The following is a 288,358-nucleotide window of genomic DNA, read 5'->3' on the forward strand; positions in this document are numbered from 1 at the left end:
AAGTAATGCTGTAATAGCTACAGATCATACAAATAAAGGTGTTTGATCTAAAGTTATACTTTCTGATCGTATATTAATTGCTGTTGTAATGAAATTCACTGCACCAAGAATAGATGATACACCTGCTAAGTGCAGTGAAAAAATAGCTAGATCTACAGATGCACCCCCGTGTGCAATAGCTCCTGCTAGAGGAGGGTAAACTGTTCATCCTGTACCAGCACCATTATCTACTATAGAAGATGTAAGAAGAAGGGTTAGTGAAGGTGGTAGTAATCAAAAACTTATATTATTTATTCGTGGAAATGCTATATCTGGTGCACCAATTATTAGTGGAACAAGTCAATTACCAAATCCACCAATTATAATAGGTATTACTATAAAGAAAATTATTACGAATGCGTGAGCTGTAATAATAACATTATAAATCTGGTCATCCCCAATTAGAGATCCGGGTTGGCCAAGTTCAGCACGAATAAGTATTCTTATTGATGTTCCTACTATTCCTGCTCATGCTCCAAATATGAAGTATAAGGTACCAATGTCCTTATGGTTTGTTGAGAATAATCATTTTTGCAGTAAGATGGCTGAATATTAGGTGGTAGACTGTAAATCTACTTATGAGATGTTTTCTCTCTTATCATATTTAGGTCTTATATTCAATTATGATTCTAGACTGCAATTGTAGAGGTGGAAAATTTTACTAAGGCCTAAAAGATTATTCTTTTTATTATAACTTTGACGGATATTAGTTTGATTAACTTAAGTCCTTAGTATAATGAAATTAAGGTTGATGTTGAAATCAATCCTATTGTTGAAATTATTACTGTTATAGGAAGAATGATTCTTGATTTTTGGGACTTTATCTTTATAGATCACGAATTTTCTGTGTATGATATAATTAGAGCTGAGAATCTAATATGTATATAGTAGTAGAGTGTAATTGTAGTTAATACAACTATAATAGTTATAATAGTTGTTATATTGTTTTCTATTAATGATTGTATTACAATTCATTTTGGTAAGAATCCAAGGAATGGTGGTAGTCCACCTAAAGATAATAAAGATAAGAATATTATGAATTTATTTTCGGTTTTTATATTTCTGGCTGAATAAATTTGATTTATGAAAAATAAATTTATTTGCTTAAATAATAAAACTATAATTAATCTTAATAGTGAGTAAATAATGAAGTATAGTTCTCAGATGTTTTCTCTGACTGTTAATGATCTAATTATTCAACCTAGATGTCTGATTGATGAATATGCTAAAAGTTGTCGTAAGGATGTTTGATTTAAACCTCCTATTGCCCCAATAATAATTCTTAAGATAATAATTGTTCAAATAAAAGTTCTTAATTGAATACAATAAGATAAGACCATTATTGGGGCGATTTTTTGTCATGTTATTAATGTTAAACAATTATTTCATCTTGATGCTCCTATAACTTCTGGAAATCAGAAATGGAAAGGTGCAGCTCCAATCTTTAATAATAGTCTAGATCTAATTATTATTGATGGGATAAATTCTGTTTCCCATCCCATGGGATATTTTATTTGAATCAGCAAAATTGAAAATAATAATATTGTCGATGCTATTGCTTGGACAATAAAATATTTAATTGATGATTCATTTATTATTATATTTTTATTTCTTGTTAGGAGCGGAATAAATGAAAGTAAGTTGATCTCAAGTCCTATTCAAACCCCAAATCAGGAATTTGATGAAATGGACAGGATCGTTCCTATCATTAATGTTGATAGGAAGAGAAGTTTTGTAGAGTTGTTGGTCATTAAAAAGGAGAGGATTGATACCTCTATATATGGGGTATGAACCCATTAGCTTGTTTAGCTTACCTTTTTACATTAAGGTGTATGATGCACGTTAGTTTTTGATACTAAAGGAGGTAGTTTAATTCTATCTTATGTAATTTTAATGAAGGTAATTTTATTTACTTTATTTACCCTATCAAGGTAACCCTTTAATCAGGCACTTCATTTATTTAATATATAAATAGAAAGTTTTTTTTGAAATTCTTTTATGTATTATTTTGTTTAATTAGGATTAATTTATCCTGCTCATATTTTTATATATATATATATAATAAATAATTTATATTAATATATTACATTTAATTGAAATTAAAGTATTATAAGTTCATCTTACCATTATCAATTGATTATTTTAATGCAATTATTTACCTAGGATTATAGCTACTTATGTTTTTAGCTTAAAATAGGTTATTATAATATAATATATATAATAATATGTAATTTAATATTTAATATTATTATAATTGGATATAATAAATAAAATTATTAATTTAAATATAAAATATTATAATTAATATAAATAATTATATTAATTATAATAATATAATTATGTAAATTATCTATAATTAGATTATTTAACTAATATATATGAAAGTTAACTTAATATAAAAAAAAGAATTCATATTAATAACATATTATATTAAATTACATTATTGTATAAAATATATTTATTATATTATTTAATCTTTCTTTATTTATTAGTGAAAAGAAAGATTAAATAAGAAAGAATATAATACAATTATTGCTATACATGTTCCATATTAATCTTTAATTATATATAATAGAGAAGTTGTTGTGGTCATACATAGGGGCGTTTCTTTTTTTTTTTAATGTTTGTGGTTTTTTTCTTTTTTTTCTTTAAATATTTGAATCTTTTATTTTTTCCTGAATTAATAGATTTAAAATTTTCTTATTTTTTATTTTTAAAAGTTTTATTCTTGCTTGTTTATTCACTTTTTCTTTGTATTATATGTAAGTTTTGTTAGACTAAATGTTCTTTTTGCAGTAATTTGATTTAATAATCAAGTGATTTTGGATTTAGCAATTGATTTAGTATCGGCATAATTCGTGCCAGCAGCTGCGGTTATACGATTGATACAAGTGAATATTATTGGTTAAAACAGTTATTTATATTATTAGGGTTGAAATATAAATTTGTAAGGTGAAATGTTAAAATTTATTTGTGGCCCTTTTTATGAATCTGTGAAATTTAAATAATAAACTAGGATTAGATACCCTATTATTTTAAATGTTAATTATATTTACCAGGGTACTATTAGTTAAGGTCTTTAAACCCAAAGAATTTGGCGGTATCTCATTCCATTCAGAGGAACCTACCCCATGATTGATAATACACGATTTACTCTACTTAATTTATTTGTTTGTATATCTCCGTTATCAGAGAATCTTTTTAGAGTTATAATTCTCAAGATTTATAATTATAAAATATTTCAGGTCAAGGTGCAGCTTATAGTTAAGAGGAGGTGGGTTACAATAGATTTTTGTTTATAACGGATTTGATAGTGAAATACTGTTAATGAAGGTGGATTTGATAGTAATTTAATTTATTTAATTTAACTGATATTGGCTCTGAGATGTGTACACATCGCCCGTCGCTCTCATTATTGATTATTCTATTTTATTTTAAAGTAGCTTCAATTTAGATGAGATAAGTCGTAACATAGTAGATGTACTGGAAAGTGTATCTAGGAAGAGTTTCAAGATATAACTTATTAGTAAAGTGTTTCATTTACACTGAAAATTTTTCTCTGCAAATCAGGATATCTTGATTATTTATTTTATTATATTTATTTTTTGTTTATTTAATTATTTAATATAAATAATTTTATTGTATTTTTGTCTTAGTATATTTTATAGAATTGATTTTTTAAATTATAGTTTATTGGTAATGTAAGTGTTTTATGAAATATTATTTTAAATTTTTTTAAGTAGATTTTATTTATTGTACCTTTTGTATCAGGGTTTATCAAAATTTTAGTATTTATTTTACTTGTCTCGATTTGGGTTGATTTATAAATAATTTATAGTTAATGTATCAAAATTATTATTAAAATATTTATAGAAATGAGATGTTTATCGTTTCCCAATATATCTATTTTCTTAACAAAAAATTTAATTTTTTAAAGTTATTTGTTTTTATTTAATTTTTTAAGTAAAAATATTAACTTATTTATTCTTTAAGGGATAAGCTTTGAAGTTAATAACCTATAATTTATTTTATAGAAATATAATAGTAAGCTTTAAACCAGCTATCTTTAAGATTACGTTTTAGTTCATTATTTTTTATTTTGATTTTATAAATATTTTAGGTTTTTTATTAAGATTATTAATTTAATTTTAAAATTTTTGTAATAATGATAGAATTAGTATATTTATTTGTATGAAATTTTTACCTTGTGAACTTATTATAAGGAACTAGGCAAAATTGATTTCCGCCTGTTTATCAAAAACATGTCCTCTTGTTTATATTTTGAGGTCTGGCCTGCTAACTGAGCGTATTTTTAAAGAGCCGCGGTATTTTGACCGTGCAAAGGTAGCATAATCATTAGTCTCTTAATTAGTGGCTGGAATGAATGGCTTGATGAGAAATCAACTGTCTCTTAATAAATTTTTGAATTTAACTTTTGAGTCAAAAGGCTTAAATTCTTCTTTAGGACGAGAAGACCCTATAGAGCTTGACATTTTACTTTTATATAGTTTTTTGTTTGTCTTTCTATATTTAATGATGATGTTTTGTTGGGGTGACATGAAGAATACATAAACTCTTCATTATTATATCATTTATTTATGTTTGTTATTTTGATCCATAATTTATGATCATAAGATTAAGTTACCTTAGGGATAACAGCGTAATTGTTTTTGAGAGCTCATATCGACAAAGCAGATTGCGACCTCGATGTTGGATTAAGAAAAATTTTGGGTGCAGGAGCCCAATGATTAGGTCTGTTCGACCTTTAAATTCTTACATGATCTGAGTTCAGACCGGCGTGAGCCAGGTCGGTTTCTATCCTAAGATTGTTAATCCATATTAGTACGAAAGGACCATATGGTTAAAATATTTTTTGTTATATTGATTAATATTAATTTATTTACTATTTTGACAGATTAATGTGTTGAATTTAGAATTCATTTATGTAGATTTTTTCTACAAATAGTATTGATACTTTATGATTTATTTATATTTATTTTGAATTTTCTTTTATTGGTTATTTGTGTTTTAATTAGTGTTGCCTTTTTAACTTTATTAGAGCGTAAGGTTTTAGGTTATATTCAGATTCGAAAGGGTCCAAATAAGGTAGGTTTTGTTGGAATTCCTCAGCCATTTAGAGATGCTATTAAGTTAATTTGTAAGGAGCAGCCAATTCCTATTATATCTAATTACCTACTTTATTATTTTTCCCCTGTTTTTAATTTAATGATTTCTTTAGCCGTTTGAGTAATTTTTCCTTATTTAACTTATATGTGTTCTTTTTCTTATGGATTTTTATTTTTTTTATGTTGTACTAGATTAGGTGTTTATACTGTTATAATTGCTGGTTGATCTTCTAATTCAAATTATTCATTATTAGGTTCTCTTCGTTCTGTTGCTCAAACAATTTCTTATGAAGTTAGTTTAGCTTTAATTTTATTGTCTTTAATTATTTTAATTGGTAGTTTTAATATGTTTGATTTTATAAACTATCAGCTTTATTGTTGATTTATTATTATTTCTTTTCCTTTAGCTTTAGCTTGTTTTGCTTCTTGCTTAGCTGAAACTAATTGTACTCCTTTTGATTTTGCTGAAGGGGAATCTGATTTAGTTTCAGGATTTAATATTGAGTATGGTGCGGGTGGTTTTACTTTAATTTTTTTAGCTGAAAATACTAGAATTGTCTTCATAAGAATGTTATTGGCTTTAATTTTTTTGGGCGGTGATTTTTATTCTTTTATATTTTTTATTAAGCTTGCTATTATATCTTTTGGTTTTATTTGGGTTCGTGGAACATTACCACGGTTCCGTTATGATAAATTAATGTACTTAGCTTGAAAAAGTTTTTTACCTTTATCTTTGAATTTTTTTATTTTCTTTGTTGGTTTAAAAATTTTATTTATCTCATTTGTTTAGTGAAATTTTTTGAGAAAAGTTAATAGAAGAGTTAAACTTCTAATTTTATGTTTTCAAAACATATGCTTTTCCTAAGCTAATTAACTTTATTCCTTAATTAATTTATCTCATGCGTTTGCGACATGGACATTAATTAAGAAATATGTGAAGTAAATAATTGTTAAGATTTGACCTGTTACAATATAAGGTTCTTCAACAGGTCGTTTACCAATTCACGTTAGTAAGCATACAACACTTACTATAATTCAGAATAAAATTTGATTAATAGGGTAAAATTGAATGCCTCGGAATGGTGTTTTATTATAAAATGGTAAAATTATTAAGATTCTAATTGATAAAAATAATGCAATAACACCTCCTAACTTATTAGGGATAGATCGTAGAATTGCATATGCAAATAGGAAATATCATTCTGCTTGAATGTGAATTGGTGTTACTAATGGGTTGGCAGGTACAAAGTTATCTGGATCTCCTAATAGGTAAGGATTAATTAAACATAGTATAATTAATAATGATGTTATTATTACAAATGTAATAGAATCCTTAAAGGTAAAGTATGGATGGAATGGAATTTTTTCAATATCTCCATTTAGTCCAAGAGGATTATTAGATCCTGTTTGGTGAAGAAAAAATAAATGAATTGCTGCTATAGCAGCAATAATAAATGGTAATACAAAATGGAATGTGAAGAATCGATTTAATGTTGCATTATCAACAGCGAATCCTCCTCATACTCATTGGACTAAATCTGTTCCTAAGTATGGGATTGCTGATAATAAATTAGTAATTACTGTTGCACCTCAAAAAGATATTTGGCCTCAGGGTAAGACATATCCTATAAATGCAGTTGCTATAACTAAAAATAAAATCACTGTACCAATTATTCAGGTATGTATATATATATAAGATCCATAGTAAATTCCCCGTCCTACATGTAAGTAAATACAAATAAAAAATATAGATGCTCCATTTGCGTGTAAGGTTCGGATAATTCAACCATTATTTACGTCTCGGCAGATGTGTACTACACTATTGAATGCTATTTCAATATTTGATGTATAATGTATAGCTAAAAATAGTCCAGTTACGATTTGAATTACCAAACATAACCCTAATAGGGATCCAAAATTTCATCAAAATGAAATATTTGTGGGGGCAGGTAAGTCAATTAAAGAGTTATTAATAATTTTAATTAAAGGATGTCTTAATCGTAAGGGTTTATTCATTAGTAATTATCTTATTTTACGAATAGGTCCCTGATTAATATTGGTGATTTTAACAACTGCTAGTAGTGCTAAAAATAAATAAATTATTATTATTATTGTAATAATGAATGTTGGTCTATTATATAATTTTTCTAAAGATATTGTTATTTCTTGATAATTGATTGAATTATCAATATTTATAGTTTCGGTGTTTTTGAAAAAGTCTATAAATATAGATATATCTAGAATAATTAATATTAATATGATAAATACTCACATTATTAATGTAATAATTATAGTGATTGATTTAGGCTGAAATATTTCGTTTGATGCAATTCTTGTAATGTTAATAAATAATACTAGAAAAAAATGTTAAAAATAAAATATATGATAATCAATATCTTTCTATTATTGTTCCTGTTATTAATCCAACTAGGAAGGTTTGAAGGATAATAAAAAGCATTATTGATATTGGGTGTCTTAATTTAATAAAATTAATATTTATTACATTTGATAATGATATAATTATTATTTTGATCATTTCAGGGGCTAGTTTATTTAAAATACCGGTTTTGGGGACCGATGGTGGAAGCTTTTCCACCTCTGAAGTTTTAAAAGTGGGGGCTGGACTTATTTCCGGTTTACAAGACCGGCGTTTTTTTTAAACTATTAAAACTAATGTTTATATTCTCTATTTTTACTTCTTTATTGATTTATTTTGCTGGTGTTTATGTTTTTTCTTCTAAACGTAAACATTTATTAATGGTTCTTTTGAGATTAGAATATATTGTTCTTTCTTTATTTCTGTTAGTTATTGTTTTTCTTATTGAGTTTGATTATGATTATTTTTTTCCTGTTATTTTTTTAGTTTTTTCTGTTTGTGAGGGTGCTTTAGGTCTTTCTATTTAGTTTCAATAATTCGTTCTCATGGTAATGATTTTTTTAATTCTTTTGGTTTATCTTTATGTTAAAGTATTTATTTATAACTATTTTTTGATCCCTCTTTGTTTATTAAATAATTGTTGATGGTTGGTTCATTCTTTAATGTTTCTGTCGGGTTTTGTTTTTATAATTTGTGTTTATTCATATGCTGATTTGAATATAATTAGATATTATTTTGGTATTGATTATTTTTCTTTTAGTTTAATTTTACTTAGTTTTTGGATTTGTTCTTTAATAATCACTGCTAGAGGTTCAGTTTATTTAAGTTCATATCATTCTAATTTTTTGTTTTTATGGTTTTGATTTTAATAATTACGCTTTATTGTTCATTTGCTAGATTAAGTCTTCTTTCTTTTTATATTTTTTTTGAGGCTAGATTAGTTCCTACTTTACTTTTAATTTTGGGTTGGGGTTATCAACCTGAGCGTTTGCAGGCTGGTGTTTATTTAATTTTTTATACTTTGGTTGCTAGATTACCTTTATTATTAGTTTTATTTAAGGTTTATGATTTTTCTAATACTTTATATTTTCCTTTATTGGTTGATTTTGGTTCTTATTATTTTATGTTTTATGTATTTATAATTTTGGCTTTTTTAGTTAAGATACCTATGTTTTTGGTTCATTTATGACTTCCTAAGGCTCATGTAGAGGCCCCTATTTCAGGTAGAATAATTCTTGCTGGTGTTTTATTAAAGTTAGGTGGTTATGGTATTTTTCGTGTTATAAAGGTTATTTCTTATTTGGGTTTAAAGTTTAATTATTTTTGATTGTCTTTAGGTTTATCTGGGGGTGTTATTGTAAAATTTATTTGTTTTCGTCAGGTTGATTTAAAGTCTTTAATTGCATATTCTTCTGTTGCTCATATAAGAATGGTTATTGGTGGATTGATGACTATGAATTGATGAGGTTGTGTAGGTTCTCTTTCTCTAATGGTTGGTCATGGTTTATGTTCTTCTGGTTTATTTTGTTTATCTAATATTATTTATGAACGTCTAGGTAGACGAAGATTATTAATTAACAAGGGTATAATTAATTTGATGCCAAGAATGGCTTTATGATGATTTCTTTTAAGATCATCAAATATGGCTGCTCCTCCTTCTTTAAATTTGGTAGGTGAAATTAGATTATTAAATAGAATTATATCTTGATCTTCTTTTAGATTCTTTACTTTGATTTTTTTATCTTTTTTTAGAGCTGTTTATACTTTGTATATATATTCTTATTCTCAGCATGGGAATTATTATTCTGGTGTTTATACTTGTTCTCTTGGTTATTTTCGTGAATATCATCTTTTACTTTTACATTGATTGCCTTTAAATATTCTCTGTTTAAAGGATGAATATTTCTTTGTTTAGTTTGCTTAAGTATTTTAATTAAAAATAATGTTTTGTGGAATCAATGATATGTAGTTTTTCATCTTAGGCCGTGAATTTATTTTCTATTTGTTCTTTGAGTTTTTTTTCTTTGTTTATTTCGAGAACTATAATTTTTATTTTAGGCATTTATTATTTAATAATTGATTATAGAGTTTTTGTTGAGTGAGAGCTTTTCAATTTAAATGGTTCTATAGTTGTTATAACTTTAATTTTGGATTGAATATCTCTTATTTTTATATCTTTTGTTATATATATTTCTTCTTTGGTTATTTATTATAGAGAGGATTATATATCTGGTGAAAAGAATATAAATCGTTTTATTATTATTGTTTTAATATTTATTCTTTCTATAGGTTTTTTAATTATTAGTCCTAACTTAATTAGAATTTTATTAAGTTGAGATGGTTTAGGTTTAGTTTCGTATTGTTTAGTTATTTATTATCAAAATGTAAAATCTTATAGTGCTGGTATATTAACTGCACTTTCTAATCGTATTGGTGATGTTGCTATTTTAATTTCTATTGCATGAATGTTAAATTTTGGTGGTTGAAATTATATTTATTATTATGATTTTATTTCTAATTCTTTTGAAATAAAGCTCATTACTATATTAATTGTTTTAGCAGCTATAACTAAGAGAGCTCAGATTCCTTTCTCTTCATGACTTCCTGCTGCTATAGCAGCTCCTACTCCTGTTTCTGCTTTAGTTCATTCTTCTACTCTTGTTACTGCTGGTGTTTATTTATTAATTCGTTTTAGACCAATATTGGATACTTATAATTGTGGTTGATTTTTACTTTTAATTGGTTGTATAACTATATTTATGGCTGGATTGGGCGCTAATTTTGAGTTTGATTTAAAGAAGATTATTGCTCTTTCTACTTTAAGACAACTTGGTTTAATAATAAGAATTTTGGCTATAGGTTATCCAAAGCTTGCATTTTTTCATTTATTGGCTCATGCTTTATTTAAGGCATTATTATGTATATGTGCAGGTTCAATAATTCATAATTTGAAGGATTCTCAGGATATTCGTTTTATAGGATCAATTGTTAATTTCATACCTTTAACTTCAGTTTGTTTTAATGTTTCTAGTTTATCTTTGTGTGGAATACCTTTTTTAGCGGGATTTTATTCAAAGGATTTAATTCTTGAGATGGTTTGTTTAAGATGAATTAATTGTTTAATTTTTTTTCTTTATTTTTTTTCTACTGGTTTAACTGCTTCTTATTCTTTTCGTTTGTTTTATTATTCAATATCTGGTGATAATAATTTTTATTCTAGATTTTCTTTTGATGATAAGGGTTATTATATTTCATTTGGAATAATTGGTCTATTGTTTGTTGCTGTTTTTGGTGGTAGTCTTTTATCTTGATTAATTTTACCTATTCCTCATGTGATTGCTTTACCTTATTATTTAAAGTTTTTAACTATTACAGTTGTTATTTTAGGTGCTTATTTAGGTTATCTTATTTCTAATTTTGATTTTTCTCATAATTTATTTTCTTTAAGTATACTTTCTTTTGTTAGATTTGCTGGTTCTATATGATTTATACCTTTTCTTTCAACTAAGTTTATTAGATATATTCCTTTAAAAATAGGTTATTATTCATCTAAGTCATTTGATTATGGTTGAGGTGAATTACTTGGTGGTCAAAGTTTATATAGATTATTTATTTATTTAATTGGTTATATTCAAGGTTGATATGATTCTAATTTCCAGATTTATCTTTTAACTTTTATTTTTTGAATATTTATTTTGGTAATATTGTTTTTCGTTTACTTAAATAGCTTATAATTAGAGCGTGACACGGAAGATGTTAAGGAAGTATTTTTACTTTTAAGTATTTATAAATATAGATATATTATTTTTACAGTGAAAATGTAATGTTTTATTTAAACTATATAAATTTTAGAAATGTTAACGGAGTTTAACCGCTAATATAAAAAGTTAGCAGCTTTCATATTGGCTTTACATTTCCTTAATTGGAACTATAATAGTTCAATTATATTATTAACAGTAATACGCCTCTTTTTGGCTTCAATTAACAAGAATAAGGGTAGTACATACCAATCTTCCAGGTCGAAACTGACTGCAATATTTCGCTTCTTATTCTATTTAAGGTTGATTGATAATATCAATACTTTTTGAATGCAACCCAAATGTTATATTTAACTACAACCCTTTATTGTGCTCATTGTAATGCTCCTTGGTTTCATTCATGGTATAGTCCTCCTAATAGAACTAGAATAAAAAATATTGTTGATACTGTTCAGATTATAATGTCTGAAGTTTTAAAAATAATTACAATTGGTAGAATTAGTGCCATTTTTCTACATCAAAAATTAAAAAGATTACTGCGATTAGGAAGAATCGTATTGAGAATGGTATTCGTGCTGATCTTTTTGGATCAAACCCACATTCAAATGGTGATCTTTTTTCTCGATCATTAATTAATTTTTTTGATAGTGTTGTTGCCAGGATTATAACAATTATTGGAATAATAAATCTAATGAAAACTCTTGTTGATAGAATTAGAATTGTTTTTCTTGATTTATATCAAGCTTTCTGAATGGAAGTCAAATGTACTATTTATACTAGAAAAACAATTATCTACCTCATCAATAAATAGAGATATATAAGAATAATCATACTACGTCTACGAAGTGTCAGTATCATGCTGCTGCTTCAAATCCAAAGTGATGTCTTGGTGAAAATTGATTTATTGAGTGTCGAAGTAGACATGTTGATAAAAAGATTGTTCCAATAATTACGTGTAAACCATGGAATCCTGTTGCAACAAAGAATGTTGATCCATAAACTGCATCTGCAATGGTAAAAGGTGCTTCTCAATATTCATATGCTTGAAGTATTGTAAAGTATAGTCCTAATAACACTGTGAAGAATAATCCTTGTAGTGCTTGAGTATGATTAGATTCCATTAAACTATGATGTGCTCATGTTACTGTTACTCCTGATGCTAAAAGAATAGCTGTATTAAGTAATGGAATTTGTATAGGGTTAAAGGGTTGAATTCCTATTGGAGGTCATAGTATTCCTAGTTCAATTGTTGGTGCTAATCTTCTTCTAAAGAATGCTCAAAAAAAAGAAACGAAAAATAATACCTCTGATGCCATAAATAAAATTATTCCTCATCGTAATCCAATTGATACAAATCCTGTATGTAATCCTTGATATGTTCCTTCTCGTACTACATCTCGTCATCATTGAATTATAGTTAGTAGGGTAATTCCAAATCCAATTATGAATAAGTTAATATTAAATAGGTGGAATCATTTTGCTAGTCCTGATACTAGGACTATTGCTCCAATTGCTCCTGTTAATGGTCAAGGTCTATAGTCTACTAAGTGGAATGGGTGGTTTGAGTGAGTTGTTAACATAGGTTTAATATACTTCTCTAGAATATAGAGTTCTTAGAATTGAGAAAACATAGGCTTGAATTATTGCTACTGCTGATTCTAGAATTAATAGAAGTATTTGTCCAATAATTAGTAATGAGATTAAGTTTATTGCTATAGATGGTCCTGTGTTTCCTAATAAGGTTAATAATAAGTGTCCTGCAATTATATTTGCTGCCAACCGTACTGCTAATGTACCTGGTCGAATAACATTACTAACTGTTTCAATTAGTACTATAAATGATATTAATGCAGGCGGTGTACCTTGTGGTACAAGGTGTGTAAATATATGATTAGTATGGTTAATTCATCCAAATAATATAAATCTTAGCCATATAGGTAGGGCAATTGCAAATGTTAATGCTAAATGTCTTGTTCTAGTAAAAATATAAGGGAATAATCCTATGAAATTGTTAAATAATATTATAATAAAAATTGAGATGAAAATGAATGTTGTTCCATTAAATGATTTTGGTCCAAGAAGTGTTTTAAATTCATTATGTAAGGTTAAATTTAGTTTATTTCAGATAATGTTAATTCGTGATGGTGTAAGTCAAAATAGTGATGGGATTAATAATAGTCCTAGAAATGTTCTAGTTCAATTTAATGATAAATTAAAGATGTTAGTTGGTGGGTCAAATGTTGAGAATAGATTTGTTATCATTTTCAATTTAAGTTTTTTATTTCAATTGTTCCTTTTTCTGCTCTTTTAATAAGGTTAGGTTTAAATGAGAAGAAGTTTATTTGATTAAACAAGATTAATGTAGCTGAAAATATAATGAATAGTGAGAATCATATAATAGGGGATATTTGAGGGATTTGGATATAATTTCCCCATCAGAAGTAGTCGTTAATTTACTATTATTTGGTTTAAGAGACCATTACTTACTTTCAGTCATCTGATGAATTTCAAGGTGTACTAATTTTTTTTTAGTTACTTTAGATTGACACTCTAATGTTATTTATTTAAACTAACTCCTTAAATTATCTTAGATAATCACTTAATAAATAAATTTACTGAAGTTCTTTCAATTACAATTGGTATAAATCCGTGGCTTGCTCCACAGATTTCTGAGCATTGTCCAAAGAATAATCCAGGTCGATTTATTGTGAATGTTCCTTGATTTAACCGACCTGGCGTTGCATCAATTTTAACCCCTAATGCAGGAACTGCTCATGAGTGTAGAACATCTGATGCTCTTGTTAATACTCGTACTTCTGTATTTATTGGTAGGATTGTTCGGTTATCTACATCTAGTAGTCGGAATCCATCATTTTCTAGGTCTTGTTCTGGTGTTATATAAGTGTCAAATTCTACGTCTATGAAGTCTGAATATTCATATCTTCAATATCATTGTCGTCCAATGGTTTTAATTGTAATTATTGCATCTACTGAATCATCAAGTAAATATAATAGTCGTAATGATGGAAGGGCAATAAAAATTAATGTAATTGCTGGTAAAGCTGTTCAGATTGTTTCAATTAAATGTCCATGAAGTATATTACGGTTAGTATAGGCAATAAATAATATATAACTTAGGGCATAACCTACAATTACTGTAATTAATAATAATATGACCATAGTATGATCATGAAAGAATGATAATTGCTCCATTAATGGTGAAGCTCCATCTTGAAGAGATAAATTTGATCATGTTGCCATTAATAAATATATTCTAATAGAAGGTCAAACCTTTATTTGTAGAGCTTAAATCTACTGCACTAATCTGCCATATTAGAATCTAGAGATTAATGGTAATTCTGAGTAACTATGTTCTGCAGGAGGGTTATTTTGTAGTCATTCTGTTGATCTTCTTATGTTAGCTCTAAATATAATTGCTCGGTTTGTAATCATTCTTTCTCATATAATTACAATGAATATAATGATTCCTACAATAGAAATTGTAGACCCAATTCTTGATACTACGTTTCATGATGTATATGCGTCTGGGTAGTCAGAGTATCGTCGAGGTATTCCTGCTAATCCTAGGAAGTGTTGAGGAAAGAATGTTAAATTTACTCCAATGAATATAATTGTAAATTGGATTTTTAATCATGTATTATTTATAGTTAATCCTGTAAATAGTGGATATCATTGAATGACACCTCCTATAATTGCAAATACTGCTCCTATAGATAATACATAATGAAAGTGGGCTACTACATAATATGTATCATGTAATACAATATCAAGTTATGAATTTGCTAATACTAATCCTGTTAATCCACCAATTGTAAATAGGAAAATAAGTCCTAGAGCTCATAATAATGGTGGATTGAACTTGAATTTAGTTCCATATAATGTAGCTAATCATCTAAATACCTTAATTCCTGTAGGTACAGCAATAATTATTGTTGCTGATGTAAAATATGCTCGTGTGTCAACATCCATTCCTACTGTAAATATATGATGTGCTCATACAATAAATCCTATTAGTCCAATTGATAGTATAGCATAAATTATACCTAATGTTCCAAATGATTCAATTTTTCCTCTTTCTTGACATACAATATGTGAAATAATTCCGAACCCCGGTAGAATTAAAATATAAACTTCTGGGTGTCCAAAGAATCAAAATAGATGTTGATATAGAATTGGGTCACCCCCTCCTGCAGGGTCAAAGAATGATGTATTTAAATTTCGATCTGTTAATAATATAGTAATAGCTCCTGCTAAAACTGGAAGTGAAAGAAGGAGAAGTAATGCTGTAATAGCTACAGATCATACAAATAAAGGTGTTTAATCTAAAGTTATACTTTCTGATCGTATATTAATTGCTGTTGTAATGAAATTCACTGCACCAAGAATAGATGATACACCTGCTAAGTGCAGTGAAAAAATAGCTAGATCTACAGATGAACCCCCGTGTGCAATAGCTCCTGCTAGAGGAGGGTAAACTGTTCATCCTGTACCAGCACCATTATCTACTATAGAAGATGTAAGAAGAAGGGTTAGTGAAGGTGGTAGTAATCAAAAACTTATATTATTTATTCGTGGAAATGCTATATCTGGTGCACCAATTATTAGTGGAACAAATCAATTACCAAATCCACCAATTATAATAGGTATTACTATAAAGAAAATTATTACGAATGCATGAGCTGTAATAATAACATTATAAATCTGGTCATCCCCAATTAGAGATCCGGGTTGGCCAAGTTCAGCACGAATAAGTATTCTTATTGATGTTCCTACTATTCCTGCTCATGCTCCAAATATGAAGTATAAAGTACCAATGTCCTTATGGTTTGTTGAGAATAATCATTTTTGCGGTAAGATGGCTGAATTTTAGGTGGTAGACTGTAAATCTACTTATGAGATGTTTTCTCTCTTATCATATTTAGGTCTTATATTCAATTATGATTCTAGACTGCAATTCTAGAGGTGTAAAATTTTACTAAGGCCTAAAAGATTATTCTTTTAATTATAACTTTGAAGGTTATTAGTTTGATTAACTTAAGTCCTTAGTATAATGAAATTAAGGTTGATGTTGAAATCAATCCTATTGTTGAAATTATTACTGTTATAGGAAGAATGATTCTTGATTTTTGGGACTTTATCTTTATAGATCACGAATTTTCTGTGTATGATATAATTAGAGCTGAGAATCTAATACGTATATAGTAGTAGAGTGTAATTGTAGTTAATACAACTATAATAGTTATAATAGTTGTTATATTGTTTTCTATTAATGATTGTATTACAATTCATTTATTGGGGCGATTTTTTGTCATGTTATTAATGTTAAACAATTGTTTCATCTTGATGCTCCTATAACTTCTGGAAATCAGAAATGGAAAGGTGCAGCTCCAATCTTTAATAATAGTCTAGATCTAATTATTATTGATGGGATAAATTCTGTTTCCCATCCCATGGGATATTTTATTTGAATCAGCAAAATTGAAAATAATAATATTGTCGATGCTATTGTTTGGACAATAAAATATTTAATTGATGATTCATTTATTATTATATTTTTATTTCTTGTTAGGAGCGGAATAAATGAAAGTAAGTTGATCTCAAGTCCTATTCAAACCCCAAATCAGGAATTTGATGAAATGGACAGGATCGTTCCTATCATTAATGTTGATAGGAAGAGAAGTTTTGTAGAGTTGTTGGTCATTAAAAAGGAGAGGATTGATACCTCTATAAATGGGGTATGAACCCATTAGCTTGTTTAGCTTACCTTTTTACATTAAGGTGTATGATGCACGTTAGTTTTTGATACTAAAGGAGGTAGTTTAATTCTATCTTATGTAATTTTAATGAAGGTAATTTTATTTACTTTATTTACCCTATCAAGGTAACCCTTTAATCAGGCACTTCATTTATTTAATATATAAAACGAAAGTTTTTTTTTGAAATTCTTTTATGTATTATTTTGTTTAATTAGGATTAATTTATCCTGCTCATTTTTTTATATATATATAATAAATAATTTATATTAATATATTAGATTCAATTGAAATTAAAGTATTATAAGTTCATCTTACCATTATCAATTGATTATTTTAATGCAATTATTTACCTAGGATTATAGCTACTTATGTTTTTAGCTTAAAATAGGTTATTATAATATAATATATATAATAATATGTAATTTAATATTTGCTATACATGTTCCATATTAATCTTTAATTATATATAATAGAGATGTTGTTGTGGTCATACATAGGGGCGTTTCTTTTTTTTTGTTAATGTTTGTGGATTTTTCTTTTTTTTTCTTTAAATATTTGAATCTTTTATTTTTTCCTGAATTAATAGATTTAAAATTTTCTTATTTTTTATTTTTAAAAGTTTTATTCTTGCTTGTTTATTCACTTTTTCTTTGTATTATATGTAAGTTTTGTTAGACTAAATGTTCTTTTTGCAGTAATTTGATTTAATTATCAAGTGATTTTGGATTTAGCAATTGATTTAGTATCGACATAATTCGTGCCAGCAGCCGCGGTTATACGATTGATACAAGTGAATATTATTGGTTAAAACAGTTGTTTATATTATTAGGGTTGAAATATAAATTTGTAAGGTGAAATGTTAAAATTTATTTGTGGCCCTTTTTATGAATCTGTGAAATTTAAATAATAAACTAGGATTAGATACCCTATTATTTTAAATGTTAATTATATTTACCAGGGTACTATTAGTTACGGTCTTTAAACCCAAAGAATTTGGCGGTATCTCATTCCATTCAGAGGAACCTACCCCATGATTGATAATACACGATTTACTCTACTTAATTTATTTGTTTGTATATCTCCGTTATCAGAGAATCTTTTTAGAGTTATAATTCTCAAGATTTATAATTATAAAATATTGCAGGTCAAGGTGCAGCTTATAGTTAAGAGGAGGTGGGTTACAATAGATTTTTGTTTATAACGGATTTGATAGTGAAATACTGTTAATGAAGGTGGATTTGATAGTAATTTAATTTATTTAATTTAACTGATATTGGCTCTGAGATGTGTACACATCGCCCGTCGCTCTCATTATTGATTATTCTATTTTATTTTAAAGTAGCTTCAATTTAGATGAGATAAGTCGTAACATAGTAGATGTACTGGAAAGTGTATCTAGGAAGAGTTTCAAGATATAACTTATTAGTAAAGTGTTTCATTTACACTGAAAATTTTTCTGTGCAAATCAGGATATCTTGATTATTTATTTTATTATATTTATTTTTTGTTTATTTAATTATTTAATATAAATAATTTTATTGTATTTTTGTCTTAGTATATTTTATAGAAATGATTTTTTAAATTATAGTTTATTGGTAATGTAAGTGTTTTATGAAATATTATTTTAAATTTTTTTAAGTAGATTTTATTTATTGTACCTTTTGTATCAGGGTTTATCAAAATTTTAGTATTTATTTTACTTGTCTCGATTTGGGTTGATTTATAAATAATTTATAGTTAATGTATCATAATTATTATTAAATTATTTATAGAAATGAGATGTTAATCGTTTCCCAAGATATCTAGTTTCTTAAGAAAAAATTTAATTTTTTAAAGTTATTTGTTTTTATTTAATTTTTTAAGTAAAAATATTAACTTATTTATTCTTTAAGGGATAAGCTTTGAAGTTAATAACCTATAACTTATTTTATAGAAATATAATAGTAAGCTTTAAACCAGCTATCTTTAAGATTACGTTTTAGTTCATTATTTTTTATTTTGATTTTATAAATATTTTAGGTTTTTTATTAAGATTATTAATTTAATTTTAAAATTTTTGTAATAATGATAGAATTAGTATATTTATTTGTATGAAATTTTTACCTTGTGAACTTATTATAAGGAACTAGGCAAAATTGATTTCCGCCTGTTTATCAAAAACATGTCCTCTTGTTTATATTTTGAGGTCTGGCCTGCTCACTGAGCGTATTTTTAAAGAGCCGCGGTATTTTGACCGTGCAAAGGTAGCATAATCATTAGTCTCTTAATTAGTGGCTGGAATGAATGGCTTGACGAGAAATCAACTGTCTCTTAATAAATTTTTGAATTTAACTTTTGAGTCAAAAGGCTTAAATTCTTCTTTAGGACGAGAAGACCCTATAGAGCTTGACATTTTACTTTTATATAGTTTTTTGTTTGTCTTTCTATATTTAATGATGATGTTTTGTTGGGGTGACATGAAGAATAGATAAACTCTTCATTATTATATCATTTATTTATGTTTGTTGTTTTGATCCATAATTTATGATCATAAGATTAAGTTACCTTAGGGATAACAGCGTAATTGTTTTTGAGAGCTCATATCGACAAAGCAGATTGCGACCTCGATGTTGGATTAAGAAAAATTTTGGGTGCAGGAGCCCAATGATTAGGTCTGTTCGACCTTTAAATTCTTACATGATCTGAGTTCAGACCGGCGTGAGCCAGGTCGGTTTCTATCCTAAGATTGTTAATCCATATTAGTACGAAAGGACCATATGGTTAAAATATTTTTTGTTATATTGATTAATATTAATTTATTTACTATTTTGACAGATTAATGGGTTGAATTTAGAATTCATTTATGTAGATTTTTTCTACAAATAGTATTGATACTTTATGATTTATTTATATTTATTTTGAATTTTCTTTTATTGGTTATTTGTGTTTTAATTAGTGTTGCCTTTTTAACTTTATTAGAGCGTAAGGTTTTAGGTTATATTCAGATTCGAAAGGGTCCAAATAAGGTAGTTTTTGTTGGAATTCCTCAGCCATTTAGAGATGCTATTAAGTTAATTTGTAAGGAGCAGCCAATTCCTATTATATCTAATTACCTACTTTATTATTTTTCCCCTGTTTTTAATTTAATGATTTCTTTAGCCGTTTGAGTAATTTTTCCTTATTTAACTTATATGTGTTCTTTTTCTTATGGATTTTTATTTTTTTTATGTTGTACTAGATTAGGTGTTTATACTGTTATAATTGCTGGTTGATCTTCTAATTCAAATTATTCATTATTAGGTTCTCTTCGTTCTGTTGCTCAAACAATTTCTTATGAAGTTAGTTTAGCTTTAATTTTATTGTCTTTAATTATTTTAATTGGTAGTTTTAATATGTTTGATTTTATAAACTATCAGCTTTATTGTTGATTTATTATTATTTCTTTTCCTTTAGCTTTAGCTTGTTTTGCTTCTTGCTTAGCCGAAACTAATCGTACTCCTTTTGATTTTGCTGAAGGGGAATCCGAGTTAGTTTCAGGATTTAATATTGAGTATGGTGCGGGTGGTTTTACTTTAATTTTTTTAGCTGAATATACTAGAATTGTATTCATAAGAATGTTATTGGCTTTAATTTTTTTGGGCATGGTTTTTATTCTTTTATATTTTTTATTAAGCTTGCTATTATATCTTTTGGTTTTATTTGGGTTCGTGGAACATTACCATGGTTCCGTTATGATAAATTAATGTACTTAGCTTGAAAAAGTTTTTTACCTTTATCTTTGAATTTTTTTATTTTCTTTGTTGGTTTAAAGATTTTATTTATCTCATTTGTTTAGTGAAATTTTTTGAGAAAAGTTAATAGAAGAGTTAAACTTCTAATTTTATGTTTTCAAAACATATGCTTTTCCTAAGCTAATTAACTTTATTCCTTAATTAATTTATCTCATGCGTTTGTGACATGGACATTAATTAAGAAATATGTGAAGTAAATAATTGTTAAGATTTGACCTGTTATAATATAAGGTTCTTCAACAGGTCGTTTACCAATTCACGTTAGTAAGCATACAACAACTACTATAATTCAGAATTAAATTTGATTAATAGGGTAAAATTGAATGCCTCGGAATGGTGTTTTATTATAAAATGGTAAAATTATTAAGAGACTAATTGATAAAAATAATGCAATAACACCTCCTAACTTATTAGGGATAGATCGTAGAATTGCATATGCAAATAGGAAATATCATTCTGGTTGAATGTGAACTGGTGTTACTAATGGGTTGGCAGGTACAAAGTTATCTGGATCTCCTAATAGGTAAGGATTAATTAAACATAGTATAATTAATAATGATGTTATTATTACAAATGTAATAGAATCCTTAAAGGTAAAGTATGGATGGAATGGAATTTTTTCAATATCTCCATTTAGTCCAAGAGGATTATTAGATCCTGTTTGGTGAAGAAAAAATAAATGAATTGCTGCTATAGCAGCAATAATAAATGGTAATACAAAATGGAATGTGAAGAATCGATTTAATGTTGCATTATCAACAGCGAATCCTCCTCATACTCATTGGACTAAATCTGTTCCTAAGTATGGGATTGCTGATAATAAATTAGTAATTACTGTTGTACCTCAAAAAGATATTTGGCCTCAGGGTAAGACATATCCTATAAATGCAGTTGCTATAACTAAAAATAAAATCACTGTACCAATTATTCAGGTATGTATATATATATAAGATCCATAGTAAATTCCCCGTCCTTCATGTAAGTAAATACAAATAAAAAATATAGATGCTCCATTTGCGTGTAAGGTTCGGATAATTCAACCATTATTTACGTCTCGGCAGATGTGTACTACACTACTGAATGCTATTTCAATATTTGATGTATAATGTATAGCTAAAAATAGTCCAGTTACGATTTGAATTACCAAACATAACCCTAATAGGGATCCAAAATTTCATGAAAATGAAATATTTGTTGGGGCAGGTAAGTCAATTAAAGAGTTATTAATAATTTTAATTAAAGGATGTCTTAATCGTAAGGGTTTATTCATTAGTAATTATCTTATTTTACGAATAGGTCCCTGATTAATATTGGTGATTTTAACAACTGCTAGTAGTGCTAAAATTAAATAAATTATTATTATTATTGTAATAATGAATGTTGGTCTATTATATAATTTTTCTAAAGATATTGTTATTTCTTGATAATTGATTGAAGTATCAATATTTATAGTTTCGGTGTTTTTGAAAAAGTCTATAAATATAGATATATCTAGAATAATTAATATTAATATGATAAATACTCACATTATTAATGTAATAATTATAGTGATTGATTTAGGCTGAAATATTTCGTTTGATGCAATTCTTGTAATGTTAATAAATAATACTAGAAAAAAATGTTAAAAATAAAATATATGATAATCAATATCTTTCTATTATTGTTCCTGTTATTAATCCAACTAGGAAGGTTTGAAGGATAATAAAAAGCATTATTGATATTGGGTGTCTTAATTTAATAAAATTAATATTTATTACATTTGATAATGATATAATAATTATTTTGATCATTTCAGGGGTTAGTTTATTTAAAATACCGGTTTTGGGGACCGATGATGGAAGCTTTTCCACCTCTGAAGTTTTAAAAGTGGGGGCTGGACTTATTTCCGGTTTACAAGACCGGCGTTTTTTTTAAACTATTAAAACTAATGTTTATATTCTCTATTTTTACTTCTTTATTGATTTATTTTGCTGGTGTTTATGTTTTTTCTTCTAAACGTAAACATTTATTAATGGTTCTTCTGAGATTAGAATATATTGTTCTTTCTTTATTTATGTTATTTATTGTTTTTCTTATTGAGTTTGATTATGATTATTTTTTTCCTGTTATTTTTTTAGTTTTTTCTGTTTGTGAGGGTGCTTTAGGTCTTTCTATTTAGTTTCAATAATTCGTTCTCATGGTAATGATTTTTTTAATTCTTTTGGTTTATCTTTATGTTAAAGTATTTATTTATAACTATTTTTTTGATCCCTCTTTGTTTATTAAATAATTGTTGATGGTTGGTTCATTCTTTAATGTTTCTGTCGGGTTTTGTTTTTATAATTTGTGTTTATTCATATGCTGATTTGAATATAATTAGATATTATTTTGGTATTGAATATTTTTCTTTTAGTTTAATTTTACTTAGTTTTTGGATTTGTTCTTTAATAATCACTGCTAGAGGTTCAGTTTATTTAAGTTCATATCATTCTAATTTTTTTGTTTTTATGGTTTTGATTTTAATAATTATGCTTTATTGTTCATTTGCTAGATTAAGTCTTCTTTCTTTTTATATTTTTTTTGAGGCTAGATTAGTTCCTACTTTACTTTTAATTTTGGGTTGGGGTTATCAACCTGAGCGTTTGCAGGCTGGTGTTTATTTAATTTTTTATACTTTGGTTGCTAGATTACCTTTATTATTAGTTTTATTTAAGGTTTATGATTTTTCTAATACTTTATATTTTCCTTTATTGGTTGATTTTGGTTCTTATTATTTTATGTTTTATGTATTTATAATTTTGGCTTTTTTAGTTAAGATACCTATGTTTTTGGTTCATTTATGACTTCCTAAGGCTCATGTAGAGGCCCCTATTTCAGGTAGAATAATTCTTGCTGGTGTTTTATTAAAGTTAGGTGGTTATGGTATTTTTCGTGTTATAAAGGTTATTTCTTATTTGGGTTTAAAGTTTAATTATTTTTGATTGTCTTTAGGTTTATCTGGGGGTGTTATTGTAAGATTTATTTGTTTTCGTCAGGTTGATTAAAGTCTTTAATTGCATATTCTTCTGTTGCTCATATAAGAATGGTTATTGGTGGATTGATGACTATGAATTGATGAGGTTGTGTAGGTTCTCTTTCTCTAATGGTTGGTCATGGTTTATGTTCTTCTGGTTTATTTTGTTTATCTAATATTATGTATTATCTATAGGAGCCGTATTTGCAATTATAGGAGGTGTCATTCAATGATATCCACTATTTACAGGATTAACTATAAATAATACATGATTAAAAATCCAATTTACAATTATATTCATTGGAGTAAATTTAACATTCTTTCCTCAACACTTCCTAGGATTAGCAGGAATACCTCGACGATACTCTGACTACCCAGACGCATATACATCATGAAACGTAGTATCAAGAATTGGGTCTACAATTTCTATTGTAGGAATCATTATATTCATTGTAATTATATGAGAAAGAATGATTACAAACCGAGCAATTATATTTAGAGCTAACGTAAGAAGATCAACAGAATGACTACAAAATAACCCTCCTGCAGAACATAGTTACTCAGAATTACCATTAATCTCTAGATTCTAATATGGCAGATTAGTGCAGTAGATTTAAGCTCTACAAATAAAGGTTTGACCTTTTATTAGAAAATATTTATTAATGGCAACATGATCAAATTTATCTCTTCAAGATGGAGCTTCACCATTAATGGAGCAATTATCATTCTTTCATGATCATACTATGGTCGTATTATTATTAATTACAGTAATTGTAGGTTATGCCCTAAGTTATATATTATTTATTGCCTATACTAACCGTAATATACTTCATGGACATTTAATTGAAACAATCTGAACAGCTTTACCAGCAATTACATTAATTTTTATTGCCCTTCCATCATTACGACTATTATATTTACTTGATGATTCAGTAGAAGCAATAATTACAATTAAAACCATTGGACGACAATGATATTGAAGATATGAATATTCAGACTTCATAGACGTAGAATTTGACACTTATATAACACCAGAACAAGACCTAGAAAATGATGGATTCCGACTACTAGATGTAGATAACCGAACAATCCTACCAATAAATACAGAAGTACGAGTATTAACAAGAGCATCAGATGTTCTACACTCATGAGCAGTTCCTGCATTAGGGGTTAAAATTGATGCAACGCCAGGTCGGTTAAATCAAGGAACATTCACAATAAATCGACCTGGATTATTCTTTGGACAATGCTCAGAAATCTGTGGAGCAAACCACAGATTTATACCAATTGTAATTGAAAGAACTTCAGTAAATTTATTTATTAAGTGATTATCTAAGATAATTTAAGGAGTTAGTTAAAATAAATAACATTAGAGTGTCAATCTAAAGTAACTAAAAAAAATTAGTACACCTTGAAATTCATCAGATGACTGAAAGTAAGTAATGGTCTCTTAAACCAAATAATAGTAAATTAACGACTACTTCTGATGGGGAAATTATATCCAAATCCCTCAAATATCCCCTCTTATATGATTCTCACTATTCATTATATTTTCAGCTACATTAATCTTGTTTAATCAAATAAACTTCTTCTCATTTAAACCTAACCTTATTAAAAGAGCAGAAAAAGGAACAATTGAAATAAAAAACTTAAATTGAAAATGATAACAAATCTATTCTCAACATTTGACCCATCAACTAACATCTTTAATTTATCATTAAATTGAACTAGAACATTTCTAGGACTATTATTAATCCCATCACTATTTTGACTTACACCATCACGAATTAACATTCTCTGAAATAAACTAAATTTAACCTTACATAATGAATTTAAAACACTTCTTGGACCAAAATCATTTAATGGAACAACTTTCATTTTCATCTCAATTTTTATTATAATATTATTTAACAATTTCATAGGATTATTCCCTTATATTTTTACTAGAACAAGACATTTAGCATTAACATTTGCAATTGCCCTACCTATATGGCTAAGATTTATATTATTTGGATGAATTAACCATACTAATCATATATTTACACACCTTGTACCACAAGGTACACCGCCTGCATTAATATCATATATAGTACTAATTGAAACAATTAGTAATGTTATTCGACCAGGTACATTAGCAGTACGGTTGGCAGCAAATATAATTGCAGGACACTTATTATTAACCTTATTAGGAAACACAGGACCATCTATAGCAATAAACTTAATCTCATTACTAATTATTGGACAAATACTTGTATTAATTCTAGAATCAGCAGTAGCAATAATTCAAGCCTATGTTTTCTCAATTCTAAGAACTCTATATTCTAGAGAAGTATATTAAACCTATGTTAACAACTCACTCAAACCACCCATTCCACTTAGTAGACTATAGACCTTGACCATTAACAGGAGCAATTGGAGCAATAGTCCTAGTATCAGGACTAGCAAAATGATTCCACCTATTTAATATTAACTTATTCATAATTGGATTTGGAATTACCCTACTAACTATAATTCAATGATGACGAGATGTAGTATGAGAAGGAACATATCAAGGATTACATACAGGATTTGTATCAATTGGATTACGATGAGGAATAATTTTATTTATTGCATCAGAGGTATTATTTTTCGTTTCTTTTTTTTGAGCATTCTTTAGAAGAAGATTAGCACCAACAATTGAACTAGGAATACTATGACCTCCAATAGGAATTCAACCCTTTAACCCTATACAAATTCCATTACTTAATACAGCTATTCTTTTAGCATCAGGAGTAACAGTAACATGAGCACATCATAGTTTAATGGAATCTAATCATACTCAAGCACTACAAGGATTATTCTTCACAGTGTTATTAGGACTATACTTTACAATACTTCAAGCATATGAATATTGAGAAGCACCTTTTACCATTGCAGATGCAGTTTATGGATCAACATTCTTTGTTGCAACAGGATTCCATGGTTTACACGTAATTATTGGAACAATCTTTTTATCAACATGTCTACTTCGACACTCAATAAATCAATTTTCACCAAGACATCACTTTGGATTTGAAGCAGCAGCATGATACTGACACTTCGTAGACGTAGTATGATTATTCTTATATATCTCTATTTATTGATGAGGTTTTTTCTAGTATAAATAGTACATTTGACTTCCAATCAGAAAGCTTGATATAAATCAAGAAAAACAATTCTAATTCTATCAACAAGAGTTTTCATTAGATTTATTATTCCAATAATTGTTATAATCCTGGCAACAACACTATCAAAAAAATTAATTAATGATCGAGAAAAAAGATCACCATTTGAATGTGGGTTTGATCCAAAAAGATCAGCACGAATACCATTCTCAATACGATTCTTCCTAATCGCAGTAATATTTTTAATTTTTGATGTAGAAATTGCACTAATTCTACCAATTGTAATTATTTTTAAAACTTCAGACATTATAATCTGAACAGTATCAACAATATTTTTTATTCTAGTTCTATTAGGAGGACTATACCATTTCTAAAATTTATATAGTTTAAATAAAACATTACATTTTCACTGTAAAAATAATATATCTATATTTATAAATACTTAAAAGTAAAAATACTTCCTTAACATCTTCAGTGTCACGCTCTAATTATAAGCTATTTAAGTAAACGAAAAACAATATTACCAAAATAAATATTCAAAAAATAAAAGTTAAAAGATAAATCTTGAAATTAGAATCATACCAACCTTGAATATAACCAATTAAATAAATAAATAATCTATATAAACCTTGACCACCAAGTAATTCACCTCAACCATAATCAAATGACTTAGATGAATAATAACCTATTTTTAAAGGAATATATCTAATAAACTTAGTTGAAAGAAAAGGTATAAATCATATAGAACCAGCAAATCTAACAAAAGAAAGTATACTTAAAGAAAATAAATTATGAGAAAAATCAAAATTAGAAATAAGATAACCTAAATAAGCACCTAAAATAACAACTGTAATAGTTAAAAACTTTAAATAATAAGGTAAAGCAATCACATGAGGAATAGGAAAAATTAATCAAGATAAAAGACTACCACCAAAAACAGCAACAAACAATAGACCAATTATTCCAAATGAAATATAATAACCCTTATCATCAAAAGAAAATCTAGAATAAAAATTATTATCACCAGATATTGAATAATAAAACAAACGAAAAGAATAAGAAGCAGTTAAACCAGTAGAAAAAAAATAAAGAAAAAAAATTAAACAATTAATTCATCTTAAACAAACCATCTCAAGAATTAAATCCTTTGAATAAAATCCCGCTAAGAAAGGTATTCCACACAAAGATAAACTAGAAACATTAAAACAAACTGAAGTTAAAGGTATGAAATTAACAATTGATCCTATAAAACGAACATCCTGAGAATCCTTCAAATTATGAATTATTGAACCTGCACATATAAATAATAATGCCTTAAATAAAGCATGAGCCAATAAATGAAAAAATGCAAGCTTTGGATAACCTATAGCCAAAATTCTTATTATTAAACCAAGTTGTCTTAAAGTAGAAAGAGCCTTATATTATAACAGGTCAAATCTTAACAATTATTTACTTCACATATTTCTTAATTAATGTCCATGTCGCAAACGCATGAGATAAATTAATTAAGGAATAAAGTTAATTAGCTTAGGAAAAGCATATGTTTTGAAAACATAAAATTAGAAGTTTAACTCTTCTATTAACTTTTCTCAAAAAATTTCACTAAACAAATGAGATAAATAAAATCTTTAAACCAACAAAGAAAATGAAAAAATTCAAAGATAAAGGTAAAAAACTTTTTCAAGCTAAGTACATTAATTTATCATAACGGAACCGTGGTAATGTTCCACGAACCCAAATAAAACCAAAAGATATAAAAGCAAGCTTAATAAAAAATATAAAAGAATAAAAATCACCGCCCAAAAAAATTAAAGCCAGTAACATTCTTATGAAGACAATTCTAGTATATTCAGCTAAAAAATTAAAGTAAAACCACCCGCACCATACTCAATATTAAATTCTGAAACTAACTCAGATTCCCCTTCAGCAAAATCAAAAGGAGTACGATTGGTTTCAGCTAAGCAAGAAGCAAAACAAGCTAAAGCTAAAGGAAAAGAAATAATAATAAATCAACAATAAAGCTGATAGTTTATAAAATCAAACATATTAAAACTACCAATTAAAATAATTAAAGACAATAAAATTAAAGCTAAACTAACTTCATAAGAAATTGTTTGAGCAACAGAACGAAGAGAACCTAATAATGAATAATTTGAATTAGAAGATCAACCAGCAATTATAACAGTATAAACACCTAATCTAGTACAACATAAAAAAATAAAAATCCATAAGAAAAAGAACACATATAAGTTAAATAAGGAAAAATTACTCAAACGGCTAAAGAAATCATTAAATTAAAAACAGGGGAAAAATAATAAAGTAGGTAATTAGATATAATAGAAATTGGCTGCTCCTTACAAATTAACTTAATAGCATCTCTAAATGGCTGAGGAATTCCAACAAAACCTACCTTATTTGGACCCTTTCGAATCTGAATATAACCTAAAACCTTACGCTCTAATAAAGTTAAAAAGGCAACACTAATTAAAACACAAATAACCAATAAAAGAAAATTCAAAATAAATATAAATAAATCATAAAGTATCAATACTATTTATAGAAAAAATCTACATAAATGAATTCTAAATTCAACACATTAATCTGTCAAAATAGTAAATAAATTAATATTAATCAATATAACAAAAAATATTTTAACCATATGGTCCTTTCGTACTAATATGGATTAACAATCTTAGGATAGAAACCGACCTGGCTCACGCTGGTCTGAACTCAGATCATGTAAGAATTTAAAGGTCGAACAGACCTAATCATTGGGCTCCTGCACCCAAAATTTTTCTTAATCCAACATCGAGGTCGCAATCTGCTTTGTCGATATGAGCTCTCAAAAACAATTACGCTGTTATCCCTAAGGTAACTTAATCTTATGATCATAAATTATGGATCAAAATAACAAACATAAATAAATGATATAATAATGAAGAGTTTATCTATTCTTCATGTCACCCCAACAAAACATCATCATTAAATATAGAAAGACAAACAAAAAACTATATAAAAGTAAAATGTCAAGCTCTATAGGGTCTTCTCGTCCTAAAGAAGAATTTAAGCCTTTTGACTCAAAAGTTAAATTCAAAAATTTATTAAGAGACAGTTGATTTCTCGTCAAGCCATTCATTCCAGCCACTAATTAAGAGACTAATGATTATGCTACCTTTGCACGGTCAAATTACCGCGGCTCTTTAAAAATACGCTCAGTGAGCAGGCCAGACCTCAAAATATAAACAAGAGGACATGTTTTTGATAAACAGGCGGAAATCAATTTTGCCTAGTTCCTTATAATAAGTTCACAAGGTAAAAATTTCATACAAATAAATATACTAATTCTATCATTATTACAAAAATTTTAAAATTAAATTAATAATCTTCATAAAAAACCTAAAATATTTATAAAATCAAAATAAAAAATAATGAACTAAAACGTAATCTTAAAGATAGCTGGTTTAAAGCTTACTATTATATTTCTATAAAATAAGTTATAGGTTATTAACTTCAAAGCTTATCCCTTAAAGAATAAATAAGTTAATATTTTTACTTAAAAAATTAAATAAAAACAAATAACTTTAAAAAATTAAATTTTTTCTTAAGAAACTAGATATCTTGGGAAACGATTAACATCTCATTTCTATAAATAATTTAATAATAATTATGATACATTAACTATAAATTATTTATAAATCAACCCAAATCGAGACAAGTAAAATAAATACTAAAATTTTGATAAACCCTGATACAAAAGGTACAATAAATAAAATCTACTTAAAAAAATTTAAAATAATATTTCATAAAACACTTACATTACCAATAAACTATAATTTAAAAAATTAATTCTATAAAATATACTAAGACAAAAATACAATAAAATTATTTATATTAAATAATTAAATATACAAAAAATAAATATAATAAAATAAATAATCAAGACATCCTGATTTGCACAGAAAAATTTTCAGTGTAAATGAAACACTTTACTAATAAGTTATATCTTGAAACTCTTCCTAGATACACTTTCCAGTACATCTACTATGTTACGACTTATCTCATCTAAATTGAAGCTACTTTAAAATAAAATAGAATAATCAATAATGAGAGCGACGGGCGATGTGTACACATCTCAGAGCCAATATCAGTTAAATTAAATAAATTAAATTACTATCAAATCCACCTTCATTAACAGTATTTCACTATCAAATCCGTTATAAACAAAAATCTATTGTAACCCACCTCCTCTTAACTATAAGCTGCACCTTGACCTGAAATATTTTATAATTATAAATCTTGAGAATTATAACTCTAAAAAGATTCTCTGATAATGGAGATATACAAACAAATAAATTAAGTAGAGTAAATCGTGTATTATCAATCATGGGGTAGGTTCCTCTGAATGGAATGAGATACCGCCAAATTCTTTGGGTTTAAAGACCTTAACTAATAGTACCCTGGTAAATATAATTAACATTTAAAATAATAGGGTATCTAATCCTAGTTTATTATTTAAATTTCACAGATTCATAAAAAGGGCCACAAATAAATTTTAACATTTCACCTTACAAATTTATATTTCAACCCTAATAATATAAACAACTGTTTTAACCAATAATATTCACTTGTATCAATCGTATAACCGCGGCTGCTGGCACGAATTATGCCGATACTAAATCAATTGCTAAATCCAAAATCACTTGATAATTAAATCAAATTACTGCAAAAAGAACATTTAGTCTAACAAAACTTACATATAATACAAAGAAAAAGTGAATAAACAAGCAAGAATAAAACTTTTAAAAATAAAAAATAAGAAAATTTTAAATCTATTAATTCAGGAAAAAATAAAAGATTCAAATATTTAAAGAAAAAAAAAGAAAAAAACCACAAACATTAACAAAAAAAAGAAACTCCCCTATGTATGACCACAACAACTTCTCTATTATATATAATTAAAGATTAATATGGAACATGTATAGCAATAAATGTATTATATTCTTTCTTATTTAATCTTTCTTTTCACTAATAAATAAAGAAAGATTAAATAATATAATAAATATATTTTATACAATTATGTAATTTAATATAATATGTTATTAATATGAATTCTTTTTTTTATATTAAGTTAACTTCATATATATTAGTTAAATAATCTAATTATAGATAATTTACATAATTATATTATTATAATTAATATAATTATTTATATTAATTATAATATTTTATATTTAAATTAATAATTTTATTTATTATATCCAATTATAATAATATTAAATATTAAATTACATATTATTATATATATTATATTATAATAACCTATTTTAAGCTAAAAACATAAGTAGCTATAATCCTAGGTAAATAATTGCATTAAAATAATCAATTGAAAATGGTAAGATGAACTTATAATACTTTAATTTCAATTAAATGTAATATATTAATATAAATTATTTATTATATATATATATATATAAAAAATAAAATGAGCAGGATAAATTAATCCTAATTAAACAAAATAATACATAAAAGAATTTCAAAAAAAAACTTTCGATTTATATATTAAATAAATGAAGTGCCTGATTAAAGGGTTACCTTGATAGGGTAAATAAAGTAAATAAAATTACCTTCATTAAAATTACATAAGATAGAATTAAACTACCTCCTTTAGTATCAAAAACTAACGTGCATCATACACCTTAATGTAAAAAGGTAAGCTAAACAAGCTAATGGGTTCATACCCCATTTATAGAGGTATCAATCCTCTCCTTTTTAATGACCAACAACTCTACAAAACTTCTCTTCCTATCAACATAATGATAGGAATGATCCTGTCCATTTCATCAAATTCCTGATTTGGGGTTTGAATAGGACTTGAGATCAACTTACTTTCATTTATTCCGCTCCTAACAAGAAATAAAAATATAATAATAAATGAATCATCAATTAAATATTTTATTGTCCAAGCAATAGCATCGACAATATTAATATTTTCAATTTTGCTGATTCAAATAAAATATCCCATGGGATGGGAAACAGAATTTATCCCATCAATAATAATTAGATCTAGACTATTATTAAAGATTGGAGCTGCACCTTTCCATTTCTGATTTCCAGAAGTTATAGGAGCATCAAGATGAAATAATTGTTTAACATTAATAACATGACAAAAAATCGCCCCAATAATGGTCTTATCTTATTGTATTCAATTAAGAACTTTTATTTGAACAATTATTATCTTAAGAATTATTATTGGGGCAATAGGAGGTTTAAATCAAACATCCTTACGACAACTTTTAGCATATTCATCAATCAGACATCTAGGTTGAATAATTAGATCATTAACAGTCAGAGAAAACATCTGAGAACTATACTTCATTATTTACTCACTATTAAGATTAATTATAGTTTTATTATTTAAGCAAATAAATTTATTTTTCATAAATCAAATTTATTCAGCCAGAAATATAAAAACCGAAATTAAATTCATAATATTCTTATCTTTATTATCTTTAGGTGGACTACCACCATTCCTTGGATTCTTACCAAAATGAATTGTAATACAATCATTAATAGAAAACAATATAACAACTATTATAACTATTATAGTTGTATTAACTACAATTACACTCTACTACTATATACGTATTAGATTCTCAGCTTTAATTATATCATACACAGAAAATTCGTGATCTATAAAGATAAAGTCCCAAAAATCAAGAATCATTCTTCCTATAACAGTAATAATTTCAACAATAGGATTGATTTCAACATCAACCTTAATTTCATTATACTAAGGACTTAAGTTAATCAAACTAATAACCTTCAAAGTTATAATTAAAAGAATAATCTTTTAGGCCTTAGTAAAATTTTACACCTCTAGAATTGCAGTCTAGAATCATAATTGAATATAAGACCTAAATATGATAAGAGAGAAAACATCTCATAAGTAGATTTACAGTGTACCACCTAAAATTCAGCCATCTTACCGCAAAAATGATTATTCTCAACAAACCATAAGGACATTGGTACTTTATACTTCATATTTGGAGCATGAGCAGGAATAGTAGGAACATCAATAAGAATACTTATTCGTGCTGAACTTGGCCAACCCGGATCTCTAATTGGGGATGACCAGATTTATAATGTTATTATTACAGCTCACGCATTCGTAATAATTTTCTTTATAGTAATACCTATTATAATTGGTGGATTTGGTAATTGACTTGTTCCACTAATAATTGGTGCACCAGATATAGCATTTCCACGAATAAATAATATAAGTTTTTGATTACTACCACCTTCACTAACCCTTCTTCTTACATCTTCTATAGTAGATAATGGTGCTGGTACAGGATGAACAGTTTACCCTCCTCTAGCAGGAGCTATTGCACACGGGGGTGCATCTGTAGATCTAGCTATTTTTTCACTGCACTTAGCAGGTGTATCATCTATTCTTGGTGCAGTGAATTTCATTACAACAGCAATTAATATACGATCAGAAAGTATAACTTTAGATCAAACACCTTTATTTGTATGATCTGTAGCTATTACAGCATTACTTCTCCTTCTTTCACTTCCAGTTTTAGCAGGAGCTATTACTATATTATTAACAGATCGAAATTTAAATACATCATTCTTTGACCCTGCAGGAGGGGGTGACCCAATTCTATATCAACATCTATTTTGATTCTTTGGACACCCAGAAGTTTATATTTTAATTCTACCGGGGTTCGGAATTATTTCACATATTGTATGTCAAGAAAGAGGAAAAATTGAATCATTTGGAACATTAGGTATAATTTATGCTATACTATCAATTGGACTAATAGGATTTATTGTATGAGCACATCATATATTTACAGTAGGAATGGATGTTGACACACGAGCGTATTTTACATCAGCAACAATAATTATTGCTGTACCTACAGTAATTAAGGTATTTAGATGATTAGCTACATTATATGGAACTAAATTCAAGTTCAATCCACCATTATTATGAGCTCTAGGATTTATTTTCCTATTTACAATTGGTGGATTAACAGGATTAGTATTAGCAAATTCATCACTTGTTATTGTATTACATGATACATATTATGTAGTAGCCCACTTTCATTATGTATTATCTATAGGAGCAGTATTTGCAATTATAGGAGGTGTCATTCAATGATATCCACTATTTACAGGATTAACTATAAATAATACATGATTAAAAATCCAATTTACAATTATATTCATTGGAGTAAATTTAACATTCTTTCCTCAACACTTCCTAGGATTAGCAGGAATACCTCGACGATACTCTGACTACCCAGACGCATATACATCATGAAACGTAGTATCAAGAATTGGGTCTACAATTTCTATTGTAGGAATCATTATATTCATTGTAATTATATGAGAAAGAATGATTACAAACCGAGCAATTATATTTAGAGCTAACATAAGAAGATCAACAGAATGACTACAAAATAACCCTCCTGCAGAACATAGTTACTCAGAATTACCATTAATCTCTAGATTCTAATATGGCAGATTAGTGCAGTAGATTTAAGCTCTACAATCAAAGGTTTGACCTTTTATTAGAAAATATTTATTAATGGCAACATGATCAAATTTATCTCTTCAAGATGGAGCTTCACCATTAATGGAGCAATTATCATTCTTTCATGATCATACTATGGTCATATTATTATTAATTACAGTAATTGTAGGTTATGCCCTAAGTTATATATTATTTATTGCCTATACTAACCGTAATATACTTCATGGACATTTAATTGAAACAATCTGAACAGCTTTACCAGCAATTACATTAATTTTTATTGCCCTTCTATCATTACGACTATTATATTTACTTGATGATTCAGTAGATGCAATAATTACAATTAAAACCATTGGACGACAATGATATTGAAGATATGAATATTCAGACTTCATAGACGTAGAATTTGACACTTATATAACACCAGAACAAGACCTAGAAAATGATGGATTCCGACTACTAGATGTAGATAACCGAACAATCCTACCAATAAATACAGAAGTACGAGTATTAACAAGAGCATCAGATGTTCTACACTCATGAGCAGTTCCTGCATTAGGGGTTAAAATTGATGCAACGCCAGGTCGGTGAAATCAAGGAACATTCACAATAAATCGACCTGGATTATTCTTTGGACAATGCTCAGAAATCTGTGGAGCAAACCACAGATTTATACCAATTGTAATTGAAAGAACTTCAGTAAATTTATTTATTAAGTGATTATCTAACATAATTTAAGGTGTTAGTTAAAATAAATAACATTAGAGTGTCAATCTAAAGTAACTAAAAAAAATTAGTACACCTTGAAATTCATCAGATGACTGAAAGTAAGTAATGGTCTCTTAAACCAAATAATAGTAAATTAACGACTACTTCTGATGGGGAAATTATATCCAAATCCCTCAAATATCCCCTCTTATATGATTCTCACTATTCATTATATTTTCAGCTACATTAATCTTGTTTAATCAAATAAACTTCTTCTCATTTAAACCTAACCTTATTAAAAGAGCAGAAAAAGGAACAATTGAAATAAAAAACTTAAATTGAAAATGATAACAAATCTATTCTCAACATTTGACCCATCAACTAACATCTTTAATTTATCATTAAATTGAACTAGAACATTTCTAGGATTATTATTAATCCCATCACTATTTTGACTTACACCATCACGAATTAACATTATCTGAAATAAACTAAATTTAACCTTACATAATGAATTTAAAACACTTCTTGGACCAAAATCATTTAATGGAACAACATTCATTTTCATCTCAATTTTTATTATAATATTATTTAACAATTTCATAGGATTATTCCCTTATATTTTTACTAGAACAAGACATTTAGCATTAACATTTGCAATTGCCCTACCTATATGGCTAAGATTTATATTATTTGGATGAATTAACCATACTAATCATATATTTACACACCTTGTACCACAAGGTACACCGCCTGCATTAATATCATTTATAGTACTAATTGAAACAATTAGTAATGTTATTCGACCAGGTACATTAGCAGTACGGTTGGCAGCAAATATAATTGCAGGACACTTATTATTAACCTTATTAGGAAACACAGGACCATCTATAGCAATAAACTTAATCTCATTACTAATTATTGGACAAATACTTCTATTAATTATAGAATCAGCAGTAGCAATAATTCAAGCCTATGTTTTCTCAATTCTAAGAACTCTATATTCTAGAGAAGTATATTAAACCTATGTTAACAACTCACTCAAACCACCCATTCCACTTAGTAGACTATAGACCTTGACCATTAACAGGAGCAATTGGAGCAATAGTCCTAGTATCAGGACTAGCAAAATGATTCCACCTATTTAATATTAACTTATTCATAATTGGATTTGGAATTACCCTACTAACTATAATTCAATGATGACGAGATGTAGTACGAGAAGGAACATATCAAGGATTACATACAGGATTTGTATCAATTGGATTACGATGAGGAATAATTTTATTTATTGCATCAGAGGTATTATTTTTCGTTTCTTTTTTTTGAGCATTCTTTAGAAGAAGATTAGCACCAACAATTGAACTAGGAATACTATGACCTCCAATAGGAATTCAACCCTTTAACCCTATACAAATTCCATTACTTAATACAGCTATTCTTTTAGCATCAGGAGTAACAGTAACATGAGCACATCATAGTTTAATGGAATCTAATCATACTCAAGCACTACAAGGATTATTCTTCACAGTGTTATTAGGACTATACTTTACAATACTTCAAGCATATGAATATTGAGAAGCACCTTTTACCATTGCAGATGCAGTTTATGGATCAACATTCTTTGTTGCAACAGGATTCCATGGTTTACACGTAATTATTGGAACAATCTTTTTATCAACTTGTCTACTTCGACACTCAATAAATCAATTTTCACCAAGACATCACTTTGGATTTGAAGCAGCAGCATGATACTGACACTTCGTAGATGTAGTATGATTATTCTTATATATCTCTATTTATTGATGAGGTAGATAATTGTTTTTCTATTATAAATAGTGCATTTGACTTCCAATCAGAAAGCTTGATATAAATCAAGAAAAACAATTCTAATTCTATCAACAAGAGTTTTCATTAGATTTATTATTCCAATAATTGTTATAATCCTGGCAACAACACTATCAAAAAAATTAATTAATGATCGAGAAAAAAGATCACCATTTGAATGTGGGTTTGATCCAAAAAGATCAGCACGAATACCATTCTCAATACGATTCTTCCTAATCGCAGTAATCTTTTTAATTTTTGATGTAGAAATTGCACTAATTCTACCAATTGTAATTATTTTTAAAACTTCAGACATTATAATCTGAACGGTATCAACAATATTTTTTATTCTAGTTCTATTAGGAGGACTATACCATGAATGAAACCAAGGAGCATTACAATGAGCAGAATAAAGGGTTGTAGTTAAATATAACATTTGGGTTGCATTCAAAAAGTATTGATATTATCAATCAACCTTAAATAGAATAAGAAGCGAAATATTGCAGTCAGTTTCGACCTGGAAGATTGGTATGTACTACCCTTATTCTTATTAATTGAAGCCAAAAAGAGGCGTATTACTGTTAATAATATAATTGAACTATAATAGTTCCAATTAAGGAAATGTAAAGCCAATATGAAAGCTGCTAACTTTTTATATTAGCGGTTAAACTCCGTTAACATTTCTAAAATTTATATAGTTTAAATAAAACATTACATTTTCACTGTAAAAATAATAGATCTATATTTATAAATACTTAAAAGTAAAAATACTTCCTTAACATCTTCAGTGTCACGCTCTAATTATAAGCTATTTAAGTAAACGAAAAACAATATTACCAAAATAAATATTCAAAAAATAAAAGTTAAAAGATAAATCTTGAAATTAGAATCATATCAACCTTGAATATAACCAATTAAATAAATAAATAATCTATATAAACCTTGACCACCAAGTAATTCACCTCAACCATAATCAAATGACTTAGATGAATAATAACCTATTTTTAAAGGAATATATCTAATAAACTTAGTTGAAAGAAAAGGTATAAATCATATAGAACCAGCAAATCTAACAAAAGAAAGTATACTTAAAGAAAATAAATTATGAGAAAAATCAAAATTAGAAATAAGATAACCTAAATAAGCACCTAAAATAACAACTGTAATAGTTAAAAACTTTAAATAATAAGGTAAAGCAATCACATGAGGAATAGGAAAAATTAATCAAGATAAAAGACTACCACCAAAAACAGCAACAAACAATAGACCAATTATTCCAAATGAAATATAATAACCCTTATCATCAAAAGAAAATCTAGAATAAAAATTATTATCACCAGATATTGAATAATAAAACAAACGAAAAGAATAAGAAGCAGTTAAACCAGTAGAAAAAAATAAAGAAAAAAATTAAACAATTAATTCATCTTTAACAAACCATCTCAAGAATTAAATCCTTTGAATAAAATCCTGCTAAAAAAGGTATTCCACACAAAGATAAACTAGAAACATTAAAACAAACTGAAGTTAAAGGTATGAAATTAACAATTGATCCTATAAAACGAATATCCTGAGAATCCTTCAAATTATGAATTATTGAACCTGCACATATAAATAATAATGCCTTAAATAAAGCATGAGCCAATAAATGAAAAAATGCAAGCTTTGGATAACCTATAGCCAAAATTCTTATTATTAAACCAAGTTGTCTTAAAGTAGAAAGAGCAATAATCTTCTTTAAATCAAACTCAAAATTAGCGCCCAATCCAGCCATAAATATAGTTATACAACCAATTAAAAGTAAAAATCAACCACAATTATAAGTATCCAATATTGGTCTAAAACGAATTAATAAATAAACACCAGCAGTAACAAGAGTAGAAGAATGAACTAAAGCAGAAACAGGAGTAGGAGCTGCTATAGCAGCAGGAATTCATGAAGAGAAAGGAATCTGAGCTCTCTTAGTTATAGCTGCTAAAACAATTAATATAGTAATGAGCTTTATTTCAAAAGAATTAGAAATAAAATCATAATAATAAATATAATTTCAACCACCAAAATTTAACATTCATGCAATAGAAATTAAAATAGCAACATCACCAATACGATTAGAAAGTGCAGTTAATATACCAGCACTATAAGATTTTACATTTTGATAATAAATAACTAAACAATAAGAAACTAAACCTAAACCATCTCAACCTAATAAAATTCTAATTAAATTAGGACTAATAATTAAAAAACCTATAGAAAAAATAAATATTAAAACAATAATAATAAAACGATTTATATTCTTTTCACCAGATATATAATCCTCTCTATAATAAATAACCAAAGAAGAAATATATATAACAAAAGATATAAAAATAAGAGATATTCAATCCAAAATTAAAGTTATAACAACTATAGAACCATTTAAATTGAAAAGCTCTCACTCAACAAAAACTCTATAATCAATTATTAAATAATAAATACCTAAAATAAAAATTATAGTTCTCGAAATAAACAAAGAAAAAAAACTCAAAGAACAAATAGAAAATAAATTCACGGCCTAAGATGAAAAACTTCATATCATTGATTCCACAAAACAATATTTTTAATTAAAATACTTAAGCAAACTAAACAAAGAAATATTCACCCTTTAAACAGAGAATATTTAAAGGCAATCAATGTAAAAGTAAAAGATGATATTCACGAAAATAACCAAGAGAACAAGTATAAACACCAGAATAATAATTCCCATGCTGAGAATAAGAATATATATACAAAGTATAAACAGCTCTAAAAAAAGATAAAAAAATCAAAGCAAAGAATCTAAAAGAAGATCAAGATATAATTCTATTTAATAATCTAATTTCACCTACCAAATTTAAAGAAGGAGGAGCAGCCATATTTGATGATCTTAAAAGAAATCATCATAAAGCCATTCTTGGCATCAAATTAATTATACCCTTGTTAATTAATAATCTTCGTCTACCTAAACGTTCATAAATAATATTAGATAAACAAAATAAACCAGAAGAACATAAACCATGACCAACCATTAGAGAAAGAGAACCTACACAACCTCATCAATTCATAGTCATCAATCCACCAATAACCATTCTTATATGAGCAACAGAAGAATATGCAATTAAAGACTTTAAATCAACCTGACGAAAACAAATAAATCTTACAATAACACCCCCAGATAAACCTAAAGACAATCAAAAATAATTAAACTTTAAACCCAAATAAGAAATAACCTTTATAACACGAAAAATACCATAACCACCTAACTTTAATAAAACACCAGCAAGAATTATTCTACCTGAAATAGGGGCCTCTACATGAGCCTTAGGAAGTCATAAATGAACCAAAAACATAGGTATCTTAACTAAAAAAGCCAAAATTATAAATACATAAAACATAAAATAATAAGAACCAAAATCAACCAGTAAAGGAAAATATAAAGTATTAGAAAAATCATAAACCTTAAATAAAACTAATAATAAAGGTAATCTAGCAACCAAAGTATAAAAAATTAAATAAACACCAGCCTGCAAACGCTCAGGTTGATAACCCCAACCCAAAATTAAAAGTAAAGTAGGAACTAATCTAGCCTCAAAAAAAATATAAAAAGAAAGAAGACTTAATCTAGCAAATGAACAATAAAGCATAATTATTAAAATCAAAACCATAAAAACAAAAAAATTAGAATGATATGAACTTAAATAAACTGAACCTCTAGCAGTGATTATTAAAGAACAAATCCAAAAACTAAGTAAAATTAAACTAAAAGAAAAATAATCAATACCAAAATAATATCTAATTATATTCAAATCAGCATATGAATAAACACAAATTATAAAAACAAAACCCGACAGAAACATTAAAGAATGAACCAACCATCAACAATTATTTAATAAACAAAGAGGGATCAAAAAAATAGTTATAAATAAATACTTTAACATAAAGATAAACCAAAAGAATTAAAAAAATCATTACCATGAGAACGAATTATTGAAACTAAAATAGAAAGACCTAAAGCACCCTCACAAACAGAAAAAACTAAAAAAATAACAGGAAAAAAATAATCATAATCAAACTCAATAAGAAAAACAATAACTAACATAAATAAAGAAAGAACAATATATTCTAATCTCAAAAGAACCATTAATAAATGTTTACGTTTAGAAGAAAAAACATAAACACCAGCAAAATAAATCAATAAAGAAGTAAAAATAGAGAATATAAACATTAGTTTTAATAGTTTAAAAAAAAAACGCCGGTCTTGTAAACCGGAAATAAGTCCAGCCCCCACTTTTAAAACTTCAGAGGTGGAAAAGCTTCCATCATCGGTCCCCAAAACCGGTATTTTAAATAAACTAACCCCTGAAATGATCAAAATAATAATTATATCATTATCAAATGTAATAAATATTAATTTTATTAAATTAAGACACCCAATATCAATAATGCTTTTTATTATCCTTCAAATAACAGGAACAATAATAGAAAGATATTGATTATCATATATTTTATTTTTAACATTTCTTGGTGGTATACTAGTATTATTTATTTACATTACAAGAATTGCATCAAACGAAATATTTCAGCCTAAATCAATCACTATAATTATTACATTAATAATGTGAGTATTTATCATATTAATATTAACTATTCTAGATATATCTATATTTATAGACTTTTTCAAAAACACCGAAACTATAAATATTGATAATTCAATCAATTATCAAGAAATAACAATATCTTTAGAAAAATTATATAATAGAACAACATTCATTATTACAATAATAATAATAATTTATTTATTTTTAGCACTACTAGCAGTTGTTAAAATCACCAATATTAATCAGGGACCTATTCGTAAAATAAGATAATTACTAATGAATAAACCCTTAGGATTAAGACATCCTTTAATTAAAATTATTAATAACTCTTTAATTGACTTACCTGCCCCAACAAATATTTCATTTTGATGAAATTTTGGATCCCTATTAGGGTTATGTTTGGTAATTCAAATCGTAACTGGACTATTTTTAGCTATACATTATACATCAAATATTGAAATAGCATTCAGTAGTGTAGTACACATCTGCCGAGACGTAAATAATGGTTGAATTATCCGAACCTTACACGCAAATGGAGCATCTATATTTTTTATTTGTATTTACTTACATGTAGGACGGGGAATTTACTATGGATCTTATATATATATACATACCTGAATAATTGGTACAGTGATTTTATTTTTAGTTATAGCAACTGCATTTATAGGATATGTCTTACCCTGAGGCCAAATATCTTTTTGAGGTACAACAGTAATTACTAATTTATTATCAGCAATCCCATACTTAGGAACAGATTTAGTCCAATGAGTATGAGGAGGATTCGCTGTTGATAATGCAACATTAAATCGATTCTTCACATTCCATTTTGTATTACCATTTATTATTGCTGCTATAGCAGCAATTCATTTATTTTTTCTTCACCAAACAGGATCTAATAATCCTCTTGGACTAAATGGAGATATTGAAAAAATTCCATTCCATCCATACTTTACCTTTAAGGATTCTATTACATTTGTAATAATAACATCATTATTAATTATACTATGTTTAATTAATCCTTACCTATTAGGAGATCCAGATAACTTTGTACCTGCCAACCCATTAGTAACACCAGTTCACATTCAACCAGAATGATATTTCCTATTTGCATATGCAATTCTACGATCTATCCCTAATAAGTTAGGAGGTGTTATTGCATTATTTTTATCAATTAGAATCTTAATAATTTTACCATTTTATAATAAAACACCATTCCGAGGCATTCAATTTTACCCTATTAATCAAATTTTATTCTGAATTATAGTAGTTGTTGTATGCTTACTAACGTGAATTGGTAAACGACCTGTTGAAGAACCTTATATTATAACAGGTCAAATCTTAACAATTATTTACTTCACATATTTCTTAATTAATGTCCATGTCGCAAACGCATGAGATAAATTAATTAAGGAATAAAGTTAATTAGCTTAGGAAAAGCATATGTTTTGAAAACATAAAATTAGAAGTTTAACTCTTCTATTAACTTTTCTCAAAAAATTTCACTAAACAAATGAGATAAATAAAATCTTTAAACCAACAAAGAAAATAAAAAAATTCAAAGATAAAGGTAAAAAACTTTTTCAAGCTAAGTACATTAATTTATCATAACGGAACCGTGGTAATGTTCCACGAACCCAAATAAAACCAAAAGATATAATAGCAAGCTTAATAAAAAATATAAAAGAATAAAAATCACCGCCCAAAAAAATTAAAGCCAATAACATTCTTATGAAGACAATTCTAGTATATTCAGCTAAAAAAATTAAAGTAAAACCACCCGCACCATACTCAATATTAAGTCCTGAAACTAACTCAGATTCCCCTTCAGCAAAATCAAAAGGAGTACGATTAGTTTCAGCTAAGCAAGAAGCAAAAGAAAGCTAAAGCTAAGGGAAAAGAAATAATAATAAATCAACAATAAAGCTGATAGTTTATAAAATCAAACATATTAAAAATACCAATTAAAATAATTAAAGACAATAAAATTAAAGCTAAACTAACTTCATAAGAAATTGTTTGAGCAACAGAACGAAGAGAACCTAATAATGAATAATTTGAATTAGAAGATCAACCAGCAATTATAACAGTATAAACACCTAATCTAGTACAACATAAAAAAAATAAAAATCCATAAGAAAAAGAACACATATAAGTTAAATAAGGAAAAATTACTCAAACGGCTAAAGAAATCATTAAATTAAAAACAGGGGAAAAATAATAAAGTAGGTAATTAGATATAATAGGAATTGGCTGCTCCTTACAAATTAACTTAATAGCATCTCTAAATGGCTGAGGAATTCCAACAAAACCTACCTTATTTGGACCCTTTCGAATCTGAATATAACCTAAAACCTTACGCTCTAATAAAGTTAAAAAGGCAACACTAATTAAAACACAAATAACCAATAAAAGAAAATTCAAAATAAATATAAATAAATCATAAAGTATCAATACTATTTGTAGAAAAAATCTACATAAATGAATTCTAAATTCAACACATTAATCTGTCAAAATAGTAAATAAATTAATATTAATCAATATAACAAAAAATATTTTAACCATATGGTCCTTTCGTACTAATATGGATTAACAATCTTAGGATAGAAACCGACCTGGCTCACGCCGGTCTGAACTCAGATCATGTAAGAATTTAAAGGTCGAACAGACCTAATCATTGGGCTCCTGCACCCAAAATTTTTCTTAATCCAACATCGAGGTCGCAATCTGCTTTGTCGATATGAGCTCTCAAAAACAATTACGCTGTTATCCCTAAGGTAACTTAATCTTATGATCATAAATTATGGATCAAAATAACAAACATAAATAAATGATATAATAATGAAGAGTTTATCTATTCTTCATGTCACCCCAACAAAACATCATCATTAAATATAGAAAGACAAACAAAAAACTATATAAAAGTAAAATGTCAAGCTCTATAGGGTCTTCTCGTCCTAAAGAAGAATTTAAGCCTTTTGACTCAAAAGTTAAATTCAAAAATTTATTAAGAGACAGTTGATTTCTTGTCAAGCCATTCATTCCAGCCACTAATTAAGAGACTAATGATTATGCTACCTTTGCACGGTCAAAATACCGCGGCTCTTTAAAAATACGCTCAGTGAGCAGGCCAGACCTCAAAATATAAACAAGAGGACATGTTTTTGATAAACAGGCGGAAATCAATTTTGCCTAGTTCCTTATAATAAGTTCACAAGGTAAAAATTTCATACAAATAAATATACTAATTCTATCATTATTACAAAAATTTTAAAATTAAATTAATAATCTTAATAAAAAACCTAAAATATTTATAAAATCAAAATAAAAAATAATGAACTAAAACGTAATCTTAAAGATAGCTGGTTTAAAGCTTACTATTATATTTCTATAAAATAAATTATAGGTTATTAACTTCAAAGCTTATCCCTTAAAGAATAAATAAGTTAATATTTTTACTTAAAAAATTAAATAAAAACAAATAACTTTAAAAAATTAAATTTTTTCTTAAGAAACTAGATATCTTGGGAAACGATTAACATCTCATTTCTATAAATAATTTAATAATAATTATGATACATTAACTATAAATTATTTATAAATCACCCCAAATCGAGACAAGTAAAATAAATACTAAAATTTTGATAAACCCTGATACAAAAGGTACAATAAATAAAATCTACTTAAAAAAATTTAAAATAATATTTCATAAAACACTTACATTACCAATAAACTATAATTTAAAAAATCAATTCTATAAAATATACTGAGACAAAAATACAATAAAATTATTTATATTAAATAATTAAATAAACAAAAAAAAATATAATAAAATAAATAATCAAGATATCCTGATTTGCACAGAAAAATTTTCAGTGTAAATGAAACACTTTACTAATAAGTTATATCTTGAAACTCTTCCTAGATACACTTTCCAGTACATCTACTATGTTACGACTTATCTCATCTAAATTGAAGCTACTTTAAAATAAAATAGAATAATCAATAATGAGAGCGACGGGCGATGTGTACACATCTCAGAGCCAATATCAGTTAAATTAAATAATTTAAATTACTATCAAATCCACCTTCATTAACAGTATTTCACTATCAAATCCGTTATAAACAAAAATCTATTGTAACCCACCTCCTCTTAACTATAAGCTGCACCTTGACCTGAAATATTTTATAATTATAAATCTTGAGAATTATAACTCTAAAAAGATTCTCTGATAACGGAGATATACAAACAAATAAATTAAGTAGAGTAAATCGTGTATTATCAATCATGGGGTAGGTTCCTCTGAATGGAATGAGATACCGCCAAATTCTTTGGGTTTAAAGACCTTAACTAATAGTACCCTGGTAAATATAATTAACATTTAAAATAATAGGGTATCTAATCCTAGTTTATTATTTAAATTTCACAGATTCATAAAAAGGGCCACAAATAAATTTTAACATTTCACCTTACAAATTTATATTTCAACCCTAATAATATAAACAACTGTTTTAACCAATAATATTCACTTGTATCAATCGTATAACCGCGGCTGCTGGCACGAATTATGCCGATACTAAATCAATTGCTAAATCCAAAATCACTTGATAATTAAATCAAATTACTGCAAAAAGAACATTTAGTCTAACAAAACTTACATATAATACAAAGAAAAAGTGAATAAACAAGCAAGAATAAAACTTTTAAAAATAAAAAATAAGAAAATTTTAAATCTATTAATTCAGGAAAAAATAAAAGATTGAAATATTTAAAGAAAAAAAAAGAAAAAAACCACAAACATTAACAAAAAAAAAAGAAACGCCCCTATGTATGACCACAACAACTTCTCTATTATATATAAATAAAGATTAATATGGAACATGTATAGCAATAAATATATTATATTCTTTCTTATTTAATCTTTCTTTTCACTAATAAATAAAGAAAGATTAAATAATATAATAAATATATTTTATACAATTATGTAATTTAATATAATATGTTATTAATATGAATTCTTTTTTTATATTATGTTAACTTTCATATATATTAGTTAAATAAACTAATTATAGATAATTTACTTAATTATATTATTATAATTAATATAATTATTTATATTAATTAAAATATTTTATATTTAAATTAATAATTTTATTTATTATATCCAATTATAATAATATTAAATATTAAATTACATATTATTATATATATTATATTATAATAACCTATTTTAAGCTAAAAACATAAGTAGCTATAATCCTAGGTAAATAATTGCATTAAAATAATCAATTGATAATGGTAAGATGAACTTATAATACTTTAATTTCAATTAAATGTAATATATTAATATAAATTATTTATTATATATATATATATATATATAAATAAAATGAGCAGGATAAATTAATCCTAATTAAACAAAATAATACATAAAAGAATTTCAAAAAAAAACTTTCTATTTTTATATTAAATAAATGAAGTGCCTGATTAAAGGGTTACCTTGATAGGGTAAATAAAGTAAATAAAATTACCTTCATTAAAATTACATAAGATAGAATTAAACTACCTCCTTTAGTATCAAAAACTAACGTGCATCATACACCTTAATGTAAAAAGGTAAGCTAAACAAGCTAATGGGTTCATACCCCATTTATAGAGGTATCAATCCTCTCCTTTTTAATGACCAACAACTCTACAAAACTTCTCTTCCTATCAACATTAATGATAGGAACGATCCTGTCCATTTCATCAAATTCCTGATTTGGGGTTTGAATAGGACTTGAGATCAACTTACTTTCATTTATTCCGCTCGTAACAAGAAATAAAAATATAATAATAAATGAATCATCAATTAAATATTTTATTGTCCAAGCAATAGCATCGACAATATTATTATTTTCAATTTTGCTGATTCAAATAAAATATCCCATGGGATGGGAAACAGAATTTATCCCATCAATAATAATTAGATCTAGACTATTATTAAAGATTGGAGGTGCACCTTTCCATTTCTGATTTCCAGAAGTTATAGGAGCATCAAGAAGAAATAATTGTTTAACATTAATAACATGACAAAAAATCGCCCCAATAATGGTCTTATCTTATTGTATTCAATTAAGAACTTTTATTTGAACAATTATTATCTTAAGAATTATTATTGGGGCAATAGGAGGTTTAAATCAAACATCCTTACGACAACTTTTAGCATATTCATCAATCAGACATCTAGGTTGAATAATTAGATCATTAACAGTCAGAGAAAACATCTGAGAACTATACTTCATTATTTACTCACTATTAAGATTAATTATAGTTTTATTATTTAAGCAAATAAATTTATTTTTCATAAATCAAATTTATTCAGCCAGAAATATAAAAACCGAAATTAAATTCATAATATTCTTATCTTTATTATCTTTAGGTGGACTACCACCATTCCTTGGATTCTTACCAAAATGAATTGTAATACAATCATTAATAGAAAACAATATAACAACTATTATAACTATTATAGTTGTATTTACTACAATTACACTCTACTACTATATACGTATTAGATTCTCAGCTCTAATTATATCATACACAGAAAATTCGTGATCTATAAAGATAAAGTCCCAAAAATCAAGAATCATTCTTCCTATAACAGTAATAATTTCAACAATAGGATTGATTTCAACATCAACCTTAATTTCATTATACTAAGGACTTAAGTTAATCAAACTAATAACCTTCAAAGTTATAATTAAAAGAATAATCTTTTAGGCCTTAGTAAAATTTTACACCTCTAGAATTGCAGTCTAGAATCATAATTGAATATAAGACCTAAATATGATAAGAGAGAAAACATCTCATAAGTAGATTTACAGTGTACCACCTAAAATTCAGCCATCTTACCGCAAAAATGATTATTCTCAACAAACCATAAGGACATTGGTACTTTATACTTCATATTTGGAGCATGAGCAGGAATAGTAGGAACATCAATAAGAATACTTATTCGTGCTGAACTTGGCCAACCCGGATCTCTAATTGGGGATGACCAGATTTATAATGTTATTATTACAGCTCACGCATTTGTATTAATTTTCTTTATAGTAATACCTATTATAATTGGTGGATTTGGTAATTGACTTGTTCCACTAATAATTGGTGCACCAGATATAGCATTTCCACGAATAAATAATATAAGTTTTTGATTACTACCACCTTCACTAACCCTTCTTCTTACATCTTCTATAGTAGATAATGGTGCTGGTACAGGATGAACAGTTTACCCTCCTCTAGCAGGAGCTATTGCACACGGGGGTGCATCTGTAGATCTAGCTATTTTTTCACTGCACTTAGCAGGTGTATCATCTATTCTTGGTGCAGTGAATTTCATTACAACAGCAATTAATATACGATCAGAAAGTATAACTTTAGATCAAACACCTTTATTTGTATGATCTGTAGCTATTACAGCATTACTTCTCCTTCTTTCACTTCCAGTTTTAGCAGGAGCTATTACTATATTATTAACAGATCGAAATTTAAATACATCATTCTTTGACCCTGCAGGAGGGGGTGACCCAAGTATATATCAACATCTATTTTGATTCTTTGGACACCCAGAAGTTTATATTTTAATTCTACCTGGGTTCGGAATTATTTCACATATTGTATGTCAAGAAAGAGGAAAAATTGAATCATTTGGAACATTAGGTATAATTTATGCTATACTATCAATTGGACTAATAGGATTTATTGTATGAGCACATCATATATTTACAGTAGGAATGGATGTTGACACACGAGCATATTTTACATCAGCAACAATAATTATTGCTGTACCTACAGGAATTAAGGTATTTAGATGATTAGCTACATTATATGGAACTAAATTCAAGTTCAATCCACCATTATTATGAGCTCTAGGATTTATTTTCCTATTTACAATTGGTGGATTAACAGGATTAGTATTAGCAAATTCATCACTTGTTATTGTATTACATGATACATATTATGTAGTAGCCCACTTTCATTATGTATTATCTATAGGAGCAGTATTTGCAATTATAGGAGGTGTCATTCAATGATATCCACTATTTACAGGATTAACTATAAATAATACATGATTAAAAATCCAATTTACAATTATATTCATTGGAGTAAATTTAACATTCTTTCCTCAACACTTCCTAGGATTAGCAGGAATACCTCGACGATACTCTGACTACCCAGACGCATATACATCATGAAACGTAGTATCACGAATTGGGTCTACAATTTCTATTGTAGGAATCATTATATTCATTGTAATTATATGAGAAAGAATGATTACAAACCGAGCAATTATATTTAGAGCTAACATAAGAAGATCAACAGAATGACTACAAAATAACCCTCCTGCAGAACATAGTTACTCAGAATTACCATTAATCTCTAGATTCTAATATGGCAGATTAGTGCAGTAGATTTAAGCTCTACAAATAAAGGTTTGACCTTTTATTAGAAAATATTTATTAATGGCAACATGATCAAATTTATCTCTTCAAGATGGAGCTTCACCATTAATGGAGCAATTATCATTCTTTCATGATCATACTATGGTCGTATTATTATTAATTACAGTAATTGTAGGTTATGCCCTAAGTTATATATTATTTATTGCCTATACTAACCGTAATATACTTCATGGACATTTAATTGAAACAATCTGAACAGCTTTACCAGCAATTACATTAATTTTTATTGCCCTTCCATCATTACGACTATTATATTTACTTGATGATTCAGTAGATGCAATAATTACAATTAAAACCATTGGACGACAATGATATTGAAGATATGAATATTCAGACTTCATAGACGTAGAATTTGACACTTATATAACACCAGAACAAGACCTAGAAAATGATGGATTCCGACTACTAGATGTAGATAACCGAACAATCCTACCAATAAATACAGAAGTACGAGTATTAACAAGAGCATCAGATGTTCTACACTCATGAGCAGTTCCTGCATTAGGGGTTAAAATTGATGCAACGCCAGGTCGGTTAAATCAAGGAACATTCACAATAAATCGACCTGGATTATTCTTTGGACAATGCTCAGAAATCTGTGGAGCAAACCACAGATTTATACCAATTGTAATTGAAAGAACTTCAGTAAATTTATTTATTAAGTGATTATCTAAGATAATTTAAGGAGTTAGTTAAAATAAATAACATTAGAGTGTCAATCTAAAGTACTAAAAAAAATTAGTACACCTTGAAATTCATCAGATGACTGAAAGTAAGTAATGGTCTCTTAAACCAAATAATAGTAAATTAACGACTACTTCTGATGGGGAAATTATATCCAAATCCCTCAAATATCCCCTCTTATATGATTCTCACTATTCATTATATTTTCAGCTACATTAATCTTGTTTAATCAAATAAACTTCTTCTCATTTAAACCTAACCTTATTAAAAGAGCAGAAAAAGGAACAATTGAAATAAAAAACTTAAATTGAAAATGATAACAAATCTATTCTCAACATTTGACCCATCAACTAACATCTTTAATTTATCATTAAATTGAACTAGAACATTTCTAGGATTATTATTAATCCCATCACTATTTTGACTTACACCATCACGAATTAACATTATCTGAAATAAACTAAATTTAACCTTACATAATGAATTTAAAACACTTCTTGGACCAAAATCATTTAATTGAACCACATTCATTTTCATCTCAATTTTTATTATAATATTATTTAACAATTTCATAGGATTATTCCCTTATATTTTTACTAGAACAAGACATTTAGCATTAACATTTGCAATTGCCCTACCTATATGGCTAAGATTTATATTATTTGGATGAATTAACCATACTAATCATATATTTACACACCTTGTACCACAAGGTACACCACCTGCATTAATATCATTTATAGTACTAATTGAAACAATTAGTAATGTTATTCGACCAGGTACATTAGCAGTACGGTTGGCAGCAAATATAATTGCAGGACACTTATTATTAACCTTATTAGGAAACACAGGACCATCTATAGCAATAAACTTAATCTCATTACTAATTGTTGGACAAATACTTCTATTAATTCTAAAATCAGCAGTAGCAATAATTCAAGCCTATGTTTTCTCAATTCTAAGAACTCTATATTCTAGAGAAGTATATTAAACCTATGTTAACAACTCACTCAAACCACCCATTCCACTTAGTAGACTATAGACCTTGACCATTAACAGGAGCAATTGGAGCAATAGTCCTAGTATCAGGACTAGCAAAATGATTCCACCTATTTAATATTAACTTATTCATAATTGGATTTGGAATTACCCTACTAACTATAATTCAATGATGACGAGATGTAGTATGAGAAGGAACATATCAAGGATTACATACAGGATTTGTATCAATTGGATTACGATGAGGAATAATTTTGTTTATTGCATCAGAGGTATTATTTTTCGTTTCTTTTTTTTGAGCATTCTTTAGAAGAAGATTAGCACCAACAATTGAACTAGGAATACTATGACCTCCAATAGGAATTCAACCCTTTAACCCTATACAAATTCCATTACTTAATACAGCTATTCTTTTAGCATCAGGAGTAACAGTAACATGAGCACATCATAGTTTAATGGAATCTAATCATACTCAAGCACTACAAGGATTATTCTTCACAGTGTTATTAGGACTATACTTTACAATACTTCAAGCATATGAATATTGAGAAGCACCTTTTACCATTGCAGATGCAGTTTATGGATCAACATTCTTTGTTGCAACAGGATTCCATGGTTTACACGTAATTATTGGAACAATCTTTTTATCAACATGTCTACTTCGACACTCAATAAATCAATTTTCACCAAGACATCACTTTGGATTTGAAGCAGCAGCATGATACTGACACTTCGTAGACGTAGTATGATTATTCTTATATATCTCTATTTATTGATGAGGTAGATAATTGTTTTTCTAGTATAAATAGTACATTTGACTTCCAATCAGAAAGCTTGATATAAATCAAGAAAAACAATTCTAATTCTATCAACAAGAGTTTTCATTAGATTTATTATTCCAATAATTGTTATAATCCTGGCAACAACACTATCAAAAAAATTAATTAATGATCGAGAAAAAAGATCACCATTTGAATGTGGGCTTGATCCAAAAAGATCAGCACGAATACCATTCTCAATATGATTCTTCCTAATCGCAGTAATCTTTTTAATTTTTGATGTAGAAATTGCACTAATTCTACCAATTGTAATTATTTTTAAAACTTCAGACATTATAATCTGAACAGTATCAACAATATTTTTTATTCTAGTTCTATTAGGAGGACTATACCATGAATGAAACCAAGGAGCATTACAATGAGCAGAATAAAGGGTTGTAGTTAAATATAACATTTGGGTTGCATTCAAAAAGTATTGATATTATCAATCAACCTTAAATAGAATAAGAAGCGAAATATTGCAGTCAGTTTCGACCTGGAAGATTGGTATGTACTACCCTTATTCTTATTAATTGAAGCCAAAAAGAGGCGTATTACTGTTACTAATATAATTGAACTATAATAGTTCCAATTAAGGAAATGTAAAGCCAATATGAAAGCTGCTAACTTTTTATATTAGCGGTTAAACTCCGTTAACATTTCTAAAATTTATATAGTTTAAATAAAACATTACATTTTCACTGTAAAAATAATAGATCTATATTTATAAATACTTAAAAGTAAAAATACTTCCTTAACATCTTCAGTGTCACGCTCTAATTATAAGCTATTTAAGTAAACGAAAAACAATATTACCAAAATAAATATTCAAAAAATAAAAGTTAAAAGATAAATCTTGAAATTAGAATCATATCAACCTTGAATATAACCAATTAAATAAATAAATAATCTATATAAACCTTGACCACCAAGTAATTCACCTCAACCATAATCAAATGACTTAGATGAATAATAACCTATTTTTAAAGGAATATATCTAATAAACTTAGTTGAAAGAAAAGGTATAAATCATATAGAACCAGCAAATCTAACAAAAGAAAGTATACTTAAAGAAAATAAATTATGAGAAAAATCAAAATTAGAAATAAGATAACCTAAATAAGCACCTAAAATAACAACTGTAATAGTTAAAAACTTTAAATAATAAGGTAAAGCAATCACATGAGGAATAGGAAAAATTAATCAAGATAAAAGACTACCACCAAAAACAGCAACAAACAATAGACCAATTATTCCAAATGAAATATAATAACCCTTATCATCAAAAGAAAATCTAGAATAAAAATTATTATCACCAGATATTGAATAATAAAACAAACGAAAGGAATAAGAAGCAGTTAAACCAGTAGAAAAAAAATAAAGAAAAAAAATTAAACAATTAATTCATCTTAAACAAACCATCTCAAGAATTAAATCCTTTGAATAAAATCCCACTAAAAAAGGTATTCCACACAAAGATAAACTAGAAACATTAAAACAAACTGAAGTTAAAGGTATGAAATTAACAATTGATCCTATAAAACGAATATCCTGAGAATCCTTCAAATTATGAATTATTGAACCTGCACATATAAATAATAATGCCTTAAATAAAGCATGAGCCAATAAATGAAAAAATGCAAGCTTTGGATAACCTATAGCCAAAATTCTTATTATTAAACCAAGTTGTCTTAAAGTAGAAAGAGCAATAATCTTCTTTAAATCAAACTCAAAATTAGCGCCCAATCCAGCCATAAATATAGTTATACAACCAATTAAAAGTAAAAATCAACCACAATTATAAGTATCCAATATTGGTCTAAAACGAATTAATAAATAAACACCAGCAGTAACAAGAGTAGAAGAATGAACTAAAGCAGAAACAGGAGTAGGAGCTGCTATAGCAGCAGGAAGTCATGAAGAGAAAGGAATCTGAGCTCTCTTAGTTATAGCTGCTAAAACAATTAATATAGTAATGAGCTTTATTTCAAAAGAATTAGAAATAAAATCATAATAATAAATATAATTTCAACCACCAAAATTTAACATTCATGCAATAGAAATTAAAATAGCAACATCACCAATACGATTAGAAAGTGCAGTTAATATACCAGCACTATAAGATTTTACATTTTGATAATAAATAACTAAACAATAAGAAACTAAACCTAAACCATCTCAACCTAATAAAATTCTAATTAAATTAGGACTAATAATTAAAAAACCAATAGAAAGAATAAATATTAAAACAATTATAATAAAACGATTTATATTCTTTTCACCAGATATATAATCCTCTCTATAATAAATAACCAAAGAAGAAATATATATAACAAAAGATATAAAAATAAGAGATATTCAATCCAAAATTAAAGTTATAACAACTATAGAACCATTTAAATTGAAAAGCTCTCACTCAACAAAAACTCTATAATCAATTATTAAATAATAAATACCTAAAATAAAAATTATAGTTCTCGAAATAAACAAAGAAAAAAAACTCAAAGAACAAATAGAAAATAAATTCACGGCCTAAGATGAAAAACTTCATATCATTGATTCCACAAAACAATATTTTTAATTAAAATACTTAAGCAAACTAAACAAAGAAATATTCACCCTTTAAACAGAGAATATTTAAAGGCAATCAATGTAAAAGTAAAAGATGATATTCACGAAAATAACCAAGAGAACAAGTATAAACACCAGAATAATAATTCCCATGCTGAGAATAAGAATATATATACAAAGTATAAACAGCTCTAAAAAAAGATAAAAAAATCAAAGCAAAGAATCTAAAAGAAGATCAAGATATAATTCTATTTAATAATCTAATTTCACCTACCAAATTTAAAGAAGGAGGAGCAGCCATATTTGATGATCTTAAAAGAAATCATCATAAAGCCATTCTTGGCATCAAATTAATTATACCCTTGTTAATTAATAATCTTCGTCTACCTAAACGTTCATAAATAATATTAGATAAACAAAATAAACCAGAAGAACATAAACCATGACCAACCATTAGAGAAAGAGAACCTACACAACCTCATCAATTCATAGTCATCAATCCACCAATAACCATTCTTATATGAGCAACAGAAGAATATGCAATTAAAGACTTTAAATCAACCTGACGAAAACAAATAAATCTTACAATAACACCCCCAGATAAACCTAAAGACAATCAAAAATAATTAAACTTTAAACCCAAATAAGAAATAACCTTTATAACACGAAAAATACCATAACCACCTAACTTTAATAAAACACCAGCAAGAATTATTCTACCTGAAATAGGGGCCTCTACATGAGCCTTAGGAAGTCATAAATGAACCAAAAACATAGGTATCTTAACTAAAAAAGCCAAAATTATAAATACATAAAACATAAAATAATAAGAACCAAAATCAACCAGTAAAGGAAAATATAAAGTATTAGAAAAATCATAAACCTTAAATAAAACTAATAATAAAGGTAATCTAGCAACCAAAGTATAAAACGCTCAGGTTGATAACCCCAACCCAAAATTAAAAGTAAAGTTGGAACTAATCTAGCCTCAAAAAAAATATAAAAAGAAAGAAGACTTAATCTAGCAAATGAACAATAAAGCATAATTATTAAAATCAAAATCATAAAAACAAAAAAATTAGAATGATATGAACTTAAATAAACTGAACCTCTAGCAGTGATTATTAAAGAACAAATCCAAAAACTAAGTAAAATTAAACTAAAAGAAAAATAATCAATACCAAAATAATATCTAATTATATTCAAATCAGCATATGAATAAACACAAATTATAAAAACAAAACCCGACAGACACATTAAAGAATGAACCAACCATCAACAATTATTTAATAAACAAAGAGGGATCAAAAAAATAGTTATAAATAAATACTTTAACATAAAGATAAACCAAAAGAATTAAAAAAATCATTACCATGAGAACGAATTATTGAAACTAAAATAGAAAGACCTAAAGCACCCTCACAAACAGAAAAAACTAAAAAAATAACAGGAAAAAAATAATCATAATCAAACTCAATAAGAAAAACAATAACTAACATAAATAAAGAAAGACCAATATATTCTAATCTCAAAAGAACCATTAATAAATGTTTACGTTTAGAAGAAAAAACATAAACACCAGCAAAATAAATCAATAAAGAAGTAAAAATAGAGAATATAAACATTAGTTTTAATAGTTTAAAAAAAACGCCGGTCTTGTAAACCGGAAATAAGTCCAGCCCCCACTTTTAAAACTTCAGAGGTGGAAAAGCTTCCATCATCGGTCCCCAAAACCGGTATTTTAAATAAACTAACCCCTGAAATGATCAAAATAATAATTATATCATTATCAAATGTAATAAATATTAATTTTATTAAATTAAGACACCCAATATCAATAATGCTTTTTATTATCCTTCAAACCTTCCTAGTTGGATTAATAACAAGAACAATAATAGAAAGATATTGATTATCATATATTTTATTTTTAACATTTCTTGGTGGTATACTAGTATTATTTATTTACATTACAAGAATTGCATCAAACGAAATATTTCAGCCTAAATCAATCACTATAATTATTACATTAATAATGTGAGTATTTATCATATTAATATTAATTATTCTAGATATATCTATATTTATAGACTTTTTTCAAAAACACCAAAACTATAAATATTGATAATTCAATCAATTATCAAGAAATAACAATATCTTTAGAAAAATTATATAATAGACCAACATTCATTATTACAATAATAATAATAATTTATTTATTTTTAGCACTACTAGCAGTTGTTAAAATCACCAATATTAATCAGGGACCTATTCGTAAAATAAGATAATTACTAATGAATGAACCCTTACGATTAAGACATCCTTTAATTAAAATTATTAATAACTCTTTAATTGACTTACCTGCCCCAACAAATATTTCATTTTGATGAAATTTTGGATCCCTATTAGGGTTATGTTTGGTAATTCAAATCGTAACTGGACTATTTTTAGCTATACATTATACATCAAATATTGAAATAGCATTCAGTAGTGTAGTACACATCTGCCGAGACGTAAATAATGGTTGAATTATCCGAACCTTACACGCAAATGGAGCATCTATATTTTTTATTTGTATTTACTTACATGTAGGACGGGGAATTTACTATGGATCTTATATATATATATATACATACCTGAATAATTGGTACAGTGATTTTATTTTTAGTTATAGCAACTGCATTTATAGGATATGTCTTACCCTGAGGCCAAATATCTTTTTGAGGTGCAACAGTAATTACTAATTTATTATCAGCAATCCCATACTTAGGAACAGATTTAGTCCAATGAGTATGAGGAGGATTCGCTGTTGATAATGCAACATTAAATCGATTCTTCACATTCCATTTTGTATTACCATTTATTATTGCTGCTATAGCAGCAATTCATTTATTTTTTCTTCACCAAACAGGATCTAATAATCCTCTTGGACTAAATGGAGATATTGAAAAAATTCCATTCCATCCATACTTTACCTTTAAGGATTCTATTACATTTGTAATAATAACATCATTATTAATTATACTATGTTTAATTAATCCTTACCTATTAGGAGATCCAGATAACTTTGTACCTGCCAACCCATTAGTAACACCAGTTCACATTCAACCAGAATGATATTTCCTATTTGCATATGCAATTCTACGATCTATCCCTAATAAGTTAGGAGGTGTTATTGCATTATTTTTATCAATTAGAATCTTAATAATTTTACCATTTTATAATAAAACACCATTCCGAGGCATTCAATTTTACCCTATTAATCAAATTTTATTCTGAATTATAGTAGTTGTTGTATGCTTACTAACGTGAATTGGTAAACGACCTGTTGAAGAACCTTATATTATAACAGGTCAAATCTTAACAATTATTTACTTCACATATTTCTTAATTAATGTCCATGTCGCAAACGCATGAGATAAATTAATTAAGGAATAAAGTTAATTAGCTTAGGAAAAGCATATGTTTTGAAAACATAAAATTAGAAGTTTAACTCTTCTATTAACTTTTCTCAAAAAATTTCACTAAACAAATGAGATAAATAAAATCTTTAAACCAACAAAGAAAATAAAAAAATTCAAAGATAAAGGTAAAAAACTTTTTCAAGCTAAGTACATTAATTTATCATAACGGAACCGTGGTAATGTTCCACGAACCCAAATAAAACCAAAAGATATAATAGCAAGCTTAATAAAAAATATAAAAGAATAAAAATCACCGCCCAAAAAAATTAAAGCCAATAACATTCTTATGAAGACAATTCTAGTATATTCAGCTAAAAAAATTAATGTAAAACCACCCGCACCATACTCAATATTAAATCCTGAAACTAACTCAGAATCCCCTTCAGCAAAATCAAAAGGAGTACGATTAGTTTCAGCTAAGCAAGAAGCAAAACAAGCTAAAGCTAAAGGAAAAGAAATAATAATAAATCAACAATAAAGCTGATAGTTTATAAAATCAAACATATTAAAACTACCAATTAAAATAATTAAAGACAATAAAATTAAAGCTAAACTAACTTCATAAGAAATTGTTTGAGCAACAGAACGAAGAGAACCTAATAATGAATAATTTGAATTAGAAGATCAACCAGCAATTATAACAGTATAAACACCTAATCTAGTACAACATAAAAAAAATAAAAATCCATAAGAAAAAGAACACATATAAGTTAAATAAGGAGAAATTACTCGAACGGCTAAAGAAATCATTAAATTAAAAACAGGGGAAAAATAATAAAGTAGGTAATTAGATATAATAGGAATTGGCTGCTCCTTACAAATTAACTAAATAGCATCTCTAAATGGCTGAGGAATTCCAACAAAACCTACCTTATTTGGACCCTTTCGAATCTGAATATAACCTAAAACCTTACGCTCTAATAAAGTTAAAAAGGCAACACTAATTAAAACACAAATAACCAATAAAAGAAAATTCAAAGTAAATATAAATAAATCATAAAGTATCAATACTATTTGTAGAAAAAATCTACATAAATGAATTCTAAATTCAACACATTAATCTGTCAAAATAGTAATAAATTAATATTAATCAATATAACAAAAAATATTTTAAACATATGGTCCTTTCGTACTAATATGGATTAACAATCTTAGGATAGAAACTGACCTGGCTCACGCTGGTCTGAACTCAGATCATGTAAGAATTTAAAGGTCGAACAGACCTAATCATTGGGCTCCTGCACCCAAAATTTTTCTTAATCCAACATCGAGGTCGCAATCTGCTTTGTCGATATGAGCTCTCAAAAACAATTACGCTGTTATCCCTAAGGTAACTTAATCTTATGATCATAAATTATGGATCAAAATAACAAACATAAATAAATGATATAATAATGAAGAGTTTATCTATTCTTCATGTCACCCCAACAAAACATCATCATTAAATATAGAAAGACAAACAAAAAACTATATAAAAGTAAAATGTCAAGCTCTATAGGGTCTTCTCGTCCTAAAGAAGAATTTAAGCCTTTTGACTCAAAAGTTAAATTCAAAAATTTATTAAGAGACAGTTGATTTCTCGTCAAGCCATTCATTCCAGCCACTAATTAAGAGACTAATGATTATGCTACCTTTGCACGGTCAAAATACCGCGGCTCTTTAAAAATACGCTCAGTGAGCAGGCCAGACCTCAAAATATAAACAAGAGGACATGTTTTTGATAAACAGGTGGAAATCAATTTTGCCTAGTTCCTTATAATAAGTTCACAAGGTAAAAATTTCATACAAATAAATATACTAATTCTATCATTATTACAAAAATTTTAAAATTAAATTAATAATCTTAATAAAAAACCTAAAATATTTATAAAATCAAAATAAAAAATAATGAACTAAAATGTAATCTTAAAGATAGCTGATTTAAAGCTTACTATTATATTTCTATAAAATAAATTATAGGTTATTAACTTCAAAGCTTATCCCTTAAAGAATAAATAAGTTAATATTTTTACTTAAAAAATTAAATAAAAACAAATAACTTTAAAAAATTAAATTTTTTCTTAAGAAACTAGATATCTTGGGAAACGATTAACATCTCATTTCTATAAATAATTTAATAATAATTATGATACATTAACTATAAATTATTTATAAATCAACCCAAATCGAGACAAGTAAAATAAATACTAAAATTTTGATAAACCCTGATACAAAAGGTACAATAAATAAAATCTACTTAAAAAAATTTAAAATAATATTTCATAAAACACTTACATTACCAATAAACTATAATTTAAAAAATCAATTCTATAAAATATACTAAGACAAAAATACAATAAAATTATTTATATTAAATAATTAAATAAACAAAAAATAAATATAATAAAATAAATAATCAAGATATCCTGATTTGCAGAGAAAAATTTTCAGTGTAAATGAAACACTTTACTAATAAGTTATATCTTGAAACTCTTCCTAGATACACTTTCCAGTACATCTACTATGTTACGACTTATCTCATCTAAATTGAAGCTACTTTAAAATAAAATAGAATAATCAATAATGAGAGCGACGGGCGATGTGTACACATCTCAGAGCCAATATCAGTTAAATTAAATAAATTAAATTACTATCAAATCCACCTTCATTAACAGTATTTCACTATCAAATCCGTTATAAACAAAAATCTATTGTAACCCACCTCCTCTTAACTATAAGCTGCACCTTGACCTGAAATATTTTATAATTATAAATCTTGAGAATTATAACTCTAAAAAGATTCTCTGATAACGGAGATATACAAACAAATAAATTAAGTAGAGTAAATCGTGTATTATCAATCATGGGGTAGGTTCCTCTGAATGGAATGAGATACCGCCAAATTCTTTGGGTTTAAAGACCTTAACTAATAGTACCCTGGTAAATATAATTAACATTTAAAATAATAGGGTATCTAATCCTAGTTTATTATTTAAATTTCACAGATTCATAAAAAGGGCCACAAATAAATTTTAACATTTCACCTTACAAATTTATATTTCAACCCTAATAATATAAACAACTGTTTTAACCAATAATATTCACTTGTATCAATCGTATAACCGCGGCTGCTGGCACGAATTATGCCGATACTAAATCAATTGCTAAATCCAAAATCACTTGATAATTAAATCAAATTACTGCAAAAAGAACATTTAGTCTAACCTATTTTTAGCTAAAAACATAAGTAGCTATAATCCTAGGTAAATAATTGCATTAAAATAATCAATTGATAATGGTAAGATGAACTTATAATACTTTAATTTCAATTAAATGTAATATATTAATATAAATTATTTATTATATATATATATATATATAAAATAAAATGAGCAGGATAAATTAATCCTAATTAAACAAAATAATACATAAAAGAATTTCAAAAAAAAACTTTCGATTTATATATTAAATAAATGAAGTGCCTGATTAAAGGGTTACCTTGATAGGGTAAATAAAGTAAATAAAATTACCTTCATTAAAATTACATAAGATAGAATTAAACTACCTCCTTTAGTATCAAAAACTAACGTGCATCATACACCTTAATGTAAAAAGGTAAGCTAAACAAGCTAATGGGTTCATACCCCATTTATAGAGGTATCAATCCTCTCCTTTTTAATGACCAACAACTCTACAAAACTTCTCTTCCTATCAACATTAATGATAGGAACGATCCTGTCCATTTCATCAAATTCCTGATTTGGGGTTTGAATAGGACTTGAGATCAACTTACTTTCATTTATTCCACTCCTAACAAGAAATAAAAATATAATAATAAATGAATCATCAATTAAATATTTTATTGTCCAAGCAATAGCATCGACAATATTATTATTTTCAATTTTGCTGATTCAAATAAAATATCCCATGGGATGGAAACAGAATTTATCCCATCAATAATAATTAGATCTAGACTATTATTAAAGATTGGAGCTGCACCTTTCCATTTCTGATTTCCAGAAGTTATAGGAGCATCAAGATGAATTAATTGTTTAACATTAATAACATGACAAAAAATCGCCCCAATAATGGTCTTATCTTATTGTATTCAATTAAGAACTTTTATTTGAACAATTATTATCTTAAGAATTATTATTGGGGCAATAGGAGCTTTAAATCAAACATCCTTACGACAACTTTTAGCATATTCATCAATCAGACATCTAGGTTGAATAATTAGATCATTAACAGTCAGAGAAAACATCTGAGAACTATACTTCATTATTTACTCACTATTAAGATTAATTATAGTTTTATTATTTAAGCAAATAAATTTATTTTTCATAAATCAAATTTATTCAGCCAGAAATATAAAAACCGAAATTAAATTCATAATATTCTTATCTTTATTATCTTTAGGTGGACTACCACCATTCCTTGGATTCTTACCAAAATGAATTGTAATACAATCATTAATAGAAAACAATATAACAACTATTATAACTATTATAGTTGTATTAACTACAATTACACTCTACTACTATATACGTATTAGATTCTCAGCTCTAATTATATCATACACAGAAAATTCGTGATCTATAAAGATAAAGTCCCAAAAATCAAGAATCATTCTTCCTATAACAGTAATAATTTCAACAATAGGATTGATTTCAACATCAACCTTAATTTCATTATACTAAGGACTTAAGTTAATCAAACTAATAACCTTCTAAGTTATAATTAAAAGAATAATCTTTTAGGCCTTAGTAAAATTTTACACCTCTAGAATTGCAGTCTAGAATCATAATTGAATATAAGACCTAAATATGATAAGAGAGAAAACATCTCATAAGTAGATTTACAGTCTACCACCTAAAATTCAGCCATCTTACCGCAAAAATGATTATTCTCAACAAACCATAAGGACATTGGTACTTTATACTTCATATTTGGAGCATGAGCAGGAATAGTAGGAACATCAATAAGAATACTTATTCGTGCTGAACTTGGCCAACCCGGATCTCTAATTGGGGATGACCAGATTTATAATGTTATTATTACAGCTCACGCATTCGTAATAATTTTCTTTATAGTAATACCTATTATAATTGGTGGATTTGGTAATTGACTTGTTCCACTAATAATTGGTGCACCAGATATAGCATTTCCACGAATAAATAATATAAGTTTTTGATTACTACCACCTTCACTAACCCTTCTTCTTACATCTTCTATAGTAGATAATGGTGCTGGTACAGGATGAACAGTTTACCCTCCTCTAGCAGGAGCTATTGCACACGGGGGTGCATCTGTAGATCTAGCTATTTTTTCACTGCACTTAGCAGGTGTATCATCTATTCTTGGTGCAGTGAATTTCATTACAACAGCAATTAATATACGATCAGAAAGTATAACTTTAGATCAAACACCTTTATTTGTATGATCTGTAGCTATTACAGCATTACTTCTCCTTCTTTCACTTCCAGTTTTAGCAGGAGCTATTACTATATTATTAACAGATCGAAATTTAAATACATCATTCTTTGACCCTCTAGCTATTTTTTCACTGCACTTAGCAGGTGTATCATCTATTCTTGGTGCAGTGAATTTCATTACAACAGCAATTAATATACGATCAGAAAGTATAACTTTAGATCAAACACCTTTATTTGTATGATCTGTAGCTATTACAGCATTACTTCTCCTTCTTTCACTTCCAGTTTTAGCAGGAGCTATTACTATATTATTAACAGATCGAAATTTAAATACATCATTCTTTGACCCTGCAGGAGGGGGTGACCCAATTCTATATCAACATCTATTTTGATTCTTTGGACACCCAGAAGTTTATATTTTAATTCTACCGGGGTTCGGAATTATTTCACATATTGTATGTCAAGAAAGAGGAAAAATTGAATCATTTGGAACATTAGGTATAATTTATGCTATACTATCAATTGGACTAATAGGATTTATTGTATGAGCACATCATATATTTACAGTAGGAATGGATGTTGACACACGAGCATATTTTACATCAGCAACAATAATTATTGCTGTACCTACAGGAATTAAGGTATTTAGATGATTAGCTACATTATATGGAACTAAATTCAAGTTCAATCCACCATTATTATGAGCTCTAGGATTTATTTTCCTATTTACAATTGGTGGATTAACAGGATTAGTATTAGCAAATTCATCACTTGATATTGTATTACATGATACATATTATGTAGTAGCCCACTTTCATTATGTATTATCTATAGGAGCAGTATTTGCAATTATAGGAGGTGTCATTCAATGATATCCACTATTTACAGGATTAACTATAAATAATACATGATTAAAAATCCAATTTACAATTATATTCATTGGAGTAAATTTAACATTCTTTCCTCAACACTTCCTAGGATTAGCAGGAATACCTCGACGATACTCTGACTACCCAGACGCATATACATCATGAAACGTAGTATCAAGAATTGGGTCTACAATTTCTATTGTAGGAATCATTATATTCATTGTAATTATATGAGAAAGAATGATTACAAACCGAGCAATTATATTTAGAGCTAACATAAGAAGATCAACAGAATGACTACAAAATAACCCTCCTGCAGAACATAGTTACTCAGAATTACCATTAATCTCTAGATTCTAATATGGCAGATTAGTGCAGTAGATTTAAGCTCTACAAATAAAGGTTTGACCTTTTATTAGAAAATATTTATTAATGGCAACATGATCAAATTTATCTCTTCAAGATGGAGCTTCACCATTAATGGAGCAATTATCATTCTTTCATGATCATACTATGGTCGTATTATTATTAATTACAGTAATTGTAGGTTATGCCCTAAGTTATATATTATTTATTGCCTATACTAACCGTAATATACTTCATGGACATTTAATTGAAACAATCTGAACAGCTTTACCAGCAATTACATTAATTTTTATTGCCCTTCCATCATTACGACTATTATATTTACTTGATGATTCAGTAGATGCAATAATTACAATTAAAACCATTGGACGACAATGATATTGAAGATATGAATATTCAGACTTCATAGACGTAGAATTTGACACTTATATAACACCAGAACAAGACCTAGAAAATGATGGATTCCGACTACTAGATGTAGATAACCGAACAATCCTACCAATAAATACAGAAGTACGAGTATTAACAAGAGCATCAGATGTTCTACACTCATGAGCAGTTCCTGCATTAGGGGTTAAAATTGATGCAACGCCAGGTCGGTTAAATCAAGGAACATTCACAATAAATCGACCTGGATTATTCTTTGGACAATGCTCAGAGATCTGTGGAGCAAACCACAGATTTATACCAATTGTAATTGAAAGAACTTCAGTAAATTTATTTATTAAGTGATTATCTAACATAATTTAAGGAGTTAGTTAAAATAAATAACATTAGAGTGTCAATCTAAAGTAACTAAAAAAAATTAGTACACCTTGAAATTCATCAGATGACTGAAAGTAAGTAATGGTCTCTTAAACCAAATAATAGTAAATTAACGACTACTTCTGATGGGGAAATTATATCCAAATCCCTCAAATATCCCCTCTTATATGATTCTCACTATTCATTATATTTTCAGCTACATTAATCTTGTTTAATCAAATACACTTCTTCTCATTTAAACCTAACCTTATTAAAAGAGCAGAAAAAGGAACAATTGAAATAAAAAACTTAAATTGAAAATGATAACAAATCTATTCTCAACATTTGACCCATCAACTAACATCTTTAATTTATCATTAAATTGAACTAGAACATTTCTAGGACTATTATTAATCCCATCACTATTTTGACTTACACCATCACGAATTAACATTATCTGAAATAAACTAAATTTAACCTTACATAATGAATTTAAAACACTTCTTGGACCAAAATCATTTAATGGAACAACATTCATTTTCATCTCAATTTTTATTATAATATTATTTAACAATTTCATAGGATTATTCCCTTATATTTTTACTAGAACAAGACATTTAGCATTAACATTTGCAATTGCCCTACCTATATGGCTAAGATTTATATTATTTGGATGAATTAACCATACTAATCATATATTTACACACCTTGTACCACAAGGTACACCGCCTGCATTAATATCATTTATAGTACTAATTGAAACAATTAGTAATGTTATTCGACCAGGTACATTAGCAGTACGGTTGGCAGCAAATATAATTGCAGGACACTTATTATTAACCTTATTAGGAAACACAGGACCATCTATAGCAATAAACTTAATCTCATTACTAATTATTGGACAAATACTTCTATTAATTCTAGAATCAGCAGTAGCAATAATTCAAGCCTATGTTTTCTCAATTCTAAGAACTCTATATTCTAGAGAAGTATATTAAACCTATGTTAACAACTCACTCAAACCACCCATTCCACTTAGTAGACTATAGACCTTGACCATTAACAGGAGCAATTGGAGCAATAGTCCTAGTATCAGGACTAGCAAAATGATTCCACCTATTTAATATTAACTTATTCATAACTGGATTTGGAATTACCCTACTAACTATAATTCAATGATGACGAGATGTAGTACGAGAAGGAACATATCAAGGATTACATACAGGATTTGTATCAATTGGATTACGATGAGGAATAATTTTATTTATTGCATCAGAGGTATTATTTTTCGTTTCTTTTTTTTGAGCATTCTTTAGAAGAAGATTAGCACCAACAATTGAACTAGGAATACTATGACCTCCAATAGGAATTCAACCCTTTAACCCTATACAAATTCCATTACTTAATACAGCTATTCTTTTAGCATCAGGAGTAACAGTAACATGAGCACATCATAGTTTAATGGAATCTAATCATACTCAAGCACTACAAGGATTATTCTTCACAGTGTTATTAGGACTATACTTTACAATACTTCAAGCATATGAATATTGAGAAGCACCTTTTACCATTGCAGATGCAGTTTATGGATCAACATTCTTTGTTGCAACAGGATTCCATGGTTTACACGTAATTATTGGAACAATCTTTTTATCAACATGTCTACTTCGACACTCAATAAATCAATTTTCACCAAGACATCACTTTGGATTTGAAGCAGCAGCATGATACTGACACTTCGTAGACGTAGTATGATTATTCTTATATATCTCTATTTATTGATGAGGTAGATAATTGTTTTTCTAGTATAAATAGTACATTTGACTTCCAATCAGAAAGCTTGATATAAATCAAGAAAAACAATTCTAATTCTATCAACAAGAGTTTTCATTAGATTTATTATTCCAATAATTGTTATAATCCTGGCAACAACACTATCAAAAAAATTAATTAATGATCGAGAAAAAAGATCACCATTTGAATGTGGGTTTGATCCAAAAAGATCAGCACGAATACCATTCTCAATACGATTCTTCCTAATCGCAGTAATCTTTTTAATTTTTGATGTAGAAATTGCACTAATTCTACCAATTGTAATTATTTTTAAAACTTCAGACATTATAATGTGAACAGTATCAACAATATTTTTTATTCTAGTTCTATTAGGAGGACTATACCATGAATGAAACCAAGGAGCATTACAATGAGCAGAATAAAGGGTTGTAGTTAAATATAACATTTGGGTTGCATTCAAAAAGTATTGATATTATCAATCAACCTTAAATAGAATAAGAAGCGAAATATTGCAGTCAGTTTCGACCTGGAAGATTGGTATGTACTACCCTTATTCTTATTAATTGAAGCCAAAAAGAGGCGTATTACTGTTAATAATATAATTGAACTATAATAGTTCCAATTAAGGAAATGTAAAGCCAATATGAAAGCTGCTAACTTTTTATATTAGCGGTTAAACTCCGTTAACATTTCTAAAATTTATATAGTTTAAATAAAACATTACATTTTCACTGTAAAAATAATATATCTATATTTATAAATACTTAAAAGTAAAAATACTTCCTTAACATCTTCAGTGTCACGCTCTAATTATAAGCTATTTAAGTAAACGAAAAACAATATTACCAAAATAAATATTCAAAAAATAAAAGTTAAAAGATAAATCTTGAAATTAGAATCATATCAACCTTGAATATAACCAATTAAATAAATAAATAATCTATATAAACCTTGACCACCAAGTAATTCACCTCAACCATAATCAAATGACTTAGATGAATAATAACCTATTTTTAAAGGAATATATCTAATAAACTTAGTTGAAAGAAAAGGTATAAATCATATAGAACCAGCAAATCTAACAAAAGAAAGTATACTTAAAGAAAATAAGTTATGAGAAAAATCAAAATTAGAAATAAGATAACCTAAATAAGCACCTAAAATAACAACTGTAATAGTTAAAAACTTTAAATAATAAGGTAAAGCAATCACATGAGGAATAGGAAAAATTAATCAAGATAAAAGACTACCACCAAAAACAGCAACAAACAATAGACCAATTATTCCAAATGAAATATAATAACCCTTATCATCAAAAGAAAATCTAGAATAAAAATTATTATCACCAGATATTGAATAATAAAACAAACGAAAAGAATAAGAAGCAGTTAAACCAGTAGAAAAAAAATAAAGAATAAAAATTAAACAATTAATTCATCTTAAACAAACCATCTCAAGAATTAAATCCTTTGAATAAAATCCCACTAAAAAAGGTATTCCACACAAAGATAAACTAGAAACATTAAAACAAACTGAAGTTAAAGGTATGAAATTAACAATTGATCCTATAAAACGAGAATATCCTGAGAATCCTTCAAATTATGAATTATTGAACCTGCACATATAAATAATAATGCCTTAAATAAAGCATGAGCCAATAAATGAAAAAATGCAAGCTTTGGATAACCTATAGCCAAAATTCTTATTATTAAACCAAGTTGTCTTAAAGTAGAAAGAGCAATAATCTTCTTTAAATCAAACTCAAAATTAGCGCTCAATCCAGCCATAAATATAGTTATACAACCAATTAAAAGTAAAAATCAACCACAATTATAAGTATCCAATATTGGTCTAAAACGAATTAATAAATAAACACCAGCAGTAACAAGAGTAGAAGAATGAACTAAAGCAGAAACAGGAGTAGGAGCTGCTATAGCAGCAGGAAGTCATGAAGAGAAAGGAATCTGAGCTCTCTTAGTTATAGCTGCTAAAACAATTAATATAGTAATGAGCTTTATTTCAAAAGAATTAGAAATAAATTCATAATAATAAATATAATTTCAACCACCAAAATTTAACATTCATGCAATAGAAATTAAAATAGCAACATCACCAATACGATTAGAAAGTGCAGTTAATATACCAGCACTATAAGATTTTACATTTTGATAATAAATAACTAAACAATAAGAAACTAAACCTAAACCATCTCAAACTAATAAAATTCTAATTAAATTAGGACTAATAATTAAAAAACCTATAGAAAGAATAAATATTAAAACAATAATAATAAAACGATTTATATTCTTTTCACCAGATATATAATCCTCTCTATAATAAATAACCAAAGAAGAAATATATATAACAAAAGATATAAAAATAAGAGATATTCAATCCAAAATTAAAGTTATAACAACTATAGAACCATTTAAATTGAAAAGCTCTCACTCAACAAAAACTCTATAATCAATTATTAAATAATAAATACCTAAAATAAAAATTATAGTTCTCGAAATAAACAAAGAAAAAAAACTCAAAGAACAAATAGAAAATAAATTCACGGCCTAAGATGAAAAACTTCATATCATTGATTCCACAAAACAATATTTTTAATTAAAATACTTAAGCAAACTAAACAAAGAAATATTCACCCTTTAAACAGAGAATATTTAAAGGCAATCAATGTAAAAGTAAAAGATGATATTCACGAAAATAACCAAGAGAACAAGTATAAACACCAGAATAATAATTCCCATGCTGAGAATAAGAATATATATACAAAGTATAAACAGCCCTAAAAAAAGATAAAAAAATCAAAGCAAAGAATCTAAAAGAAGATCAAGATATAATTCTATTTAATAATCTAATTTCACCTACCAAATTTAAAGAAGGAGGAGCAGCCATATTTGATGATCTTAAAAGAAATCATCATAAAGCCATTCTTGGCATCAAATTAATTATACCCTTGTTAATTAATAATCTTCGTCTACCTAAACGTTCATAAATAATATTAGATAAACAAAATAAACCAGAAGAACATAAACCATGACCAACCATTAGAGAAAGAGAACCTACACAACCTCATCAATTCATAGTCATCAATCCACCAATAACCATTCTTATATGAGCAACAGAAGAATATGCAATTAAAGACTTTAAATCAACCTGACGAAAACAAATAAATCTTACAATAACACCCCCAGATAAACCTAAAGACAATCAAAAATAATTAAACTTTAAACCCAAATAAGAAATAACCTTTATAACACGAAAAATACCATAACCACCTAACTTTAATAAAACACCAGCAAGAATTATTCTACCTGAAATATGGGCCTATACATGAGCCTTAGGAAGTCATAAATGAACCAAAATCTTAACTAAAAAAGCCAAAATTATAAATACATAAAACATAAAATAATAAGAACCAAAATCAACCAATAAAGGAAAATATAAAGTATTAGAAAAATCATAAACCTTAAATAAAACTAATAATAAAGGTAATCTAGCAACCAAAGTATAAAAAATTAAATAAACACCAGCCTGCAAACGCTCAGGTTGATAACCCCAACCCAAAATTAAAAGTAAAGTAGGAACTAATCTAGCCTCAAAAAAAATATAAAAAGAAAGAAGACTTAATCTAGCAAATGAACAATAAAGCATAATTATTAAAATCAAAACCATAAAAACAAAAAAATTAGAATGATATGAACTTAAATAAACTGAACCTCTAGCAGTGATTATTAAAGAACAAATCCAAAAACTAAGTAAAAGTAAACTAAAAGAAAAATAATCAATACCAAAATAATATCTAATTATATTCAAATCAGCATATGAATAAACACAAATTATAAAAACAAAACCCGACAGAAACATTAAAGAATGAACCAACCATCAACAATTATTTAATAAACAAAGAGGGATCAAAAAAATAGTTATAAATAAATACTTTAACATAAAGATAAACCAAAAGAATTAAAAAAATCATTACCATGAGAACGAATTATTGAAACTAAAATAGAAAGACCTAAAGCACCCTCACAAACAGAAAAAACTAAAAAAATAACAGGAAAAAAATAATCATAATCAAACTCAATAAGAAAAACAATAACTAACATAAATAAAGAAAGAACAATATATTCTAATCTCAAAAGAACCATTAATAAATGTTTATGTTTAGAAGAAAAAACATAAACACCAGCAAAATAAATCAATAAAGAAGTAAAAATAGAGAATATAAACATTAGTTTTAATAGTTTAAAAAAAACGCCGGTCTTGTAAACCGGAAATAAGTCCAGCCCCCACTTTTAAAACTTCAGAGGTGGAAAAGCTTCCATCATCGGTCCCCAAAACCGGTATTTTAAATAAACTAACCCCTGAAATGATCAAAATAATAATTATATCATTATCAAATGTAATAAATATTAATTTTATTAAATTAAGACACCCAATATCAATAATGCTTTTTATTATCCTTCAAACCTTCCTAGTTGGATTAATAACAGGAACAATAATAGAAAGATATTGATTATCATATATTTTATTTTTAACATTTCTTGGTGGTATACTAGTATTATTTATTTGCATTACAAGAATTGCATCAAACGAAATATTTCAGCCTAAATCAATCACTATAATTATTACATTAATAATGTGAGTATTTATCATATTAATATTAATTATTCTAGATATATCTATATTTATAGACTTTTTCAAAAACACCGAAACTATAAATATTGATAATTCAATCAATTATCAAGAAATAACAATATCTTTAGAAAAATTATATAATAGACCAACATTCATTATTACAATAATAATAATAATTCATTTATTTTTAGCACTACTAGCAGTTGTTAAAATCACCAATATTAATCAGGGACCTATTCGTAAAATAAGATAATTACTAATGAATAAACCCTTACGATTAAGACATCCTTTAATTAAAATTATTAATAACTCTTTAATTGACTTACCTGCCCCAACAAATATTTCATTTTGATGAAATTTTGGATCCCTATTAGGGTTATGTTTGGTAATTCAAATCGTAACTGGACTATTTTTAGCTATACATTATACATCAAATATTGAAATAGCATTCAGTAGTGTAGTACACATCTGCCGAGACGTAAATAATGGTTGAATTATCCGAACCTTACACGCAAATGGAGCACCTATATTTTTTATTTGTATTTACTTACATGTAGGACGGGGAATTTACTATGGATCTTATATATATATACATACCTGAATAATTGGTACAGTGATTTTATTTTTAGTTATAGCAACTGCATTTATAGGATATGTCTTACCCTGAGGCCAAATATCTTTTTGAGGTGCAACAGTAATTACTAATTTATTATCAGCAATCCCATACTTAGGAACAGATTTAGTCCAATGAGTATGAGGAGGATTCGCTGTTGATAATGCAACATTAAATCGATTCTTCACATTCCATTTTGTATTACCATTTATTATTGCTGCTATAGCAGCAATTCATTTATTTTTTCTTCACCAAACAGGATCTAATAATCCTCTTGGACTAAATGGAGATATTGAAAAAATTCCATTCCATCCATACTTTACCTTTAAGGATTCTATTACATTTGTAATAATAACATCATTATTAATTATACTATGTTTAATTAATCCTTACCTATTAGGAGATCCAGATAACTTTGTACCGGCCAACCCATTAGTAACACCAGTTCACATTCAACCAGAATGATATTTCCTATTTGCATATGCAATTCTACGATCTATCCCTAATAAGTTAGGAGGTGTTATTGCATTATTTTTATCAATTAGAATCTTAATAATTTTACCATTTTATAATAAAACACCATTCCGAGGCATTCAATTTTACCCTATTAATCAAATTTTATTCTGAATTATAGTAGTTGTTGTATGCTTACTAACGTGAATTGGTAAACGACCTGTTGATGAACCTTATATTATAACAGGTCAAATCTTAACAATTATTTACTTCACATATTTCTTAATTAATGTCCATGTCGCAAACGCATGAGATAAATTAATTAAGGAATAAAGTTAATTAGCTTAGGAAAAGCATATGTTTTGAAAACATAAAATTAGAAGTTTAAATCTTCTATTAACTTTTCTCAAAAAATTTCACTAAACAAATGAGATAAATAAAATCTTTAAACCACAAAAGAAAATAAAAAAATTCAAAGATAAAGGTAAAAAACTTTTTCAAGCTAAGTACATTAATTTATCATAACGGAACCGTGGTAATGTTCCACGAACCCAAATAAAACCAAAAGATATAATAGCAAGCTTAATAAAAAATATAAAAGAATAAAAATCACCGCCCAAAAAAATTAAAGCCAATAACATTCTTATGAAGACAATTCTAGTATATTCAGCTAAAAAAATTAAAGTAAAACCACCCGCACCATACTCAATATTAAATCCTGAAACTAACTCAGATTCCCCTTCAGCAAAATCAAAAGGAGTACGATTAGTTTCAGCTAAGCAAGAAGCAAAACAAGCTAAAGCTAAAGGAAAAGAAATAATAATAAATCAACAATAAAGCTGATAGTTTATAAAATCAAACATATTAAAACTACCAATTAAAATAATTAAAGACAATAAAATTAAAGCTAAACTAACTTCATAAGAAATTGTTTGAGCAACAGAACGAAGAGAACCTAATAATGAATAATTTGAATTAGAAGATCAACCAGCAATTATAACAGTATAAACACCTAATCTAGTACAACATAAAAAAAATAAAAATCCATAAGAAAAAGAACACATATAAGTTAAATAAGGAAAAATTACTCAAACGGCTAAAGAAATCATTAAATTAAAAACAGGGGAAAAATAATAAAGTAGGTAATTAGATATAATAGGAATTGGCTGCTCCTTACAAATTAACTTAATAGCATCTCTAAATGGCTGAGGAATTCCAACAAAACCTACCTTATTTGGACCCTTTCGAATCTGAATATAACCTAAAACCTTACGCTCTAATAAAGTTAAAAAGGCAACACTAATTAAAACACAAATAACCAATAAAAGAAAATTCAAAATAAATATAAATAAATCATAAAGTATCAATACTATTTGTAGAAAAAATCTACATAAATGAATTCTAAATTCAACACATTAATCTGTCAAAATAGTAAATAAATTAATATTAATCAATATAACAAAAAATATTTTAACCATATGGTCCTTTCGTACTAATATGGATTAACAATCTTAGGATAGAAACCGACCTGGCTCACGCCGGTCTGAACTCAGATCATGTAAGAATTTAAAGGTCGAACAGACCTAATCATTGGGCTCCTGCACCCAAAATTTTTCTTAATCCAACATCGAGGTCGCAATCTGCTTTGTCGATATGAGCTCTCAAAAACAATTACGCTGTTATCCCTAAGGTAACTTAATCTTATGATCATAAGTTATGGATCAAAATAACAAACATAAATAAATGATATAATAATGAAGAGTTTATCTATTCTTCATGTCACCCCAACAAAACATCATCATTAAATATAGAAAGACAAACAAAAAACTATATAAAAGTAAAATGTCAACCTCTATAGGGTCTTCTCGTCCTAAAGAAGAATTTAAGCCTTTTGACTCAAAAGTTAAATTCAAAAATTTATTAAGAGACAGTTGATTTCTCGTCAAGCCATTCATTCCAGCCACTAATTAAGAGACTAATGATTATGCTACCTTTGCACGGTCAAAATACCGCGGCTCTTTAAAAATACGCTCAGTGAGCAGGCCAGACCTCAAAATATAAACAAGAGGACATGTTTTTGATAAACAGGCGGAAATCAATTTTGCCTAGTTCCTTATAATAAGTTCACAAGGTAAAAATTTCATACAAATAAATATACTAATTCTATCATTATTACAAAAATTTTAAAATTAAATTAATAATCTTAATAAAAAACCTAAAATATTTATAAAATCAAAATAAAAAATAATGAACTAAAACGTAATCTTAAAGATAGCTGGTTTAAAGCTTACTATTATATTTCTATAAAATTAATTATAGGTTATTAACTTCAAAGCTTATCCCTTAAAGAATAAATAAGTTAATATTTTTACTTAAAAAATTAAATAAAAACAAATAACTTTAAAAAATTAAATTTTTTCTTAAGAAACTAGATATCTTGGGAAACGATTAACATCTCATTCCTGTAAATAATTTAATAATAATTATGATACATTAACTATAAATTATTTATAAATCAACCCAAATCGAGACAAGTAAAATAAATACTAAAATTTTGATAAACCTTGATACAAAAGGTACAATAAATAAAATCTACTTAAAAAAATTTAAAATAATATTTCATAAAACACTTACATTACCAATAAACTATAATTTAAAAAATCAATTCTATAAAATATACTAAGACAAAAATACAATAAAATTATTTATATTAAATAATTAAATAAACAAAAAAAAATATAATAAAATAAATAATCAAGATATCCTGATTTGCACAGAAAAATTTTCAGTGTAAATGAAACACTTTACTAATAAGTTATATCTTGAAACTCTTCCTAGATACACTTTCCAGTACATCTACTATGTTACGACTTATCTAATCTAAATTGAAGCTACTTTAAAATAAAATAGAATAATCAATAATGAGAGCGACGGGCGATGTGTACACATCTCAGAGCCAATATCAGTTAAATTAAATAAATTAAATTACTATCAAATCCACCTTCATTAACAGTATTTCACTATCAAATCCGTTATAAACAAAAATCTATTGTAACCCACCTCCTCTTAACTATAAGCTGCACCTTGACCTGAAATATTTTATAATTATAAATCTTGAGAATTATAACTCTAAAAAGATTCACTGATAACGGAGATATACAAACAAATAAATTAAGTAGAGTAAATCGTGTATTATCAATCATGGGGTAGGTTCCTCTGAATGAAATGAGATACCGCCAAATTCTTTGGGTTTAAAGACCTTAACTAATAGTACCCTGGTAAATATAATTAACATTTAAAATAATAGGGTATCTAATCCTAGTTTATTATTTAAATTTCACAGATTCATAAAAAGGGCCACAAATAAATTTTAACATTTCACCTTACAAATTTATATTTCAACCCTAATAATATAAACAACTGTTTTAACCAATAATATTCACTTGTATCAATCGTATAACCGCGGCTGCTGGCACGAATTCTGCCGATACTAAATCAATTGCTAAATCCAAAATCACTTGATAATTAAATCAAATTACTGCAAAAAGAACATTTAGTCTAACAAAACTTACATATAATACAAAGAAAAAGTGAATAAACAAGCAAGAATAAAACTTTTAAAAATAAAAAATAAGAAAATTTTAAATCTATTAATTCAGGAAAAAATTAAAGATTCAAATATTTAAAGAAAAAAAAGAAAAAAACCACAAACATTAACAAAAAAAAAGAAACGCCCCTATGTATGACCACAACAACTTCTCTATTATATATAATTAAAGATTAATATGGAACATGTATAGCAATAAATGTATTATATTCTTTCTTATTTAATCTTTCTTTTCACTAATAAATAAAGAAAGATTAAATAATATAATAAATATATTTTATACAATTATGTAATTTAATATAATATGTTATTAATATGAATTCTTTTTTTTATATTAAGTTAACTTTCATATATATTAGTTAAATAATCTAATTATAGATAATAAACATAATTATATTATTATAATTAATATAATTATTTATATTAATTATAATATTTTATATTTAAATTAATAATTTTATTTATTATATCCAATTATAATAATATTAAATATTAAATTACATATTATTATATATATTATATTATAATAACCTATTTTAGCTAAAAACATAAGTAGCTATAATCCTAGGTAAATAATTGCATTAAAATAATCAATTGATAATGGTAAGATGAACTTATAATACTTTAATTTCAATTAAATGTAATATATTAATATAAATTATTTATTATATATATATATAAAAAAAATAAAATGAGCAGGATAAATTAATCCTAATTAAACAAAATAATACATAAAAGAATTTCAAAAAAAACTTTCGATTTATATATTAAATAAATGAAGTGCCTGATTAAAGGGTTACCTTGATAGGGTAAATAAAGTAAATAAAATTACCTTCATTAAAATTACATAAGATAGAATTAAACTACCTCCTTTAGTATCAAAAACTAAGTGCATCATACACCTTAATGTAAAAAGGTAAGCTAAACAAGCTAATGGGTTCATACCCCATTTATAGAGGTATCAATCCATTCCTTTTTAATGACCAACAACTCTACAAAACTTCTCTTCCTATCAACATTAATGATAGGAACGATCCTGTCCATTTCATCAAATTCCTGATTTGGGGTTTGAATAGGACTTGAGATCAACTTACTTTCATTTATTCCGCTCCTAACAAGAAATAAAAATATAATAATAAATGAATCATCAATTAAATATTTTATTGTCCAAGCAATAGCATCGACAATATTATTATTTTCAATTTTGCTGATTCAAATAAAATATCCCATGGGATGGAAACAGAATTTATCCCATCAATAATAATTAGATCTAGACTATTATTAAAGATTGGAGGTGCACCTTTCCATTTCTGATTTCCAGAAGTTATAGGAGCATCAAGATGAAATAATTGTTTAACATTAATAACATGACAAAAAATCGCCCCAATAATGGTCTTATCTTATTGTATTCAATTAAGAGCTTTTATTTGAACAATTATTATCTTAAGAATTATTATTGGGGCAATAGGAGGTTTAAATCAAACATCCTTACGACAACTTTTAGCATATTCATCAATCAGACATCTAGGTTGAATAATTAGATCATTAACAGTCAGAGAAAACATCTGAGAACTATACTTCATTATTTACTCACTATTAAGATTAATTATAGTTTTATTATTTAAGCAAATAAATTTATTTTTCATAAATCAAATTTATTCAGCCAGAAATATAAAAACCGAAATTAAATTCATAATATTCTTATCTTTATTATCTTTAGGTGGACTACCACCATTCCTTGGATTCTTACCAAAATGAATTGTAATACAATCATTAATAGAAAACAATATAACAACTATTATAACTATTATAGTTGTATTAACTACAATTACACTCTACTACTATATACGTATTAGATTCTCAGCTCTAATTATATCATACACAGAAAATTCGTGATCTATAAAGATAAAGTCCCAAAAATCAAGAATCATTCTTCCTATAACAGTAATAATTTCAACAATAGGATTGATTTCAACATCAACCTTAATTTCATTATACTAAGGACTTAAGTTAATCAAACTAATAACCTTCAAAGTTATAATTAAAAGAATAATCTTTTAGGCCTTAGTAAAATTTTACACCTCTAGAATTGCAGTCTAGAATCATAATTGAATATAAGACCTAAATATGATAAGAGAGAAAACATCTCATAAGTAGATTTACAGTCTACCACCTAAAATTCAGCCATCTTACCGCAAAAATGATTATTCTCAACAAACCATAAGGACATTGGTACTTTATACTTCATATTTGGAGCATGAGCAGGAATAGTAGGAACATCAATAAGAATACTTATTCGTGCTGAACTTGGCCAACCCGGATCTCTAATTGGGGATGACCAGATTTATAATGTTATTATTACAGCTCACGCATTTGTATTAATTTTCTTTATAGTAATACCTATTATAATTGGTGGATTTGGTAATTGACTTGTTCCACTAATAATTGGTGCACCAGATATAGCATTTCCACGAATAAATAATATAAGTTTTTGATTACTACCACCTTCACTAACCCTTCTTCTTACATCTTCTATAGTAGATAATGGTGCTGGTACAGGATGAACAGTTTACCCTCCTCTAGCAGGAGCTATTGCACACGGGGGTGCATCTGTAGATCTAGCTATTTTTTCACTGCACTTAGCAGGTGTATCATCTATTCTTGGTGCAGTGAATTTCATTACAACAGCAATTAATATACGATCAGAAAGTATAACTTTAGATCAAACACCTTTATTTGTATGATCTGTAGCTATTACAGCATTACTTCTCCTTCTTTCACTTCCAGTTTTAGCAGGAGCTATTACTATATTATTAACAGATCGAAATTTAAATACATCATTCTTTGACCCTGCAGGAGGGGGTGACCCAAGTATATATCAACATCTATTTTGATTCTTTGGACACCCAGAAGTTTATATTTTAATTCTACCTGGGTTCGGAATTATTTCACATATTGTATGTCAAGAAAGAGGAAAAATTGAATCATTTGGAACATTAGGTATAATTTATGCTATACTATCAATTGGACTAATAGGATTTATTGTATGAGCACATCATATATTTACAGTAGGAATGGATGTTGACACACGAGCATATTTTACATCAGCAACAATAATTATTGCTGTACCTACAGGAATTAAGGTATTTAGATGATTAGCTACATTATATGGAACTAAATTCAAGTTCAATCCACCATTATTATGAGCTCTAGGATTTATTTTCCTATTTACAATTGGTGGATTAACAGGATTAGTATTAGCAAATTCATCACTTGATATTGTATTACTTGATACATATTATGTAGTAGCCCACTTTCATTATGTATTATCTATAGGAGCAGTATTTGCAATTATAGGAGGTGTCATTCAATGATATCCACTATTTACAGGATTAACTATAAATAATACATGATTAAAAATCCAATTTACAATTATATTCATTGGAGTAAATTTAACATTCTTTCCTCAACACTTCCTAGGATTAGCAGGAATACCTCGACGATACTCTGACTACCCAGACGCATATACATCATGAAACGTAGTATCAAGAATTGGGTCTACAATTTCTATTGTAGGAATCATTATATTCATTGTAATTATATGAGAAAGAATGATTACAAACCGAGCAATTATATTTAGAGCTAACATAAGAAGATCAACAGAATGACTACAAAATAACCCTCCTGCAGAACATAGTTACTCAGAATTACCATTAATCTCTAGATTCTAATATGGCAGATTAGTGCAGTAGATTTAAGCTCTACAAATAAAGGTTTGACTTTTATTAGAAAATATTTATTAATGGCAACATGATCAAATTTATCTCTTCAAGATGGAGCTTCACCATTAATGGAGCAATTATCATTCTTTCATGATCATACTATGGTCGTATTATTATTAATTACAGTAATTGTAGGTTATGCCCTAAGTTATATATTATTTATTGCCTATACTAACCGTAATATACTTCATGGACATTTAATTGAAACAATCTGAACAGCTTTACCAGCAATTACATTAATTTTTATTGCCCTTCCATCATTACGACTATTATATTTACTTGATGATTCAGTAGATGCAATAATTACAATTAAAACCATTGGACGACAATGATATTGAAGATATGAATATTCAGACTTCATAGACGTAGAATTTGACACTTATATAACACCAGAACAAGACCTAGAAAATGATGGATTCCGACTACTAGATGTAGATAACCGAACAATCCTACCAATAAATACAGAAGTACGAGTATTAACAAGAGCATCAGATGTTCTACACTCATGAGCAGTTCCTGCATTAGGGGTTAAAATTGATGCAACGCCAGGTCGGTTAAATCAAGGAACATTCACAATAAATCGACCTGGATTATTCTTTGGACAATGCTCAGAAATCTGTGGAGCAAACCACAGATTTATACCAATTGTAATTGAAAGAACTTCAGTAAATTTCTTTATTAAGTGATTATCTAAGATAATTTAAGGAGTTAGTTAAAATAAATAACATTAGAGTGTCAATCTAAAGTACTAAAAAAAATTAGTACACCTTGAAATTCATCAGATGACTGAAAGTAAGTAATGGTCTCTTAAACCAAATAATAGTAAATTAACGACTACTTCTGATGGGGAAATTATATCCAAATCCCTCAAATATCCCCTCTTATATGATTCTCACTATTCATTATATTTTCAGCTACATTAATCTTGTTTAATCAAATACACTTCTTCTCATTTAAACCTAACCTTATTAAAAGAGCAGAAAAAGGAACAATTGAAATAAAAAACTTAAATTGAAAATGATAACAAATCTATTCTCAACATTTGACCCATCAACTAACATCTTTAATTTATCATTAAATTGAACTAGAACATTTCTAGGACTATTATTAATCCCATCACTATTTTGACTTACACCATCACGAATTAACATTATCTGAAATAAACTAAATTTAACCTTACATAATGAATTTAAAACACTTCTTGGACCAAAATCATTTAATGGAACCACATTCATTTTCATCTCAATTTTTATTATAATATTATTTAACAATTTCATAGGATTATTCCCTTATATTTTTACTAGAACAAGACATTTAGCATTAACATTTGCAATTGCCCTACCTATATGGCTAAGATTTATATTATTTGGATGAATTAACCATACTAATCATATATTTACACACCTTGTACCACAAGGTACACCGCCTGCATTAATATCATTTATAGTACTAATTGAAACAATTAGTAATGTTATTCGACCAGGTACATTAGCAGTACGGTTGGCAGCAAATATAATTGCAGGACACTTATTATTAACCTTATTAGGAAACACAGGACCATCTATAGCAATAAACTTAATCTCATTACTAATTATTGGACAAATACTTCTATTAATTCTAGAATCAGCAGTAGCAATAATTCAAGCCTATGTTTTCTCAATTCTAAGAACTCTATATTCTAGAGAAGTATATTAAACCTATGTTAACAACTCACTCAAACCACCCATTCCACTTAGTAGACTATAGACCTTGACCATTAACAGGAGCAATTGGAGCAATAGTCCTAGTATCAGGACTAGCAAAATGATTCCACCTATTTAATATTAACTTATTCATAACTGGATTTGGAATTACCCTACTAACTATAATTCAATGATGACGAGATGTAGTACGAGAAGGAACATATCAAGGATTACATACAGGATTTGTATCAATTGGATTACGATGAGGAATAATTTTATTTATTGCATCAGAGGTATTATTTTTCGTTTCTTTTTTTTGAGCATTCTTTAGAAGAAGATTAGCACCAACAATTGAACTAGGAATACTATGACCTCCAATAGGAATTCAACCCTTTAACCCTATACAAATTCCATTACTTAATACAGCTATTCTTTTAGCATCAGGAGTAACAGTAACATGAGCACATCATAGTTTAATGGAATCTAATCATACTCAAGCACTACAAGGATTATTCTTCACAGTGTTATTAGGACTATACTTTACAATACTTCAAGCATATGAATATTGAGAAGCACCTTTTACCATTGCAGATGCAGTTTATGGATCAACATTCTTTGTTGCAACAGGATTCCATGGTTTACACGTAATTATTGGAACAATCTTTTTATCAACATGTCTACTTCGACACTCAATAAATCAATTTTCACCAAGACATCACTTTGGATTTGAAGCAGCAGCATGATACTGACACTTCGTAGACGTAGTATGATTATTCTTATATATCTCTATTTATTGATGAGGTAGATAATTGTTTTTCTAGTATAAATAGTACATTTGACTTCCAATCAGAAAGCTTGATATAAATCAAGAAAAACAATTCTAATTCTATCAACAAGAGTTTTCATTAGATTTATTATTCCAATAATTGTTATAATCCTGGCAACAACACTATCAAAAAAATTAATTAATGATCGAGAAAAAAGATCACCATTTGAATGTGGGTTTGATCCAAAAAGATCAGCACGAATACCATTCTCAATACGATTCTTCCTAATCGCAGTAATCTTTTTAATTTTTGATGTAGAAATTGCACTAATTCTACCAATTGTAATTATTTTTAAAACTTCAGACATTATAATCTGAACAGTATCAACAATATTTTTTATTCTAGTTCTATTAGGAGGACTATACCATGAATGAAACCAAGGAGCATTACAATGAGCAGAATAAAGGGTTGTAGTTAAATATAACATTTGGGTTGCATTCAAAAAGTATTGATATTATCAATCAACCTTAAATAGAATAAGAAGCGAAATATTGCAGTCAGTTTCGACCTGGAAGATTGGTATGTACTACCCTTATTCTTATTAATTGAAGCCAAAAAGAGGCGTATTACTGTTAATAATATAATTGAACTATAATAGTTCCAATTAAGGAAATGTAAAGCCAATATGAAAGCTGCTAACTTTTTATATTAGCGGTTAAACTCCGTTAACATTTCTAAAATTTATATAGTTTAAATAAAACATTACATTTTCACTGTAAAAATAATAGATCTATATTTATAAATACTTAAAAGTAAAAATACTTCCTTAACATCTTCAGTGTCACGCTCTAATTATAAGCTATTTAAGTAAACGAAAAACAATATTACCAAAATAAATATTCAAAAAATAAAAGTTAAAAGATAAATCTTGAAATTAGAATCATATCAACCTTGAATATAACCAATTAAATAAATAAATAATCTATATAAACCTTGACCACCAAGTAATTCACCTCAACCATAATCAAATGACTTAGATGAATAATAACCTATTTTTAAAGGAATATATCTAATAAACTTAGTTGAAAGAAAAGGTATAAATCATATAGAACCAGCAAATCTAACAAAAGAAAGTATACTTAAAGAAAATAAATTATGAGAAAAATCAAAATTAGAAATAAGATAACCTAAATAAGCACCTAAAATAACAACTGTAATAGTAAAAACTTTAAATAATAAGGTAAAGCAATCACATGAGGAATAGGAAAAATTAATCAAGATAAAAGACTACCACCAAAAACAGCAACAAACAATAGACCAATTATTCCAAATGAAATATAATAACCCTTATCATCAAAAGAAAATCTAGAATAAAAATTATTATCACCAGATATTGAATAATAAAACAAACGAAAAGAATAAGAAGCAGTTAAACCAGTAGAAAAAAAATAAAGAAAAAAAATTAAACAATTAATTCATCTTAAACAAACCATCTCAAGAATTAAATCCTTTGATTAAAATCCCGCTAAAAAAGGTATTCCACACAAAGATAAACTAGAAACATTAAAACAAACTGAAGTTAAAGGTATGAAATTAACAATTGATCCTATAAAACGAATATCCTGAGAATCCTTCAAATTATGAATTATTGAACCTGCACATATAAATAATAATGCCTTAAATAAAGCATGAGCCAATAAATGAAAAAATGCAAGCTTTGGATAACCTATAGCCAAAATTCTTATTATTAAACCAAGTTGTCTTAAAGTAGAAAGAGCAATAATCTTCTTTAAATCAAACTCAAAATTAGCGCCCAATCCAGCCATAAATATAGTTATACAACCAATTAAAAGTAAAAATCAACCACAATTATAAGTATCCAATATTGGTCTAAAACGAATTAATAAATAAACACCAGCAGTAACAAGAGTAGAAGAATGAACTAAAGCAGAAACAGGAGTAGGAGCTGCTATAGCAGCAGGAAGTCATGAAGAGAAAGGAATCTGAGCTCTCTTAGTTATAGCTGCTAAAACAATTAATATAGTAATGAGCTTTATTTCAAAAGAATTAGAAATAAAATCATAATAATAAATATAATTTCAACCACCAAAATTTAACATTCATGCAATAGAAATTAAAATAGCAACATCACCAATACGATTAGAAAGTGCAGTTAATATACCAGCACTATAAGATTTTACAGTTTGATAATAAATAACTAAACAATAAGAAACTAAACCTAAACCATCTCAACCTAATAAAATTCTAATTAAATTAGGACTAATAATTAAAAAACCTATAGAAAGAATAAATATTAAAACAATAATAATAAAACGATTTATATTCTTTTCACCAGATATATAATCCTCTCTATAATAAATAACCAAAGAAGAAATATATATAACAAAAGATATAAAATTAAGAGATATTCAATCCAAAATTAAAGTTATAACAACTATAGAACCATTTAAATTGAAAAGCTCTCACTCAACAAAAACTCTATAATCAATTATTAAATAATAAATACCTAAAATAAAAATTATAGTTCTCGAAATAAACAAAGAAAAAAAACTCAAAGAACAAATAGAAAATAAATTCACGGCCTAAGATGAAAAACTTCATATCATTGATTCCACAAAACAATATTTTTAATTAAAATACTTAAGCAAACTAAACAAAGAAATATTCACCCTTTAAACAGAGAATATTTAAAGGCAATCAATGTAAAAGTAAAAGATGATATTCACGAAAATAACCAAGAGAACAAGTATAAACACCAGAATAATAATTCCCATGCTGAGAATAAGAATATATATACAAAGTATAAACAGCTCTAAAAAAAGATAAAAAAATCAAAGCAAAGAATCTAAAAGAAGATCAAGATATAATTCTATTTAATAATCTAATTTCACCTACCAAATTTAAAGAAGGAGGAGCAGCCATATTTGATGATCTTAAAAGAAATCATCATAAAGCCATTCCTGGCATCAAATTAATTATACCCTTGTTAATTAATAATCTTCGTCTACCTAAACGTTCATAAATAATATTAGATAAACAAAATAAACCAGAAGAACATAAACCATGACCAACCATTAGAGAAAGAGAGCCTACACAACCTCATCAATTCATAGTCATCAATCCACCAATAACCATTCTTATATGAGCAACAGAAGAATATGCAATTAAAGACTTTAAATCAACCTGACGAAAACAAATAAATCTTACAATAACACCCCCAGATAAACCTAAAGACAATCAAAAATAATTAAACTTTAAACCCAAATAAGAAATAACCTTTATAGCACGAAAAATACCATAACCACCTAACTTTAATAAAACACCAGCAAGAATTATTCTACCTGAAATAGGGGCCTCTACATGAGCCTTAGGAAGTCATAAATGAACCAAAAACATAGGTATCTTAACTAAAAAAGCCAAAATTATAAATACATAAAACATAAAATAATAAGAACCAAAATCAACCAATAAAGGAAAATATAAAGTATTAGAAAAATCATAAACCTTAAATAAAACTAATAATAAAGGTAATCTAGCAACCAAAGTATAAAAAATTAAATAAACACCAGCCTGCAAACGCTCAGGTTGATAACCCCAACCCAAAATTAAAAGTAAAGTAGGAACTAATCTAGCCTCAAAAAAAATATAAAAAGAAAGAAGACTAAATCTAGCAAATGAACAATAAAGCATAATTATTAAAATCAGAACCATAAAAACTAAAAAATTAGAATGATATGAACTTAAATAAACTGAACCTCTAGCAGTGATTATTAAAGAACAAATCCAAAAACTAAGTAAAATTAAACTAAAAGAAAAATAATCAATACCAAAATAATATCTAATTATATTCAAATCAGCATATGAATAAACACAAATTATAAAAACAAAACCCGACAGAAACATTAAAGAATGAACCAACCATCAACAATTATTTAATAAACAAAGAGGGATCAAAAAAATAGTTATAAATAAATACTTTAACATAAAGATAAACCAAAAGAATTAAAAAAATCATTACCATGAGAACGAATTATTGAAACTAAAATAGAAAGACCTAAAGCACCCTCACAAACAGAAAAAACTAAAAAAATAACAGGAAAAAAATAATCATAATCAAACTCAATAAGAAAAACAATAACTAACATAAATAAAGAAAGAACAATATATTCTAATCTCAAAAGAACCATTAATAAATGTTTACGTTTAGAAGAAAAAACATAAACACCAGCAAAATAAATCAATAAAGAAGTAAAAATAGAGAATATAAACATTAGTTTTAATAGTTTAAAAAAAACGCCGGTCTTGTAAACCGGAAATAAGTCCAGCCCCCACTTTTAAAACTTCAGAGGTGGAAAAGCTTCCATCATCGGTCCCCAAAACCGGTATTTTAAATAAACTAACCCCTGAAATGATCAAAATAATAATTATATCATTATCAAATGTAATAAATATTAATTTTATTAAATTAAGACACCCAATATCAATAATGCTTTTTATTATCCTTCAAACCTTCCTAGTTGGATTAATAACAGGAACAATAATAGAAAGATATTGATTATCATATATTTTATTTTTAACATTTCTTGGTGGTATACTAGTATTATTTATTTACATTACAAGAATTGCATCAAACGAAATATTTCAGCCTAAATCAATCACTATAATTATTACATTAATAATGTGAGTATTTATCATATTAATATTAATTATTCTAGATATATCTATATTTATAGACTTTTTCAAAAACACCGAAACTATAAATATTGATAATTCAATCAATTATCAAGAAATAACAATATCTTTAGAAAAATTATATAATAGACCAACATTCATTATTACAATAATAATAATAATTTATTTATTTTTAGCACTACTAGCAGTTGTTAAAATCACCAATATTAATCAGGGACCTATTCGTAAAATAAGATAATTACTAATGAATAAACCCTTACGATTAAGACATCCTTTAATTAAAATTATTAATAACTCTTTAATTGACTTACCTGCCCCAACAAATATTTCATTTTGATGAAATTTTGGATCCCTATTAGGGTTATGTTTGGTAATTCAAATCGTAACTGGACTATTTTTAGCTATACATTATACATCAAATATTGAAATAGCATTCAGTAGTGTAGTACACATCTGCCGAGACGTAAATAATGGTTGAATTATCCGAACCTTACACGCAAATGGAGCATCTATATTTTTTATTTGTATTTACTTACATGTAGGACGGGGAATTTACTATGGATCTTATATATATATATACATACCTGAATAATTGGTACAGTGATTTTATTTTTAGTTATAGCAACTGCATTTATAGGATATGTCTTACCCTGAGGCCAAATATCTTTTTGAGGTGCAACAGTAATTACTAATTTATTATCAGCAATCCCATACTTAGGAACAGATTTAGTCCAATGAGTATGAGGAGGATTCGCTGTTGATAATGCAACATTAAATCGATTCTTCACATTCCATTTTGTATTACCATTTATTATTGCTGCTATAGCAGCAATTCATTTATTTTTTCTTCACCAAACAGGATCTAATAATCCTCTTGGACTAAATGGAGATATTGAAAAAATTCCATTCCATCCATACTTTACCTTTAAGGATTCTATTACATTTGTAATAATAACATCATTATTAATTATACTATGTTTAATTAATCCTTACCTATTAGGAGATCCAGATAACATCTGTCTCGCGTGTGTATTAGTAACAAAAGTTCACATTCAACCAGAATGATATTTCCTATTTGCATATGCAATTCCACGATCTATCCGTAATAAGTTAGGAGGTGTTATTGCATTATTTTTATCAATTAGAATCTTAATAATTTTACCATTTTATAATAAAACACCATTCCGAGGCATTCAATTTTACCCTATTAATCAAATTTAATTCTGAATTATAGTAGTTGTTGTATGCTTACTAACGTGAATTGGTAAACGACCTGTTGAAGAACCTTATATTATAACAGGTCAAATCTTAACAATTATTTACTTCACATATTTCTTAATTAATGTCCATGTCGCAAACGCATGAGATAAATTAATTAAGGAATAAAGTTAATTAGCTTAGGAAAAGCATATGTTTTGAAAACATAAAATTAGAAGTTTAACTCTTCTATTAACTTTTCTCAAAAAATTTCACTAAACAAATGAGATAAATAAAATCTTTAAACCAACAAAGAAAATAAAAAAATTCAAAGATAAAGGTAAAAAACTTTTTCAAGCTAAGTACATTAATTTATCATAACGGAACCGTGGTAATGTTCCACGAACCCAAATAAAACCAAAAGATATAATAGCAAGCTTAATAAAAAATATAAAAGAATAAAAATCACCGCCCAAAAAAATTAAAGCCAATAACATTCTTATGAAGACAATTCTAGTATATTCAGCTACAAAAATTAAAGTAAAACCACCCGCACCATACTCAATATTAAATCCTGAAACTAACTCAGATTCTCCTTCAGCAAAATCAAAAGGAGTACGATTAGTTTCAGCTAAGCAAGAAGCAAAACAAGCTAAAGCTAAAGGAAAAGAAATAATAATAAATCAACAATAAAGCTGATAGTTTATAAAATAAAACATATTAAAACTACCAATTAAAATAATTAAAGACAATAAAATTAAAGCTAAACTAACTTCATAAGAAATTGTTTGAGCAACAGAACGAAGAGAACCTAATAATGAATAATTTGAATTAGAAGATCAACCAGCAATTATAACAGTATAAACACCTAATCTAGTACAACATAAAAAAAATAAAAATCCATAAGAAAAAGAACACATATAAGTTAAATATGGAAAAATTACTCAAACGGCTAAAGAAATCATTAAATTAAAAACAGGGGAAAAAAATAAAGTAGGTAATTAGATATAATAGGAATTGGCTGCTCCTTACAAATTAACTTAATAGCATCTCTAAATGGCTGAGGAATTCCAACAAAACCTACCTTATTTGGACCCTTTCGAATCTGAATATAACCTAAAACCTTACGCTCTAATAAAGTTAAAAAGGCAACACTTATTAAAACACAAATAACCAATAAAAGAAAATTCAAAATAAAAATAACTAAATCATAAAGTATCAATACTATTTGTAGAAAAAATCTACATAAATGAATTCTAAATTCAACACATTAATCTGTCAAAATAGTAAATAAATTAATATTAATCAATATAACAAAAAATATTTTAACCATATGGTCCTTTCGTACTAATATGGATTAACAATCAAGGGATAGAAACCGACCTGGCATATATATTAGTTAAATAATATAATTATAGATTAAATTAAGACACCCAATATCAATAATGCTTTTTATTATCCTTCAAACCTTCCTAGTTGGATTAATAACAGGAACAATAATAGAAAGATATTGATTATCATATATTTTATTTTTAACATTTCTTGGTGGTATACTAGTATTATTTATTTACATTACAAGAATTGCATCAAACGAAATATTTCAGCCTAAATCAATCACTATAATTATTACATTAATAATGTGAGTATTTATCATATTAATATTAATTATTCTAGATATATCTATATTTATAGACTTTTTCAAAAACACCGAAACTATAAATATTGATAATTCAATCAATTATCAAGAAATAACAATATCTTTAGAAAAATTATATAATAGACCAACATTCATTATTACAATAATAATAATAATTTATTTATTTTTAGCACTACTAGCAGTTGTTAAAATCACCAATATTAATCAGGGACCTATTCGTAAAATAAGATAATTACTAATGAATAAACCCTTACGATTAAGACATCCTTTAATTAAAATTATTAATAACTCTTTAATTGACTTACCTGCCCCAACAAATATTTCATTTTGATGAAATTTTGGATCCCTATTAGGGTTATGTTTGGTAATTCAAATCGTAACTGGACTATTTTTAGCTATACATTATACATCAAATATTGAAATAGCATTCAGTAGTGTAGTACACATCTGCCGAGACGTAAATAATGGTTGAATTATCCGAACCTTACACGCAAATGGAGCATCTATATTTTTTATTTGTATTTACTTACATGTAGGACGGGGAATTTACTATGGATCTTATATATATATACATACCTGAATAATTGGTACAGTGATTTTATTTTTAGTTATAGCAACTGCATTTATAGGATATGTCTTACCCTGAGGCCAAATATCTTTTTGAGGTGCAACAGTAATTACCAATTTATTATCAGCAATCCCATACTTAGGAACAGATTTAGTCCAATGAGTATGAGGAGGATTCGCTGTTGATAATGCAACATTAAATCGATTCTTCACATTCCATTTTGTATTACCATTTATTATTGCTGCTATAGCAGCAATTCATTTATTTTTTCTTCACCAAACAGGATCTAATAATCCTCTTGGACTAAATGGAGATATTGAAAAAATTCCATTCCATCCATACTTTACCTTTAAGGATTCTATTACATTTGTAATAATAACATCATTATTAATTATACTATGTTTAATTAATCCTTACCTATTAGGAGATCCAGATAACTTTGTACCTGCCAACCCATTAGTAACACCAGTTCACATTTAACCAGAATGATATTTCCTATTTGCATATGCAATTCTACGATCTATCCGTAATAAGTTAGGAGGTGTTATTGCATTATTTTTATCAATTAGAATCTTAATAATTTTACCATTTTATAATAAAACACGATTCCGAGGCATTCAATTTTACCCTATTAATCAAATTTTATTCTGAATTATAGTAGTTGTTGTATGCTTACTAACGTGAATTGGTAAACGACCTGTTGAAGAACCTTATATTATAACAGGTCAAATCTTAACAATTATTTACTTCACATATTTCTTAATTAATGTCCATGTCACAAATGCATGAGATAAATTAATTAAGGAATAAAGTTAATTAGCTTAGGAAAAGCATATGTTTTGAAAACATAAAATTAGAAGTTTAACTCTTCTATTAACTTTTCTCAAAAAATTTCACTAAACAAATGAGATAAATAAAAGCTTTAAACCAACAAAGAAAATAAAAAAATTCAAAGATAAAGGTAAAAAACTTTTTCAAGCTAAGTACAGTAATTTATCATAACGGAACCGTGGTAATGTTCCACGAACCGAAATAAAACCAAAAGATATAATAGCAAGCTTAATAAAAAATATAAAAGAATAAAAATCACCGCCCAAAAAAATTAAAGCCAATAACATTCTTATGAAGACAATTCTAGTATATTCAGCTACAAAAATTAAAGTAAAACCACCCGCACCATACTCAATATTAAATCCTGAAACTAACTCAGATTCTCCTTCAGCAAAATCAAAAGGAGTACGATTAGTTTCAGCTAAGCAAGAAGCAAAACAAGCTAAAGCTAAAGGAAAAGAAATAATAATAAATCAACAATAAAGCTGATAGTTTATAAAATCAAACATATTAAAACTACCAATTAAAATAATTAAAGACAATAAAATTAAAGCTAAACTAACTTCATAAGAAATTGTTTGAGCAACAGAACGAAGAGAACCTAATAATGAATAATTTGAATTAGAAGATCAACCAGCAATTATAACAGTATAAACACCTAATCTAGTACAACATAAAAAAAATAAAAATCCATAAGAAAAAGAACACATATAAGTTAAATAAGGAAAAATTACTCAAACGGCTAAAGAAATCATTAAATTAAAAACAGGGGAAAAATAATAAAGTAGGTAATTAGATATAATAGGAATTGGCTGCTCCTTACAAATTAACTTAATAGCATCTCTAAATGGCTGAGGAATTCCAACAAAACCTACCTTATTTGGACCCTTTCGAATCTGAATATAACCTAAAACCTTACGCTCTAATAAAGTTAAAAAGGCAACACTAATTAAAACACAAATAACCAATAAAAGAAAATTCAAAATAAAAATAACTAAATCATAAAGTATCAATACTATTTGTAGAAAAAATCTACATAAATGAATTCTAAATTCAACACATTAATCTGTCAAAATAGTAAATAAATTAATATTAAACAATATAAAAAAAATATTTTAACCATATGGTCCTTTCGTACTAATATGGATTAACAATCTTAGGATAGAAACCGACCTGGCTCATGCCGGTCTGAACTCAGATCATGTAAGAATTTAAAGGTCGAACAGACCTAATCATTGGGCTCCTGCACCCAAAACTTTTCTTAATCCAACATCGAGGTCGCAATCTGCTTTGTCGATATGAGCTCTCAAAAACAATTACGCTGTTATCCCTAAGGTAACTTAATCTTATGATCATAAATTATGGATCAAAATAACAAACATAAGTAAATCACATAATAATGAAGAGTTTATCTATTCTTCATGTCACCCCAACAAAACATCATCATTAAATATAGAAAGACAAACAAAAAACTATATAAAAGTAAAATGTCAAGCTCTATAGGGTCTTCTCGTCCTAAAGAAGAATTTAAGCCTTTTGACTCAAAAGTTAAATTCAAAAATTTATTAAGAGACAGTTGATTTCTCGTCAAGCCATTCATTCCAGCCACAAATTAAGAGACTAATGATTATGCTACCTTTGCACGGTCAAAATACCGCGGCTCTTTAAAAATACGCTCAGTGAGCAGGCCAGACCTCAAAATATAAACAAGAGGACATGTTTTTGATAAACAGGCGGAAATCAATTTTGCCTAGTTCCTTATAATAAGTTCACAAGGTAAAAATTTCATACAAATAAATATACTAATTCTATCATTATTACAAAAATTTTAAAATTAAATTAATAATCTTAATAAAAAACCTAAAATATTTATAAAATGAAAATAAAAAATAATGAACTAAAACGTAATCTTAAAGATAGCTGGTTTAAAGCTTACTATTATATTTCTATAAAATAAATTATAGGTTATTAACTTCAAAGCTGATCCCTTAAAGAATAAATAAGTTAATATTTTTACTTAAAAAATTAAATAAAAACAAATTACTTTAAAAAATTAAATTTTTTCTTAAGAAACTAGATATCTTGGGAAACGATTAACATCTCATTTCTATAAATAATTTAATAATAATTATGATACATTAACTATAAATTATTTATAAATCAACCCAAATCGAGACAAGTAAAATAAATACTAAAATTTTGATAAACCCTGATACAAAAGGTACAATAAATAAAATCTACTTAAAAAAATTTAAAATAATATTTCATAAAACACTTACATTACCAATAAACTATAATTTAAAAAATCAATTCTATAAAATATACTAAGACAAAAATACAATAAAATTATTTATATTAAATAATTAAATAAACAAAAAATAAATATAATAAAATAAATAATCAAGATATCCTGATTTGCACAGAAAAATTTTCAGTGTAAATGAAACACTTTACTAATAAGTTATATCTTGAAACTCTTCCTAGATACACTTTCCAGTACATCTACTATGTTACGACTTATCTCATCTAAATTGAAGCTACTTTAAAATAAAATAGAATAATCAATAATGAGAGTGACGGGCGATGTGTACACATCTCAGAGCCAATATCAGTTAAATTAAATAAATTAAATTACTATCAAATCCACCTTCATTAACAGTATTTCACTATCAAATCCGTTATAAACAAAAATCTATTGTAACCCACCTCCTCTTAACTATAAGCTGCACCTTGACCTGAAATAATTTATAATTATAAATCTTGAGAATTATAACTCTAAAAAGATTCTCTGATAACGGAGATATACAAACAAATAAATTAAGTAGAGTAAATCGTGTATTATCAATCATGGGGTAGGTTCCTCAGAATGGAATGAGATACCGCCAAATTCTTTGGGTTTAAAGACCTTAACTAATAGTACCCTGGTAAATATAATTAACATTTAAAATAATAGGGTATCTAGTTTATTATTTAAATTTCACAGATTCATAAAAAGGCCACAAATAAATTTTAACATTTCACCTTACAAATTTATATTTCAACCCTAATAATATAAACAACTGTTTTAACCAATAATATTCACTTGTATCAATCGTATAACCGCGGCTGCTGGCACGAATTATGCCGATACTAAATCAATTGCTAAATCCAAAATCACTTGATAATTAAATCAAATTACTGCAAAAACAACATTTAGTCTAACAAAACTTACATATAATACAAAGAAAAAGTGAATAAACAAGCAAGAATAAAACTTTTAAAAATAAAAAATAAGAAAATTTTAAATCTATTAATTCAGGAAAAAATAAAAGATTCAAATATTTAAAGAAAAAAAAAGAAAAAACCACAAACATTAACAAAAAAAAAGAAACGCCCCTATGTATGACCACAACAACTTCTCTATTATATATAATTAAAGATTAATATTTAACATGTATAGCAATAAATGTATTATATTCTTTCTTATTTAATCTTTCTTTTCACTAATAAATAAAGAAAGATTAAATAATATAATAAATATATTTTATACAATTATGTAATTTAATATAATATGTTATTAATATGAATTCTTTTTTTTATATTAAGTTAACTTTCATATATATTAGTTAAATAATCTAATTATAGATAATTTACATAATTATATTATTATAATTAATATAATTATTTATATTAATTATAATATTTTATATTTAAATTAATAATTTTATTTATTATATCCAATTATAATAATATTAAATATTAAATTACATATTATTATATATATTATATTATAATAACCTATTTTAAGCTAAAAACATAAGTAGCAATAATCCTAGGTAAATAATTGCATTAAAATAATCAATTGATAATGGTAAGATGAACTTATAATACTTTAATTTCAATTAAATGTAATATATTAATATAAATTATTTATTATATATATATAAAAATAAAATGAGCAGGATAAATTAATCCTAATTAAACAAAATAATACATAAAAGAATTTCAAAAAAACTTTCGATTTATATATTAAATAAATGAAGTGCCTGATTGAAGGGTTACCTTGATAGGGTAAGTAAAGTAAATAAAATTACCTTCTTTAAAATTACATAAGATAGAATTAAACTACCTCCTTTAGTATCAAAAACTAACGTGCATCATACACCTTAATGTAAAAAGGTAAGCTAAACAAGCTAATGGGTTCATACCCCATTTATAGAGGTATCAATCCTCTCCTTTTTAATGACCAACAACTCTACAAAACTTCTCTTCCTATCAACATTAATGATAGGAACGATCCTGTCCATATCATCAAATTCCTGATTTGGGGTTTGAATAGGACTTGAGATCAACTTACTTTCATTTATTCCGCTCCTAACAAGAAATAAAAATATAATAATAAATGAATCATCAATTAAATATTTTATTGTCCAAGCAATAGCATCGACAATATTATTATTTTCAATTTTGCTGATTCAAATAAAATATCCCATGGGATGGGAAACAGAATTTATCCCATCAATAATAATTAGATCTAGACTATTATTAAAGATTGGAGCTGCACCTTTCCATTTCTGATTTCCAGAAGTTATAGGAGCATCAAGATGAAATAATTGTTTAACATTAATAACATGACAAAAAATCGCCCCAATAATGGTCTTATCTTATTGTATTCAATTAAGAACTTTTATTTGAACAATTATTATCTTAAGAATTATTATTGGGGCAATAGGAGGTTTAAATCAAACATCCTTACGACAACTTTTAGCATATTCATCAATCAGACATCTAGGTTGAATAATTAGATCATTAACAGTCAGAGAAAACATCTGAGAACTATACTTCATTATTTACTCACTATTAAGATTAGTTATAGTTTTATTATTTAAGCAAATAAATTTATTTATCATAAATCAAATTTATTCAGCCAGAAATATAAAAACCGAAAATAAATTCATAATATTCTTATCTTTATTATCTTTAGGTGGACTACCACCATTCCTTGGATTCTTACCAAAATGAATTGTAATACAATCATTAATAGAAAACAATATAACAACTATTATAACTATTATAGTTGTATTAACTACAATTACACTCTACTACTATATACGTATTAGATTCTCAGCTCTAATTATATCATACACAGAAAATTCGTGATCTATAAAGATAAAGTCCCAAAAATCAAGAATCATTCTTCCTATAACAGTAATATTTTCAACAATAGGATTGATTTCAACATCAACCTTAATTTCATTATACTAAGGACTTAAGTTAATCAAACTAATAACCTTCAAAGTTATAATTAAAAGAATAATCTTTTAGGCCTTAGTAAAATTTTACACCTCTAGAATTGCAGTCTAGAATCATAATTGAATATAAGACCTAAATATGATAAGAGAGAAAACATCTCATAAGTAGATTTACAATCTACCACCTAAAATTCAGCCATCTTACCGCAAAAATGATTATTCTCAACAAACCATAAGGACATTGGTACTTTATACTTCATATTTGGAGCATGAGCAGGAATAGTAGGAACATCAATAAGAATACTTATTCGTGCTGAACTTGGCCAACCCGGATCTCTAATTGGGGATGACCAGATTTATAATGTTATTATTACAGCTCACGCATTCGTAATAATTTTCTTTATAGTAATACCTATTATAATTGGTGGATTTGGTAATTGACTTGTTCCACTAATAATTGGTGCACCAGATATAGCATTTCCACGAATAAATAATATAAGTTTTTGATTACTACCACCTTCACTAACCCTTCTTCTTACATCTTCTATAGTAGATAATGGTGCTGGTACAGGATGAACAGTTTACCCTCCTCTAGCAGGAGCTATTGCACACGGGGGTGCATCTGTAGATCTAGCTATTTTTTCACTGCACTTAGCAGGTGTATCATCTATTCTTGGTGCAGTGAATTTCATTACAACAGCAATTAATATATGATCAGAAAGTATAACTTTAGATCAAACACCTTTATTTGTATGATCTGTAGCTATTGCAGCATTACTTCTCCTTCTTTCACTTCCAGTTTTAGCAGGAGCTATTACTATATTATTAACAGATCGAAATTTAAATACATCATTCTTTGACCCTGCAGGAGGGGGTGACCCAATTCTATATCAACATCTATTTTGATTCTTTGGACACCCAGAAGTTTATATTTTAATTCTACCGGGGTTCGGAATTATTTCACATATTGTATGTCAAGAAAGAGGAAAAATTGAATCATTTGGAACATTAGGTATAATTTATGCTATACTATCAATCAGACTAATAGGATTTATTGTATGAGCACATCATATATTTACAGTAGGAATGGATGTTGACACACGAGCATATTTTACATCAGCAACAATAATTATTGCTGTACCTACAGGAATTAAGGTATTTAGATGATTAGCTACATTATATGGAACTAAATTCAAGTTCAATCCACCATTATTATGAGCTCTAGGATTTATTTTCCTATTTACAATTGGTGGATTAACAGGATTAGTATTAGCAAATTCATCACTTGATATTGTATTACATGATACATATTATGTAGTAGCCCACTTTCATTATGTATTATCTATAGGAGCAGTATTTGCAATTATAGGAGGTGTCATTCAATGATATCCACTATTTACAGGATTAACTATAAATAATACATGATTAAAAATCCAATTTACAATTATATTCATTGGAGTAAATTTAACATTCTTTCCTCAACACTTCCTAGGATTAGCAGGAATACCTCGACGATACTCTGACTACCCAGACGCATATACATCACGAAACGTAGTATCAAGAATTGGGTCTACAATTTCTATTGTAGGAATCATTATATTCATTGTAATTATATGAGAAAGAATGATTACAAACCGAGCAATTATATTTAGAGCTAACATAAGATGATCAACAGAATGACTACAAAATAACCCTCCTGCAGAACATAGTTACTCAGAATTACCATTAATCTCTAGATTCTAATATGGCAGATTAGTGCAGTAGATTTAAGCTCTGCAAATAAAGGTTTGACCTTTTATTAGAAAATATTTATTAATGGCAACATGATCAAATTTATCTCTTCAAGATGGAGCTTCACCATTAATGGAGCAATTATCATTCTTTCATGATCATACTATGGTCGTATTATTATTAATTACAGTAATTGTAGGTTATGCCCTTAGTTATATACTATTTATTGCCTATACTAACCGTAATATACTTCATGGACATTTAATTGCAACAATCTGAACAGCTTTACCAGCAATTACATTAATTTTTTTTGCCCTTCCTTCATTACGACTATTATATTTACTTGATGATTCAGTAGATGCAATAATTACAATTAAAACCATTGGACGACAATGATATTGAAGATATGAATATTCAGACTTCATAGACGTAGAATTTGACACTTATATAACACCAGAACAAGACCTAGAAAATGATGGATTCCGACTACTAGATGTAGATAACCGAACAATCCTACCAATAAATACAGAAGTACGAGTATTAACAAGAGCATCAGATGTTCTACACTCATGAGCAGTTCCTGCATTAGGGGTTAAAATTGATGCAACGCCAGGTCGGTTAAATCAAGGAACATTCACAATAAATAGACCTGGATTATTCTTTGGACAATGCTCAGAAATCTGTGGAGCAAACCACAGATTTATACCAATTGTAATTGAAAGAACTTCAGTAAATTTATTTATTAAGTGATTATCTAAGATAATTTAAGGAGTTAGTTAAAATAAATAACATTAGAGTGTCAATCTAAAGTACTAAAAAAAATTAGTACACCTTGAAATTCATCAGATGACTGAAAGTAAGTAATGGTCTCTTAAACCAAATAATAGTAAATTAACGACTACTTCTGATGGGGAAATTATATCCAAATCCCTCAAATATCCCCTCTTATATGATTCTCACTATTCATTATATTTTCAGCTACATTAATCTTGTTTAATCAAATACACTTCTTCTCATTTAAACCTAACCTTATTAAAAGAGCAGAAAAAGGAACAATTGAAATAAAAAACTTAAATTGAAAATGATAACAAATCTATTCTCAACATTTGACCCATCAACTAACATCTTTAATTTATCATTAAATTGAACTAGAACATTTCTAGGACTATTATTAATCCCATCACTATTTTGACTTACACCATCACGAATTAACATTATCTGAAATAAACTAAATTTAACCTTACATAATGAATTTAAAACACTTCTTGGACCAAAATCATTTAATGGAACCACATTCATTTTCATCTCAATTTTTATTATAATATTATTTAACAATTTCATAGGATTATTCCCTTATATTTTTACTAGAACAAGACATTTAGCATTAACATTTGCAATTGCCCTACCTATATGGCTAAGATTTATATTATTTGGATGAATTAACCATACTAATCATATATTTACACACCTTGTACCACAAGGTACACCGCCTGCATTAATATCATTTATAGTACTAATTGAAACAATTAGTAATGTTATTCGACCAGGTACATTAGCAGTACGGTTGGCAGCAAATATAATTGCAGGACACTTATTATTAACCTTATTAGGAAACACAGGACCATCTATAGCAATAAACTTAATCTCATTACTAATTATTGGACAAATACTTCTATTAATTCTAGAATCAGCAGTAGCAATAATTCAAGCCTATGTTTTCTCAATTCTAAGAACTCTATATTCTAGAGAAGTATATTAAACCTATGTTAACAACTCACTCAAACCACCCATTCCACTTAGTAGACTATAGACCTTGACCATTAACAGGAGCAATTGGAGCAATAGTCCTAGTATCAGGACTAGCAAAATGATTCCACCTATTTAATATTAACTTATTCATAACTGGATTTGGAATTACCCTACTAACTATAATTCAATGATGACGAGATGTAGTACGAGAAGGAACATATCAAGGATTACATACAGGATTTGTATCAATTGGATTACGATGAGGAATAATTTTATTTATTGCATCAGAGGTATTATTTTTCGTTTCTTTTTTTTGAGCATTCTTTAGAAGAAGATTAGCACCAACAATTGAACTAGGAATACTATGACCTCCAATAGGAATTCAACCCTTTAACCCTATACAAATTCCATTACTTAATACAGCTATTCTTTTAGCATCAGGAGTAACAGTAACATGAGCACATCATAGTTTAATGGAATCTAATCATACTCAAGCACTACAAGGATTATTCTTCACAGTGTTATTAGGACTATACTTTACAATACTTCAAGCATATGAATATTGAGAAGCACCTTTTACCATTGCAGATGCAGTTTATGGATCAACATTCTTTGTTGCAACAGGATTCCATGGTTTACACGTAATTATTGGAACAATCTTTTTATCAACATGTCTACTTCGACACTCAATAAATCAATTTTCACCAAGACATCACTTTGGATTTGAAGCAGCAGCATGATACTGACACTTCGTAGACGTAGTATGATTATTCTTATATATCTCTATTTATTGATGAGGTAGATAATTGTTTTTCTAGTATAAATAGTACATTTGACTTCCAATCAGAAAGCTTGATATAAATCAAGAAAAACAATTCTAATTCTATCAACAAGAGTTTTCATTAGATTTATTATTCCAATAATTGTTATAATCCTGGCAACAACACTATCAAAAAAATTAATTAATGATCGAGAAAAAAGATCACCATTTGAATGTGGGTTTGATCCAAAAAGATCAGCACGAATACCATTCTCAATACGATTCTTCCTAATCGCAGTAATCTTTTTAATTTTTGATGTAGAAATTGCACTAATTCTACCAATTGTAATTATTTTTAAAACTTCAGACATTATAATCTGAACAGTATCAACAATATTTTTTATTCTAGTTCTATTAGGAGGACTATACCATGAATGAAACCAAGGAGCATTACAATGAGCAGAATAAAGGGTTGTAGTTAAATATAACATTTGGGTTGCATTCAAAAAGTATTGATATTATCAATCAACCTTAAATAGAATAAGAAGCGAAATATTGCAGTCAGTTTCGACCTGGAAGATTGGTATGTACTACCCTTATTCTTATTAATTGAAGCCAAAAAGAGGCGTATTACTGTTAATAATATAATTGAACTATAATAGTTCCAATTAAGGAAATGTAAAGCCAATATGAAAGCTGCTAACTTTTTATATTAGCGGTTAAACTCCGTTAACATTTCTAAAATTTATATAGTTTAAATAAAACATTACATTTTCACTGTAAAAATAATATATCTATATTTATAAATACTTAAAAGTAAAAATACTTCCTTAACATCTTCAGTGTCACGCTCTAATTATAAGCTATTTAAGTAAACGAAAAACAATATTACCAAAATAAATATTCAAAAAATAAAAGTTAAAAGATAAATCTTGAAATTAGAATCATATCAACCTTGAATATAACCAATTAAATAAATAAATAATCTATATAAACCTTGACCACCAAGTAATTCACCTCAACCATAATCAAATGACTTAGATGAATAATAACCTATTTTTAAAGGAATATATCTAATAAACTTAGTTGAAAGAAAAGGTATAAATCATATAGAACCAGCAAATCTAACAAAAGAAAGTATACTTAAAGAAAATAAATTATGAGAAAAATCAAAATTAGAAATAAGATAACCTAAATAAGCACCTAAAATAACAACTGTAATAGTTAAAAACTTTAAATAATAAGGTAAAGCAATCACATGAGGAATAGGAAAAATTAATCAAGATAAAAGACTACCACCAAAAACAGCAACAAACAATAGACCAATTATTCCAAATGAAATATAATAACCCTTATCATCAAAAGAAAATCTAGAATAAAAATTATTATCACCAGATATTGAATAATAAAACAAACGAAAAGAATAAGAAGCAGTTAAACCAGTAGAAAAAAAATAAAGAAAAAAAATTAAACAATTAATTCATCTTAAACAAACCATCTCAAGAATTAAATCCTTTGAATAAAATCCCGCTAAAATAGGTATTCCACACAAAGATAAACTAGAAACATTAAAACAAACTGAAGTTAAAGGTATGAAATTAACAATTGATCCTTTAAAACGAATATCCTGAGAATCCTTCAAATTATGAATTATTGAACCTGCACATATAAATAATAATGCCTTAAATAAAGCATGAGCCAATAAATGAAAAAAATGCAAGCTTTGGATAACCTATAGCCAAAATTCTTATTATTAAACCAAGTTGTCTTAAAGTAGAAAGATCAATAATCTTCTTTAAATCAAACTCAAAATTAGCGCCCAATCCAGCCATAAATATAGTTATACAACCAATTAAAAGTAAAAATCAACCACAATTATAAGTATCCAATATTGGTCTAAAACGAATTAATAAATAAACACCAGCAGTAACAAGAGTAGAAAAATGAACTAAAGCAGAAACAGGAGTAGGAGCTGCTATAGCAGCAGGAAGTCATGAAGAGAAAGGAATCTGAGCTCTCTTAGTTATAGCTGCTAAAACAATTAATATAGTAATGAGCTTTATTTCAAAAGAATTAGAAATAAAATCATAATAATAAATTTAATTTCAACCACCAAAATTTAACATTCATGCTATAGAAATTAAAATAGCAACATCACCAATACGATTAGAAAGTGCAGTTAATATACCAGCACTATAAGATTTTACATTTTGATAATAAATAACTAAACAATAAGAAACTAAACCTAAACCATCTCAAACTAATAAAATTCTAATTAAATTAGGACTAATAATTAAAAAACCTATAGAAAGAATAAATATTAAAACAATAATAATAAAACGATTTATATTCTTTTCACCAGATATATAATCCTCTCTATAATAAATAACCAAAGAAGAAATATATATAACAAAAGATATAAAAATAAGAGATATTCAATCCAAAATTAAAGTTATAAATACTATAGAACCATTTAAATTGAAAAGCTCTCACTCAACAAAAACTCTATAATCAATTATTAAATAATAAATACCTAAAATAAAAATTATAGTTCTCGAAATAAACAAAGAAAAAAAACTCAAAGAACAAATAGAAAATAAATTCACGGCCTAAGATGAAAAACTTCATATCATTGATTCCACAAAACAATATTTTTAATTAAAATACTTAAGCAAACTAAACAAAGAAATATTCACCCTTTAAACAGAGAATATTTAAAGGCAATCAATGTAAAAGTAAAAGATGATATTCACGAAAATAACCAAGAGAACAAGTATAAACACCAGAATAATAATTCCCATGCTGAGAATAAGAATATATATACAAAGTATAAACAGCTCTAAAAAAAGATAAAAAAATCAAAGCAAAGAATCTAAAAGAAGATCAAGATATAATTCTATTTAATAATCTAATTTCACCTACCAAATTTAAAGAAGGAGGAGCAGCCATATTTGATGATCTTAAAAGAAATCATCATAAAGCCATTCTTGGCATCAAATTAATTATACCCTTGTTAATTAATAATCTTCGTCTACCTAAACGTTCATAAATAATATTAGATAAACAAAATAAACCAGAAGAACATAAACCATGACCAACCATTAGAGAAAGAGAACCTACACAACCTCATCAATTCATAGTCATCAATCCACCAATAACCATTCTTATATGAGCAACAGAAGAATATGCAATTAAAGACTTTAAATCAACCTGACGAAAACAAATAAATCTTACAATAACACCCCCAGATAAACCTAAAGACAATCAAAAATAATTAAACTTTAAACCCAAATAAGAAATAACCTTTATAACACGAAAAATACCATAACCACCTAACTTTAATAAAACACCAGCAAGAATTATTCTACCTGAAATAGGGGCCTCTTTATGAGCCTTAGGAAGTCATAAATGAACCAAAAACATAGGTATCTTAACTAAAAAAGCCAAAATTATAAATACATAAAACATAAAATAATAAGAACCAAAATCAACCAATAAAGGAAAATATAAAGTATTAGAAAAATCATAAACCTTAAATAAAACTAATAATAAAGGTAATCTAGCAACCAAAGTATAAAAAATTAAATAAACACCAGCCTGCAAACGCTCAGGTTGATAACCCCAACCCAAAATTAAAAGTAAAGTAGGAACTAATCTAGCCTCAAAAAAAATATAAAAAGAAAGAAGACTTAATCTAGTAAATGAACAATAAAGCATAATTATTAAAATCAAAACCATAAAAACAAAAAAATTAGAATGATATGAACTTAAATAAACTGAACCTCTAGCAGTGATTATTAAAGAACAAATCCAAAAACTAAGTAAAATTAAACTAAAAGAAAAATAATCAATACCAAAATAATATCTAATTATATTCAAATCAGCATATGAATAAACACAAATTATAAAAACAAAACCCGACAGAAACATTAAAGAATGAACCAACCATCAACAATTATTTAATAAACAAAGAGGGATCAAAAAAATAGTTATAAATAAATACTTTAACATAAAGATAAACCAAAAGAATTAAAAAAATCATTACCATGAGAACGAATTATTGAAACTAAAATAGAAAGACCTAAAGCACCCTCACAAACAGAAAAAACTAAAAAAATAACAGGAAAAAAATAATCATAATCAAACTCAATAAGAAAAACAATAACTAACATAAATAAAGAAAGAACAATATATTCTAATCTCAAAAGAACCATTAATAAATGTTTACATTAAGAAGAAAAAACATAAACACCAGCAAAATAAATCAATAAAGAAGTAAAAATAGAGAATATAAACATTAGTTTTAATAGTTTAAAAAAAACGCCGGTCTTGTAAACCGGAAATAAGTCCAGCCCCCACTTTTAAAACTTCAGAGGTGGAAAAGCTTCCATCATCGGTCCCCAAAACCGGTATTTTAAATAAACTAACCCCTGAAATGATCAAAATAATAATTATATCATTATCAAATGTAATAAATATTAATTTTATTAAATTAAGACACCCAATATCAATAATGCTTTTTATTATCCTTCAAACCTTCCTAGTTGGATTAATAACAGGAACAATAATAGAAAGATATTAATTATCATATATTTTATTTTTAACATTTCTTGGTGGTATACTAGTATTATTTATTTACATTACAAGAATTGCATCAAACGAAATATTTCAGCCTAAATCAATCACTATAATTATTACATTAATAATGTGAGTATTTATCATATTAATATTAATTATTCTAGATATATTTATATTTATAGACTTTTTCAAAAACATCGAAACTATAAATATTGATAATTCAATCAATTATCAAGAAATAACAATATCTTTAGAAAAATTATATAATAGACCAACATTCATTATTACAATAATAATAATAATTTATTTATTTTTAGCACTACTAGCAGTTGTTAAAATCACCAATATTAATCAGGGACCTATTCGTAAAATAAGATAATTACTAATGAATAAACCCTTACGATTAAGACATCCTTTAATTAAAATTATTAATAACTCTTTAATTGACTTACCTGCCCCAACAAATATTTCATTTTGATGAAATTTTGGATCCCTATTAGGGTTATGTTTGGTAATTCAAATCGTAACTGGACTATTTTTAGCTATACATTATACATCAAATATTGAAATAGCATTCAGTAGTGTAGTACACATCTGCCGAGACGTAAATAATGGTTGAATTATCCGAACCTTACACGCAAATGGAGCATCTATATTTTTTATTTGTATTTACTTACATGTAGGATGGGGAATTTACTATGTATCTTATATATATATATACATACCAGAATAATTGGTACAGTGATTTTATTTTTAGTTATAGCAACTGCATTTATAGGATATGTCTTACCCTGAGGCCAAATATCTTTTTGAGGTACAACAGTAATTACTAATTTATTATCAGCAATCCCATACTTAGGAACAGATTTAGTCCGATGAGTATGAGGAGGATTCGCTGTTGATAATGCAACATTAAATCGATTCTTCACATTCCATTTTGTATTACCATTTATTATTGCTGCTATAGCAGCAATTCATTTATTTTTTCTTCACCAAACAGGATCTAATAATCCTCTTGGACTAAATGGAGATATTGAAAAAATTCCATTCCATCCATACTTTACCTTTAAGGATTCTATTACATTTGTAATAATAACATCATTATTAATTATACTATGTTTAATTAATCCTTACCTATTAGGAGATCCAGATAACTTTGTACCTGCCAACCCATTAGTAACACCAGTTCACATTCAACCAGAATGATATTTCGTATTTGCATATGCAATTCTACGATCTATCCCTAATAAGTTAGGAGGTGTTATTGCATTATTTTTATCAATTAGAATCTTAATAATTTTACCATTTTATAATAAAACACCATTCCGAGGCATTCAATTTTACCCTATTAATCAAATTTTATTCTGAATTATAGTAGTTGTTGTATGCTTACTAACGTGAATTGGTAAACGACCTGTTGAAGAACCTTATATTATAACAGGTCAAATCTTAACAATTATTTACTTCACATATTTCTTAATTAATGTCCATGTCGCAAACACATGAGATAAATTAATTAAGGAATAAAGTTAATTAGCTTAGGAAAAGCATATGTTTTGAAAACATAAAATTAGAAGTTTAACTCTTCTATTAACTTTTCTCAAAAAATTTCACTAAACGAAGGAGATAAATAAAATCTTTAAACCAACAAAGAAAATAAAAAAATTCAAAGATAAAGGTAAAAAACTTTTTCAAGCTAAGTACATTAATTTATCATAACGGAACCGTGGTAATGTTCCACGAACCCAAATAAAACCAAAAGATATAATAGCAAGCTTAATAAAAAATATAAAAGAATAAAAATCACCGCCCAAAAAAATTAAAGCCAATAACATTCTTATGAAGACAATTCTAGTATATTCAGCTACAAAAATTAAAGTAAAACCACCCGCACCATACTCAATATTAAATCCTGAAACTAACTCAGATTCCCCTTCAGCAAAATCAAAAGGAGTACGATTAGTTTCAGCTAAGCAAGAAGCAAAACAAGCTAAAGCTAAAGGAAAAGAAATAATAATAAATCAACAATAAAGCTGATAGTTTATAAAATCAAACATATTAAAACTACCAATTAAAATAATTAAAGACAATAAAATTAAAGCTAAACTAACTTCATAAGAAATTGTTTGAGCAACAGAACGAAGAGAACCTAATAATGAATAATTTGAATTAGAAGATCAACCAGCAATTATAACAGTATAAACACCTAATCTAGTACAACATAAAAAAAATAAAAATCCATAAGAAAAAGAACACATATAAGTTAAATAAGGAAAAATTACTCAAACGGCTAAAGAAATCATTAAATTAAAAACAGGGGAAAAATAATAAAGTAGGTAATTAGATATAATAGGAATTGGCTGCTCCTTACAAATTAACTTAATAGCATCTGTAAATGGCTGAGGAATTCCAACAAAACCTACCCTATTTGGACCCTTTCGAATCTGAATATAACCTAAAACCTTACGCTCTAATAAACTTAAAAAGGCAACACTAATTAAAACACAAATAACCAATAAAAGAAAATTCAAAATAAATATAAATAAATCATAAAGTATCAATACTATTTGTAGAAAAAATCTACATAAATGAATTCTAAATTCAACACATTAATCTGTCAAAATAGTAAATAAATTAATATTAAACAATATAACAAAAAATATTTTAACCATATGGTCCTTTCGTACTAATATGGATTAACAATCTTAGGATAGAAACCGACCTGGCTCACGCCGGTCTGAACTCAGATCATGTAAGAATTTAAAGGTCGAACAGACCTAATCATTGGGCTCCTGCACCCAAAATTTTTCTTAATCCAACATCGAGGTCGCAATCTGCTTTGTCGATATGAGCTCTCAAAAACAATTACGCTGTTATCCCTAAGGTAACTTAATCTTATGATCATAAATTATGGATCAAAATAACTAACATAAATAAATCATATAATAATGAAGAGTTTATCTATTCTTCATGTCACCCCAACAAAACATCATCATTAAATATAGAAAGACAAACAAAAAACTATATAAAAGTAAAATGTCAAGCTCTATAGGGTCTTCTCGTCCTAAAGAAGAATTTAAGCCTTTTGACTCAAAAGTTAAATTCAAAAATTTATTAAGAGACAGTTGATTTCTCGTCAAGCCATTCATTCTAGCCACTAATTAAGAGACTAATGATTATGCTACCTTTGCACGGTCAAAATACCGCGGCTCTTTAAAAATACGCTCAGTGAGCAGGCCAGACCTCAAAATATAAACAAGAGGACATGTTTTTGATAAACAGGCGGAAATCAATTTTGCCTAGTTCCGTATAATAAGTTCACAAGGTAAAAATTTCATACAAATAAATATACTAATTCTATCATTATTACAAAAATTTTAAAATTAAATTAATAATCTTAATAAAAAACCTAAAATATTTATAAAATCAAAATAAAAAATAATGAACTAAAACGTAATCTTAAAGATAGCTGGTTTAAAGCTTACTTTTATATTACTATAAAATAAATTCTAGGTTATTAACTTCAAAGCTTATCCCTTAAAGAATAAATAAGTTAATATTTTTACTTAAAAAATTAAATAAAAACAAATAACTTTAAAAAATTAAATTTTTTGTTAAGAAACTAGATATATTGGGAAACGATAAACATCTCATTTCTATAAATAATTTAAAAATAATTATGATACATTAACTATAAATTATTTATAAATCAACCCAAATCGAGACAAGTAAAATAAATTCTAAAATTTTGATAAACCCTGATACAAAAGGTACAATAAATAAAATCTACTTAAAAAAATTTAAAATAATATTTCATAAAACACTTACATTACCAATAAACTATAATTTAAAAAATCAATTCTATAAAATATACTAAGACAAAAATACAATAAAATTATTTATATTAAATAATTAAATAAACAAAAAATAAATATAATAAAATAAATAATCAAGATATCCTGATTTGCACAGAAAAATTTTCAGTGTAAATGAAACACTTTACTAATAAGTTATATCTTGAAACTCTTCCTAGATACACTTTCCAGTACATCTACTATGTTACGACTTATCTCATCTAAATTGAAGCTACTTTAAAATAAAATAGAATAATCAATAATGAGAGCGACGGGCGATGTGTACACATCTCAGAGCCAATATCAGTTAAATTAAATAAATTAAATTACTATCAAATCCACCTTCATTAACAGTATTTCACTATCAAATCCGTTATAAACAAAAATCTATTGTAACCCACCTCCTCTTAACTATAAGCTGCACCTTGACCTGAAATATTTTATAATTATAAATCTTGAGAATTATAACTCTAAAAAGATTCTCTGATAACGGAGATATACAAACAAATAAATTAAGTAGAGTAAATCGAGTATTATCAATCATGGTGTAGGTTCCTCAGAATGGAATGAGATACCGCCAAATTCTTTGGGTTTAAAGACCTTAACTAATAGTACCCTGGTAAATATAATTAACATTTAAAATAATAGGGTATCTAATCCTAGTTTATTATTTAAATTTCACAGATTCATAAAAAGGGCCACAAATAAATTTTAACATTTCACCTTACAAATTTATATTTCAACCCTAATAATATAAACAACTGTTTTAACCAATAATATTCACTTGTATCAATCGTATAACCGCGGCTGCTGGCACGAATTCTGCCGATACTAAATCAATTGCTAAATCCAAAATCACTTGATAATTAAATCAAATTACTGCAAAAACAACATTTAGTCTAACAAAACTTACATATAATACAAAGAAAAAGTGAATAAACAAGCAAGAATAAAACTTTAAAAAAAAAATATAAGAAAAAACATAAGTAGCTATAATCCTAGGTAAATAATTGCATTAAAATAATCAATTGATAATGGTAAGATGAACTTATAATATATAAATTATTTATTATATATATATAAAAATAAAATGAGCAGGATAAATTAATCCTAATTAAACAAAATAATACATAAAAGAATTTCAAAAAAACTTTCGATTTATATATTAAATAAATTAAGTGCCTGATTAAAGGGTTACCTTGATAGGGTAAATAAAGTAAATAAAATTACCTTCATTAAAATTACATAAGATAGAATTAAACTACCTCCTTTAGTATCAAAAACTAACGTGCATCATACACCTTAATGTAAAAAGGTAAGCTAAACAAGCTAATGGGTTCATACCCCATTTATAGAGGTATCAATCCTCTCCTTTTTAATGACCAACAACTCTACAAAACTTCTCTTCCTATCAACATTAATGATAGGAACGATCCTGTCCATTTCATCAAATTCCTGATTTGGGGTTTGAATAGGACTGAGATCAACTTACTTTCATTTATTCCGCTCCTAACAAGAAATAAAAATATAATAATAAATGAATCATCAATTAAATATTTTATTGTCCAAGCAATAGCATCGACAATATTATTATTTTCAATTTTGCTGATTCAAATAAAATATCCCATGGGATGGGAAACAGAATTTATCCCATCAATAATAATTAGATCTAGACTATTATTAAAGATTGGAGCTGCACCTTTCCATTTCTGATTTCCAGAAGTTATAGGAGCATCAAGATGAAATAATTGTTTAACATTAATAACAAGACAAAAAATCGCCCCAATAATGGTCTTATCTTATTGTATTCAATTAAGAACTTTTATTTGAACAATTATTATCTTAAGAATTATTATTGGGGCAATAGGAGGTTTAAATCAAACATCCTTACGACAACTTTTAGCATATTCATCAATCAGACATCTAGGTTGAATAATTAGATCATTAACAGTCAGAGAAAACATCTGAGAACTATACTTCATTATTTACTCACTATTAAGATTAATTATAGTTTTATTATTTAAGCAAATAAATTTATTTTTCATAAATCAAATTTATTCAGCCAGAAATATAAAAACCGAAATTAAATTCATAATATTCTTATCTTTATTATCTTTAGGTGGACTACCACCATTCCTTGGATTCTTACCAAAATGAATTGTAATACAATCATTAATAGAAAACAATATAACATCTATTATAACTGTATTAATCTTTAATTATATATAATATAGAAGTTGTTGTGGTCATACATAGGGGCGTTTCTTTTTTTTTTGTTAATGTTTGTGGTTTTTTTCTTTTTTTTTCTTTAAATATTTGAATCTTTTATTTTTTCCTGAATTAATAGATTTAAAATTTTCTTATTTTTTATTTTTAAAAGTTTTAATCTTGCTTGTTTATTCACTTTTTCTTTGTATTATATGTAAGTTTTGTTAGACTAAATGTTCTTCTTGCAGTAATTTGATTTAATTATCAAGTGATTTTGGATTTAGCAATTGATTTAGTATCGGCATAATTCGTGCCAGCAGCCGCGGTTATACGATTGATACAAGTGAATATTATTGGTTAAAACAGTTGTTTATATTATTAGGGTTGAAATATAAATTTGTAAGGTGAAATGTTAAAATTTATTTGTGGCCCTTTTTATGAATCTGTGAAATTTAAATAATAAACTAGGATTAGATACCCTATTATTTTAAATGTTAATTATATTTACCAGGGTACTATTAGTTAAGGTCTTTAAACCCAAAGAATTTGGCGGTATCTCATTCCATTCAGAGGAACCTACCCCATGATTGATAATACACGATTTACTCTACTTAATTTATTTGTTTGTATATCTCCGTTATCAGAGAATCTTTTTAGAGTTATAATTCTCAAGATTTATAATTATAAAATATTTCAGGTCAAGGTGCAGCTTATAGTTAAGAGGAGGTGGGTTACAATAGATTTTTGTTTATAACGGATTTGATAGTGAAATACTGTTAATGAAGGTGGATTTGATAGTAATTTAATTTATGTAATTTAACTGATATTGGCTCTGAGATGTGTACACATCGCCCGTCGCTCTCATTATTGATTATTCTATTTCATTTTAAAGTAGCTTCAATTTAGATGAGATAAGTCGTAACATAGTAGATGTACTGGAAAGTGTATCTCGGAAGAGTTTCAAGATATAACTTATTAGTAAAGTGTTTCATTTACACTGAAAATTTTTCTGTGCAAATCAGGATATCTTGATTATTTATTTTATTATATTTATTTTTTGTTTATTTAATTATTTAATATAAATAATTTTATTGTATTTTTGTCTTAGTATATATTATAGAATTGATTTTTTAAATTATAGTTTATTGGTAATGTAAGTGTTTTATGAAATATTATTTTAAATTTTTTTAAGTAGATTTTATTTATTGTACCTTTTGTATCAGGGTTTATCATAATTTTAGTATTTATTTTACTTGTCTCGATTTGGGTTGATTTATAAATAATTTATAGTTAATGTATCATAATTATTATTAAATTATTTATAGAAATGAGATGTTAATCGTTTCCCAAGATATCTAGTTTCTTAAGAAAAAATTTAATTTTTTAAAGTTATTTGTTTTTATTTAATTTTTTAAGTAAAAATATTAACTTATTTATTCTTTAAGGGATCAGCTTTGAAGTTAATAACCTATAATTTATTTTATAGAAATATAATAGTAAGCTTTAAACCAGCTATCTTTAAGATTACGATTTAGTTCATTATTTTTTATTTTGATTTTATAAATATTTTAGGTTTTTTATTAAGATTATTAATTTAATTTTAAAATTTTTGTAATAATGATAGAATTAGTATATTTATTTGTATGAAATTTTTACCTTGTGAACTTATTATAAGGAACTAGGCAAAATTGATTTCCGCCTGTTTATCAAAAACATGTCCTCTTGTTTATATTTTGAGGTCTGGCCTGCTCACTGAGCGTATTTTTAAAGAGCCGCGGTATTTTGACCGTGCAAAGGTAGCATAATCATTAGTCTCTTAATTAGTGGCTGGAATGAATGGCTTGACGAGAAATCAACTGTCTCTTAATAAATTTTTGAATTTAACTTTTGAGTCAAAAGGCTTAAATTCTTCTTTAGGACGAGAAGACCCTATAGAGCTTGACATTTTACTTTTATATAGTTTTTTGTTTGTCTTTCTATATTTAATGACGATGTTTTGTTGGGGTGACATGAAGAATAGATAAACTCTTCATTATTATATCATTTATTTATGTTTGTTATTTTGATCCATAATTTATGATCATAAGATCAAGTTACCTTAGGGATAACAGCGTAATTGTTTTTGAGAGCTCATATCGACAAAGCAGATTGCGACCTCGATGTTGGATTAAGAAAAATTTTGGGTGCAGGAGCCCAATGATTAGGTCTGTTCGACCTTTAAATTCTTACATGATCTGAGTTCAGACCGGCGTGAGCCAGGTCGGTTTCTATCCTAAGATTGTTAATCCATATTAGTACGAAAGGACCATATGGTTAAAATATTTTTTGTTATATTGTTTAATATTAATTTATTTACTATTTTGACAGATTAATGTGTTGAATTTAGAATTCATTTATGTAGATTTTTTCTACAAATAGTATTGATACTTTATGATTTATTTATATTTATTTTGAATTTTCTTTTATTGGTTATTTGTGTTTTAATTAGTGTTGCCTTTTTAACTTTATTAGAGCGTAAGGTTTTAGGTTATATTCAGATTCGAAAGGGTCCAAATAAGGTAGGTTTTGTTGGAATTCCTCAGCCATTTAGAGATGCTATTAAGTTAATTTGTAAGGAGCAGCCAATTCCTATTATATCTAATTACCTACTTTATTATTTTTCCCCTGTTTTTAATTTAATGATTTCTTTAGCCGTTTGAGTAATTTTTCCTTATTTAACTTATATGTGTTCTTTTTCTTATGGATTTTTATTTTTTTTATGTTGTACTAGATTAGGTGTTTATACTGTTATAATTGCTGGTTGATCTTCTAATTCAAATTATTCATTATTAGGTTCTCTTCGTTCTGTTGCTCAAACAATTTCTTATGAAGTTAGTTTAGCTTTAATTTTATTGTCTTTAATTATTTTAATTGGTAGTTTTAATATGTTTGATTTTATAAACTATCAGCTTTATTGTTGATTTATTATTATTTCTTTTCCTTTAGCTTTAGCTTGTTTTGCTTCTTGCTTAGCTGAAACTAATCGTACTCCTTTTGATTTTTCTGAAGGGGAATCTGAGTTAGTTTCAGGATTTAATATTGAGTATGGTGCGGGTGGTTTTACTTTAATTTTTTTAGCTGAATATACTAGAATTGTCTTCATAAGAATGTTATTGGCTTTAATTTTTTTGGGCGGTGATTTTTATTCTTTTATATTTTTTATTAAGCTTGCTATTATATCTTTTGGTTTTATTTGGGTTCGTGGAACATTACCACGGTTCCGTTATGATAAATTAATGTACTTAGCTTGAAAAAGTTTTTTACCTTTATCTTTGAATTTTTTTATTTTCTTTGTTGGTTTAAAGATTTTATTTATCTCATTTGTTTAGTGAAATTTTTTGAGAAAAGTAAATAGAAGAGTTAAACTTCTAATTTTATGTTTTCAAAACATATGCTTTTCCTAAGCTAATTAACTTTATTCCTTAATTAATTTATCTCATGCGTTTGCGACATGGACATTAATTAAGAAATATTTGAAGTAAATAATTGTTAAGATTTGACCTGTTATAATATAAGGTTCTTCAACAGGTCGTTTACCAATTCACGTTAGTAAGCATACAACAACTACTATAATTCAGAATAAAATTTGATTAATAGGGTAAAATTGAATGCCTCAGAATGGTGTTTTATTATAAAATGGTAAAATTATTAAGATTCTAATTGATAAAAATAATGCAATAACACCTCCTAACTTATTAGGGATAGATCGTAGAATTGCATATGCAAATAGGAAATATCATTCTGGTTGAATGTGAACTGGTGTTACTAATGGGTTGGCAGGTACAAAGTTATCTGGATCTCCTAATAGGTAAGGATTAATTAAACATAGTATAATTAATAATGATGTTATTATTACAAATGTAATAGAATCCTTAAAGGTAAAGTATGGATGGAATGGAATTTTTTCAATATCTCCATTTAGTCCAAGAGGATTATTAGATCCTGTTTGGTGAAGAAAAAATAAATGAATTGCTGCTATAGCAGCAATAATAAATGGTAATACAAAATGGAATGTGATGAATCGATTTAATGTTGCATTATCAACAGCGAATCCTCCTCATACTCATTGGACTAAATCTGTTCCTAAGTATGGGATTGCTGATAATAAATTAGTAATTACTGTTGCACCTCAAAAAGATATTTGGCCTCAGGGTAAGACATATCCTATAAATGCAGTTGCTATAACTAAAAATAAAATCACTGTACCAATTATTCAGGTATGTATATATATATAAGATCCATAGTAAATTCCCCGTCCTACATGTAAGTAAATACAAATAAAAAATATAGATGCTCCATTTGCGTGTAAGGTTCGGATAATTCAACCATTATTTACGTCTCGGCAGATGTGTACTACACTACTGAATGCTATTTCAATATTTGATGTATAATGTATAGCTAAAAATAGTCCAGTTACGATTTGAATTACCAAACATAACCCTAATAGGGATCCAAAATTTCATCAAAATGAAATATTTGTTGGGGCAGGTAAGTCAATTAAAGAGTTATTAATAATTTTAATTAAAGGATGTCTTAATCGTAAGGGTTTATTCATTAGTAATTATCTTATTTTACGAATAGGTCCCTGATTAATATTGGTGATTTTAACAACTGCTAGTAGTGCTAAAAATAAATAAATTATTATTATTATTGTAATAATGAATGTTGTTCTATTATATAATTTTTCTAAAGATATTGTTATTTCTTGATAATTGATTGAATTATCAGTATTTATAGTTTCGGTGTTTTTGAAAAAGTCTATAAATATAGATATATCTAGAATAATTAATATTAATATGATAAATACTCACATTATTAATGTAATAATTATAGTGATTGATTTAGGCTGAAATATTTCGTTTGATGCAATTCTTGTAATGTAAATAAATAATACTAGTATACCACCAAGAAATGTTAAAAATAAAATATATGATAATCAATATCTTTCTATTATTGTTCCTGTTATTAATCCAACTAGGAAGGTTTGAAGGATAATAAAAAGCATTATTGATATTGGGTGTCTTAATTTAATAAAATTAATATTTATTATATTTGATAATATATAATTATTATTTTGATCATTTCAGGGGTTAGTTTATTTAAAATACCGGTTTTGGGGACCGATGATGGAAGCTTTTCCACCTCTGAAGTTTTAAAAGTGGGGGCTGGACTTATTTCCGGTTTACAAGACCGGCGTTTTTTTTAACTATTAAAACTAATGTTTATATTATCTATTTTTACTTCTTTATTGATTTATTTTGCTGGTGTTTATGTTTTTTCTTCTAAACGTAAACATTTATTAATGGTTCTTTTGAGATTAGAATATATTGTTCTTTCTTTATTTATGTTAGTTATTGTTTTTCTTATTGAGTTTGATTATGATTATTTTTTTCCTGTTATTTTTTTAGTTTTTCTGTTTGTGAGGGTGCTTTAGGTCTTTCTATTTTAGTTTCAATAATTCGTTCTCATGGTAATGATTTTTTTAATTCTTTTGGTTTATCTTTATGTTAAAGTATTTATTTATAACTATTTTTTTGATCCCTCTTTGTTTATTAAATAATTGTTGATGGTTGGTTCATTCTTTAATGTTTCTGTCGGGTTTTGTTTTTATAATTTGTGTTTATTCATATGCTGATTTGAATATAATTAGATATTATTTTGGTATTGATTATTTTTCTTTTAGTTTAATTTTACTTAGTTTTCGGATTTGTTCTTTAATAATCACTGCTAGAGGTTCAGTTTATTTAAGTTCATATCATTCTAATTTTTTTGTTTTTATGGTTATGATTTTAATAATTATGCTTTATTGTTCATTTGCTAGATTAAGTCTTCTTTCTTTTTATATTTTTTTGAGGCTAGATTAGTTCCTACTTTACTTTTAATTTTGGGTTGGGGTTATCAACCTGAGCGTTTGCAGGCTGGTGTTTATTTAATTTTTTATACTTTGGTTGCTAGATTACCTTTATTATTAGTTTTATTTAAGGTTTATGATTTTTCTAATACTTTATATTTTACTTTATTGGTTGATTTTGGTTCTTATTATTTTATGTTTTATGTATTTATAATTTTGGCTTTTTTAGTTAAGATACCTATGTTTTTGGTTCATTTATGACTTCCTAAGGCTCATGTAGAGGCCCCTATTTCAGGTAGAATAATTCTTGCTGGTGTTTTATTAAAGTTAGGTGGTTATGGTATTTTTCGTGTTATAAAGGTTTTTTCTTATTTGGGTTTAAAGTTTAATTATTTTTGATTGTCTTTAGGTTTATCTGGGGGTGTTATTGTAAGATTTATTTGTTTTCGTCAGGTTGATTTAAAGTCTTTAATTGCATATTCTTCTGTTGCTCATATAAGAATGGTTATTGGTGGATTGATGACTATGAATTGATGAGGTTGTGTAGGTTCTCTTTCTCTAATGGTTGGTCATGGTTTATGTTCTTCTGGTTTATTTTGTTTATCTAATATTATTTATGAACGTTTAGGTAGACGAAGATTATTAATTAACAAGGGTATAATTAATTTGATGCCAAGAATGGCTTTATGATGATTTCTTTTAAGATCATCAAATATGGCTGCTCCTCCTTCTTTAAATTTGGTAGGTGAAATTAGATTATTAAATAGAATTATATCTTGATCTTCTTTTAGATTCTTTGCTTTGATTTTTTTATCTTTTTTTAGAGCTGTTTATACTTTGTATATATATTCTTATTCTCAGCATGGGAATTATTATTCTGGTGTTTATACTTGTTCTCTTGGTTATTTTCGTGAATATCATCTTTTACTTTTACATTGATTGCCTTTAAATATTCTCTGTTTAAAGGGTGAATATTTCTTTGTTTAGTTTGCTTAAGTATTTTAATTAAAAATATTGTTTTGTGGAATCAATGATATGAAGTTTTTCATCTTAGGCCGTGAATTTATTTTCTATTTGTTCTTTGAGTTTTTTTTCTTTGTTTATTTCGAGAACTATAATTTTTATTTTAGGTATTTATTATTTAATAATTGATTATAGAGTTTTTGTTGAGTGAGAGCTTTTCAATTTAAATGGTTCTATAGTTGTTATAACTTTAATTTTGGATTGAATATCTCTTATTTTTATATCTTTTGTTATATATATTTCTTCTTTGGTTATTTATTATAGAGAGGAATATAAATCAGATGAAAAGAATATAAATCGTTTTATTATTATTGTTTTAATATTTATTCTTTCTATAGGTTATTTAATTATTAGTCCTACTTTAATTAGAATTTTATTAGGTTGAGATGGTATAGGTTTAGTTTCTTATTGTTTAGTTATTTATTATCAAAATGTAAAATCTTATAGTGCTGGTATATTAACTGAACTTTCTAATCGTATTGGTGATGTTGCTATTTTAATTTCTATTGCATGAATGTTAAATTTTGGTGGTTGAAATTATATTTATTATTATGATTTTATTTCTAATTCTTTTGAAATAAAGCTCATTACTATATTAATTGTTTTAGCAGCTATAACTAAGAGAGCTCAGATTCCTTTCTCTTCATGACTTCCTGCTGCTATAGCAGCTCCTACTCCTGTTTCTGCTTTAGTTCATTCTTCTACTCTTGTTACTGCTGGTGTTTATTTATTAATTCGTTTTAGACCAATATTGGATACTTATAATTGTGGTTGATTTTTACTTTTAATTGGTTGTATAACTATATTTATGGCTGGATTGGGCGCTAATTTTGAGTTTGATTTAAAGAAGATTATTGCTCTTTCTACTTTAAGACAACTTGGTTTAATAATAAGAATTTTGGCTATAGGTTATCCAAAGCTTGCATTTTTTCATTTATTGGCTCATGCTTTATTTAAGGCATTATTATTTATATGTGCAGGTTCAATAATTCATAATTTGAAGGATTCTCAGGATACTCGTTTTATAGGATCAATTGTTAATTTCATACCTTTAACTTCAGTTTGTTTTAATGTTTCTAGTTTATCTTTGTGTGGAATACCTTTTTTAGCGGGATTTTATTCAAAGGATTTAATTCTTGAGATGGTTTGTTTAAGATGAATTAATTGTTTAATTTTTTTTCTTTATTTTTTTTCTACTGGTTTAACTGCTTCTTATTCTTTTCGTTTGTTTTATTATTCAATATCTGGTGATAATAATTTTTATTCTAGATTTTCTTTTGATGATAAGGGTTATTATATTTCATTTGGAATAATTGGTCTATTGTTTGTTGCTGTTTTTGGTGGTAGTCTTTTATCTTGATTAATTTTTCCTATTCCTCATGTGATTGCTTTACCTTATTATTTAAAGTTTTTAACTATTACAGTTGTTATTTTAGGTGCTTATTTAGGTTATCTTATTTCTAATTTTGATTTTTCTCATAATTTATTTTCTTTAAGTATACTTTCTTTTGTTAGATTTGCTGGTTCTATATGATTTATACCTTTTCTTTCAACTAAGTTTATTAGATATATTCCTTTAAAAATAGGTTATTATTCATCTAAGTCATTTGATTATGGTTGAGGTGAATTACTTGGTGGTCAAGGTTTATATAGATTATTTATTTATTTAATTGGTTATATTCAAGGTTGATATGATTCTAATTTCAAGATTTATCTTTTAACTTTTATTTTTTGAATATTTATTTTGGTAATATTGTTTTTCGTTTACTTAAATAGCTTATAATTAGAGTGTGACACTGAAGATGTTAAGGAAGTATTTTTACTTTTAAGTATTTATAAATATAGATATATTATTTTTACAGTGAAAATGTAATGTTTTATTTAAACTATATAAATTTTAGAAATGTTAACGGAGTTTAACCGCTAATATAAAAAGTTAGCAGCTTTCATATTGGCTTTACATTTCCTTAATTGGAACTATTATAGTTCAATTATATTATTAACAGTAATACGCCTCTTTTTGGCTTCAATTAATAAGAATAAGGGTAGTACATACCAATCTTCCAGGTCGAAACTGACTGCAATATTTCGCTTCTTATTCTATTTAAGGTTGATTGATAATATCAATACTTTTTGAATGCAACCCAAATGTTATATTTAACTACAACCCTTTATTCTGCTCATTGTAATGCTCCTTGGTTTCATTCATGGTATAGTCCTCCTAATAGAACTAGAATAAAAAATATTGTTGATACTGTTCAGATTATAATGTCTGAAGTTTTAAAAATAATTACAATTGGTAGAATTAGTGCAATTTCTACATCAAAAATTAAAAAGATTACTGCGATTAGGAAGAATCGTATTGAGAATGGTATTCGTGCTGATCTTTTTGGATCAAACCCACATTCAAATGGTGATCTTTTTTCTCGATCATTAATTAATTTTTTTGATAGTGTTGTTGCCAGGATTATAACAATTATTGGAATAATAAATCTAATGAAAACTCTTGTTGATAGAATTAGAATTGTTTTTCTTGATTTATATCAAGCTTTCTGATTGGAAGTCAAATGTACTATTTATACTAGAAAAACAATTATCTACCTCATCAATAAATAGAGATATATAAGAATAATCATACTACGTCTACGAAGTGTCAGTATCATGCTGCTGCTTCAAATCCAAAGTGATGTCTTGGTGAAAATTGATTTATTGAGTGTCGAAGTAGACATGTTGATAAAAAGATTGTTCCAATAATTACGTGTAAACCATGGAATCCTGTTGCAACAAAGAATGTTGATCCATAAACTGCATCTGCAATGGTAAAAGGTGCTTCTCAATATTCATATGCTTGAAGTATTGTAAAGTATAGTCCTAATAACACTGTGAAGAATAATCCTTGTAGTGCTTGAGTATGATTAGATTCCATTAAACTATGATGTGCTCATGTTACTGTTACTCCTGATGCTAAAAGAATAGCTGTATTAAGTAATGGAATTTGTATAGGGTTAAAGGGTTGAATTCCTATTGGAGGTCATAGTATTCCTAGTTCAATTGTTGGTGCTAATCTTCTTCTAAAGAATGCTCAAAAAAAAGAAACGAAAAATAATACCTCTGATGCAATAAATAAAATTATTCCTCATCATAATCCAATTGATACAAATCCTGTATGTAATCCTTGATATGTTCCTTCTCGTACTACATCTCGTCATCATTGAATTATAGTTAGTAGGGTAATTCCAAATCCAATTATGAATAAGTTAATATTAAATAGGTGGAATCATTTTGCTAGTCCTGATACTAGGACTATTGCTCCAATTGCTCCTGTTAATGGTCAAGGTCTATAGTCTACTAAGTGGAATGGGTGGTTTGAGTGAGTTGTTAACATAGGTTTAATATACTTCTCTAGAATATAGAGTTCTTAGAATTGAGAAAACATAGGCTTGAATTATTGCTACTGCTGATTCTAGAATTAATAGAAGTATTTGTCCAATAATTAGTAATGAGATTAAGTTTATTGCTATAGATGGTCCTGTGTTTCCTAATAAGGTTAATAATAAGTGTCCTGCAATTATATTTGCTGCCAACCGTACTGCTAATGTACCTGGTCGAATAACATTACTAATTGTTTCAATTAGTACTATAAATGATATTAATGCAGGCGGTGTACCTTGTGGTACAAGGTGTGTAAATATATGATTAGTATGGTTAATTCATCCAAATAATATAAATCTTAGCCATATAGGTAGGGCAATTGCAAATGTTAATGCTAAATGTCTTGTTCTAGTAAAAATATAAGGGAATAATCCTATGAAATTGTTAAATAATATTATAATAAAAATTGAGATGAAAATGAATGTTGTTCCATTAAATGATTTTGGTCCAAGAAGTGTTTTAAATTCATTATGTAAGGTTAAATTTAGTTTATTTCAGATAATGTTAATTCGTGATGGTGTAAGTCAAAATAGTGATGGGATTAATAATAGTCCTAGAAATGTTCTAGTTCAATTTAATGATAAATTAAAGATGTTAGTTGATGGGTCAAATGTTGAGAATAGATTTGTTATCATTTTCAATTTCAGTTTTTTATTTCAATTGTTCCTTTTTCTGCTCTTTTAATAAGGTTAGGTTTAAATGAGAAGAAGTTTATTTGATTAAACAAGATTAATGTAGCTGAAAATATAATGAATAGTGAGAATCATATAAGAGGGGATATTTGAGGGATTTGGATATAATTTCCCCATCAGAAGTAGTCGTTAATTTACTATTATTTGGTTTAAGAGACCATTACTTACTTTCAGTCATCTGATGAATTTCAAGGTGTACTAATTTTTTTTAGTACTTTAGATTGACACTCTAATGTTATTTATTTTAACTAACTCCTTAAATTATCTTAGATAATCACTTAATAAATAAATTTACTGAAGTTCTTTCAATTACAATTGGTATAAATCTGTGGTTTGCTCCACAGATTTCTGAGCATTGTCCAAAGAATAATCCAGGTCGATTTATTGTGAATGTTCCTTGATTTAACCGACCTGGCGTTGCATCAATTTTAACCCCTAATGCAGGAACTGCTCATGAGTGTAGAACATCTGATGCTCTTGTTAATACTCGTACTTCTGTATTTATTGGTAGGATTGTTCGGTTATCTACATCTAGTAGTCGGAATCCATCATTTTCTAGGTCTTGTTCTGGTGTTATATAAGTGTCAAATTCTACGTCTATGAAGTCTGAATATTCATATCTTCAATATCATTGGCGTCCAATGGTTTTAATTGTAATTATTGTATCTACTGAATCATCAAGTAAATATAATAGTCGTAATGATGGAAGGGCAATAAAAATTAATGTAATTGCTGGTAAAGCTGTTCAGATTGTTTCAATTAAATGTCCATGAAGTATATTACGGTTAGTATAGGCAATAAATAATATATAACTTAGGGCATAACCTACAATTACTGTAATTAATAATAATACGACCATAGTATGATCATGAAAGAATGATAATTGCTCCATTAATGGTGAAGCTCCATCTTGAAGAGATAAATTTGATCATGTTGCCATTAATAAATATTTTCTAATAAAAGGTCAAACCTTTATTTGTAGAGCTTAAATCTACTGCACTAATCTGCCATATTAGAATCTAGAGATTAATGGTAATTCTGAGTAACTATGTTCTGCAGGAGGGTTATTTTGTAGTCATTCTGTTGATCTTCTTATGTTAGCTCTAAATATAATTGCTCGGTTTGTAATCATTCTTTCTCATATAATTACAATGAATATAATGATTCCTACAATAGAAATTGTAGACCCAATTCTTGATACTACGTTTCATGATGTATATGCGTCTGGGTAGTCAGAGTATCGTCGAGGTATTCCTGCTAATCCTAGGAAGTGTTGAGGAAAGAATGTTAAATTTACTCCAATGAATATAATTGTAAATTGGATTTTTAATCATGTATTATTTATAGTTAATCCTGTAAATAGTGGATATCATTGAATGACACCTCCTATAATTGCAAATACTGCTCCTATAGATAATACATAATGAAAGTGGGCTACTACATAATATGTATCAAGTAATACAATATCAAGTGATGAATTTGCTAATACTAATCCTGTTAATCCACCAATTGTAAATAGGAAAATAAATCCTAGAGCTCATAATAATGGTGGATTGAACTTGAATTTAGTTCCATATAATGTAGCTAATCATCTAAATACCTTAATTCCTGTAGGTACAGCAATAATTATTGTTGCTGATGTAAAATATGCTCGTGTGTCAACATCCATTCCTACTGTAAATATATGATGTGCTCATACAATAAATCCTATTAGTCCAGTTGATAGTATAGCATAAATTATACCTAATGTTCCAAATGATTCAATTTTTCCTCTTTCTTGACATACAATATGTGAAATAATTCCGAACCCCGGTAGAATTAAAATATAAACTTCTGGGTGTCCAAAGAATCAAAATAGATGTTGATATATAATTGGGTCACCCCCTCCTGCAGGGTCAAAGAATGATGTATTTAAATTTCGATCTGTTAATAATATAGTAATAGCTCCTGCTAAAACTGGAAGTGAAAGAAGGAGAAGTAATGCTGTAATAGCTACAGATCATACAAATGGTGTTTGATCTAAAGTTATACTTTCTGATCGTATATTAATTGCTGTTGTAATGAAATTCACTGCACCAAGAATAGATGATACACCTGCTAAGTGCAGTGAAAAAATAGCTAGATCTACAGATGCACCCCCGTGTGCAATAGCTCCTGCTAGAGGAGGGTAAACTGTTCATCCTGTACCAGCACCATTATCTACTATAGAAGATGTAAGAAGAAGGGTTAGTGAAGGTGGTAGTAATCAAAAACTTATATTATTTATTCGTGGAAATGCTATATCTGGTGCACCAATTATTAGTGGAACAAGTCAATTACCAAATCCACCAATTATAATAGGTATTACTATAAAGAAAATTATTACGAATGCGTGAGCTGTAATAATAACATTATAAATCTGGTCATCCCCAATTAGAGATCCGGGTTGGCCAAGTTCAGCACGAATAAGTATTCTTATTGATGTTCCTACTATTCCTGCTCATGCTCCAAATATGAAGTATAAAGTACCAATGTCCTTATGGTTTGTTGAGAATAATCATTTTTGCGGTAAGATGGCTGAATTTTAGGTGGTAGACTGTAAATCTACTTATGAGATGTTTTCTCTCTTATCATATTTAGGTCTTATATTCAATTATGATTCTAGACTGCAATTCTAGAGGTGTAAAATTTTACTAAGGCCTAAAAGATTATTATTTTAATTATAACTTTGAAGGTTATTAGTTTGATTAACTTAAGTCCTTAGTATAATGAAATTAAGGTTGATGTTGAAATCAATCCTATTGTTGAAATTATTACTGTTATAGGAAGAATGATTCTTGATTTTTGGGACTTTATCTTTATAGATCACGAATTTTCTGTGTATGATATAATTAGAGCTGAGAATCTAATACGTATATAGTAGTAGAGTGTAATTGTAGTTAATACAACTATAATAGTTATAATAGTTGTTATATTGTTTTCTATTAATGATTGTATTACAATTCATTTTGGTAAGAATCCAAGGAATGGTGGTAGTCCACCTAAAGATAATAAAGATAAGAATATTATGAATTTAATTTCGGTTTTTATATTTCTGGCTGAATAAATTTGATTTATGAAAAATAAATTTATTTGCTTAAATAATAAAACTATAATTAATCTTAATAGTGAGTAAATAATGAAGTATAGTTCTCAGATGTTTTCTCTGACTGTTAATGAACTAATTATTCAACCTAGATGTCTGATTGATGAATATGCTAAAAGTTGTCGTAAGGATGTTTGATTTAAACCTCCTATTGCCCCAATAATAATTCTTAAGATAATAATTGTTCAAATAAAAGTTCTTAATTGAATACAATAAGATAAGACCATTATTGGGGCGATTTTTTGTCATGTTATTAATGTTAAACAATTATTTCATCTTGATGCTCCTATAACTTCTGGAAATCAGAAATGGAAAGGTGCAGCTCCAATCTTTAATAATAGTCTAGATCTAATTATTATTGATGGGATAAATTCTGTTTCCCATCCCATGGGATATTTCATTTGAATCAGCAAAATTGAAAATAATAATATTGTCGATGCTATTGCTTGGACAATAAAATATTTAATTGATGATTCATTTATTATTATATTTTTATTTCTTGTTAGGAGCGGAATAAATGAAAGTAAGTTGATCTCAAGTCCTATTCAAACCCCAAATCAGGAATTTGATGAAATGGACAGGATCGTTCCTATCATTAATGTTGATAGGAAGAGAAGTTTTGTAGAGTTGTTGGTCATTAAAAAGGAGAGGATTGATACCTCTATAAATGGGGTATGAACCCATTAGCTTGTTTAGCTTACCTTTTTACATTAAGGTGTATGATGCACGTTAGTTTTTGATACTAAAGGAGGTAGTTTAATTCTATCTTATGTAATTTTAATGAAGGTAATTTTATTTACTTTATTTACCCTATCAAGGTAACCCTTTAATCAGGCACTTCATTTATTTAATATATAAATCGAAAGTTTTTTTTTGAAATTCTTTTATGTATTATTTTGTTTAATAAGGATTAATTTATCCTGCTCATTTTATTTTTTATATATATATATATAATAAATAATTTATATTAATATATTACATTTAATTGAAATTTTAGTATTATAAGTTCATCTTACCATTATCAATTGATTATTTTAATGCAATTATTTTCCTAGGATTATAGCTACTTATGTTTTTAGCTTAAAATAGGTTATTATAATATAATATATATAATAATATGTAATTTAATATTTAATATTATTATAATTGGATATAATAAATAAAATTATTAATTTAAATATAAAATATTATAATTAATATAAATAATTATATTAATTATAATAATATAATTATGTAAATTATCTATAATTAGATTATTTAACTAATATATATGAAAGTTAACTTTATATAAAAAAGAATTCATATTAATAACATATTATATTAAATTACATAATTGTATAAAATATATTTATTATATTATTTAATCTTTATTTATTTATTAGTGAAAAGAAAGATTAAATAAGAAAGAATATAATACATTTATTGCTATACATGTTCCATATTAATCTTTAATTATATATAATAGAGAAGTTGTTGTGGTCATACATAGGGGCGTTTTTTTTTTTTTTTTGTTAATGTTTGTGGTTTTTTTCTTCTTTTTTCTTTAAATATTTGAATCTTTTATTTTTTCCTGAATTAATAGATTTAAAATTTTCTTATTTTTTATTTTTAAAAGTTTTATTCTTGCTTGTTTATTCACTTTTTCTTTGTATTATATGTAAGTTTTGTTAGACTAAATGTTCTTTTTGCAGTAATTTGATTTAATTAACAAGTGATTTTGCATTTAGCAATTGATATAGTATCGGCATAATTCGTGCCAGCAGCCGCGGTTATACGATTGATACAAGTGAATCTTATTGGTTAAAACAGTTGTTTATATTATTAGGTTTGAAATATAAATTTGTAAGGTGAAATGTTAAAATTTATTTGTGGCCCTTTTTATGAATCTGTGAAATTTAAATAATAAACTAGGATTAGATACCCTATTATTTTAAATGTTAATTATATTTACCAGGGTACTATTAGTTAAGGTCTTTAAACCCAAAGAATTTGGCGGTATCTCATTCCATTCAGAGGAACCTACCCCATGATTGATAATACACGATTTACTCTACTTAATTTATTTGTTTGTATATCTCCGTTATCAGATAATCTTTTTAGAGTTATAATTCTCAAGATTTATAATTATAAAATATTTCAGTTCAAGGTGCAGCTTATACTTAAGAGGAGGTGGGTTACAATAGATTTTTGTTTATAACGGATTTGATAGTGAAATACTGTTAATGAAGGTGGATTTGATAGTAATTTAATTTATTTAATTTAACTGATATTGGCTCTGAGATGTGTACACATCGCCCGTCGCTCTCATTATTGATTATTCTATTTTATTTTAAAGTAGCTTCAATTTAGATGAGATAAGTCGTAACATAGTAGATGTACTGGAAAGTGTATCTAGGAAGAGTTTCAAGATATAACTTATTAGTAAAGTGTTTCATTTTATTTATTGTACCTTTTGTATCAGGGTTTATCAAAATTTTAGTATTTATTTTACTTCTCTCGATTTGGGTTGATTTATAAAAAATTTATAGTTAATGTATCATAATTATTATAAAATTATTTATAGAAATGAGATGTTAATCGTTTCCCAAGATATCTAGTTTCTTAAGAAAAAATTTAATTTTTTAAAGTTATTTGTTTTTATTTAATTTTTTAAGTAAAAATATTAACTTATTTATTCTTTAAGGGATAAGCTTTGAAGTTAATAACCTATAATTTATTTTATAGAAATATAATAGTAAGCTTTAAACCAGCTATCTTTAAGATTACGATTTAGTTCATTATTTTTTATTTTGATTTTATAAATATTTTAGGTTTTTTATTAAGATTATTAATTTAATTTTAAAATTTTTGTAATAATGATAGAATTAGTATATTTATTTGTATGAAATTTTTACCTTGTGAACTTATTATAAGGAACTAGGCAAAATTGATTTCCGCCTGTTTATCAAAAACATGTCCTCTTGTTTATATTTTGAGGTCTGGCCTGCTCACTGAGCGTATTTTTAAAGAGCCGCGGTATTTTGACCGTGCAAAGGTAGCATAATCATTAGTCTCTTAATTAGTGGCTGGAATGAATGGCTTGACGAGAAATCAACTGTCTCTTAATAAATATTGAATTTAACTTTTGAGTCAAAAGGCTTAAATTCTTCTTTAGGACGAGAAGACCCTATAGAGCTTGACATTTTACTTTTATATAGTTTTTTGTTTGTCTTTCTATATTTAATGATGATGTTTTGTTGGGGTGACATGAAGAATAGATAAACTCTTCATTATTATATCATTTATTTATGTTTGTTATTTTGATCCATAACTTATGATCATAAGATTAAGTTACCTTAGGGATAACAGCGTAATTGTTTTTGAGAGCTCATATCGACAAAGCAGATTGCGACCTCGATGTTGGATTAAGAAAAATTTTGGGTGCAGGAGCCCAATGATTAGGTCTGTTCGACCTTTAAATTCTTACATGATCTGAGTTCAGACCGGCGTGAGCCAGGTCGGTTTCTATCCTAAGATTGTTAATCCATATTAGTACGAAAGGACCATATGGTTCAAATATTTTTTGTTATATTGATTAATATTAATTTATTTACTATTTTGACAGATTAATGTGTTGAATTTAGAATTCATTTATGTAGATTTTTTCTACAAATAGTATTGATACTTTATGATTTATTTATATTTATTTTGAATTTTCTTTTATTGGTTATTTGTGTTTTAATTAGTGTTGCCTTTTTAACTTTATTAGAGCATAAGGTTTTAGGTTATATTCAGATTCGAAAGGGTCCAAATAAGGTAGGTTTTGTTGGAATTCCTCAGCCATTTAGAGATGCTATTAAGTTAATTTGTAAGGAGCAGCCAATTCCTATTATATCTAATTACCTACTTTATTATTTTTCCCCTGTTTTTAATTTAATGATTTCTTTAGCCGTTTGAGTAATTTTTCCTTATTTAACTTATATGTGTTCTTTTTCTTATGGATTTTTATTTTTTTTATGTTGTACTAGATTAGGTGTTTATACTGTTATAATTGCTGGTTGATCTTCTAATTCAAATTATTCATTATTAGGTTCTCTTCGTTCTGTTGCTCAAACAATTTCTTATGAAGTTAGTTTAGCTTTAATTTTATTGTCTTTAATTATTTTAATTGGTAGTTTTAATATGTTTGATTTTATAAACTATCAGCTTTATTGTTGATTTATTATTATTTCTTTTCCTTTAGCTTTAGCTTGTTTTGCTTCTTGCTTAGCTGAAACTAATCGTACTCCTTTTGATTTTGCTGAAGGGGAATCTGAGTTAGTTTCAGGATTTAATATTGAGTATGGTGCGGGTGGTTTTACTTTAATTTTTTTAGCTGAATATACTAGAATTGTCTTCATAAGAATGTTATTGGCTTTAATTTTTTTGGGCGGTGATTTTTATTCTTTTATATTTTTTATTAAGCTTGCTATTATATCTTTTGGTTTTATTTGGGTTCGTGGAACATTACCACGGTTCCGTTATGATAAATTAATGTACTTAGCTTGAAAAAGTTTTTTACCTTTATCTTTGAATTTTTTTATTTTCTTTGTTGGTTTAAAGATTTTAATTATCTCATTTGTTTAGTGAAATTTTTTGAGAAAAGTTAATAGAAGAGTTAAACTTCTAATTTTATGTTTTCAAAACATATGCTTTTCCTAAGCTAATTAACTTTATTCCTTAATTAATTTATCTCATGCGTTTGCGACATGGACATTAATTAAGAAATATGTGAAGTAAATAATTGTTAAGATTTGACCTGTTATAATATAAGGTTCTTCAACAGGTCGTTTACCAATTCACGTTAGTAAGCATACAACAACTACTATAATTCAGAATAAAATTTGATTAATAGGGTAAAATTGAATGCCTCGGTGTGGTGTTTTATTATAAAATGGTAAAATTATTAAGATTCTAATTGATAAAAATAATGCAATAACACCTCCTAACTTATTAGGGATAGATCGTAGAATTGCATATGCAAATAGGAAATATCATTCTGGTTGAATGTGAACTGGTGTTACTAATGGGTTGGCAGGTACAAAGTTATCTGGATCTCCTAATAGGTAAGGATTAATTAAACATAGTATAATTAATAATGATGTTATTATTACAAATGTAATAGAATCCTTAAAGGTAAAGTATGGATGGAATGGAATTTTTTCAATATCTCCATTTAGTCCAAGAGGATTATTAGATCCTGTTTGGTGAAGAAAAAATAAATGAATTGCTGCTATAGCAGCAATAATAAATGGTAATACAAAATGGAATGTGAAGAATCGATTTAATGTTGCATTATCAACAGCGAATCCTCCTCATACTCATTGGACTAAATCTGTTCCTAAGTATGGGATTGCTGATAATAAATTAGTAATTACTGTTGCACCTCAAAAAGATATTTGGCCTCAGGGTAAGACATATCCTATAAATGCAGTTGCTATAACTAAAAATAAAATCACTGTACCAATTATTCAGGTATGTATATATATATAAGATCCATAGTAAATTCCCCGTCCTACATGTAAGTAAATACAAATAAAAAATATAGGTGCTCCATTTGCGTGTAAGGTTCGGATAATTCAACCATTATTTACGTCTCGGCAGATGTGTACTACACTACTGAATGCTATTTCAATATTTGATGTATAATGTATAGCTAAAAATAGTCCAGTTACGATTTGAATTACCAAACATAACCCTAATAGGGATCCAAAATTTCATCAAAATGAAATATTTGTTGGGGCAGGTAAGTCAATTAAAGAGTTATTAATAATTTTAATTAAAGGATGTCTTAATCGTAAGGGTTTATTCATTAGTAATTATCTTATTTTACGAATAGGTCCCTGATTAATATTGGTGATTTTAACAACTGCTAGTAGTGCTAAAAATAAATAAATTATTATTATTATTGTAATAATGAATGTTGGTCTATTATATAATTTTTCTAAAGATATTGTTATTTCTTGATAATTGATTGAATTATCAGTATTTATAGTTTCGGTGTTTTTGAAAAAGTCTATAAATATAGATATATCTAGAATAATTAATATTAATATGATAAATACTCACATTATTAATGTAATAATTATAGTGATTGATTTAGGCTGAAATATTTCGTTTGATGCAATTCTTGTAATGTAAATAAATAATACTAGTATACCACCAAGAAATGTTAAAAATAAAATATATGATAATCAATATCTTTCTATTATTGTTCCTGTTATTAATCCAACTAGGAAGGTTTGAAGGATAATAAAAAGCATTATTGATATTGGGTGTCTTAATTTAATAAAATTAATATTTATTACATTTGATAATGATATAATTATTATTTTGATCATTTCAGGGGTTAGTTTATTTAAAATACCGGTTTTGGGGACCGATGATGGAAGCTTTTCCACCTCTGAAGTTTTAAAAGTGGGGGCTGGACTTATTTCCGGTTTACAAGACCGGCGTTTTTTTTAAACTATTAAAACTAATGTTTATATTCTCTATTTTTACTTCTTTATTGATTTATTTTGCTGGTGTTTATGTTTTTTCTTCTAAACGTAAACATTTATTAATGGTTCTTTTGAGATTAGAATATATTGTTCTTTCTTTATTTATGTTAGTTATTGTTTTTCTTATTGAGTTTGATTATGATTATTTTTTTCCTGTTATTTTTTTAGTTTTTTCTGTTTGTGAGGGTGCTTTAGGTCTTTCTATTTTAGTTTCAATAATTCGTTCTCATGGTAATGATTTTTTTAATTCTTTTGGTTTATCTTTATGTTAAAGTATTTATTTATAACTATTTTTTTGATCCCTCTTTGTTTATTAAATAATTGTTGATGGTTGGTTCATTCTTTAATGTTTCTGTCGGGTTTTGTTTTTATAATTTGTGTTTATTCATATGCTGATTTGAATATAATTAGATATTATTTTGGTATTGATTATTTTTCTTTTAGTTTAATTTTACTTTGTTTTTGGATTTGTTCTTTAATAATCACTGCTAGAGGTTCAGTTTATTTAAGTTCATATCATTCTAATTTTTTAGTTTTTATGGTTTTGATTTTAATAATTATGCTTTATTGTTCATTTGCTAGATTTAGTCTTCTTTCTTTTTATATTTTTTTTGAGGCTAGATTAGTTCCTACTTTACTTTTAATTTTGGGTTGGGGTTATCAACCTGAGCGTTTGCAGGCTGGTGTTTATTTATTTTTTTATACTTTGGTTGCTAGATTACCTTTATTATTAGTTTTATTTAAGGTTTATGATTTTTCTAATACTTTATATTTTCCTTTATTGGTTGATTTTGGTTCTTATTATTTTATGTTTTATGTATTTATAATTTTGGCTTTTTTAGTTAAGATACCTATGTTTTTGGTTCATTTACGACTTCCTAAGGCTCATGTAGAGGCCCCTATTTCAGGTAGAATAATTCTTGCTGGTGTTTTATTAAAGTTAGGTGGTTATGGTATTTTTCGTGTTATAAAGGTTATTTCTTATTTGGGTTTAAAGTTTAATTATTTTTGATTGTCTTTAGGTTTATCTGGGGGTGTTATTGTAAGATTTATTTGTTTTCGTCAGGTTGATTTAAAGTCTTTAATTGCATATTCTTCTGTTGCTCATATAAGAATGGTTATTGGTGGATTGATGACTATGAATTGATGAGGTTGTGTAGGTTCTCTTTCTCTAATGGTTGGTCATGGTTTATGTTCTTCTGGTTTATTTTGTTTATCTAATATTATTTATGAACGTTTAGGTAGACGAAGATTATTAATTAACAAGGGTATAATTAATTTGATGCCAAGAATGGCTTTATGATGATTTCTTTTAAGATCATCAAATATGGCTGCTCCTCCTTCCTTAAATTTGGTAGGTGAAATTAGATTATTAAATAGAATTATATCTTGATCTTCTTTTAGATTCTTTGCTTTGATTTTTTTATCTTTTTTTAGAGCTGTTTATACTTTGTATATATATTCTTATTCTCAGCATGGGAATTATTATTCTGGTGTTTATACTTGTTCTTTTGGTTATTTTCGTGAATATCATCTTTTACTTTTACATTGATTGCCTTTAAATATTCTCTGTTTAAAGGGTGAATATTTCTTTGTTTAGTTTGCTTAAGTATTTTAATTAAAAATATTGTTTTGTGGAATCAATGATATGAAGTTTTTCATCTTAGGCCGTGAATTTATTTTCTATTTGTTCTTTGAGTTTTTTTTCTTTGTTTATGTCGAGAACTATAATTTTTATTTTAGGTATTTATTATTTAATAATTGATTATAGAGTTTTTGTTGAGTGAGAGCTTTTCAATTTAAATGGTTCTATAGTTGTTATAACTTTAATTTTGGATTGAATATCTCTTATTTTTATATCTTTTGTTATATATATTTCTTCTTTGGTTATTTATTATAGAGAGGATTATATATCTGGTGAAAAGAATATAAATCGTTTTATTATTATTGTTTTAATATTTATTCTTTCTATAGGTTTTTTAATTATTAGTCCTAATTTAATTAGAATTTTATTAGGTTGAGATGGTTTAGGTTTAGTTTCTTATTGTTTAGTTATTTATTATCAAAATGTAAAATCTTATAGTGCTGGTATATTAACTGCACTTTCTAATCGTATTGGTGATGTTGCTATTTTAATTTCTATTGCATGAATGTTAAATTTTGGTGGTTGAAATTATATTTATTATTATGATTTTATTTCTAATTCTTTTGAAATAAAGCTCATTACTATATTAATTGTTTTAGCAGCTATAACTAAGAGAGCTCAGATTCCTTTCTCTTCATGACTTCCTGCTGCTATAGCAGCTCCTACTCCTGTTTCTGCTTTAGTTCATTCTTCTACTCTTGTTACTGCTGGTGTTTATTTATTAATTCGTTTTAGACCAATATTGGATACTTATAATTGTGGTTGATTTTTACTTTTAATTGGTTGTATAACTATATTTATGGCTGGATTGGGCGCTAATTTTGAGTTTGATTTAAAGAAGATTATTGCTCTTTCTACTTTAAGACAACTTGGTTTAATAATAAGAATTTTGGCTATAGGTTATCCAAAGCTTGCATTTTTTCATTTATTGGCTCATGCTTTATTTAAGGCATTATTATTTATATGTGCAGGTTCAATAATTCATAATTTAAGGATTCTCAGGATATTCGTTTTATAGGATCAATTGTTAATTTCATACCTTTAACTTCAGTTTGTTTTAATGTTTCTAGTTTATCTTTGTGTGGAATACCTTTTTTAGCGGGATTTTATTCAAAGGATTTAATTCTTGAGATGGTTTGTTTAAGATGAATTAATTGTTTAATTTTTTTTCTTTATTTTTTTTCTACTGGTTTAACTGCTTCTTATTCTTTCCGTTTGTTTTATTATTCAATATCTGGTGATAATAATTTTTATTCTAGATTTTCTTTTGATGATAAGGGTTATTATATTTCATTTGGAATAATTGGTCTATTGTTTGTTGCTGTTTTTGGTGGTAGTCTTTTATCTTGATTAATTTTTCCTATTCCTCATGTGATTGTTTTGCCTTATTATTTAAAGTTTTTAACTATTACAGTTGTTATTTTAGGTGCTTATTTAGTTATCTTATTTCTAATTTTGATTTTTCTCATAATTTATTTTCTTTAAGTATACTTTCTTTTGTTAGATTTGCTGGTTCTATATGATTTATACCTTTTCTTTCAACTAAGTTTATTAGATATATTCCTTTAAAAATAGGTTATTATTCATCTAAGTCATTTGATTATGGTTGAGGTGAATTACTTGGTGGTCAAGGTTTATATAGATTATTTATTTATTTAATTGGTTATATTCAAGGTTGATATGATTCTAATTTCAAGATTTATCTTTTAACTTTTATTTTTTGAATATTTATTTTGGTAATATTGTTTTTCGTTTACTTAAATAGCTTATAATTAGAGCGTGACACTGAAGATGTTAAGGAAGTATTTTTACTTTTAAGTATTTATAAATATAGATATATTATTTTTACAGTGAAAAAGTAATGTTTTATTTAAACTATATAAATTTTAGAAATGTTAACGGAGTTTAACCGCTAATATAAAAAGTTAGCAGCTTTCATATTGGCTTTACATTTCCTTAATTGGAACTATTATAGTTCAATTATATTATTAACAGTAATACGCCTCTTTTTGGCTTCAATTAATAAGAATAAGGGTAGTACATACCAATCTTCCAGGTCGAAACTGACTGCAATATTTCGCTTCTTATTCTATTTAAGGTTGATTGATAATATCAATACTTTTTGAATGCAACCCAAATGTTATATTTAACTACAACCCTTTATTCTGCTCATTGTAATGCTCCTTGGTTTCATTCATGGTATAGTCCTCCTAATAGAACTAGAATAAAAAATATTGTTGATACTGTTCAGATTATAATGTCTGAAGTTTTAAAAATAATTACAATTGGTAGAATTAGTGCAATTTCTACATCAAAAATTAAAAAGATTACTGCGATTAGGAAGAATCGTATTGAGAATGGTATTCGTGCTGATCTTTTTGGATCAAACCCACATTCAAATGGTGATCTTTTTTCTCGATCATTAATTAATTTTTTTGATAGTGTTGTTGCCAGGATTATAACAATTATTGGAATAATAAATCTAATGAAAACTCTTGTTGATAGAATTAGAATTGTTTTTCTTGATTTATATCAAGCTTTCTGATTGGAAGTCAAATGTACTATTTATACTAGAAAAACAATTATCTACCTCATCAATAAATAGAGATATATAAGAATAATCATACTACGTCTACGAAGTGTCAGTATCATGCTGCTGCTTCAAATCCAAAGTGATGTCTTGGTGAAAATTGATTTATTGAGTGTCGAAGTAGACATGTTGATAAAAAGATTGTTCCAATAATTACGTGTAAACCATGGAATCCTGTTGCAACAAAGAATGTTGATCCATAAACTGCATCTGCAATGGTAAAAGGTGCTTCTCAATATTCATATGCTTGAAGTATTGTAAAGTATAGTCCTAATAACACTGTGAAGAATAATCCTTGTAGTGCTTGAGTATGATTAGATTCCATTAAACTATGATGTGCTCATGTTACTGTTACTCCTGATGCTAAAAGAATAGCTGTATTAAGTAATGGAATTTGTATAGGGTTAAAGGGTTGAATTCCTATTGGAGGTCATAGTATTCCTAGTTCAATTGTTGGTGCTAATCTTCTTCTAAAGAATGCTCAAAAAAAGAAACGAAAAATAATTCCTCTGATGCAATAAATAAAATTATTCCTCATCGTAATCCAATTGATACAAATCCTGTATGTAATCCTTGATATGTTCCTTCTCGTACTACATCTCGTCATCATTGAATTATAGTTAGTAGGGTAATTCCAAATCCAATTATGAATAAGTTAATATTAAATAGGTGGAATCATTTTGCTAGTCCTGATACTAGGACTATTGCTCCAATTGCTCCTGTTAATGGTCAAGGTCTATAGTCTACTAAGTGGAATGGGTGGTTTGAGTGAGTTGTTAACATAGGTTTAATATACTTCTCTAGAATATAGAGTTCTTAGAATTGAGAAAACATAGGCTTGAATTATTGCTACTGCTGATTCTAGAATTAATAGAAGTATTTGTCCAATAATTAGTAATGAGATTAAGTTTATTGCTATAGATGGTCCTGTGTTTCCTAATAAGGTTAATAATAAGTGTCCTGCAATTATATTTGCTGCCAACCGTACTGCTAATGTACCTGGTCGAATAACATTACTAATTGTTTCAATTAGTACTATAAATGATATTAATGCAGGCGGTGTACCTTGTGGGACAAGGTGTGTAAATATATGATTAGTATGGTTAATTCATCCAAATAATATAAATCTTAGCCATATAGGTAGGGCAATTGCAAATGTTAATGCTAAATGTCTTGTTCTAGTAAAAATATAAGGGAATAATCCTATGAAATTGTTAAATAATATTATAATAAAAATTGAGATGAAAATGAATGTTGTTCCATTAAATGATTTTGGTCCAAGAAGTGTTTTAAATTCATTATGTAAGGTTAAATTTAGTTTATTTCAGATAATGTTAATTCGTGATGGTGTAAGTCAAAATAGTGATGGGATTAATAATAGTCCTAGAAATGTTCTAGTTCAATTTAATGATAAATTAAAGATGTTAGTTGATGGGTCAAATGTTGAGAATAGATTTGTTATCATTTTCAATTTAAGTTTTTTATTTCAATTGTTCCTTTTTCTGCTCTTTTAATAAGGTTAGGTTTAAATGAGAAAAAGTTTATTTGATTAAACAAGATTAATGTAGCTGAAAATATAATGAATAGTGAGAATCATATAAGAGGGGATATTTGAGGGATTTGGATATAATTTCCCCATCAGAAGTAGTCGTTAATTTACTATTATTTGGTTTAAGAGACCATTACTTACTTTCAGTCATCTGATGAATTTCAAGGTGTACTAATTTTTTTTAGTTACTTTAGATTGACACTCTAATGTTATTTATTTTAACTAACTCCTTAAATTATCTTAGATAATCACTTAATAAATAAATTTACTGAAGTTCTTTCAATTACAATTGGTATAAATCTGTGGTTTGCTCCACAGATTTCTGAGCATTGTCCAAAGAATAATCCAGGTCGATTTATTGTGAATGTTCCTTGATTTAACCGACGTGGCGTTGCATCAATTTTAACCCCTAATGCAGGAACTGCTCATGAGTGTAGAACATCTGATGCTCTTGTTAATACTCGTACTTCTGTATTTATTGGTAGGATTGTTCGGTTATCTACATCTAGTAGTCGGAATCCATCCTTTTCTAGGTCTTGTTCTGGTGTTATATAAGTGTCAAATTCTACGTCTATGAAGTCTGAATATTCATATCTTCAATATCATTGTCGTCCAATGGTTTTAATTGTAATTATTGCATCTACTGAATCATCAAGTAAATATAATAGTCGTAATGATGGAAGGGCAATAAAAATTAATGTAATTGCTGGTAAAGCTGTTCAGATTGTTTCAATTAAATGTCCATGAAGTATATTACAGTTAGTATAGGCAATAAATAATATATAACTTAGGGCATAACCTACAATTACTGTAATTAATAATAATACGACCATAGTATGATCATGAAAGAATGATAATTGCTCCATTAATGGTGAAGCTCCATCTTGAAGAGATAAATTTGATCATGTTGCCATTAATAAATATTTTCTAATAAAAGGTCAAACCTTTATTTGTAGAGCTTAAATCTACTGCACTAATCTGCCATATTAGAATCTAGAGATTAATGGTAATTCTGAGTAACTATGTTCTGCAGGAGGGTTATTTTGTAGTCATTCTGTTGATCTTCTTATGTTAGCTCTAAATATAATAGCTCGGTTTGTAATCATTCTTTCTCATATAATTACAATGAATATAATGATTCCTACAATAGAAATTGTAGACCCAATTCTTGATACTACGTTTCATGATGTATATGCGTCTGGGTAGTCAGAGTATCGTCGAGGTCAAAGAATGATGTATTTGAATTTCGATCTGTTAATAATATAGTAATAGCTCCTGCTAAAACTGGAAGTGAAAGAAGGAGAAGTAATGCTGTAATAGCTACAGATCATACAAATAAAGGTGTTTGATCTAAAGTTATACTTTCTGATCGTATATTAATTGCTGTTGTAATGAAATTCACTGCACCAAGAATAGATGATACACCTGCTAAGTGCAGTGAAAAAATAGCTAGATCTACAGATGCACCCCCGTGTGCAATAGCTCCAGCTAGAGGAGGGTAAACTGTTCATCCTGTACCAGCACCATTATCTACTATAGAAGATGTAAGAAGAAGGGTTAGTGAAGGTGGTAGTAATCAAAAACTTATATTATTTATTCGTGGAAATGCTATATCTGGTGCACCAATTATTAGTGGAACAAGTCAATTACCAAATCCACCAATTATAATAGGTATTACTATAAAGAAAATTATTACGAATGCGTGAGCTGTAATAATAACATTATAAATCTGGTCATCCCCAATTAGAGATCCGGGTTGGCCAAGTTCAGCACGAATAAGTATTCTTATTGATGTTCCTACTATTCCTGCTCATGCTCCAAATATGAAGTATAAAGTACCAATGTCCTTATGGTTTGTTGAGAATAATCATTTTTGCGGTAAGATGGCTGAATTTTAGGTGGTAGACTGTAAATCTACTTATGAGATGTTTTCTCTCTTATCATATTTAGGTCTTATATTCAATTATGATTCTAGACTGCAATTCTAGAGGTGTAAAATTTTACTAAGGCCTAAAAGATTATTCTTTTAATTATAACTTTGAAGGTTATTAGTTTGATTAACTTAAGTCCTTAGTATAATGAAATTAAGGTTGATGTTGAAATCAATCCTATTGTTGAAATTATTACTGTTATAGGAAGAATGATTCTTGATTTTTGGGACTTTATCTTTATAGATCACGAATTTTCTGTGTATGATATAATTAGAGCTGAGAATCTAATACGTATATAGTAGTAGAGTGTAATTGTAGTTAATACAACTATAATAGTTATAATAGTTGTTATATTGTTTTCTATTAATGATTGTATTACAATTCATTTTGGTAAGAATCCAAGGAATGGTGGTAGTCCACCTAAAGATAATAAAGATAAGAATATTATGAATTTAATTTCGGTTTTTATATTTCTGGCTGAATAAATTTGATTTATGAAAAATAAATTTATTTGCTTAAATAATAAAACTATAATTAATCTTAATAGTGAGTAAATAATGAAGTATAGTTCTCAGATGTTTTCTCTGACTGTTAATGAATTAATTATTCAACCTAGATGTCTGATTGATGAATATGCTAAAAGTTGTCGTAAGGATGTTTGATTTAAACCTCCTATTGCCCCAATAATAATTCTTAAGATAATAATTGTTCAAATAAAAGTTCTTAATTGAATACAATAAGATAAGACCATTATTGGGGCGATTTTTTGTCATGTTATTAATGTTAAACAATTATTTCATCTTGATGCTCCTATAACTTCTGGAAATCAGAAATGGAAAGGTGCAGCTCCAATCTTTAATAATAGTCTAGATCTAATTATTATTGATGGGATAAATTCTGTTTCCCATCCCATGGGATATTTTATTTGAATCAGCAAAATTGAAAATAATAATATTGTCGATGCTATTGCTTGGACAATAAAATATTTAATTGATGATTCATTTATTATTATATTTTTATTTCTTGTTAGGAGCGGAATAAATGAAAGTAAGTTGATCTCAAGTCCTATTCAAACCCCAAATCAGGAATTTGATGAAATGGACAGGATCGTTCCTATCATTAATGTTGATAGGAAGAGAAGTTTTGTAGAGTTGTTGGTCATTAAAAAGGAGAGGATTGATACCTCTATAAATGGGGTATGAACCCATTAGCTTGTTTAGCTTACCTTTTTACATTAAGGTGTATGATGCACGTTAGTTTTTGATACTAAAGGAGGTAGTTTAATTCTATCTTATGTAATTTTAATGAAGGTAATTTTATTTACTTTATTTACCCTATCAAGGTAACCCTTTAATCAGGCACTTCATTTATTTAATATATAAATCGAAAGGTTTTTTTTTGAAATTCTTTTATGTATTATTTTGTTTAATTAGGATTAATTTATCCTGCTCATTTTATTTTTATATATATATATATATATATATATATATATATATATATATATATATATATATATATATATATACATATATATATATATATATATATATATATATATAATAATTTATATTAATATATCACATTTAATTGAAATTAAAGTATTATAAGTTCATCTTACCATTATCAATTGATTATTTTAATGCAATTATTTACCTAGGATTATAGCTACTTATGTTTTTAGCTTAAAATAGGTTATTATAATATAATATATATAATAATATGTAATTTAAAATTAATATTATTATAATTGGATATAATAAATAAAATTATTAATTTAAATATAAAATATTATAATTAATATAAATAATTATATTAATTATAATAATATAATTATGTAAATTATCTATAATTAGATTATTTAACTAATATATATGAAAGTTAACTTAATATAAAAAAAAGAATTCATATTAATAACATATTATATTAAATTACATAATTGTATAAAATATATTTATTATATTATTTAATCTTTCTTTATTTATTAGTGAAAAGAAAGATTAAATAAGAAAGAATATAATACATTTATTGCTATACATGTTCCATATTAATCTTTAATTATATATAATAGAGAAGTTGTTGTGGTCATACATAGGGGCGTTTCTTTTTTTTTTGTTAATGTTTGTGGTTTTTTTCTTTTTTTTTCTTTAAATATTTGAATCTTTTATTTTTTCCTGAATTAATAGATTTAAAATTTTCTTATTTTATATTTTTAAAAGTTTTATTCTTGCTTGTTTATTCACTTTTTCTTTGTATTATATGTAAGTTTTGTTAGACTAAATGTTCTTTTTGCAGTAATTTGATTTAATTATCAAGTGATTTTGGATTTAGCAATTGATTTAGTATCGGCATAATTCGTGCCAGCAGCCGCGGTTATACGATTGATACAAGTGAATATTATTGGTTAAAACAGTTGTTTATATTATTAGGGTTGAAATATAAATTTGTAAGGTGAAATGTTAAAATTTATTTGTGGCCATTTTTATGAATCTGTGAAATTTAAATAATAAACTAGGATTAGATACCCTATTATTTTAAATGTTAATTATATTTACCAGGGTACTATTAGTTAAGGTCTTTAAACCCAAAGAATTTGGCGGTATCTCATTCCATTCAGAGGAACCTACCCCATGATTGATAATACACGATGTACTCTACTTAATTTATTTGTTTGTATATCTCCGTTATCAGAGAATCTTTTTAGAGTTATAATTCTCAAGATTTATAATTATAAAATATTTCAGGTCAAGGTGCAGCTTATAGTTAAGAGGAGGTGGGTTACAATAGATTTTTGTTTATAACGGATTTGATAGTGAAATACTGTTAATGAAGGTGGATTTGATAGTAATTTAATTTATTTAATTTAACTGATATTGGCTCTGAGATGTGTACACATCGCCCGTCGCTCTCATTATTGATTATTCTATTTTATTTTAAAGTAGCTTCAATTTAGATGAGATAAGTCGTAACATAGTAGATGTACTGGAAAGTGTATCTAGGAAGAGTTTCAAGATATAACTTATTAGTAAAGTGTTTCATTTACACTGAAAATTTTTCTGTGCAAATCAGGATATCTTGATTATTTATTTTATTATATTTATTTTTTGTTTATTTAATTATTTAATATAAATAATTTTATCGTATTTTTGTCTTAGTATATTTTATAGAATTGATTTTTTAAATTATAGTTTATTGGTAATGTAAGTGTTTTATGAAATATTATTTTAAATTTTTTTAAGTAGATTTTATTTATTGTACCTTTTGTATCAGGGTTTATCAAAATTTTAGTATTTATTTTACTTGTCTCGATTTGGGTTGATTTATAAATAATTTATAGTTAATGTATCATAATTATTATTAAATTATTTATAGAAATGAGATGTTAATCGTTTCCCAAGATATCTAGTTTCTTAAGAAAAAATTTAATTTTTTAAAGTTATTTGTTTTTATTTAATTTTTTAAGTAAAAATATTAACTTATTTATTCTTTAAGGGATAAGCTTTGAAGTTAATAACCTATAATTTATTTTATAGAAATATAATAGTAAGCTTTAAACCAGCTATCTTTAAGATTACGTTTTAGTTCATTATTTTTTATTTTGATTTTATAAATATTTTAGGTTTTTTATTAAGATTATTAATTTAATTTTAAAATTTTTGTAATAATGATAGAATTAGTATATTTATTTGTATGAAATTTTTACCTTGTGAACTTATTATAAGGAACTAGGCAAAATTGATTTCCGCCTGTTTATCAAAAACATGTCCTCTTGTTTATATTTTGAGGTCTGGCCTGCTCACTGAGCGTATTTTTAAAGAGCCGCGGTATTTTGACCGTGCAAAGGTAGCATAATCATTAGTCTCTTAATTAGTGGCTGGAATGAATGGCTTGACGAGAAATCAACTGTCTCTTAATAAATTTTTGAATTTCACTTTTGAGTCAAAAGGCTTAAAATCTTCTTTAGGACGAGAAGACCCTATAGAGCTTGACATTTTACTTTTATATAGTTTTTTGTTTGTCTTTCTATATTTAATGATGATGTTTTGTTGGGGTGACATGAAGAATAGATAAACTCTTCATTATTATATCATTTATTTATGTTTGTTATTTTGATCCATAATTTATGATCATAAGATTAAGTTACCTTAGGGATAACAGCGTAATTGTTTTTGAGAGCTCATATCGACAAAGCAGATTGCGACCTCGATGTTGGATTAAGAAAAATTTTGGGTGCAGGAGCCCAATGATTAGGTCTGTTCGACCTTTAAATTCTTACATGATCTGAGTTCAGACCGGCGTGAGCCAGGTCGGTTTCTATCCTAAGATTGTTAATCCATATTAGTACGAAAGGACCATATGGTTAAAATATTTTTTGTTATATTGATTAATATTAATTTATTTACTATTTTGACAGATTAATGTGTTGAATTTAGAATTCATTTATGTAGATTTTTTCTACAAATAGTATTGATACTTTATGATTTATTTATATTTATTTTGAATTTTCTTTTATTGGTTATTTGTGTTTTAATTAGTGTTGCCTTTTTAACTTTATTAGAGCGTAAGGTTTTAGGTTATATTCAGATTCGAAAGGGTCCAAATAAGGTAGGTTTTGTTGGAATTCCTCAGCCATTTAGAGATGCTATTAAGTTAATTTGTAAGGAGCAGCCAATTCCTATTATATCTAATTACCTACTTTATTATTTTTCCCCTGTTTTTAATTTAATGATTTCTTTAGCCGTTTGAGTAATTTTTCCTTATTTAACTTATATGTGTTCTTTTTCTTATGGATTTTTATTTTTATTATGTTGTACTAGATTAGGTGTTTATACTGTTATAATTGCTGGTTGATCTTCTAATTCAAATTATTCATTATTAGGTTCTCTTCGTTCTGTTGCTCAAACAATTTCTTATGAAGTTAGTTTAGCTTTAATTTTATTGTCTTTAATTATTTTAATTGGTAGTTTTAATATGTTTGATTTTATAAACTATCAGCTTTATTGTTGATTTATTATTATTTCTTTTCCTTTAGCTTTAGCTTGTTTTGCTTCTTGCTTAGCTGAAACTAATCGTACTCCTTTTGATTTTGCTGAAGGGGAATCTGATTTAGTTTCAGGATTTAATATTGAGTATGGTGCGGGGGGTTTTACTTTAATTTTTTTAGCTGAATATACTAGAATTGTCTTCATAAGAATGTTATTGGCTTTAATTTTTTTGGGCGGTGATTTTTATTCTTTTATATTTTTTATTAAGCTTGCTATTATATCTTTTGGTTTTATTTGGGTTCGTGGAACATTACCACGGTTCCGTTATGATAAATTAATGTACTTAGCTTGAAAAAGTTTTTTACCTTTATCTTTGAATTTTTTTATTTTCTTTGTTGGTTTAAAGATTTTATTTATCTCATTTGTTTAGTGAAATTTTTTGAGAAAAGTTAATAGAAGAGTTAAACTTCTAATTTTATGTTTTCAAAACATATGCTTTTCCTAAGCTAATTAACTTTATTCCTTAATTAATTTATCTCATGCATTTGCGACATGGACATTAATTAAGAAATATGTGAAGTAAATAATTGTTAAGATTTGACCTGTTATAATATAAGGTTCTTCAACAGGTCGTTTACCAATTCACGTTAGTAAGCATACAACAACTACTATAATTCAGAATAAAATTTGATTAATATGGTAAAATTGAATGCCTCGGAATGGTGTTTTATTATAAAATGGTAAAATTATTAAGATTCTAATTGATAAAAATAATGCAATAACACCTCCTAACTTATTAGGGATAGATCGTAGAATTGCATATGCAAATAGGAAATATCATTCTGGTTGAATGTGAACTGGTGTTACTAATGGGTTGGCAGGTACAAAGTTATCTGGATCTCCTAATAGGTAAGGATTAATTAAACATAGTATAATTGATAATGATGTTATTATTACAAATGTAATAGAATCCTTAAAGGTAAAGTATGGATGGAATGGAATTTTTTCAATATCTCCATTTAGTCCAAGAGGATTATTAGATCCTGTTTGGTGAAGAAAAAATAAATGAATTGCTGCTATAGCCACAATAATAAATGGTAATACAAAATGGAATGTGAAGAATCGATTTAATGTTGCATTATCAACAGCGAATCCTCCTCATACTCATTGGACTAAATCTGTTCCTAAGTATGGGATTGCTGATAATAAATTAGTAATTACTGTTGCACCTCAAAAAGATATTTGGCCTCAGGGTAAGACATATCCTATAAATGCAGTTGCTATAACTAAAAATAAAATCACTGTACCAATTATTCAGGTATGTATATATATATAAGATCCATAGTAAATTCCCCGTCCTACATGTAAGTAAATACAAATAAAAAATATAGATGCTCCATTTGCGTGTAAGGTTCGGATAATTCAACCATTATTTACGTCTCGGCAGATGTGTACTACACTACTGAATGCTATTTCAATATTTGATGTATAATGTACAGCTAAAAATAGTCCAGTTACGATTTGAATTACCAAACATAACCCTAATAGGGATCCAAAATTTCATCAAAATGAAATATTTGTTGGGGCAGGTAAGTCAATTAAAGAGTTATTAATAATTTTAATTAAAGGATGTCTTAATCGTAAGGGTTTATTCATTAGTAATTATCTTATTTTACGAATAGGTCCCTGATTAATATTGGTGATTTTAACAACTGCTAGTAGTGCTAAAAATAAATAAATTATTATTATTATTGTAATAATGAATGTTGGTCTATTATATAATTTTTCTAAAGATATTGTTATTTCTTGATAATTGATTGAATTATCAATATTTATAGTTTCGGTGTTTTTGAAAAAGTCTATAAATATAGATATATCTAGAATAATTAATATTAATATGATAAATACTCACATTATTAATGTAATAATTATAGTGATTGATTTAGGCTGAAATATTTCGTTTGATGCAATTCTTGTAATGTAAATAAATAATACTAGTATACCACCAAGAAATGTTAAAAATAAAATATATGATAATCAATATCTTTCTATTATTGTTCCTGTTATTAATCCAACTAGGAAGGTTTGAAGGATAATAAAAAGCATTATTGATATTGGGTGTCTTAATTTAATAAAATTAATATTTATTACATTTGATAATGATATAATTATTATTTTGATCATTTCAGGGGTTAGTGTATTTAAAATACCGGTTTTGGGGACCGATGATGGAAGCTTTTCCACCTCTGAAGTTTTAAAAGTGGGGGCTGGACTTATTTCCGGTTTACAAGACCGGCGTTTTTTTTAAACTATTAAAACTAATGTTTATATTCTCTATTTTTACTTCTTTATTGATTTATTTTGCTGGTGTTTATGTTTTTTCTTCTAAACGTAAACATTTATTAATGGTTCTTTTGAGATTACAATATATAGTTCTTTCTTTATTTATGTTAGTTATTGTTTTTCTTATTGAGTTTGAATATGATTATTTTTTTCCTGTTATTTTTTTAGTTTTTTCTGTTTGTGAGGGTGCTTTAGGTCTTTCTATTTTAGTTTCAATAATTCGTTCTCATGGTAATGATTTTTTTAATTCTTTTGGTTTATCTTTATGTTAAAGTATTTATTTATAACTATTTTTTTGATCCCTCTTTGTTTATTAAATAATTGTTGATGGTTGGTTCATTCTTTAATGTTTCTGTCGGGTTTTGTTTTTATAATTTGTGTTCATTCATATGCTGATTTGAATATAATTAGATATTATTTTGGTATTGATTATTTTTCTTTTAGTTTAATTTTACTTAGTTTTTGGATTTGTTCTTTAATAATCACTGCTAGAGGTTCAGTTTATTTAAGTTCATATCATTCTAATTTTTTGTTTTTATGGTTATGATTTTAATAATTATGCTTTATTGTTCATTTGCTAGATTAAGTCTTCTTTCTTTTTATATTTTTTTTGAGGCTAGATTAGTTCCTACTTTACTTTTAATTTGGGGTTGGGGTTATCAACCTGAGCGTTTGCAGGCTCGTGTTTATTTAATTTTTTATACTTTGGTTGCTAGATTACCTTTATTATTAGTTTTATTTAAGGTTTATGATTTTTCTAATACTTTATATTTTCCTTTATTGGTTGATTTTGGTTCTTATTATTTTATGTTTTATGTATTTATAATTTTGGCTTTTTTAGTTAAGATACCTATGTTTTTGGTTCATTTATGACTTCCTAAGGCTCATGTAGAGGCCCCTATTTCAGGTAGAATAATTCTTGCTGGTGTTTTATTAAAGTTAGGTGGTTATGGTATTTTTCGTGTTATAAAGGTTATTTCTTATTTGGGTTTAAAGTTTAATTATTTTTGATTGTCTTTAGGTTTATCTGGGGGTGTTATTGTAAGATTTATTTGTTTTCGTCAGGTTGATTTAAAGTCTTTAATTGCATATTCTTCTGTTGCTCATATAAGAATGGTTATTGGTGGATTGATGACTATGAATTGATGAGGTTGTGTAGGTTCTCTTTCTCTAATGGTTGGTCATGGTTTATGTTCTTCTGGTTTATTTTGTTTATCTAATATTATTTATGAACGTTTAGGTAGACGAAGATTATTAATTAACAAGGGTATAATTAATTTGATGCCAAGAATGGCTTTATGATGATTTCTTTTAAGATCATCAAATATGGCTGCTCCTCCTTCTTTAAATTTGGTAGGTGAAATTAGATTACTAAATAGAATTATATCTTGATCTTCTTTTAGATTCTTTGCTTTGATTTTTTTATCTTTTTTTAGAGCTGTTTATACTTTGTATATATATTCTTATTCTCAGCATGGGAATTATTATTCTGGTGTTTATACTTGTTCTCTTGGTTATTTTCGTGAATATCATCTTTTACTTTTACATTGATTGCCTTTAAATATTCTCTGTTTAAAGGGTGAATATTTCTTTGTTTAGTTTGCTTAAGTATTTTAATTAAAAATATTGTTTTGTGGAATCAATGATATGAAGTTTTTCATCTTAGGCCGTGAATTTATTTTCTATTTGTTCTTTGAGTTTTTTCTTTGTTTATTTCGAGAACTATATTATATTATATATATTATATTATATATTATATTATATATTATATATATATATTATATATTATATATATATATAAAAAATAAAATGAGCAGGATAAATTAATCCTAATTAAACAAAATAATACATAAAAGAATTTCAAAAAAAAACTTTCGATTTATATATTAAATAAATGAAGTGCCTGATTAAAGGGTTACCTTGATAGGGTAAATAAAGTAAATAAAATTACCTTCATTAAAATTACATAAGATAGAATTAAAGTACCTCCTTTAGTATCAAAAACTAACGTGCATCATACACCTTAATGTAAAAAGGTAAGCTAAACAAGCTAATGGGTTCATACCCCATTTATAGAGGTATCAATCCTCTCCTTTTTAATGACCAACAACTCTACAAAACTTCTCTTCCTATCAACATTAATGATAGGAACGATCCTGTCCATTTCATCAAATTCCTGATTTGGGGTTTGAATAGGACTTGAGATCAACTTACTTTCATTTATTCCGCTCGTAACAAGAAATAAAAATATAATAATAAATGAATCATCAATTAAATATTTTATTGTCCAAGCAATAGCATCGACAATATTATTATTTTCAATTTTGCTGATTCAAATAAAATATCCCATAGGATGGGAAACAGAATTTATCCCATCAATAATAATTAGATCTAGACTATTATTAAAGATTGGAGCTGCACCTTTCCATTTCTGATTTCCAGAAGTTATAGGAGCATCAAGATGAAATAATTGTTTAACATTAATAACATGACAAAAAATCGCCCCAATAATGGTCTTATCTTATTGTATTCAATTAAGAACTTTTATTTGAACAATTATTATCTTAAGAATTATTATTGGGGCAATAGGAGGTTTAAATCAAACATCCTTACGACAACTTTTAGCATATTCATCAATCAGACATCTAGGTTGAATAATTAGATCATTAACAGTCAGAGAAAACATCTGAGAACTATACTTCATTATTTACTCACTATTAAGATTAATTATAGTTTTATTATTTAAGCAAATAAATTTATTTTTCATAAATCAAATTTATTCAGCCAGAAATATAAAAACCGGAATTAAATTCATAATATTCTTATCTTTATTATCTTTAGGTGGACTACCACCATTCCTTGGATTCTTACCAAAATGAATTGTAATACAATCATTAATAGAAAACAATATAACAACTATTATAACTATTATAGTTGTATTAACTACAATTACACTCTACTACTATATACGTATTAGATTCTCAGCTCTAATTATATCATACACAGAAAATTCGTGATCTATAAAGATAAAGTCCCAAGAATCAAGAATCATTCTTCCTATAACAGTAATAATTTCAACAATAGGATTGATTTCAACATCAACCTTAATTTCATTATACTAAGGACTTAAGTTAATCAAACTAATAACCTTCAAAGTTATAATTAAAAGAATAATCTTTTAGGCCTTAGTAAAATTTTACACCTCTAGAATTGCAGTCTAGAATCATAATTGAATATAAGACCTAAATATGATAAGAGAGAAAACATCTCATAAGTAGATTTACAGTCTACCACCTAAAATTCAGCTATCTTACCGCAAAAATGATTATTCTAAACAAACCATAAGGACATTGGTACTTTATACTTCATATTTGGAGCATGAGCAGGAATAGTAGGAACATCAATAAGAATACTTATTCGTGCTGAACTTGGCCAACCCGGATCTCTAATTGGGGATGACCAGATTTATAATGTTATTATTACAGCTCACGCATTCATAATAATTTTCTTTATAGTAATACCTATTATAATTGGTGGATTTGGTAATTGACTTGTTCCACTAATAATTGGTGCACCAGATATAGCATTTCCACGAATAAATAATATAAGTTTTTGATTACTACCACCTTCACTAACCCTTCTTCTTACATCTTCTATAGTAGATAATGGTGCTGGTACAGGATGAACAGTTTACCCTCCTCTAGCAGGAGCTATTGCACACGGGGGTGCATCTGTAGATCTAGCTATTTTTTCACTGCACTTAGCAGGTGTATCATCTATTCTTGGTGCAGTGAATTTCATTACAACAGCAATTAATATACGATCAGAAAGTATAACTTTAGATCAAACACCTTTATTTGTATGATCTGTAGCTATTACAGCATTACTTCTCCTTCTTTCACTTCCAGTTTTAGCAGGAGCTATTACTATATTATTAACAGATCGAAATTTAAATACATCATTCTTTGACCCTGCAGGAGGGGGTGACCCAATTCTATATCAACATCTATTTTGATTCTTTGGACACCCAGAAGTTTATATTTTAATTCTACCGGGGTTCGGAATTATTTCACATATTGTATGTCAAGAAAGAGGAAAAATTGAATCATTTGGAACATTAGGTATAATTTATGCTATACTATCAATTGGACTAATAGGATTTATTGTATGAGCACATCATATATTTACAGTAGGAATGGATGTTGACACACGAGCATATTTTACATCAGCAACAATAATTATTGCTGTACCTACAGGAATTAAGGTATTTAGATGATTAGCTACATTATATGGAACTAAATTCAAGTTCAATCCACCATTATTATGAGCTCTAGGATTTATTTTCCTATTTACAATTGGTGGATTAACAGGATTAGTATTAGCAAATTCATCACTTGATATTGTATTACATGATACATATTATGTAGTAGCCCACTTTCATTATGTATTATCTATAGGAGCAGTATTTGCAATTATAGGAGGTGTCATTCAATGATATCCACTATTTACAGGATTAACTATAAATAATACATGATTAAAAATCCAATTTACAATTATATTCATTGGAGTAAATTTAACATTCTTTCCTCAACACTTCCTAGGATTAGCAGGAATACCTCGACGATACTCTGACTACCCAGACGCATATACATCATGAAACGTAGTATCAAGAATTGGGTCTACAATTTCTATTGTAGGAATCATTATATTCATTGTAATTATATGAGAAAGAATGATTACAAACCGAGCAATTATATTTAGAGCTAACATAAGAAGATCAACAGAATGACTACAAAATAACCCTCCCGCAGAACATAGTTACTCAGAATTACCATTAATCTCTAGATTCTAATATGGCAGATTAGTGCAGTAGATTTAAGCTCTACAAATAAAGGTTTGACCTTTTATTAGAAAATATTTATTAATGGCAACATGATCAAATTTATCTCTTCAAGATGGAGCTTCACCATTAATGGAGCAATTATCATTCTTTCATGATCATACTATGGTCGTATTATTATTAATTACAGTAATTGTAGGTTATGCCCTAAGTTATATATTATTTATTGCCTATACTAACCGTAATATACTTCATGGACATTTAATTGAAACAATCTGAACAGCTTTACCAGCAATTACATTAATTTTTATTGCCCTTCCATCATTACGACTATTATATTTACTTGATGATTCAGTAGATGCAATAATTACAATTAAAACCATTGGACGACAATGATATTGAAGATATGAATATTCAGACTTCATAGACGTAGAATTTGACACTTATATAACACCAGAACAAGACCTAGAAAATGATGGATTCCGACTACTAGATGTAGATAACCGAACAATCCTACCAATAAATACAGAAGTACGAGTATTAACAAGAGCATCAGATGTTCTACACTCATGAGCAGTTCCTGCATTAGGGGTTAAAATTGATGCAACGCCAGGTCGGTTAAATCAAGGAACATTCACAATAAATCGACCTGGATTATTCTTTGGACAATGCTCAGAAATCTGTGGAGCAAACCACAGATTTATACCAATTGTAATTGAAAGAACTTCAGTAAATTTATTTATTAAGTGATTATCTAAGATAATTTAAGGAGTTAGTTAAAATAAATAACATTAGAGTGTCAATCTAAAGTAACTAAAAAAAATTAGTACACCTTGAAATTCATCAGATGACTGAAAGTAAGTAATGGTCTCTTAAACCAAATAATAGTAATTTAACGACTACTTCTGATGGGGAAATTATATCCAAATCCCTCAAATATCCCCTCTTATATGATTCTCACTATTCATTATATTTTCAGCTACATTAATCTTGTTTAATCAAATAAACTTCTTCTCATTTAAACCTAACCTTATTAAAAGAGCAGAAAAAGGAACAATTGAAATAAATAACTTAAATTGAAAATGATAACAAATCTATTCTCAACATTTGACCCATCAACTAACATCTTTAATTTATCATTAAATTGAACTAGAACATTTCTAGGACTATTATTAATCCCATCACTATTTTGACTTACACCATCACGAATTAACATTATCTGAAATAAACTAAATTTAACCTTACATAATGAATTTAAAACACTTCTTGGACCAAAATCATTTAATGGAACAACATTCATTTTCATCTCAATTTTTATTATAATATTATTTAACAATTTCATAGGATTATTCCCTTATATTTTTACTAGAACAAGACATTTAGCATTAACATTTGCAATTGCCCTACCTATATGGCTAAGATTTATATTATTTGGTTGAATTAACCATACCAATCATATATTTACACACCTTGTACCACAAGGTACACCGCCTGCATTAATATCATTTATAGTACTAATTGAAACAATTAGTAATGTTATTCGACCAGGTACATTAGCAGTACGGTTGGCAGCAAATATAATTGCAGGACACTTATTATTAACCTTATTAGGAAACACAGGACCATCTATAGCAATAAACTTAATCTCATTACTAATTATTGGACAAATACTTCTATTAATTCTAGAATCAGCAGTAGCAATAATTCAAGCCTATGTTTTCTCAATTCTAAGAACTCTATATTCTAGAGAAGTATATTAAACCTATGTTAACAACTCACTCAAACCACCCATTCCACTTAGTAGACTATAGACCTTGACCATTAACAGGAGCAATTGGAGCAATAGTCCTAGTATCAGGACTAGCAAAATGATTCCACCTATTTAATATTAACTTATTCATAATTGGATTTGGAATTACCCTACTAACTATAATTCAATGATGACGAGATGTAGTACGAGAAGGAACATATCAAGGATTACATACAGGATTTGTATCAATTGGATTACGATGAGGAATAATTTTATTTATTGCATCAGAGGTATTATTTTTCGTTTCTTTTTTTTGAGCATTCTTTAGAAGAAGATTAGCACCAACAATTGAACTAGGAATACTATGACCTCCAATAGGAATTCAACCCTTTAACCCTATACAAATTCCATTACTTAATACAGCTATTCTTTTAGCATCAGGAGTAACAGTAACATGAGCACATCATAGTTTAATGGAATCTAATCATACTCAAGCACTACAAGGATTATTCTTCACAGTGTTATTAGGACTATACTTTACAATACTTCAAGCATATGAATGTTGAGAAGCACCTTTTACCATTGCAGATGCAGTTTATGGATCAACATTCTTTGTTGCAACAGGATTCCATGGTTTACACGTAATTATTGGAACAATCTTTTTATCAACATGTCTACTTCGACACTCAATAAATCAATTTTCACCAAGACATCACTATGGATTTGAAGCAGCAGCATGATACTGACACTTCGTAGACGTAGTATGATTATTCTTATATATCTCTATTTATTGATGAGGTAGATAATTGTTTTTCTAGTATAAATAGTACATTTGACTTCCAATCAGAAAGCTTGATATAAATCAAGAAAAACAATTCTAATTCTATCAACAAGAGTTTTCATTAGATTTATTATTCCAATAATTGTTATAATCCTGGCAACAACACTATCAAAAAAATTAATTAATGATCGAGAAAAAAGATTACCATTTGAATGTGGGTTTGATCCAAAAAGATCAGCACGAATACCATTCTCAATACGATTCTTCCTAATCGCAGTAATCTTTTTAATTTTTGATGTAGAAATTGCACTAATTCTACCAATTGTAATTATTTTTAAAACTTCAGACATTATAATCTGAACAGTATCAACAATATTTTTTATTCTAGTTCTATTAGGAGGACTATACCATGAATGAAACCAAGGAGCATTACAATGAGCAGAATAAAGGGTTGTAGTTAAATATAACATTTGGGTTGCATTCAAAAAGTATTGATATTATCAATCAACCTTAAATAGAATAAGAAGCGAAATATTGCAGTCAGTTTCGACCTGGAAGATTGGTATGTACTACCCTTATTCTTATTAATTGAAGCCAAAAAGAGGCGTATTACTGTTAATAATATAATTGAACTATAATAGTTCCAATTAAGGAAATGTAAAGCCAATATGAAAGCTGCTAACTTTTTATATTAGCGGTTAAACTCCGTTAACATTTCTAAAATTTATATAGTTTAAATAAAACATTACATTTTCACTGTAAAAATAATATATCTATATTTATAAATACTTAAAAGTAAAAATACTTCCTTAACATCTTCAGTGTCACGCTCTAATTATAAGCTATTTAAGTAAACGAAAAACAATATTACCAAAATAAATATTCAAAAAATAAAAGTTAAAAGATAAATCTTGAAATTAGAATCATATCAACCTTGAATATAACCAATTAAATAAATAAATAATCTATATAAACCTTGACCACCAAGTAATTCACCTCAACCATAATCAAATGACTTAGATGAATAATAACCTATTTTTAAAGGAATATATCTAATAAACTTAGTTGAAAGAAAAGGTATAAATCATATAGAACCAGCAACTCTAACAAAAGAAAGTATACTTAAAGAAAATAAATTATGAGAAAAATCAAAATTAGAAATAAGATAACCTAAATAAGCACCTAAAATAACAACTGTAATAGTTAAAAACTTTAAATAATAAGGTAAAGCAATCACATGAGGAATAGGAAAAATTAATCAAGATAAAAGACTACCACCAAAAACAGCAACAAACAATAGACCAATTATTCCAAATGAAATGTAATAACCCTTATCATCAAAAGAAAATCTAGAATAAAAATTATTATCACCAGATATTGAATAATAAAACAAACGAAAAGAATAAGAAGCAGTTAAACCAGTAGAAAAAAAATAAAGAAAAAAAATTAAACAATTAATTCATCTTAAACAAACCATCAAACCATCATCACGACTATTATATTTACTTGATGATTCAGTAGATGCAATAATTACAATTAAAACCATTGGACGACAATGATATTGAAGATATGAATATTCAGACTTCATAGACGTAGAATTTAACACTTATATAACACCAGAACAAGACCTAGAAAATGATGGATTCCGACTACTAGATGTAGATAACCGAACAATCCTACCAATAAATACAGAAGTACGAGTATTAACAAGAGCATCAGATGTTCTACACTCATGAGCAGTTCCTGCATTAGGGGTTAAAATTAATGCAACGCCAGGTCGGTTAAATCAAGGAACATTCACAATAAATCGACCTGGATTATTCTTTGGACAATGCTCAGAAATCTGTGGAGCAAACCACAGATTTATACCAATTGTAATTGAAAGAACTTCAGTAAATTTATTTATTAAGTGATTATCTAAGATAATTTAAGGAGTTAGTTAAAATAAATAACATTAGAGTGTCAATCTAAAGTAACTAAAAAAAATTAGTACACCTTGAAATTCATCAGATGACTGAAAGTAAGTAATGGTCTCTTAAACCAAATAATAGTAAATTAACGACTACTTCTGATGGGGAAATTATATCCAAATCCCTCAAATATCCCCTCTTATATGATTCTCACTATTCATTATATTTTCAGCTACATTAATCTTGTTTAATCAAATAAACTTCTTCTCATTTAAACCTAACCTTATTAAAAGAGCAGAAAAAGGAACAATTGAAATAAAAAACTTAAATTGAAAATGATAACAAATCTATTCTCAACATTTGACCCATCAACTAACATCTTTAATTTATCATTAAATTGAACTAGAACATTTCTAGGACTATTATTAATCCCATCACTATTTTGACTTACACCATCACGAATTAACATTATCTGAAATAAACTAAATTTAACCTTACATAATGAATTTAAAACACTTCTTGGACCAAAATCATTTAATGGAACAACATTCATTTTCATCTCAATTTTTATTATAATATTATTTAACAATTTCATAGGATTATTCCCTTATATTTTTACTAGAACAAGACATTTAGCATTAACATTTGCAATTGCCCTACCTATATGGCTAAGATTTATATTATTTGGATGAATTAACCATGCTAATCATATATTTATTATATTATTTAATCTTTCTTTATTTATTAGTGAAAAGAAAGATTAAATAAGAAAGAATATAATACATTTATTGCTATACATGTTCCATATTAAAATTTAATTATATATAATAGAGAAGTTGTTGTGGTCATACATAGGGGCGTTTCTTTTTTTTTTGTTAATGTTTGTGGTTTTTTTCTTTTATTTTTCTTTAAATATTTGAATCTTTTATTTTTTCCTGAATTAATAGATTTAAAATTTTCTTATTTTTTATTTTTAAAAGTTTTATTCTTGCTTGTTTATTCACTTTTTCTTTGTATTATATGTAAGTTTTGTTAGACTAAATGTTCTTTTTGCAGTAATTTGATTTAATTATCAAGTGATTTTGGATTTAGCAATTGATTTAGTATCGGCATAATTCGTGCCAGCAGCCGCGGTTATACGATTGATACAAGTGAATATTATTGGTTAAAACAGTTGTTTATATTATTAGGGTTGAAATATAAATTTGTAAGGTGAAATGTTAAAATTTATTTGTGGCCCTTTTTATGAATCTGTGAAATTTAAATAATAAACTAGGATTAGATACCCTATTATTTTAAATGTTAATTATATTTACCAGGGTACTATTAGTTAAGGTCTTTAAACCCAAAGAATTTGGTGGTATCTCATTCCATTCAGAGGAACCTACCCCATGATTGATAATACACGATTTACTCTACTTAATTTATTTGTTTGTATATCTCCGTTATCAGAGAATCTTTTTAGAGTTATAATTCTCAAGATTTATAATTATAAAATATTTCAGGTCAAGGTGCAGCTTATAGTTAAGAGGAGGTGGGTTACAATAGATTTTTGTTTATAACGGATTTGATAGTGAAATACTGTTAATGAAGGTGGATTTGATAGTAATTTAATTTATTTAATTTAACTGATATTGGCTCTGAGATGTGTACACATCGCCCGTCGCTCTCATTATTGATTATTCTATTTTATTTTAAAGTAGCTTCAAATTAGATGAGATAAGTCGTAACATAGTAGATGTACTGGAAAGTGTATCTAGGAAGAGTTTCAAGATATAACTTATTAGTAAAGTGTTTCATTTACACAGAAAATTTTTCTGTGCAAATCAGGATATCTTGATTATTTATTTTATTATATTTATTTTTTGTTTATTTAATTATTTAATATAAATAATTTTATTGTATTTTTGTCTTAGTATATTTTATAGAATTGATTTTTTAAATTATAGTTTATTGGTAATGTAAGTGTTTTATGAAATATTATTTTAAATTTTTTTAAGTAGATTTTATTTATTGTACCTTTTGTATCAGGGTTTATCAAAATTTTAGTATTTATTTTACTTGTCTCGATTTGTGTTGATTTATAAATAATTTATAGTTAATGTATCATAATTATTATTAAATTATTTATAGAAATGAGATGTTAATCGTTTCCCAAGATATCTAGTTTCTTAAGAAAAAATTTAATTTTTTAAAGATATTTGTTCTTATTTAATTTTTTAAGTAAAAATATTAACTTATTTATTCTTTAAGGGATAAGCTTTGAAGTTAATAACCTATAATTTATTTTATAGAAATATAATAGTAAGCTTTAAACCAGCTATCTTTAAGATTACGTTTTAGTTCATTATTTTTTATTTTGATTTTATAAATATTTTAGGTTTTTTATTAAGATTATTAATTTAATTTTAAAATTTTTGTAATAATGATAGAATTAGTATATTTATTTGTATGAAATTTTTACCTTGTGAACTTATTATAAGGAACTAGGCAAAATTGATTTCCGCCTGTTTATCAAAAACATGTCCTCTTGTTTATATTTTGAGGTCTGGCCTGCTCACTGAGCGTATTTTTAAAGAGCCGCGGTATTTTGACCGTGCAAAGGTAGCATAATCATTAGTCTCTTAATTAGTGGCTGGAATGAATGGCTTGACGAGAAATCAACTGTCTCTTAATAAATTTTTTAATTTAACTTTTGAGTCAAAAGGCTTAAATTCTTCTTTAGGACGAGAAGACCCTATAGAGCTTGACATTTTACTTTTATATAGTTTTATGTTTGTCTTTCTATATTTAATGATGATGTTTTGTTGGGGTGACATGAAGAATAGATAAACTCTTCATTATTATATCATTTATTTATGATTGTTATTTTGATCCATAATTTATGATCATAAGATTAAGTTACCTTAGGGATAACAGCGTAATTGTTTTTGAGAGCTCATATCGACAAAGCAGATTGCGACCTCGATGTTGGATTAAGAAAAATTTTGGGTGCAGGAGCCCAATGATTAGGTCTGTTCGACCTTTAAATTCTTACATGATCTGAGTTCAGACCGGCGTGAGCCAGGTCGGTTTCTATCCTAAGATTGTTAATCCATATTAGTACGAAAGGACCATATGGTTAAAATATTTTTTGTTATATTGATTAATATTAATTTATTTACTATTTTGACAGATTAATGTGTTGAATTTAGAATTCATTTATGTAGATTTTTTCTACAAATAGTATTGATACTTTATGATTTATTTATATTTATTTTGAATTTTCTTTTATTGGTTATTTGTGTTTTAATTAGTGTTGCCTTTTTAACTTTATTAGAGCGTAAGGTTTTAGGTTATATTCAGATTCGAAAGGGTCCAAATAAGGTAGGTTTTGTTGGAATTCCTCAGCCATTTAGAGATGCTATTAAGTTAATTTGTAAGGAGCAGCCAATTCCTATTATATCTAATTACCTACTTTATTATTTTTCCCCTGTTTTTAATTTAATGATTTCTTTAGCCGTTTGAGTAATTTTTCCTTATTTAACTTATATGTGTTCTTTTTCTTATGGATTTTTATTTTTATTATGTTGTACTAGATTAGGTGTTTATACTGTTATAATTGCTGGTTGATCTTCTAATTCAAATTATTCATTATTAGGTTCTCTTCGTTCTGTTGCTCAAACAATTTCTTATGAAGTTAGTTTAGCTTTAATTTTATTGTCTTTAATTATTTTAATTGGTAGTTTTAATATGTTTGATTTTATAAACTATCAGCTTTATTGTTGATTTATTATTATTTCTTTTCCTTTAGCTTTAGCTTGTTTTGCTTCTTGCTTAGCTGAAACTAATCGTACTCCTTTTGATTTTGCTGAAGGGGAATCTGAGTTAGTTTCAGGATTTAATATTGAGTATGGTGCGGGTGGTTTTACTTTAATTTTTTTAGCTGAATATACTAGAATTGTCTTCATAAGAATGTTATTGGCTTTAATTTTTTTGGGCGGTGATTTTTATTCTTTTATATTTTTTATTAAGCTTGCTATTATATCTTTTGGTTTTATTTGGTTTCGTGGAACATTACCACGGTTCTGTTATGATAAATTAATGTACTTAGCTTGAAAAAGTTTTTTACCTTTATCTTTGAATTTTTTTATTTTCTTTGTTGGTTTAAAGATTTTATTTATCTCATTTGTTTAGTGAAATTTTTTGAGAAAAGTTAATAGAAGAGTTAAACTTCTAATTTTATGTTTTCAAAACATATGCTTTTCCTAAGCTAATTAACTTTATTCCTTAATTAATTTATCTCATGCGTTTGCGACATGGACATTAATTAAGAAATATGTGAAGTAAATAATTGTTAAGATTTGACCTGTTATAATATAAGGTTCTTCAACAGGTCGTTTACCAATTCACGTTAGTAAGCATACAACAACTACTATAATTCAGAATAAAATTTGATTAATAGGGTAAAATTGAATGCCTCGGAATGGTGTTTTATTATAAAATGGTAAAATTATTAAGATTCTAATTGATAAAAATAATGCAATAACACCTCCTAACTTATTAGGGATAGATCGTAGAATTGCATATGCAAATAGGAAATATCATTCTGGTTGAATGTGAACTGGTGTTACTAATGGGTTGGCAGGTACAAAGTTATCTGGATCTCCTAATAGGTAAGGATTAATTAAACATAGTATAATTAATAATGATGTTATTATTACAAATGTAATAGAATCCTTAAAGGTAAAGTATGGATGGAATGGAATTTTTTCAATATCTCCATTTAGTCCAAGAGGATTATTAGATCCTGTTTGGTGAAGAAAAAATAAATGAATTGCTGCTATAGCAGCAATAATAAATGGTAATACAAAATGGAATGTGAAGAATCGATTTAATGTTGCATTATCAACAGCGAATCCTCCTCATACTCATTGGACTAAATCTGTTCCTAAGTATGGGATTGCTGATAATAAATTAGTAATTACTGTTGCACCTCAAAAAGATATTTGGCCTCAGGGTAAGACATATCCTATAAATGCAGTTGCTATAACTAAAAATAAAATCACTGTACCAATTATTCAGGTATGTAAATATATATAAGATCCATATTAAATTCCCCGTCCTACATGTAAGTAATTACAAATAAAAAATATAGATGCTCCATTTGCGTGTAAGGTTCGGATAATTCAACCATTATTTACGTCTCGGCAGATGTGTACTACACTACTGAATGCTATTTCAATATTTGATGTATAATGTATAGCTAAAAATAGTCCAGTTACGATTTGAATTACCAAACATAACCCTAATAGGGATCCAAAATTTCATCAAAATGAAATATTTGTTGGGGCAGGTAAGTCAATTAAAGAGTTATTAATAATTTTAATTAAAGGATGTCTTAATCGTAAGGGTTTATTCATTAGTAATTATCTTATTTTACGAATAGGTCCCTGATTAATATTGGTGATTTTAACAACTGCTAGTAGTGCTAAAAATAAATAAATTATTATTATTATTGTAATAATGAATGTTGGTCTATTATATAATTTTTCTAAAGATATTGTTATTTCTTGATAATTGATTGAATTATCAATATTTATAGTTTCGGTGTTTTTGAAAAAGTCTATAAATATAGATATATCTAGAATAATTAATATTAATATGATAAATACTCACATTATTAATGTAATAATTATAGTGATTGATTTAGGCTGAAATATTTCGTTTGATGCAATTCTTGTAATGTAAATAAATAATACTAGTATACCACCAAGAAATGTTAAAAATAAAATATATGATAATCAATATCTTTCTATTATTGTTCCTGTTATTAATCCAACTAGGAAGGTTTGAAGGATAATAAAAAGCATTATTGATATTGGGTGTCTTAATTTAATAAAATTAATATTTATTACATTTGATAATGATATAATTATTATTTTGATCATTTCAGGGGTTAGTTTATTTAAAATACCGGTTTTGGGGACCGATGATGGAAGCTTTTCCACCTCTGAAGTTTTAAAAGTGGGGGCTGGACTTATTTCCGGTTTACAAGACCGGCGTTTTTTTTAAACTATTAAAACTAATGTTTATATTCTCTATTTTTACTTCTTTATTGATTTATTTTGCTGGTGTTTATGTTTTTTCTTCTAAACGTAAACATTTATTAATGGTTCTTTTGAGATTAGAATATATTGTTCTTTCTTTATTTATGTTAGTTATTGTTTTTCTTATTGAGTTTGATTATGATTATTTTTTTCCTGTTATTTTTTTAGTTTTTTCTGTTTGTGAGGGTGCTTTAGGTCTTTCTATTTTAGTTTCAATAATTCGTTCTCATGGTAATGATTTTTTTAATTCTTTTGGTTTATCTTTATGTTAAAGTACTTATTCATAACTATTTTTTTGATCCCTCTTTGTTTATTAAATAATTGTTGATGGTTGGTTCATTCTTTAATGTTTCTGTCGGGTTTTGTTTTTATAATTTGTGTTTATTCATATGCTGATTTGAATATAATTAGATATTATTTTGGTATTGATTATTTTTCTTTTAGTTTAATTTTACTTAGTTTTTGGATTTGTTCTTTAATAATCACTGCTAGAGGTTCAGTTTATTTAAGTTCATATCATTCTAATTTTTTTGTTTTTATGGTTATGATTTTAATAATTATGCTTTATTGTTCATTTGCTAGATTAAGTCTTCTTTCTTTTTATATTTTTTTGAGGCTAGATTAGTTCCTACTTTACTTTTAATTTGGGGTTGGGGTTATCAACCTGAGCGTTTGCAGGCTGGTGTTTATTTAATTTTTTATACTTTGGTTGCTAGATTACCTTTATTATTAGTTTTATTTAAGGTTTATGATTTTTCTAATACTTTATATTTTCCTTTATTGGTTGATTTTGGTTCTTATTATTTTATGTTTTATGTATTTATAATTTTGGCTTTTTTAGTTAAGATACCTATGTTTTTGGTTCATTTATGACTTCCTAAGGCTCATGTAGAGGCCCCTATTTCAGGTAGAATAATTCTTGCTGGTGTTTTATTAAAGTTAGGTGGTTATGGTATTTTTCGTGTTATAAAGGTTATTTCTTATTTGGGTTTAAAGTTTAATTATTTTTGATTGTCTTTAGGTTTATCTGGGGGTGTTATTGTAAGATTTATTTGTTTTCGTCAGGTTGATTTAAAGTCTTTAATTGCATATTCTTCTGTTGCTCATATAAGAATGGTTATTGGTGGATTGATGACTATGAATTGATGAGGTTGTGTAGGTTCTCTTTCTCTAATGGTTGGTCATGGTTTATGTTCTTCTGGTTTATTTTGTTTATCTAATATTATTTATGAACGTTTAGGTAGACGAAGATTATTAATTAACAAGGGTATAATTAATTTGATGCCAAGAATGGCTTTATGATGATTTCTTTTAAGATCATCAAATATGGCTGCTCCTCCTTCTTTAAATTTGGTAGGTGAAATTAGATTATTAAATAGAATTATATCTTGATCTTCTTTTAGATTCTTTGCTTTGATTTTTTTATCTTTTTTTAGAGCTGTTTATACTTTGTATATATATTCTTATTCTCAGCATGGGAATTATTATTCTGGTGTTTATACTTGTTCTCTTGGTTATTTTCGTGAATATCATCTTTTACTTTTACATTGATTGCCTTTAAATATTCTCTGTTTAAAGGGTGAATATTTCTTTGTTTAGTTTGCTTAAGTATTTTAATTAAAAATATTGTTTTGTGGAATCAATGATATGAAGTTTTTCATCTTAGGCCGTGAATTTATTTTCTATTTGTTCTTTGAGTTTTTTTTCTTTGTTTATTTCGAGAACTATAATTTTTATTTTAGGTATTTATTATTTAATAATTGATTATAGAGTTTTTGTTGAGTGAGAGCTTTTCAATTTAAATGGTTCTATAGTTGTTATAACTTTAATTTTGGATTGAATATCTCTTATTTTTATATCTTTTGTTATATATATTTCTTCTTTGGTTATTTATTATAGAGAGGATTATATATCTGGTGAAAAGAATATAAATCGTTTTATTATTATTGTTTTAATATTTATTCTTTCTATAGGTTTTTTAATTATTAGTCCTAATTTAATTAGAATTTTATTAGGTTGAGATGGTTTAGGTTTAGTTTCTTATTGTTTAGTTATTTATTATCAAAATGTAAAATCTTATAGTGCTGGTATATTAACTGCACTTTCTAATCGTATTGGTGATGTTGCTATTTTAATTTCTATTGCATGAATGTTAAATTTTGGTGGTTGAAATTATATTTATTATTATGATTTTATTTCTAATTCTTTTGAAATAAAGCTCATTACTATATTAATTGTTTTAGCAGCTATAACTAAGAGAGCTCAGATTCCTTTCTCTTCATGACTTCCTGCTGCTATAGCAGCTCCTACTCCTGTTTCTGCTTTAGTTCATTCTTCTACTCTTGTTACTGCTGGTGTTTATTTATTAATTCGTTTTAGACCAATATTGGATACTTATAATTGTGGTTGATTTTTACTTTTAATTGGTTGTATAACTATATTTATGGCTGGATTGGGCGCTTATTTTGAGTTTGATTTAAAGAAGATTATTGCTCTTTCTACTTTAAGACAACTTGGTTTAATAATAAGAATTTTGGCTATAGGTTATCCAAAGCTTGCATTTTTTCATTTATTGGCTCATGCTTTATTTAAGGCATTATTATTTATATGTGCAGGTTCAATAATTCATAATTTGAAGGATTCTCAGGATATTCGTTTTATAGGATCAATTGTTAATTTCATACCTTTAACTTCAGTTTGTTTTAATGTTTCTAGTTTATCTTTGTGTGGAATACCTTTTTTAGCGGGATTTTATTCAAAGGATTTAATTCTTGAGATGGTTTGTTTAAGATGAATTAATTGTTTAATTTTTTTCTTTATTTTTTTTCTACTGGTTTAACTGCTTCTTATTCTTTTCGTTTGTTTTATTATTCAATATCTGGTGATAATAATTTTTATTCTAGATTTTCTTTTGATGATAAGGGTTATTACATTTCATTTGGAATAATTGGTCTATTGTTTGTTGCTGTTTTTGGTGGTAGTCTTTTATCTTGATTAATTTTTCCTATTCCTCATGTGATTGCTTTACCTTATTATTTAAAGTTTTTAACTATTACAGTTGTTATTTTAGGTGCTTATTTAGGTTATCTTATTTCTAATTTTGATTTTTCTCATAATTTATTTTCTTTAAGTATACTTTCTTTTGTTAGATTTGCTGGTTCTATATGATTTATACCTTTTCTTTCAACTAAGTTTATTAGATATATTCCTTTAAAAATAGGTTATTATTCATCTAAGTCATTTGATTATGGTTGAGGTGAATTACTTGGTGGTCAAGGTTTATATAGATTATTTATTTATTTAATTGGTTATATTCAAGGTTGATATGATTCTAATTTCAAGATTTATCTTTTAACTTTTATTTTTTGAATATTTATTTTGGTAATATTGTTTTTCGTTTACTTAAATAGCTTATAATTAGAGCGTGACACTGAAGATGTTAAGGAAGTATTTTTACTTTTAAGTATTTATAAATATAGATATATTATTTTTACAGTGAAAATGTAATGTTTTATTTAAACTATTTAAATTTTAGAAATGTTAACGGAGTTTAACCGCTAATATAAAAAGTTAGCAGCTTTCATATTGGCTTTACATTTCCTTAATTGGAACTATTATAGTTCAATTATATTATTAACAGTAATACGCCTCTTTTTGGCTTCAATTAATAAGAATAAGGGTAGTATATACCAATCTTCCAGGTCGAAACTGACTGCAATATTTCGCTTCTTATTCTATTTAAGGTTGATTGATAATATCAATACTTTTTGAATGCAACCCAAATGTTATATTTAACTACAACCCTTTTTTTCTGCTCATTGTAATGCTCCTTGGTTTCATTCATGGTATAGTCCTCCTAATAGAACTAGAATAAAAAATATTGTTGATACTGTTCAGATTATAATGTCTGAAGTTTTAAAAATAATTACAATTGGTAGAATTAGTGCAATTTCTACATCAAAAATTAAAAAGATTACTGCGATTAGGAAGAATCGTATTGAGAATGGTATTCGTGCTGATCTTTTTGGATCAAACCCACATTCAAATGGTGATCTTTTTTCTCGATCATTAATTAATTTTTTTGATAGTGTTGTTGCCAGGATTATAACAATTATTGGAATAATAAATCTAATGAAAACTCTTGTTGATAGAATTAGAATTGTTTTTCTTGATTTATATCAAGCTTTCTGATTGGAAGTCAAATGTACTATTTATACTAGAAAAACAATTATCTACCTCATCAATAAATAGAGATATATAAGAATAATCATACTACGTCTACAAAGTGTCAGTATCATGCTGCTGCTTCAAATCCAAAGTGATGTCTTGGTGAAAATTGATTTATTGAGTGTCAAAGTAGACATGTTGATAAAAAGATTGTTCCAATAATTACGTGTAAACCATGGAATCCTGTTGCAACAAAGAATGTTGATCCATAAACTGCATCTGCAATGGTAAAAGGTGCTTCTCAATATTCATATGCTTGAAGTATTGTAAAGTATAGTCCTAATAACACTGTGAAGAATAATCCTTGTAGTGCTTGAGTATGATTAGATTCCATTAAACTATGATGTGCTCATGTTACTGTTACTCCTGATGCTAAAAGAATAGCTGTATTAAGTAATGGAATTTGTATAGGGTTAAAGGGTTGAATTCCTATTGGAGGTCATAGTATTTCTAGTTCAATTGTTGGTGCTAATCTTCTTCTAAAGAATGCTCAAAAAAAAGAAACGAAAAATAATACCTCTGATGCAATAAATAAAATTATTCCTCATCATAATCCAATTGATACAAATCCTGTATGTAATCCTGGATATGTTCCTTCTCGTACTACATCTCGTCATCATTGAATTATAGTTAGTAGGGTAATTCCAAATCCAATTATGAATAAGTTAATATTAAATAGGTGGAATCATTTTGCTAGTCCTGATACTAGGACTATTGCTCCAATTGCTCCTGTTAATGGTCAAGGTCTATAGTCTACTAAGTGGAATGGAACACGCGATCTAGTGTTTAACATAGGTTTAATATACTTCTCTAGAATATAGAGTTCTTAGAATTGAGAAAACATAGGCTTGAATTATTGCTACTGCTGATTCTAGAATTAATAGAAGTATTTGTCCAATAATTAGTAATGAGATTAAGTTTATTGCTATAGATGGTCCTGTGTTTCCTAATAAGGTTAATAATAAGTGTCCTGCAATTATATTTGCTGCCAACCGTACTGCTAATGTACCTGGTCGAATAACATTACTAATTGTTTCAATTAGTACTATAAATGATATTAATGCAGGCGGTGTACCTTGTGGTACAAGGTGTGTAAATATATGATTAGTATGGTTAATTCATCCAAATAATATAAATCTTAGCCATATAGGTAGGGCAATTGCAAATGTTAATGCTAAATGTCTTGTTCTAGTAAAAATATAAGGGAATAATCCTATGAAATTGTTAAATAATATTATAATAAAAATTGAGATGAAAATGAATGTTGTTCCATTAAAAGATTTTGGTCCAAGAAGTGTTTTAAATTCATTATGTAAGGTTAAATTTAGTTTATTTCAGATAATGTTAATTCGTGATGGTGTAAGTCAAAATTGTGATGGGATTAATAATAGTCCTAGAAATGTTCTAGTTCAATTTAATGATAAATTAAAGATGTTAGTTGATGGGTCAAATGTTGAGAAAAGATTTGTTATCATTTTCAATTTAAGTTTTTTATTTCAATTGTTCCTTTTTCTGCTCTTTTAATAAGGTTAGGTTTAAATGAGAAGAAGTTTATTTGATTAAACAAGATTAATGTAGCTGAAAATATAATGAATAGTGAGAATCATATAAGAGGGGCTATTTGAGGGATTTGGATATAATTTCCCCATCAGAAGTAGTCATTAATTTACTATTATTTGGTTTAAGAGACCATTACTTACTTTCAGTCATCTGATGAATTTCAAGGTGTACTAATTTTTTTTAGTTACTTTAGATTGACACTCTAATGTTATTTATTTTAACTAACTCCTTAAATTATCTTAGATAATCACTTAATAAATAAATTTACTGAAGTTCTTTCAATTACAATTGGTATAAATCTGTGGTTTGCTCCACAGATTTCTGAGCATTGTCCAAAGAATAATCCAGGTCGATTTATTGTGAATGTTCCTTGATTTAACCGACCTGGCGTTGCATCAATTTTAACCCCTAATGCAGGAACTGCTCATGAGTGTAGAACATCTGATGCTCTTGTTAATACTCGTACTTCTGTATTTATTGGTAGGATTGTTCGGTTATCTACATCTAGTAGATTGTTCTTGTCTGGTGTTATATAAGTGTCAAATTCTACGTCTATGAAGTCTGAATATTCATATCTTCAATATCATTGTCGTCCAATGGTTTTAATTGTAATTATTGCATCTACTGAATGATCAAGTAAATATAATAGTCGTAATGATGGAAGGGCAATAAAAATTAATGTAATTGCTGGTAAAGCTGTAGAGATTGTTTCAATTAAATGTCCATGAAGTATATTACGGTTAGTATAGGCAATAAATAATATATAACTTAGGGCATAACCTACAATTACTGTAATTAATAATAATACGACCATAGTATGATCATGAAAGAATGATAATTGCTCCATTAATGGTGAAGCTCCATCTTGAAGAGATAAATTTGATCATGTTGCCATTAATAAATATTTTCTAATAAAAGGTCAAACCTTTATTTGTAGAGCTTAAATCTACTGCACTAATCTGCCATATTAGAATCTAGAGATTAATGGTAATTCTGAGTAACTATGTTCTGCAGGAGGGTTATTTTGTAGTCATTCTGTCGATCTTCTTATGTTAGCTCTAAATATAATTGCTCGGTTTGTAATCATTCTATCTCATATAATTACAATGAATATAATGATTCCTACAATAGAAATTGTAGACCCAATTCTTGATACTACGTTTCATGATGTATATGCGTCTGGGTAGTCAGAGTATCGTCGAGGTATTCCTGCTAATCCTAGGAAGTGTTGAGGAAAGAATGTTAAATTTACTCCAATGAATATAATTGTAAATTGGATTTTTAATCATGTATTATTTATAGTTAATCCTGTAAATAGTGGATATCATTGAATGACACCTCCTATAATTGCAAATACTGCTCCTATAGATAATACATAATGAAAGTGGGCTACTACATAATATGTATCATGTAATACAATATCAAGTGATGAATTTGCTAATACTAATCCTGTTAATCCACCAATTGTAAATAGGAAAATAAATCCTAGAGCTCATAATAATGGTGGATTGAACTTGAATTTAGTTCCATATAATGTAGCTAATCATCTAAATACCTTAATTCCTGTAGGTACAGCAATAATTATTGTTGCTGATGTAAAATATGCTCGTGTGTCAACATCCATTCCTACTGTAAATATATGATGTGCTCATACAATAAATCCTATTAGTCCAATTGATAGTATAGCATAAATTATACCTAATGTTCCAAATGATTCAATTTTTCCTCTTTCTTGACATACAATATGTGAAATAATTCCGAACCCCGGTAGAATTAAAATATAAACTTCTGGGTGTCCAAAGAATCAAAATAGATGTTGATATAGAATTGGGTCACCCCCTCCTGCAGGGTCAAAGAATGATGTATTTAAATTTCGATCTGTTAATAATATAGTAATAGCTCCTGCTAAAACTGGAAGTGAAAGAAGGAGAAGTAATGCTGTAATAGCTACAGATCATACAAATAAAGGTGTTTGATCTAAAGTTATACTTTCTGATCGTATATTAATTGCTGTTGTAATGAAATTCACTGCACCAAGAATAGATGATACACCTGCTAAGTGCAGTGAAAAAATAGCTAGAGGGTCAAAGAATGATGTATTTAAATTTCGATCTGTTAATAATATAGTAATAGCTCCTGCTAAAACTGGAAGTGAAAGAAGGAGAAGTAATGCTGTAATAGCTACAGATCATACAAATAAAGGTGTTTGATCTAAAGTTATACTTTCTGATCGTATATTAATTGCTGTTGTAATGGAATTCACTGCACCAAGAATAGATGATACACCTGCTAAGTGCAGTGAAAAAATAGCTAGATCTACAGATGCACCCCCGTGTGCAATAGCTCCTGCTAGAGGAGGGTAAACTGTTCATCCTGTACCAGCACCATTATCTACTATAGAAGATGTAAGAAGAAGGGTTAGTGAAGGTGGTAGTAATCAAAAACTTATATTATTTATTCGTGGAAATGCTATATCTGGTGCACCAATTATTAGTGGAACAAGTCAATTACCAAATCCACCAATTATAATAGGTATTACTATAAAGAAAATTATTACGAATGCGTGAGCTGTAATAATAACATTATAAATCTGGTCATCCATAATTAGAGATCTGGGTTGGCCAAGTTCAGCACGAATAAGTATTCTTATTGATGTTCCTACTATTCCTGCTCATGCTCCAAATATGAAGTATAAAGTACCAATGTCCTTATGGTTTGTTGAGAATAATCATTTTTGCGGTAAGATGGCTGAATTTTAGGTGGTAGACTGTAAATCTACTTATGAGATGTTTTCTCTCTTATCATATTTAGGTCTTATATTCAATTATGATTCTAGACTGCAATTCTAGAGGTGTAAAATTTTACTAAGGCCTAAAAGATTATTCTTTTAATTATAACTTTGAAGGTTATTAGTTTGATTAACTTAAGTCCTTAGTATAATGAAATTAAGGTTGATGTTGAAATCAATCCTATTGTTGAAATTATTACTGTTATAGGAAGAATGATTCTTGATTCTTGGGACTTTATCTTTATAGATCACGAATTTTCTGTGTATGATATAATTAGAGCTGAGAATCTAATACGTATATAGTAGTAGAGTGTAATTGTAGTTAATACAACTATAATAGTTATAATAGTTGTTATATTGTTTTCTATTAATGATTGTATTACAATTCATTTTGGTAAGAATCCAAGGAATGGTGGTAGTCCACCTAAAGATAATAAAGATAAGAATATTATGAATTTAATTTCGGTTTTTATATTTCTGGCTGAATAAATTTGATTTATGAAAAATAAATTTATTTGCTTAAATAATAAAACTATAATTAATCTTAATAGTGAGTAAATAATGAAGTATAGTTCTCAGATGTTTTCTCTGACTGTTAATGATCTAATTATTCAACCTAGTTGTCTGATTGATGAATATGCTAAAAGTTGTCGAAAGGATGTTTGATTTAATCCTCCTATTGCCCCAATAATAATTCTTAAGATAATAATTGTTCAAATAAAAGTTCTTAATTGAATACAATAAGATAAGACCATTATTGGGGCGATTTTTTGTCATGTTATTAATGTTAAACAATTATTTCATCTTGATGCTCCTATAACTTCTGGAAATTAGAAATGGAAAGGTGCAGCTCCAATCTTTAATAATAGTCTAGATCTAATTATTATTGATGGGATAAATTCTGTTTCCCATCCCATGGGATATTTTATTTGACTCAGCAAAATTGAAAATAATAATATTGTCGATGCTATTGCTTGGACAATAAAATATTTAATTGATGATTCATTTATTATTATATTTATATTTCTTGTTAGGAGCGGAATAAATGAAAGTAAGTTGATCTCAAGTCCTATTCAAACCCCAAATCAGGAATTTGATGAAATGGACAGGATCGTTCCTATCATTAATGTTGATAGGATGAGAAGTTTTGTAGAGTTGTTGGTCATTAAAAAGGAGAGGATTGATACCTCTATAAATGGGGTATGAACCCATTAGCTTGTTTAGCTTACCTTTTTACATTAAGGTGTATGATCCACGTTAGTTTTTGATACTAAAGGAGGTAGTTTAATTCTATCTTATGTAATTTTAATGAAGGTAATTTTATTTACTTTATTTACCCTATCAAGGTAACCCTTTAATCAGGCACTTCATTTATTTAATATATAAATCGAAAGTTTTTTTTTGAAATTCTTTTATGTATTATTTTGTTTAATTAGGATTAATTTATCCTGCTCATTTTATTTTTATATATATATATATATATAATAAATAATTTATATTAATATATTACATTTAATTGAAATTAAAGTATTATAAGTTCATCTTACCATTATCAATTGATTATTTTAATGCAATTATTTACCTAGGATTATAGCTACTTATGTTTTTAGCTTAAAATAGGTTATTATAATATAATATATATAATAATATGTAATTTAATATTTAATATTATTATAATTGGATATAATAAATAAAATTATTAATTTAAATATAAAATATTATAATTAATATAAATAATTATATTAATTATAATAATATAATTATGTAAATTATCTATAATTAGATTATTTAACTAATATATATGAAAGTTAACTTAATATAAAAAAAGAATTCATATTAATAACATATTATATTAAATTACATAATTGTATAAAATATATTAATTATATTATTTAATCTTTCTTTATTTTTTAGTGAAAAGAAAGATTAAATAAGAAAGAATATAATACATTTATTGCTATACATGTTCCATATTAATCTTTAATTATATATAATAGAGAAGTTGTTGTGGTCATACATAGGGGCGTTTCTTTTTTTTTTGTTAATGTTTGTGGTTTTTTTCTTTTTTTTCTTTAAATATTTGAATCTTTTATTTTTTCCTGAATTAATAGATTTAAAATTTTCTTATTTTTAATTTTTAAAAGTTTTATTCTTGCTTGTTTATTCACTTTTTCTTTGTATTATATGTAAGTTTTGTTAGACTAAATGTTCTTTTTGCAGTAATTTGATTTAATTATCAAGTGATTTTGGATTACCAATTGATTAAGTATCGGCATAATTCGTGCCAGCAGCCGCGGTTATACGATTGATACAAGTGAATGTTATTGGTTAAAACAGTTGTTTATATTATTAGGGTTGAAATATAAATTTGTAAGGTGAAATGTTAAAATTTATTTGTGGCCCTTTTTATGAATCTGTGAAATTTAAATAATAAACTAGGATTAGATACCCTATTATTTTAAATGTTAATTATATTTACCAGTGTACTATTAGTTAAGGTCTTTAAACCCAAAGAATTTGGCGGTATCTCATTCCATTCAGAGGAACCTACCCCATGAATGATAATACACGATTTACTCTACTTAATTTATTTGTTTGTATATCTCCGTTATCAGAGAATCTTTTTAGAGTTATAATTCTCAAGATTTATAATTATAAAATATTTCAGGTCAAGGTGCAGCTTATAGTTAAGAGGAGGTGGGATAAAATATATTTTTGTTTATAACGGATTTGATAGTGAAATATTGTTAATGAAGGTGGATTTGATAGTAATTTAATTTATTTAATTTAACTGATATTGGCTCTGAGATGTGTACACATCGCCCGTCGCTCTCATTATTGATTATTCTATTTTATTTTAAAGTAGCTTCAATTTAGATGAGATAAGTCGTAACATAGTAGATGTACTGGAAAGTGTATCTAGGAAGAGTTTCAAGATATAACTTATTAGTAAAGTGTTTCATTTACACTGAAAATTTTTCTGTGCAAATCAGGATATCTTGATTATTTATTTTATTATATTTATTTTTTGTTTATTTAATTATTTAATATAAATAATTTTATTGTATTTTTGTCTTAGTATATTTTATAGAATTGATTTTTTAAATTATAGTTTATTGGTAATGTAAGTGTTTTATGAAATATTATTTTAAATTTTTTTAAGTAGATTTTATTTATTGTACCTTTTGGATCAGGGTTTATCAAAATTTTAGTATTTATTTTACTTGTCTCGATTTGGGTTGATTTATAAATAATTTATAGTTAATGTATCATAATTATTATTAAATTATTTATAGAAATGAGATGTTAATCGTTTCCCAAGATATCTAGTTTCTTAAGAAAAAATTTAATTTTTTAAAGTTATTTGTTTTTATTTAATTTTTTAAGTAAAAATATTAACTTATTTATTCTTTAAGGGATAAGCTTTGAAGTTAATAACCTATAATTTATTTTATAGAAATATAATAGTAAGCTTTAAACCAGCTATCTTTAAGATTATGTTTTAGTTCATTATTTTTTATTTTGATTTTATAAATATTTTAGGTTTTTTATTAAGATTATTAATTAAATTTTAAAATTTTTGTAATAATGATAGAATTAGTATATTTATTTGTATGAAATTTTTACCTTGTGAACTTATAATAAGGAACTAGGCAAAATTGATTTCTGCCTGTTTATCAAAAACATGTCCTCTTGTTTATATTTTGAGGTCTGGCCTGCTCACTGAGCGTATTTTTAAAGAGCCGCGGTATTTTGACCGTGCAAAGGTAGCATAATCATTAGTCTCTTAATTAGTGGCTGGAATGAATGGCTTGACGAGAAATCAACTGTCTCTTAATAAATTTTTGAATTTAACTTTTGAGTCAAAAGGCTTAAATTCTTCTTTAGGACGAGAAGACCCTATAGAGCTTGACATTTTACTTTTATATAGTTTTTTGTTTGTCTTTCTATATTTAATGATGATGTTTTGTTGGGGTGACATGAAGAATAGATAAACTCTTCATTATTATATCATTTAATTATGTTTGTTATTTTGATCCATAATTTATGATCATAAGATTAATTTACCTTAGGGATAACAGCGTAATTGTTTTTGAGAGCTCATATCGACAAAGCAGATTGCGACCTCGATGTTGGATTAAGAAAAATTTTGGGTGCAGGAGCCCAATGATTAGGTCTGTTCGACCTTTAAATTCTTACATGATCTGAGTTCAGACCGGCGTGAGCCAGGTCGGTTTCTATCCTAAGATTGTTAATCCATATTAGTACGAAAGGACCATATGGTTAAAATATTTTTTGTTATATTGATTTATATTAATTTATTTACTATTTTGACAGATTAATGTGTTGAATTTAGAATTCATTTATGTAGATTTTTTCTACAAATAGTATTGATACTTTATGATTTATTTATATTTATTTTGAATTTTCTTTTATTGGTTATTTGTGTTTTAATTAGTGTTGCCTTTTTAACTTTATTAGAGCGTAAGGTTTTAGGTTATATTCAGATTCGAAAGGGTCCAAATAAGGTAGGTTTTGTTGGAATTCCTCAGCCATTTAGAGATGCTATTAAGTTAATTTGTAAGGAGCAGCCAATTCCTATTATATCTAATTACCTACTTTATTATTTTTCCCCTGTTTTTAATTTAATGATTTCTTTAGCCGTTTGAGTAATTTTTCCTTATTTAACTTATATGTGTTCTTTTTCTTATGGATTTTTATTTTTTTATGTTGTACTAGATTAGGTGTTTATACTGTTATAATTGCTGGTTGATCTTCTAATTCAAATTATTCATTATTAGGTTCTCTTCGTTCTGTTGCTCAAACAATTTCTTATGAAGTTAGTTTAGCTTTAATTTTATTGTCTTTAATTATTTTAATTGGTAGTTTTAATATGTTTGATTTTATAAACTATCAGCTTTATTGTTGATTTATTATTATTTCTTTTCCTTTAGCTTTAGCTTGTTTTGCTTCTTGCTTAGCTGAAACTAATCGTACTCCTTTTGATTTTGCTGAAAGGGAATCTGAGTTAGTTTCAGGATTTAATATTGAGTATGGTGCGGGTGGTTTTACTTTAATTTTTTTAGCTGAATATACTAGAATTGTCTTCATAAGAATGTTATTGGCTTTAATTTTTTTGGGCGGTGATTTTTATTCTTTTATATTTTTTATTAAGCTTGCTATTATATCTTTTGGTTTTATTTGGGTTCGTGGAACATTACCACGGTTCCGTTATGATAAATTAATGTACTTAGCTTGAAAAAGTTTTTTACCTTTATCTTTGAATTTTTTTATTTTCTTTGTTGGTTTAAAGATTTTATTTATCTCATTTGTTTAGTGAAATTTTTTGAGAAAAGTTAATAGAAGAGTTAAACTTCTAATTTTATGTTTTCAAAACATATGCTTTTCCTAAGCTAATTAACTTTATTCCTTAATTAATTTTTCTCATGCGTTTGCGACATGGACATTAATTAAGAAATATGTGAAGTAAATAATTGTTAAGATTTGACCTGTTATAATATAAGGTTCTTCAACAGGTCGTTTACCAATTCACATTAGTAAGCATACAACAACTACTATAATTCAGAATAAAATTTGATTAATAGGGTAAAATTGAATGCCTCGGAATAGTGTTTTATTATAAAATGGTAAAATTATTAAGATTCTAATTGATAAAAATAATGCAATAACACCTCCTAACTTATTAGGGATAGATCGTAGAATTGCATATGCAAATAGGAAATATCATTCTGGTTGAATGTGAACTGGTGTTACTAATGGGTTGGCAGGTACAAAGTTATCTGGATCTCCTAATAGGTAAGGATTAATTAAACATAGTATAATTAATAATGATGTTATTATTACAAATGTAATAGAATCCTTAAAGGTAAAGTATGGATGGAATGGAATTTTTTCAATATCTCCATTTAGTCCAAGAGGATTATTAGATCCTGTTTGGTGAAGAAAAAATAAATGAATTGCTGCTATAGCAGCAATAATAAATGGTAATACAAAATGGAATGTGAAGAATCGATTTAATGTTGCATTATCAACAGCGAATCCTCCTCATACTCATTGGACTAAATCTGTTCCTAAGTATGGGATTGCTGATAATAAATTAGTAATTACTGTTGCACCTCAAAAAGATATTTGGCCTCAGGGTAAGACATATCCTATAAATGCAGTTGCTATAACTAAAAATAAAATCACTGTACCAATTATTCAGGTATGTATATATATATATATAAGATCCATAGTAAATTCCCCGTCCTACATGTAAGTAAATACAAATAAAAAATATAGATGCTCCATTTGCGTGTAAGGTTCGGATAATTCAACCATTATTTACGTCTCGGCAGATGTGTACTACACTACTGAATGCTATTTCAATATTTGATGTATAATGTATAGCTAAAAATAGTCCAGTTACGATTTGAATTACCAAACATAACCCTAATAGGGATCCAAAATTTCATCAAAATGAAATATTTGTTGGGGCAGGTAAGTCAATTAAAGAGTTATTAATAATTTTAATTAAAGGATGTCTTAATCGTAAGGGTTTTTTCATTAGTAATTATCTTATTTTACGAATAGGTCCCTGATTAATATTGGTGATTTTAACAACTGCTAGTAGTGCTAAAAATAAATAAATTATTATTATTATTGTAATAATGAATGTTGGTCTATTATATAATTTTTCTAAAGATATTGTTATTTCTTGATAATTGATTGAATTATCAATATTTATAGTTTCGGTGTTTTTGAAAAAGTCTATAAATATAGATATATCTAGAGTAATTAATATTAATATGATAAATACTCACATTATTAATGTAATAATTATAGTGATTGATTTAGGCTGAAATATTTCGTTTGATGCAATTCTTGTAATGTAAATAAATAATACTAGTATACCACCAAGAAATGTTAAAAATAAAATATATGATAATCAATATCTTTCTATTATTGTTCCTGTTATTAATCCAACTAGGAAGGTTTGAAGGATAATAAAAAGCATTATTGATATTGGGTGTCTTAATTTAATAAAATTAATATTTATTACATTTGATAATGATATAATTATTATTTTGATGATTTCAGGGGTTAGTTTATTTAAAATACCGGTTTTGGGGACCGATGATGGAAGCTTTTCCACCTCTGAAGTTTTAAAAGTGGGGGCTGGACTTATTTCCGGTTTACAAGACCGGCGTTTTTTTTAAACTATTAAAACTAATGTTTATATTCTCTATTTTTACTTCTTTATTGATTTATTTTGTTGGTGTTTATGTTTTTTCTTCTAAACGTAAACATTTATTAATGGTTCTTTTGAGATTAGAATATATTGTTCTTTCTTTATTTATGTTAGTTATTGTTTTTCTTATTGAGTTTGATTATGATTATTTTTTCCTATTATTTTTTTAGTTTTTTCTGTTTGTGAGGGTGCTTTAGGTCTTTCTATTTTAGTTTCAATAATTCGTTCTCATGGTAATGATTTTTTTAATTCTTTTGGTTTATCTTTATGTTAAAGTATTTATTTATAACTATTTTTTGATCCCTCTTTGTTTATTAAATAATTGTTGATGGTTGGTTCATTCTTTAATGTTTCTGTCGGGTTTTGTTTTTATAATTTGTGTTTATTCATATGCTGATTTGAATATAATTAGATATTATTTTGGTATTGATTATTTTTCTTTTAGTTTAATTTTACTTAGTTTTTGGATTTGTTCTTTAATAATCACTGCTAGAGGTTCAGTTTATTTAAGTTCATATCATTCTAATTTTTTTGTTTTTATGGTTTTGATTTTAATAATTATGCTTTATTGTTCATTTGCTAGATTAAGTCTTCTTTCTTTTTATATTTTTTTTGAGGCTAGATTAGTTCCTACTTTACTTTTAATTTTGGGTTGGGGTTATCAACCTGAGCGTTTGCAGGCTGGTGTTTATTTAATTTTTTATACTTTGGTTGCTAGATTACCTTTATTATTAGTTTTATTTAAGGTTTATGATTTTTCTAATACTTTATATTTTCCTTTATTGGTTGATTTTGGTTCTTATTATTTTATGTTTTATGTATTTATAATTTTGGCTTTTTTAGTTAAGATACCTATGTTTTTGGTTCATTTATGACTTCCTAAGGCTCATGTAGAGGCCCCTATTTCAGGTAGAATAATTCTTGCTGGTGTTTTATTAAAGTTAGGTGGTTATGGTATTTTTCGTGTTATAAAGGTTATTTCTTATTTGGGTTTAAAGTTTAATTATTTTTGATTGTCTTTAGGTTTATCTGGGGGTGTAATTGTAAGATTTATTTGTTTTCGTCAGGTTGATTTAAAGTCTTTAATTGTATATTCTTCTGTTGCTCATATAAGAATGGTTATTGGTGGATTGATGACTATGAATTGATGAGGTTGTGTAGGTTCTCTTTCTCTAATGGTTGGTCATGGTTTATGTTCTTCTGGTTTATTTTGTTTATCTAATATTATTTATGAACGTTTAGGTAGACGAAGATTATTAATTAACAAGGGTATAATTAATTTGATGCCAAGAATGGCTTTATGATGATTTCTTTTAAGATCATCAAATATGGCTGCTCCTCCTTCTTTAAATTTGGTAGGTAAAATTATATTATTAAATAGAATTATATCTTGATCTTCTTTTAGATTCTTTGCTTTGATTTTTTTATCTTTTTTTAGAGCTGTTTATACTTTGTATATATATTCTTATTCTCAGCATGGGAATTATTATTCTGGTGTTTATACTTGTTCTCTTGGTATTTTCGTGAATATCATCTTTTACTTTTACATTGATTGCCTTTAAATATTCTCTGTTTAAAGGGTGAATATTTCTTTGTTTAGTTTGCTTAAGTGTTTTCATTAAAAATATTGTTTTGTGGAATCAATGATATGAAGTTTTTCATCTTAGGCCGTGAATTTATTTTCTATTTGTTCTTTGAGTTTTTTTTCTTTGTTTATTTCGAGAACTATAATTTTTATTTTAGGTATTTATTATTTAATAATTGATTATAGAGTTTTTGTTGAGTGAGAGCTTTTCAATTTAAATGGTTCTATAGTTGTTATAACTTTAATTTTGGATTGAATATCTCTTATTTTTATATCTTTTGTTATATATATTTCTTCTTTGGTTATTTATTATAGAGAGGATTATATATCTGGTGAAAAGAATATAAATCGTTTTATTATTATTGTTTTAATATTTATTCTTTCTATAGGTTTTTTAATTATTAGTCCTAATTTAATTAGAATTTTATTAGGTTGAGATGGTTTAGGTTTAGTTTCTTATTGTTTAGTTATTTATTATCAAAATGTAAAATCTTATAGTGCTGGTATATTAACTGCACTTTCTAATCGTATTGGTGATGTTGCTATTTTAATTTCTATTGCATGAATGTTAAATTTTGGTGGTTGAAATTATATTTATTATTATGATTTTATTTCTAATTCTTTTGAAATAAAGCTCATTACTATATTAATTGTTTTAGCAGCTATAACTAAGAGAGCTCAGATTCCTTTCTCTTCATGACTTCCTGCTGCTATAGCAGCTCCTACTCCTGTTTCTGCTTTAGTTCATTCTTCTACTCTTGTTACTGCTGGTGTTTATTTATTAATTCGTTTTAGACCTATATTGGATACTTATAATTGTGGTTGATTTTTACTTTTAATTGGTTGTATAACTATATTTATGGCTGGATTGGACGCTAATTTTGAGTTTATCTTTGTGTGGAATACCTTTTTTAGCGGGATTTTATTCAAAGGATTTAATTCTTGAGATGGTTTGTTTAAGATGAATTAATTGTTTAATTTTTTTCTTTATTTTTTTTTCTACTGGTTTAACTGCTTCTTATTCTTTTCGTTTGTTTTATTATTCAATATCTGGTGATAATAATTTTTATTCTAGATTTTCTTTTGATGATAAGGGTTATTATATTTCATTTGGAATAATTGGTCTATTGTTTGTTGCTGTTTTTGGTGGTAGTCTTTTATCTTGATTAATTTTTCCTATTCCTCATGTGATTGCTTTACCTTATTATTTAAAGTTTTTAATTATTGCAGTTGTTATTTTAGGTGCTTATTTAGGTTATCTTATTTCTAATTTTGATTTTTCTCATAATTTATTTTCTTTAAGTATACTTTCTTTTGTTAGAGTTGCTGGTTCTATATGATTTATACCTTTTCTTTCAACTAAGTTTATTAGATATATTCCTTTAAAAATAGGTTATTATTCATCTAAGTCATTTGATTATGGTTGAGGTGAATTACTTGGTGGTCAAGGTTTATATAGATTATTTATTTATTTAATTGGTTATATTCAAGGTTGATATGATTCTAATTTCAAGATTTATCTTTTAACTTTTATTTTTTGAATATTTATTTTGGTAATATTGTTTTTCGTTTACTTAAATAGCTTATAATTAGAGCGTGACACTGAAGATGTTAAGGAAGTATTTTTACTTTTAAGTATTTATAAATATAGATATATTATTTTTACAGTGAAAATGTAATGTTTTATTTAAACTATATAAATTTTAGAAATGTTAACGGAGTTTAACCGCTAATATAAAAAGTTAGCAGCTTTCATATTGGCTTTACATTTCCTTAATTGGAACTATTATAGTTCAATTATATTATTAACAGTAATACGCCTCTTTTTGGCTTCAATTAATAAGAATAAGGGTAGTACATACCAATCTTCCAGGTCGAAACTGACTGCAATATTTCGCTTCTTATTCTATTTAAGGTTGATTGATAATATCAATACTTTTTGAATGCAACCCAAATGTTATATTTAACTACAACCCTTTATTCTGCTCATTGTAATGCTCCTTGGTTTCATTCATGGTATAGTCCTCCTAATAGAACTAGAATAAAAAATATTGTTGATACTGTTCAGATTATAATGTCTGAAGTTTTAAAAATAATTACAATTGGTAGAATTAGTGCAATTTCTACATCAAAAATTAAAAAGATTACTGCGATTAGGAAGAATCGTATTGAGAATGGTATTCGTGCTGATCTTTTTGGATCAAACCCACATTCAAATGGTGATCTTTTCTCTCGATCATTAATTAATTTTTTTGATAGTGTTGTTGCCAGGATTATAACAATTATTGGAATAATAAATCTAATGAAAACTCTTGTTGATAGAATTAGAATTGTTTTTCTTGATTTATATCAAGCTTTCTGATTGGAAGTCAAATGTACTATTTATACTAGAAAAACAATTATCTACCTCATCAATAAATAGAGATATATAAGAATAATCATACTACGTCTACGAAGTGTCAGTATCATGCTGCTGCTTCAAATCCAAAGTGATGTCTTGGTGAAAATTGATTTATTGAGTGTCGAGGTAGACATGTTGATAAAAAGATTGTTCCAATAATTACGTGTAAACCATGGAATCCTGTTGCAACAAAGAATGTTGATCCATAAACTGCATCTGCAATGGTAAAAGGTGCTTCTCAATATTCATATGCTTGAAGTATTGTAAAGTATAGTCCTAATAACACTGTGAAGAATAATCCTTGTAGTGCTTGAGTATGATTAGATTCCATTAAACTATGATGTGCTCATGTTACTGTTACTCCTGATGCTAAAAGAATAGCTGTATTAAGTAATGGAATTTGTATAGGGTTAAAGGGTTGAATTCCTATTGGAGGTCATAGTATTCCTAGTTCAATTGTTGGTGCTAATCTTCTTCTAAAGAATGCTCAAAAAAAAGAAACGAAAAATAATACCTCTGATGCAATAAATAAAATTATTCCTCATCGTAATCCAATTGATACAAATCCTGTATGTAATCCTTGATATGTTCCTTCTCGTACTACATCTCGTCATCATTGAATTATAGTTAGTAGGGTAATTCCAAATCCAATTATGAATAAGTTAATATTAAATAGGTGGAATCATTTTGCTAGTCCTGATACTAGGACTATTGCTCCAATTGCTCCTGTTAATGGTCAAGGTCTATAGTCTACTAAGTGGAATGGGTGGTTTGAGTGAGTTGTTAACATAGGTTTAATATACTTCTCTAGAATATAGAGTTCTTAGAATTGAGAAAACATAGGCTTGAATTATTGCTACTGCTGATTCTAGAATTAATAGAAGTATTTGTCCAATAATTAGTAATGAGATTAAGTTTATTGCTATAGATGGTCCTGTGTTTCCTAATAAGGTTAATAATAAGTGTCCTGCAATTATATTTGCTGCCAACCGTACTGCTAATGTACCTGGTCGAATAACATTACTAATTGTTTCAATTAGTACTATAAATGATATTAATGCAGGCGGTGTACCTTGTGGTACAAGGTGTGTAAATATATGATTAGTATGGTTAATTCATCCAAATAATATAAATCTTAGCCATATAGGTAGGGCAATTGCAAATGTTAATGCTAAATGTCTTGTTCTAGTAAAAATATAAGGGAATAATCCTATGGAATTGTTAAATAATATTATAATAAAAATTGAGATGAAAATGAATGTTGTTCCATTAGATGATTTTGGTCCAAGAAATGTGTTAAATTCATTATGTAAGGTTAAATTTAGTTTATTTCAGATAATGTTAATTCGTGATGGTGTAAGTCAAAATAGTGATGGGATTAATAATAGTCCTAGAAATGTTCTAGTTCAATTTAATGATAAATTAAAGATGTTAGTTGATGGGTCAAATGTTGAGAATAGATTTGTTATCATTTTCAATTTAAGTTTTTTATTTCAATTGTTCCTTTTTCTGCTCTTTTAATAAGGTTAGGTTTAAATGAGAAGAAGTTTATTTGATTAAACAAGATTAATGTAGCTGAAAATATAATGAATAGTGAGAATCATATAAGAGGGGATATTTGAGGGATTTGGATATAATTTCCCCATCAGAAGTAGTCGTTAATTTACTATTATTTGGTTTAAGAGACCATTACTTACTTTCAGTCATCTGATGAATTTCAAGGTGTACTAATTTTTTTTAGTTACTTTAGATTGACACTCTAATGTTATTTATTTTAACTAACTCCTTAAATTATCTTAGATAATCACTTAATAAATAAATTTACTGATGTTCTTTCAATTACAATTGGTATAAATCTGTGGTTTGCTCCACAGATTTCTGAGCATTGTCCAAAGAATAATCCAGGTCGATTAATTGTGAATGTTCCTTGATTTAACCGACCTGGCGTTGCATCAATTTTAACCCCTAATGCAGGAACTGCTCATGAGTGTAGAACATCTGATGCTCTTGTTAATACTCGTACTTCTGTATTTATTGGTAGGATTGTTCGGTTATCTACATCTAGTAGTCGGAATCCATCATTTTCTAGGTCTTGTTCTGGTGTTATATAAGTGTCAAATTCTACGTCTATGAAGTCTGAATATTCATATCTTCAATATCATTGTCGTCCAATGGTTTTAATTGTAATTATTGCATCTACTGAATGATCAAGTAAATATAATAGTCGTAATGATGGAAGGGCAATAAAAATTAATGTAATTGCTGGTAAAGCTGTTCAGATTGTTTCAATTAAATGTCCATGAAGTATATTACGGTTAGTATAGGCAATAAATAATATATAACTTAGGGCATAACCTACAATTACTGTAATTAATAATAATACGACCATAGTATGATCATGAAAGAATGATAATTGCTCCATTAATGGTGAAGCTCCATCTTGAAGAGATAAATTTGATCATGTTGCCATTAATAAATATTTTCTAATAAAAGGTCAAACCTTTATTTGTAGAGCTTAAATCTACTGCACTAATCTGCCATATTAGAATCTAGAGATTAATGGTAATTCTGAGTAACTATGTTCTGCAGGAGGGTTATTTTGTAGTCATTCTGTTGATCTTCTTATGTTAGCTCTAAATATAATTGCTCGGTTTGTAATCATTCTTTCTCATATAATTACAATGAATATAATGATTCCTACAATAGAAATTGTAGACCCAATTCTTGATACTACGTTTCATGATGTATATGCGTCTGGGTAGTCAGAGTATCGTCGAGGTATTCCTGCTAATCCTAGGAAGTGTTGAGGAAAGAATGTTATATTTACTCCAATGAATATAATTGTAAATTGGACTTTTAATCATGTATTATTTATAGTTAATCCTGTAAATAGTGGATATCATTGAATGACACCTCCTATAATTGCAAATACTGCTCCTATAGATAATACATAATGAAAGTGGGCTACTACATAATATGTATCATGTAATACAATATCAAGTGATGAATTTGCTAATACTAATCCTGTTAATCCACCAATTGTAAATAGGAAAATAAATCCTAGAGCTCATAATAATGGTGGATTGAACTTGAATTTAGTTCCATATAATGTAGCTAATCATCTAAATACCTTAATTCCTGTAGGTACAGCAATAATTATTGTTGCTGATGTAAAATATGCTCGTGTGTCAACATCCATTCCTACTGTAAATATATGATGTGCTCATACAATAAATCCTATTAGTCCAATTGATAGTATAGCATAAATTATACCTAATGTTCCAAATGATTCAATTTTTCCTCTTTCTTGACATACAATATGTGAAATAATTCCGAACCCCGGTAGAATTAAAATATAAACTTCTGGGTGTCCAAAGAATCAAAATAGATGTTGATATAGAATTGGGTCACCCCCTCCTGTAGGGTCAAAGAATGATGTATTTAAATTTCGATCTGTTAATAATATAGTAATAGCTCCTGCTAAAACTGGAAGTGAAAGAAGGAGAAGTAATGCTGTAATAGCTACAGATCATACAAATAAAGGTGTTTGATCTAAAGTTATACTTTCTGATCGTATATTAATTGCTGTTGTAATGAAATTCACTGCACCAAGAATAGATGATACACCTGCTAAGTGCAGTGAAAAAATAGCTAGATCTACAGATGCACCCCCGTGTGCAATAGCTCCTGCTAGAGGAGGGTAAACTGTTCATCCTGTACCAGCACCATTATCTACTATAGAAGATGTAAGAAGAAGGGTTAGTGAAGGTGGTAGTAATCAAAAACTTATATTATTTATTCGTGGAAATGCTATATCTGGGTCACCAATTATTAGTGGAACAAGTCAATTACCAAATCCACCAATTATAATAGGTATTACTATAAAGAAAATTATTACGAATGCGTGAGCTGTAATAATAACATTATAAATCTGGTCATCCCCAATTAGAGATCCGGGTTGGCCAAGTTCAGCACGAATAAGTATTCTTATTGATGTTCCTACTATTCCTGCTCATGCTCCAAATATGAAGTATAAAGTACCAATGTCCTTATGGTTTGTTGAGAATAATCATTTTTGCAGTAAGATGGCTGAATTTTAGGTGGTAGACTGTAAATCTACTTATGAGATGTTTTCTCTCTTATCATATTTAGGTCTTATATTCAATTATGATTCTAGACTGCAATTCTAGAGGTGTAAAATTTTACTAAGGCCTAAAAGATTATTCTTTTAATTATAACTTTGAAGGTTATTAGTTTGATTAACTTAAGTCCTTAGTATAATGAAATTAAGGTTGATGTTGAAATCAATCCTATTGTTGAAATTATTACTGTTATAGGAAGAATGATTCTTGATTTTTGGGACTTTATCTTTATAGATCACGAATTTTCTGTGTATGATATAATTAGAGCTGAGAATCTAATACGTATATAGTAGTAGAGTGTAATTGTAGTAAATACTACTATAATAGTTATAATAGTTGTTATATTGTTTTCTATTAATGATTGTATTACAATTCATTTTGGTAAGAATCCAAGGAATGGTGGTAGTCCACCTAAAGATAATAAAGATAAGAATATTATGAATTTAATTTCGGTTTTTATATTTCTGGCTGAATAAATTTGATTTATGAAAAATAAATTTATTTGCTTAAATAATAAAACTATAATTAATCTTAATAGTGAGTAAATAATGAAGTATAGTTCTCAGATGTTTTCTCTGACTGTTAATGATCTAATTATTCAACCTAGATGTCTGATTGATGAATATAATAAAATTTTTCGTAAGGATGTTTGATTTAAACCTCCTATTGCCCCAATAATAATTCTTAAGATAATAATTGTTAAAATAAATGTTCTTAATTGAATACAATAAGATAAGACCATTATTGGGGCGATTTTTTGTCATGTTATTAATGTTAAACAATTATTTCATCTTGATGCTCCTATAACTTCTGGAAATCAGAAATGGAAAGGTGCAGCTCCAATCTTTAATAATAGTCTAGATCTAATTATTATTGATGGGATAAATTCTGTTTCCCATCCCATGGGATATTTTATTTGAATCAGCAAAATTGAAAATAATAATATTGTCGATGCTATTGCTTGGACAATAAAATATTTAATTGATGATTCATTTATTATTACATTTTTATTTCTTGTTAGGAGCGGAATAAATGAAAGTAAGTTGATCTCAAGTCCTATTCAAACCCCAAATCAGGAATTTGATGAAATGGACAGGATCATTCCTATCATTAATGTTGATAGGAAGAGAAGTTTTGTAGAGTTGTTGGTCATTAAAAAGGAGAGGATTGATACCTCTATAAATGGGGTATGAACCCATTAGCTTGTTTAGCTTACCTTTTTACATTAAGGTGTATGATGCACGTTAGTTTTTGATACTAAAGGAGGTAGTTTAATTCTATCTTATGTAATTTTAATGAAGGTAATTTTATTTACTTTATTTACCCTATCAAGGTAACCCTTTAATCAGGCACTTCATTTATTTAATATATAAATCGAAAGTTTTTTTTTGAAATTCTTTTATGTATTATTTTGTTTAATTAGGATTAATTTATCCTGCTCATTTTATTTTTATATATATATATATATATAATAAATAATTTATATTAATATATTACATTTAATTGAAATTAAAGTATTATAAGTTCATCTTACCATTATCAATTGATTATTTTAATGCAATTATTTACCTAGGATTATAGCTACTTATGTTTTTAGCTTAAAATAGGTTATTATAATATAATATATATAATAATATGTAATTTAATATTTAATATTATTATAATTGGATATAATAAATAAAATTATTAATTTAAATATAAAATATTATAATTAATATAAATAATTATATTAATTATAATAATATAATTATGTAAATTATCTATAATTAGATTATTTAACTAATATATATGAAAGTTAACTTAATATAAAAAAAAGAATTCATATTAATAACATATTATATTAAATTACATAATTGTATAAAATATATTTATTATATTATTTAATCTTTCTTTATTTATTAGTGAAAAGAAAGATTAAATAAGAAAGAATATAATACATTTATTGCTATACATGTTCCATATTAATCTTTAATTATATATAATAGAGAAGTTGTTGTGGTCATACATAGGGGCGTTTCTTTTTTTTTTTGTTAATGTTTTGGTTTTTTTCTTTTTTTTTCTTTAAATATTTGAATCTTTTATTTTTTCCTGAATTAATAGATTTAAAATTTTCTTATTTTTAATTTTTAAAAGTTTTATTCTTGCTTGTTTATTCACTTTTTCTTTGTATTATATGTAAGTTTTGTTAGACTAAATGTTCTTTTTGCAGTAATTTGATTTAATTATCAAGTGATTTTGGATTTAGCAATTGATTTAGTATCGGCATAATTCGTGCCAGCAGCCGCGGTTATACGATTGATACAAGTGAATATTATTGGTTAAAACAGTTGTTTATATTATTAGGGTTGAAATATAAATTTGTAAGGTGAAATGTTAAAATTTATTTGTGGCCCTTTTTATGAATCTGTGAAATTTAAATAATAAACTAGGATTAGATACCCTATTATTTTAAATGTTAATTATATTTACCAGGGTACTATTAGTTAAGGTCTTTAAACCCAAAGAATTTGGCGGTATCTCATTCCATTCAGAGGAACCTACCCCATGATTGATAATACACGATTTACTCTACTTAATTTATTTGTTTGTATATCTCCGTTATCAGAGAATCTTTTTAGAGTTATAATTCTCAAGATTTATAATTATAAAATATTTCAGGTCAAGGTGCAGCTTATAGTTAAGAGGAGGTGGGTTACAATAGATTTTTGTTTATAACGGATTTGATAGTGAAATACTGTTAATGAAGGTGGATTTGATAGTAATTTAATTTATTTAATTTAACTGATATTGGCTCTGAGATGTGTACACATCGCCCGTCGCTCTCATTATTGATTATTCTATTTTATTTTAAAGTAGCTTCAATTTAGATGAGATAAGTCGTAACATAGTAGATGTACTGGAAAGTGTATCTAGGAAGAGTTTCAAGATATAACTTATTAGTAAAGTGTTTCATTTACACTGAAAATTTTTCTGTGCAAATCAGGATATCTTGATTATTTATTTTATTATATTTATTTTTTGTTTATTTAATTATTTAATATAAATAATTTTATTGTATTTCTGTCTTAGTATATTTTATAGAATTGATTTTTTAAATTATAGTTTATTGGTAATGTAAGTGTTTTATGAAATATTATTTTAAATTTTTTAGTAGATTTTATTTATTGTACCTTTTGTATCAGGGTTTATCAAAATTTTAGTATTTATTTTACTTGTCTCGATTTGGGTTGATTTATAAATAATTTATAGTTAATGTATCATAATTATTATTAAATTATTTATAGAAATGAGATGTTAATCGTTTCCCAAGATATCTAGTTTCTTAAGAAAAAATTTAATTTTTTAAAGTTATTTGTTTTTATTTAATTTTTTAAGTAAAAATATTAACTTATTTATTCTTTAAGGGATAAGCTTTGAAGTTAATAACCTATAATTTATTTTATAGAAATATAATAGTAAGCTTTAAACCAGCTATCTTTAAGATTACGTTTTAGTTCATTATTTTTTATTTTGATTTTATAAATATTTTAGGTTTTTTATTAAGATTATTAATTTAATTTTAAAATTTTTGTAATAATGATAGAATTAGTATATTTATTTGTATGAAATTTTTACCTTGTGAACTTATTATAAGGAACTAGGCAAAATTGATTTCCGCCTGTTTATCAAAAACATGTCCTCTTGTTTATATTTTGAGGTCTGGCCTGCTCACTGAGCGTATTTTTAAAGAGCCGCGGTATTTTGACCGTGCAAAGGTAGCATAATCATTAGTCTCTTAATTAGTGGCTGGAATGAATGGCTTGACGAGAAATCAACTGTCTCTTAATAAATTTTTGAATTTAACTTTTGAGTCAAAAGGCTTAAATTCTTCTTTAGGACGAGAAGACCCTATAGAGCTTGACATTTTACTTTTATATAGTTTTTTGTTTGTCTTTCTATATTTAATGATGATGTTTTGTTGGGGTGACATGAAGAATAGATAAACTCCTCATTATTATATCATTTATTTATGTTTGTTATTTTGATCCATAATTTATGATCATAAGATTAAGTTACCTTAGGGATAACAGCGTAATTGTTTTTGAGAGCTCATATCGACAAAGCAGATTGCGACCTCGATGTTGGATTAAGAAAAATTTTGGGTGCAGGAGCCCAATGATTAGGTCTGTTCGACCTTTAAATTCTTACATGATCTGAGTTCAGACCGGCGTGAGCCAGGTCGGTTTCTATCCTAAGATTGTTAATCCATATTAGTACGAAAGGACCATATGGTTAAAATATTTTTTGTTATATTGATTAATATTAATTTATTTACTATTTTGACAGATTAATGTGTTGAATTTAGAATTCATTTATGTAGATTTTTTCTACAAATAGTATTGATACTTTATGATTTATTTATATTTATTTTGAATTTTCTTTTATTGGTTATTTGTGTTTTAATTAGTGTTGCCTTTTTAACTTTATTAGAGCGTAAGGTTTTAGGTTATATTCAGATTCGAAAGGGTCCAAATAAGGTAGGTTTTGTTGGAATTCCTCAGCCATTTAGAGATGCTATTAAGTTAATTTGTAAGGAGCAGCCAATTCCTATTATATCTAATTACCTACTTTATTATTTTTCCCCTGTTTTTAATTTAATGATTTCTTTAGCCGTTTGAGTAATTTTTCCTTATTTAACTTATATGTGTTCTTTTTCTTATGGATTTTTATTTTTTTTAATATGTACTAGATTAGGTGTTTATACTGTTATAATTGCTGGTTGATCTTCTAATTCAAATTATTCATTATCCCTCAAATCCCTCAAATATCCCCTCTTATATGATTCTCACTATTCATTATATTTTCAGCTACATTAATCTTGTTTAATCAAATAAACTTCTTCTCATTTAAACCTAACCTTATTAAAAGAGCAGAAAAAGGAACAATTGAAATAAAAAACTTAAATTGAAAATGATAACAAATCTATTCTCAACATTTGACCCATCAACTAACATCTTTAATTTATCATTAAATTGAACTAGAACATTTCTAGGACTATTATTAATCCCATCACTATTTTGACTTACACCATCACGAATTAACATTATCTGAAATAAACTAAATTTAACCTTACATAATGAATTTAAAACGTTCTTGGACCAAAATCATTTAATGGAACAACATTCATTTTCATCTCAATTTTTATTATAATATTATTTAACAATTTCATAGGATTATTCCCTTATATTTTTACTAGAACAAGACATTTAGCATTAACATTTGCAATTGCCCTACCTATATGGCTAAGATTTATATTATTTGGATGAATTAACCATACTAATCATATATTTACACACCTTGTACCACAAGGTACACCGCCTGCATTAATATCATTTATAGTACTAATTGAAACAATTAGTAATGTTATTCGACCAGGTACATTAGCACTACGGTTGGCAGCAAATATAATTGCAGGACACTTATTATTAACCTTATTAGGAGACACAGGACCATCTATAGCAATAAACTTAATCTCATTACTAATTATTGGACAAATACTTCTATTAATTCTAGAATCAGCAGTAGCAATAATTCAAGCCTATGTTTTCTCAATTCTAAGAACTCTATATTCTAGAGAAGTATATTAAACCTATGTTAACAACTCACTCAAACCACCCATTCCACTTAGTAGACTATAGACCTTGACCATTAACAGGAGCAATTGGAGCAATAGTCCTAGTATCAGGACTAGCAAAATGATTCCACCTATTTAATATTAACTTATTCATAATTGGATTTGGAATTACCCTACTAACTATAATTCAATGATGACGAGATGTAGTACGAGAAGGAACATATCAAGGATTACATACAGGATTTGTATCAATTGGATTACGATGAGGAATAATTTTATTTATTGCATCAGAGGTATTATTTTTCGTTTCTTTTTTTTGAGCATTCTTTAGAAGAAGATTAGCACCAACAATTGAACTAGGAATACTATGACCTCCAATAGGAATTCAACCCTTTAACCCTATACAAATTCCATTACTTAATACAGCTATTCTTTTAGCATCAGGAGTAACAGTAACATGAGCACATCATAGTTTAATGGAATCTAATCATACTCAAGCACTACAAGGATTATTCTTCACAGTGTTATTAGGACTATACTTTACAATACTTCAAGCATATGAATATTGAGAAGCACCTTTTACCATTGCAGATGCAGTTTATGGATCAACATTCTTTGTTGCAACAGGATTCCATGGTTTACACGTAATTATTGGAACAATCTTTTTATCAACATGTCTACTTCGACACTCAATAAATCAATTTTCACCAAGACATCACTTTGGATTTGAAGCAGCAGCATGATACTGACACTTCGTAGACGTAGTATGATTATTCTTATATATCTCTATTTATTGATGAGGTAGATAATTGTTTTTCTAGTATAAATAGTACATTTGACTTCCAATCAGAAAGCTTGATATAAATCAAGAAAAACAATTCTAATTCTATCAACAAGAGTTTTCATTAGATTTATTATTCCAATAATTGTTATAATCCTGGCAACAACACTATCAAAAAAATTAATTAATGATCGAGAAAAAAGATCACCATTCTAATGTGGGTTTGATCCAAAAAGATCAGCACGAATACCATTCTCAATACGATTCTTCCTAATCGCAGTAATCTTTTTAATTTTTGATGTAGAAATTGCACTAATTCTACCAATTGTAATTATTTTTAAAACTTCAGACATTATAATCTGAACAGTATCAACAATATTTTTTATTCTAGTTCTATTAGGAGGACTATACCATGAATGAAACCAAGGAGCATTACAATGAGCAGAATAAAGGGTTGTAGTTAAATATAACATTTGGGTTGCATTCAAAAAGTATTGATATTATCAATCAACCTTAAATAGAATAAGAAGCGAAATATTGCAGTCAGTTTCGACCTGGAAGATTGGTATGTACTACCCTTATTCTTATTAATTGAAGCCAAAAAGAGGCGTATTACTGTTAATAATATAATTGAGCTATAATAGTTCCAATTAAAGAAATGTAAAGCCAATATGAAAGCTGCTAACTTTTTATATTAGCGGTTAAACTCCGTTAACATTTCTAAAATTTATATAGTTTAAATAAAACATTACATTTTCACTGTAAAAATAATATATCTATATTTATAAATACTTAAAAGTAAAAATACTTCCTTAACATCTTCAGTGTCACGCTCTAATTATAAGCTATTTAAGTAAACGAAAAACAATATTACCAAAATAAATATTCAAAAAATAAAAGTTAAAAGATAAATCTTGAAATTAGAATCATATCAACCTTGAATATAACCAATTAAATAAATAAATAATCTATATAAACCTTGACCACCAAGTAATTCACCTCAACCATAATCAAATGACTTAGATGAATAATAACCTATTTTTAAAGGAATATATCTAATAAACTTAGTTGAAAGAAAAGGTATAAATCATATAGAACCAGCAAATCTAACAAAAGAAAGTATACTTAAAGAAAATAAATTATGAGAAAAATCAAAATTAGAAATAAGATAACCTAAATAAGCACCTAAAATAACAACTGTAATAGTTAAAAACTTTAAATAATAAGGTAAAGCAATCACATGAGGAATAGGAAAAATTAATCAAGATAAAAGACTACCACCAAAAACAGCAACAAACAATAGACCAATTTTTCCAAATGAAATATAATAACCCTTATCATCAAAAGAAAATCTAGAATAAAAATTATTATCACCAGATATTGAATAATAAAACAAACGAAAAGAATAAGAAGCAGTTAAACCAGTAGAAAAAAAATAAAGAAAAAAAATTAAACAATTAATTCATCTTAAACAAACCATCTCAAGAATTAAATCCTTTGAATAAAATCCCGCTAAAAAAGGTATTCCACACAAAGATAAACTAGAAACATTAAAACAAACTAAAGTTAAAGGTATGAAATTAACAATTGATCCTATAAAACGAATATCCTGAGAATCCTTCAAATTATGAATTATTGAACCTGCACATATAAATAATAATGCCTTAAATAAAGCATGAGCCAATAAATGAAACAATGCAAGCTTTGGATAACCTATAGCCAAAATTCTTATTATTAAACCAAGTTGTCTTAAAGTAGAAAGAGCAATAATCTTCTTTAAATCAAACTCAAAATTAGCGCCCAATCCAGCCATAAATATAGTTATACAACCAATTAAAAGTAAAAATCAACCACAATTATAAGTATCCAATATTGGTCTAAAACGAATTAATAAATAAACACCAGCAGTAACAAGAGTAGAAGAATGAACTAAAGCAGAAACAGGAGTAGGAGCTGCTATAGCAGCAGGAAGTCATGAAGAGAAAGGAATCTGAGCTCTCTTAGTTATAGCTGCTAAAACAATTAATATAGTAATGAGCTTTATTTCAAAAGAATTAGAAATAAAATCATAATAATAAATATAATTTCAACCACCAAAATTTAACATTCATGCAATAGAAATTAAAATAGCAACATCACCAATACGATTAGAAAGTGCAGTTAATATACCAGCGCTATAAGATTTTACATTTTGATAATAAATAACTAAACAATAAGAAACTAAACCTAAACCATCTCAACCTAATAAAATTCTAATTAAAGTAGGACTAATAATTAAAAAACCTATAGAAAGAATAAATATTAAAACAATAATAATAAAACGATTTATATTCTTTTCATCTGATATATAATCCTCTCTATAATAAATAACCAAAGAAGAAATATATATAACAAAAGATATAAAAATAAGAGATATTCAATCCAAAATTAAAGTTATAACAACTATAGAACCATTTAAATTGAAAAGCTCTCACTCAACAAAAACTCTATAATCAATTATTAAATAATAAATACCTAAAATAAAAATTATAGTTCTCGAAATAAACAAAGAAAAAAAACTCAAAGAACAAATAGAAAATAAATTCACGGCCTAAGATGAAAAACTTCATATCATTGATTCCACAAAACAATATTTTTAATTAAAATACTTAAGCAAACTAAACAAAGAAATATTCACCCTTTAAACAGAGAATATTTAAAGGCAATCAATGTAAAAGTAAAAGATGATATTCACGAAAATAACCAAGAGAACAAGTATAAACACCAGAATAATAATTCCCATGCTGAGAATAAGAATATATATACAAAGTATAAACAGCTCTAAAAAAAGATAAAAAAATCAAAGCAAAGAATCTAAAAGAAGGTCAAGATATAATTCTATTTAATAATCTAATTTCACCTACCAAATTTAAAGAAGGAGGAGCAGCCATATTTGATGATCTTAAAAGAAATCATCATAAAGCCATTCTTGGCATCAAATTAATTATACCCTTGTTAATTAATAATCTTCGTCTACCTAAACGTTCATAAATAATATTAGATAAACAAAATAAACCAGAAGAACATAAACCATGACCAACCATTAGAGAAAGAGAACCTACACAACCTCATCAATTCATAGTCATCAATCCACCAATAACCATTCTTATATGAGCAACAGAAGAATATGCAATTAAAGACTTTAAATCAACCTGACGAAAACAAATAAATCTTACAATAACACCCCCAGATAAACCTAAAGACAATCAAAAATAATTAAACTTTAAACCCAAATAAGAAATAACCTTTATAACACGAAAAATACCATAACCACCTAACTTTAATAAAACACCAGCAAGAATTATTCTACCTGAAATAGGGGCCTCTACATGAGCCTTAGGAAGTCATAAATGAACCAAAAACATAGGTATCTTAACTAAAAAAGCCAAAATTATAAATACATAAAACATAAAACAATAAGAACCAAAATCAACCAATAAAGGAAAATATAAAGTATTAGAAAAATCATAAACCTTAAATAAAACTAATAATAAAGGTAATCTAGCAACCAAAGTATAAAAAATTAAATAAACACCAGCCTGCAAACGCTCAGGTTGATAACCCCAACCCAAAATTAAAAGTAAAGTAGGAACTAATCTAGCCTCAAAAAAAATATAAAAAGAAAGAATACTTAATCTAGCAAATGAACAATAAAGCATAATTATTAAAATCAAAACCATAAAAACAAAAAAATTAGAATGATATGAACTTAAATAAACTGAACCTCTAGCAGTGATTATTAAAGAACAAATCCAAAAACTAAGTAAAATTAAACTAAAAGAAAAATAATCAATACCAAAATAATATCTAATTATATTCAAATCAGCATATGAATAAACACAAATTATAAAAACAAAACCCGACAGAAACATTAAAGAATGAACCAACCATCAACAATTATTTAATAAACAAAGAGGGATCAAAAAAATAGTTATAAATAAATACTTTAACATAAAGATAAACCAAAAGAATTAAAAAAATCATTACCATGAGAACGAATTATTGAAACTAAAATAGAAAGACCTAAAGCACCCTCACAAACAGAAAAAACTAAAAAAATAACAGGAAAAAAATAATCATAATCAAACTCAATAAGAAAAACAATAACTAACATAAATAAAGAAATAACAATATATTCTAATCTCAAAAGAACCATTAATAAATGTTTACGTTTAGAAGAAAAAACATGAACACCAGCAAAATAAATCAATAAAGAAGTAAAAATAGAGAATATAAACATTAGTTTTAATAGTTTAAAAAAAACGCCGGCCTTGTAAACCGGAAATAAGTCCAGCCCCCACTTTCAAAACTTCAGAGGTGGAAAAGCTTCCATCATCGGTCCCCAAAATCGGTTTTTTAAATAAACTAACCCCTGAAATGATCAAAATAATAATTATATCATTATCAAATGTAATAAATATTAATTTTATTAAATTAAGACACCCAATATCAATAATGCTTTTTATTATCCTTCAAACCTTCCTAGTTGGATTAATAACAGGAACAATAATAGAAAGATATTGATTATCATATATTTTATTTTTAACATTTCTTGGTGGTATACTAGTATTATTTATTTACATTACAAGAATTGCATCAAACGAAATATTTCAGCCTAAATCAATCACTATAATTATTACATTAATAATGTGAGTATTTATCATATTAATATTAATTATTCTAGATATATCTATATTTATAGACTTTTTCAAAAACACCGAAACTATAAATATTGATAATTCAATCAATTATCAAGAAATAACAATATCTTTAGAAAAATTATATAATAGACCAACATTCATTATTACAATAATAATAATAATTTATTTATTTTTAGCACTACTAGCAGTTGTTAAAATCACCAATATTAATCAGGGACCTATTCGTAAAATAAGATAATTACTAATGAATAAACCCTTACGATTAAAACATCCTTTAATTAAAATTATTAATAACTCTTTAATTGACTTACCTGCCCCAACAAATATTTCATTTTGATGAAATTTTGGATCCCTATTAGGGTTATGTTTGGTGATTCAAATCGTAACTGGACTATTTTTAGCTATACATTATACATCAAATATTGAAATAGCATTCAGTAGTGTAGTACACATCTGCCGAGACGTAAATAATGGTTGAATTATCCGAACCTTACACGCAAATGGAGCATCTATATTTTTTATTTGTATTTACTTACATGTAGGACGGGGAATTTACTATGGATCTTATATATATATACATACCTGAATAATTGGTACAGTGATTTTATTTTTAGTTATAGCAACTGCATTTATAGGATATGTCTTACCCTGAGGCCAAATATCTTTTTGAGGTGCAACAGTAATTACTAATTTATTATCAGCAATCCCATACTTAGGAACAGATTTAGTCCAATGAGTATGAGGAGGATTCGCTGTTGATGATGCAACATTAAATCAATTCTTCACATTCCATTTTGTATTACCATTTATTATTGCTGCTATAGCAGCAATTCATTTATTTTTTCTTCACCAAACAGGATCTAATAATCCTCTTGGACTAAATGGAGATATTGAAAAAATTCCATTCCATCCATACTTTACCTTTAAGGATTCTATTACATTTGTAATAATAACATCATTATTAATTATACTATGTTTAATTAATCCTTACCTATTAGGAGATCCAGATAACTTTGTACCTGCCAACCCATTAGTAACACCAGTTCACATTCAACCAGAATGATATTTCCTAATTGCATATGCAATTCTACGATCTATCCCTAATAAGTTAGGAGGTGTTATTGCATTATTTTTATCAATTAGAATCTTAATAATTTTACCATTTTATAATAAAACACCATTCCGAGGCATTCAATTTTACCCTATTAATCAAATTTTATTCTGAATTATAGTAGTTGTTGTATGCTTACTAACGTGAATTGGTAAACGACCTGTTGAAGAACCTTATATTATAACAGGTCAAATCTTAACAATTATTTACTTCACATATTTCTTAATTAATGTCCATGTCGCAAACGCATGAGATAAATTAATTAAGGAATAAAGTTAATTAGCTTAGGAAAAGCATATGTTTTGAAAACATAAAATTAGAAGTTTAACTCTTCTATTAACTTATCTCAAAAAATTTCACTAAACAAATGAGATAAATAAAATCTTTAAACCAACAAAGAAAATAAAAAATTCCAAGATAAAGGTAAAAAACTTTTTCAAGCTAAGTACATTAATTTATCATAACGGAACTGTGGTAATGTTCCACGAACCCAAATAAAACCATAAGATATAATAGCAAGCTTAATAAAAAATATAAAAGAATAAAAATCACCGCCCAAAAAAATTAAAGCCAATAACATTCTTATGAAGACAATTCTAGTATATTCAGCTAAAAAAATTAAAGTAAAACCACCCGCACCATACTCAATATTAAATCCTGAAACTAACTCAGATTCCCCTTCAGCAAAATCAAAAGGAGTACGATTAGTTTCAGCTAAGCAAGAAGCAAAACAAGCTAAAGCTAAAGGAAAAGAAATAATAATAAATCAACACAAAGCTGATAGTTTATAAAATCAAACATATTAAAACTACCAATTAAAATAATTAAAGACAATAAAATTAAAGCTAAACTAACTTCATAAGAAATTGTTTGAGCAACAGAACGAAGAGAACCTAATAATGAATAACTTGAATTAGAAGATCAACCAGCAATTATAACAGTATAAACACCTAATCTAGTACAACATAAAAAAAATAAAAATCCATAAGAAAAAGAACACATATAAGTTAAATAAGGAAAAATTACTCAAACGGCTAAAGAAATCATTAAATTAAAAACAGGGGAAAAATAATAAAGTAGGTAATTAGATATAATAGGAATTGGCTGCTCCTTACAAATTAACTTAATAGCATCTCTAAATGGCTGAGGAATTCCAACAAAACCTACCTTATTTGGACCCTTTCGAATCTGAATATAACCTAAAACCTTACGCTCTAATAAAGTTAAAAAGGCAACACTAATTAAAACACAAATAACCAATAAAAGAAAATTCAAAATAAATATAAATGAATCATAAGTATCAATACTATTTGTAGAAAAAATCTACATAAATGAATTCTAAATTCAACACATTAATCTGTCAAAATAGTAAATAAATTAATATTAATCAATATAACAAAAAATATTTTAACCATATGGTCCTTTCGTACTAATATGGATTAACAATCTTAGGATAGAAACCGACCTCGCTCACGCCGGTCTGAACTCAGATCATGTAAGAATTTAAAGGTTGAACAGACCTAATCATTGGGCTCCTGCACCCAAAATTTTTCTTAATCCAACATCGAGGTCGCAATCTGCTTTGTCGATATGAGCTCTCAAAAACAATTACGCTGTTATCCCTAAGGTAACTTAATCTTATGATCATAAATTATGGATCAAAATAACAAACATAAATAAATGATATAATAATGAAGAGTTTATCTATTCTTCATGTCACCCCAACAAAACATCATCATTAAATATAGAAAGACAAACAAAAAACTATATAAAAGTAAAATGTCAAGCTCTATAGGGTCTTCTCGTCCTAAAGAAGAATTTAAGCCTTTTGACTCAAAAGTTAAATTCAAAAATTTATTAAGAGACAGTTGATTTCTCGTCAAGCCATTCATTCCAGCCACTAATTAAGAGACTAATGATTATGCTACCTTTGCACGGTCAAAATACCGCGGCTCTTTAAAAATACGCTCAGTGAGCAGGCCAGACCTCAAAATATAAACAAGAGGACATGTTTTTGATAAACAGGCGGAAATCAATTTTTCCTAGTTCCTTATAATAAGTTCACAAGGTAAAAATTTCATACAAATAAATATACTAATTCTATCATTATTACAAAAATTTTAAAATTAAATTAATAATCTTAATAAAAAACCTAAAATATTTATAAAATCAAAATAAAAAATAATGAACTAAAACGTAATCTTAAAGATAGCTGGTTTAAAGCTTACTATTATATTTCTATAAAATAAATTATAGGTTATTACCTTCAAAGCTTATCCCTTAAAGAATAAATAAGTTAATATTTTTACTTAAAAAATTAAATAAAAACAAATAACTTTAAAAAATTAAATTTTTTCTTAAGAAACTAGATATCTTGGGAAACGATTAACATCTCATTTCTATAAATAATTTAATAATAATTATGATACATTAACTATAAATTATTTATAAATCAACCCAAATCGAGACAAGTAAAATAAATACTAAAATTTTGATACACCCTGATACAAAAGGTACAATAAATAAAATCTACTTAAAAAAATTTAAAATAATATTTCATAAAACACTTACATTACCAATAAACTATAATTTAAAAAATCAATTCTATAAAATATACTAAGACAAAAATACAATAAAATTATTTATATTAAATAATTAAATAAACAAAAAATAAATATAATAAAATAAATAATCAAGATATCCTGATTTGCACAGAAAAATTTTCAGTGTAAATGAAACACTTTACTAATAAGTTATATCTTGAAACTCTTCCTAGATACACTTTCCAGTACATCTACTATGTTACGACTTATCTCATCTAAATTGAAGCTACTTTAATATAAAATAGAATAATCAATAATGAGAGCGACGGGCGATGTGTACACATCTCAGAGCCAATATCAGTTAAATTAAATAAATTAAATTACTATCAAATCCACCTTCATTAACAGTATTTCACTATCAAATCCGTTATAAACAAAAATCTATTGTAACCCACCTCCTCTTAACTATAAGCTGCACCTTGACCTGAAATATTTTATAATTATAAATCTTGAGAATTATAACTCTAAAAAGATTCTCTGATAACGGAGATATACAAACAAATAAATTAAGTAGAGTAAATCGTGTATTATCAATCATGGGGTAGGTTCCTCTGAATGGAATGAGATACCGCCAAATTCTTTGGGTTTAAAGACCTTAACTAATAGTACCCTGGTAAATATAATTAACATTTAAAATAATAGGGTATCTAATCCTAGTTTATTACTTAAATTTCACAGATTCATAAAAAGGGCCACAAATAAATTTTAACATTTCACCTTACAGATTTATATTTCAACCCTAATAATCTAAACAACTGTTTTAACCAATAATATTCACTTGTATCAATCGTATAACCGCGGCTGCAGGCACGATTTATGCCGATACTAAATCAATTGCTAAATCCAAAATCACTTGATAATTAAATCAAATTACTGCAAAAAGAACATTTAGTCTAACAAAACTTACATATAATACAAAGAAAAAGTGAATAAACAAGCAAGAATAAAACTTTTAAAAATAAAAAATAAGAAAATTTTAAATCTATTAATTCAGGAAAAAATAAAAGATTCAAATATTTAAAGAAAAAAAAAGAAAAAAACCACAAACATTAACAAAAAAAAAAGAAACGCCCCTATGTATGACCACAACAACTTCTCTATTATATATAATTAAAGATTAATACAGTTATAATAGTTGTTATAATGTTTTCTATTAATGATTGTATTACAATTCATTTTGGTAAGAATCCAAGGAATGGTGGTAGTCCACCTAAAGATAATAAAGATAAGAATATTATGAATTTAATTTCGGTTTTTATATTTCTGGCTGAATAAATTTGAGATATGAAAAATTAATTTATTTGCTTAAATAATAAAACTATAATTAATCTTAATAGTGAGTAAATAATGAAGTATAGTTCTCAGATGTTTTCCCTGACTGTTAATAATCTAATTATTCAACCTAGATGTCTGATTGATGAATATGCTAAAAGTTGTCGTAAGGATGTTTGATTTAAACCTCCTATTGCCCCAATAATAATTCTTAAGATAATAATTGTTCAAATAAAAGTTCTTAATTGAATACAATAAGATAAGACCATTATTGGGGCGATTTTTTGTCATGTTATTAATGTTAAACAATTATTTCATCTTGATGCTCCTATAACTTCTGGAAATCAGAAATGGAAAGGTGCAGCTCCAATCTTTAATAATAGTCTAGATCTAGTTATTATTGATGGGATAAATTCTGTTTCCCATCCCATGGGATATTTTATTTGAATCAGCAAAATTGAAAATATTAATATTGCCGATGCTATTCCTTGGACAATAAAATATTTAATTGATGATTCATTTATTATTATATTTTTATTTCTTGTTAGGAGCGGAATAAATGAAAGTAAGTTGATCTCAAGTCCTATTCAAACCCCAAATCAGGAATTTGATGAAATGGACAGGATCATTCCTATCATTATGTTGATAGGAAGAGAAGTTTTGTAGAGTTGTTGGTCATTAAAAAGGAGAGGATTGATACCTCTATAAATGGGGTATGAACCCATTAGCTTGTTTAGCTTACCTTCTTACATTAAGGTGTATGATGCACGTTAGTTTTTGATACTAAAGGAGGTAGTTTAATTCCATCTTATGTAATTTTAATGAAGGTAATTTTATTTACTTTATTTACCCTATCAAGGTAACCCTTTAATCAGGCACTTCATTTATTTAATATATAAATCGAAAGTTTTTTTTGAAATTCTTTTATGTATTATTTTGTTTAATTAGGATTAATTTATCCTGCTCATTTTATCTTATATATATATATATATATATATATCAAATTACTGCAAAAAGAACATTTAGTCTAACAAAACTTACATATAATACAAAGAAAAAGTGAATAAACAAGCAAGAATAAAACTTTTAAAAATAAAAAATAAGAAAATTTTTAATCTATTAACTCAGGAAAAAATAAAAGATTCAAATATTTAAAGAAAAAAAAAGAAATAAACCACAAACATTAACAAAAAAAAAGAAATGCCCCTATGTATGACCACAACAACTTCTCTATTATATATAATTAAAGATTAATATGGAACATGTATAGCAATAAATGTATTATATTCTTTCTTATTTAATCTTTCTTTTCACTAATAAATAAAGAAAGATTAAATAATATAATAAATATATTTTATATAATTATGTAATTTAATATAATATGTTATTAATATGAATTCTTTTTTTATATTAAGTTAACTTTCATATATATTAGTTAAATAATCTAATTATAGATAATTTACATAATTATATTATTATAATTAATATAATTGTTTATATTAATTATAATATTTTATATTTAAATTAATAATTTTATTTATTATATCCAATTATAATAATATTAAATATTAAATTACATATTATTATATATATTATATTATAATAACCTATTTTAAGCTAAAAACATAAGTAGCTATAATCCTAGGTAAATAATTGCATTAAAATAATCAATTGATAATGGTAAGATGAACTTATAATACTTTAATTTCAATTAAATGTAATATATTAATATAAATTATTTATTATTTATATATATATAAAAAATAAAATGAGCAGGATAAATTAATCCTAATTAAACAAAATAATACATAAAAGAATTTCAAAAAAAACTTTCGATTTATATATTAAATAAATGAAGTGCCTGATTAAAGGGTTACCTTGATAGGGTAAATAAAGTAAATAAAATTACCTTCATTAAAATTACATAAGATAGAATTAAAGTACCTCCTTTAGTATCAAAAACTAACGTGCATCATACACCTTAATGTAAAAAGGTAAGCTAAACAAGCTAATGGGTTCATACCCCATTTATAGAGGTATCAATCCTCTCCTTTTTAATGACCAACAACTCTACAAAACTTCTCTTCCTATCAACATTAATGATAGGAACGATCCTGTCCATTTCATCAAATTCCTGATTTGGGGTTTGAATAGGACTTGAGATCAACTTACTTTCATTTATTCCGCTCCTAACAAGAAATAAAAATATAATAATAAATGAATCATCAATTAAATATTTTATTGTCCAAGCAATAGCATCGACAATATTATTATTTTCAATTTTGCTGATGCAAATAAAATATCCCATGGGATGGGAAACAGAATTTATCCCATCAATAATAATTAGATCTAGACTATTATTAAAGATTGGAGCTGCACCTTTCCATTTCTGATTTCCAGAAGTTATAGGAGCATCAAGATGAAATAATTGTTTAACATTAATAACATGACAAAAAATCGCCCCAATAAGGTCTTATCTTATTGTATTCAATTAAGAACTTTTATTTGAACAATTATTATCTTAAGAATTATTATTGGGGCAATAGGAGGTTTAAATCAAACATCCTTACGACAACTTTTAGCATATTCATCAATCAGACATCTATGTTGAATAATTAGTTCATTAACAGTCAGAGAAAACATCTGAGAACTATACTTCATTATTTACTCACTATTAAGATTAATTATAGTTTTATTATTTAAGCAAATAAATTTATTTTTCATAAATCAAATTTATTCAGCCAGAAATATAAAAACCGAAATTAAATTCATAATATTCTTATCTTTATTATCTTTAGGTGGACTACCACCATTCCTTGGATTCTTACCAAAATGAATTGTAATACAATCATTAATAGAAAACAATATAACAACCATTATAACTATTATAGTTGTATTAATTACAATTACACTCTACTACTATATACGTATTAGATTCTCAGCTCTAATTATATCATACACAGAAAATTCGTGATCTATAAAGATAAAGTCCCAAAAATCAAGAATCATTCTTCCTATAACAGTAATAATTTCAACAATAGGATTGATTTCAACATCAACCTTAATTTCATTCTACTAAGGACTTAAGTTAATCAAACTAATAACCTTCAAAGTTATAATTAAAAGAATAATCTTTTAGGCCTTAGTAAAATTTTACACCTCTAGAATTGCAGTCTAGAATCATAATTGAATATAAGGCCTAAATATGATAAGAGAGAAAACATCTCATAAGTAGATTTACAGTCTACCACCTAAAATTCAGCCATCTTACCGCAAAAATGATTATTCTCAACAAACCATAAGGACATTGGTACTTTATACTTCATATTTGGAGCATGAGCAGGAATAGTAGGAACATCAATAAGAATACTTATTCGTGCTGAACTTGGCCAACCCGGATCTCTAATTGGGGATGACCAGATTTATAATGTTATTATTACAGCTCACGCATTCGTAATAATTTTCTTTATAGTAATACCTATTATAATTGGTGGATTTGGTAATTGACTTGTTCCACTAATAATTGGTGCACCAGATATAGCATTTCCACGAATAAATAATATAAGTTTTTGATTACTACCACCTTCACTAACCCTTCTTCTTACATCTTCTATAGTAGATAATGGTGCTGGTACAGGATGAACAGTTTACCCTCCTCTAGCAGGAGCTATTGCACACGGGGGTGCATCTGTAGATCTAGCTATTTTTTCACTGCACTTAGCAGGTGTATCATCTATTCTTGGTGCAGTGAATTTCATTACAACAGCAATTAATATACGATCAGAAAGTATAACTTTAGATCAAACACCTTTATTTGTATGATCTGTAGCTATTACAGCATTACTTCTCCTTCTTTCACTTCCAGTTTTAGCAGGAGCTATTACTATATTATTAACAGATCGAAATTTAAATACATCATTCTTTGACCCTGCAGGAGGGGGTGACCCAATTCTATATCAACATCTATTTTGATTCTTTGGACACCCAGAAGTTTATATTTTAATTCTACCGGGGTTCGGAATTATTTCACATATTGTATGTCAAGAAAGAGGAAAAATTGAATCATTTGGAACATTAGGTATAATTTATGCTATACTATCAATTGGACTAATAGGATTTATTGTATGAGCACATCATATATTTACAGTAGGAATGGATGTTGACACACGAGCATATTTTACATCAGCAACAATAATTATTGCTGTACCTACAGGAATTAAGGTATTTAGATGATTAGCTACATTATATGGAACTAAATTCAAGTTCAATCCACCATTATTATGAGCTCTAAGATTTATTTTTCCTATTTACAATTGGTGCATTAACAGGATTAGTATTAGCAAATTCATCACATGATATTGTATTACATGATACATATTATGTAGTAGCCCACTTTCATTATGTATTATCTATAGGAGCAGTATTTGCAATTATAGGAGGTGTCATTCAATGATATCCACTATTTACAGGATTAACTATAAATAATACATGATTAAAAATCCAATTTACAATTATATTCATTGGAGTAAATTTAACATTCTTTCCTCAACACTTCCTAGGATTAGCAGGAATACCTCGACGATACTCTGACTACCCAGACGCATATACATCATGAAACGTAGTATCAAGAATTGGGTCTACAATTTCTATTGTAGGAATCATTATATTCTTTGTAATTATATGAGAAAGAATGATTACAAACCGAGCAATTATATTTAGAGCTAACATAAGAAGATCAACAGAATGACTACAAAATAACCCTCCTGCAGAACATAGTTACTCAGAATTACCATTAATCTCTAGATTCTAATATGGCAGATTAGTGCAGTAGATTTAAGCTCTACAAATAAAGGTTTGACCTTTTATTAGAAAATATTTATTAATGGCAACATGATCAAATTTATCTCTTCAAGATGGAGCTTCACCATTAATGGAGCAATTATCATTCTTTCATGATCATACTATGGTCGTATTATTATTAATTACAGTAATTGTAGGTTATGCCCTAAGTTATATATTATTTATTGCCTATACTAACCGTAATATACTTCATGGACATTTAATTGAAACAATCTGAACAGCTTTACCAGCAATTACATTAATTTTTATTGCCCTTCCATCATTACGACTTTTATATTTACTTGATGATTCAGTAGATGCAATAATTACAATTAAAACCATTGGACGACAATGATATTGAAGATATGAATATTCAGACTTCATAGACGTAGAATTTGACACTTATATAACACCAGAACAAGACCTAGAAAATGATGGATTCCGACTACTAGATGTAGATAACCGAACAATCCTACCAATAAATACAGAAGTACGAGTATTAACAAGAGCATCAGATGTTCTACACTCATGAGCAGTTCCGTCATTAGGGGTTAAAATTGATGCAACGCCAGGTCGGTTAAATCAAGGAACATTCACAATAAATCGACCTGGATTATTCTTTGGACAATGCTCAGAAATCTGTGGAGCAAACCACAGATTTATACCAATTGTAATTGAAAGAACTTCAGTAAATTTATTTATTAAGTGATTATCTAAGATAATTTAAGGAGTTAGTTAAAATAAATAACATTAGAGTGTCAATCTAAAGTAACTAAAAAAAATTAGTACACCTTGAAATTCATCAGATGACTGAAAGTAAGTAATGGTCTCTTAAACCAAATAATAGTAAATTAACGACTACTTCTGATGGGGAAATTATATCCAAATCCCTCAAATATCCCCTCTTATATGATTCTCACTATTCATTATATTTTCAGCTACATTAATCTTGTTTAATCAAATAAACTTCTTCTCATTTAAACCTAACCTTATTAAAAGAGCAGAAAAAGGAACAATTGAAATAAAAAACTTAAATTGAAAATGATAACAAATCTATTCTCAACATTTGACCCATCAACTAACATCTTTAATTTATCATTAAATTGAACTAGAACATTTCTAGGACTATTATTAATCCCATCACTATTTTGACTTACACCATCACGAATTAACATTATCTGAAATAAACTAAATTTAACCTTACATAATGAATTTAAAACACTTCTTGGACCAAAATCATTTAATGGAACAACATTCATTTTCATCTCAATTTTTATTATAATATTATTTAACAATTTCATAGGATTATTCCCTTATATTTTTACTAGAACAAGACATTTAGCATTAACATTTGCAATTGCCCTACCTATATGGCTAAGATTTATATTATTTGGATGAATTAACCATACTGATCATATATTTACACACCTTGTACCACAAGGTACACCGCCTGCATTAATATCATTTATAGTACTAATTGAAACAATTAGTAATGTTATTCGACCAGGTACATTAGCAGTATGGTTGGCAGCAATTATAATTGCAGGACACTTATTATTAACCTTATTAGGAAACACAGGACCATCTATAGCAATAAACTTAATCTCATTACTAATTATTGGACAAATACTTCTATTAATTCTAGAATCAGCAGTAGCAATAATTCAAGCCTATGTTTTCTCAATTCTAAGAACTCTATATTCTAGAGAAGTATATTAAACCTATGTTAACAACTCACTCAAACCACCCATTCCACTTAGTAGACTATAGACCTTGACCATTAACAGGAGCAATTGGAGCAATAGTCCTAGTATCAGGACTAGCAAAATGATTCCACCTATTTAATATTAACTTATTCATAATTGGATTTGGAATTACCCTACTAACTATAATTCAATGATGACGAGATGTAGTACGAGAAGGAACATATCAAGGATTACATACAAGATTTGTATCAATTGGATTACGATGAGGAATAATTTTATTTATTGCATCAGATGTATTATTTTTCGTTTCTTTTTTTTGAGCATTCTTTAGAAAAAGATTAGCACCAACAATTGAACTAGGAATACTATGACCTCCAATAGGAATTCAACCCATTAACCCTATACAAATTCCATTACTTAATACAGCTATTCTTTTAGCATCAGGAGTAACAGTAACATGAGCACATCATAGTTTAATGGAATCTAATCATACTCAAGCACTACAAGGATTATTCTTCACAGTGTTATTAGGACTATACTTTACAATACTTCAAGCATATGAATATTGAGAAGCACCTTTTACCATTGCAGATGCAGTTTATGGATCAACATTCTTTGTTGCAACAGGATTCCATGGTTTACACGTAATTATTGGAACAATCTTTTTATCAACATGTCTACTTCGACACTCAATAAATCAATTTTCACCAAGACATCACTTTGGATTTGAAGCAGCAGCATGATACTGACACTTCGTAGACGTAGTATGATTATTCTTATATATCTCTATTTATTGATGAGGTAGATAATTGTTTTTCTAGTATAAATAGTACATTTGACTTCCAATCAGAAAGCTTGATATAAATCAAGAAAAACAATTCTAATTCTATCAACAAGAGTTTTCATTAGATTTATTATTCCAATAATTGTTATAATCCTGGCAACAACACTATCAAAAAAATTAATTAATGATCGAGAAAAAAGATCACCATTTGAATGTGGGTTTGATCCAAAAAGATCAGCACGAATACCATTCTCAATACGATTCTTCCTAATCGCAGTAATCTTTTTAATTTTTGACGTAGAAATTGCACTAATTCTACCAATTGTAATTATTTTTAAAACTTCAGACATTATAATCTGAACAGTATCAACAATATTTTTTATTCTAGTTCTATTAGGAGGACTATACCATGAATGAAACCAAGGAGCATTACAATGAGCAGAATAAAGGGTTGTAGTTAAATATAACATTTGGGTTGCATTCAAAAAGTATTGATATTATCAATCAACCTTAAATAGAATAAGAAGCGAAATATTGCAGTCAGTTTCGACCTGGAAGATTGGTATGTACTACCCTTATTCTTATTAATTGAAGCCAAAAAGAGGCGTATTACTGTTAATAATATAATTGAACTATAATAGTTCCAATTAAGGAAATGTAAAGCCAATATGAAAGCTGCTAACTTTTTATATTAGCGGTTAAACTCCGTTAACATTTCTAAAATTTATATAGTTTAAATAAAACATTACATTTTCACTGTAAAAATAATATATCTATATTTATAAATACTTAAAAGTAAAAATACTTCCTTAACATCTTCAGTGTCACGCTCTAATTATAAGCTATTTAAGTAAACGAAAAACAATATTACCAAAATAAATATTCAAAAAATAAAAGTTAAAAGATAAATCTTGAAATTAGAATCATATCAACCTTGAATATAACCAATTAAATAAATAAATAATCTATATAAACCTTGACCACCAAGTAATTCACCTCAACCATAATCAAATGACTTAGATGAATAATAACCTATTTTTAGAGGAATATATCTAATAAACTTAGTTGAAAGAAAAGGTATAAATCATATAGAACCAGCAAATCTACAAAAGAAAGTATACTTAAAGAAAATTAATTATGAGAAAAATCAAAATTAGAAATAAGATAACCTAAATAAGCACCTAAAATAACAACTGTAATAGTTAAAAACTTTAAATAATAAGGTAAAGCAATCACATGAGGAACTGGAAAAATTAATCAAGATAAAAGACTACCACCAAAAACAGCAACAAACAATAGACCAATTATTCCAAATGAAATATAATAACCCTTATCATCAAAAGAAAATCTAGAATAAAAATTATTATCACCAGATATTGAATAATAAAACAAACGAAAAGAATAAGAAGCAGTTAAACCAGTAGAAAAAAAATAAAGAAAAAAAATTAAACAATTAATTCATCTTAAACAAACCATCTCAAGAATTAAATCCTTTGATTAAAATCCCGCTAAAAAAGGTATTCCACACAAAGATAAACTAGAAACATTAAAACAAACTGAAGTTAAAGGTATGAAATTAACAATTGATCCTATAAAACGAATATCCTGAGAATCCTTCAAATTATGAATTATTGAACCTGCACATATAAATAATAATGCCTTAAATAAAGCATGAGCCAATAAATGAAAAAATGCAAGCTTTGGATAACCTATAGCCAAAATTCTTATTATTAAACCAAGTTGTCTTAAAGTAGAAAGAGCAATAATCTTCTTTAAATCAAACTCAAAATTAGCGCCCAATCCAGCCATAAATATAGTTATACAACCAATTAAAAGTAAAAATCAACCACAATTATAAGTATCCAATATTGGTCTAAAACGAATTAATAAATAAACACCAGCAGTAACAAGAGTAGAAGAATGAACTAAAGCAGAAACAGGAGTAGGAGCTGCTATAGCAGCAGGAAGTCGTGAAGAGAAAGGAATCTGAGCTCTCTTAGTTATAGCTGCTAAAACAATTAATATAGTAATGAGCTTTATTTCAAAAGAATTAGAAATAAAATCATAATAATAAATATAATTTCAACCACCAAAATTTAACATTCATGCAATAGAAATTAAAATAGCAACATCACCAATACGATTAGAAAGTGCAGTTAATATACCAGCACTATAAGATTTTACATTTTGATAATAAATAACTAAACAATAAGAAACTAAACCTAAACCATCTCAACCTAATGTAATTCTAATTAAATTAGGACTAATAATTAAAAAACCTATAGAAAGAATAAATATTAAAACAATAATAATAAAACGATTTATATTCTTTTCACCAGATATATAATCCTCTCTATAATAAATAACCAAAGAAGAAATATATATAACAAAAGATATAAAAATAAGAGATATTCAATCAAAAATTAAAGTTATAACAACTATAGAACCATTTAAATTGAAAAGCTCTCACTCAACAAAAACTCTATAATCAATTAATAAATAATAAATACCTAAAATAAAAATTATAGTTCTCGAAATAAACAAAGAAAAAAAACTCAAAGAACAAATAGAAAATAAATTCACGGCCTAAGATGAAAAACTTCATATCATTGATTCCACAAAACAATATTTTTAATTAAAATACTTAAGCAAACTAAACAAAGAAATATTCACCCTTTAAACAGAGAATATTTAAAGGCAATCAATGTAAAAGTAAAAGATGATATTCACGAAAATAACCAAGAGAACAAGTATAAACACCAGAATAATAATTCCCATGCTGAGAATAAGAATATATATACAAAGTATAAACAGCTCTAAAAAAAAATAAAAAAATCAAAGCAAAGAATCTAAAAGAAGATCAAGATATAATTCTATTTAATAATCTAATTTCACCTACCAAATTTAAAGAAGGAGGAGCAGCCATATTTGATGATCTTAAAAGAAATCATCATAAAGCCATTCTTGGCATCAAATTAATTATACCCTTGTTAATTAATAATCTTCGTCTACCTAAACGTTCATAAATAATATTAGATAAACAAAATAAACCAGAAGAACATAAACCATGACCAACCATTAGAGAAAGAGAACCTACACAACCTCATCAATTCATAGTCATCAATCCACCAATAACCATTCTTATATGAGCAACAGAAGAATATGCAATTAAAGACTTTAAATCAACCTGACGAAAACAAATAAATCTTACAATAACACCCCCAGATAAACCTAAAGACAATCAAAAATAATTAAACTTTAAACCCAAATAAGAAATAACCTTTATAACACGAAAAATACCATAACCACCTAACTTTAATAAAACACCAGCAAGAATTATTCTACCTGAAATAGGGGCCTCTACATGAGCCTTAGGAAGTCATAAATGAACCAAAAACATAGGTATCTTAACTAAAAAAGCCAAAATTATAAATACATAAAACATAAAATAATAAGAACCAAAATCAACCAATAAAGGAAAATATAAAGTATTAGAAAAATCATAAACCTTAAATAAAACTAATAATAAAGGTAATCTAGCAACCAAAGTATAAAAAATTAAATAAACACCAGCCTGCAAACGCTCAGGTTGATAACCCCAACCCAAAATTAAAAGTAAAGTAGGAACTAATCTAGCCTCAAAAGAAATATAAAAAGAAAGAAGACTTAATCTAGCAAATGAACAATAAAGCATAATTATTAAAATCAAAACCATAAAAACAAAAAAATTAGAATGATATGAACTTAAATAAACTGAACCTCTAGCAGTGATTATTAAGGAACAAATCCAAAAACTAAGTAAAATTAAACTAAAAGAAAAATAATCAATACCAAAATAATATCTAATTATATTCAAATCAGCATATGAATAAACACAAATTATAAAAACAAAACCCGACAGAAACATTAAAGAATGAACCAACCATCAACAATTATTTAATAAACAAAGAGGGATCAAAAAATAGTTATAAATAAATACTTTAACATAAAGATAAACCAAAAGAATTAAAAAAATCATTACCATGAGAACGAATTATTGAAACTAAAATAGAAAGACCTAAAGCACCCTCACAAACAGAAAAAACTAAAAAAATAACAGGAAAAAAATAATCATAATCAAACTCAATAGGAAAAACAATAACTAACATAAATAAAGAAAGAACAATATATTCTAATCTCAAAAGAACCATTAATAAATGTTTACGTTTAGAAGAAAAAACATAAACACCAGCAAAATAAATCAATAAAGAAGTAAAAATAGAGAATATAAACATTAGTTTTAATAGTTTAAAAAAAACGCCGGTCTTGTAAACCGGAAATAAGTCCAGCCCCCACTTTCAAAACTTCAGACGTGGAAAAGCTTCCATCATTGGTCCCCAAAACCGGTATTTTAAATAAACTAACCCCTGAAATGATCAAAATAATAATTATATCATTATCAAATGTAATAAATATTAATTTTATTAAATTAAGACACCCAATATCAATAATGCTTTTTATTATCCTTCAAACCTTCCTAGTTGGATTAATAACAGGAACAATAATAGAAAGATATTGATTATCATATATTTTATTTTTAACATTTCTTGGTGGTATACTAGTATTATTTATTTACATTACAAGAATTGCATCAAACGAAATATTTCAGCCTAAATCAATCACTATAATTATTACATTAATAATGTGAGTATTTATCATATTAATATTAATTATTCTAGATATATCTATATTTATAGACTTTTTCAAAAACACCGAAACTATAAATATTGATAATTCAATCAATTATCAAGAAATAACAATATCTTTAGAAAAATTATATAATAGACCAACATTCATTATTACAATAATAATAATAATTTATTTATTTTTAGCACTACTAGCAGTTGTTAAAATCACCAATATTAATCAGGGACCTATTCGTAAAATAAGATAATTACTAATGAATAAACCCTTACGATTAAGACATCCTTTAATTAAAATTATTAATAACTCTTTAATTGACTCACCTGCCCCAACAAATATTTCATTTTGATGAAATTTTGGATCCCTATTAGGGTTATGTTTGGTAATTCAAATCGTAACTGGACTATTTTTAGCTATACATTATACATCAAATATTGAAATAGCATTCAGTAGTGTAGTACACATCTGCCGAGACGTAAATAATGGTTGAATTATCCGAACCTTACACGCAAATGGAGCATCTATATTTTTTATTTGTATTTACTTACATGTAGGACGGGGAATTTACTATGGATCTTATATATATATACATACCTGAATAATTGGTACAGTGATTTTATTTTTAGTTATAGCAACTGCATTTATAGGATATGTCTTACCCTGAGGCCAAATATCTTTTTGAGGTGCAACAGTAATTACTAATTTATTATCAGCAATCCCATACTTAGGAACAGATTTAGTCCAATGAGTATGAGGAGGATTCGCTGTTGATAATGCAACATTAAATCGATTCTTCACATTCCATTTTGTATTACCATTTATTATTGCTGCTATAGCAGCAATTCATTTATTTTTTCTTCACCAAACAGGATCTAATAATCCTCTTGGACTAAATGGAGATATTGAAAAAATTCCATTCCATCCATACTTTACCTTTAAGGATTCTATTACATTTGTAATAATAACATCATTATTAATTATACTATGTTTAATTAATCCTTACCTATTAGGAGATCCAGATAACTTTGTACCTGCCAACCCATTAGTAACACCAGTTCACATTCAACCAGAATGATATTTCCTATTTGCGTATGCAATTCTACGATCTATCCCTAATAAGTTAGGAGGTGTTATTGCATTATTTTTATCAATTAGAATCTTAATAATTTTACCATTTTATAATAAAACACCATTCCGAGACATTCAATTTTACCCTATTAATCAAATTTTATTCTGAATTATCGTAGTTGTTGTATGCTTACTAACGTGAATTGGTAAACGACCTGTTGAAGAACCTTATATTATAACAGGTCAAATCTTAACAATGATTTACTTCACATATTTCTTAATTAATGTCCATGTCGCAAACGCATGAGATAAATTAATTAAGGAATAAAGTTAATTAGCTTAGGAAAAGCATATGTTTTGAAAACATAAAATTAGAAGTTTAACTCTTCTATTAACTTTTCTCAAAAAATTTCACTAAACAAATGAGATAAATAAAATCTTTAAACCAACAAAGAAAATAAAACAATTCAAAGATAAAGTTAAAAAACTTTTTCAAGCTAAGTACATTAATTTATCATAACGGAACCGTGGTAATGTTCCACGAACCCAAATAAAACCAAAAGATATAATAGCAAGCTTAATAAAAAATATAAAAGAATAAAAATCACCGCCCAAAAAAATTAAAGCCAATAACATTCTTATGAAGACAATTCTAGTATATTCAGCTAAAAAAATTAAAGTAAAACCACCCGCACCATACTCAATATTAAATCCTGAAACTAACTCAGATTCCCCTCCGGCAAAATCAAAAGGAGTACGATTAGTTTCAGCTAAGCAAGAAGCAAAACAAGCTAAAGCTAAAGGAAAAGAAATAATAATAAATCAACAATAAAGCTGATAGTTTATAAAATCAAACATATTAAAACTACCAATTAAAATAATTAAAGACAATAAAATTAAAGCTAAACTAACTTCATAAGAAATTGTTTGAGCAACAGAACGAAGAGAACCTAATAATGAATAGTTTGAATTAGTAGATCAACCAGCAATTATAACTGTATAAACACCTAATCTAGTACAACATAAAAAAAATAAAAATCCATAAGAAAAAGAACACATATAAGTTAAATAAGGAAAAATTACTCAAACGGCTAAAGAAATCATTAAATTAAAAACAGGGGAAAAATAATAAAGTAGGTAATTAGATATAATAGGAATTGGCTGCTCCTTACAAATTAACTTAATAGCATCTCTAAATGGCTGAGGAATTCCAACAAAACCTACCTTATTTGGACCCTTTCGAATCTGAATATAACCTAAAACCTTACGCTCTAATAAAGTTAAAAAGGCAACACTAATTAAAACACAAATAACCAATAAAAGAAAATTCAAAATAAATATAAATAAATCATAAAGTATCAATACTATTTGTAGAAAAAATCTACATAAATGAATTCTAAATTTAACACATTAATCTGTCAAAATAGTAAATAAATTAATATTAATCAATATAACAAAAAATATTTTAACCATATGGTGCTTTCGTACTAATATGGATTAACAATCTTAGGATAGAAACCGACCTGGCTCACGCCGGTCTGAACTCAGATCATGTAAGAATTTAAAGGTCGAACAGACCTAATCATTGGGCTCCTGCACCCAAAATTTTTCTTAATCCAACATCGAGGTCGCAATCTGCTTTGTCGATATGAGCTCTCAAAAACAATTACGCTGTTATCCCTAAGGTAACTTAATCTTATGATCATAAATTATGGATCAAAATAACAAACATAAATAAATGATATAATAATGAAGAGTTTATCTATTCTTCATGTCACCCCAACAAAACATCATCATTAAATATAGAAAGACAAACAAAAAACTATATAAAAGTAAAATGTCAAGCTCTATAGGGTCTTCTCGTCCTAAAGAAGAATTTAAGCCTTTTGACTCAAAAGTTAAATTCAAAAATTTATTAAGAGACAGTTGATTTCTCGTCAAGCCATTCGTTCCAGCCACTAATTAAGAGACTAATGATTATGCTACCTTTGCACGGTCAAAATACCGCGGCTCTTTAAAAATACGCTCAGTGAGCAGGCCAGACCTCAAAATATAAACAAGAGGACATGTTTTTGATAAACAGGCGGAAATCTATTTTGCCTAGTTCCTTATAATAAGTTCACAAGGTAAAAATTTCATACAAATAAATATACTAATTCTATCATTATTACAAAAATTTTAAAATTAAATTAAGAATCTTAATAAAAAACCTAAAATATTTATAAAATCAAAATAAAAAATAATGAACTAAAACGTAATCTTAAAGATAGCTGGTTTAAAGCTTACTATTATATTTCTATAAATGAAATTATAGGTTATTAACTTCAAAGCTTATCCCTTAAAGAATAAATAAGTTAATATTTTTACTTAAAAAATTAAATAAAAACAAATAACTTTAAAAAATTAAATTTTTTGTTAAGAAACTAGATATATTGGGAAACGATTAACATCTCATTTCTATAAATATTTTAATAATAATTATGATACATTAACTATAAATTATTTATAAATCAACCCAAATCGAGACAAGTAAAATAAATACTAAAATTTTGATAAACCCTGATACAAAAGGTACAATAAATAAAATCTACTTAAAAAAATTTAAAATAATATTTCATAAAACACTTACATTACCAATAAACTACAATTTAAAAAATCAATTCTATAAAATATACTAAGACAAAAATACAATAAAATTATTTATATTAAATAATTAAATAAACAAAAAATAAATATAATAAAATAAATAATCAAGATATCCTGATTTGCACAGAAAAATTTTCAGTGTAAATGAAACACTTTACTAATAAGTTATATCTTGAAACTCTTCCTAGATACACTTTCCAGTACATCTACTATGTTACGACTTATCTCATCTAAATTGAAGCTACTTTAAAATAAAATAGAATAATCAATAATGAGAGCGACGGGCGATGTGTACACATCTCAGAGCCAATATCAGTTAAATTAAATAAATTTAATTACTATCAAATCCACCTTCATTAACAGTATTTCACTATCAAATCCGTTATAAACAAAAATCTATTGTAACCCACCTCCTCTTAACTATAAGCTGCACCTTGACCTGAAATATTTTATAATTATAAATCTTGAGAATTATAACTCTAAAAAGATTCTCTGATAACGGAGATATACAAACAAATAAATTAAGTAGAGTAAATCGTGTATTATCAATCATGGGGTAGGTTCCTCTGAATGGAATGAGATACCGCCAAATTCTTTGGGTTTAAAGACCTTAACTAATAGTACCCTGGTAAATATAATTAACATTTAAAATAATAGGGTATCTAATCCTAGTTTATTATTTAAATTTCACAGATTCATAAAAAGGGCCACAAATAAATTTTAACATTTCACCTTACAAATTTATATTTCAACCCTAATAATATAAACAACTGTTTTAACCAATAATATTCACTTGTATCAATCGTATAACCGCCGCTGCTGGCACGAATTATGCCAATACTAAATCAATTGCTAAAACCAAAATCACTTCATAATTAAATCAAATTACTGCAAAAAGAACATTTAGTCTAACAAAACTTACATATAATACAAAGAAAAAGTGAATAAACAAGCAAGAATAAAACTTTTAAAAATAAAAAATAAGAAAATTTTAAATCTATTAATTCAGGAAAAAATAAAAGATTCAAATATTTAAAGAAAAAAAAAGAAAAAAACCACAAACATTAACAAAAAAAAAGAAACGCCCCTATGTATGACCACAACAACTTCTCTATTATATATAATTAAAGATTAATATGGAACATGTATAGCAATAAATGTATTATATTCTTTCTTATTTAATCTTTCTTTTCACTTATAAATAAAGAAAGATTAAATAATATAATAAATATATATTATACAATTATGTAATATAATATAATATGTTATTAATATGAATTCTTTTTTTAATATAAAGTTAACTTTCATATATATTAGTTAAATAATCTAATTATAGATAATTTACATAATTATATTATTATAATTAATATAATTATATATATTAATTATAATATTTTATATTTAAATTAATAATTTTATTTATTATATCCAATTATAATAATATTTAATATTAAATTACATATTATTATATATATTATATTATAATAACCTATTTTAAGCTAAAAACGTAAGTAGCTATAATCCTAGGTAAATAATTGCAACAAAATAATCAATTGATAATGGTAAGATGAACTTATAATACTTTAATTTCAATTAAATGTAATATATTAATATAAATTATTTATTATATATATATATATATATATATAAAAAATAAAATGAGCAGGATAAATTAATCCTAATTAAACAAAATAATACATAAAAGAATTTCAAAAAAAACTTTCGATTTATATATTAAATAAATGAAGTGCCTGATTAAAGGGTTACCTTGATAGGGTAAATAAAGTAAATAAAATTACCTTCATTAAAATTACATAAGATGGAATTAAACTACCTCCTTTAGTATCAAAAACTAACGTGCATCATACACCTTAATGTAAAAAGGTAAGCTAAACAAGCTAATGGGTTCATACCCCATTTATAGAGGTATCAATCCTCTCCTTTTTAATGACCAACAACTCTACAAAACTTCTCTTCCTATCAACATAATGATAGGAATGATCCTGTCCATTTCATCAAATTCCTGATTTGGGGTTTGAATAGGACTTGAGATCAACTTACTTTCATTTATTCCGCTCCTAACAAGAAATAAAAATATAATAATAAATGAATCATCAATTAAATATTTTATTGTCCAAGCAATAGCATCGACAATATTATTATTTTCAATTTTGCTGATTCAAATAAAATATCCCATGGGATGGGAAACAGAATTTATCCCATCAATAATAATTAGATCTAGACTATTATTAAAGATTGGAGCTGCACCTTTCCATTTCTGATTTCCAGAAGTTATAGGAGCATCAAGATGAAATAATTGTTTAACATTAATAACATGACAAAAAATCGCCCCAATAATGGTCTTATCTTATTGTATTCAATTAAGAACTTTTATTTGAACAATTATTATCTTAAGAATTATTATTGGGGCAATAGGAGGTTTAAATCAAACATCCTTACGACAACTTTTAGCATATTCATCAATCAGACATCTAGGTTGAATAATTAGATTATTAACAGTCAGGGAAAACATCTGAGAACTATACTTCATTATTTACTCACTATTAAGATTAATTATAGTTTTATTATTTAAGCAAATAAATTAATTTTTCATATCTCAAATTTATTCAGCCAGAAATATAAAAACCGAAATTAAATTCATAATATTCTTATCTTTATTATCTTTAGGTGGACTACCACCATTCCTTGGATTCTTACCAAAATGAATTGTAATACAATCATTAATAGAAAACATTATAACAACTATTATAACTGTATTAATCTTTAATTATATATAATAGAGAAGTTGTTGTGGTCATACATAGGGGCGTTTCTTTTTTTTTGTTAATGTTTGTGGTTTTTGTCTTTTTTTTTCTTTAAATATTTGAATCTTTTATTTTTTCCTGAATTAATAGATTTAAAATTTTCTTATTTTTTATTTTTAAAAGTTTTATTCTTGCTTGTTTATTCACTTTTTCTTTGTATTATATGTAAGTTTTGTTAGACTAAATGTTCTTTTTGCAGTAATTTGATTTAATTATCAAGTGATTTTGGATTTAGCAATTGATTTAGTATCGGCATAATACGTGCCTGCAGCCGCGGTTATACGATTGATACAAGTGAATATTATTGGTTAAAACAGTTGTTTATATTATTAGGGTTGAAATATAAATCTGTAAGGTGAAATGTTAAAATTTATTTGTGGCCCTTTTTATGAATCTGTGAAATTTAAGTAATAAACTAGGATTAGATACCCTATTATTTTAAATGTTAATTATATTTACCAGGGTACTATTAGTTAAGGTCTTTAAACCCAAAGAATTTGGCGGTATCTCATTCCATTCAGAGGAACCTACCCCATGATTGATAATACACGATTTACTCTTCTTAATTTATTTGTTTGTATATCTCCGTTATCAGAGAATCTTTTTAGAGTTATAATTCTCAAGATTTATAATTATAAAATATTTCAGGTCAAGGTGCAGCTTATAGTTAAGAGGAGGTGGGTTACAATAGATTTTTGTTTATAACGGATTTGATTGTGAAATACTGTTAATGAAGGTGGATTTGATAGTAATTTAATTTATTTAATTTAACTGATATTGGCTCTGAGATGTGTACACATCGCCCGTCGCTCTCATTATTGATTATTCTATTTTATTTTAAAGTAGCTTCAATTTAGATGAGATAAGTCGTAACATAGTAGATGTACTGGAAAGTGTATCTAGGAAGAGTTTCAAGATATAACTTATTAGTAAAGTGTTTCATTTACACTGAAAATTTTTCTGTGCAAATCAGGATATCTTGATTATTTATTTTATTATATTTATTTTTTGTTTATTTAATTATTTAATATAAATAATTTTATTGTATTTTTGTCTTAGTATATTTTATAGAATTGATTTTTTAAATTGTAGTTTATTGGTAATGTAAGTGTTTTATGAAATATTATTTTAAATTTTTTTAAGTAGATTTTATTTATTGTACCTTATGTATCAGGGTTTATCAAAATTTTAGTATTTATTTTACTTGTCTCGATTTGGGTTGATTTATAAATAATTTATAGTTAATGTATCATAATTATTATTAAAATATTTATAGAAATGAGATGTTAATCGTTTCCCAAGATATCTAGTTTCTTAACAAAAAATTTAATTTTTTGAAGTTATTTGTTTTTATTTAATTTTTTAAGTAAAAATATTAACTTATTTATTCTTTAAGGGATAAGCTTTGAAGTTAATAACCTATAATTTATTTTATAGAAATATAATAGTAAGCTTTAAACCAGCTATCTTTAAGATTACGTTTTAGTTCATTATTTTTTATTTTGATTTTATAAATATTTTAGGTTTTTTTATTAAGATTATTAATTTGATTTTAAAATTTTTGTAATAATGATAGAATTAGTATATTTATTTGTATGAAATTTTTACCTTGTGAACTTATTATAAGGAACTAGGCAAAATTGATTTCCGCCTGTTTATCAAAAACATGTCCTCTTGTTTATATTTTGAGGTCTGGCCTGCTCACTGAGCGTATTTTTAAAGAGCCGCGGTATTTTGACCGTGCAAAGGTAGCATAATCATTAGTCTCTTAATTAGTGGCTGGAACGAATGGCTTGACGAGAAATCAACTGTCTCTTAATAAATTTTTGAATTTAACTTTTGAGTCAAAAGGCTTAAATTCTTCTTTAGGACGAGAAGACCCTATAGAGCTTGACATTTTACTTTTATATAGTTTTTTGTTTGTCTTTCTATATTTAATGATGATGTTTTGTTGGAGTGACATGAAGAATAGATAAACTCTTCATTATTATATCATTTATTTATGTTTGTTATTTTGATCCATAATTTATGATCATAAGATTAAGTTACCTTAGGGATAACAGCGTAATTGTTTTTGAGAGCTCATATCGACAAAGCAGATTGCGACCTCGATGTTGGATTAAGAAAAATTTTGGGTGCAGGAGCCCAATGATTAGGTCTGTTCGACCTTTAAATTCTTACATGATCTGAGTTCAGACCGGCGTGAGCCAGGTCGGTTTCTATCCTAAGATTGTTAATCCATATTAGTACGAAAGGACCATATGGTTAAAATATTTTTTGTTATATTGATTAATATTAATTTATTTACTATTTGGACAGATTAATGTGTTGAATTTAGAATTCATTTATGTAGATTTTTTCTACAAATAGTATTGATACTTTATGATTTATTTATATTTATTTTGAATTTTCTTTTATTGGTTATTTGTGTTTTAATTAGTGTTGCCTTTTTAACTTTACTAGAGCGTAAGGTTTTAGGTTATATTCAGATTCGAAAGGGTCCAAATAAGGTAGGTTTTGTTGGAATTCCTCAGCCATTTAGAGATGCTATTAAGTTAATTTGTAAGGAGCAGCCAATTCCTATTATATCTAATTACCTACTTTATTATTTTTCCCCTGTTTTTAATTTAATGATTTCTTTAGCCGTTTGAGTAATTTTTCCTTATTTAACTTATATGTGTTCTTTTTCTTATGGATTTTTATTTTTTTTATGTTGTACTAGATTAGGTGTTTATACTGTTATAATTGCTGGATGATCTTCTAATTCAAATTATTCATTATTAGGTTCTCTTCGTTCTGTTGCTCAAACAATTTCTTATGAATTTAGTTTAGCTTTAATTTTATTGTCTTTAATTATTTTAATTGGTAGTTTTAATATGTTTGATTTTATAAACTATCAGCTTTATTGTTGATTTATTATTATTTCTTTTCCTTTAGCTTTAGCTTGTTTTGCTTCTTGCTTAGCTGAAACTAATCGTACTCCTTTTGATTTTGCTGAAGGGGAATCTGAGTTAGTTTCAGGATTTAATATTGAGTATGGTGCGGATGGTTTTACTTTAATTTTTTTAGCTGAATATACTAGAATTGTCTTCATAAGAATGTTATTGGCTTTAATTTTTTTGGGCGGTGATTTTTATTCTTTTATATTTTTTATTAAGCTTGCTATTATATCTTTTGGTTTTATTTGGGTTCGTGGAACATTACCACGGTTCCGTTATGATAAATTAATGTACTTAGCTTGAAAAAGTTTTTTACCTTTATCTTTGAATTTTTTTATTTTCTTTGTTGGTTTAAAGATTTTATTTATCTCATTTGTTTAGTGAAATTTTTTGAGAAAAGTTAATAGAAGAGTTAAACTTCTAATTTTATGTTTTCAAAACATATCCTTTTCCTAAGCTAATTAACTTTATTCCTTAATTAATTTATCTCATGCGTTTGCGACATGGACATTAATTAAGAAATATGTGAAGTAAATAATTGTTAAGATTTGACCTGTTATAATATAAGGTTCTTCAACAGGTCGTTTACCAATTCACGTTAGTAAGCATACAACAACTACGATAATTCAGAATAAAATTTGATTAATAGGGTAAAATTGAATGCCTCGGAATGATGTTTTATTATAAAATGGTAAAATTATTAAGATTCTAATTGATAAAAATAATGCAATAACACCTCCTAACTTATTAGGGATAGATCGTAGAATTGCATATGCAAATAGGAAATATCATTCTGGTTGAATGTGAACTGGTGTTACTAATGGGTTGGCAGGTACAAAGTTATCTGGATCTCCTAATAGGTAAGGATTAATTAAACATAGTATAATTAATAATGATGTTATTATTACAAATGTAATAGAATCCTTAAAGGTAAAGTATGGATGGAATGGAATTTTTTCAATATCTCCATTTAGTCCAAGAGGATTATTAGATCCTGTTTGGTGAAGAAAAAATAAATGAATTGCTGCTATAGCAGCAATAATAAATGGTAATACAAAATGGAATGTGAAGAATCGATTTAATGTTGCATTATCAACAGCGAATCCTCCTCATACTCATTGGACTAAATCTGTTCCTAAGTATGGGATTGCTGATAATAAATTAGTAATTACTGTTGCACCTCAAAAAGATATTTGGCCTCAGGGTAAGACATATCCTATAAATGCAGTTGCTATAACTAAAAATAAAATCACTGTACCAATTATTCAGGTATGTATATATATATATATATAAGGTCCATAGTAAATTCCCCGTCCTACATGTAAGTAAATACAAATAAAAAATATAGATGCTCCATTTGCGTGTAAGGTTCGGATAATTCAACCATTATTTACGTCTCGGCAGATGTGTACTACACTACTGAATGCTATTTCAATATTTGATGTATAATGTATAGCTAAAAATAGTCCAGTTACGATTTGAATTACCAAACATAACCCTAATAGGGATCCAAAATTTCATCAAAATGAAATATTTGTTGGGGCAGGTAAGTCAGTTAAAGAGTTATTAATAATTTTATTTAAAGGATGTCTTAATCGTAAGGGTTTATTCATTAGTAATTATCTTATTTTACGAATAGGTCCCTGATTAATATCGGTGATTTTAACAACTGCTAGTAGTGCTAAAAATAAATAAATTATTATTATTATTGTAATAATGAATGTTGGTCTATTATATAATTTTTCTAAAGATATTGTTTTTTTTGATAATTGATTGAATTATCAATATTTATAGTTTCGGTGTTTTTGAAAAAGTCTATAAATATAGATATATCTAGAATAATTAATATTAATATGATAAATACTCACATTATTAATGTAATAATTATAGTGATTGATTTAGGCTGAAATATTTCGTTTGATGCAATTCTTGTAATGTAAATAAATAATACTAGTATACCACCAAGAAATGTTAAAAATAAAATATATGATAATCAATATCTTTCTATTATTGTTCCTGTTATTAATCCAACTAGGAAGGTTTGAAGGATAATAAAAAGCATTATTGATATTGGGTGTCTTAATTTAATAAAATTAATATTTATTACATTTGATAATGATATAATTATTATTTTGATCATTTCAGGGGTTAGTTTATTTAAAATACCGGTTTTGGGGACCGATGATGGAAGCTTTTCCACCTCTGAAGTTTTAAAAGTGGGGGCTGGACTTATTTCCGGTTTACAAGACCGGCGTTATTTTTTAAACTATTAAAACTAATGTTTGTATTCTCTATTTTTACTTCTTTATTGATTTATTTTGCTAGTGTTTATGTTTTTTCTTCTAAACGTAAACATTTATTAATGGTTCTTTTGAGATTAGAATATATTGTTCTTTCTTTATTTATGTTAGTTATTGTTTTTCTTATTGAGTTTGATTATGATTATTTTTTTCCTGTTATTTTTTTAGTTTTTTCTGTTTGTGAGGGTGCTTTAGGTCTTTATATTTTAGTTTCAATAATTCGTTCTCATGGTAATGATTTTTTTAATTCTTTTGGTTTATCTTTATGTTAAAGTATTTATTTATAACTATTTTTTGCTCCCTCTTTGTTTATTAAATAATTGTTGATGGTTGGTTCATTCTTTAATGTTTCTGTCGGGTTTTGTTTTTATAATTTGTGTTTATTCATATGCTGATTTGAATATAATTAGATATTATTTTGGTATTGATTATTTTTCTTTTAGTTTAATTTTACTTAGTTTTTGGATTTGTTCTTTAATAATCACTGCTAGAGGTTCAGTTTATTTAAGTTCATATCATTCTAATTTTTTTGTTTTTATGGTTTTGATTTTAATAATTATGCTTTATTGTTCATTTGCTAGATTAAGTCTTCTTTCTTTTTATATTTTTTTGAGGCTAGATTAGTTCCTTCTTTACTTTTAATTTTGGGTTGGGGTTATCAACCTGAGCGTTTGCAGGCTGGTGTTTATTTAATTTTTTATACTTTGGTTGCTAGATTACCTTTATTATTAGTTTTATTTAAGGTTTATGTTTTTTCTAATACTTTATATTTTCCTTTATTGGTTGATTTTGGTTCTTATTATTTTATGTTTTATGTATTTATAATTTTGGCTTTTTTAGTTAAGATACCTATGTTTTTGGTTCATTTATGACTTCCTAAGGCTCATGTAGAGGCCCCTATTTCAGGTAGAATAATTCTTGCTGGTGTTTTATTAAAGTTAGGTGGTTATGGTATTTTTCGTGTTATAAAGGTTATTTCTTATTTGGGTTTAAAGTTTAATTATTTTTGATTGTCTTTAGGTTTATCTGGGGGTGTTATTGTAAGATTTATTTGTTTTCGTCAGGTTGATTTAAAGTCTTTAATTGCATATTCTTCTGTTGCTCATATAAGAATGGTTATTGGTGGATTGATGACTATGAATTGATGAGGTTGTGTAGGTTCTCTTTCTCTAATGGTTGGTCATGGTTTATGTTCTTCTGGTTTATTTTGTTTATCTAATATTATTTATGAACCTTTAGGTAGACGAAGATTATTAATTAACAAGGGTATAATTAATTTGATGCCAAGAATGGCTTTATGATGATTTCTTTTAAGATCATCAAATATGGCTGCTCCTCCTTCTTTAAATTTGGTAGGTGAAATTAGATTATTAAATAGAATTATATCTTGATCTTCTTTTAGATTCTTTGCTTTGATTTTTTTATCTTTTTTTAGAGCTGTTTATACTTTGTATATATATTCTTATTCTCAGCATGGGAATTATTATTCTGGTGTTTATACTTGTTCTCTTGGTTATTTTCGTGAATATCATCTTTTACTTTTACATTGATTGCCTTTAAATATTCTCTGTTTAAAGGGTGAATATTTCTTTGTTTAGTTTGCTTAAGTATTTTAATTAAAAATATTGTTTTGTGGAATCAATGATATGAAGTTTTTCATCTTAGGCCGTGAATTTATTTTCTATTTGTTCTTTGAGTTTTTTTTCTTTGTTTATTTCGAGAACTATAATTTTTATTTTAGGTATTTATTATTTAATAATTGATTATAGAGTTTTTGTTGAGTGAGAGCTTTTCAATTTAAATGGTTCTATAGTTGTTATAACTTTAATTTTGGATTGAATATCTCTTATTTTTATATCTTTTGTTATATATATTTCTTCTTTGGTTATTTATTATAGAGAGGATTATATATCTGGTGAAAAGAATATAAATCGTTTTATTATTATTGTTTTAATATTTATTCTTTCTATAGGTTTTTTAATTATTAGTCCTAATTTAATTAGAATTTTATTAGGTTGAGATGGTTTAGGTTTAGTTTCTTATTGTTTAGTTATTTATTATCAAAATGTAAAATCTTATAGTGCTGGTATATTAACTGCACTTTCTAATCGTATTGGTGATGATGCTATTTTAATTTTTATTGCATGAATGTTAAATTTTGGTGGTTGAAATTATATTTATTATTATGATTTTATTTCTAATTCTTTAGAAATAAAGCTCATTACTATATTAATTGTTTCAGCAGCTATAACTAAGAGAGCTCAGATTCCTTTCTCTTCATGACTTCCTGCTGCTATAGCAGCTCCTACTCCTGTTTCTGCTTTAGTTCATTCTTCTACTCTTGTTACTGCTGGTGTTTATTTATTAATTCGTTTTAGACCAATATTGGATACTTATAATTGTGGTTGATTTTTACTTTTAATTGGTTGTATAACTATATTTATGGCTGGATTGGGCGCTAATTTTGAGTTTGATTTAAAGAAGATTATTGCTCTTTCTACTTTAAGACAACTTGGTTTAATAATAAGAATTTTGGCTATAGGTTATCCAAAGCTTGCATTTTTTCATTTATTGGCTCATGCTTTATTTAAGGCATTATTATTTATATGTGCAGGTTCAATAATTCATAATTTGAAGGATTCTCAGGATATTCGTTTTATAGGATCAATTGTTAATTTCATACCTTTAACTTCAGTTTGTTTTAATGTTTCTAGTTTATCTTTGTGTGGAATACCTTTTTTAGCGGGATTTTATTCAAAGGATTTAATTCTTGAGATGGTTTGTTTAAGATGAATTAATTGTTTAATTTTTTTCTTTATTTTTTTTCTACTGGTTTAACTGCTTCTTATTCTTTTCGTTTGTTTTATTATTCAATATCTGGTGATAATTATTTTTATTCTAGATTTTCTTTTGATGATAAGGGTTATTATATTTCATTTGGAATAATTGGTCTATTGTTTGTTGCTGTTTTTGGTGGTAGTCTTTTATCTTGATTAATTTTTCCTATTCCTCATGTGATTGCTTTACCTTATTATTTAAAGTTTTTAACTATTACAGTTGTTATTTTAGGTGCTTATTTAGGTTATCTTATTTCTAATTTTGATTTTTCTCATAATTTATTTTCTTTAAGTATACTTTCTTTTGTTAGATTTGCTGGTTCTATATGATTTATACCTTTTCTTTCAACTAAGTTTATTAGATATATTCCTTTAAAAATAGGTTATTATTCATCTAAGTCATTTGATTATGGTTGAGGTGAATTACTTGGTGGTCAAGGTTTATATAGATTATTTATTTATTTAATTGGTTATATTCAAGGTTGATATGATTCCAATTTCAAGATTTATCTTTTAACTTTTATTTTTTGAATATTTATTTTGGTAATATTATTTTTCGTTTACTTAAATAGCTTATAATTAGAGCGTGACACTGAAGATGTTAAGGAAGTATTTTTACTTTTAAGTATTTATAAATATAGATATATTATTTTTACAGTGAAAATGTAATGTTTTATTTAAACTATATAAATTTTAGAAATGTTAACGGAGTTTAACCGCTAATATAAAAAGTTAGCAGCTTTCATATTGGCTTTACATTTCCTTAATTGGAACTATTATAGTTCAATTATATTATTAACAGTAATACGCCTCTTTTTGGCTTCAATTAATAAGAATAAGGGTAGTACATACCAATCTTCCAGGTCGAAACTGACTGCAATATTTCGCTTCTTATTCTATTTAAGGTTGATTGATAATATCAATACTTTTTGAATGCAACCCAAATGTTATATTTAACTACAACCCTTTATTCTGCTCATTGTAATGCTCCTTGGTTTCATTCATGGTATAGTCCTCCTAATAGAACTAGAATAAAAAATATTGTTGATACTGTTCAGATTATAGTGTCTGAAGTTTTAAAAATAATTACAATTGGTAGAATTAGTGCAATTTCTACATCAAAAATTAAAAAGATTACTGCGATTAGGAAGAATCGTATTGAGAATGGTATTCGTGCTGATCTTTTTGGATCAAACCCACATTCAAATGGTGATCTTTTTTCTCGATCATTAATTAATTTTTTTGATAGTGTTGTTGCCAGGATTATAACAATTATTGGAATAATAAATCTAATGAAAACTCTTGTTGATAGAATTAGAATTGTTTTTCTTGATTTATATCAAGCTTTCTGATTGGAAGTCAAATGTACTATTTATACTAGAAAAACAATTATCTACCTCATCAATAAATAGAGATATATAAGAATAATCATACTACGTCTACGAAGTGTCAGTATCATGCTGCTGCTTCAAATCCAAAGTGATGTCTTGGTGAAAATTGATTTATTAAGTGTCGAAGTAGACATGTTGATAAAAAGATTGTTCCAATAATTACGTGTAAACCATGGAATCCTGTTGCAACAAAGAATGTTGATCCATAACCTGCATCTGCAATGGTAAAAGGTGCTTCTCAATATTCATATGCTTGAAGTATTGTAAAGTATAGTCCTAATAACACTGTGAAGAATAATCCTTGTAGTTCTTGAGTATGATTAGATTCCATTAAACTATGATGTGCTCATGTTACTGTTACTCCTGATGCTAAAAGAATAGCTGTATTAAGTAATGGAATTTGTATAGGGTTAAAGGGTTGAATTCCTATTGGAGGTCATAGTATTCCTAGTTCAATTGTTGGTGCTAATCTTCTTCTAAAGAATGCTCAAAAAAAAGAAACGAAAAATAATACCTCTGATGCAATAAATAAAATTATTCCTCATCGTAATCCAATTGATACAAATCCTGTATGTAATCCTTGATATGTTCCTTCTCGTACTACATCTCGTCATCATTGAATTATAGTTAGTAGGGTAATTCCAAATCCAATTATGAATAAGTTAATATTAAATAGGTGGAATCATTTTGCTAGTCCTGATACTAGGACTATTGCTCCAATTGCTCCTGTTAATGGTCAAGGTCTATAGTCTACTAAGTGGAATGGGTGGTTTGAGTGAGTTGTTAACATAGGTTTAATATACTTCTCTAGAATATAGAGTTCTTAGAATTGAGAAAACATAGGCTTGAATTATTGCTACTGCTGATTCTAGAATTAATAGAAGTATTTGTCCAATAATTAGTAATGAGATTAAGTTTATTGCTATAGATGGTCCTGTGTTTCCTAATAAGGTTAATAATAAGTGTCCTGCAATTATATTTGCTGCCAACCGTACTGCTAATGTACCTGGTCGAATAACATTACTAATTGTTTCAATTAGTACTATAAATGATATTAATGCAGGCGGTGTACCTTGTGGTACAAGGTGTGTAAATATATGATTAGTATGGTTAATTCATCCAAATAATATAAATCTTAGCCATATAGGTAGGGCAATTGCAAATGTTAATGCTAAATGTCTTGTTCTAGTAAAAATATAAGGGAATAATCCTATGAAATTGTTAAATAATATTATAATAAAAATTGAGATGAAAATGAATGTTGTTCCATTAAATGATTTTGGTCCAAGAAGTGTTTTAAATTCATTATGTAAGGTTAAATTTAGTTTATTTCAGATAATGTTAATTCGTGATGGTGTAAGTCAAAATAGTGATGGGATTGATAATAGTCCTAGAAATGTTCTAGTTCAATTTAATGATAAATTAAAGATGTTAGTTGATGGGTCAAATGTTGAGAATAGATTTGTTATCATTTTCAATTTAAGTTTTTTATTTCAATTGTTCCTTTTTCTGCTCTTTTAATAAGGTTAGGTTTAAATGAGAAGAAGTTTATTTGATTAAACAAGATTAATGTAGCTGAAAATATAATGAATAGTGAGAATCATATAAGAGGGGATATTTGAGGGATTTGGATATAATTTCCCCATCAGAAGTAGTCGTTAATTTACTATTATTTGGTTTAAGAGACCATTACTTACTTTCAGTCATCTGATGAATTTCAAGGTGTACTAATTTTTTTTAGTTACTTTAGATTGACACTCTAATGTTATTTATTTTAACTAACTCCTTAAATTATCTTAGATAATCACTTAATAAATAAATTTACTGAAGTTCTTTCAATTACAATTGGTATAAATCTGTGGTTTGCTCCACAGATTTCTGAGCATTGTCCAAAGAATAATCCAGGTCGATTTATTGTGAATGTTCCTTGATTTAACCGACCTGGCGTTGCATCAATTTTAACCCCTAATGCAGGAACTGCTCATGAGTGTAGAACATCTGATGCTCTTGTTAATACTCGTACTTCTGTATTTATTGGTAGGATTGTTCGGTTATCTACATCTAGTAGTCGGAATCCATCATTTTCTAGGTCTTGTTCTGGTGTTATATAAGTGTCAAATTCTACGTCTATGAAGTCTGAATATTCATATCTTCAATATCATTGTCGTCCAATGGTTTTAATTGTAATTATTGCATCTACTGAATCATCAAGTAAATATAATAGTCGTAATGATGGAAGGGCAATAAAAATTAATGTAATTGCTGGTAAAGCTGTTCAGATTGTTTCAATTAAATGTCCATGAAGTATATTACGGTTAGTATAGGCAATAAATAATATATAACTTAGGGCATAACCTACAATTACTGTAATTAATAATAATACGACCATAGTATGATCATGAAAGAATGTTAATTGCTCCATTAATGGTGAAGCTCCATCTTGAAGAGATAAATTTGATCATGTTGCCATTAATAAATATTTTCTAATAAAAGGTCAAACCTTTATTTGTAGAGCTTAAATCTACTGCACTAATCTGCCATATTAGAATCTAGAGATTAATGGTAATTCTGAGTAACTATGTTCTGCAGGAGGGTTATTTTGTAGTCATTCTGTTGATCTTCTTATGTTAGCTCTAAATATAATTGCTCGGTTTGTAATCATTCTTTCTCATATAATTACAATGAATATAATGATTCCTACAATAGAAATTGTAGACCCAATTCTTGATACTACGTTTCATGATGTATATGCGTCTGGGTAGTCAGAGTATCGTCGAGGTATTCCTGCTAATCCTAGGAAGTGTTGAGGAAAGAATGTTAAATTTACTCCAATGAATATAATTGTAAATTGGATTTTTAATCATGTATTATTTATAGTTAATCCTGTAAATAGTGGATATCATTGAATGACACCTCCTATAATTGCAAATACTGCTCCTATAGATAAAACATAATGAAAGTGGGCTACTACATAATATGTATCATGTAATACAATATCAAGTGATGAATTTGCTAATACTAATCCTGTTAATCCACCAATTGTAAATAGGAAAATAAATCCTAGAGCTCATAAATGGTGGATTGAACTTGAATTTAGTTCCATATAATGTAGCTAATCATCTAAATACCTTAATTCCTGTAGGTACAGCAATAATTATTGTTGCTGATGTAAAATATGCTCGTGTGTCAACATCCATTCCTACTGTAAATATATGATGTGCTCATACAATAAATCCTATTAGTCCAATTGATAGTATAGCATAAATGATACCTATATTCCAAATGATTCAATTTTTCCTCTTTCTTGACATACAATATGTGAAATAATTCCGAACCCCGGTAGAATTAAAATATAAACTTCTGGGTGTCCTAAGAATCAAAATAGATGTTGATATAGAATTGGGTCACCCCCTCCTGCAGGGTCAAAGAATGATGTATTTAAATTTCGATCTGTTAATAATATAGTAATAGCTCTTGCTAAAACTGGAAGTGAAAGAAGGAGAAGTAATGCTGTAATAGCTACAGATCATACAAATAAAGGTGTTTGATCTAAAGTTATACTTTCTGATCGTATATTAATTGCTGTTGTAATGAAATTCACTGCACCAAGAATAGATGATACACCTGCTAAGTGCAGTGAAAAAATAGCTAGAGGGTCAAACACGCGATCTAGTGTAAATTTCGATCTGTTAATAATATAGTAATAGCTCCTGCTAAAACGGGAAGTGAAAGAAGGAGAAGTAATGCTGTAATAGCTACAGATCATACAAATAAAGGTGTTTGATCTAAAGTTATACTTTCTGATCGTATATTAATTGCTGTTGTAATGAAATTCACTGCACCAAGAATAGATGATACACCTGCTAAGTGCAGTGAAAAAATAGCTAGATCTACAGATGCACCCCCGTGTGCAATAGCTCCTGCTAGAGGAGGGTAAACTGTTCATCCTGTACCAGCACCATTATCTACTATAGAAGATGTAAGAAGAAGGGTTAGTGAAGGTGGTAGTAATCAAAAACTTATATTATATATTCGTGGAAATGCTATATCTGGCGCACCAATTATTAGTGGAACAAGTCAATTACCAAATCCACCAATTATAATAGGTATTACTATAAAGAAAATTATTACGAATGCGTGAGCTGTAATAATAACATTATAAATCTGGTCATCCCCAATTAGAGATCCGGGTTGGCCAAGTTCAGCACGAATAAGTATTCTTATTGATGTTCCTACTATTCCTGCTCATGCTCCAAATATGAAGTATAAAGTACCAATGTCCTTATGGTTCGTTGAGAATAATCATTTTTGCGGTAAGATGGCTGAATTTTAGGTGGTAGACTGTAAATCTACTTATGAGATGTTTTCTCTCTTATCATATTTAGGTCTTATATTCAATTATGATTCTAGACTGCAATTCTAGAGGTGTAAAATTTTACTATGGCCTAAAAGATTATTCTTTTAATTATAACTTTGAAGGTTATTAGTTTGATTAACTTAAGTCCTTAGTATAATGAAATTAAGGTTGATGTTGAAATCAATCCTATTGTTGAAATTATTACTGTTATAGGAAGAATGATTCTTGATTTTTGGGACTTTATCTTTATAGATCACGAATTTTCTGTGTATGATATAATTAGAGCTGAGAATCTAATACGTATATAGTAGTAGAGTGTAATTGTAGTTAATACAACTATAATAGTTATAATAGTTGTTATATTGTTTTCTATTAATGATTGTATTACAATTCATTTTGGTAAGAATCCAAGGAATGGTGGTAGTCCACCTAAAGATAATAAAGATAAGAATATTATGAATTTAATTTCGGTTTTTATATTTCTGGCTGAATAAATTTGATTTATGAAAAATAAATTTATTTGCTTAAATAATAAAACTATAATTAATCTTAATAGTGAGTAAATAATGAAGTATAGTTCTCAGATGTTTTCTCTGACTGTTAATGATCTAATTATTCAACCTAGATGTCTGATTGATGAATATGCTAAAAGTTGTCGTAAGGATGTTTGATTTAAACCTCCTATTGCCCCAATAATAATTCTTAAGATAATAATTGTTCAAATAAAAGTTCTTAATTGAATACAATAAGATAAGACCATTATTGGGGCGATTTTTTGTCATGTTATTAATGTTAAACAATTATTTCATCTTGATGCTCCTATAACTTCTGGAAATCAGAAATGGAAAGGTGCAGCTCCAATCTTTAATAATAGTCTAGATCTAATTATTATTGATGGGATAAATTCTGTTTCCCATCCCATGGGATATTTTATTTGAATCAGCAAAATTGAAAATAATAATATTGTCGATGCTATTGCTTGGACAATAAAATATTTAATTGATGATTCATTTATTATTATATTTTTATTTCTTGTTAGGAGCGGAATAAATGAATGTAAGTTGATCTCAAGTCCTATTCAAACCCCAAATCAGGAATTTGATGAAATGGACAGGATCGTTCCTATCATTAATGTTGATAGGAAGAGAAGTTTTGTAGAGTTGTTGGTCATTAAAAAGGAGAGGATTGATACCTCTATAAATGGGGTATGAACCCATTAGCTTGTTTAGCTTACCTTTTTACATTAAGGTGTATGATGCACGTTAGTTTTTGATACTAAAGGAGGTAGTTTAATTCTATCTTATGTAATTTTAATGAAGGTAATTTTATTTACTTTATTTACCCTATCAAGGTAACCCTTTAATCAGGCACTTCATTTATTTAATATATAAATCGAAAGTTTTTTTTTGAAATTCTTTTATGTATTATTTTGTTTAATTAGGATTAATTTATCCTGCTCATTTTATTTTTTTTATATATATATATATAATAAATAATTTATATTAATATATTACATTTAATTGAAATTAAAGTATTATAAGTTCATCTTACCATTATCAATTGATTATTTTAATGCAATTATTTACCTAGGATTATAGCTACTTATGTTTTTAGCTTAAAATAGGTTATTATAATATAATATATATAATAATATGTAATTTAATATTTAATATTATTATAATTGGATATAATAAATAAAATTATTAATTTAAATATAAAATATTATAATTAATATAAATAATTATATTAATTATAATAATATAATTATGTAAATTATATATAATTAGATTATTTAACTAATATATATGAAAGTTAACTTTATATAAAAAAAGAATTCATATTAATAACATATTATATTAAATTACATAATTGTATAAAATATATTTATTATATTATTTAATCTTTCTTTATTTATTAGTGAAAAGAAAGATTAAATAAGAAAGAATATAATACATTTATTGCTATACATGTTCCATATTAATCTTTAATTATATATAATAGAGAAGTTGTTGTGGTCATACATAGGGGCGTTTCTTTTTTTTTTGTTAATGTTTGTGGTTTTTTCTTTTTTTTTTCTTTAAATATTTGAATCTTTTATTTTTTCCTGAATTAATAGATTTAAAATTATCTTATTTTTTATTTTTAAAAGTTTTATTCTTGCTTGTTTATTCACATTTTCTTTGTATTATATGTTAGACTAAATGTTCTTTTTGCAGTAATTTGATTTAATTATCAAGTGATTTTGGATTTAGCAATTGATTTAGTATCGGCATAATTCGTGCCAGCAGCCGCGGTTATACGATTGATACAAGTGAATATTATTGGTTAAAACAGTTGTTTATATTATTAGGGTTGAAATATAAATTTGTAAGGTGAAATGTTAAAATTTATTTGTGGCCCTTTTTATGAATCTGTGAAATTTAAATAATAAACTAGGATTAGATACCCTATTATTTTAAATGTTAATTATATTTACCAGGGTACTATTAGTTAAGGTCTTTAAACCCAAAGAATTTGGCGGTATCTAATTCCATTCAGAGGAACCTACCCCATGATTGATAATACACGATTTACTCTACTTAATTTATTTGTTTGTATATCTCCGTTATCAGAGAATCTTTTTAGAGTTATAATTCTCAAGATTTATAATTATAAAATATTTCAGGTCAAGGTGCAGCTTATAGTTAAGAGGAGGTGGGTTACAATAGATTTTTGTTTATAACGGATTTGATAGTGAAATACTGTTAATGAAGGTGGATTTGATAGTAATTTAATTTATTTAATTTAACTGATATTGGCTCTGAGATGTGTACACATCGCCCGTCGCTCTCATTATTGATTATTCTATTTTATTTTAAAGTAGCTTCAATTTAGATGAGATAAGTCGTAACATAGTAGATGTACTGGAAAGTGTATCTAGGAAGAGTTTCAAGATATAACTTATTAGTAAAGTGTTTCATTTACACTGAAAATTTTTCTGTGCAAATCAGGATATCTTGATTATTTATTTTATTATATTTATTTTTTGTTTATTTAATTATTTAATATAAATAATTTTATTGTATTTTTGTCTTAGTATATTTTATAGAATTGATTTTTTAAATTATAGTTTATTGGTAATGTAAGTGTTTTATGAAATATTATTTTAAATTTTTTTAAGTAGATTTTATTTATTGTACCTTTTGTATCAGGGTTTATCAAAATTTTAGTATTTATTTTACTTGTCTCGATTTGGGTTGATTTATAAATAATTTATAGTTAATGTATCATAATTATTATTAAATTATTTATAGAAATGAGATGTTAATCGTTTCCCAAGATATCTAGTTTCTTAAGAAAAAATTTAATTTTTTAAAGTTATTCTTTTTATTTAATTTTTTAAGTAAAAATATTAACCTATTTATTCTTTAAGGGATAAGCTTTGAAGTTAATAACCTATAATTTATTTTATAGAAATATAATAGTAAGCTTTAAACCAGCTATCTTTAAGATTACGTTTTAGTTCATTATTTTTTATTTTGATTTTATAAATATTTTAGGTTTTTTATTAAGATTATTAATTTAATTTTAAAATTTTTGTAATAATGATAGAATTAGTATATTTATTTGTATGAAATTTTTACCTTGTGAACTTATTATAAGGAACTAGGCAAAATTGATTTCCGCCTGTTTATCAAAAACATGTCCTCTTGTTTATATTTTGAGGTCTGGCCTGCTCACTGAGCGTATTTTTAAAGAGCCGCGGTATTTTGACCGTGCAAAGGTAGCATAATCATTAGTCTCTTAATTAGTGGCTGGAATGAATGGCTTGACGAGAAATCAACTGTCTCTTAATAAATTATTGAATTTAACTTTTGAGTCAAAAGGCTTAAATTCTTCTTTAGGACGAGAAGACCCTATAGAGCTTGACATTTTACTTTCATATAGTTTTTTGTTTGTCTTTCTATATTTAATGATGATGTTTTGTTGGGGTGACATGAAGAATAGATAAACTCTTCATTATTATATCATTTATTTATGTTTGTTATTTTGATCCATAATTTATGATCATAAGATTAAGTTACCTTAGGGATAACAGCGTAATTGTTTTTGAGAGCTCATATCGACAAAGCAGATTGCGACCTCGATGTTGGATTAAGAAAAATTTTGGGTGCAGGAGCCCAATGATTAGGTCTGTTCGACCTTTAAATTCTTACATGATCTGAGTTCAGACCGGCGTGAGCCAGGTCGGTTTCTATCCTAAGATTGTTAATCCATATTAGTACGAAAGGACCATATGGTTAAAAAAATTTTTGTTATATTGATTAATATTAATTTATTTACTATTTTGACAGATTAATGTGTTGAATTTAGAATTCATTTATGTAGATTTTTTCTACAAATAGTATTGATACTTTATGATTTATTTATATTTATTTTGAATTTTCTTTTATTGGTTATTTGTGTTTTAATTAGTGTTGGCTTTTTAACTTTATTAGAGCGTAAGGTTTTAGGTTATATTCAGATTCGATAGTGTCCAAATAAGGTAGGTTTTGTTGGAATTCCTCAGCCATTTAGAGATGCTATTAAGAACACGCGATCTAGTGTGCCAATTCCTATTATATCTAATTACCTACTTTATTATTTTTCCCCTGTTTTTAATTTAATGATTTCTTTAGCCGTTTGAGTAATTTTTCCTTATTTAACTTATATGTGTTCTTTTTCTTATGGATTTTTATTTTTTTTATGTTGTACTAGATTAGGTGTTTATACTGTTATAATTGCTGGTTGATCTTCTAATTCAAATTATTCATTATTAGGTTCTCTTCGTTCTGTTGCTCAAACAATTTCTTATGAAGTTAGTTTAGCTTTAATTTTATTGTCTTTAATTATTTTAATTGGTAGTTTTAATATGTTTGATTTTATAAACTATCAGCTTTATTGTTGATTTATTATTATTTCTTTTCCTTTAGCTTTAGCTTGTTTTGCTTCTTGCTTAGCTGAAACTAATCGTACTCCTTTTGATTTTGCTGAAGGGGAATCTGAGTTAGTTTCAGGATTTAATATTGAGTATGGTGCGGGTGGTTTTACTTTAATTTTTTTAGCTGAATATACTAGAATTGTCTTCATAAGAATGTTATTGGCTTTAATTTTTTTGGGCGGTGATTTTTATTCTTTTATATTTTTTATTAAGCTTGCTATTATATCTTTTGGTTTTATTTGGGTTCGTGGAACATTAACCACGGTTCCGTTATGATAAATTAATGTACTTAGCTTGAAAAAGTTTTTTACCTTTATCTTTGAATTTTTTTATTTTCTTTGTTGGTTTAAAGATTTTATTTATCTCATTTGTTTAGTGAAATTTTTTGAGAAAAGTTAATAGAAGAGTTAAACTTCTAATTTTATGTTTTCAAAACATATGCTTTTCCTAAGCTAATTAACTTTATTCCTTAATTAATTTATCTCATGCGTTTGCGACATGGACATTAATTAAGAAATATGTGAAGTAAATAATTGTTAAGATTTGACCTGTTATAATATAAGGTTCTTCAACAGGTCGTTTACCAATTCACGTTAGTAAGCATACAACAACTACTATAATTCAGAATAAAATTTGATTAATAGGGTAAAATTGAATGCCTCGGAATGGTGTTTTATTATAAAATGGTAAAATTATTAAGATTATAATTGATAAAAATAATGCAATAACACCTCCTAACTTATTAGGGATAGATCGTAGAATTGCATATGCAAATAGGAAATATCATTCTGGTTGAATGTGAACTGGTGTTACTAATGGGTTGGCAGGTACAAAGTTATCTGGATCTCCTAATAGGTAAGGATTAATTAAACATAGTATAATTAATAATGATGTTATTATTACAAATGTAATAGAATCCTTAAAGGTAAAGTATGGATGGAATGGAATTTTTTCAATATCTCCATTTAGTCCAAGAGGATTATTAGATCCTGTTTGGTGAAGAAAAAATAAATGAATTGCTGCTATAGCAGCAATAATAAATGGTAATACAAAATGGAATGTGAAGAATCGATTTAATGTTGCATTATCAACAGCGAATCCTCCTCATACTCATTGGACTAAATCTGTTCCTAAGTATGGGATTGCTGATAATAAATTAGTAATTACTGTTGCACCTCAAAAAGATATTTGGCCTCAGGGTAAGACATATCCTATAAATGCAGTTGCTATAACTAAAAATAAAATCACTGTACCAATTATTCAGGTATGTATATATATATATATATAAGATCCATAGTAAATTCCCCGTCCTACATGTAAGTAAATACAAATAAAAAATATAGATGCTCCATTTGCGTGTAAGGTTCGGATAATTCAACCATTATTTACGTCTCGGCAGATGTGTACTACACTACTGAATGCTATTTCAATATTTGATGTATAATGTATAGCTAAAAATAGTCCAGTTACGATTTGAATTACCAAACATAACCCTAATAGGGATCCAAAATTTCATCAAAATGAAATATTTGTTGGGGCAGGTAAGTCAATTAAAGAGTTATTAATAATTTTAATTAAAGGATGTCTTAATCGTAAGGGTTTATTCATTAGTAATTATCTTATTTTACGAATAGGTCCCTGATTAATATTGGTGATTTTAACAACTGCTAGTAGTGCTAAAAATAAATAAATTATTATTATTATTGTAATAATGAATGTTGGTCTATTATATAATTTTTCTAAAGATATTGTTATTTCTTGATAATTGATTGAATTATCAGTATTTCTAGCTTCGGTGTTTTTGAAAAAGTCTATAAATATAGATATATCTAGAATAATTAATATTAATATGATAAATACTCACATTATTAATGTAATAATTATAGTGATTGATTTAGGCTGAAATATTTCGTTTGATGCAATTCTTGTAATGTAAATAAATAATTCTAGTATACCACCAAGAAATGTTAAAAATAAAATATATGATAATCAATATCTTTCTATTATTGTTCCTGTTATTAATCCAACTAGAAAGGTTTGAAGGATAATAAAAAGCATTATTGATATTGGGTGTCTCAATTTAATAAAATTAATATTTATTACATTTGATAATGATATAATTATTATTTTGATCATTTCAGGGGTTAGTTTATTTAAAATACCGGTTTTGGGGACCGATGATGGAAGCTTTTCCACCTCTGAAGTTTTAAAAGTGGGGGCTGGACTTATTTCCGGTTTACAAGACCGGCATTTTTTTTAAACTATCAAAACTAATGTTTATATTCTCTATTTTTACTTCTTTATTGATTTATTTTGCTGGTGTTTATGTTTTTTCTTCTAAACGTAAACATTTATTAATGGTTCTTTTGAGATTAGAATATATTGTTCTTTCTTTATTTATGTTAGTTATTGTTTTTCTTATTGAGTTTGATTATGATTATTTTTTTCCTGTTATTTTTTTAGTTTTTTCTGTTTGTGAGGGTGCTTTAGGTCTTTCTATTTTAGTTTCAATAATTCGTTCTCATGGTAATGATTTTTTTAATTCTTTTGGTTTATCTTTATGTTAAAGTATTTATTTATAACTATTTTTTTGATCCCTCTTTGTTTATTAAATAATTGTTGATGGTTGGTTCATTCTTTAATGTTTCTGTCGGGTTTTGTTTTTATAATTTGTGTTTATTCATATGCTGATTTGAATATAATTAGATATTATTTTGGTATTGATTATTTTTCTTTTAGTTTAATTTTACTTAGTTTTTGGATTTGTTTTTTAATAATCACTGCTAGAGGTTCAGTTTATTTAAGTTCATATCATTCTAATTTTTTTGTTTTTATGGTTTTGATTTTAATAATTATGCTTTATTGTTCATTTGCTAGATTAAGTCTTCTTTCTTTTTATATTTTTTTTGAGGCTAGATTAGTTCCTACTTTACTTTTAATTTTGGGTTGGGGTTATCAACCTGAGCGTTTGCAGGCTGGTGTTTATTTAATTTTTTATACTTTGCTTGCTAGATTACCTTTATTATTAGTTTTATTTAAGGTTTATGATTTTTCTAATACTTTATATTTTCCTTTATTGGTTGATTTTGGTTCTTATTATTTTATGTTTTATGTATTTATAATTTTGGCTTTTTTAGTTAAGATACCTATGTTTTTGGTTCATTTATGACTTCCTAAGGCTCATGTAGAGGCCCCTATTTCAGGTAGAATAATTCTTGCTGGTGTTTTATTAAAGTTAGGTGGTTATGGTATTTTTCGTGTTATAAAGGTTATTTCTTATTTGGGTTTAAAGTTTAATTATTTTTGATTGTCTTTAGGTTTATCTGGGGGTGTTATTGTAAGATTTATTTGTTTTCGTCAGGTTGATTTAAAGTCTTTAATTGCATATTCTTCTGTTGCTCATATAAGAATGGTTATTGGTGGATTGATGACTATGAATTGATGAGGTTGTGTAGGTTCTCTTTCTCTAATGGTTGGTCATGGTTTATGTTCTTCTGGTTTATTTTGTTTATCTAATATTATTTATGAACGTTTAGGTAGACGAAGATTATTAATTAACAAGGGTATAATTAATTTGATGCCAAGAATGGCTTTATGATGATTTCTTTTAAGATCATCAAATATGGCTGCTCCTCCTTCTTTAAATTTGGTAGGTGAAATTAGATTATTAAATAGAATTATATCTTGATCTTCTTTTAGATTCTTTGCTTTGATTTTTTTATCTTTTTTTAGAGCTGTTTATACTTTGTATATATATTCTTATTCTCAGCATGGGAATTATTATTCTGGTGTTTATACTTGTTCTCTTGGTTATTTTCGTGAATATCATCTTTTACTTTTACATTGATTGCCTTTAAATATTCTCTGTTTAAAGGGTGAATATTTCTTTGTTTAGTTTGCTTAAGTATTTTAATTAAAAATATTGTTTTGTGGAATCAATGATATGAAGTTTTTCATCTTAGGCCGTGAATTTATTTTCTATTTGTTCTTTGAGTTTTTTTTCTTTGTTTATTTCGAGAACTATAATTTTTATTTTAGGTATTTATTATTTAATAATTGATTATAGAGTTTTTGTTGAGTGAGAGCTTTTCAATTTAAATGGTTCTATAGTTGTTATAACTTTAATTTTGGATTGAATATCTCTTATTTTTATATCTTTTGTTATATATATTTCTTCTTTGGTTATTTATTATAGAGAGGATTATATATCTGGTGAAAAGAATATAAATCGTTTTATTATTATTGTTTTAATATTTATTCTTTCTATAGGTTTTTTAATTATTAGTCCTAATTTAATTAGAATTTTATTAGGTTGAGATGGTTTAGGTTTAGTTTCTTATTGTTTAGTTATTTATTATCAAAATGTAAAATCTTATAGTGCTGGTATATTAACTGCACTTTCTAATCGTATTGGTAATGTTGCTATTTTAATTTCTATTGCATGAATGTTAAATTTTGGTGGTTGAAATTATATTTATTATTATGATTTTATTTCTAATTCTTTTGAAATAAAGCTCATTACTATATTAATTGTTTTAGCAGCTATAACTAAGAGAGCTCAGATTCCTTTCTCTTCATGACTTCCTGCTGCTATAGCAGCTCCTACTCCTGTTTCTGCTTTAGTTCATTCTTCTACTCTTGTTACTGCTGGTGTTTATTTATTAATTCGTTTTAGACCAATATTGGATACTTATAATTGTGGTTGATTTTTACTTTTAATTGGTTGTATAACTATATTTATGGCTGGATTGGGCGCTAATTTTGAGTTTGATTTAAAGAAGATTATTGCTCTTTCTACTTTAAGACAACTTGGTTTAATAATAAGAATTTTGGCTATAGGTTATCCAAAGCTTGCATTTTTTCATTTATTGGCTCATGCTTTATTTAAGGCATTATTATTTATATGTGCAGGTTCAATAATTCATAATTTGAAGGATTCTCAGGATATTCGTTTTATAGGATCAATTGTTAATTTCATACCTTTAACTTCAGTTTGTTTTAATGTTTCTAGTTTATCTTTGTGTGGAATACCTTTTTTAGCGGGATTTTATTCAAAGGATTTAATTCTTGAGATGGTTTGTTTAAGATGAATTAATTGTTTAATTTTTTTCTTTATTTTTTTTCTACTGGTTTAACTGCTTCTTATTCTTTTCGTTTGTTTTATTATTCAATATCTGGTGATAATAATTTTTATTCTAGATTTTCTTTTGATGATAAGGGTTATTATATTTCATTTGGAATAATTGGTCTATTGTTTGTTGCTGTTTTTGGTGGTAGTCTTTTATCTTGATTAATTTTTCCTATTCCTCATGTGATTGCTTTACCTTATTATTTAAAGTTTTTAACTATTACAGTTGTTATTTTAGGTGCTTATTTAGGTTATCTTATTTCTAATTTTGATTTTTCTCATAATTTATTTTCTTTAAGTATACTTTCTTTTGTTAGATTTGCTGGTTCTATATGATTTATACCTTTTCTTTCAACTAAGTTTATTAGATATATTCCTTTAAAAATAGGTTATTATTCATCTAAGTCATTTGATTATGGTTGAGGTGAATTACTTGGTGGTCAAGGTTTATATAGATTATTTATTTATTTAATTGGTTATATTCAAGGTTGATATGATTCTAATTTCAAGATTTATCTTTTAACTTTTATTTTTTGAATATTTATTTTGGTAATATTGTTTTTCGTTTACTTAAATAGCTTATAATTAGAGCGTGACACTGAAGATGTTAAGGAAGTATTTTTACTTTTAAGTATTTATAAATATAGATATATTATTTTTACAGTGAAAATGTAATGTTTTATTTAAACTATATAAATTTTAGAAATGTTAACGGAGTTTAACCGCTAATATAAAAAGTTAGCAGCTTTCATATTGGCTTTACATTTCCTTAATTGGAACTATTATAGTTCAATTATATTATTAACAGTAATACGCCTCTTTTTGGCTTCAATTAATAAGAATAAGGGTAGTACATACCAATCTTCCAGGTCGAAACTGACTGCAATATTTCGCTTCTTATTCTATTTAAGGTTGATTGATAATATCAATACTTTTTGAATGCAACCCAAATGTTATATTTAACTACAACCCTTTATTCTGCTCATTGTAATGCTCCTTGGTTTCATTCATGGTATAGTCCTCCTAATAGAACTAGAATAAAAAATATTGTTGATACTGTTCAGATTATAATGTCTGAAGTTTTAAAAATAATTACAATTGGTAGAATTAGTGCAATTTCTACATCAAAAATTAAAAAGATTACTGCGATTAGGAAGAATCGTATTGAGAATGGTATTCGTGCTGATCTTTTTGGATCAAACCCACATTCAAATGGTGATCTTTTTTCTCGATCATTAATTAATTTTTTTGATAGTGTTGTTGCCAGGATTATAACAATTATTGGAATAATAAATCTAATGAAAACTCTTGTTGATAGAATTAGAATTGTTTTTCTTGTTTTATATCAAGCTTTCTGATTGGAAGTCAAATGTACTTTTTATACTAGAAAAACAATTATCTACCTCATCAATAAATAGAGATATATAAGAATAATCATACTACGTCTACGAAGTGTCAGTATCATGCTGCTGCTTCAAATCCAAAGTGATGTCTTGGTGAAAATTGATTTATTGAGTGTCGAAGTAGACATGTTGATAAAAAGATTGTTCCAATAATTACGTGTAAACCATGGAATCCTGTTGCAACAAAGAATGTTGATCCATAAACTGCATCTGCAATGGTAAAAGGTGCTTCTCAATATTCAAATGCTTGAAGTATTGTAAAGTATAGTCCTAATAACACTGTGAAGAATAATCCTTGTAGTGCTTGAGTATGATTAGATTCCATTAAACTATGATGTGCTCATGTTACTGTTACTCCTGATGCTAAAAGAATAGCTGTATTAAGTAATGGAATTTGTATAGGGTTAAAGGGTTGATTTCCTATTGGAGGTCATAGTATTCCTAGTTCAATTGTTGGTGCTAATCTTCTTCTAAAGAATGCTCAAAAAAAAGAAACGAAAAATAATACCTCTGATGCAATAAATAAAATTATTCCTCATCGTAATCCAATTGATACAAATCCTGTATGTAATCCTTGATATGTTCCTTCTCGTACTATATCTCGTCATCATTGAATTATAGTTAGTAGGGTAATTCCAAATCCAATTATGAATAAGTTAATATTAAATAGGTGGAATCATTTTGCTAGTCCTGATACTAGGACTATTGCTCCAATTGCTCCTGTTAATGGTCAAGGTCTATAGTCTACTAAGTGGAATGGGTGGTTTGAGTGAGTTGTTAACATAGGTTTAATATACTTCTCTAGAATATAGAGTTCTTAGAATTGAGAAAACATAGGCTTGAATTATTGCTACTGCTGATTCTAGAATTAATAGAAGTATTTGTCCAATAATTAGTAATGAGATTAAGTTTATTGCTATAGATGGTCCTGTGTTTCCTAATAAGGTTAATAATAAGTGTCCTGCATTTATATTTGCTGCCAACCATACTGCTAATGTACCTGGTCGAATAACATTACTAATTGTTTCAATTAGTACTATAAATGATATTAATGCAGGCGGTGTACCTTGTGGTACAAGGTGTGTAAATATATGATTAGTATGGTTAATTCATCCAAATAATATAAATCTTAGCCATATAGGTAGGGCAATTGCAAATGTTAATGCTAAATGTCTTGTTCTAGTAAAAATATAAGGGAATAATCCTATGAAATTGTTAAATAATATTATAATAAAAATTGAGATGAAAATGAATGTTGTTCCATTAAATGATTTTGGTCCAAGAAGTGTTTTAAATTCATTATGTAAGGTTAAATTTAGTTTATTTCAGATAATGGTAATTCGTGATGGTGTAAGTCAAAATAGTGATGGGATTGAATAATAGTCCTAGAAATGTTCTAGTTCAATTTAATGATAAATTAAAGATGTTAGTTGATGGGTCAAATGTTGAGAATAGATTTGTTATCATTTTCAATTTAAGTTTTTTTATTTCAATTGTTCCTTTTTCTGCTCTTTTAACAAGGTTAGGTTTAAATGAGAAGAAGTTTATTTGATTAAACAAGATTAATGTAGCTGAAAATATAATGAATAGTGAGAATCATATAAGAGGGGATATTTGAGGGATTGGATATAATTTCCCCATCAGAAGTAGTCGTTTAATTTACTATTATTTGTTTAAGAGACCATTACTTACTTTCAGTCATCTGATGAATTTCAAGGTGTACTAATTTTTTTTAGTTACTTTAGATTGACACTCTAATGTTATTTATTTTAACTAACTCCTTAAATTATCTTAGATAATCACTTAATAAATAAATTTACTGAAGTTCTTTCAATTACAATTGGTATAAATCTGTGGTTTGCTCCACAGATTTCTGAGCATTGTCCAAAGAATAATCCCAGTTCGATTTATTGTGAATGTTCCTTGATTTAACCGACCTGGCGTTGCATCAATTTTAACCCCTAATGCAGGAACTGCTCATGAGTGTAGAACATCTGATGCTCTTGTTAATACTCGTACTTCTGTATTTATTGGTAGGATTGTTCGGTTATCTACATCTAGTAGTCGGAATCCATCATTTTCTAGGTCTTGTTCTGGTGTTATATAAGTGTCAAATTCTACGTCTATGAAGTCTGAATATTCATATCTTCAATATCATTGTCGTCCAATGGTTTTAATTGTAATTATTGCATCTACTGAATCAATCAAGTAAATATAATAGTCGTAATGATGGAAGGGCAATAAAAATTAATGTAATTGCTGGTAAAGCTGTTCAGATTGTTTCAATTAAATGTCCATGAAGTAATATTACGGTTAGTATAGGCAATAAATAATATATAACTTAGGGCATAACCTACAATTACTGTAATTAAATAATAATACGACCATAGTATGATCATGAAAGAATGATAATTGCTCCATTAATGGTGAAGCTCCATCTTGAAGAGATAAATTTGATCATGTTGCCATTAATAAATATTTTCTAATAAAAGGTCAAACCTTTATTTGTAGAGCTTAAATCTACTGCACTAATCTGCCATATAGAATCTAGAGATTAATGGTAATTTCTGAGTAACTATGTTCTGCAGGAGGGTTATTTTGTAGTCATTCTGTTGATCTTCTTATGTTAGCTCTAAATATAATTTGCTCGGTTTGTAATCATTCTTTCTCATATAATTACAATGAATATAATGATTCCTACAATAGAAATTGTAGACCCAATTCTTGATACTACGTTTTCATGATGTATATGCGTCTGGGTAGTCAGAGTATCGTCGAGGTATTCCTGCTAATCCTAGGAAGTGTTGAGGAAAGAATGTTAAATTTACTCCAATGAATATAAATCTGTCTCGCGTGTGTTGTATTATTTATAGTTAATCCTGTAAATAGTGGATATCATTGAATGACACCTCCTATAATTGCAAATACTGCTCCTATAGATAAAACATAATGAAAGTGGGCTACTACATAATATGTATCATGTAATACAATATCAAGTGATGAATTTGCTAATACTAATCCTGTTAATCCACCAATTGTAAATAGGAAAATAAATCCTAGAGCTCATAATAATGGTGGATTGAACTTGAATTTAGTTCCATATAATGTAGCTAATCATCTAAATACCTTAATTCCTGTAGGTACAGCAATAATTATTGTTGCTGATGTAAAATATGCTCGTGTGTCAACATCCATTCCTACTGTAAATATATGATGTGCTCATACAATAAATCCTATTAGTCCAATTGATAGTATAGCATAAATTATACCTAATGTTCCAAATGATTCAATTTTTCCTCTTTCTTGACATACAATATGTGAAATAATTCCGAACCCCGGTAGAATTAAAATATAAACTTCTGGGTGTCCAAAGAATCAAAATAGATGTTGATATAGAATTGGGTCACCCCCTCCTGCAGGGTCAAAGAATGATGTATTTAAATTTCGATCTGTTAATAATATAGTAATAGCTCCTGCTAAAACTGGAAGTGAAAGAAGGAGAAGTAATGCTGTAATAGCTACAGATCATACAAATAAAGGTGTTTGATCTAAAGTTATACTTTCTGATCGTATATTAATTGCTGTTGTAATGAAATTCACTGCACCAAGAATAGATGATACACCTGCTAAGTGCAGTGAAAAAATAGCTAGATCTACAGATGCACCCCCGTGTGCAATAGCTCCTGCTAGAGGAGGGTAAACTGTTCATCCTGTACCAGCACCATTATCTACTATAGAAGATGTAAGAAGAAGGGTTAGTGAAGGTGGTAGTAATCAAAAACTTATATTATTTATTCGTGGAAATGCTATATCTGGTGCACCAATTACTAGTGGAACAAGTCAATTACCAAATCCACCAATTATAATAGGTATTACTATAAAGAAAATTATTACGAATGCGTGAGCTGTAATAATAACATTATAAATCTGGTCATCCCCAATTAGAGATCCGGGTTGGCCAAGTTCAGCACGAATAAGTATTCTTATTGATGTTCCTACTATTCCTGCTCATGCTCCAAATATGAAGTATAAAGTACCAATGTCCTTATGGTTTGTTGAGAATAATCATTTTTGCGGTAAGATGGCTGAATTTTAGGTGGTAGACTGTAAATCTACTTATGAGATGTTTTCTCTCTTATCATATTTAGGTCTTATATTCAATTATGATTCTAGACTGCAATTCTAGAGGTGTAAAATTTTACTAAGGCCTAAAAGATTATTCTTTTAATTATAACTTTGAAGGTTATTAGTTTGATTAACTTAAGTCCTTAGTATAATGAAATTAAGGTTGATGTTGAAATCAATCCTATTGTTGAAATTATTACTGTTATAGGAAGAATGATTCTTGATTTTTGGGACTTTATCTTTATAGATCACGAATTTTCTGTGTACGATATAATTAGAGCTGAGAATCTAATACGTATATAGTAGTAGAGTGTAATTGTAGTTAATACAACTATAATAGTTATAATAGTTGTTATATTGTTTTCTATTAATGATTGTATTACAATTCATTTTGGTAAGAATCCAAGGAATGGTGGTAGTCCACCTAAAGATAATAAAGATAAGAATATTATGAATTTAATTTCGGTTTTTATAATTCTGGCTGAATAAATTTGATTTATGAAAAATAAATTTATTTGCTTAAATAATAAAACTATAATTAATCTTAATAGTGAGTAAATAATGAAGTATAGTTCTCAGATGTTTTCTCTGACTGTTAATGATCTAATTATTCAACCTAGATGTCTGATTGATGAATATGCTAAAAGTTGTCGTAAGGATGTTTGATTTAAACCTCCTATTGCCCCAATAATAATTCTTAAGATAATGATTGTTCAAATAAAAGTTCTTAATTGAATACAATAAGATAAGACCATTATTGGGGCGATTTTTTGTCATGTTATTAATGTTAAACAATTATTTCATCTTGATGCTCCTATAACTTCTGGAAGTCAGAAATGGAAAGGTGCAGCTCCAATCTTTAATAATAGTCTAGATCTAATTATTATTGATGGGATAAATTCTGTTTCCCATCCCATGGGATATTTTATTTGAATCAGCAAAATTGAAAATAATAATATTGTCGATGCTATTGCTTGGACAATAAAATATTTAATTGATGATTCATTTATTATTATATTTTTATTTCTTGTTAGGAGCGGAATAAATGAAAGTAAGTTGATCTCAAGTCCTATTCAAACCCCAAATCAGGAATTTGATGAAATGGACAGGATCGTTCCTATCATTAATGTTGATAGGAAGAGAAGTTTTGTAGAGTTGTTGGTCATTAAAAAGGAGAGGATTGATACCTCTATAAATGGGGTATGAACCCATTAGCTTGTTTAGCTTACCTTTTTACATTAAGGTGTATGATGCACGTTAGTTTTTGATACTAAAGGAGGTAGTTTAATTCTATCTTATGTAATTTTAATGAAGGTAATTTTATTTACTTTATTTACCCTATCAAGGTAACCCTTTAATCAGGCACTTCATTTATTTAATATATAAATCGAAAGTTTATTTTTGAAATTCTTTTATGTATTATTTTGTTTAATTAGGATTAATTTATCCTGCTCATTTTATTTTTTTATATATATATATAATAAATAATTTATATTAATATATTACATTTAATTGAAATTAAAGTATTATAAGTTCATCTTACCATTATCAATTGATTATTTTAATGCAATTATTTACCTAAGATTATAGCTACTTTTGTTTTTAGCTTAAAATAGGTTATTATAATATAATATATATAATAATATGTAATTTAATATTTAATATTATTATAATTGGATATAATAAATAAAATTATTAATTTAAATATAAAATATTATAATTAATATAAAATATTATATTAATTATAATAATATAATTATGTAAATTATCTATAATTAGATTATTTAACTAATATATATGAAAGTTAACTTAATATAAAAAAAATTCATATTAATAACATATTATATTAAATTACATAATAGTATAAAATATATTTATTATATTATTTAATCTTTATTTATTTATTAGTGAAATGAAAGATTAAATAAGAAAGAATATAATACATTTATTGCTATACATGTTCCATATTAATCTTTAATTATATATAATAGAGAAGTTGTTGTGGTCATACATAGGGGCGTTTCTTTTTTTTTGTTAATGTTTGTGGTTTTTTTCTTTTTTTTCTTTAAATATTTGAATCTTTTAATTTTTTCCTGAATTAATAGATTTAAAATTTTCTTATTTTTTATTTTTAAAAGTTTTATTCTTGCTTGTTTATTCACTTTTTCTTTGTATTATATGTAAGTTTTGTTAGACTAAATGTTCTTTTTGCAGTAATTTGATTTAATTATCAAGTGATTTTGGATTTAGCAATTGATTTAGTATCGGCATAATTCGTGCCAGCAGCCGCGGTTATACGATTGATACAAGTGAATATTATTGGTTAAAACAGTTGTTTATATTATTAGGGTTGAAATATAAATTTGTAAGGTGAAATGTTAAAATTTTTTTGTGGCCCTTTTTATGAATCTGTGAAATTTAAATAATAAACTAGGATTAGATACCCTATTATTTTAAATGTTAATTATATTTACCAGGGTACTATTAGTTAAGGTCTTTAAACCCAAAGGATTTGGCGGTATCTCATTCCATTCAGAGGAACCTACCCCATGATTGATAATACACGATTTACTCTACTTAATTTATTTGTTTGTATATCTCCGTTATCAGAGAATCTTTTTAGAGTTATAATTCTCAAGATTTATAATTATAAAATATTTCAGGTCAAGGTGCAGCTTATAGTTAAGAGGAGGTGGGTTACAATAGATTTTTGTTTATAACGGATTTGATAGTGAAATACTGTTAATGAAGGTGGATTTGATAGTAATTTAATTTATTTAATTTAACTGATATTGGCTCTGAGATGTGTACACATCGCCCGTCGCTCTCATTATTGATTATTCTATTTTATTTTAAAGTAGCTTCAATTTAGATGAGATAAGTCGTAACATAGTAGATGTACTGGAAAGTGTATCTAGGAAGAGTTTCAAGATATAACTTATTAGTAAAGTGTTTCATTTACACTGAAAATTTTTCTGTGCAAATCAGGATATCTTGATTATTTATTTTATTATATTTATTTTTTGTTTATTTAATTATTTAATATAAATAATTTTATTGTATTTTTGTCTTAGTATATTTTATAGAATTGATTTTTTAAATTATAGTTTATTGGTAATGTAAGTGTTTTATGAAATATTATTTTAAATTTTTTTAAGTAGATTTTATTTATTGTACCTTTTGTATCAGGGTTTATCAAAATTTTAGTATTTATTTTACTTGTCTCGATTTGGGTTGATTTATAAATAATTTATAGTTAATGTATCATAATTATTATTAAATTATTTATAGAAATGAGATGTTAATCGTTTCCCAAGATATCTAGTTTCTTAAGAAAAAATTTAATTTTTTAAAGTTATTTGTTTTTATTTAATTTTTTAAGTAAAAATATTAACTTATTTATTCATTAAGGGATAAGCTTTGAAGTTAATAACCTATACTTTATTTTATAGAAATATAATAGTAAGCTTTAAACCAGCTATCTTTAAGATTACGTTTTAGTTCATTATTTTTTATTTTGATTTTATAAATATTTTAGGTTTTTTATTAAGATTATTAATTTAATTTTAAAATTTTTGTAATAATGATAGAATTAGTATATTTATTTGTATGAAATTTTTACCTTGTGAACTTATTATAAGGAACTAGGCAAAATTGATTTCCGCCTGTTTATCAAAAACATGTCCTCTTGTTTATATTTTGAGGTCTGGCCTGCTCACTGAGCGTATTTTTAAAGAGCCGCGGTATTTTGACCGTGCAAAGGTAGCATAATCATTAGTCTCTTAATTAGTGGCTGGAATGAATGGCTTGACGAGAAATCAACTGTCTCTTAATAAATTTTTGAATTTAACTTTTGAGTCAAAAGGCTTAAATTCTTCTTTAGGACGAGAAGACCCTATAGAGCTTGACATTTTACTTTCATATAGTTTTTTGTTTGTCTTTCTATATTTAATGATGATGTTTTGTTGGGGTGACATGAAGAATAGATAAACTCTTCATTATTATATCATTTATTTATGTTTGTTATTTTGATCCATAATTTATGATCATAAGATTAAGTTACCTTAGGGATAACAGCGTAATTGTTTTTGAGAGCTCATATCGACAAAGCAGATTGCGACCTCGATGTTGGATTAAGAAAAATTTTGGGTGCAGGAGCCCAATGATTAGGTCTGTTCGACCTTTAAATTCTTACATGATCTGAGTTCAGACCGGCGTGAGCCAGGTCGGTTTCTATCCTAAGATTGTTAATCCATATTAGTACGAAAGGACCATATGGTTAAAATATTTTTTGTTATATTGATTAATATTAATTTATTTACTATTTTGACAGATTAATGTGTTGAATTTAGAATTCATTTATGTAGATTTTTTCTACAAATAGTATTGATACTTTATGATTTATTTATATTTATTTTGAATTTTCTTTTATTGGTTATTTGTGTTTTAATTAGTGTTGCCTTTTTAACTTTATTAGAGCATAAGGTTTTAGGTTATATTCAGATTCGAAAGGGTCCAAATAAGGTAGGTTTTGTTGGAATTCCTCAGCCATTTAGAGATGCTATTAAGTTAATTTGTAAGGAGCAGCCAATTCCTATTATATCTAATTACCTACTTTATTATTTTTCCCCTGTTTTTAATTTAATGATTTCTTTAGCCGTTTGAGTAATTTTTCCTTATTTAACTTATATGTGTTCTTTTTCTTATGGATTTTTATTTTTTTTATGTTGTACTAGATTAGGTGTTTATACTGTTATAATTGCTGGTTGATCTTCTAATTCAAATTATTCCTTATTAGGTTCTCTTCGTTCTGTTGCACAAACAATTTCTTATGAAGTTAGTTTAGCTTTAATTTTATTGTCTTTAATTATTTTAATTGGTAGTTTTAATATGTTTGATTTTATAAACTATCAGCTTTATTGTTGATTTATTATTATTTCTTTTCCTTTAGCTTTAGCTTGTTTTGCTTCTTGCTTAGCTGAAACTAATCGTACTCCTTTTGATTTTGCTGAAGGGGAATCTGAGTTAGTTTCAGGATTTAATATTGAGTATGGTGCGGGTGGTTTTACTTTAATTTTTTTAGCTGAATATACTAGAATTGTCTTCATAAGAATGTTATTGGCTTTAATTTTTTTGGGCGGTGATTTTTATTCTTTTATATTTTTTATTAAGCTTGCTATTATATCTTTTGGTTTAATTTGGGTTCGTGGAACATTACCACGGTTCCGTTATGATAAATTAATGTACTTAGCTTGAAAAAGTTTTTTACCTTTATCTTTGAATTTTTTTATTTTCTTTGTTGGTTTAAAGATTTTATTTATCTCATTTGTTTAGTGAAATTTTTTGAGAAAAGTTAATAGAAGAGTTAAACTTCTAATTTTATGTTTTCAAAACATATGCTTTTCCTAAGCTAACTAACTTTATTCCTTAATTAATTTATCTCATGCGTTTGCGACATGGACATTAATTAAGAAATATGTGAAGTAAATAATTGTTAAGATTTGACCTGTTATAATATAAGGTTCTTCAACAGGTCGTTTACCAATTCACGTTAGTAAGCATACAACAACTACTATAATTCAGAATAAAATTTGATTAATAGGGTAAAATTGAATGCCTCGGAATGGTGTTTTATTATAAAATGGTAAAATTATTAAGATTCTAATTGATAAAAATAATGCAATAACACCTCCTAACTTATTAGGGATAGATCGTAGAATTGCATATGCAAATAGGAAATATCATTCTGGTTGAATGTGAACTGGTGTTACTAATGGGTTGGCAGGTACAAAGTTATCTGGATCTCCTAATAGGAAAGGATTAATTAAACATAGTATAATTAATAATGATGTTATTATTACAAATGTAATAGAATCCTTAAAGGTAAAGTATGGATGGAATGGAATTTTTTCAATATCTCCATTTAGTCCAAGAGGATTATTAGATCCTGTTTGGTGAAGAAAAAATAAATGAATTGCTGCTATAGCAGCAATAATAAATGGTAATACAAAATGGAATGTGAAGAATCGATTTAATGTTGCATTATCAACAGCGAATCCTCCTCATACTCATTGGACTAAATCTGTTCCTAAGTATGGGATTGCTGATAATAAATTAGTAATTACTGTTGTACCTCAAAAAGATATTTGGCCTCAGGGTAAGACATATCCTATAAATGCAGTTGCTATAACTAAAAATAAAATCACTGTACCAATTATTCAGGTATGTATATATATATAAGATCCATAGTAAATTCCCGTCCTACATGTAAGTAAATACAAATAAAAAATATAGATGCTCCATTTGCGTGTAAGGTTCGGATAATTCAACCATTATTTACGTCTCGGCAGATGTGTACTACACTACTGAATGCTATTTCAATATTTGATGTATAATGTATAGCTAAAAATAGTCCAGTTACGATTTGAATTACCAAACATAACCCTAACAGGGATCCAAAATTTCATCAAAATGAAATATTTGTTGGGGCAGGTAAGTCAATTAAAGAGTTATTAATAATTTTAATTAAAGGATGTCTTAATCGTAAGGGTTTATTCATTAGTAATTATCTTATTTTACGAATAGGTCCCTGATTAATATTGGTGATTTTAACAACTGCTAGTAGTGCTAAAAATAAATAAATTATTATTATTATTGTAATAATGAATGTTGGTCTATTATATAATTTTTCTAAAGATATTGTTATTTCTTGATAATTGATTGAATTATCAATATTTATAGTTTCGGTGTTTTTGAAAAAGTCTATAAATATAGATATATCTAGAATAATTAATATTAATATGATAAATACTCACATTATTAATGTAATAATTATAGTGATTGATTTAGGCTGAAATATTTCGTTTGATGCAATTCTTGTAATGTAAATAAATAATACTAGTATACCACCAAGAAATGTTAAAAATAAAATATATGATAATCAATATCTTTCTATTATTGTTCCTGTTATTAATCCAACTAGGAAGGTTTGAAGGATAATAAAAAGCATTATTGATATTGGGTGTCTTAATTTAATAAAATTAATATTTATTACATTTGATAATGATATAATTATTATTTTGATCATTTCAGGGGTTAGTTTATTTAAAATACCGGTTTTGGGGACCGATGATGGAAGCTTTTCCACCTCTGAAGTTTTAAAAGTGGGGGCTGGACTTATTTCCGGTTTACAAGACCGGCGTTTTTTTTTAACTATCAAAACTAATGTTTATATTCTCTATTTTTACTTCTTTATTGATTTATTTTGCTGGTGTTTATGTTTTTTCTTCTAAACGTAAACATTTATTAATGGTTCTTTTGAGATTAGAATATATTGTTCTTTCTTTATTTATGTTAGTTATTGTTTTTCTTATTGAGTTTGATTATGATTATTTTTTTCCTGTTATTTTTTTAGTTTTTTCTGTTTGTGAGGGTGCTTTAGGTCTTTCTATTTTAGTTTCAATAATTCGTTCTCATGGTAATGATTTTTTTAATTCTTTTGGTTTATCTTTATGTTAAAGTATTTATTTATAACTATTTTTTTGATCCCTCTTTGTTTATTAAATAATTGTTGATGGTTGGTTCATTCTTTAATGTTTCTGTCGGGTTTTGTTTTTATAATTTGTGTTTATTCATATGCTGATTTGAATATAATTAGATATTATTTTGGTATTGATTATTTTTCTTTTAGTTTAATTTTACTTAGTTTTTGGATTTGTTCTTTAATAATCACTGCTAGAGGTTCAGTTTATTTAAGTTCATATCATTCTAATTTTTTTGTTTTTATGGTTTTGATTTTAATAATTATGCTTTATTGTTCATTTGCTAGATTAAGTCTTCTTTCTTTTTATATTTTTTTTGAGGCTAGATTAGTTCCTACTTTACTTTTAATTTTGGGTTGGGGTTATCAACCTGAGCGTTTGCAGGCTGGTGTTTATTTAATTTTTTATACTTTGGTTGCTAGATTACCTTTATTATTAGTTTTATTTAAGGTTTATGATTTTTCTAATACTTTATATTTTCCTTTATTGGTTGATTTTGGTTCTTATTATTTTATGTTTTATGTATTTATAATTTTGGCTTTTTTAGTTAAGATACCTATGTTTTTGGTTCATTTATGACTTCCTAAGGCTCATGTAGAGGCCCCTATTTCAGGTAGAATAATTCTTGCTGGTGTTTTATTAAAGTTAGGTGGTTATGGTATTTTTCGTGTTATAAAGGTTATTTCTTATTTGGGTTTAAAGTTTAATTATTTTTGATTGTCTTTAGGTTTATCTGGGGGTGTTATTGTAAGATTTATTTGTTTTCGTCAGGTTGATTTAAAGTCTTTAATTGCATATTCTTCTGTTGCTCATATAAGAATGGTTATTGGTGGATTGATGACTATGAATTGATGAGGTTGTGTAGGTTCTCTTTCTCTAATGGTTGGTCATGGTTTATGTTCTTCTGGTTTATTTTGTTTATCTAATATTATTTATGAACGTTTAGGTAGACGAAGATTATTAATTAACAAGGGTATAATTAATATGATGCCAAGAATGGCTTTATGATGATTTCTTTTAAGATCATCAAATATGGCTGCTCCTCCTTCTTTAAATTTGGTAGGTGAAATTAGATTATTAAATAGAATTATATCTTGATCTTCTTTTAGATTCTTTGCTTTGATTTTTTTATCTTTTTTTAGAGCTGTTTATACTTTGTATATATATTCTTATTCTCAGCATGGGAATTATTATTCTGGTGTTTATACTTGTTCTCTTGGTTATTTTCGTGAATATCATCTTTTACTTTTACATTGATTGCCTTTAAATATTCTCTGTTTAAAGGGTGAATATTTCTTTGTTTAGTTTGCTTAAGTATTTTAATTAAAAATATTGTTTTGTGGAATCAATGATATGAAGTTTTTCATCTTAGGCCGTGAATTTATTTTCTATTTGTTCTTTGAGTTTTTTTTCTTTGTTTATTTCGAGAACTATAATTTTTATTTTAGGTATTTATTATTTAATAATTGATTATAGAGTTTTTGTTGAGTGAGAGCTTTTCAATTTAAATGGTTCTATAGTTGTTATAACTTTAATTTTGGATTGAATATCTCTTATTTTTATATCTTTTGTTATATATATTTCTTCTTTGGTTATTTATTATAGAGAGGATTATATATCTGGAGAAAAGAAATTAAATCGTTTTATTATTATTGTTTTAATATTTATTCTTTATATAGGTTTTTTAATTATTAGTCCTAATTTAATTAGAATTTTATTAGGTACAGATGGTTTAGGTTTAGTTTCTTATTGTTTAGTTATTTATTATCAAAATGTAAAATCTTATAGTGCTGGTATATTAACTGCACTTTCTAATCGTATTGGTGATGTTGCTATTTTAATTTCTATTGCATGAATGTTAAATTTTGGTGGTTGAAATTATATTTATTATTATGATTTTATTTCTAATTCTTTTGAAATAAAGCTCATTACTATATTAATTGTTTTAGCAGCTACAACTAAGAGAGCTCAGATTCCTTTCTCTTCATGACTTCCTGCTGCTATAGCAGCTCCTACTCCTGTTTCTGCTTTAGTTCATTCTTCTACTCTTGTTACTGCTGGTGTTTATTTATTAATTCGTTTTAGACCAATATTGGATACTTATAATTGTGGTTGATTTTTACTTTTAATTGGTTGTATAACTATATTTATGGCTGGATTGGGCGCTAATTTTGAGTTTGATTTAAAGAAGATTATTGCTCTTTCTACTTTAAGACAACTTGGTTTAATAATAAGAATTTTGGCTATAGGTTATCCAAAGCTTGCATTTTTTCATTTATTGGCTCATGCTTTATTTAAGGCATTATTATTTATATGTGCAGGTTCAATAATTCATAATTTGAAGGATTCTCAGGATATTCGTTTTATAGGATCAATTGTTAATTTCATACCTTTAACTTCAGTTTGTTTTAATGTTTCTAGTTTATCTTTGTGTGGAATACCTTTTTTAGCGGGATTTTATTCAAAGGATTTAATTCTTGAGATGGTTTGTTTAAGATGAATTAATTGTTTAATTTTTTTTCTTTATTTTTTTTCTACTGGTTTAACTGCTTCTTATTCTTTTCGTTTGTTTTATTATTCAATATCTGGTGATAATAATTTTTATTCTAGATTTTCTTTTGATGATAAGGGTTATTATATTTCATTTGGAATAATTGGTCTATTGTTTGTTGCTGTTTTTGGTGGTAGTCTTTTATCTTGATTAATTTTTCCTATTCCTCATGTGATTGCTTTACCTTATTATTTAAAGTTTTTAACTATTACAGTTGTTATTTTAGGTGCTTATTTAGGTTATCTTATTTCTAATTTTGATTTTTCTCATAATTTATTTTCTTTAAGTATACTTTCTTTTGTTAGATTTGCTGGTTCTATATGATTTATACCTTTTCTTTCAACTAAGTTTATTAGATATATTCCTTTAAAAATAGGTTATTATTCATCTAAGTCATTTGATTATGGTTGAGGTGAATTACTTGGTGGTCAAGGTTTATATAGATTATTTATTTATTTAATTGGTTATATTCAAGGTTGATATGATTCTAATTTCAAGATTTATCTTTTAACTTTTATTTTTTGAATATTTATTTTGGTAATATTGTTTTTCGTTTACTTAAATAGCTTATAATTAGAGCGTGACACTGAAGATGTTAAGGAAGTATTTTTACTTTTAAGTATTTATAAATATAGATATATTATTTTTACAGTGAAAATGTAATGTTTTATTTAAACTATATAAATTTTAGAAATGTTAACGGAGTTTAACCGCTAATATAAAAAGTTAGCAGCTTTCATATTGGCTTTACATTTCCTTAATTGGAACTATTATAGTTCAATTATATTATTAACAGTAATACGCCTCTTTTTGGCTTCAATTAATAAGAATAAGGGTAGTACATACCAATCTTCCAGGTCGAAACTGACTGCAATATTTCGCTTCTTATTCTATTTAAGGTTGATTGATAATATCAATACTTTTTGAATGCAACCCAAATGTTATATTTAACTACAACCCTTTATTCTGCTCATTGTAATGCTCCTTGGTTTCATTCATGGTATAGTCCTCCTAATAGAACTAGAATAAAAAATATTGTTGATACTGTTCAGATTATAATGTCTGAAGTTTTAAAAATAATTACAATTGGTAGAATTAGTGCAATTTCTACATCAAAAATTAAAAAGATTACTGCGATTAGGAAGAATCGTATTGAGAATGGTATTCGTGCTGATCTTTTTGGATCAAACCCACATTCAAATGGTGATCTTTTTTCTCGATCATTAATTAATTTTTTTGATAGTGTTGTTGCCAGGATTATAACAATTATTGGAATAATAAATCTAATGAAAACTCTTGTTGATAGAATTAGAATTGTTTTTCTTGATTTATATCAAGCTTTCTGATTGGAAGTCAAATGTACTATTTATACTAGAAAAACAATTATCTACCTCATCAATAAATAGAGATATATAAGAATAATCATACTACGTCTACGAAGTGTCAGTATCATGCTGCTGCTTCAAATCCAAAGTGATGTCTTGGTGAAAATTGATTTATTGAGTGTCGAAGTAGACATGTTGATAAAAAGATTGTTCCAATAATTACGTGTAAACCATGGAATCCTGTTGCAACAAAGAATGTTGATCCATAAACTGCATCTGCAATGGTAAAAGGTGCTTCTCAATATTCATATGCTTGAAGTATTGTAAAGTATAGTCCTAATAACACTGTGAAGAATAATCCTTGTAGTGCTTGAGTATGATTAGATTCCATTAAACTATGATGTGCCTATACTAACCGTAATATACTTCATGGACATTTAATTGAAACAATCTGAACAGCTTTACCAGCAATTACATTAATTTTTATTGCCCTTCCATCATTACGACTATTATATTTACTTGATGATTCAGTAGATGCAATAATTACAATTAAAACCATTGGACGACAATGATATTGAAGATATGAATATTCAGACTTCATAGACGTAGAATTTGACACTTATATAACACCAGAACAAGACCTTGAAAATGATGGATTCCGACTACTAGATGTAGATAACCGAACAATCCTACCAATAAATACAGATAATAAGGTAAAATACAGATAATAAGGTAAAGCAATCACATGAGGAATAGGAAAAATTAATCAAGATAAAAGACTACCACCAAAAACAGCAACAAACAATAGACCAATTATTCCAAATGAAATATAATAACCCTTATCATCAAAAGAAAATCTAGAATAAAAATTATTATCACCAGATATTGAATAATAAAACAAACGAAAAGAATAAGAAGCAGTTAAACCAGTAGAAAAAAAATAAAGAAAAAAAATTAAACAATTAATTCATCTTAAACAAACCATCTCAAGAAATAAATCCTTTGAATAAAATCCCGCTAAAAAAGGTATTCCACACAAAGATAAACTAGAAACATTAAAACAAACTGAAGTTAAAGGTATGAAATTAACAATTGATCCTATAAAACGAATATCCTGAGAATCCTTCAAATTATGAATTATTGAACCTGCACATATAAATAATAATGCCTTAAATAAAGCATGAGCCAATAAATGAAAAAATGCAAGCTTTGGATAACCTATAGCCAAAATTCTTATTATTAAACCAAGTTGTCTTAAAGTAGAAAGAGCAATAATCTTCTTTAAATCAAACTCAAAATTAGCGCCCAATCCAGCCATAAATATAGTTATACAACCAATTAAAAGTAAAAATCAACCACAATTATAAGTATCCAATATTGGTCTAAAACGAATTAATAAATAAACACCAGCAGTAACAAGAGTAGAAGAATGAACTAAAGCAGAAACAGGAGTAGGAGCTGCTATAGCAGCAGGAAGTCATGAAGAGAAAGGAATCTGAGCTCTCTTAGTTATAGCTGCTAAAACAATTAATATAGTAATGAGCTTTATTTCAAAAGAATTAGAAATAAAATCATAATAATAAATATAATTTCAACCACCAAAATTTAACATTCATGCAATAGAAATTAAAATAGCAACATCACCAATACGATTAGAAAGTGCAGTTAATATACCAGCACTATAAGATTTTACATTTTGATAATAAATAACTAAACAATAAGAAACTAAACCTAAACCATCTCAACCTAATAAAATTCTAATTAAATTAGGACTAATAATTAAAAAACCTATAGAAAGAATAAATATTAAAACAATAATAATAAAACGATTTATATTCTTTTCTCCAGATATATAATCCTCTCTATAATAAATAACCAAAGAAGAAATATATATAACAAAAGATATAAAAATAACAGATATTCAATCCAAAATTAAAGTTATAACAACTATAGAACCATTTAAATTGAAAAGCTCTCACTCAACAAAAACTCTATAATCAATTATAATAAATTATAACAAAAATAAAAATTATAGTTCTCGAAATAAACAAAGCAAAAAACTCAAAGAACAAATAGAAAATAAATTCACGGCCTAAGATGAAAAACTTCATATCATTGATTCCACAAAACAATATTTTTAATTAAAATACTTAAGCAAACTAAACAAAAAATATTCACCCTTTAAACAGAGAATATTTAAAGGCAATCAATGTAAAAGTAAAAGATGATATTCACGAAAATAACCAAGAGAACAAGTATAAACACCAGAATAATAATTCCCATGCTGAGAATAAGAATATATATACAAAGTATAAACAGCTCTAAAAAAAGATAAAAAAATCAAAGCAAAGAATCTAAAAGAAGATCAAGATATAATTCTATTTAATAATCTAATTTCACCTACCAAATTTAAAGAAGGAGGAGCAGCCATATTTGATGATCTTAAAAGAAATCATCATAAAGCCATTCTTGGCATCAAATTAATTATACCCTTGTTAATTAATAATCTTCATCTACCTAAACGTTCATAAATAATATTAGATAAACAAAATAAACCAGAAGAACATAAACCATGACCAACCATTAGAGAAAGAGAACCTACACAACCTCATCAATTCATAGTCATCAATCCACCAATAACCATTCTTATATGAGCAACAGAAGAATATGCAATTAAAGACTTTAAATCAACCTGACGAAAACAAATAAATCTTACAATAACACCCCCAGATAAACCTAAAGACAATCAAAAATAATTAAACTTTAAACCCAAATAAGAAATAACCTTTATAACAAGAAAAATACCATAACCACCTAACTTTAATAAAACACCAGCATGAATTATTCTACCTGAAATAGGGGCCTCTACATGAGCCTTAGGAAGTCATAAATGAACCAAAAACATAGGTATCTTAACTAAAAAAGCCAAAATTATAAATACATAAAACATAAAATAATAAGAACCAAAATCAACCAATAAAGGAAAATATAAAGTATTAGAAAAATCATAAACCTTAAATAAAACTAATAATAAAGGTAATCTAGCAACCAAAGTATAAAAAATTAAATAAACACCAGCCTGCAAACGCTCAGGTTGATAACCCCAACCCAAAATTAAAAGTAAAGTAGGAACTAATCTAGCCTCAAAAAAAATATAAAAAGAAAGAAGACTTAATCTAGCAAATGAACAATAAAGCATAATTATTAAAATCAAAACCATAAAAAACAAAAAAATTAGAATGATATTAACTTAAATAAACTGAAACTCTAGCAGTGATTATTAAAGAACAAATCCAAAAACTAAGTAAAATTAAACTAAAAGAAAAATAATCAATACCAAAATAATATCTAATTATATTCAAATCAGCATATGAATAAACACAAATTATAAAAACAAAACCCGACAGAAACATTAAAGAATGAACCAACCATCAACAATTATTTAATAAACAAAGAGGGATCAAAAAAATAGTTATGAATAAATACTTTAACATAAAGATAAACCAAAAGAATTAAAAAAATCATTACCATGAGAACGAATTATTGAAACTAAAATAGAAAGACCTAAAGCACCCTCACAAACAGAAAAAACTAAAAAAATAACAGGAAAAAAATAATCATAATCAAACTCAATAAGAAAAACAATAACTAACATAAATAAAGAAAGAACAATATATTCTAATCTCAAAAGAACCATTAATAAATGTTTACGTTTAGAAGAAAAAACATAAACACCAGCAAAATAAATCAATAAAGAAGTAAAAATAGAGAATATAAACATTAGTTTTAATAGTTTAAAAAAAACGCCGGTCTTGTAAACCGGAAATAAGTCCAGCCCCCACTTTTAAAACTTCAGAGGTGGAAAAGCTTCCATCATCGGTCCCCAAAACCGGTATTTTAAATAAACTAACCCCTGAAATGATCAAAATAATAATTATATCATTATCAAATGTAATAAATATTAATTTTATTAATTTAAGACACCCAATATCAATAATGCTTTTTATTATCCTTCAAACCTTCCTAGTTGGATTAATAACAGGAACAATAATAGAAAGATATTGATTATCATATATTTTATTTTTAACATTTCTTGGTGGTATACTAGTATTATTTATTTACATTACAAGAATTGCATCAAACGAAATATTTCAGCCTAAATCAATCACTATAATTATTACATTAATAATGTGAGTATTTATCATATTAATATTAATTATTCTAGATATATCTATATTTATAGACTTTTTCAAAAACACCGAAACTATAAATATTGATAATTCAATCAATTATCAAGAAATAACAATATCTTTAGAAAAATTATATAATAGACCAACATTCATTATTACAATAATAATAATAATTTATTTATTTTTAGCACTACTAGCAGTTGTTAAAATCACCAATATTAATCAGGGACCTATTCGTAAAATAAGATAATTACTAATGAATAAACCCTTACGATTAAGACATCCTTTAATTAAAATTATTAATAACTCTTTAATTGACTTACCTGCCCCAACAAATATTTCATTTTGATGAAATTTTGGATCCCTATTAGGGTTATGTTTGTTAATTCAAATCGTAACTGGACTATTTTTAGCTATACATTATACATCAAATATTGAAATAGCATTCAGTAGTGTAGTACACATCTGCCGAGACGTAAATAATGGTTGAATTATCCGAACCTTACACGCAAATGGAGCATCTATATTTTTTATTTGTATTTACTTACATGTAGGACGGGGAATTTACTATGGATCTTATATATATATACATACCTGAATAATTGGTACAGTGATTTTATTTTTAGTTATAGCAACTGCATTTATAGGATATGTCTTACCCTGAGGCCAAATATCTTTTTGAGGTGCAACAGTAATTACTAATTTATTATCAGCAATCCCATACTTAGGAACAGATTTAGTCCAATGAGTATGAGGAGGATTCGCTGTTGATAATGCAACATTAAATCGATTCTTCACATTCCATTTTGTATTACCATTTATTATTGCTGCTATAGCAGCAATTCATTTATTTTTTCTTCACCAAACAGGATCTAATAATCCTCTTGGACTAAATGGAGATATTGAAAAAATTCCATTCCATCCATACTTTACCTTTAAGGATTCTATTACATTTGTAATAATAACATCATTATTAATTATACTATGTTTAATTAATCCTTACCTATTAGGAGATCCAGATAACTTTGTACCTGCCAACCCATTAGTAACACCAGTTCACATTCAACCAGAATGATATTTCCTATTTGCATATGCAATTCTACGATCTATCCCTAATAAGTTAGGAGGTGTTATTGCATTATTTTTATCAATTAGAATCTTAATAATTTTACCATTTTATAATAAAACACCATTCCGAGGCATTCAATTTTACCCTATTAATCAAATTTTATTCTGAATTATAGTAGTTGTTGTATGCTTACTAACGTGAATTGGTAAACGACCTGTTGAAGAACCTTATATTATAACAGGTCAAATCTTAACAATTATTTACTTCACATATTTCTTAATTAATGTCCATGTCGCAAACGCATGAGAAAAATTAATTAAGGAATAAAGTTAATTAGCTTAGGAAAAGCATATGTTTTGAAAACATAAAATTAGAAGTTTAACTCTTCTATTAACTTTTCTCAAAAAATTTCACTAAACAAATGAGATAAATAAAATCTTTAAACCAACAAAGAAAATAAAAAAATTCAAAGATAAAGGTAAAAAACTTTTTCAAGCTAAGTACATTAATTTATCATAACGGAACCGTGGTAATGTTCCACGAACCCAAATAAAACCAAAAGATATAATAGCAAGCTTAATAAAAAATATAAAAGAATAAAAATCACCGCCCAAAAAAATTAAAGCCAATAACATTCTTATGAAGACAATTCTAGTATATTCAGCTAAAAAAATTAAAGTAAAACCACCCGCACCATACTCAATATTAAATCCTGAAACTAACTCAGATTCCCCTTCAGCAAAATCAAAAGGAGTACGATTAGTTTCAGCTAAGCAAGAAGCAAAACAAGCTAAAGCTAAAGGAAAAGAAATAATAATAAATCAACAATAAAGCTGATAGTTTATAAAATCAAACATATTAAAACTACCAATTAAAATAATTATAGACAATAAAATTAAAGCTAAACTAACTTCATAAGAAATTGTTTGAGCAACAGAACGAAGAGAACCTAATAATGAATAATTTGAATTAGAAGATCAACCAGCAATTATAACAGTATAAACACCTAATCTAGTACAACATAAAAAAAATAAAAATCCATAAGAAAAAGAACACATATAAGTTAAATAAGGAAAAATTACTCAAACGGCTAAAGAAATCATTAAATTAAAAACAGGGGAAAAATAATAAAGTAGGTAATTAGATATAATAGGAATTGGCTGCTCCTTACAAATTAACTTAATAGCATCTCTAAATGGCTGAGGAATTCCAACAAAACCTACCTTATTTGGACCCTTTCGAATCTGAATATAACCTAAAACCTTATGCTCTAATAAAGTTAAAAAGGCAACACTAATTAAAACACAAATAACCAATAAAAGAAAATTCAAAATAAATATAAATAAATCATAAAGTATCAATACTATTTGTAGAAAAAATCTACATAAATGAATTCTAAATTCAACACATTAATCTGTCAAAATAGTAAATAAATAAATATTAATCAATATAACAAAAAATATTTTAACCATATGGTCCTTTCGTACTAATATGGATTAACAATCTTAGGATAGAAACCGACCTGGCTCACGCCGGTCTGAACTCAGATCATGTAAGAATTTAAAGGTCGAACAGACCTAATCATTGGGCTCCTGCACCCAAAATTTTTCTTAATCCAACATCGAGGTCGCAATCTGCTTTGTCGATATGAGCTCTCAAAAACAATTACGCTGTTATCCCTAAGGTAACTTAATCTTATGATCATAAATTATGGATCAAAATAACAAACATAAATAAATGATATAATAATGAAGAGTTTATCTATTCTTCATGTCACCCCAACAAAACATCATCATTAAATATAGAAAGACAAACAAAAAACTATATGAAAGTAAAATGTCAAGCTCTATAGGGTCTTCTCGTCCTAAAGAAGAATTTAAGCCTTTTGACTCAAAAGTTAAATTCAAAAATTTATTAAGAGACAGTTGATTTCTCGTCAAGCCATTCATTCCAGCCACTAATTAAGAGACTAATGATTATGCTACCTTTGCACGGTCAAAATACCGCGGCTCTTTAAAAATACGCTCAGTGAGCAGGCCAGACCTCAAAATATAAACAAGAGGACATGTTTTTGATAAACAGGCGGAAATCAATTTTGCCTAGTTCCTTATAATAAGTTCACAAGGTAGAAATTTCATACAAATAAATATACTAATTCTATCATTATTACAAAAATTTTAAAATTAAATTAAGAATCTTAATAAAAAACCTAAAATATTTATAAAATCAAAATAAAAAATAATGAATAAAACGTAATCTTAAAGATAGCTGGTTTAAAGCTTACTATTATATTTCTATAAAATAAATTATAGGTTATTAACTTCAAAGCTTATCCCTTAAAGAATAAATAAGTTAATATTTTTACTTAAAAAATTTAATAAAAACAAATAACTTTAAAAAATTAAATTTTTTCTTAAGAAACTAGATATCTTGGGAAACGATTAACATCTCATTTCTATAAATAATTTAATAATAATTATGATACATTAACTATAAATTATTTATAAATCAACCCAAATCGAGACAAGTAATATAAATACTAAAATTTTGATAAACCCTGATACAAAAGGTACAATAAATAAAATCTACTTAAAAAAATTTAAAATAATGTTTCATAAAACACTTACATTACCAATAAACTATTATTTAAAAAATCAATTCTATAAAATATACTAAGACAAAAATACAATAAAATTATTTATATTAAATAATTAAATAAACAAAAAATAAATATAATAAAATAAATAATCAAGATATCCTGATTTGCACAGAAAAATTTTCAGTGTAAATGAAACACTTTACTAATAAGTTATATCTTGAAACTCTTCCTAGATACACTTTCCAGTACATCTACTATGTTACGACTTATCTCATCTAAATTGAAGCTACTTTAAAATAAAATAGAATAATCAATAATGAGAGCGACGGGCGATGTGTACACATCTCAGAGCCAATATCAGTTAAATTAAATAAATTAAATTACTATCAAATCCACCTTCATTAACAGTATTTCACTATCAAATCCGTTATAAACAAAAATCTATTGTAACCCACCTCCTCTTAACTATAAGCTGCACCTTGACCTGAAATATTTTATAATTATAAATCTTGAGAATTATAACTCTAAAAAGATTCTCTGATAACGGAGATATACAAACAAATAAATTAAGTAGAGTAAATCGTGTATTATCAATCATGGGGTAGGTTCCTCTGAATGGAATGAGATACCGCAAAATTCTTTGGGTTTAAAGACCTTAACTAATAGTACCCTGGTAAATATAATTAACATTTAAAATAATAGGGTATCTAATCCTAGTTTATTATTTAAATTTCATAGATTTATAAAAAGGGCCACAAATAAATTTTAACATTTCACCTTACAAATTTATATTTCAACCCTAATAATATAAACAACTGTTTTAACCAATAATATTCACTTGTATCAATCGTATAACCGCGGCTGCTGGCACGAATTATGCCGATACTAAATCAATTGCTAAATCCAAAATCACTTGGTAATTAAATCAAATTACTGCAAAAAGAACATTTAGTCTAACAAAACCTACATATAATACAAAGAAAAAGTGAATAAACAAGCAAGAATAAAACTTTTAAAAATAAAAAATAAGAAAATTTTAAATCTATTAATTCAGGAAAAAATAAAAGATTCAAATATTTAAAGAAAAAAAAAGAAAAAAAACCACAAACATTAACAAAAAAAAAGAAACGCCCCTATGTATGACCACAACAACTTCTCTATTATATATAATTAAAGATTAATATGGAACATGTATAGCAATAAATGTATTATATTCTTCCTTATTTAATCTTTCTTTTCACTAATAAATAAAGAAAGATTAAATAATATAATAAATATATTTTATACAATTATGTAATTTAATATAATATGTTATTAATATGAATTCTTTTTTTTATATTAAGTTAACTTTCATATATATTAGTTAAATAATCTAATTATAGATAATTTACGTAATTATATTATTATAATTAATATAATTATTTATATTAATTATAATATTTTATATTTAAATTAATAATTTTATTTATTATATCCAATTATAATAATATTAAATATTAAATTACATATTACTATATATATTATATTATAATAACCTATTTTAAGCTAAAAACATAAGTTGCTATAATCCTAGGTAAATAATTGCATTAAAATAATCAATTGATAATGGTAAGATGAACTTATAATACTTTAATTTCAATTAAATGTAATATATTAATATAAATTATTTATTATATATATATATATAAAAAAAAATGAGCAGGATAAATTAATCCTAATTAAACAAAATAATACATAAAAGAATTTAAAAAAAAACTTTCGATTTATATATTAAATAAATGAAGTGCCTGATTAAGGGGTTACCTTGATAGGGTAAATAAAGTAAATAAAATTACCTTCATTAAAATTACATAAGATAGAATTAAACTACCTCCTTTAGTATCAAAAACTAACGCTCATCATACACCTTAATGTAAAAAGGTAAGCTAATGAAGCTAATGGGTTCATACCCCATTTATAGAGGTATCAATCCTCTCCTTTTTAATGACCAACAACTCTACAAAACTTCTCTTCCTATCAACATTAATGATAGGAACGATCCTGTCCATTTCATCAAATTCCTGATTTGGGGTTTGAATAGGACTTGAGATCAACTTACTTTCATTTATTCCGCTCCTAACAAGAAATAAAAATATAATAATAAATGAATCATCAATTAAATATTTTATTGTCCAAGCAATAGCATCGACAATATTATTATTTTCAATTTTGCTGATTCAAATAAAATATCCCATGGGATGGGAAACAGAATTTATCCCATCAATAATAATTAGATCTAGACTATTATTAAAGATTGGAGCTGCACCTTTCCATTTCTGATTTCCAGAAGTTATAGGAGCATCAAGATGAAATAATTGTTTAACATTAATAACATGACAAAAAATCGCCCCAATAATGGTCTTATCTTATTGTATTCAATTAAGAACTTTTATTTGAACAATTATTATCTTAAGAATTATTATTGGGGCAATAGGAGGTTTAAATCAAACATCCTTACGACAACTTTTAGCATATTCATCAATCAGACATCTAGGTTGAATAATTAGATCATTAACAGTCAGAGAAAACATCTGAGAACTATACTTCATTATTTACTCACTATTAAGATTAATTATAGTTTTATTATTTAAGCAAATAAATTTATTTTTCATAAATCAAATTTATTCAGCCAGAATTATAAAAACCGAAATTAAATTCATAATATTCTTATCTTTATTATCTTTAGGTGGACTACCACCATTCCTTGGATTCTTACCAAAATGAATTGTAATACAATCATTAATAGAAAACAATATAACAACTATTATAACTATTATAGTTGTATTAACTACAATTACACTCTACTACTATATACGTATTAGATTCTCAGCTCTAATTATATCATACACAGAAAATTCGTGATCTATAAAGATAAAGTCCCAAAAATCAAGAATCATTCTTCCTATAACAGTAATAATTTCAACAATAGGATTGATTTCAACATCAACCTTAATTTCATTATACTAAGGACTTAAGTTAATCAAACTAATAACCTTCAAAGTTATAATTAAAAGAATAATCTTTTAGGCCTTAGTAAAATTTTACACCTCTAGAATTGCAGTCTAGAATCATAATTGAATATAAGACCTAAATATGATAAGAGAGAAAACATCTCATAAGTAGATTTACAGTCTACCACCTAAAATTCAGCCATCTTACCGCAAAAATGATTATTCTCAACAAACCATAAGGACATTGGTACTTTATACTTCATATTTGGAGCATGAGCAGGAATAGTAGGAACATCAATAAGAATACTTATTCGTGCTGAACTTGGCCAACCCAGATCTCTAATTGGGGATGACCAGATTTATAATGTTATTATTACAGCTCACGCATTCGTAATAATTTTCTTTATAGTAATACCTATTATAATTGGTGGATTTGGTAATTGACTTGTTCCACTAATAATTGGTGCACCAGATTACGATGAGGAATAATTTTATTTATTGCATCAGAGGTATTATTTTTCGTTTCTTTTTTTTGAGCATTCTTTAGAAGAAGATTAGCACCAACAATTGAACTAGGAATACTATGACCTCCAATAGGAATTCAACCCTTTAACCCTATTGAAATTCCATTACTTAATACAGCTATTCTTTTAGCATCAGGAGTAACAGTAACATGAGCACATCATAGTTTAATGGAATCTAATCATACTCAAGCACTACAAGGATTATTCTTCACAGTGTTATTAGGACTATACTTTACAATACTTCAAGCATATGAATATTGAGAAGCACCTTTTACCATTGCAGATGCAGTTTATGGATCAACATTCTTTGTTGCAACAGGATTCCATGGTTTACACGTAATTATTGGAACAATCTTTTTATCAACATGTCTACTTCGACACTCAATAAATCAATTTTCACCAAGACATCACTTTGGATTTGAAGCAGCAGCATGATACTGACACTTCGTAGACGTAGTATGATTATTCTTATATATCTCTATTTATTGATGAGGTAGATAATTGTTTTTCTAGTATAAATAGTACATTTGACTTCCAATCAGAATGCTTGATATAAATCAAGAAAAACAATTCTAATTCTATCAACAAGAGTTTTCATTAGATTTATTATTCCAATAATTGTTATAATCCTGGCAACAACACTATCAAAAAAATTAATTAATGATCGAGAAAAAAGATCACCATTTGAATGTGGGTTTGATCCAAAAAGATCAGCACGAATACCATTCTCAATACGATTCTTCCTAATCGCAGTAATCTTTTTAATTTTTGATGTAGAAATTGCACTAATTCTACCAATTGTAATTATTTTTAAAACTTCAGACATTATAATCTGAACAGTATCAACAATATTTTTTATTCTAGTTCTATTAGGAGGACTATACCATGAATGAAACCAAGGAGCATTACAATGAGCAGAATAAAGGGTTGTAGTTAAATATAACATTTGGGTTGCATTCAAAAAGTATTGATATTATCAATCAACCTTAAATAGAATAAGAAGCGAAATATTGCAGTCAGTTTCGACCTGGAAGATTGGTATGTACTACCCTTATTCTTATTAATTGAAGCCAAAAAGAGGCGTATTACTGTTAATAATATAATTGAACTATAATAGTTCCAATTAAGGAAATGTAAAGCCAATATGAAAGCTGCTAACTTTTTATATTAGCGGTTAAACTCCGTTAACATTTCTAAAATTTATATAGTTTAAATAAAACATTACATTTTCACTGTAAAAATAATATATCTATATTTATAAATACTTAAAAGTAAAAATACTTCCTTAACATCTTCAGTGTCACGCTCTAATTATAAGCTATTTAAGTAAACGAAAAACAATATTACCAAAATAAATATTCAAAAAATAAAAGTTAAAAGATAAATCTTGAAATTAGAATCATATCAACCTTGAATATAACCAATTAAATAAATAAATAATCTATATAAACCTTGACCACCAAGTAATTCACCTCAACCATAATCAAATGACTTAGATGAATAATAACCTATTTTTAAAGGAATATATCTAATAAACTTAGTTGAAAGAAAAGGTATAAATCATATAGAACCAGCAAATCTAACAAAAGAAAGTATACTTAAAGAAAATAAATTATGAGAAAAATCAAAATTAGAAATAAGATAACCTAAATAAGCACCTAAAATAACAACTGTAATAGTTAAAAACTTTAAATAATAAGGTAAAGCAATCACATGAGGAATAGGAAAAATTAATCAAGATAAAAGACTACCACCAAAAACAGCAACAAACAATAGACCAATTATTCCAAATGAAATATAATAACCCTTATCATCAAAAGAAAATCTAGAATAAAAATTATTATCACCAGATATTGAATAATAAAACAAACGAAAAGAATAAGAAGCAGTTAAACCAGTAGAAAAAAAATAAAGAAAAAAAATTAAACAATTAATTCATCTTAAACAAACCATCTCAAGAATTAAATCCTTTGAATAAAATGCCGCTAAAAAAGGTATTCCACACAAAGATAAACTAGAAACATTAAAACAAACTGAAGTTAAAGGTATGAAATTAACAATTGATCCTATAAAACGAATATCCTGAGAATCCTTCAAATTATGAATTATTGAACCTGCACATATAAATAATAATGCCTTAAATAAAGCATGAGCCAATAAATGAAAAAATGCAAGCTTTGGATAACCTATAGCCAAAATTCTTATTATTAAACCAAGTTGTCTTAAAGTAGAAAGAGCAATAATCTTCTTTAAATCAAACTCAAAATTAGCGCCCAATCCAGCCATAAATATAGTTATACAACCAATTAAAAGTAAAAATCAACCACAATTATAAGTATCCAATATTGGTCTAAAACGAATTAATAAATAAACACCAGCAGTAACAAGAGTAGAAGAATGAACTAAAGCAGAAACAGGAGTAGGAGCTGCTATAGCAGCAGGAAGTCATGAAGAGAAAGGAATCTGAGCTCTCTTAGTTATAGCTGCTAAAACAATTAATATAGTAATGAGCTTTATTTCAAAAGAATTAGAAATAAAATCATAATAATAAATATAATTTCAACCACCAAAATTTAACATTCATGCAATAGAAATTAAAATAGCAACATCACCAATACGATTAGAAAGCGCAGTTAATATACCAGCACTATAAGATTTTACATTTTGATAATAAATAACTAAACAATAAGAAACTAAACCTAAACCATCTCAACCTAATAAAATTCTAATTAAATTAGGACTAATAATTAAAAAACCTATAGAAAGAATAAATATTAAAACAATAATAATAAAACGATTTATATTCTTTTCACCAGATATATAATCCTCTCTATAATAAATAACCAAAGAAGAAATATATATAACAAAAGATATAAAAATAAGAGATATTCAATCCAAAATTAAAGTTATAACAACTATAGAACCATTTAAATTGAAAAGCTCTCACTCAACAAAAACTCTATAATCAATTATTAAATAATAAATACCTAAAATAAAAATTATAGTTCTCGAAATAAACAAAGAAAAAAACTCAAAGAACAAATAGAAAATAAATTCACGGCCTAAGATGAAAAACTTCATATCATTGATTCCACAAAACAATATTTTTAATTAAAATACTTAAGCAAACTAAACAAAGAAATATTCACCCTTTAAACAGAGAATATTTAAAGGCAATCAATGTAAAAGTAAAAGATGATATTCACGAAAATAACCAAGAGAACAAGTATAAACACCAGAATAATAATTCCCATGCTGAGAATAAGAATATATATACAAAGTATAAACAGCTCTAAAAAAAGATAAAAAAATCAAAGCAAAGAATCTAAAAGAAGATCAAGATATAATTCTATTTAATAATCTAATTTCACCTACCATATTTAAAGAAGGAGGAGCAGCCATATTTGATGATCTTAAAAGAAATCATCATAAAGCCATTCTTGGCATCAAATTAATTATACCCTTGTTAATTAATAATCTTCGTCTACCTAAACGTTCATAAATAATATTAGATAAACAAAATAAACCAGAAGAACATAAACCATGACCAACCATTAGAGAAAGGGAACCTACACAACCTCATCAATTCATAGTCATCAATCCACCAATAACCATTCTTATATGAGCAACAGAAGAATATGCAATTAAAGACTTTAAATCAACCTGACGAAAACAAATAAATCTTACAATACCACCCCCAGATAAACCTAAAGACAATCAAAAATAATTAAACTTTAAACCCAAATAAGAAATAACCTTTATAACACGAAAAATACCATAACCACCTAACTTTAATAAAACACCAGCAAGAATTATTCTACCTGAAATAGGGGCCTCTACATGAGCCTTAGGAAGTCATAAATGAACCAAAAACATAGGTATCTTAACTAAAAAAGCCAAAATTATAAATACATAAAACATAAATTAATAAGAACCAAAATCAACAAATAAAGGAAAATATAAGGTATTAGAAAAATCATAAACCTTAAATAAAACTAATAATAAAGGTAATCTAGCAACCAAAGTATAAAAAATTAAATAAACACCAGCCTGCAAACGCTCAGGTTGATAACCCCAACCCAAAATTAAAAGTAAAGTAGGAACTAATCTAGCCTCAAAAAAAATATAAAAAGAAAGAAGACTTAATCTAGCAAATGAACAATAAAGCATAATTATTAAAATCAAAACCATAAAAACAAAAAAATTAGAATGATATGAACTTAAATAAACTGAACCTCTAGCAGTGATTATTAAAGAACAAATCCAAAAACTAAGTAAAATTAAACTAAAAGAAAAATAATCAATACCAAAATAATATCTAATTATATTCAAATCAGCATATGAATAAACACAAATTATAAAAACAAAACCCGACAGAAACATTGAAGAATGAACCAACCATCAACAATTATTTAATAAACAAAGAGGGATCAAAAAAATAGTTATAAATAAATACTTTAACATAAAGATAAACCAAAAGAATTAAAAAAATCATTACCATGAGAACGAATTATTGAAACTAAAATAGAAAGACCTAAAGCACCCTCACAAACAGAAAAAACTAAAAAAATAACAGGAAAAAAATAATCATAATCAAACTCAATAAGAAAAACAATAACTAACATAAATAAAGAAAGAACAATATATTCTAATCTCAAAAGAACCATTAATAAATGTTTACGTTTAGAAGAAAAAACATAAACACCAGCAAAATAAATCAATAAAGAAGTAAAAATAGAGAATATAAACATTAGTTTTAATAGTTTAAAAAAAACGCCGGTCTTGTAAACCGGAAATAAGTCCAGCCCCCACTTTTAAAACTTCAGAGGTGGAAAAGCTTCCATCATCGGTCCCCAAAACCGGTATTTTAAATAAACTAACCCCTGAAATGATCAAAATAATAATTATATCATTATCAAATGTAATAAATATTAATTTTATTAAATTAAGACACCCAATATCAATAATGCTTTTTATTATCCTTCAAACCTTCCTAGTTGGATTAATAACAGGAACAATAATAGAAAGATATTGATTATCATATATTTTATTTTTAACATTTCTTGGTGGTATACTAGTATTATTTATTTACATTACAAGAATTGCATCAAACGAAATATTTCAGCCTAAATCAATCACTATAATTATTACATTAATAATGTGAGTATTTATCATATTAATATTAATTATTCTAGATATATCTATATTTATAGACTTTTTCAAAAACACCGAAACTATAAATATTGATAATTCAATCAATTATCAAGAAATAACAATATCTTTAGAAAAATTATATAATAGACCAACATTCATTATTACAATAATAATAATAATTTATTTATTTTTAGCACTACTAGCAGTTGTTAAAATCACCAATATTAATCAGGGACCTATTCGTAAAATAAGATAATTACAAATGAATAAACCCTAACGATTAAGACATCCTTTAATTAAAATTATTAATAACTCTTTAATTGACTTACCTGCCCCAACAAATATTTCATTTTGATGAAATTTTGGATCCGTATTAGGATTATGTTTGGTAATTCAAATCGTAACTGGACTATTTTTAGCTATACATTATACATCAAATATTGAAATAGCATTCAGTAGTGTAGTACACATCTGCCGAGACGTAAATAATGGTTGAATTATCCGAACCTTACACGCAAATGGAGCATCTATATTTTTTATTTGTATTTACTTACATGTAGGACGGGGAATTTACTATGGATCTTATATATATATACATACCTGAGTAATTGGTACAGTGATTTTATTTTTAGTTATAGCAACTGCATTTATAGGATATGTCTTACCCTGAGGCCATATATCTTTTTGAGGTACAACAGTAATTACTAATTTATTATCAGCAATCCCATACTTAGGAACAGATTTAGTCCAATGAGTATGAGGAGGATTCGCTGTTGATAATGCAACATTAAATCGATTCTTCACATTCCATTTTGTATTACCATTTATTATTGCTGCTATAGCAGCAATTCATTTATTTTTTCTTCACCAAACAGGATCTAATAATCCTCTTGGACTAAATGGAGATATTGAAAAAATTCCATTCCATCCATACTTTACCTTTAAGGATTCTATTACATTTGTAATAATAACATCATTATTAATTATACTATGTTTAATTAATCCTTACCTATTAGGAGATCCAGATAACTTTGTACCTGCCAACCCATTAGTAACACCAGTTCACATTCAACCAGAATGATATTTCCTATTTGCATATGCAATTCTACGATCTATCCCTAATAAGTTAGGAGGTGTTATTGCATTATTTTTATCAATTAGAATCTTAATAATTTTACCATTTTATAATAAAACACCATTCCGAGGCATTCAATTTTACCCTATTAATCAAATTTTATTCTGAATTATAGTAGTTGTTGTATGCTTACTAACGTGAATTGGTAAACGACCTGTTGAAGAACCTTATATTATAACAGGTCAAATCTTAACAATTATTTACTTCACATATTTCTTAATTAATGTCCATGTCGCAAACGCATGAGATAAATTAATTAAGGAATAAAGTTAATTAGCTTAGGAAAAGCATATGTTTTGAAAACATAAAATTAGAAGTTTAACTCTTCTATTAACTTTTCTCAAAAAATTTCACTAAACAAATGAGATAAATAAAATCTTTAAACCAACAAAGAAAATAAAAAAATTCAAAGATAAAGGTAAAAAACTTTTTCAAGCTAAGTACATTAATTTATCATAACGGAACCGTGGTAATGTTCCACGAACCCAAATAAAACCAAAAGATATAATAGCAAGCTTAATAAAAAATATAAAAGAATAAAAATCACCGCCCAAAAAAATTAAAGCCAATAACATTCTTATGAAGACAATTCTAGTATATTCAGCTAAAAAAATTAAAGTAAAACCACCCGCACCATACTCAATATTAAATCCTGAAACTAACTCAGATTCCCCTTCAGCAAAATCAAAAGGAGTACGATTAGTTTCAGCTAAGCAAGAAGCAAAACAAGCTAAAGCTAAAGGAAAAGAAATAATAATAAATCAACAATAAAGCTGATAGTTTATAAAATCAAACATATTAAAACTACCAATTAAAATAATTAAAGACAATAAAATTAAAGCTAAACTAACTTCATAAGAAATTGTTTGAGCAACAGAACGAAGAGAACCTAATAATGAATAATTTGAATTAGAAGATCAACCAGCAATTATAACAGTATAAACACCTAATCTAGTACAACATAAAAAAAATAAAAATCCATAAGAAAAAGAACACATATAAGTTAAATAAGGAAAAATTACTCAAACGGCTAAAGAAATCATTAAATTAAAAACAGGGGAAAAATAATAAAGTAGGTAATTAGATATAATAGGAATTGGCTGCTCCTTACAAATTAACTTAATAGCATCTCTAAATGGCTGAGGAATTCCAACAAAACCTACCTTATTTGGACCCTTTCGAATCTGAATATAACCTAAAACCTTATGCTCTAATAAAGTTAAAAAGGCAACACTAATTAAAACACAAATAACCAATAAAAGAAAATTCAAAATAAATATAAATAAATCATAAAGTATCAATACTATTTGTAGAAAAAATCTACATAAATGAATTCTAAATTCAACACATTAATCTGTCAAAATAGTAAATAAATTAATATTAATCAATATAACAAAAAATATTTTAACCGTATGGTCCTTTCGTACTAATATGGATTAACAATCTTAGGATAGAAACCGACCTGGCTCACGCCGGTCTGAACTCAGATCATGTAAGAATTTAAAGGTCGAACAGACCTAATCATTGGGCTCCTGCACCCAAAATTTTTCTTAATCCAACATCGAGGTCGCAATCTGCTTTGTCGATATGAGCTCTCAAAAACAATTACGCTGTTATCCCTAAGGTAACTTAATCTTATGATCATAAATTATGGATCAAAATAACAAACATAAATAAATGATATAATAATGAAGAGTTTATCTATTCTTCATGTCACCCCAACAAAACATCATCATTAAATATAGAAAGACAAACAAAAAACTATATAAAAGTAAAATGTCAAGCTCTATAGGGTCTTCTCGTCCTAAAGAAGAATTTAAGCCTTTTGACTCAAAAGTTAAATTCAAAAATTTATTAAGAGAAAGTTGATTTCTCGTCAAGCCATTCATTCCAGCCACTAATTAAGAGACTAATGATTATGCTACCTTTGCACGGTCAAAATACCGTGGCTCTTTAAAAATACGCTCAGTGAGCAGGCCAGACCTCAAAATATAAACAAGAGGACATGTTTTTGATAAACAGGCGGAAATCAATTTTGCCTAGTTCCTTATAATAAGTTCACAAGGTAAAAATTTCATACAAATAAATATACTAATTCTATCATTATTACAAAAATTTTAAAATTAAATTAATAATCTTAATAAAAAACCTAAAATATTTATAAAATCAAAATAAAAAATAATGAACTAAAACGTAATCTTAAAGATAGCTGGTTTAAAGCTTACTATTATATTTCTATAAAATAAATTATAGGTTATTAACTTCAAAGCTTATCCCTTAAAGAATAAATAAGTTAATATTTTTACTTAAAAAATTAAATAAAAACAAATAACTTTAAAAAATCAAATTTTTTCTTAAGATATCTTGGGAAACGATTAACATCTCATTTCTATAAATAATTTAATAATAATTATGATACATTAACTATAAATTATTTATAAATCAACCCAAATCGAGACAAGTAAAATAAATACTAAAATTTTGATAAACCCTGATACAAAAGGTACAATAAATAAAATCTACTTAAAAAAATTTAAAATAATATTTCATAAAACACTTACATTACCAATAAACTATAATTTAAAAAATCAATTCTATAAAATATACTAAGACAAAAATACAATAAAATTATTTATATTAAATAATTAAATAAACAAAAAATAAATATAATAAAATAAATAATCAAGATATCCTGATTTGCACAGAAAAATTTTCAGTGTAAATGAAACACTTTACTAATAAGTTATATCTTGAAACTCTTCCTAGATACACTTTCCAGTACATCTACTATGTTACGACTTATCTCATCTAAATTGAAGCTACTTTAAAATAAAATAGAATAATCAATAATGAGAGCGACGGGCGATGTGTACACATCTCAGAGCCAATATCAGTTAAATTAAATAAATTAAATTACTATCAAATCCACCTTCATTAACAGTATTTCACTATCAAATCCGTTATAAACAAAAATCTATTGTAACCCACCTCCTCTTAACTATAAGCTGCACCTTGACCTGAAATATTTTATAATTATAAATCTTGAGAATTATAACTCTAAAAAGATTCTCTGATAACGGAGATATACAAACAAATAAATTAAGTAGAGTAAATCGTGTATTATCAATCATGGGGTAGGTTCCTCTGAATGGAATGAGATACCGCCAAATTCTTTGGGTTTAAAGACCTTAACTAATAGTACCCTGGGAAATATAATTAACATTTAAAATAATAGGGTATCTAATCCTAGTTTATTATTTAAATTTCACAGATTCATAAAAAGGGCCACAAATAAATTTTAACATTTCACCTTACAAATTTATATTTCAACCCTAATAATATAAACAACTGTTTTAACCAATAATATTCACTTGTATCAATCGTATAACCGTGGCTGCTGGCACGAATTATGCCGATACTAAATCAATTGCTAAATCCAAAATCACTTGATAATTAAATCAAATTACTGCAAAAAGAACATTTAGTCTAACAAAACTTACATATAATACAAAGAAAAAGTGAATAAACAAGCAAGAATAAAACTTTTAAAAATAAAAAATAAGAAAATTTTAAATCTATTAATTCAGGAAAAAATAAAAGATTCAAATATTTAAAGAAAAAAAAAGAAAAAAAACCACAAACATTAACAAAAAAAAAGAAACGCCCCTATGTATGACCACAACAACTTCTCTATTATATATAATTAAAGATTAATATGGAACATGTATAGCAATAAATGTATTATATTCTTTCTTATTTAATCTTTCTTTTCACTAATAAATAAAGAAAGATTAAATAATATAATAAATATATTTTATACAATTATGTAATTTAATATAATATGTTATTAATATGAATTCTTTTTTAATATTAAGTTAACTTTCATATATATTAGTTAAATAATCTAATTATAGATAATTTACATAATTATATTATTATAATTAATATAATTATTTTTATTAATTATAATATTTTATATTTAAATTAATAATTTTATTTAATATATCCAATTATAATAATATTAAATATTAAATTACATATTATTATATATATTATATTATAATAACCTATTTTAAGCTAAAAACATAAGTAGCTATAATCCTAGGTAAATAATTGCATTAAAATAATCAATTGATAATGGTAAGATGAACTTATAATACTTTAATTTCAATTAAATGTAATATATTAATATAAATTATTTATTAAATATATATAAAAAAAATAAAATGAGCAGGATTAATTAATCCTAATTAAACAAAATAATACATAAAAGAATTTCAAAAAAAAACTTTCGATTTATATATTAAATAAATGAAGTGCCTGATTAAAGGGTTACCTTGATAGGGTAAATAAAGTAAATAAAATTACCTTCATTAAAATTACATAAGATAGAATTAAACTACCTCCTTTAGTATCAAAAACTAACGTGCATCATACACCTTAATGTAAAAAGGTAAGCTAAACAAGCTAATGGGTTCATACCCCATTTATAGAGGTATCAATCCTCTCCTTTTTAATGACCAACAACTCTACAAAACTTCTCTTCCTATCAACATTAATGATAGGAACGATCCTGTCCATTTCATCAAATTCCTGATTTGGGGTTTGAATAGGACTTGAGATCAACTTACATTCATTTATTCCGCTCCTAACAAGAAATAAAAATATAATAATAAATGAATCATCAATTAAATATTTTATTGTCCAAGCAATAGCATCGACAATATTATTATTTTCAATTTTGCTGATTCAAATAAAATATCCCATGGGATGGGAAACAGAATTTATCCCATCAATAATAATTAGATCTAGACTATTATTAAAGATTGGAGCTGCACCTTTCCATTTCTGATTTCCAGAAGTTATAGGAGCATCAAGATGAAATAATTGTTTAACATTAATAACATGACAAAAAATCGCCCCAATAATGGTCTTATCTTATTGTATTCAATTAAGAACTTTTATTTGAACAATTATTATCTTAAGAATTATTATTGGGGCAATAGGAGGTTTAAATCAAACATCCTTACGACAACTTTTAGCATATTCATCAATCAGACATCTAGGTTGAATAATTAGATCATTAACAGTCAGAGAAAACATCTGAGAACTATACTTCATTATTTACTCACTATTAAGATTAATTATAGTTTTATTATTTAAGCAAATAAATTTATTTTTCATAAATCAAATTTATTCAGCCAGAAATATAAAAACCGAAATTAAATTCATAATATTCTTATCTTTATTATCTTTAGGTGGACTACCACCATTCCTTGGATTCTTACCAAAATGAATTGTAATACAATCATTAATAGAAAACAATATAACAACTATTATAACTATTATAGTTGTATTAACTACAATTACACTCTACTACTATATACGTATTAGATTCTCAGCTCTAATTATATCATACACAGAAAATTCGTGATCTATAAAGATAAAGTCCCAAAAATCAAGAATCATTCTTCCTATAACAGTAATAATTTCAACAATAGGATTGATTTCAACATCAACCTTAATTTCATTATACTAAGGACTTAAGTTAATCAAACTAATAACCTTCAAAGTTATAATTAAAAGAATAATCTTTTAGGCCTTAGTAAAATTTTACACCTCTAGAATTGCAGTCTAGAATCATAATTGAATATAAGACCTAAATATGATAAGAGAGAAAACATCTCATAAGTAGATTTACAGTCTACCACCTAAAATTCAGCCATCTTACCACAAAAATGATTATTCTCAACAAACCATAAGGACATTGGTACTTTATACTTCATATTTGGAGCATGAGCAGGAATAGTAGGAACATCAATAAGAATACTTATTCGTGCTGAACTTGGCCAACCCGGATCTCTAATTGGGGATGACCAGATTTATAATGTTATTATTACAGCTCACGCATTCGTAATAATTTTCTTTATAGTAATACCTATTATAATTGGTGGATTTGGTAATTGACTTGTTCCACTAATAATTGGTGCACCAGATATAGCATTTCCACGAATAAATAATATAAGTTTTTGATTACTACCACCTTCACTAACCCTTCTTCTTACATCTTCTATAGTAGATAATGGTGCTGGTACAGGATGAACAGTTTACCCTCCTCTAGCAGGAGCTATTGCACACGGGGGTGCATCTGTAGATCTAGCTATTTTTTCACTGCACTTAGCAGGTGTATCATCTATTCTTGGTGCAGTGAATTTCATTACAACAGCAATTAATATACGATCAGAAAGTATAACTTTAGATCAAACACCTTTATTTGTATGATCTGTAGCTATTACAGCATTACTTCTCCTTCTTTCACTTCCAGTTTTAGCAGGAGCTATTACTATATTATTAACAGATCGAAATTTAAATACATCATTCTTTGACCCTGCAGGAGGGGGTGACCCAATTCTATATCAACATCTATTTTGATTCTTTGGACACCCAGAAGTTTATATTTTAATTCTACCGGGGTTCGGAATTATTTCACATATTGTATGTCAAGAAAGAGGAAAAATTGAATCATTTGGAACATTAGGTATAATTTATGCTATACTATCAATTGGACTAATAGGATTTATTGTATGAGCACATCATATATTTACAGTAGGAGTGGATGTTGACACACGAGCATATTTT

General features: G+C 26.6%; 8 long non-coding RNA genes across 8 annotated transcripts; 3 read left to right on the plus strand and 5 right to left on the minus strand.

Annotated features, from left to right (window-relative positions):
• Positions 1-18,701: 18,701 nt before the first annotated feature.
• On the minus strand, positions 18,702-161,682 carry LOC126267583 (uncharacterized). Its single transcript, XR_007549042.1, has 2 exons — positions 160,802-161,682; positions 18,702-18,992 (listed from the first exon to the last, which is right to left on the minus strand). It is a non-coding gene; the product is annotated as an uncharacterized LOC126267583 (long non-coding RNA).
• On the minus strand, positions 29,596-46,490 carry LOC126267574 (uncharacterized). The gene is made up of 2 exons (XR_007549032.1): positions 45,748-46,490; positions 29,596-30,154 (listed from the first exon to the last, which is right to left on the minus strand). It is a non-coding gene; the product is annotated as an uncharacterized LOC126267574 (long non-coding RNA).
• Positions 76,043-111,406, minus strand: LOC126267580 (uncharacterized). The gene is made up of 2 exons (XR_007549039.1): positions 111,221-111,406; positions 76,043-77,173 (listed from the first exon to the last, which is right to left on the minus strand). It is a non-coding gene; the product is annotated as an uncharacterized LOC126267580 (long non-coding RNA).
• LOC126267576 (uncharacterized) lies at positions 94,521-111,262 on the plus strand. The gene is made up of 2 exons (XR_007549035.1): positions 94,521-95,378; positions 110,977-111,262. It is a non-coding gene; the product is annotated as an uncharacterized LOC126267576 (long non-coding RNA).
• On the plus strand, positions 125,599-141,612 carry LOC126267581 (uncharacterized). Its single transcript, XR_007549040.1, has 2 exons — positions 125,599-126,456; positions 141,211-141,612. It is a non-coding gene; the product is annotated as an uncharacterized LOC126267581 (long non-coding RNA).
• A 40,468-nt stretch (positions 161,683-202,150) lies between the features above and the next one.
• On the plus strand, positions 202,151-220,374 carry LOC126267582 (uncharacterized). Its single transcript, XR_007549041.1, has 2 exons — positions 202,151-203,031; positions 220,045-220,374. It is a non-coding gene; the product is annotated as an uncharacterized LOC126267582 (long non-coding RNA).
• Positions 220,375-232,664: 12,290 nt separating this feature from the next.
• Positions 232,665-264,459, minus strand: LOC126267577 (uncharacterized). The gene is made up of 2 exons (XR_007549036.1): positions 264,330-264,459; positions 232,665-232,878 (listed from the first exon to the last, which is right to left on the minus strand). It is a non-coding gene; the product is annotated as an uncharacterized LOC126267577 (long non-coding RNA).
• On the minus strand, positions 235,216-252,657 carry LOC126267578 (uncharacterized). Its single transcript, XR_007549037.1, has 2 exons — positions 251,786-252,657; positions 235,216-235,939 (listed from the first exon to the last, which is right to left on the minus strand). It is a non-coding gene; the product is annotated as an uncharacterized LOC126267578 (long non-coding RNA).
• Positions 264,460-288,358: the final 23,899 nt, after the last annotated feature.

The sequence above is a fragment of the Schistocerca gregaria genome, chromosome 4, assembly GCF_023897955.1.
Source record: "Schistocerca gregaria isolate iqSchGreg1 chromosome 4, iqSchGreg1.2, whole genome shotgun sequence".
In the NCBI taxonomy this organism is placed as follows: domain Eukaryota; kingdom Metazoa; phylum Arthropoda; class Insecta; order Orthoptera; family Acrididae; genus Schistocerca; species Schistocerca gregaria.